At 46.5% G+C, this 288,358-nt stretch overlaps 5 protein-coding genes across 7 annotated transcripts in view; 2 read left to right on the forward strand and 3 right to left on the reverse strand.

Annotated features, from left to right (window-relative positions):
* Positions 1 to 27,399: 27,399 nt before the first annotated feature.
* Positions 27,400 to 184,452, reverse strand: SAMD4A (sterile alpha motif domain containing 4A). Of its 2 annotated transcripts, XM_063118195.1 has the most exons (12): positions 184,216 to 184,452; positions 97,397 to 97,915; positions 67,682 to 67,945; positions 59,975 to 60,084; positions 58,357 to 58,443; positions 51,840 to 52,134; positions 48,427 to 48,512; positions 44,945 to 45,063; positions 43,724 to 43,925; positions 34,818 to 34,944; positions 33,636 to 33,719; positions 27,400 to 28,634 (listed from the first exon to the last, which is right to left on the reverse strand). In XM_063118195.1, exons 1-12 carry the CDS (start codon positions 184,409 to 184,411, stop codon positions 28,606 to 28,608), a joined length of 2,118 nt encoding a protein of 705 aa, XP_062974265.1. In that variant the 5' UTR covers positions 184,412 to 184,452; the 3' UTR covers positions 27,400 to 28,605. The 2 variants fall into 2 exon arrangements, with proteins under 2 accessions (XP_062974265.1, XP_062974266.1); XM_063118196.1 differs by lacking the exon at positions 67,682 to 67,945.
* Positions 184,453 to 202,114: 17,662 nt separating this feature from the next.
* CGRRF1 (cell growth regulator with ring finger domain 1) lies at positions 202,115 to 213,295 on the reverse strand. Its single transcript, XM_063118216.1, has 6 exons — positions 213,126 to 213,295; positions 210,255 to 210,394; positions 209,998 to 210,175; positions 207,630 to 207,777; positions 206,421 to 206,528; positions 202,115 to 203,229 (listed from the first exon to the last, which is right to left on the reverse strand). Exons 1-6 carry the CDS (start codon positions 213,227 to 213,229, stop codon positions 202,918 to 202,920), a joined length of 990 nt encoding a protein of 329 aa, XP_062974286.1. The 5' UTR covers positions 213,230 to 213,295; the 3' UTR covers positions 202,115 to 202,917.
* Positions 213,296 to 217,097: 3,802 nt separating this feature from the next.
* Positions 217,098 to 252,689, forward strand: GMFB (glia maturation factor beta). The gene is made up of 7 exons (XM_063118229.1): positions 217,098 to 217,187; positions 227,639 to 227,735; positions 231,724 to 231,773; positions 236,527 to 236,576; positions 238,072 to 238,154; positions 240,864 to 240,937; positions 247,868 to 252,689. The coding sequence occupies exons 1-7, from the start codon at positions 217,185 to 217,187 to the stop codon at positions 247,937 to 247,939; spliced, it is 429 nt and encodes a 142-aa protein (XP_062974299.1). The 5' UTR covers positions 217,098 to 217,184; the 3' UTR covers positions 247,940 to 252,689.
* Positions 252,690 to 263,994: 11,305 nt separating this feature from the next.
* CNIH1 (cornichon family AMPA receptor auxiliary protein 1) lies at positions 263,995 to 276,766 on the forward strand. The gene is made up of 5 exons (XM_063118227.1): positions 263,995 to 264,183; positions 266,576 to 266,644; positions 271,467 to 271,579; positions 273,434 to 273,577; positions 275,818 to 276,766. Exons 1-5 carry the CDS (start codon positions 264,103 to 264,105, stop codon positions 275,843 to 275,845), a joined length of 435 nt encoding a protein of 144 aa, XP_062974297.1. The 5' UTR covers positions 263,995 to 264,102; the 3' UTR covers positions 275,846 to 276,766.
* A 7,091-nt stretch (positions 276,767 to 283,857) lies between these two features.
* The window catches only part of CDKN3 (cyclin dependent kinase inhibitor 3), a 14,706-nt gene continuing 10,205 nt past the window's right edge, over positions 283,858 to 288,358 (reverse strand). The window contains exons 5-8 of one of the 2 annotated variants that reach the window (XM_063147681.1): positions 288,209 to 288,358; positions 286,769 to 286,800; positions 284,691 to 284,794; positions 283,858 to 283,944 (exon numbers count right to left, since the gene is read on the reverse strand). The exon at positions 288,209 to 288,358 is cut by the window's right edge and continues 73 nt beyond it. In XM_063147681.1, coding sequence (XP_063003751.1) covers positions 283,858 to 283,944; positions 284,691 to 284,794; positions 286,769 to 286,800; positions 288,209 to 288,358 — 373 coding nt within the window. The remainder of the gene's footprint in view (positions 283,945 to 284,690; positions 284,795 to 286,768; positions 286,801 to 288,208) is intronic. The other variant, XM_063147683.1, reaches the window with a different exon arrangement.

Below are 288,358 nucleotides of genomic sequence, written 5' to 3' on the forward strand. Positions count from 1 at the left end.
AGCGAAATATGGATAAAAGGTAGTGTCAATATTAGGTTGCTCAAACAGCACTGCTTGGCCTAGCTGAGTTACCTAATACTCTTAGAATTACTCCCTTTCTTCTTCTTTGTTCAGCTTTGCTTAATCCCTAGACTAACTTAAGTGCTGACCTTTTAATTCCTGGAAGAGCCTGTATTTTGCAGCAGGTGAATCGAGGTTGGAAGCTGTTTTATCAGCAGAGGAAAAGCAAAACTTGTTATTTATTTTTTTCATATTTGTATCGTGCCCTTTCTCCATGGAGTTCAAAGCAGCAAAAGTGGAGCGCGTGATTTCCCATTTGGCTTTTTGCGCTTACCTTACTTATTCGGTGGCCGAGCGGTGTATGTGACTGTCCTGTTTTTCATTCTACAATTGTCTCTCCAGCAACCAGTGTGGTGTAGTGGCTAATGTGTTGGACTGGGAGTCGGGAGATCCGGGTTCTAGGCCCCACTCGGCCATGGAAACCCACTGGGTGACTTTGGGCCAGTCACAGACTCTCAGCCCAGCCTACCTCACAGGGTTGTTGTTGGGAGGATAAAATGGAGTGGAGGAGGATTATGTACACCGCCTTGAGTTCCTTGGAGGGAAAAAGGCGGGATATAAATGTAATAAATAAATAAATAAACCTGTAGACTCCTTGACTTCCTGCTCTTCAGTTAAAGCCCAGGAGGAAAACAGAATGAAGTAATTCCTCCCATAAGGCCTTTTCAGATCAGGAAGTGCAGGCAGCCTGGGCTGGCTGCAGAGCAACAAAGAGAGGCGTAATAGAAAGAGAGAATGCACCCTCAGCTGAGGTAAGCTCAAAAACGCTACGAAAGTACATTTAAAAATAAATTTTAAAACATGCTGAGAATGAGGCGGCACCACGGAAGCCTCTTTGAAGCGACAAGAAAATGTTCAGAATTACCAGATTTTCATCCCACACCTTTACTGGGACTTCTGCTTCTGGATTCCTTGTGGGATTAAGTTTGGCTCCATTTGTTGTTGTTTATTCGTTTCCGACTCTTCGTGACTTCATGGACCAGCCCACGCCAGAGCTCCATTACACGTGTTTAAATGTGCTTTTTTCCCCTCAGGGGTTCCTTTGTCTGCAAGATCTATATGTTTCATTATACAGCCACTAGATGGCGATGGGATATAGTGGGATTTTGGAAATACACTGGCAATTCAAAAATGTGATTTAAATTTATTACTGCATTTACCTTGATAAAGTTTATAAAGCACCGGAGAGACCCTGGAGGTTGGTGACATTGCATAAAGGACCTGAAAACTTCCGTGAGTGACAAATCATGAGCACACGATATAAGCCCTTAGGCACAGCATTAGCTCTACTTGCCCAGAGCTGGAGACAACAATACCTTCCTCACATGTGCTGCAGGGCTTTCAGAGAAGTAGTGGTATTATAAACATCTGCATTAGAGACAAAATGTATCCATTTAAAGACGGGAAGATGCTGAACCTTGAAGAATGATAAGGAGAGTGGACCTAAAATTTCTCACGGCATTTTTCTCAGAAAAGTTCTGAGACTTTTCTTACCTCGCCATTTTTTTATTTATTTTTTGCATGGTGGGCACTTTCCCTCGCCTCACAATGCCCTGAAACAATGCTAAGTGTGAGGCATTGTGGAGGATGCAAAATGGCAGCCAGGCTGCCAACGCATTTGCTGCTTTTACCATCGGCCATGGCAGCGCATGTAGGAACCCGGGGTCCTCCCATGAAGTTGATTGGTGAAGGATTCAGGACAGATAAAAGGAAGGACTTCTTCACACAGCGCATAGTTAAACTATGGAATTCGCTACCACAAGATGTGGTGATGGCCACCAATTTGGATGGCTTTAAAAGAGGGTTGGATAAGTTCCTGGAGGAGAAGGCTCTCAATGACTGCTAGTCCTGATGGCTATGTGGTACCTCCAGTATCAGAGGCAGTAAGCCTGTATACACTAGTTGCTGGGGAACATGGGTGGGGAGGGTGCTGTTGCACTCATGGCCTGCTTGTGGGTCCCTGGTCAACAGCTGGTTGGCCACTTTGGGAACAGAGTGCTGGATTAGGCTGACCCTTGGTCTGATGTAGCATGGCTCTTTTTATGATCTTATGTACACAGCTCTTGTTAATACTGAAAGAGATGTACTGCTTCTTTCATATCCTTTGGATAAGGAAGCTCCTTGGGATTTATTTTATTTATTTATTTATTGCATTTTTATACCGCCCAATAGCCAATCGTTTCCTAGGGAGGGAAAAGCTTCTGCACATGTACAGAGTATTCTATTATTGCTTTATGTATTTTGGAAACTGGGTTCTGGAGCCAAGAGTAGCCTGTGTGTGTGTGTGTGTGTGTGTGTGTGTGTGACGCTATCATTAGGCCAACTAGGCAGCCGCCTAGGGCGCAGACCTCAGAGGGGCCCAGTACTGACCTTTAAGGGCCACAGTTTTAAACAGATCAGCTGTTTTAAGAAAAAACATAAGTTCAAGTTTTGTGCTTTTTATTTTTTCTACAAAACATCTGCTCTTAAAAATCGAAGCTGGCATTTTTGTGTGCGTGCGTGCGTGCGTGCGTGCGTGCGTGGAAGTAGCTCGCCTTGCCTAGGGCGCAAAATAGTCTGGCACCAGCCCTGTGTGCGTGCAATTCTAGCAGCTTTGGACTCGGGGAGGATTTACTCTGATTGCAGAATTCAGCTTTACTTGGTGCAGAATTCGATGCAGTTCAGAACACAGTTCAACTCCCCTCCCTCGTGACACAGAATACAGCGCTGAAGGAGTTGGGGTGTGGCGGCTTCCTTTTCCTTCTTCTTGTTTCTCCTTATCTGATCCTAGCACTGCCCTGGTGTCCTGGGGTTAACTATTATCACAAAGAGTAATGGTGGACTTTGATCCTCTTTATGATGCTGCCGGTTTTCTGTCATGTGGGGAGAGATACTCGCTCCTGAAAGTATTGGAGGTGATCCCGTACAAGCGGAACACGGCTGAACCTGACGTTGGTTTTCCAATTCATGAAGACGGGCGGCAGGAACCTGCGTATCTTTGCCTCTTGGCTGCATCCACCCGTCTTGCTCTTTTGCAAAAGCTTTGATGTCTGAATATGAAGCAAGCTGCTATTTCGAAAGTTTTGGCCCCTAATTCAAATGTCAGAAAAACTTCTGCCCTTATAATCCAAACCCACCAAGTTCAAGGTACCTACCTATGGTACAGTTTCACATTCTAAAACAACTTTAAAACTCAAATCTCACTTTTAACATGACATGAAATTTCCCCATATTTTGACTTCTAATTAGACAATAGTAGAAACAGTATCTTTTTACACTTACGTGACCTTTAACAAATCCACCCCTTGCATAAACCTTTGCCATCCCCATGAACATGAGCACAAACTAACCTGTGTATAGCTATTCAATTTCTTAACTCTAAAACAGGCAATAATTCATAGAATCATAGAATAGCAGAGTTGGAAGCGCCACCTCCTGCTAGGAGGGATGGTGTCCATTTGTTAGGAACATAGGAAGCTGCTAGGCAGATCCATGTAGCCCAGTATTGTTGACACTGACTGGCAGCAACAGCTCTTCAGGGTTCAGGCAGGTTTTCCCCCAGTGATGGCCACCAATTTGGATATCTTTAAAAGGGAGTTGGATAAATTCCTGGAGGTGAAGGCTATCAATGGCTGCTAACCCTGATGGTTGTGTGCTATCTCCAGTGTACGGGGCAATAAGCCTGTGTGCACCAGTTGCTGGGGAACATGGGTGGGAGGGTGCTGTTGCACTGTGGCCTGCTTTGTTGGTCCCTGGCTGATGGCTGGTTGGCCACTGTGCGAATAGCGCTGGACTAGATGGACCCTTGGTCTGATCCAGCAGGGCTCTTCTGATGTTCTTAAAACAACAGTCCAGGAAAAGCTTTGACATATAAAGCTGCTCTTTAGTCACTATATTCACAGCCAACACAGGATGGCATGCTACTATGTTCCTGACAGTTTTATTCAGCAGTTTTATTCAAGGAGTAGAGGACACTGAAAGATGACTCAAGTAACAGGAGTAATGGAATTTTTATACCACCGTTGAGAAATGTGTTTGACCGGAAAACTCCACCCCACGGTGGAGTTTTTTTTTGGAAAACACTCCACGCAGTATTTAAAATTGTGTGCTATCTCCGGTATTCGGGGCAATAAGCCTGTGTGCACCAGTTGCTGGGGAACATGGGTGGGAGGGTGCTGTTGCACCGTGGCCTGCCTTGTTGGTCCCTGGCCGACGGCTGGTTGGCCGCTGTGTGAACAGAGTGCTGGCCTAGCTGGACCCTCGGTCTGATCCAGCACTTCTTATGTTCTTATGTCCATAGCTGCTGTTTTAATAGGCCACAATCCTGCACAGCACAGATTGGGGGGAAAAGTAAGGGGGAGAAATGCCCACGTTGCCCATGGTGTGGAGGATTTTTTAAAAAACTGCAGTGGAACAGGCATATTGAAGTCTTAAACACTAGCTAAGGAGCCACCTGGGTAAACATAGAATCATAGAATAGCAGAGTTGGAAGGTCCTCTTAAGGCCATCCAGTCCAACCCCCTGCTCAATGCAGGAATCCACCCTAAAGCATCCCTGACAGATGGTTGTCCAGCTGCCTCTTGAAGGCCTCCAGTGTGGGAGAGACCACAACCTCCCTAGGTAACTGATTCCATTGTCGTACTGCTCTAACAGTCAGGAAGTTTTTCCTGATGTCCAGCCAGAATCTGGCTTCCTGTGACTTAATAGAATCATAGAATTGCAGAGTTGGAAGGGGCCTTCAAGGCCATCGAGTCCAACCCCCTGCTCAATGCAGGAATCCACCCTAAAGCATCCCTGACAGATGGTTGTCCAGCTGCCTCTTGAAGGCCTCTAGTGTGGGAGAGGCCACAACCTCACCAGGCAACTGATTCCATTGTCGTACTGCTCTAACAGTCAGAAAGTTTTTCCTGATGTCCAACCGGAATCTGTCTTCCTTTAACTTGAGCCCGTTATTCCGTGTCCTGCACTCTGGGAGGATCGAGAAGAGATCCTGGCCCTCCTCTGTGTGACAACCTTTTAAGTATTTGAAGAGTGCTCTCATGTCTCCCCTCAATCTCCTCTTCTCCAGGCTAAACATGCCCAGTTCTTTCAGTTTCTCTTCATAGGGCTTTCTTTCCAGACCCCTGATCATTCCTTTATCTGAGGTACTTATACACACCATCTTGCCTTCCCCCCTCCTAGCAATGCGGAGTACATAATCATCCTCTCCATTTTATCCTCACAACAACCACCCTGTGAGGTAGGCTGGGCTGAGAGTCTGTGCCTGGCCCAAAGTCACCCAGTGGGTTTTCATGGCCGAGTGGGGACTAGAACCCAGATCTTCTGTCTCCCAGTCTAAAGTTTTAGCCACTACTTCACACTGTCTCTGAAGCAAGAAGTCGGACTATTCCATATACGCCAAATAATTGACTGGATAGGATAGAAGCAAGATAAAACCAAACCCACCCTAACCGTTTTTTCTATTTCAAATCTTATTCATAGACTTGAAATAAGTAGACAAATACAGAGAACCAGTTTTTATCTATCATTTAGATTGGGAATTCAATCCACTAAAATGTGTTAGATTAGTTGGCAGCAGCTAATTTTAAGTTTTGTGGGCTTAATTGGTGAGGCTGAGGGTTTTTGTGAACTGCCCAAGAGAGCTTTCATAGATCATAGATCATAGAATAGCAGAGTTGGAAGGGGCCTACAAGGCCATCGAGTCCAACCCCCTGCTCAATGCAGGAATCCACCCTAAAGCATCCCTGACAGATGCTTGTCCGGCTGCCTCTTGAATGACTTTAGTGTGGGAGAGCCCACAACCTCCCTAGGTAGCTGATTCCACTGTCGCACTGCTCTAACAGTCAGGAAGTTTTTCCTGATGTCCAGCCGGAATCTGGCTTCCTATTGGGTGGTAAATTGCCAATAGGCAATAGCTTTGCCTATTGGGTGGTAAAAAATGCAATAAATAAATGAATAAACAAGCACAGCCATGACTATGTATTTACTTAAAAGGTGATTTTAGTTCTGGTGTGTTCTAATAATAGAGAATGACAGCAGTACAGGTGACCTTTCCTTCGAACAGTAAGTGGACATTTGTTTATCACACTCTTGCTTCAATATCTAAAAATCCCCACCTCTACGGAAGTTTTGATAATAAGAGAAAGCATTTAAATGTCGTAGAAAACAAATTTATTTATTTTGTTTGTTGTATAGATTTAGATACCACTTTCCAGTGAACTACCAAAGCGGTTATCAGCACCAGCATCTTACCATAAAAATATATCTATATAAATAAAAATGAAAAAGACCGTTCGTTACTGTCGTTATATCTCCGAAAGTTCTTCACCGATTGCTTTGAAATTTTGACACAGCGTTGCGTTCGAATACGCGAGCGTTGTTATGTAACTATGTTCTCTATGGGGTCAAAGGTTTGTCTTAAAATCGAAGAAATAGGCCTCCTCAAAACCAGTCCTGCTGATCATTGTGACATCACCAACCAGTAGGCCAATCCACTGCCTCTGCCTCCTCTCCTATTTGCATGTTTTCTCCTATTTGCTCTTATAAGTCATTGTGATATCGCCAACCTGTAGGCCAATCCACTGCCTCTGCCTTCTCTCCTATTTGCATGTTCTCTCCTATTTGCTCTTATAAGTCATTGTGACATCGCCAACCAGTAGGCCAATCCACTGCCTCTGCCTTCTCTCCTATTTGAATGTTCTCTCCTATTTGCTCTTATAAGTCATTGTGATATCGCCAACCAGTAGGCCAATCCACTGCCTCTGCCTCCTCTCCTATTTGCATATTCTCTCACAATTGGCTGAGTGAATATAGATGTCACACCTGTGACAGTTACACGTTCTGAAGAAAGGTAACTGCCAGGAGTTTCCACTAACCTCCTCACCGTAAAAACATCCCTTTTTAAAAACCAAACAATCTGCTTTACTTCATCCAAATAATGCCTCGCAGAAGATCACACTTAGGTTGTCGTACTCGCAGAGCGGAAGCACTGCGACGAGAAATTGCAAATCAGACTGAGGAAGAACGGGCATCAGCAAACGAGAAAAAAAGAAAAAGAATGCCTCAAATACGTGCCAAGGAACCAGGCAAGCAACGTTCAGCCAGACTTGAGCATGCACGGTTGCGAGCACAGCAATCGTATTCTACAGCTTCAGATCTGCTTTGTTCTCAACAGAATGAATGCGACAGGCTGAGAGTGGCTGAAAGACGTCAACGAGAAACAGCACATCAGCGTCAAACACGACTCCGTGGTAAACAATCACACGATTACAATCGCCTTGCATTCCGGTACAACCCAGCTGATGATTATAGTTTGAGGTGGCATGTTCTCATCGGCACTATGACTGAAGTGTGTCCTTATTGCAAGGCTCTTAAATTTAATGGAGAAACAAAAGGAATGTGTTGCGCTGCTGGAAAAATTAAACTGCCTCAACTTGGAGAACCACCAGAGCCATTACAAACTTTGCTTGCCGGATGTACCGCAGAATCAAAGCATTTCCTATCTAACATCAGGAAATACAACTCATGCTTCCAAATGACGTCATTCAGCGCAGAAATCATCACAGCTCCATTTACGCCAACTTTCAAAGTCAAAGGACAAATTTATTATAAAGCCGGCTCCTTCCTTCCGTTTCAAGATAGTCAACATAAATCCCTACAAATGTATTTCATTGGTGATGGCAATGATGAATTGAATGCAGGCTGCGGAATTTATACCGGCATAAAAAGGTCCATCGTTTCAAAACTGCAACAGCTACTTCACGAAAAAAACAATTTAGTACATTTGTTCAAAACAGCAATTGACATGATGCCATCTGATACACATAAGATTGTTATTCATGCTGACAAAACGCCTGCTGGAGAACATGTGCGAAGATTCAATGCTCCAACTATAGACGAAGTGGCAATTGTTATAGTCGGAGATCAATCTTGACAGGACCTTTCAAAGGTGAAGATGTCCTCATTCCTCGCATTCCTATGATTCCAACAGATATGCCATTTCAATTTAAGAGATTGCAATTCCCAATTCGATTGGCGTTTGCAATCACCATCAACAAAGCTCAGGGCCAATCTTTAGAATTGTGCGGTTTAGATCTAGACACAGATTGCTTCTCACATGGACAATTATATGTTGCGTGTTCTACAGTCGGCAAACCAGACAATCTCTATATCTACACAGACAATGGAACAACTAAAAATATTGTATATCCACAAGCATTGTGAAATTAAACATATTAGAAACATCCGCTTTGTCTTTTCTTTCTTTTCAATTTAACCAGACTGAATCACAGCAACGTGTGGCAGGGTACAGCTAGTAAAACAATAAAAATGCAGGAATACAAGCACTGGTCAACAATAAAACTGTAAGAGGAGAAGGCCATTAACTCCGAAGAGAAGTAAACTGTGAGCTCTGGACCTGGAGATCATAGAATCATAGAATAGTAGAGTTGGAAGAGATCTACAAGGCCATCGAGTCCAACCCCCTGCACAATGCAGGAATCCACCCTAAAGCATCCCTGACAGATAGTTGTCCAGCTGCCTCTCGAAGGCCTCTAGGGTGGGAGAGCCCACCACCTCCCTAGGTAACTGGTTCCATTGTCGTACTGCTCTAACAGTCAGGAAGTTTTTCCTGATGTCCAGCTGTTCAGACCTTCTCTAGTCTAGCTCAAGAGTCACTGCTAAGAGTCAGGAAAGGACTAGGAATGACATTTACAGCTCAGACAACTCTAATAAAGTAGAGATAAGGGACTTATTGTTCTCCTTGAAACTGGAGAGAGAGAGAGAGATCCTCCCAAAATCAGAGCGAATTCTTAAAACACCATATTTCAGAGAAGGAGATAAAAGATGTAATCCTGAAACGTACATTTGGGAATTCCCTGGGAGAAGATGACTTCATGGGGAACTCTTAAAAACATGTTGTGAGAACCTGTTGCCACATTTTAAACTTCTGGTTTATCCTGGGTGGGGAGGAGGGCCAGGTGAGAGTCCTCCACACACCTGGCAAAGACCCGCCCACCCCACACGCCCTTAGTGGGAACGTACCGCTCAACCTCCCTAATTAATCAGGATGCAGAGATTTTCATGGCTGTGATGAATAAACATGTGCACTCATTTATCACACTGACTATATCCACACTGATCAGATGAGCTTTATGCCTCATGGGCACATGGGCACACCAAGGGTGGCCATATGGAAAGGATGACAGGGCTCCTGTATCTTTAACAGTTGCATAGAAAAGGAAATTTCAGCAGGTGTCATTGGTATATATAGAGAACCTGGTGAAATTCCCTCTTCAACACCACAGTTAAAGCTGCAGGAGCCCTGCCCTACTAGAGTGACCTACCAGAGTGACCAGATTTAGAAGAGTGCAGGGCACCTGCAGCTTTAACTGGTGTGATGAAGAGGGAATTTCACCAGGTTCTCCATATATATTAATGACTTGCTGAAATTCCCTTTTCAATACAACTGTTAAATACAGGAGTCCTGTCCTCCTTTTCACATGATCACCCTAGCACACCTAAATAGAGGGAGCTCATTCTAGTTCACCGTGAGGCTCAGTCTAATACACCAATATCCTTTTGCTGAATGATGCCTTTAAAGCTTTCAAACACTTGGATTGGCCTATATTGGCTGCCTTGAGGCCCAGTACTGCACAGAAGGTGGGATACTACTACTACTACTACTACTACTACTACTACTACTACTACTAAATTGCTGAGTGTGTGGGGGTGAGGAGAATGCTTCCTCCCTTAGAACCGGTCACTGAGGTCATCAGATGGTTCCACATAGCTCCTGGTGGTTCTTTGTGGATTGGAGTCCACCCGAAGAAGAGCCTTCAGTGTGGTGGCTCCCTTTCTGGGAAACTCTCTGCCACTGGAGGCTAAACAGGCACCAACTTTGCGTTGTTTTTGGCACCTGCTGAAGACATCTTTCTTTGAAGAAGGCTTCCTCGATTGACCAGTGTGACATCCACCGCTTCATGCACCCAGGCTTTCCCCTATTATCCCTTCACGCCTAAGATAACAAACCTAAGGAGTGGGACGTCACTGCCAAATCAGCTGCCCTCTGACTTAGCTTATTATTTATTTTATTTTATTTTATTTTATTTTATTACATTTTTATACCGCCCAATAGCTGAAGCTCTCTGGGCGGTTCACAAAAATGAAAACCGTAATAAAACAACCAACAGTTTAAATACACAAATACCTCTCTGGGGAGCTCATTCCACAGCTGGGGTGCCACAGCAGAGAAGGCCCTGCTCCTAGTAGCCACCTGCCTCACCTCCTTTGGCAGGGGCTCGCGGAGAAGGACCCCTGTAGATGATCTTAAGGTCTGGGCAGGTACATATGGGAGGAGGCGTTCCTTCAAATAACCTGGCCCCCAACCGTTTAGGGCTTTAAATGTCAATACCAGCACTTTGAATCAGGCCCGGAACCTGGACTGGCAGCCAATGAAGTTATAAAAGGACTGGCGTAATGTGATCTCGCCGGCCAGTCCCTGTTAGTAAACGGGCTGCCCTGTTTTGTACCAGCTGAAGCTTCCGGACCGTTTTCAAAGGCAGACCCACGTATAACGCATTGCAGTAATCCAAACGAAAGGTTATCAGAGCATTGATAACTGTAGCTAGGCTACCTCTGTCCAGATAAGGGTGTAGCGGCTTAACTTTTTACCCAGCCACAATTAACGCCAAGTGTGTTGAATTTACCACTGTTACTATTTTGGGGAAGCGAGTGCTGCCCATTATGCATTCATGTATGAGGCAGTGTAAATGAAGACTGATCAAGCACATGGAATTAGCATAACATAAGAGGAGCCACGCTGGATCAGACAAAGGGTTTATCTAGAACAGCATTCTATTCACATAGTGGCCACCCAGCTGTTGACCAGGAACCCACAAGCAGGACACGGGTGCAGTACCCTCCCACCCATGATCCCCAGCAACTGGTGCACATAGGCTTACTACCTCTGATACTGGAGGTAGCAGCTAGCCATCAGGGCTAGTAGCCAGGGATAACCTGCAGGAATTTATCCAAGGTTACAGCAGCTTTAGCTCAGTAATATAAAATAAAGTTTATTATTTGCAATATGTTGTTTTGGTGCTATAGATGTCATTATTATTCACATAGAACTTGTTAATTAGCCTTATGTTATGCTAATTCCTCCACTCAAAACTAACTGCCAAAATAGAAAAATAAACCCTCCTGTGACATCACTCCTTCCCTCCAGGTAGAACTAAACCAGCCAATCACACAAAGGCTCCATCCTGCCTACAGCCGGCACTTTCTTACCTGTACTAGGGTGACCCTATGAAAAGGAGGACTGGGCTCCTGTATCTTTAACAGTTGCATAGAAAAGGGAATTTCAGCAGGCGTCATTTGTATATATGGAGAACCTGGCGAAATTCCCTCTTCGTCACCACTGTTAAAGCTGCAGGAGCTATACTAGAGTGACCAGATTTAAAAGAGGGCAGGGCACCTGCAGCTTTAACTGCTGTGATGAAGAGAGAATTTCACCAGGTTCTCCATATATACAAATGACACCTGCTGAAATTCCATTTTCTATGCAACTGTTAAAGATACAGGAGCCTTGTCCGCCTTTCCATAGGGTCACCCTACCTGTATGACAATGGAACTAGTTACCTAGGGAGGTTGTGGGTTCTCCCACACTAGAGGCCTTCAAGAGGCAGCTGGACAACCACCTGTCAGGGATACTTTAGGGTGGATTCCTGCATTGAGCGGGGGGGGGGGGGTTGGACTTGATGGCCTTGTAGGCCCCTTCCAACTCTGCTATTCTATGCTTCTATGCTTCTATGTATGTACTTTTCTTGCAAAACCAAATGCATCAATATTGAGATAATGACACAGATTAACATAACAAGCAAGTGATTTTATCATAACCAGCCATGTAATTCTTTCCGTGGTTAGTTGCCCCTAATTCTTCTTTTCAAAGTGTGTGTGTGTGTGTGTGTGTGTGTGAGAGAGAGAGAGAGAGAGAGAGAGAGAGTGAGAGAGAGAGAGAGAGAGAGAGAGATTTACTCCATCATGAGTTTACCAGTGTGGTTTGCATTCAGAGAAATACAGTACACTTGCGGTGTGACCCTTGAAATGGAAAATGGGACCAAGAGGAGCCAAGAGACTCATGAATTTCTAGCTCTCAATCCAGTAACAAGTCATCACTTTGCCCAGCTATATTCTGAAGCGGGATCTTAGATAGTTGGTGCTACCAGTTGGACCTGGACCCAGCCTTTTCTGGAACGGTTGCCAAGGGAAACCCACACTGATAACCAGGAGGCTTTTCTTAATTAGGAGGAGCAGAAGGGTGTGGCTGGTAATGGAACTGAATGCGCAATTCAGGTAGGAGGAAGAAACCTCTTTTGCCTTTCCTCAGATCAATAACAGCATTATCAGTGGAGGCTGGTGGCTCTGATGTCACTGGGGCGGTGAATCAGCTCCGGGTTTCAATCAGAACCACTCAGGCTTCTAAAGGGGCTCTCCAGGGTGCTTCATACACACACAGACATCATGCATACGGTACACCAGTCGCAATCTTAATTAAAATCATGTTACCTTGGAGATGGCTGGTGCCACAACATCCCCATGCTCGTCCATGGCCTGTTCTCTCAGCGGTTGGTCTTCCTCTCTTATTAGTACGCAGATCACTGGGCCCAGAGTGGCAATGATCCTCAGGGGAGACGGGTGGCGCTGAGATCAGAGGGGCGGCAAATCCGCCCGCGTTTCACTCAGAACTCTCCCTATGACTGGCAGCAGCGGCTCCCCAGGGTTGTTTTCTTGTCCTACCTGGTGAGCAACCCAGGGACTTCCTCCATGCAAACTATGCAATTTACCCCTGAGCTAGGCTGACCTTATGAAAAAGGAGGACAGGGCTCCTGTATCTTTAACAGTTAGCATAGAAAAGGGAATTTCAGCAGGTGTCATTTGTATATATGGAGAACCTGGGGAAATTCTCTCTTCATCACAGCAGTTAAAACTGCAGGTGCCCTGCCCTCTTTTAAATCTGGTCACTCTAGTATAGCTCCTGCACCTTTAACTGTAGTGATGAAGAGGGAATTTTGCCAGGTTCTCCATATATACAAATGACGCCTGCTGAAATTCCCTTTTCTATGCAACTGTTAAAGATACAGGAGCCCTGTCCTGAGCTAAAGACCCTCTATCTAACCTTGGGACATGGGAAACTGCCTCGTACTGAGTCAGACCCCCAGGTCCATCTAGCCCAGTATTATCAACACTGATTATCAACACCTCCATCTAATTCTTTAGTATCTAAGATTCTGTTAGACCAATTTGAATCTCCTTGGTCAAAGGCCATGACTAGTAAAATCAAGTCAGTAGGCCTATTTCCCCAAATGCTATTATCAAGGGATTTAGCTAGTGCCAAATCAGTAGTGAAACAGAGGCTGCTTGATATAGATATGCAAGTCCTTCAGAGTGCTGCACGGGGCCCATGTTCTGCACTGTCCCTAGGACTACCAGCCTCCTTTTGTAAAGATGGGATGCCTTATCTACGCTGGTTGATTATTCCTAAATACAGGAGAGCATTTTCATTAGCCAGACTTAATGTCCTTCCCTCCAAACTTCTGGAGGGCAGATTTAATAAAATTCCAGTGCTCAACAGATGCTGCCCCTGCAACAATAGTGAAGTGGAAACTGTATCTCATGTTTTACTGTTTTGTAGATTTTATCTAGGGGCTAGAAACGATCTTCTGAACCCTATTTTACAATCTTATCCTGGTCACCCAACTGAATTCCTAACGTCTCTTTTACTTTGTAATATAGACAAACCAATCCATTTAGATCTTCTATGATCGACTGATTTTTTAATAGTTAATGGTATGTTCAGTTTGCCTGTATGTAAAATTTTATTTGCTGGAATGGTCTATTGACTGCAATAAACTGTTGTTGCTGTAACACTGACTGGCAGCAACCGCTCTCCAGGGTTGCAGGCAGGACTTTTTCCAGCCCTGCCTGGAGACGCCAGAGATCGAACCTGAGACCTTCTGCATGCGAAGCAGGGGCGCTACCCCTGAGCGAAGACACCTCCCCCTAACAAGATTTTAAAGATAAGATTAAACAAGGCTTGTTAGAAAAACTTGGTTAACCTTATTACAAAAAACATACTACTACTACTGCTAAAATAATACTATACTACTACAACAATACTATATCACTACTACTACTATACTAGTATAATACTACTATACTTCTACTGCTGCTGCTGCTACTACTACTACTACTACTACAAATAAATATTATTTAAAATACCTGTTGCATAGCTCGGGGTCTCCTTTACTTACCTGCATTTTCTGTCCCACTGAGTGGATGGGATGTATTTTCTTTTTTCAAGGAAACACCATGGCAATGTAAACACTATGCAAGCGTGTTTGTCTTTACTCCTCTTGCTAACTGCAATTCCGGTTGCTTTTTCTTCCAAACATCAGCCTAGCTGCTACCACCACAAGTGAGTCTGTAGCGCCACCTCCTGCTAGCAGGGATGGTGTCCATTTGTTAGGAACATAGGAAGCTGCTAGGCAGATCCATGTAGCCCAGTATTGTTGACACTGACTGGCAGCAACAGCTCTTCAGGGTTAGGCAGGTTTTTCCCCAGTGATGGCCACCAATTTGAATATCTTTAAAAGGGAGTCGGATAAATTCCTGGAGGCGAAGGCTATCAATGGCTGCTAACCCTGATGGTTGTGTGCTATCTCCAGTGTACAGGGCAATAAGCCTGTGTGCACCAGTTGCTGGGGAACATGGGTGGGAGGGTGCTGTTGCACCATGTCCTGCTTGTTCATCCCTGGCCAATGGCTGGTTGGCCACTGTGCGAATAGTGCTGGACTAGATGGACCCTTGGTCTGATCCAGCATCAGGGCACTTCTGATGTTCTTATAACAGCAGTCTGGGAAAAGCTTTGACATGTAAAACTGCTCTTTAGTCACTATATTCACAGCCAACACAGGATGGCATGCTACTATGTTCCTGACAGTTTTATTCAGCAGTTTTATTCAAGGAGTAGAAGACAAAGAAAGATGACTCAAGTAACAGGAGTAATGGAATTTTTATACCACCGTTGAGAAATGTGTTTGACCGGAAAACTCCACCCCACGGTGGAGTTTTTTTTGGCAAACACTCCACGCAGTATTTAAAATTGTGTGCTATCTCCAGTATTCGGGGCAATAAGCCTGTGTGCACCAGTTGCTGGGGAACATGGGTGGGAGGGTGCTGTTGCACCATGTCCTGCTTGTTCATCCCTGGCCAATGGCTGGTTGGCCACTGTGCGAATAGTGCTGGACTAGATGGACCCTTGGTCTGATCCAGCATCAGGGCACTTCTGATGTTCTTATAACAGCAGTCTGGGAAAAGCTTTGACATGTAAAACTGCTCTTTAGTCACTATATTCACAGCCAACACAGGATGGCATGCTACTATGTTCCTGACAGTTTTATTCAGCAGTTTTATTCAAGGAGGAGAGGACACTGAAAGATGACTCAAGTAACAGGAGTAATGGAATTTTTATACCACCGTTGAGAAATGTGTTTGACCGGAAAACTCCACCCCACGGTGGAGTTTTTTTTGGCAAACACTCCACGCAGTATTTAAAATTGTGTGCTATCTCCAGTATTTGGGGCAATAAGCCTGTGTGCACCAGTTGCTGGGGAACATGGGTGGGAGGGTGCTGTTGCACCATGTCATGCTTTGTTGGTCCCTGGCCGACGGCTGGTTGGCCCCTGTGTGAACAGAGTGCTGGACTAGATGGACCCTTGGTCTGATCCAGCACTTCTTATGTTCTTATGTCCATAGCTGCTGTTTTAATAGGCCACAATCCTGCACAGCACAGATTGGGAGGAAATGTAAGGGGGAGAAATGCCCACGTTGCCCATGCTGTGGAGGATTTTAAAAAAAACTGCAGTGGAACAGGCATATTGAAGTCTTAAACACTAGCTAAGGAGCCACCTGGGTAAACATAGAATCATAGAATAGCAGAGTTGGAAGGGACCTCTTAAGGCCATCCAGTCCAACCCCCTGCTCAATGCAGGAATCCACCCTAAAGCATCCCTGACAGAGGGTTGTCCAGCTGCCTCTTGGAGGCCTCTAGTGTGGGAGAGCCCACAACCTCCCTAGGGAACTGGTTCCATTGCTGTACTGCTCTAACAGTCAGGAAGTTTTTCCTGATGTCCAGCTGGAATCTGGCTTCCTTTAACTTGAGCCCGTTATTCTCATGTTCAGGATTGCTTCCTGGCTTCCTGTGACTTAATTGAATCATAGAATTGCAGAGTTGGAAGGGGCCTACAAGGCCATCCCCCTGCTCAATGCAGGAATCCACCCTAAAGCATCCCTGACAGATGGTTGTCCAGCTGCCTCTTGAAGTGTGGGAGAGCCCACAACCTCCCTAGGTAACTGGTTCCATTGTCGTACTTCTCTAACAGTCAGGAAGTTTTTCCTGATGTCCAGCTGGAATCTGGCTTCCTTTAACTTGAGCCCGTTATTCTCATGTTCAGGATTGCACTGTGCACATAAGCAGGAGAAGCGGACATCAAATATCCAATGAAATAAAAGAGTCACTCGAAGACAAGGAAATGTCGTCATCTCTTGGATTTACTGACTTGCACAGCTGGTGTTTGTGGGGCTCCAGTTGTGGTCAGTAACATGGAAACAGATTTTGGCAACACGCCCTTGGGCCTTCGTGCTCCAGCAGGAACTCATCAAATTTGCAACGCTTTGCTCCAAATTTCCGTCAAGGTAGTGAAACACACGTGCAGTGATATTTAGCACACCAGTCACTTTGAAATCCAAACAGCAGGCTGGTCCATGGAAAATGCTCCATTTTTGGAAGTCAGGGAGTATTTCTCCTGCATTTGGGGAGGCTGATTCCATAGCAACTCCGAGGTGAATGAACAACACCTAATATACCCAAAGGTTGCACCTCATTGGCATGGATGGCCCGAGAAAAGTTGGTGTAGTTACTTGCGTGAATGAGCAGGATTTCTGAGCAGACGACTGGAAGGGATTTGGTGGGGAAATTAGTGGCACAGCGAGATGATACTGGGGAGGGGGAAGGCATCGCTAGCGCTGGTCCGCTTTGCCCCTCTCCACAAATCTCTCCATTCTATCATTTCCCCACCCCCTGAAGGTACCATCCGATGAACTAGGGCAAGAACTGACAGAATCAGAGTGATGGAGAAAAGGCCGAGAATGCCAACTATTTTAATTTACCTGGCGCGATGCCCTGAGTTCTGTGTTGCAGAGAAACCAACCCATTACATTTCCAGCATCCTCAAGACACAGACTGGGATTCCTGTCAACCAGGGATAAATAGGAACTCTCTCCCCATTCTCACCTTTTACTTCCACCTTCCTGGGTTGTTGAAAAAGTAGCAATGACTCACCTCACCAGCTGCTCTTTGCCTGCATTTATGTCCACACACTTTCTTGAATGCTTGCTTAATACAGCTACTGAATCCCCCCCCAAATTGTAAGGAGACAGGGGAAAGCTGTTCCACAGTTCCTGCTCATTTCACTGGAGCTGAAGAACATCCAGAGCGATTATGCGCAGGGTGGAGAAAGCTTTCTCCCCAGCTTTAAGAGAAAATACCCTCTTACTTGGACTTCCAAAAGTCTTTTGATAAAGTCCTTCACCAAAGACTCCTGAGGAAACTTAGCAGTCATGGAATAAGAGGAGAGGTCCTCTTATGGGTCAGTAACTGGTTAAAGAACAGAAAGCAGAGAGTAGGAATAAACAGTAAATTCTCCCAGTGGAGGGACGTAAATAGTGGGATCCCACAGGGATTGGGACTGGGACCAATTCTTTTCAACTTTAGAAATGATCTGGAATTAGGAGCGGTGAAGTGGCCAAGTGTGTTGATGGAACCAAATTATTTAAGGTGCTTAAAACAAAATGGGATTGTGAGGAGCTCCAAAGGGATCTCGCCAAGCTGAGAGAGTGGGCATCCAAACGGCAGATGCAGTTCAATGTAAGCAAGTGTAAGGTGGCGCACGTTGGGGCAAAACACACACTCACTCAATTTCAAATATAACCTGATGGGATCTACAGCTCAATGAAAATGTCCACCCAGTGTGCAGCCGCTGTAAAGACGGCAAACTCCATGTTAGGCATTATTAAAAAAGGAATGGAGAGTAAAACCGCCAGTATCCTACTGCCTTTATACAAATCTATGGTGAGACCACACTTAGAATACTATTTGCAGTTTACTGCATCTAAAATAACATAAAGTTGTAGAGCTGGAAAAAGTGCAGAAAAGGGCAACTAAAATGATTAAGGGGCTGGAGCATCTCCCCTAGGAGGGAAGGTTACATACATCAGCTGGGATTGTTTAGCTCGGAAAAAAGGAGGCTAAGGGGAGACAAGAGAGAGGTGTACAAAATTATGCATGGTATAGAGAACGTGGATAGGGAGACATTTTTCTCCTTCTCCCATACTATTATTATTATTTGGGGTAATCCCATGAAGCCAATTGGTGGGAGATTCAGGACAGAACTGAATCATAGAATAGTAGTTGGAAGGTGCCTATAAGGCCATCGAGTCCAACCCCCTGCTCAATGCAGGAATCCACCCTAAAGCATCCCTGACAGATGGCTCTCCAGCTGCCTCTCAAAGGCCTCTAGTATGGGAGAGCCCACCACCTCCCTAGGTCATTGGTTCCATTGTCGTACTGCTCTAACAGCGAGGAAGTTTTCCCTGATGTCCAGCTGGAATCTGACTTCCTGTAACTTGAGCCCATAATTCCGTGTCCTGGACTCTGGGATGATAAAAGGAAGGACTTCTTCACACAGCGCATAGTTAAACTCTGGAATTCACTACCACAAGATGTGGTGATGGCCACCAATTTGGATGGCTTTAAAAAGGGGTTGGATAAATTCCTGGAGGCAATGGCTACTAGTTGCGATGGCTCCAGGATCAGACGGTAAGCCTATGTGCATCTGTTGCTGGGGAGCATGGGCGGGAATGTGTTGTGCACCCATGTCCTGCTGGTTGGCCACTGTATGAAACGAATGTTGGTCAAGATGGGACTCTTGGTCTGATCCAGCAGGGCTCTTCTTATGTTCTTGAGCCAAAACGAAGTACCCAAATAAAGAGTCAACACTCACCACTGTTACAAAATCTTGTATTAATCATTTCCCTTCACTTTCAATATAATATTGATATGAAACATAGGCATGGTTCCTAGTTACATGGGAGGAAAACGAATAATAAATATATATTGTAGCAAGTTGAAATCACGAGGTTGTTTCACCGGTAATAACAACAAATTGAAAACTGTACACTTGCGAAGAAATTACAGCAACCCCGAACGTTAGTGTCCTCCTCCTCCTGTATAATCCGGAAGCCGATACATGTAAACAAACATGCTATGTCCATATATGACAAATTTTCTTTTTAAAAAATATGCATTGCTTGGCAACATTGACTAGGCAAAAATATTTCTTTGTGCACTAATTTTATACTGGGGAAATACACTCCTCCCCCCCCCCCCCCAACCAAAAAGAAAAGAAAATAGATCAAGACTAAAATGCATGCATGTTCCAAGAGGGATTTCTCTTCTTCTTCTTTTGCCGATAGCTGGCATGCAACGGAAATGGAACTCCAAGCTTTCTTTCATTTGCTTACAGTAGGCATAAATACATAAGGGTTATATATTAATAAGGGAGGAAATATTCTGGGTTTTTTTGTTTTGTTTTTAAACATTTATTAACATTCCTGTTTTCTTGCAATTCCTCCCAGAGGAATACACATTCACCTTTTAAGTAAAGATTAAAGGAATACAAAAAATAAAACTCACTTTGCAAACTCTAATGACTTGTATAAAATCAACTTTAGTGTTATCATAGCTGTGTGCAAATAATACTTTCTACAAGATCTACTCTTTCTAGCTCTTCTTCAAAACAGGCACATCCAGACTTTTTTGGGGGGGGGGCAGGGGGGGTGAGCCGTGCCTAGGAGCCTCACTAGAAATCAGAGAAGCCACGAGCTGTTGCTGATTTGGAAATCTTTTTGCCTCTTCTCCTCCGTAAGGTCTAGCGAATACAGTGCGTGCTATGACACCACCTCGCCTTGCCGCTGAAGCCAACATCATGTGGCGTGTTTACTTAAAATGATATGAAGAAGGGCAAAGAGAAGTTTTGGGACGTCTGATTTAGCCCTGTGAATCCCACGGAGAGAGGACGGCGACAAGAGAAATCCTTAAGAGCTGACTGGCGCTTCGTGGCTGGAGGCGGAAAAAGTTCTCTCTCCCCAACTTGGTGACTTCCATATGCACAGGACAACAACTCCCATAATTCCACACACAATCCAAACTGCCCACAGATCTGTACATCACTCGTCGGAGTGTTGGGAGCTTGGCCAGAGCTGGCTGGGGTGGATCTCACGACCACAGAGGGAGAGGCCTAGGCTTGTATTTTGGCTTCAGGTGGGCCTAGCTGCCAGCTGTGCCGCCAGAGCAGTGAATGACACCTCAAAAGAAAGGCTCGCTTTCCTCCGCATCATTCCTTCTGGCCCCACCCAGGAAGAAAGGGGAGAGACAAGGCACTGCCATCGCCCAAGGTCGGGAGAGTCTTAAGGAGGTTGTGCGTGCGTCACTGCAATCAAAACAAACCGTTGGGATGACAGGTGGACATGGTGGGGGCCTTGGCCCTGTCAAGGGCTTGGAGCCCATGCACCTGCTTGCGAGGACTTGGGAGAAAAAGGCAAGAAAAACCCGGTTCGCTGGGTCCTGTTTGCCGGGCATGGAGCAATCCTCTCAACGAAGACCCCCGCTGGGAAATCCCTCCAATGTGAACGAGAGGATTTGCATGAAGCCCTTTGGCGCAGAGCTGAGCCACTTGAGTAGGGAAGTGCAGCTTCCACTGCACTTCCATGCAGTGGAAGCTGGCAGATTGCATGTCAATGGGGTGCTGAATCTGCTCCGGGGGTCAGGCAGAGCCCTAAAGGAGAGTTCTGACCCCCAGGGCAGATTCACTGACATCCGAGCCACCAGCCTCCGCCGGTTAAGTGTTGCTAAACAAGAATGGATTGAATTCAAAATGGGGGGGTCAATGGATGCCTCTCAAGGATGCAACAGCGCCCCTGGTGGCAGCTGCCCCACATCACCTCCTGGTTGGTTGGGTCACTTCCTGTATGTAATTGACTTCCATTCCAGCCAGAGGCCAAGTTGTGTAGACCTGTTGCCTACACAACTTGTTTCTCCAGAGTTCAACACAGCCAAGGGCACTTGGAAATACTGGATTGGTTCATGTTGCAGTGTAGACGGTATCACAGTGCAGGAAGCAAAGATAATTCCCTCTTCCCCTTAAACCTGTTGCTTCGTTGGCTTTTTTGTTTTTGCACCCTTGTTAACTACAGCCCCCAAATGAACTCTATAGTAGCATTAAAAAAAGACGTTTCCCCCCCTCCCTCCCACAATCCCAATCCCAATAACACAAATCTGTTTGCATTTTTCCATTCAAGAATTGTCATAAACCACTAAAAATAAAAGCACCAATATGAATTCCATACGTGATAATCGCATAGTAAAAGTTCTCTCTGGCAGAGCGGGCCGAGATAACCAGCTTACACACTCTTGTAATGAGAGCAAGAAAATAAAATAAAATAGAACTCCACACGTTTCTATGCAGTGAAATATTTTGCAATTTCTGACACTATCATACAATTGCTTATTATAAAACAGTTGCATTTGGCGATAAATGGGTAAATACAAAACGGAAGGCACTGCCACTTTTTAAAAAAATACTAAACATTTGACTTCCATGGCCTCTTGCATGCAACTTTTTTTCTTTTTTTATAAATAGATTTTTTTTCTCTTTAGATACTTCTGGTGTTTCTTCTTCTTCTTCTTAAATCGTTGGGTTGTTGTTGTTTTTACCTGCAGTCAATACAGGCCTTAAAAGGGAACTTGGAAGGGCTTCAAGAACATATCTGAAGCCGCTTTTGATTACACAAGAAACAGAAAACACCCCATACACAATTCAAGACAACTGCGTATCTACACACTGTCAATGGGGGAAAAAGCTCCCTTATTGGAAAGGGGGGGGAAAAAGAAAAGAAAATGAAGTATATGGTTGTTAATATCACGAATTTATCATGGTTACCAGCCATAGCGAGTTATAAGTCATATAGTTATCCAAAATAATATATCTTAATAATCAGATAACCTGGTTTTTTTATATATATTCAGCAAAGGAATAAATAAATGTTTCAGATTTGTAAATACTTTGAGGAACGCCCTCTTGTTCTTCATCCGCACCCCCTGCCTCTGCGAAATTCCTGTACAAGTGATGCTACCGAGTTTGTAGACGTCCAAAACACTCAAACCCTCGTTCTCTCGGTTTCTGTGTCCCCTCTATTCCCTGCTCTCACTGATGTACCACTTGCTTCCCCCACTGATATCTGTGATCACAACTGGCCAGGCTGGTCTCCGGAGCAATGAATATTGCGCTGCGATTCACCGGATGCCAAATCCATGCCTCGCAATGCAGCCTGTGCAAGGGGACTTGCCTGGCGGGTTGTGTCACTCTTCTCGAGTGCCTTAAAAACTGCTCCCCCGAAATCTTCCCCACCGCAACGGTATTCCTTCTTTACTACACTCAAAAAAACACGTTCCCTTTCACCACGACCACGCATTCCGGTAAACATGAAACCGAGAAATAAAAAAAAAAAATTGGCATTTTGGCACTTTTTGATAAAAAATATAAAATAATTTTAAGTCTTGAAAATACTGCATCTCAAACACATTTATATATATATCTCCTTTGTCTACTGCAGGGGTGGAGAACTGGGGTGTGTGTATGTGTGTCTGGGGCCTGCTTTTGACCAGCACCCCTGGGTTGCACTCCTATGCTGCCACGTTGCAAATTTCAGCATTAAAACTGCTATGGAGGGTGGAAAGACAAACTTAACTCTTTTTTCCCCCAAGCAATTTAAACATTTTAGCCTTCCGGAGCAGTTTGCTGTTGATTTCTCTTGCTGCTGGGAATTTCGCTGGTGTGGCAGCAAGGACTGTGTGTGTGTGTGTGTGTGTGTGTGTGTGTGATGCAACCCATAGTCTGCGTGTTGCCTGCCCTTGGTCTAGAGGATGCAGAAATGGCAGCCCTTTCTCTTCTCCCCCACTCCCTGCCCTATAACTCTACCTATTAAAAATCAGTCAGAACAAACGTTTGGCATGAAGTTGACATTGATTAGAAGCAGAGGATTTTTTATCCTCCCTGATCCAAACTGGGCCATGGGCACACTTCTGCAGGAAAACAAGAAAACACAGCAATTTGCACTACAGAGTGTACCGAGATGCAGGCTTTCTGCCCTACGCCTTGGGCATAGTCCACACTCCACGCTTAAAACCAATGGTATGATGGTTTGCTTGCGCCATGGCTTCCAACCTCCACGCCCTGGGAACTTGAGTTGTGTGATGGCACGGAGAATACGTGATGGGACCTTTGCAAGATTGGGGAAGGCGAGGGGAACCATGCCCAGGTAAAACTGGTCTCAAACCAATTATAAGTCTGTCGTGTAGGTTCCATCATGACAAATCCTCAGCACCTTCACAAAATTCTCAGCAGAGGTGGGGAAACTTTGGAGTGGGCAATTTCCATCCTCCTGACACCCTGTGGGGACTACCCCTCCTGCTACTGCCAATTTGTGCACCTTGTTTTATTTTTCTAATTTTGCCACCGCTGCACACTGCCGAAATTCGCTCACAAGGTGGAAGCTATGGGGGGTGGTTCGCTTGCATGTCACCCATCTCTGGTTCCCAGGGTTTTGAGGGGAGAAGCCATGATGGAGAAAATGGATTTAAACCAATGTGTAGCGTAGAGATCCCCAATGCATGGCCCTGTAGCACACAACCAAGAACCGAGGAGTCTATCAATGGCTACTAGCCCTGATGGTTGTGTGCTATCTCCAGTATTTGAGGCAGCAAGCCTGTGTGCACCAGTTGCTGAGGAACATGGGTGGGAGGGTGCTGTTGCACCACATCCCGCTTGTTCATCCCTGGCCGATGGCTGGTTGGCCACTGTGGGAACAGAGTGCTGGACTAGATGGACCCTTGGTCTGATCCAGCATCAGGGCTCCTCTTGTGTTCTTATGCCCTGGGGGGACATGCAGCCATTTTGTCTTCCATGGAAACCACCATGTCAGGAATGGAAAACAAAGTGGGCAGAAACGCACGGCTGCCGTCAGTCTGCGGAACTGGTGAGTATTCATGTCGCTGAACGGTCAGAGATGGTGAACAGACCCCAAAACAGGGGGGCTGTCTGGATGAGTCCTTATACTCAAGGATGACACAATATACTGGTAAGGTGTGATGCACCAAAATATGTCAAGCTTTTGGAGCGGTGTTCTTTTAAAGCTTTTTCTTCCTGTAGCTGGCAACGGCGCCTAATTACAAAGCCAATGGAGAAACATTGGCGTAAAGTCTGTGAGGCTGTAATCATACTTTTTCTCCAGTGACCACCTTTTGCGGGAGGGCAGGGGTCCCTTCCTCTATGCTGTGTTTTCTAGAGGATCCCAAATAACTATGGTTAATGAGTGTGCCTCAGACTAGTGGAGGGTGGTGGCTACGATGTCTGTAGGGCTGGGAATCCGCTCCAGGTGACAGTCAGAACTTGAAAGGCTTCATCATAGAATCATAGAATAGCAGAGTTGGAAGGGGCCTAAAGGCCATCGAGTCCAACCCCCTGCTCAATGCAGGAATCCACCCTAAAGCATCCCTGACAGATGGTTGTCCAGCTGCCTCTTGACGGCCTCTAGTGTGGGAGAGCCCAAAACCTCCCTAGGGAACTGATTCCATTGTCATACTGCTCTAACAGTCAGGAAGTTTTTCCTGATGGCCAGCTGGAATATGGCTTCCTTTAACTTGAGCCCGTTATTCCGTGTCCTGCACTCTGGGAGGATCGAGAAGAGATCCTGGCCCTCCTAAAGGTGGGACAACCTTTCAAGTATTGAAGAGTGCTATCATGTCTCCAGACTACTCACTTGAGGGAATGGTATTAAAGGCAAAACTGAAGTACTTTGGCCACATAATGAGAAGACAGGATACCCTGGAGAAGAGGCTGATGCTAGGGAAAGTGGAAGGCAAAAGAGAGGGGCCGACCAAGGGCAAGATGGAGGGATGATATTCTGGAGGTGACAGACTTGACCTTGGGGGAGCTAGGGGTGGTAACGGCCGACAGAAAGCTCTGGCGTGGGCTGGTCCATGAAGTCACAAAGAGTCGGAAACGACTGAATGAATAAACAACAATCATGTCTCCCCTCCATCTTCTCTTCTCCAGGCTAAACATGCCCAGTTCTTTCAGTCTCTCTTCATAGGGCTTTGTTTCCAGACCCCTGATCATCCTGGTTGCCCTCCTCTGAACACGTTCCAGCTTGTCTGCGTCCTTCTTGAATCGTGGAGCCCAGAACTGGACGCAATACTCTGGATGAGGCCTAACCAGGGCTGAATAGAGAGGAACCAGTGGAGAGCTCCTTTAGAGTTCTGACCGAAACCCGGAGCGGATTCACCACCCCATGGACATTGGAGCACACCAGCCTCCACGGCCCCCGACGCCGCGCCTCGCATTCAGACTGAACACGAGCCACTTCCGTTCGTTCCGTGCGCACGCCGTGGAGTCCTCTACGTGACCTCACATCTCTTCCAGGATTTATACAGAGCCCCGCGTTTTATGTTCTGGGGCCTTCTGGCCTTGCATATTAAACCTGGTCAGGCCCAGCCAGGGTCACGGCGGAAAAGAAGTAGCCAGGAGTGGCCGCGGTGTCTGGAAGCTATGCGCGGCCCCGGCTGTTCCTTCAAGGCCTTTTTCACGAGCCACCTGTGTGCTGGGCTCACAGAAGAGCCAGGTTTGCCGGCTTTCCCCCCCTCCTGGCCTCCTGTACGACCCCCCGTTTGCCAGGCCTGGAGAAAGGCAGCAGTGTCTGCCTTCCAGCATAAACAGGCCCCAGAACAAACACCCTATTTAGACACAGCGCTGCTGACTCACGCGGCTTTGTTTATCCTTCCCTCCCGCGTGGCTCTTCGGCACAGGAAGGGCACGTTCCACCCTCCCGGGGTCTGTGCATCCTCCGATTACATCACGGAGCAGGGAAGGCAATGGAATCTTTTCCTTGCCCTGTACTTTTATGGACCTGAACGGCCGTCTCTCCTGCGCCGTACCTGTTCACGTGGGAAGTAAGCCCCCGCTGTTTTCAAAGGATCTTCCAAGCGGGAGCACTTGGGATCACGCAGTCCCTCAACACGCTTACTTGGGAGTAAGGGGCTCTCCCCAATGTTGCTTCAGAGGTATGGGAGCACGGGCATTGCTGACAACGGGATCGTGACAGGAAGCCAGATTCCGGCTGGACATCAGGAATAACTTCCTGACTGTTAGAGCAGTACGACAATGGAACCAGTCCCCTAGGGAGGTTGTGGGCTCTCCCACACTAGAGGCCTTCAAGAGGCAGCTGGACAACAACCTGTCGGGGATGCTTTAGGGTGGATTCCTGCACTGAGCAGGGGGTTGGACTCGATGCCTTGTAGGCCCCTTCCAACACTACTATTCTATGATTCTAATGTCAGTACCCCAAGGTCATGTGGGAAGAACCAGTGTCAGGGCTACTATCTGCACCCGTTCCTGGGGCTTCCCTGCCGCTGCGGTAATATAGGATTCAGCCACCAGTACCCCTGATATTAGGAAGGCTCAAAGCATGTCCTTCAGGAAGAGCTCTGACATGCGGATCGGATGTATCCAATTCCTGCAGGCCACATGACACCTGTGCGCAACTCTTGATGGACCCCACAAGGAGATCAGGAAGATCCAGGGGTCCCCCCCCACTACACAAAGATCGAGGAGCATTGTAAGGTCTGCTCTGGCAATCTGAAGCCAAGGAGTTCCTGCCCCATGCTGTTGGACGGACACTTCTGGGACCCAATGAAATGGGTCCACTTGAACGGCGACCGGTGTTAGGCCCTTGGGGGAGGGCAACGGGACTCCTCTACCCACTTGTTATCACGGGGCTCCATCCAAACAGTAGCTTTCAATCTGATACGGGGAAATTCAGGCTTGTCTTTCTCAGTACTATGCGCAAAATGCATTGGGGGAAACCTGGTCCTAGCTGGCACTCTTGGGGTGTGGGTAGGTGGGTGTCGCACACTTGTTTTTCCACATGCCTGGTTTTGCATTACAGTATCAAACTGAGGGCGAGGAAGGTGTTCCCCTTTCCTAACATGTGGAAGCAGCGGTGCGAAGTTCCAAGGTTAGCTTCTTTTCATCCCCTTCCCAGCGCCCCCCACCCCACACGCCCTCGAAGGCACAGAATCCCCTCCGAAACTCCTCCTCTGCCTGCTCTGCAACATTCCCGCCCCCCACCTGCTTTTGGCACCCTGCTCTGGCCCAGCTTGGAAAGTCAAGAAAAACTCACCAGTGCGCCTGAGGCCCTCTAGAAGCAATAGCTCAGCAGCTCTCTTAAAAGGCCAAACCCGCTGCGATGACACAGAATAATAATAATAATAATAATAAAAAAAGTTACACACGCGCACACCCACGCAGATGCCATGCAAAAGATCCATTATGACGACGAGGAGAGGAAGGGAGAAGGCAGACCCCGGATCCTCGCAGGCGGCCGCGGACTCCTGCTCCGAGCGAGACCGAGAGGGTTGAGCCGTCCCCCTCTCGCACGGCCTGCACTGTCCGTTCTTTATGCTTGTGTTTCTCTTGTCTCGGCCGTCGCGTCTCCCGAGATATTTCTCCTGCACATGCGCGGACAATTTCATAAGCAGCTAGGACTAGGACCGTGGCAAGCATCCCGGGTGGTAGGAGGCTCCCAGGAAGCAGGTCTGGGGGTTGAGCTCTCTCTCTCTACCCCCATCAACATTTCACGGAGTAAGGCCGCAGGAAGAGAAGGAGGGCAGTTCGCTCAGCACATCGGAGGGGCTCTTTTCGACCCGGCTTCGTGTAAACAACGTGCAACATTCAAAACCGCCCTTCTGAATGCCACTGAAGGGGAGCGGGTTGGTTGGTCTTGTTTCCTTTCTGCCTGCCTGCCTGCCCCCAAATGTCGGCACCCGTCGGGGTTCATGTTGGCGAAATGCACCCCCATATTTACAGATGGCCAAGGTGCAACTCCCTTTTTGGTGAGCTCACTTCAGCTCCTTCGTCCCAAAGAAGGGTTGTCTCCGCCACCCAATTGGAGATGTCTTGCTTATTACCTTGCTCCTAAGATAGCCTGCCCTGAGATGCTCTCAGGCACCCCCGGGATGCCTGCCCTTAGATCAACCGCTCCAGTCTCTTTCGCTTCCCACCACAGGTTTTTCTCCATCCGTGCGCGCGCAACGCCCCAGTTCTACTTCTGACGAAGTAACAGTAGGATCATCGATCCTTTCACAAAATGAAAACAGAGATGGACAAGAGAGGGGAGACAGAGAGGGAAGGAAAGAAGAAAACAGCAATGAAAAGGTTGCAAAATATCTCCAGGGGTCCTTAGCAGGTCCAGGGACCCATCACCCAATCCGCCACTGGTCCAGCAGCCAACGTTTCTCACGGCCAGCGTTGTCACTGCAGACACCTCTGTCTTCTAGATCGTCGAGGTTCTGTCAACACCATCTGAAAAGGCAGATTCAGGGTTATTCAGCCGGGGCGTCCCAGGAACGGTCAGCTGCCTGTGATGTCAACGTTTTCCTACTCTGGAGGCATTTTAGTAGGAGGGAGGTGGTAGCAACCAAAAGGCTTGGTTCACACAGGCTGTTCAGCCATGATGTGGTTTGTTGAAATCTGGTTTGTTGTTGTGTCTAAATTTATCCCCACAAACAAATCATGGTTTGTTAACCAGCTACAAACCACAAATAAAATCAATGGTTGGTTGTTGGATGACAAAGTCTGCCTTGTTTAAATCATGGCTTGTTGTGGTGCCTGAACCCAGAACTGTGGCTTATCCCTGGCTTGTTGGTGCTGCTGTCTGCCCTGAAACAGAGGTGCTGAAGCAAGAGGAGCCTGAAAAAGAAACCTCTCTTACGGTTGGCAAAATGGGCAGGGGAGAAACAAACCAGAAGCAGGGAAAACCACGGTTTGTTTGCTGGTCTGCAAGACCATTCATGGCTAAAACAACAAACCATGGTTAACGTAAACCGTGGCTTCGTGTTATGTGCAAACGCAACCACTGAGTTCAACCCCTGTGGTAAGGCAGATTATCTGTCTATTTTTCCTTCCCCAGAGAAACCTGGCAACGTGGATCATGTCATAAAAACCGCAGGCTCACTCCACTGGGAAATTCTCCTGCACACGCTGTGCTACGCCAGGTTGTAGTGCCTCAACCAAGTTGAACAAGATCATAGAATCATAGAATCATAGAAAAGCTGAGCTGGAAGGGGCCTACAAGGCCATCGAGTCCAACCCCCTGCTCAGTGCAGGAATCCACCCTAAAGCATCCCTGACAGATGGTTGTCCAGGTGCCTCTTGAAGGCCTCTAGTGTGGGAGAGCCCACAACCTCCCTAGGTAGATGACATCACCCTAAATCAATCAACTAGATGCTTTTAAGCACTCTACCCCAACAAGCGCCCTCCAGATGTGTTGTACTGCAACTCCCATAATTCCTAGCCAACATGGCCTCTGGGCACCAGGTAGGAGAAGGCTGCCCTAGATGCCTGGCGCCATCTTGAAGACTTCTCTTACCCCAATAGGGAAGCGAGGCAGCATTGGCAGTATGGTGGAATAAGCAGGTTGGATGGACCAAGGAGGTTGAGGGATGGGAGCAAGAGAAATAGGACCAGGACGTTCCCGATCCCATTCCATCAAGCAGATGGGTAGGACTGGGTTATATGAACGAGCTGGATCTCCACACATGCTCTCTATCCCACTTTTAGGCACAGTACTCTTTCAATTCCAGCAGGTGGCGTTCTATGACCACAAGCAAACAGAGCACCCAAGTGGCACGTCGGGAGCGGCCTTACACAGAACCAGAACCAACTAGCTCAGTATTGTCAACACTGACAGGCAGTGACGGCTCTCCAGGGTTTCAGGTGCCACCACAAGAACCCATGGTTTAAACAAGACAGACTTGGGCCTGTTCAGACAACAAGCAAAGCCATGGTTAGGACCGCTAACCCTTCTGCAGCAAGTGGTTAGTGAGCATGCTTAAACCATGGTTATGTAGGAAAAACACCGCTCACACGACACGCTAAGCCATCGTGGTTAGCTCAAAACGCTTAGCCATCATGGCGTAGGGTGTTGTCCGAACAGGGCTTGTGCTAGTTAACAAACCATGGGTTCTATTCATGGTTTGTAGCTGGTTAACAAACCATGGTTTGTTTGCGGAGATGTACTCAGACGCAGCGACAAGCTCATCTCTTCGCATTCCCTAACGATGAAGGCAAAATCTCCCCTCCTTCCAAAGCCCGACAGCAGCATCTCATCCTGAGCACAGCTGCTCTGCACTGGTCTGAAGGCGTCCACCACGGCCTCACAACCTTTCTCTTCCCAACATCTTGGCAGGAAGGCGTCCAAAGAACACAGACGGGGAGGGAAGGGCCTGCTGCCATTTTAAACTCACCCTGCCATCACCTCCCCACCACCCTCCACAACCTGGACCTGCATAACGCTCTCTATTTAGCGCACGGCTGAGATTGGAGGAAACGCCTCCGGGGGCTGCTGGTATTGCTGCTCTTCTAAGTTACACAGGGCACAGATGTTGGAGAGACACAGCGTTTTTTGTCAAGGACAGAGGCAAGCCCGCCCCACCGCTAATTTTGACCCTCCTCAAACCGGCGATTACAGCTCTCTCTGTTAATGTGGGTAGGCAAAGGATTGTGGCCGCTGCCCGGCACTCAGGCCTCAATTCACCCATCTGGGGCACTTTCCAGACTTAAAGAAACAAGCAAACAGACCATCTTGCGCATGTCTGATTTTTTTTTGGGGGGGGGGGGAGAAAGAAGAAGCAAACTCAAACTCAACAACTCATTTTTCTCTCCCTCCAAGATGTTATTTATAGCACAAGTCGATTGGAAATCCGGGGTTGAACGTTACTGAATGAAAACAACTGGCGAGGAACACGATCCTGTCATGGAATGTCCCGGCAAGATGTATTTTAAGGCAGCTGCGGAAAAAAAGCAGGGTGGTTTCCCCTTCTCCTCCCTCAGCAATGCAGCTGACATTGTTTTTGAAGCCAGGGAAATCTCTGAGCTTTTTCACCCGTGAGGCGTGAAAATCAGTCTGAAATCAGTCTGAGAGGTGAACGTGAGAACTTCATCTGCCCCTGTTCTCGGCCTCCTCGGCTAAAATTATGTTTCGCCCTCTGGTTCGCTCACACCTCGAGTACCACACAATCCATTTTAAATCGCTTTAAATGGTTGTAGTGTTTCCTGGTTGCAAAGATGGTTCATTTTAATCAGTGGTTTTACTCCCTTCTTCTTTTCTTTTTTTTTGGTGTGTAAGCCACTCTGAGTGCTCACTGAGTAGGAGAACAGGTAACAACAACAACAACTATAACAACATGAAAAAGTCACAATGATTCTGTTAGTCACATCAGTCACTGGCATCACATTAAAAAAAAACGTTACAGAAAACCCTCAGAAACTGGGCCTACCAAAATACATCCACACCAACATCCGGAAAGCAGTCGTACTTAAAAACATGTTCAATAGTCAGGAAATTCCTGAATCAGTAAAAGACAGCATAACTTTGCAAAGGTTCCATTGTCGTACTGCTCTAACAGTCAGGAAGTTTTTCCTGATGTCCAGCTAGAATCTGGCTTCCTGTAACTTGAACCCTAGACAAACCGCCATGAGAGAGAAAAGAGATGATGATAATAATAATGATAATACTCTTGTTTCTGTCACACTCCAGGTCTCTCACTTGTGTACCAAATCAAGGGTATGATTTGCCTCTCCTGTTGCCCTCAGCAAGAAGCCCCTTGGATCGCTCCTTTAGAGGTCTGACTGAAACCCAGAGCAGATTCACCGGCCCACTGACATCGGAGCCAACAGCTCCCACTGACTGAAAGGTTGTCACACAGAGGAGGGCCAAGATCTCTTGTCGATCCTCCCAGAGTGCAGGACACGGACTAATGGGCTCAAGTTACAGGAAGCCAGATTCCGGCTGGACATCAGGAAAAACTTCTGGGCTGTTAGAGCAGTACGACAATGGAACCAGTTACCTAGGGAGGTTGTGGGCTCTCCCACACTAGAGGCAGCTGGACAACCCTCTGTCAGGGATGCTTTAGGGTGGATTCCTGCATTGAGCAGGGGGTTGGACTCGATGGCCTTATAGGCCCCTTCCAGCTCTGCTATTCTATGATTAAACCTATGAAAGATACATTATACATCTGAGAGATGTACGTGGTAGCACGGCTGGCCCAGTTCCTTCCATTTTGTGACTGTGCCTACGTTGCTGCCATTGGCTAACGCATATAAAGCATCGGCCAAAAGCCCGCCTGTCCCATTATGCAGAAGAAAAGGGCAGAAGGTTGAACTTTACCACTTGAGATGACAGGAGGGAAAAGGGTGTCATACTCTGGGAATATTTAAAAAGTTCTATGCATGTAGTAAATAAGCTTATTAGGGAGACGATATGTGCTAGTTTACTGCATGCAGGGAGGAGATGTAGCTCAATGGTAGAGACCCGGCTTTGCATGCAGAAGGTGCCAGGTTCGGTCCCCGCCATCTCCAGATAGATCCAGGAAAAGTCCTGCCTGAAATCCTGGAGAGCATCTGCTGCCGGTCAGTGTTGACAATATTGGGCTAGATGGACCTGGGGTCTGACTCAGTAAAAAGCAACTTCCTCTGTGTGTGTGTGTGTGTGTGTGTGTGTGTGTAGCTTTCAAATATTCAGTCCCCAGCTGCAGTCTGAAGTGGTACAGTCCTGCCTTATTTATTTATTTATTTATTTATTTATTTATTTATTTATTTATTTATTTATTTATTTATTTATTACGTTTCTATACCGCCCAATATAGCCGGAGCTCTCTGGGTGGTTCACAAAAATTAAAAACATTCAAAGTATAAAACAACAGTATAAAACCATAATATAAAATACAATATAAAAGCTCAAGCAGATAAAAACAGCACCAATGCAAAATTACAAATTTAAAACACCAAGTTAAAAATTATTTATAGACTGTTAAAATGCTGGGAGAATAAAAAGGTCTTCACCTGGCGTCTAAAAGCATCTAATGTAGGTGCCAAGCGAACCTCCTTAAGGAGCTCATTCCACAGCCGGGGTGCCACAGCAGAGAAGGCCCTGCTCCTGGTAGCCACCTGCCTCACTTCCTTTGGCAGGGGCTCGCGGAGAAGGACCCCTGAGGATGACCTTAGGGTCCGGGCAGGTACATACGGGAGGAGGCGTTCCTTCAGATAGCCTGGCCCCAAGCCGTTTAGGGCTTTACATGTTAATACCAGCACTTTGAATCGGGCCCGGACCTGGACTGGCAGCCAATGAAGCTGGAAAAGGACTGGCGTGATGTGGTCTCGTTGGCCAGTCCCTGTTAGTAACCATGCTGCCCTGTTTTGTACAGTTGAACTTTCCTTACTTCTATCACCTTATTTTTCCTAATGTGTAAATGGGATCTCAGAAACTCCACAGAGACTGGAAGGTGACATGAAAGAGGCGCTTACCTCCGAGGGCATGTTCAGTCATGCTGAGGCACAAGGACTCTAGCCTGTTGTTGATATCAGGTTCTGTCACTGGTACCTGGAACTCTGCAGAGATAATGAACAGGAGGTTTAAGGCAACGACGGGCCGTTTCCGATGCATCTGAAGGCATTTCTTGTAACTAGGAGGAACTTCAGGATGTGGGTTAGGGTTTAGGAAGCGCTAACGGCAGATCCGGCTGGCACAACAGAAACAGCGGGAGCACGGTGGCATTGCTGGGCACTGGCCTAGGTGGTCTGGAAATCAGCTGAGCCTTTTCCTGATTTGAGGAGAAATCCTTCAGCTCGTTCCTGATCCAACATGACATAAGCCAGGAGTGGGGAAAGATGGCCCAGGCTTATCATAGAATCATATAGAATCATAGAACAGCAGAGTTGGAAGGGGCCTGCAAGGCCATCTAGTCCAACCCCCTGCTCAATGCAGGAATCCACTCTACAGCATCCCTGACAGATGCTTGTCCAGCTGCCTCTTGAAGGCCTCTAGTGTGGGAGAGCCCACCACCTCCCTAGGTAACTGGTTCCATTGTTGTACTGCTCTAACAGTCAGGAAGTTTTTCCTGATCATAGAATCATAGAACAGCAGACTTGGAAGGGGCCTGCAAGGCCATCTAGTCCAACCTCCTGCTCAATGCAGGACTCCACCCTAAAGCATCCAGTAGTAGCTCCGGAGCTGGTCATTTTAAAAGCCTGCTTAAAAGAAGACTGATCAAAGTTTGCCTGGCGGGGACATTAACAGACTCACTGTCCGTATATCAATTAATTAATAAAATTTATATCCTGCCTTTCCCCCCCTCCTTAAGAAACCCAAGGCGGCGTACGTAATCCTCCTCCTCTCCATTTTATCCTCACAACAACAACCCTGTGAGGTGGGTTGAGCTGAGAGTCAGTGACTGGCCCAGAGCTTCATGGCTGAGAACCAGGGGACTAGAACCAGGGTCTCCCGAGTCTCAGTCCAACACTTGAACCGCTACAACACTTGAACCGCTGGCATGTTGGCTGCGTCCAACACACTAACCACTATACCACACTGCCGAGGGGGGACTAGAACCCGGATCTCCCAACTCCCACTAACCACTACACCACGCTGTCCACTTGGGGTTCGGGGACAGCGGGCGAAGGGGGGGGGGCGGAATGCTTTTGGCCTACCTGGCTGCTGAAACATGAGCATCGTCTGTGGGGAGGTGTGGACGGGCAGTGAGCGCGTCCGTTGCACCGAGGTGTGAGTTCGGCTGGGCATGCTGTTACTCCCTCCGGGGTTGGCAAACCACAGGCTCTACAGGCAGAAGGCAGAAGAGGCACCGCACAGGTAAAGCAAACCATGGAGGCAGACAGGGTGGGAAAGGTACTGGGCCTCCCCTGGCTCTGCCCAAGACACCGCTGAGCCTGCCACAGAACCAGGGGGGCGGAAGTAGTGGCACAGCGCAGGTGCTCAGCATGGCAGGCTGCGTGGCGCGTGCACCAAGGCTGTGGCGATGCTGAGGGCAGCAGGTCTGCCTCATTCAGGAGTCCTCAACACTTCTGACGTGCCTGCTTCAAACAGGCTAGTCCACAGCGGACATCATTCCACTAAATTGTGGTGCACGCTTTACAGATTGGCGAGCGAACAAAGGCGTGGACTCTGTCGAAAAGCGCCGCCCCCGGGGTGGCGCGAAGTCTAAACTGGCCTGGCGTTACCCATCTTTGCACCTTGGATATCTCCTTTAGAGTTCTGACTGAAACCCAGAGCGGATTCACCACCCCACTGACTTCGGAGCCACCAGCCTCCACTGGTCTGACCCTGAAGCTGGCTGTTATTTATTTATTGCATTTATAACCCACCTTATTTATTGATTGATTGCATTTATATACCGCCCCATAGGCAAAGCTCTCTGGGTGGTTTGGAGGAAAGGAAAGGAACCTCTTGTGCAAGCACTGAGTCATTACTGACTCTTGGAGGGACACCAGCTTTCGCTGACGTTTTCTTGGCAGGCCTTATCGCGGGGTGGTTTGCCGTTGCCTTCCCCGGCCATTATTACCTTTCCCCCAGTGGGGTGGTTTGCCGTTGCCTTCCCTGGCCGTTATTACCTTTTCCCCAGCTAGCTGGGTACTCATTTTACCGACCTTGGGAGGACGGAAGGTTTACAAAAGTTAAAAACAGTGAACGTTAAAAACAAATCTACAAAATTTAAAAGCATGAAAAGCATAAAAACAAGAATCTCCTTTTAAAACAACTATTCTGGGTTCAGTTAAAAACAAACTCAGCACATGATGTTAACTGCCTGGGAGGAGAGAAGAGTCTTGACCTGGCGCCGAAAAGATTACCATGTTGGCGCCCGGCAAGCCTCGTCGGGGAGATCATTTTTTTTTCCTCCAAGGAAACCAAGGTGGTGCACATAATCCTCACAACAACAACCCTGTGAGGTAGGCTGGCCCAAAAGTCAGTGACTGGCCCAAAGTCACCCAGTGAGCCTCCGTGGCCGAGTGGGGCCTAGAACCCAGATCTCCCAATTCCCAGTCCAACACGCTAGCCACTAGACCAGCCTTCCTCAACCTGGGGCGCTCCAGATGTGTTGGACTGCACCTCCCAGAATGCCCCAGCCAGGCTGGGGCATTCTGGGAGGTGCAGTCCAACACATCTGGAGCGCCCCAGGTTGAGGAAGGCTGCACTAGACCAAACTACCTGTTCTGAGGAAAGAGCTTTACACTCGTGTTTTCAGCTTAATGCAGCTAATCATTTAATCCGAACTGGAGACGGTAGTTAGTGTCATAGACTATGGTTAGGGAAACAACCCAGGGTGATTAACCACGGTTTGAAGTTGGCTTCTTTCCCTCCTGTTGAAGCAAGGAACACCCCGTAGGGGAGTAAAAAATAGCCACAGGCAAGGGCGGAACCAAGTCATCTTCTACAATAATATTATTAGTAAAAGTTTTGTTAAAGTGCCAGGTGCCTACGCGTTTCGAACGCGGTTGAGTTCTTCCTCAGGGCTTTATGACAACTGCACGAACGTCATAAAGCCCTGAGGAAGAACGCAACCGCGTTCGAAACACGTAGGCACCTGGCACTTTAACAAAACTTTTACTGATAATATTAGTAAAATACTATTAATTATTATTAATATTACTAATATTAATATTATTATTAATATTACTACTAATATTAGTAAAATATTATTGTAGAAGATTACTTGGTTCCACCCTTGCCTTTGGCTATTTTTTTCTTTCCCTCCTGCACAGTGAGCACAATCCATCTGGGTACGAACATAGCAAGTAAGTACAGTTAGCTGGAAACGAAAGCAAAACCTTTCAATCTCCTCCTTGTGGCTGCGCTGGAAAAAGGGGGGAGGCCCATTTATTTATTTATTATTGCCTTTATATCCCACGCTTTTTCCTCTTTAAGGAACTCAAGGCGGCATACATGATCCTCCTCTTCCTCTCCATTTTATCCTCACGACAACCACCCTGTGAGGTAGGCTGGGCTGAGAGGCTGTGACTGGCCCAAAGTCACCCAGTGGGTTTCCATGGCCGAGTGGGGGACTAGAACCCAGATCTCCCGACTCCCAGTCTGACACTTTAACCACTACACCACCCTGGCTGGTGCATGGAACACCCAGGGCCTTGCTAGACCTACCTGATAATCCAGCCAGGAGTCGGGGCGACGGCGCGCTACAGCTAGCGCGCGACGGCGCCCTTTTCCACACGTAAGACGTGACAGGGCAAGGGGAAGCCCCATCGCGTCCGCCATTTTTGTTTTCAATTAAAGGCCCATGTGCGCAGGAGCGCACCGCCGGATAAGGTAAGTGTTTTTAAAAATAAATATAGGGTCCCCGCTCCCCCTGCCCCTGATTTCCCCCCCACAATGCCTGATGCCCCCCCTGCCTGCTCGCTCGCCCGTCCTCCCACTCCCCAATGCCCTGTCCCCCGTCCTTCTTTCCCCCTCCCCGATGCCTGATGCCCTGTCCCCCGTCCTTCTTTCTCCCCTCCCCCTCCCCGATGCCTGATGCCCTGTCCCCCGTCCTTCTTTCTCCCATCCCCCCTCCCCGATGCCTGATGCTATGTCCCCCATCCTTCTTTCCCCCCATCCCCGATGCCCTGTCCCTGTCCTTCTTTCCCCCATCCACCATGCCTTGTCCCCCGTCCTTCTTTCCCCCCTCCCCGATGCCCTGTCCCCCGTCCTTCTTTCCTCCGTCCCCGATGCCTGATGCCCTGTCCCCCGTCCTTCTTTCCCCCCTCCCTGATGCCCATGCCTGTCCTTCTTCCCCCATCCCCAGTCCGCCATCCCCGTGCCCTGTCCCCCGTCCTTCTTCCCCCATCCCCGTCCGCCATGCCCGTGCCCGTCCTTCTTCCCCCCCCTCTCCTGCCGGGTCCGGCCTTTCCCCCGGCCCCTATCTCCCCACCCCCCGTGATTCCCGAGAAAAGCCATGGACCCTGCTAGACCTTCCGCAGCCCCGGCCTCTGCTTATGGCCCGGAAAAGCCGGGCCATAAGCGAATCTGCTTCTCCCAGCTTAAGGGAGGCGTTAGCCCGGCCTGACCCTGGGATCCCCTGTGCGTCATCTGGATGCACAGGAGGGAGACCGGGCCTCACACCGCACTAACGCCTCGTCTAGCAACGGCTCCAGTCGTGATTCGGTGTCACTCGCAAACTGGGCCGCTGTTCTGTGAACTGAACTTGGAAGTCCCATTCACATCATTGCTCCTCCTGCTCAAGGCTCCCTTGTTCACTCGCTAAGCGCTGCACTTGGTTCCTTGAACATCCGTGCCGGAGACACTGCTCCTTTCTCTCTTTTCCTCAGAAGCATCCCAACCCCCGCGCCCGTCCCCTTTGCAGGACCTCTTTGCAGCGCTGAAGAGAGTGAAAACAGGAAATGCCTGCAGACTGTTCTGGCCGGCTCCATCGGGTTTCTTTTTTCCCTTTTTAAATGGAATTTTTTAAAAAAAGAAGAAAAAAGAATCCATCTAAGTCAGAAAGGGAAACTGGATGGTGACGAAGCAACTGATGGGGACTAGTTAATGAACTCTCTCTCTCTGTCGGAGGAGAAATTATCAGTCTACAGTGGAGGCTGGTGGCTCTGGTGTCAGTGGGGTGGTGAAAGGGGGTATCCAAGGTGCTCAGCCCCACTGGCTTGGGCCTTGGTGGAGATGGGGAAGCATTCTATACATGCTCTGCCCACATAAAACCAGTGTTAAAAGAAATGCATGGGCTGCTGTTAGCTACCAAGCCTTATTATTATTATTATTATTATTATTATTATTATTATTATTATTATTTATTTGTTACCCGCCTCTTCCTCCAGATTGAGGCAGGGCACAACACAAATGCAACATCATAAAACTAATTAAAAATTTTAAAACCAATATATCACTAAAAGCAGCACATTATTAAAAGGAAAATTCAGCTGGGTAGGCCTGCCGGAAGAGATCAGTCTTTATGGCTTTCTTAAATTCTGGAAGACTGTTAAGTTGATGAATCTCTCCCGGTGAGCCATTCCACAAACTGGGAGAGGCAGAAGAAAAGGTCCTCTGGGTAATAGTTGTCAGCCTTGTTTTTGTTGGCTGGAGTAAATTCTTCCCAAAGGACCTGAGTGTGCGGGGCGGATTGTACGTGAGAAGGCGATCCCGCAGGTAGCCTGGACCCAAACCATGTGGGGCTTTAAAGGTGATAACCAACACTTTATACTTCGCCCAGAAACTAATTGGCAGCCAGTGAAGAGATTTTAAAACTGGTGTAATGTGGTCCCCCTAAGGTGTACCGGTGACCAGCCTGGCTGCCATGTTTTGAACTAGTTGAAGTTTCCGGACTAGGCACAAAGGTAGCCCTATGTAGAGCGCATTGCAGAAGTCGAGCCTCGAAGTTACCAGCGCGTGCACGACCGTACAAGGTTATGCTGTTATCCTACAAAGCCCTAAACAACTTGGGACCAGGATACCTAGCAGACCGCCTTCCCTTATATACACCCAGGCGACATTTACGATCTTCAGAGGAGGCCCTCCTCGTCATCCCAACACGAAAAGAATGTTGCCATGAAGAACCTCGACGGCGGGGCCTTCTCTGTAGCGGCCCCCACTCTCTGGAAAACCCTCCCTCGTGCGGTTCGGGAGGTGGAAAATGTAATAACTTTTAAAGGCCTCCGAAAGACATAGCTTTTTAAACGAGCCTTCCCTGGACTGTAATTTAGTTTGGTTTTATGTGATTTTAAAGTTTTAATCTGGATTTTATGGTTTTAGTTGTAAACTGCCCAGTATAAATATGTAATAAATAATAAATAAAATAATGCTCAGAGGCATTTCTGAAGACCGTAAGCCTGTGTATTGCTTTGCACCTTGGATGGCTCCTTTAGTGTTCCACTGAAACCAAGGGCTCATTTACACCAAGCAGGATATTCCATTATGAAAGTGGTGTATAAAAGGCAGGAGCCACACTGAAGTGCACTAACAACTGTTGGGGCCCATCGACACATCTACACCAAGCAGGATATAGTGGTATGAAAGTGGTATGAAAGAGATAACGCACTGGTTATCTCTCGGTTGGACTACTGCAACCTTCTTCTCTCTGGCCTTCCTTCGTCTCACATCAGTCCGCTGGTCTCTGTCCACTACTCTGCCGCTAAGATCATCTTCTTGGCCCGCCGCTCTGACCATGTCACTCCACTTCTGAAATCTCTTCATTGGCTTCCAACTCACTCCAGAATCCAATATAAACTTCTCCTGTTGACCTTCAAAGCTCTTCACGGTCTAGCTCCTGCCTATCTCTCCTCTCTCATCTCACACTATCGCCCCGCTCGTGCTCTCCGCTCCTCTGATGCCATACTTCTCGCCTGCCCAAGGACCTCCACTTCCCTTACTCGGCTTCGTCCTTTTTCTTCTGCTGCCCCTTACGCCTGAAACGCTCTTCCAGAACACTTGAGAACTACAAACTCAATCACTGCTTTTAAAACTCAGCTAAAAACTTTTCTTTTCCCTATAGCCTTCAAATATTGAGTTTGTTCTGACTCTATACTGTTAGCTTCACCCTACCCGGCCTGTTTACACTTCCCTGTGCCTGTTCGCACTCTCCTTCCCTCTTTATTGTTTACTACAACTTATTAGATTGTAAGCCTATGCGGCAGGGTCTTGCTATTTACTGTGTTATCTGTACAGCACCATGTACATTGATGGTGCTATATAAATAAATAATAATAATAATAATAAAGCGGTATATGGTATGCGTCAATGGGCCTCAACAGTTGTCAGCACACTTCAATACTGCTATAAAGCAGTTGTGTGGCTCCTGCCTTTTATATACTGCTTTCATAATGGAATATCCTGCTTGGTGTATATGAGCTCTAAGAGTGGATTCAGCGGCCCACTGATAACAGAGCCACGAGCCCTATCTATTCATCTATCATCTATCTATCTTCTATCATCTATTGACAGCCCAGATAGATGCGACAGCCAGGAGTGCCTACTATCAGCTTCGTCTGATACGTCAGCTGCGCTCCTTCTTAGAGTCAGAAGACCTAAAGACAGTAGTGCACACGCTGGTAACCTCAAGGCTTGACTTCTGCAATGCGCTCTACATAGGGCTACCATTGTGCCTAGTTCGGAAACTTCAACTAGTTCAAAATAGGGCAGCCAGGTTGGTCACTGGAACACCTAGGGGTGAGCATATTACCCCAACATTAAAATCACTCCACTGGCTGCCAATTAGTTTCCGGGCAAAGTACAAAGTGTTGGTCATTACCTTTAAAGCCCTAAATGGTTTGGGTCCAGGTTACCTGCAGGATCGCCTTCTCCCATACAGTCCGCCCCGCACACTCAGGTCCTCTGGGGTGAACTTACTTCAGTCAGCTAAAACTAGGCTGACATCAGTTTCCCAGAGGACCTTTTCTTCTGTTGCCCCCAGATTGTGGAATGGCCTGCCGGAGGAGATTCGTAAAATTAACTCTGTGTGATTTTAAGGCAGCTTTAAAGACTAGCCTTTTCTGGCAGGCCTTCCCAGATCAATGTAAAATCAAGAATTTTTAAGATGTATTGATTCCTGTTCTAATGTTGTTCCCCGCCTTGATCCAAAGGGAGAGGCGGGTAAGAAATATATTATTATTTATTTATTATCTATCTATCTACCTATCATCTATCTATCTATCTATCTATCTATCTATCTATCTATCTATCTGGCTTTGAGATCCATATGTGAATTGGGATTGTCTCCAGGATGTGAACGTCATGACCGGCAATGACGTGGTTTACATGACGCAACAACCCACCATGGGTTCAACTCATCATGAGCTGTGGTACCCGCAGGCCCCATTTTGCATATCCAACCCCCACTTGGGGGTTGTTTTGTCATGGGAACCTAGCTCCATAAATTATGCAAAGATTAAACAGCCCTTGCATAACCCACGCTCTCCAGGTTTACATAACACGACAACCCCCGGGTAGGAGTTGGATATGCAAAATGGCGGCCGTACTCACCAGAGCTTCACTGTGGCTTAAGTAACTCACAGTGGGCTGTCATATTGTATGAAGCTGCCGTGTGTGTGTGTGTGTGTGTATGTGTATGTGTGTGTGTTCACCCTCCCCTTTCCTAAGTTTCAAAAATATTATTATTATTTATAGCACCATCAATGTACATGGTGCTGTACAGAGTAAAACAATAAAATAGCAAGACCCTGCCGCATAGGCTTACATTCTAATAAAATCATAATAAAACAATAAGGAGGGGAAGAGAATGCACCAAACAGGCACTGGGTAGGGTAAAACTAACAGTATAAAAGTCAGAACAAAATCAAGTTTTAAAAGCTTTAGGAAAAAGAAAAGTTTTTAGCTGAGCTTTAAAAGCTGCGATTGAACTTGTAGTTCTCAAATGTTCTGGAAGAGCGTTCCAGGCGTAAGGGGCAGCCGAAGAAAATGGACGAAGCCGAGCAAGGGAAGTAGAGACCCTTGGGCAGGCGAGAAACATGGAATCAGAGGAGCGAAGAGCACGTGCGGGGCAATAGTGTGAGATGAGAGAGGAAAGATAGAAAGGAGCTAGGCTGTGAAAAAGCTTTGTAGGTCAACAGGAGAAGTTTATATTGGATTCTGAGGTGAACTGGAAGCCAATGAAGAGATTTCAGAAGTGGAGTAATAGTCCCTTTCGTTCCCACCCCCCACCCCCAATTATAAAATGATTTATAAGGATTAGTTTGGTTTATCCAGTTTTCAACAACAGCCAGTCAAGAGACTACAAGAAGGACACGACGTCAATACTTGTTCCCTGCTGCTGGTTCCCAGCAATTGGCATACTGAGATATACTGCTCTTAGACCTAGATGCTCCATTTAGCTGACATGGCTAATAGCTATCACTGGACCTCTCCACCTGCCATGGATTTCTCAAATCTTCTTTTAAAGCCATCTAAATTTGTGGCCGCCACCACCTCGCAGCAGCAGATTCCGGAAGTTAATTACACACAGTTGTATGTTCGGCAGACTTTTAGTTCATTCGGGTCAATTCCCAAGAGGCCCAGTGGCCACGCTGGAGGAATCTGTCCTGCGTCTTCGACCTCGGCTTGGGCTTTGCCAATGACACCGCTGCCTTGCATCTCTGCTGCACTAGTTCCTTGTGGGTCCTTCCTAATGAGCTCACATGGGTTTGAGTCAACTCTTCCTGCCTCAGTTTACAACGTGGAGAAGGCCACACAGGGTACTGCCATCATCCAGAGAACCAAGGTCCAGTGGGGTGCTGTACCCCCAGTCTTCTGGAAGAACATCATGGCAAGGGGAAGACCAACTTAGCCCCTACATTGGCCAGAGAAAGAACAATCGCAGAGTGCTTGTTTCACCTTTCCCTGCCAGAAAGCACACCTATAAGAACTTCGAAAACTAGTGTCAGAATTTTGCTTTGCTTTCCCTCCTCCCTCCCAATCGCTATTCCTTTTGTGCTGTGCCTTTTAGATTTTAAGACTAAGGACAGGGAAGCTCTCATTATTAATATCTGTAAGGTGCTCTGGGAGCTGTTTTCGGCCGAAGAGCGGGCAAAAATAATAATAATGCTGCAAATAAAAAAATAAACAGATCCGATCGCTTTAACGAACTGCCTGCAATCTGGCAGATACGCACCTGCCTCCCTTGTTTCAGGATGGTGGGGTTGGTGGCCGCGTTGCGCTGGGTGGCTCCCAGAAGGCCACTGGGGCCCAGCAGACCCAGCCGCGTGGTGGGGAGGTTCCGGGAGGGGATTTGGAACTGGCGCGGGTTCCGCCGGCCCATTCCTGCACCTACAGATCCAGCTGTTGGTAAGGAGTTCGACTGCCCAAACCCTCGGCTGGAGAAACAGAACAAAAACGAATCCTACATTGAGAACCGCTTTATACATTCAAATGTATGCCTCCCTTGGAATAATGCAAGTGGAGGCCGGCGACTCCGACGTCCGGGGATCCCCGCGGACATCGGAGTCACCGGCCTCCACTGGAACAATCCTACATTGTTATTAATTACCGGAGACTTGGAGCCCAAACACTGAGCTGCTTCGGTATCACTGCTTACGATTAAAGATAATGGAAATTACTCATAATTCAAAATACCAACATTAATTACACAAATGTTTATCACTTTGTACGTTGACCCTTCTATAACAAACAGGCCATTTTAAATATTTATTTATTTATTTATTACATTTCTATACCGCCCAATAGCCGAATGCAAATAATTTAAAAAACCTGGAAATCCAATTATTTTGGGATGCCTCATCCCCCACCCCCATCGCTGGTTCACATGGGGTGGAGGATTTGGGTATTATAATTATTTATTACATTTGTATACCGCCCCATAGCTGAGGTTCTCTGGGCGGTTTACATAGGATAAAAACACTTAAAAACAATATACAAAAATTTTAAATCACAAAAACATACAATTTTAAACCCCAAAAGCATACAAAAACAAACCCAGGCTAATTACGTATTGCTAAATGCCTGGGAGAAGAGAAAACTGGCGACGAAAAGATAACAATGTTGGCGCCAGGCAGGCCTCGCCAGGGAGATTGTTCCACAATTGGGGGGCCACCACCAAAAAGGCCCTCTCTCTGGTTGCAAAACTCCTAGGGGTGACTAGGCCGTGTTCCGCTTCCCCTTGTGGTGAGTCACTTGGGGTTGCAGACGGAAAGGGACCTTGGCCAATGATGTCCTTCCAGCTCCTGGGTGACTCCGCCCACCTGAGCAGCCCATTGGTTCCCCCTCACTTAGTGGGCCTATAAAAGCCTGGGCATCCCAAAGCCTGGTTCTTCCCAACCCCAGCGGGGTCTTCCCTTCCAGCCGCCAAATTGGAAAGTCAAATCCTCAAACCTACGCTCTTGTCTGCCGGTATCCCGAGAGATCTAGGATGGATTTCCGAGGGAAAGACCTGAAGAGCTTTTGCACCTGCTGTTTCCATGACAACAGCCTTTTCTTCTGTGTCTCTGTAAATGCCTGCCCCCCAAACCCCCGAAAAAACAACAACCAGGGGAAGGGATAGACAGAGAGCAAGAGAGAAACGTGAGAAACAAAATAAATAATTATTATAAAGCTAAAGTCACAAGCGATCACAATAACGAGCCACCGGGACTAGTCATAAAACATCATCATCATCATCATCAATAATAATAATAATAATAATAATAATAATAATAATAATAATAATTCTTACCCGCCTCTCCCTCTGGATCGAGGCAGGGAACAACACTGAATACAAAAATACCATAAAATGCATAAAACTGATTAAAAACATATAAAGCTGATACAATATTAAAATAACAATCAGACATCTTAATATTCGTCTGGGTAGCCCTTCTGGAAGTGATGGAAAGGAAAACAGCACGCTTTTAAAAGGCATCCGCCGCTCAGAATGCAAAAGCCTCTCCGTTTCTAGCAGGGCTGACCCAAGCAATTACCCTTTGCAGAAAGACAAATTGAGCCCCAGACATTCCCCTGCGTGTGGGTCATTCGGAGGCATCCCCACAAGCCAAGGTCTTGAACTGCAAGGATATTGCAGCCCTGGTGACAATCTCTTGAGCAGGGTGGTGAGGGGGACAACAGCCTCCTCGTTGCTGTTGACACCAATTAATGCTCCCTCCACAAGCAGCCCGGCTTCACAGAATGCTGTTTTCGTAGGGTGACCCTATGAAAAGGAGGACCGGGCTCCTGTATCTTTAACAGTTGCATAGAAAAGGGAATTTCAGCAGGTGTCATTTGTATATATGGAGAACCTGGTGAAATTCCCTCTTCATCACAACAGTTAAAGCTATAGGAGCCTTGCCCTCTTTTGCAGCTGGACGCTCAGGGCAGGGCTCCTGCAGCTTTACCCGTTGTGATGAAGAGGGAATTCCACCAGATGATGCAGGCATACAAATGACACCTGCTGAAATTCCTCTTTCTATACAACTGTTAAAGATACAGGAGCCCTGTCCTCCTTTCCAAATGGTCACCCGATCCAAGTGCTAACTGTGCATGGCCCAACTTGAATGCCTAGCTCTTCCTTCAGATTATTCTTTATTTTTAAACTAGACCTGGACACTATAGCCTTCCAAATAGAGGACAGCACTTTGGTAGCCCTTCAAACAGAGGACTCTCCTCTGTAAAAGAGGACAGATGGTAGGGTGACCATATAAAAAGGAGGACAGGGCTCCTGTATCTTTAACAGTTGCATTTTGTTGTTTATTCGTTCAGTCGCCTCCGACTCTTCGTGACTTCATGGACCAGCCCACGCCAGAGCTTTCTGTCGGCCGTCGCCACTCCCAGCTCCCCCAAGGTTGAGTACGTCACCTCCAGAATATCATCCATCCATCTTGCCCTTGGTCGGCCCCTCTTCCTTTTGCCTTCCAGCAGGGGTCATTTGTATGCATGTCGCACCTGGTGAAATTTCCTCTTCATCACCACAGTTAAAGCTGCAGGAGCTATACTGCAGCTATACTGTGACCAGAGGGCAGGGCACCTGCAGCTTTAACTGTGGTGATGAAGAGGGAATTTCACCAGGTTCCCCATATATACAAATGACACCTGCTGAAATCCCCTTTTCAATACAACTGTTAAAGATACAGGAGCCCTGTCCTCCTTTCCATAGGGTCGCCCTAGTTTTCGCCATGGAGCCGCTTGTGTTTCATGGGTGCAAAACTCTTAAGGGTCTAGATGGGCCAAAGGTCTGACTCAACAGAAGACTGCACCCGGGATACTTGAGCCAATGTTGTATTATTGACAGGTTGCTTAAATCTCACATATTGGGTCAATCTGCAATGGCTGCTCTTCAAGAACAGATTCTAAGGGCCTTTGATTGGAACAATTAAGCTCCTGTTAACACAATACAGCATGCAGGGTGAGTTTCCGTTTAGCACAGCTTTCCTCAACCTGGGGCGCTCCAGATGTGTTGGGCTACAACTCCCAGAATGCCCCAGCCAGCTGGCTGAGGCATTCTGGGAGATGCAGTCCAACACATCTGGAGCACCCCAGGTTGAGGAAGGCTGGTTTAGCAGAAATGCAAGAAATTCAGCTTTGCAGTCCTGGATCTGGTTTGACAGTTCTTTGGATCCAGGGAAACCATACTTTCCAAGAAGCTTTGCATGGACTACACACCCGCCATCGCCTCGTGAAGACGCAACGTGGATGTGCTCTTTGCGTTTAGCCCTCTGAAGGCATGAGAAGGAATGTGGTCTCTTGGGAGAACTTAACACCACTTGTGGGTTCCTCACAGGAATCCCGCTGGCCACCGTGGGAAACAGATGCTGAATCAGATAGGTTTTTGGTCTGATGCAGCACGGCTGTTCTTAAATTCTTAGATGTTCTGTCTCATCAGAAAGTAACACCTGAAGACTCTAAAACATTTATATCCTGCCCTATATCACAAAGATATAGTCCTGTGGCTAAGAGGTTGATTTACAAATCAGGATCTGGTCAAGAGGGCAGGGCTCCTGCATCTTTAACAGTTGTATTGAAAAGGAAATTTCAGCAGGTGTCATTTGTATATATGGGGAACCTGGTGAAATTTCCTCTTCATCACCACAGTTAAAGCTGCAGGTGCCCTAATCTCTTTTAAATCTGGTCACAGTATAGCTGCAGTATAGCTCCTGCAGCTTTAACTGTGGTGATGAAGAGGAAATTTCACCAGGTGCGACATGCATACAAATGACACCTGCGGAAATTCCCTTTTCTATGCAACTGTTAAAGATACAGGAGCCCTGTCCTCCTTTTTATATGGTCACCCTACAAAACAATTCCAAGATCCTTCTTGTTTGTAGTATTGCGCCCTTAACTCATTTTATCCTCACAAGAACCCTGTGAGGTAGGTAGGCTGAGAGTCAGTGAGTTACTTAAGATATTATATAGCTGGAAAAAGTGCAGAAAAGGGCAACTAAAATGATTAAGGGGCTGGAGCAAGTACAAAAGAGGGCAGGGCTCCTGCAGCTTTAACTGTTGTGATGAAGAGGGAATTTCACCAGGTGCTGCAGGCATACCAATGACAGCTGCCTTTTTTATAGCACTGTTAAAGATACAGGGGCCCTGTCCTCCTTTTCAGATGGTCACCCTAGCCAAATGATTTCAAACGAGCAGGGCTCATTAGCTGAGGTGTTTCCCCAACATTCTGAAACTTTGCAAAGTAATTAAAAGACATATCACAAGTGTTCACAGAGATAATCCCAGATAACCGAGCTCCTATCAGTATTTTCCTACCTAGGATTTCACACCCGGCCTGTGCCAAAATTTGTGCTAGAAACTGGCACGCTAACAAACTCCAAAAGTCCAGGTCTCTAAGCAGAGGGAAAAGAACCAAAGTTTCGCCACAACCCGCCAGGCGTCACTCACCTCATGAATTAGGCATTTGTCTATGAGCTGAAGATAGGAGCTTATGTTCTCCTCATCAGGTCTGGAGACGAGAAGCTGGGTGCACACTGCAAAATAACAATGCCGATAATTTTAAGAGCATGGGGAGGATCGCAAGAGAAAGAAACACTGGTTTCCCACCAGGGAAATTTGCACCTGCTTCAAATCATGTTTTTTTTTAAAAAATGGATTGAGTTGAGTTGAGTTGAGTTTGTTTATTTCGGTCATAGACCAGCACAGCAGAAAATATCATCACAATAATATTAAAAACCCCAACATACAATAAAATACATGCATAAAATACAAAAAACACGGCAGTCTCAGCCTAAGTCTAAGGTACAATAAAATTCTTCACCATCAATTTCCGTCGGCTTATGGCAGCCACACAAGAACTGGCCACTTTTAGAGTAACCTTTTTTAAAAATAAAATAAAAAATGGATTCAAAATAGCTCCATCACAGTGACCTGAAAAGAGCCACCACTGACGGAACGGCCATCCACAAAGAATGTGCATACACACACACACACGGAGGATTCCATTCGTGCCTTTCTGTGTTCACTTCCATATTTTGCTCTCCGTGACTGTGGCGTCAATCCGGAATTACTCCATTTAAGTCTATTTATAAAAGGAAGCAGCTGGGTCTGCTCCTTTGCTCTGCTCCAATAAGGGAAAGCGTCTCCAGGGACCTTGGGTGGACAGGTCAGATGCAGAGAAATAAAGCCTCGCGCTCGCCACAAGGGGGCAGATGCGGACATTCCATGGCGCGTTAGGCCAAGCCAGGCCATTGGTCAAGCCAGCCCAGTATGGTCTTGGTTGAGGAGAAGCGCTCTGGGGTCCTGGGCAGAACTTTAGTTTTTGTGAATCGCCCAGGGAGCTTTGGTTGTTGGGTGGTATAAAGATGCAATAAATAATAATAACAATAATAATAATTGGCCTTCCTTCTTCTCACATCAGTCCGTTGGTTTCTGTTCACCACTCTGCCGCTAAGATCATCTTCTTGGTTCGCCGCTCTGACCATGTTACTCCACTGCTGAAATCTCTTCATTGGCTTCCAATTCACCTCAAAATCCAATATAAACTTCTCCTGTTGACCTACAAAGCTTTTCACTGTCTAGTGCCTTCCTATCTCTCCTCTCTCATCTCACACTATCGCCCCGCTCGTGCTCTTCGCTCCTCTGATGCCATGTTTCTCGCCTGCCCAAGGGCCTCTACTTCCCTTGCTCGGCTTCGTCCATTTTCTTCCGCTGCCCCTTACGCCTGGAACGCTCTTCCAGAACATTTGAGAACTACAAGTTCAATCGCAGCTTTTAAAGCTCAGCTAAAAACTTTTCTTTTTCCTAAAGCTTTTAAAACTTGATTTTGTTCTGACTTTATACTGCTAGTTTTACCCTACCCTGTGCCTGTTTGGTGCATTCTCTTCCCCTCCTTATTGTTTTATTATGATTTTATTAGATTGTAAGCCTATGTGGCAGGGTCTTGCTATTTACTGTTTTACTCTGTACAGCAGCATGTACATTGATGGTGCTATATAAATAAATAAATAAATAAATAAATAAATAAAAATAATTCTTTCCAAGATGTATGACCTAAGGCCTTTTAGCTGTCGGAACCAGGGACTGAACCAGGAACGCATCTGCTTCACCCCTGAGCTATGACCCTTCCCCAAGAAAAAGTTCAACCTAGTATCACTAGGAAAGCCTTCCCCAACCGTTCAGAGGGGTAGGAATGCAACTCCCATCATGGCCATTGGGAATGATGGGAGTTGCAGTCCATCCCCTCACAATTGGGAGGCTCAAGGGCCTCTGAAGTAGACCCATTGAAATATGTGGGACTAATACTGGATTTAACCCATTGAACACAACCTTCCCTAATCTGGTTCCTTTCAGATGTTTCGGCCTACGATGTCCATCAGCCCCAACCAGCATGGCCAATGGTGAGAGATTATGAGAGTTGTAGTCCATAATATTTGAAGGCAGCTGGACAACCATCTGTCAGGGATGCTTTAGGGTGGATTCCTGCACTGAGCGGGGGGTTGGACTTGATGGCCTTATAGGTCCCTTCCAACTCTACTATTCTATGATTCTATGATTCTAAGGGACCCAGGCTGGGGAAAGGCTAAACTAATCTATCAAGCCCTGAAATTCTCTCTCTCTCTCTCTCTCTCTCTCTCTCTGTCTTTTCATCTTGTTTTGTATTACTGAATATCCATCCAGAGGAACAGTTCTGGAGAACTCAAAAGCTTTGTGATGCCTAATGAAAAGGCGTATTTGGACGATTGTTGCTTTTGGATATTTTCTAACAGACTAGTATGGTGAGCTACAATTTTTGTCTGACTGGCACTGGCTCTCCAGAGAAACCCTGCACCTCTCCTGCCCAAGAATCATTTCGCTGGCCATGCCAGGGACTGAAGCGGAGACTTTGTGCATGCAAAACACGTGCTCCACACCTCCTGCATTTTGACTGGCCAATGAAATGATCTGGCATTCAAACAACTCCAAACTGGATTCTAACCAGAGCCGAATTTGGAGTCAAGTTAGTTGGGCGCTGGGCCCAGCCTGGATTGATACCTTGCTACCTTTGCCGCTGCCACAGAGGAAGCAAAACGGATTTTGAGACTTTTTCCAAAGCATGGTGGACAGTGAGTACAAATCGTTCCGAGTCTGTGGCGGTCAGTTCCACAAGCTGATCTAAGGCGGGTCCCACAGTTCCAGTGGACCTCTTTTGGATAAGAATGGACAGACTGAGGCGGAGAATAAGGGCAGCAAGTCTGGGAGAAAGAGCAAAGTGCAGATCTAGAATGACACGCAGATAAAACTAAATGGAGGAAAGGTAGAAATGATACACACAATATAAATAAATAAAAGTGGGTCCAATGTTTCAGGTGGGGGAGTTAGAAGAGGGTGAAGACCATGGGCAACCTGATTCGGTTCGATTCCTACCACTCAGTTCTCTGAATGAATGCTAACAAGTGCTCTTAATAGTAATTTCAATAATTAAACTAGTAACAATAGGGAAGAAAGGAGAGGAACCTCTCCTGCAAGCACTGAGTCTTTATTGACTCTGGGAGGGACGCCAGCTTTCGCTGACGTTTTCTTGGCAGGCCTTATAGCGGGGTGGTTTGCCGTTGCCTTCCCCGGCCGTTATTACCTTTCCCCCAGCTAGCTGGGTACTCATTTTACCGACCTCGGGAGAATGGAAGGCTGAGTCGACCCGAGCCGGCTGCCTGAAACCAGCTTCTGCTGGGATCGAACTCAGGCCGTGGGGAGAGTTTCAGCTGCAGAAACTGCTGCTTTGCAGCTCTGCGCCACACGAGGCTCTTAACAATAGGGAGCAAAATGTTTTACAACATCCGATGGGACCCGGAGAGTTGACAAAAAAGGAAACTGCTGCTCACCTTTTCCCATCACCTTGGTGAACTGTCCTGGGATGTCCCCTTCAGGCAAAGGGGCTCCTCCGGATTCCCCCTCGCAACCCGGCAAATGGTGATGCTGCATCCCCCCGGATGCGGAGTCCTTGCAGTCTGACCTGTGGCTGTCCGAGCCAATCAGAGAAGCCGGGCGGTGGGGTTCGGAATCCCTGCCGCGCTCATCCACCGCCATGTTCCGAGAAGAGTACGCTTTGATTGGGGTGAGGATCATTTGGTGAAGCTCTTGCAGTAGGACACGGAGGTTGCCGCCTTCTAGGATGTCCTGGGGGGCAGCAAAATACCCGCTTGGCCATTAATATCAGCTCCCCTTATCCAAATCCCAAAGCCCTCCCTGCCTTTTTCGGCAGGATCGTTTTGGGGCCAACCACGACTCTCAAGAAAAGGATGTTGCATTGCTCAGTGTTTCAAGAATATCCAGCGCTTAATAGGCGCTGTGGGGTGTGTGTGGAAAGTTTGATAAAGGTTTGGGAGATCCAGGTTCAAATCCTTGCTCAGCCTCTCCAACAGAAATTTGATATGCAAGTAGATGAAAATCACGGACAAGCACTTCGCATGCCAAAATAGGATATAGAAATGATTAATAAACAACACCAGCTTTATCAGGAAGCTGGGAAATGGGGGTTTATTTATTTATTTATTTATTACACTTATATACCGCTCCCATAGCCAGGGCTCTCTGGGCGGTTGCAGTCAACATTTATCTCTCCTAAGGCATACTGGGGGAAGCGCTCCCTCAGCCAGTGCCTTAGTCATAGAATCACAGAATAGTTGAGTTGGAAGGGCCTACAAGGTCATCAAGTCCAACCCTCTGCTCAATGCAGGAATCCACCTGAAAGCATCCCTGACAGACGGTTGTCCAGCAGCTTCTTGAAGGCCTCTAGTGTAGGAGAGCCCACAACCTTCCTAGTAACTGGATCCATTGTCGTACTGCTCTAACAGTCAGGAAGTTTTTCCTGATGCCCAGCCGGAATCTGGCTTCCTGTAACATGAGCCCGTTATTCCATGTCCTGCACTCCTGGGAGGATCGAGAAGAGATCCTGGCCCTCCTCTGTGTGACAACCTTTCAAGTCTTTGAAGAGTGCTCTCATGTCTCCCCTCCATCTTCTCTTCTCCAGGCTAAACATGCCCAGGATGGCCTCACCTTCCTCGTGCATTTCGCCATTGGAGTGGATGTAGGTGGGAATCCCTCTTAGCACACTGCTCAGTTAGGAGAGGAGGTGGTGGGCAGCGGAATTTCTCCAATGGAGGCTGGTGGCTCTGTTGTCAGTGGGGCGAAGCACCTTGGAGAGCTCCTTTGGAGTTCTGACTGGTCTGACTGAAACTCGGAGCGGATTAACAGCCCCACTGACTTTGGAACCACCAGCCTCCACAGGTTATCTCCAATCACTGACTGGAGATAACAGTGGGGATTAAGGGATCCCTCTACCCTTCAGGGAGTGGAGCTTGGAAGAGGAGCCTTGCCTGAGGATGCATGGATGAGAGATTCCCCATCTCTGATTTAGACACTCCTGTGCCCTCTTTGTTTTTACAAAGTTCTTGGAGCCATGAAAATGACAAACTTATGAGAAGCAAGAGGAAATGGGAAGAGAAGAGAGAAGGAAGGGGGGAAATGCTATCTATTCAGTGATGAAAGGCAAACCTGGTGTTCAAGAGAATTACCTAATCTTATATTTTTACAACTCTACCTTTTAGCCCAACGGAGTGGCAGAGATTCCCAACAAGACACAACAGGGGAGACAAAAGGAAGCCCTTTGTCACACAGGGCCGTAATTAAATGACGGAATTCACTTCCACAAGGTGCACCGACGACCACCAATTAAATGGTTTTAAAAGGGGATTAGACAAATTCGTGGAGGAAGAGAAGATGACAAGTGGCCTTACAAGCAGTTTCTTCAGACAAGCTCTGCTAAGACAGACTTCAAGACATTCAAGACGCGGAGTGCAGGACAAGGAATAACGGGCTCAAGTTAAAGGAAGCCAGATTCCAGCTGGACATCAGGAAAAACTTCCTGACTGTTAGAGCAGTACGACAATGGAACCAGTTACCTAGGGAGGTGGTGGGCTCTCCCACACTAGAGGCCTTCAAGAGGCAGCTGGACAGCCATCTGTCAGGGATGCTTTAGGGTGGATTCCTGCATTGAGCAGGGGGTTGGACTAGATGGCCTTGTAGGCCCCTTCCAACTCTGCTATTCTATGATTCTATGATTCTTGCTGCCCAGGCAAACCCTGCTGACGGTGACATCCTACGCATGTTGACGTAGACGTAAGTCTCACATGTTCAAGAGAGCTTACTCACTACTAGGGCTGTGCACGCCCTCCCCGAACTGCTTTGGATCCCGATCCGGACCTTTCGGATCGGGCCTGAACCGGGTTCAGGTCGATCCGGACCTTCCCCAATCCGCTTTGGAACCGGATCCGGAGCGAGATCTGGAGGTCTGGATCGATATTCAGCCCCCATTTTGCCCCTCCTTCCTCACTTACTTGCCTCTGCTGCAGACGGTGGAGGCAGGTAAGTGGGGAAGGGGGGACAAAATGGGGACCGAATAACCCCCCCTCCCCTGGCTCCATTGTCTGCCGCCGCTGTGGTCTGGGTAGCGGTGGTGCCAGGTAAGGGGGGGAGGGGGCTTATTCAGTCCCCATTTTGTCCCCCGTTCCCCTGCTGCAGGCAGCAGCAGATGGGGGAGCCAGGTAAGCAACCCTCCCCACTTACCTGGCTCCGAAGCCTTGAAACGCTTCGGACCGTTCCGAACCGCTCCGGGCTGATTTGGACCTGCCCTGAACCGATCCAGAACCGGGCTTAGGAGGTCCAGATCGGCCTGCTCCGCTTCGGATCCGTGGATCCATAACGGAGCGGAGCACACCCCTACTCACTACTAGGTGTGTTTGGAATTGCAGCCTTAGACGACAAATGTCAGCGACCAATCATTCTCCAGTTTACGCTGTACGTAGTAACCTGTTGATTGATGGCTGCGTGGCCCATACTCAAGAGCGCCGCACGGCTACTTCGTTCCTTCAAAGCGGCAAGGGCGAAGCAGGGCGAAAGAGAGAGACCGTGCAAACAGCTTAGGAATCACACCCGAAGCCTGCAGGTTGTTTCTTGGCCTTTTAAGAGCTAATATTAACTCCGAGAGAGATCTATTACAGCTTCATTACCACCGGCAGTTTTCCTAAATACAGCCGCGTATTATAAATGGGCGGAAAAGAGGTGAGAGTTAACCAAACACATAGGCAACCTGCAGAGCTACTGAAGAGGCCTGAGCAGAGGCGGATGGGGAACTAGCGACGTACTTATCGTCTGCCTCAATATGATTTATGTAATAGTTAGTGTACAAAATGCTCTAGAAGCTTCCCTACCAACTGAAGGCCAAACTGAGGCCCACTGCAATCACCTCTCCTTGGGCTTGGAGAAAAGGAGGCCGAGGGGAGACAGGAGAGAGGTGTACAAAATCATGCACGGGGTGGAGAATATGGAGAGGGGAGACATTTTTCACCCGCTCTCAAAATACTAGAATGCGGGGACATCCCATGAAGCTGATGGGTGGGAGATCCAGGACGAATAAAAGGAAGGACTTCTTCACACAGCGCAAAGTTAGACGATGGAACTCACTACCACAGGATGTGGTGATGACCACCCATTTGGATGGCTTTCAAAGGGGGTTGGATAAATTCCTGGAGGCGCAGGCTATCCATGGCTACTAGCCCTGATGGCTGTGTGCTGTCTCCAGTATTCGAGGCAGTAAGAATGTGTGCACCAGTTGCTGGGGAACATGGGTGGGAGGGTGCTGTTGCACCATTTCCTGCTTGTTCATCCGTGGCTAACTGGCCACTCTGCGAACAGAGTGCTGGACTAGATGGACCCTCGGTCTGATCCAGCATCAGGGCACTTCTGATGTTCTTATGTTCTTCCAGAGTCTTTCTGATTGTATCTTCTTCTTTTATTTATTTTTATTTATATTTATTTATTACATTTATATACGGCCCCATAGCCGAAGCTCTCTTTTATTCCTGCTGACTCTTTCTTCCACTTTTCTTTGCCTACGGGCATTGTAGTATCAGACCTCTGCCTCTTCCTTCCCCAGACACCCTGTTTCATAGGAACATTGGACATGGCCCTATCCTGAGTCAGACCATCGTTCCATCTAGCTCAATATTCTCAATACCGGCTAGATCTCCAATGTTTCAGGCAGGAATTCTTCTGGCCCCTACTTGGGGATACCTGGGATTGAACCAGAGACCTTCAGTATGCAAAAAACGTGTTCTACCACTGAACTACGTCCTTTCCTGTGCCCATCCTTCCATATCCAACACGCTGCAGCGTGTGCAGAGGAGTGTTGGTTAATGGCAGTGTTGTTGGCTAATGGCAGCTCGTCTTCTTCTTTTCCCCTTTCAGTAGGGGTTCCGCAAGGCTCAGTGCTTGGTCCGTTGTTGTTTTCTTTATACATGTTGCCCTTGGGTAATCTTATTCAATCTCATGGCCTCCAATATCACCTGTATGCCGATGATACACAATTATATCTTTCATCTCCGGATCTTTCTCCTGCTGTTCACGATCGTATCTCGGCATGTCTTTCAGATATCTCAGCTTGGCTGCTTCATCGTCGTTTGAAACTTAATATGGCAAAGACTGAATTGCTTGTTTTTCCTCCTAAACCTTCTCCTCATCTCTCATTCTCTCTTACTGTCAATGATGTTACGCTTACTCCAGTCAAGGAAGCTCGTAGTCTTGGCTTTATATTTTATACCTCGCTCTCCTTTATTCCTCACATTGAGACAGTAGCTAAATCCTGTCGTTTTTTTCCTGTATAATATTGCCAAGATTCGATCATTTTTGTCTGTCTCTTCTGCCAAGACTCTTGTTCGTGCACTGGTTATTTCTCGGTTGGACTACTGCAACCTTCTTCTCACTGGCCTTCCTTCTTCTCACATCAGTCCGTTGGTTTCTGTTCACCACTCTGCTGCTAAGATCATCTTCTTGGCTCGCCGCTCTGACCATGTTACTCCACTTCTGAAATCTCTTCATTGGCTTCCAATTCACTTCAGAATCCAATATAAACTTCTCTTGTTGACCTACAAAGCTTTTCACTGTCTAGCTCCTTCCTATCTTTCCTCTCTCATCTCACACTATCGCCCCGCTCGTGCTCTTCGCTCCTCTGATGCCATGTTTCTCACCTGCCCAAGGGTCTCTACTTCCCTTGCTCGGCTTCGTCCATTTTCTTCTGCTGCCCCTTACGCCTGGAACGCTCTTCCAGAACATTTGAGAACTAAAAGTTCAATCGCAGCTTTTAAAGCTCAGCTAAAAACTTTTCTTTTTCCTAAAGCTTTTAAAACTTGATGTTGTGCAGACTTCTACTGTTACTTTCTACTGTTAGTTTTACCCTACCCTGTGCCTGCTTACCCTACCCTGTACCTGTTTGCATTCTCTTCCCCTCCTTATTGTTTTACTATGATTTTATTAGATTGTAAGCCTATGCGGCAGGGTCTTGCTATTTACTGTTTTACTCTGTACAGCACCATGTACACTGATGGTGCTATATAAATAAATACTACTACTACTAATAATAATAGTTTTACCCTACCCTGTGCCTGTTTGTTGCATTCTCTTCCCCTCCTTATTGTTCTATTATGATTTTATTAGAATGTAAGCCTATGCGGCAGGGTCTTGCTATTTACTGTTTTATTCTGTACAGCACCATGTACATTGATGGTGCTATATAAATAAATAAATAATAAAAATAATAAATAATAAGGAGGGCAACCAGGATGATCAGGGGTCTGGAAACAAAGCCCTATGAAGAGAGACTGAAAGAACTGGGCATGTTTAGCCTGGAGAAGAGAAGACTGAGGGGAGACATGATAGCGCTCCCCAAATACTTGCAAGGTTGTCACACAGAGGAGGGCCAGGATCTCTTGTTGATCATCCCAGAGTGCAGGACATGGAATAATGGGCTCAAGTGACAGGAAGCCAGATTCTGGCTGGATATCAGGAAAAACTTCCTGACTGTTAGAGCAGTACAACAATGGAAACAGTTACCTAGGGAGGTTGTGGGCTCTCCCACACTAGAGGCCTTCAAGAGGCAGCTGGACAACCATCTGTCAGGGATGCTTTAGGGTGGATTCCTGCATTGAGCAGGGGGTTGGACTTGATGGCCTTGTAGGCCCCTTCCAACTCTGCTATTCTATGATCTCCTCAGTTCCCAACTCTTCCTTTTTCTACTTTCCTTCTGGCCCATTTATCTTCATTTGTCCCCCTCTTTCCTGTTGAAATAGCACATGCTGTGACATGAGAGCAGATAAGCCAATGATAACACAGGTATGGGTGAAGGAAGCAAAAATATTAAGAATGCTCACAGCGAATGGTCTGCACAGAGGGCTCCAGAGGATATAGGAGGAATCCAAAAAGTTAAGGCGCTGAATTACTAATGCACTTAATCGAAGTAACAGCTCCAAATCCATCAGTTTTGGAAGAAAAGCTGAGTCAACTCACCCTTTCCAGGGACTTGAGAAGGTTCTGCCTCTCTTTTAGCTTTTGGATACTGATCACAATTTTGTGCCTTGCGCCTTTGGTAACGTTCTGTAACGGAAACGCAAAAACACAACGTTAGCGCACACGCACAAAAACGTCACCGTCGGAAGAGGGTGTGCAATACATCGTTCAGGATGGAGCTAAGCAATACATAGGAGGGCTCTAACAGGGATGCAACTTTCAATTAATTGATTAGATTAATCAGTTGAAAACACTGTGATCAATTTAAAAGCTTAAAACAACCAGTCTGCAATTTAAAAACGAAACCATCCCCTTGTTTTTATGGGGTTGGGTACAGAGTCTGGGCTCCCTCTTTATGGGGGAAACTTCTGAGCCAGTGAAGGAATCCTGCTGGTAGAATGGAGGTGGTCTTCATTGGTTTACCCCTCCCACTGCAGTCTTCTACTTTATTTATTTATTTTCTAGAACGCCCAATAGCTGAAGCTCTCTGGGCAAGTTCACAAAAATTAAAGCCACAAATACAGTATAAAACAATATAAAAGCTTAAAACTACAGTGGCCCCATTCAGAAGACACTTTAAACCATGGCTTTAACCACAGTGGTTAAGGCAGAAAGCCAGGCTGTGTTCAGAAGACACTTTAAACCACGGCTTTAACCATGGTGAATAAAGCAAAAAGCCTTATTCACCATGGTTAAAGCCGTGGTTTAAGTTGTCTTCTGAACACAGCCCGGCTTTCTGGCTTAACCACCGTGGTTAAAGCCATGGTTTAAGGTGTCTTCTGAACACAGCCCAGCTTTCTGGCTTAACCACCGTGGTTAAAGCCATGGTTTAAGGTGTCTTCTGAACACAGCCCAGCTTTCTGGCTTAACCACCATGGTTAAAGCCATGGTTTAAGGTGTCTTCTGAACACAGCCCAGTATAAAAGTACAACCAGAATACAAACTAGCAGAGATTTAAAATACGGATTTAAAACCGCAGAGCTAAAAAGACTAGATTGCTAAAATAAAAAGATCTTCACCTGGCGCTGAAAAGAGTGCAATGCAGGTGCCAAGCAAACCTCTCTAGGGAGCTCGTTCCACAGCCGGGGTGCCACAGCGGAGAAGGCCCTCCTTCTAGTAGCCACCTGCCTCACTTCCTTTGGCAGGGGCTCACGGAGAAGGGCCCCTGTAGATGATCTTAAGGTCCAGGCAGGTACATATGGGAGGAGGCGTTCCTTCAAATAACCTGGCCCCAAACTGTTTAGGGTTTTAAATGTCAATACCAGCACTTTGAATCGGGCCCGGACCGATATTATTATTATTATTATTATTATTATTATTATTATTATTATTATTATTATTATTGAGAACACTGGAAAATCAGGGTTCTTCACTGCGTGGAGCATCCACAGAGAGAGGAGGCCTCCTTTTCGTACAGCCGTCCTCCTAGAGCGTGATAAAGGAGAGAAGCCGGGCTGAGGACATTTTAACCCCTTTTGAACAACTGACCAGGGCTTGGGTCTGATCAGATTGGGTGACCCAAGCTTCTTCTGATGGAGGCTGGGGCGAGTGCGTGGGCCTCGTGCTTAGATGGCCATGCCCACCTGGCAGAAATTCATTACTGGGTAAGCGGACATACTTGGGCCTCAAGCTGACATTCGGTCAGGGCCATCATTTCGTCATACGTCATCTGGGAGAAAAGGGCGGCGTACTTGTGAAGGCGCAGACTTTTGAGCCAGGCAGGAACATCTGAAAGTTAAGAGAGACAAAATGTGACGATTAAATATTTGTTTACAAGTAGAGCTGAGCGGCCGAGCACACACATCACAGCAGCCACACCCAACCCGGACCCCTTCCCGATGGGTTGGACTGCAATTCCCATCATTCCCAGACATCATGGGTTTTGGAGGCAACCAGGTACGAAAAGGCTGCAATACAGTCTTTTAGGTCAGGATCATATTTATTTATTTATTTACATTTATATACCGCCCCACAGCCGAAGCTCTCTGGGCGGTTTACAACAATTGAAAATAGTAAATATTAAAAGTATACAAAAATTAAAAAATATATATAAAAACAGTATAAAAACAACAGTATCTATTTAAAAACAGCAATGATGTCATATGATGTCATTATGGGATCTGCCATCCAGTCCTTGGGTTGGATGCAGATTTAATCATACTTCGAGTAGACCCACTGAAATCGATGGGAGTTTATTTATTTATTTATTAAATTTATATACTGCCCCATAGCCAAAGCTCTCTGGGCGGTTTACAAAAGTTAATGCGGTCCAAATGCGGTAGCGATCCAGGCGCTTGCATTAAGAACACTATGGGTTCGATCCAGATTTAGTCATGCCTGGAGTAAACCCATTGAAATTATTAGGACTTGCGTTAATCACGACCCTGAAGAGGCTATGGGCCCATTCAGAAGACACCTTAAACCATGGCTTTCATCACGGTGGTTAAGCTAGAAAGCCGGGCCGTGTTCAGAAGACACCTTAAACCACAGCTTTAACCATGGTGAATAAGGCTTTTTGCTTTAGTCACCATGGTTAAAGCCGTGGTTTAAATCTCCCCAGAGGGCCTGCCAGGCCAGCTCGCTCTCTGCTTTTCAAAAAAGTAAGAAAGAAAGAGTAAATACTTCCTAAATTGAAGAATGTGTTGAGTGGTTGGCAAAAAGCTGAGGGCCCGGCGTTTTGTTACCATTGCTGGTTTTATGGATTTCTATCACTGGCTTTATGGGGGTGGTATGATAATCAGTCTGGTTTGTGTTCTTTCTTTCTTTCTTTTTAAAAAATCCCTCTGTTGCAAAGGATGTCAAAATCATAATTCACTAATAAATTAAACAAATAAGAAAACTACAACCTTGTACAGATTGGTACCTGCATTTGGCATGGGGACAGGAGTTACCAACCTCACTGTGAGATGCTTTGTATATCATACACTTGTATGGAGGGTTGCTCAACCCTGCTTGTGTCTGCATGTAGCTGAAGGCCTAGTATCCTCCTGCCAGTTGGGCTGAGAGCCTGTAGAACAGCCTTCCCTGACTCGGCACCCTCCAGACATGCTGGACTACAGCTCCCATCACCCCCAGCCAGCAGGGTCAATGGCTGGGGATGATAGGGGTTGTACTTCAACTGTGCCATTTCAGGCCCTGGCTTCAGATGATTCTCTGTGATGTAATCTGGGTTGCAAGGTGCTGTTATAACACGATCTTTAGCAGAGGGGGTCAGGTTAGGTCAGGTTCCTGATGGAAGCGAGATGGGATGAGATCAGCACCACGGAAAGCTCCAAGCAGTGCTTGGTCTGTCTGTATGTCACTCCAACAAAGAGCAGAACAAGACTGAGTCTTAATTAGGAAGTTGCCTGTCTTTAGGCTGGTTGGTTCCACCTCCACTCGGGCCACGGCTTTCTCTTAAAGGCCCCAGGCCTGTTTTAGCAGCCTCAAACTGCGATGATGTGGGAATGGCTGTGGAATGCAAATGACCTCATGGCCAAGGTCCTTGGGAGTCCAAAGACGGCAAAGGGAAGATCTTCCTGGGGAACTATGTCCTGGGGAGTTATAGGCCTTGTGATGCCTTTCCGTGACTGAACCCTCTTCCTGAGCTGTTTTAACTCTGGAATCTCCTTGGAAGAGAAGAGGTCACGATCCTCTGATGATTTGAATTTGGGGTCCTGGTCCATGACACTAACACATCTGGAGGGCACCAGGTTGGAGAAGGCTCTTCAAAGAGCTCTTCAAAGTAGAAGTGACCCCTGCCCTAAATGTCCCTTTTACTGAACATATGAAGTTGTCTTACATTGAGCCATCCCTTGGCTCCATCTAGCCTTCTCATTAGGGATCCTATTGGAGGGTCCGAGAGGCCCTGTCAGCAACAGGTGAAAGGTTGTGCCACATGAACTTTTGATCCTTTTCTGGTCTTACCATTTTATGAACCACATTAGCCTGGAAAGTAAGAATTATTGTGTCTGTGGGTGGATGCAATTGCCTCCCTGCTAATTATATACAATTGCCAGTTCTCCTTCAACCTCCCCTGATGCTGTTCCTGTCCCCAACCTGCCCTGCTTGCCCATCTGACTACAGCTTAGTGGATTTTTAAGCTCTTTTTAAAAAAGGTGTACATTTTTTAAAAAAATGTGTTTAGCTATTTCAGTGGTGGACAACTTGTGGTTCTCCAGATGTTTTGGCCTACAACGCCCCACAGCCCTAGTTAGCACAGCCAACTGTGAGGGATCATGGAAGCTGGAGACCAAAACTTTTGGATGGCCACAGATTGCCCATCTCTGAGCTATATCCTGGGTGTACAACTTGGTAGCGTGATGTCTCTGGAAAGCTCGCAAACTCATATGCAGGATAGGAGAGAAAAAGCCAACCTCCTCCTATGAGGTGCGATATGGCTGCGAGAAAGGCAAATGCTATTTTGGCCTGCAGTATAGCTTCCAAATCGTGTGAGGTACTGGTTCCTCTCTATTCGGCCCTGGTTAGGCCTCATCTAGAGTATTGCGTCCAGTTCTGGGCTCCACACTTTAAGAAGGATGCAGACAAGCTGGAGTGTGTTCAGAGGAGGGCAACCAGGATGATCAGGGGTCTGGAAACAAAGTCCTATGAGGAGAGACTGAAGCAGCTGGGCATGTTTAGCCTGGAGAAGATAAGATTGAGGGGACATGATAGCACTCTTCAAATCCTTAAAAGGTTGTCACACAGAGGAGGGCCAGGATTTCTTCTCAATCCTCCCAGAGTGCAGGACACGGAAGCCTGCACTCAAGTTACAGGAAGCCAGATTCCGGCTGGACATCAGGAAAAACTTCCTGAATGTTAGAGCAGTACGACAATGGAACCAGTTACCTAGGGAGGTTGTGGGCTCTCCCACACTAGAGGCCTTCAAGAAGCAGCTGGACAACCATCTGTCAAGCATGCGTTAGGGTGGATTCCTGCATGGACAGGGGGTTGGAGTTGATGGCCTTGTAGGCCCCTTCCAACTCTACTATTCTATGTTTCTATGATTCTATAAGGGTGAGCCCACAGAATATTTTTGACGTGCCCAGGGGTGGAGAGGAGGAAGTGGCTTAGGAAAATCAGAAGCTGGCAAGAATTACCGAGCGGTAGTACAGGCTTCATCAAGACACTCACTAACCCCTCAAGAATGATCAGGAGGCACATGGATGGCCCAGTTCTACAGACGAACCTCAGCAGATGTGGCTCTGGATGGTACGTGGATAAAGCCCTGCCTGGAATCCAGATGTAATTTGCTCTCAGCTCTTCAAAGGAAGAGCAGGGAAGAAGTGCGATGGATGGATAGATAGACAGAAGTGGTTAGAAGAAACCTGCACCGCAGTGAGCAACATTACATGGCCTCCTAAAAATGCCCATGTCATGCTCTAAAAAACACTGCTTTAGTCCTGGATAATTAGCTGAAGTATGGACCAGTAGAAAGTATCCTCCAGGGCACAACGCTGGCCATGCGCGCACGGAACTATAAGCATGATTTTGGGACATTCTGGCTGAGGGTATGAGGAATGGTTTATATAGCATGACATCAGAACTGGGGATTCCAGCTTGTTGCTCCAGGACTGCAAGCCAGGGTTTGTTCAAGGCTTGTAAAAGATGCAACAAGCCAGGATTCCCAGTTTGGATGACATGTTAAACCAGGATTCCTGGTTTGTTTAGTCGCTCACACTAGCTGGAGGAACTAAGTGGGAGCGAAGGGCTGTATGCAGCAGCACGCAGCTCGATAAGCCAGGATTCTGAAGAATCCTGGCTTATCATTTTGGGCAAACATAGCCACTGCCACCAGCCCACCATAAATGCCTGCAGCACTGAAACAATCCGTTCCATGAACAGTTAGGCCTAGTCTACGGCTACAGCAAAACAGAGTGGCAGAATGGATAGCACTAATAATTTCAGCATTAAATGCATTTGAGTGCATTAAATCCTGCAAAGGGGAAAAGAAACCACAGCACAACTAGTAAAGGGGGAATAGAACCACTCTACCTAGTGTGTTAGATTTCTATTTCTAGTTTCCGCTTCCCAAAAGCTTCTCAGTGGCTATAGGAACCATTCTGGACACATACACACTGGCATGGTGACTTGCGCAGTCCATGCGCAGTTACTCTGTGGCACCCATGACATTAATTATAACATGCAAATCAGCAGCTGCCCACTGATAGGTTTGCAACGTGGCCCTCTGTCTTGAACATCCATTTCTAAGGCCTCTCTCAAATCGCTGTGGGCCACGCTTGCATTCCTCAACGTAATCAAAAGAGAGAAGTGACATGTTGTTTCCTAAGGGTAACTTGAAGCCACGTTCAACAGCGACCACGATCAATGCGCAAATCAGAAAAGCCATCTCTCTCGCAAGCTGGAAGGAGCGAGTGCTCCACTGGGACTGTTAAGGAGAGACAGCAGATGGGAACGGGCGAGAGCCTGACGAACGTGTCACGGAAGTAGCACGGACGAAAAAGCACATGGGGGGGGGGGGAATAAGAGAGGCTGCCTGTTACTCCAGCCAAAGACAGATTCATGCACCGGAGAACGTTTGCATCCCATGCAACAGCCTTCACAACCTGGTGCCCTCCAGGATTGTTAAGAACATAAGAACATCAGAAGTGCCCTGATGCTGGATCAGACCAAAGGTCCATCTAGTCCAGCACTCTGTTCACACAGTGGCCAACCAGCCAATGGCCAGGGATGAACAAGCAGGACATGGTGCAACAGCACCCTCCTGCCCATGTTCCCCAACAACTGGTGCACACAGGCTTACTGCCTCGGATACCGGAGATAGCACACAACCATCAGGGCTAGTAGCCATGGAGAGCCTTTGCCTCCAGGAATTTATCCAACCCCCTTTGGACTATAACTCCCATAATCTCCCAGCCAGCATGGCCATCAGCCACGCGCTGCTTAAGGTATGTAAATAAATCAAAGGAAGGCCCTGCTGGACCAGACCAACTTCCTGTTTCTTGTCTATCCTACTTCCTGTTTCTTGTCTATCCTACTTCCTGTTTCTTGTCTATCCAACTTCCTGTTTCTCGCAGTGGCCAAACAGGTGCAGAAAAGGGCAACTAAAATGAATAAAGGGGCTGGAGCATCTCCTCTGTGAGGGACGTTTACTACAGCTGGGATTGTTCAGCTTGGAAAAAAGGAGGCTGAGAAGAGACCTGACAGAGGTGTACAAAACCATGCATGGTGTGGGGAGGGAGACGTTTACTAGAAACCCACGGGGTCATCCCTTGAAACTGATTGGTGGGAGATTCAGGATAGAGAAATGGAAGGACTTCTTCACACAGCGCATAGTTAAACTATGGAATTCGCTATCACAAGATGTGGTGATGGCCGCCAATTTGGATGGGGGATACTTGGCTCAGCAATACTACAAACGAGAAAGATCTTGGAATTGTTGGGGATCACAAGCTGAATAGGAGCCAACAGTGCGATATGGCTGCAAGAAAGGCAAATGCTATTTTGGGCTGCATTAATAGAAGTATAGCTTCCAAATCACGGGAGGTACTGGCTCCTCTCTATTCGGCCCTGGTTAGGCCGCATCTAGAGTATTGCGTCCAGTTCTGGGCTCCACACTTCAAGAAGGATGCAGACAAGCTGGAGCGTGTTCAGAGGAGGGCAAGCAGGATGATCAGGGGTCTGGAAACAAAGCCCTATGAAGAGAGACTGAAAGAACTGGGCATGTTTAGCCTGGAGAAGAGAAGATGGAGGGGAGACATGATAGCACTCTTCAAATCCTTAAAAGGTTGTCACACAGAGGAGGGCCAGGATCTCTTCTCGATTCTCCCAGAGTGCAGGACACGGAATAACGGGCTCAAGTTAAAGGAAGCCAGATTCCAGCTGGACATCAGGAAAAACTTCCTGACTGTTAGAGCAGTACGACAATAGAATCAATTACCTAGGGAGGTTGTGGATTCTCCCACACTAGAGGCCTTCAAGAGGCAGCTGGACAACCCTCTGTCAGGGATGCTTTAGGGTGGATTGCTGCATTGAGCAGGGGGTTAGACTCGATGGCCTTGTAGGCCCCTTCCAACTCTGCTATTCTATGATTCTATGATTCTATGAAAAGGGGGCTGGATAAATTCCTGGAGAAGGCTGTCAATGGCTACTAGCTTTGATGGCTATGTGGTACCTCCAGTATCCGAGGCAGTAAGCCTATGTACACCAGTTGCTGGGGAACATGGGTGGGAGGGGGCTGTTGCACTCATGTCCTGCTTGTGGGACCCTGGTCAACAGTTCGGATGGCCACTGTGTGAACAGAATGCTCGACTAGATGGACCCTGGGTCTGATCCAGCAGGGCTCTTCTGAGGTTGTTAGGTGCTTTCAGGACACGTACAAGCAAAAAGTGATCAGCCCCTCCCCTTCTGTCACTCATATCCTCACTTGCTGGTATTCACAGGAACACGGGGGACCTGGAACAAACTGTTGCTGTGTGGAGTTGCTTTAGTTCAGGGTTGCTGCCAGGCCCTATTCAGGATACTCCATTCCATACCCACCCACGCCACACACAATAAGTCAATCAGCATTCCACTGAGTTACTCTTCTCAACTCTTTTCCCACAGTTTCCAGGCTTCTTTAACCAGAATAGTTAACTGGCTGTCTTCTCCCATACGAACCTGTCTATCTACTTAAGTTCTCAAGAGTGGCCATAATCCTGGCAGAGGCACAGTTAGTGGGTACGAAGGAGAGCACTTTCCCCGTTGTAGCACCCAGGGCGTAGAACTCTCCAGTCCAGAATCCTAATTATTCCCACCTCCCCATTGGGTGTTCTGACGTGCCTTTGGCACGGATAAAGATGGAATTCCTCTTCTCCCTCTTTCTCCGCCAGCTTTACCCATCCCCAACCCCCAAAATAAACCCTTTTACGGGCTGCGTTTTGTACTATTTAAAATAGAATTTTTGTATTGTATGGTTCTTGTTTAAGCAACTTGATAGCTGCATTGGGGAATGGGGATTCCCCACTGACAGGTACAGAAAAGCAAGCTAATATCTATCTATCTATCTATCTATCTATCTATCTATCTATCTATCTATCTATCTATCTAATCTTAATACGTTAATAAAATAAACCACAAAGGCTAATGACTCTGGATAGACTGATCCTTCCTGAACCTGTCTAATCTCCTTTTGTCACGAAGAGGGTTTTACAATAAAATATAAACATAAGAAACAATCCGTGAGTCCTGTTTTTGAACAGACGGTTTTAAAATAATTTCAGGGGCTGTTGTGCGTGTGCGTGTGTGTGGTTAAGGGGCTGTGGGGTGTGTGTGTGTGTGTGTGCGGGTGTGTGTGTGGTTAAGCAAACAGGAGGATGAAGGGAAATCTCACATTCTTTCCACTCACCTTTCATACCACTCCCTTCTTCCTGGAATGTGTTACGAGCAGAAGTCTGATCTTCTAAGTGTTCGCTCCCACCACTTCCCGAAGAAGCTACACTGCTTTGAGGAGACAGGGGGGCATGATCCGAAGGGATGCCCAGGGGTCCTCTAGCGCGTAAGTCCTCATGAGACATCCATCCGTGACCTAGAGGTTGGCTGGGCACAGTCATGGGCGGGGTTAGGGACACGGACCGTTTCAAAGGGCTGTGGTGGGTCTGGCTTGAGAGAACTGAAACAAACAAAAATGGGGGAAAAAAATTAAAACAAGGTATTTCTCCCCCAATGCGTGGCACACAGAAGCATCGGCGGCTTCATTGAACCCAGAGAAACAGAGGTGTGGAGCCGGAAAGGTGGAGTAATGGGTGGATTGGAGATCTATGCTGCATGTACATGCCGTCTCTGGAACGAAACCCCCAATGGTCATAGAAATGGCTGATTCCACACAGCTGGACCCCCAATATTTGTTTTGCCTGAGGAGGATTTCTGTGAAGCTCAAAAGCTTGCTCTACTGTCAGATAGCTTCAGTACAGGGGGGCGGGAATGGGTGGCTGGCTCCTCATATGTGGTTGGGACTCCAATTCCCATAAGCTCCAGCCAGAAAGGCTATCGGCCTGGGATTACGTGAAATGTAATCCTACAACATCTGGAGGGCCGCAGGTTCCTCAGCCCATAATATCAGTGCGAGTGAGATTGGAAACGTGGCCCGAAAATGTGGGCCGTAGCTGAGCAAGTGGGTGACTGCCGGCCCCAAGTGGCCTTCTTTGTTGGCTCTGGAGCCTTTGGCCAGTTTCCTCCCTTTCCTAGTCTTTTGCGCCCCCTCACCTCAGCTCATCACCTCACGTACATCCTTACCTCAGTCCATTATAAGAACATAAGAAGAGCCCTGATGCTGGATCAGACCCAAGGTCCATCCAGCGCAGCACTCTGTTCACACAGTGGCCAAGCAGCTGTCCACCAGGAAACTACGAGCAGGACACGGTGCAACAACACTCTACCAACCATGTTCCCCGGCAACTGGTGTATTCAGGCTTAATGCCTGTGATACTGGAGGTAGCACATAGCCAGCAGGACTAGTAGCCATGGATAGCCTTCTCCTCCAGGAATTTATCCAACCCCCTTTTAAAGCCATCCAAATTGGTGGCCATCACTACATCTTGTGGTAGTGAGTTCCATCATCAGGTAGAATGGAAGAGTGCCCCAAACAGAAAGTGTAACTCAGAAGCAATGTGCTCTACATAGGGCTACCTTTGTTCCTACTCCGGAAACTTCAACTAGTTCAAAACATGGAAGCCAGGCTGGTCACCGGTACACCTAGGGGTGACCACATTACACCAGTCTTAAAATCTCTTCACTGGCTGCCAATTAGTTTTCAGGCAAAGTATAAAGTGTTGGTTATCACCTTTAAAGCCCTACATGGTTTGGGTCCAGGCTACCTGTGAGATAGCCTTCTCCCGTACAATCTGCCCTGCACTCTCAGGTCCTCTGGGAAGAATTTACTCCAGTCGACAAAAACAAGGCTGACAACTATTACCCAGAGGACCTTTTCTTCTGCCTCTCCCAGTTTGTGGAATGGCTCACCGGAAGAGATTCGTCAACTTAACAGTCTTCCGGAATTTAAGAAAGCCTTAAAGACTGCTCTCTTCCGGCAGGCCTACCCAGTTGAATTTTAAGATGCCTTTTATTAATGTGCTGCTTTTAATAATGTATTCGTTTTAAATGTTTTAATCAATTATATGTATTTTATGGTGTTTGCATTTGTGTTGTACCCCGCCTCGATCCAGAGGGAGAGGTGGGTAACAAATAAATAAAATTATTATTATTATTATTATTATTATTATTATTATTATTATTATTATTATTATTATTATAGCCACTGACAGCCTTCTCCTGCAGGAATTTGTCCAACCCCCTTTTAAAACCACCCCAAATGGTATCCACAACTATGACTTGTAAGAACATAAGAACATAAGATTTGTCATGCTGGATCAGACCAAGGGTCCATCTGGTCCAGCACTCTGTTCACACAGTGGCCAACCAGCCACCGGCCAGGGATGAACAAACAGGACATGGTGCAACAGCACCCTCCCACCCATGTTCCCCAGCACCTAGTGCACACAGGCTTACTGCCTCAAATACTGGAGATAGCACACAACCATCAGGGCTAGTAGCCATTGATAGCCTTTGCCTCCAGGAATTTATCCAACCCCCTTTTAAAGCCATCCAGATTGGAGGCCATTACTACATCTTGTGGTAGTGAGTTCCATAATTTAACTATGTGCTGTGTGAAGAAGTACTTCCTCTTATTTGTCCTGGATCTCCCACCAATCAGTTTCATGGGATGACCCCATTGGGTTCTAGTATTTTGAGAGAGGGAGAAAAATGTCTCCCTGTCCACATTCTCCACACCAGGCATCATTTTGTACACCTCTATCATGTCTCCCCTCAGCCTCCTCTTCTCCAAGCTAAACAATCCCAGTTGATGTAACTTTCTTACTTTCTTTCTTTCTTTCTTTCTTTCTTTCTTTCTTTCTTTCTATAGCACCATCAGTGTACATCAGTGTACGTTCCCTCCTAGGGGACATGCTTCAGCCCCTTAATCATTTCAGTTGCCCTTTTCTGCACTTTTTCCAGCTCTATAATATCCTTTTTCAGGGGTGGTGACCAGAACTGTACACAGTACTCTAAGTGTGGTCGCACCATAGATTTGTATAAGGGCAGTATGATACTGGCCGTATTATTCTCAATTCCTTTTCTTATAACTGAATTCCATAGTTTAACTATGTGCTGTGTGAAGAAGTCCCTTCTTTTTACCTGTCCTGAATCTCCCACCAATCAGCTTCATGGCATGGTCCCACTGGGTTCTAGTATTATGGGAGAGGAGGGGAAATGTCTCCCTATCCACATTCTCAGCACCAGGCATAATTTTATACACCTCTGTCATATCTTCCCTTACTCGCTGTTGTAACCTTCACTCAGACGGACATTGCTCCATTCTTGGCAACCTATATGTGTAGGGCCTACAAAATCCTCCAAAACTTGGAGGAGGCATTCTTTCCCCAAATCCCTGCAGTTTTGTTTCCAGTAGGGTGACCCTATGGAAAGGAGGACAGGGCTCCTGAATCTTTAACAGTTGCATAGAAAAGGGAATTTCAGCAGGTGTCATTTGTATATATATGGAGAACCTGGGGAAATTTCCTCTTCATCACCACAGTTAAAGTTGCAGGACCTATACTAGACTGAGCAGATTTAAAAGAGGGCAGGGCACCTGCAGTTTTAACTGCTGTGATGAAGAGGGAATTTCACCAGGTTCTCCATATATACAAATGACACCTGCTGAAATTCCCTTTTCTATGCTAACTGTTAAAGATACAGGAACCCTGTCCTCCTTTCCATAGGGTCACCCTAGTTTCCAGGTCTAGCTAAGGCCTTAATTTGCTTTAAAATGGTCAACTGTACGGATTTTGGATATGTTGATTGCAATATTACATACACTACCCAAGATTCTGTGGATGAAGGGCCGTTTATGCATTTTTAAAATAAATAAATAAATAAATAAATAAATAAACCCAACTACTGTCCTGAGCCAAATGGATAAATAAAGTTTGAGCATGTTAACATGATATCCTGGAGAAAGCCTCTCATGTTTCACTGTGGGTCACCTTGCTATGAACTGACTGCATTCATGCTCAGCCAAAACGGTCAGAGGAAGAGGGAAACACATCCTGAAACACACACATGAAAAAAAATGCAATTTCTCTGCTTGTAGAGTTTTGTGGGGAGGGTCATTCTGCATATTGGGGGGATTTTTTTCCGGGGGGGGGGGGGAGAGGAGAACAAAATAGATAGCCCAGGTACATTTTGTGTTGCTTCGAAACAATTGCTTCTCAAGTTTCCTTCCTAAGGTTTTATCACTTGAGCGGATGGAGCAACAGTTGGCCTTCTCTCCGTATAGCTGTTGGGGAACGGGCGGAGATCCCTACATCATTTCTCGATACCGGAAACCACCAGGACTACCTGTCTTGTGCAAAAATAACCGATGTCTTGTGTACAAACAGAACTGGGAGGTTCTCCTGGGAGAAGACATATAGTGGAGAACACCAGCCTCTTATGGAAATTCTGTCCTCAAAACCATTCTGCAAAAGTGTGTCTAACTGTGCGTGGAAGAGATTATTTTCTCTCTTCCTTCTTCCCTGCGGCCTTCTTTTCGGCATTTGTATGATGTTGCTCTGTCCCATACTATGCAATGATAAACTTTCATCAAAGGAAAAGTTTGCAACTCCTTTCATCGCAGACATAAAACTCTCGCAGCGTAAACAGATGGTTTGTGCCACCACGCTTGCTAAAATAAAAATATAGTGCAATAACAGAAGGAGCAATCAAGTGGTTACAAGAGCCACTGAATGTTGTTTTTTTTTAGAAGAAGCTGTTTGATACAGAGACAGCCTGGAATGGGCTGATGAACAAACATATGGGAAGCAGGCAGGGTCTGGAAACAGACTGATCCTTAAAGAAGGCAAACTCCATGTTAGGCATTATAAGAAAAGGAATTGAGATTAAAACAGCCAGTATCATACTGCCCTTATACAAATCTATGGTGTGACCACACTTAGAATACTGCGTACAGTTCTGGTCACCACCCCTAAAAAAAGGTTATTATAGAGCTGGAAAAAGTGCAGAAAAGGGCAACTAAAATTATTAAGGGGCTGAAACATCTCCCCTACGAGGGAAGGTTACATCAACTGGGATTGTTTAGCTTGGGGAAAAAGGAGACTAAGGCGAGACATGAAAGAGGTGTACAAAATTATGCATGATATGTAGAATGTGGACAGGGAGACATTTTTCTCTCTCTCTCAAAATACTAGAATCCAATGGCGTCATCCCACGAAGCTGATTGGTGAGAGATCCAGGACAAAAAAAAGGAAGGACTTCTTCACACAGCGCATAGTTAAGTTATGGAACTCACTACCACAGGATGTGGTGATGGTCACCAATCTGGATGGCTTTAAAAGGGGGTTGGATAAGTTCCTGGAGGTAAAGGCTATCCATGTCTACTAGCCCTGATGGTTGTGTGCTATCTCTAGTATTCGAGGCAATAAGCCTGTGTGCACCAGTTGCTGGGGAACATGGGTGGGAGGGTGCTGTTGCACCATGTCCTGGCTTGTTGGTCCCTGGCCAATGGCTGGTTGGCCCCTGTGCGAACAGAGCGCTGGACCAGATGGACCCTCGGTCTGATCCAGCAGGGCTCTTCTTATGTTCTTAACTTGGAAGTTAAGTCCCACTGGGTTCAATTTTTATTTATTTATTTATTTCTATTTATTTGGCACTTTTCTAATCCACCCAATAACAAATGCTCTCCGGGCAAATTACAACCAGTTAAAAAACTACAATGCCATTTTAAAACAGTTAAAAAATACAATACAGATATCTTATATCAAAAATACAGCAGCGTAAGGCTCATTACTCAAGATCTCCCAGACCGATGTTGCTCATTTTTTGTTTTCAGTTGAAGTTTGAGCAGTGTAGATAAGCAGAAAATTTTGAAAGTTCAAAGTTCGAGCTTTAATAGCCAAACAGTATGTTTCCACGCTCCGGCGCACCGGGAGAAAAACACAAAAGCGAGGTTGGAGGGAAGGCCTTGGTCTTTGCGGGTTGAGACCACGCTTGGAGTGGCCATATTGGTGGCAGGGATGGCGGTGGAGCCGGCGGTGAGTGGACAACCATCTGTGAGGGATGCTTTAGGGTGGATTCCTGCACTGAGCGGGGGGTTGGACTCGATGACCTTATAGGCCCCTTCCAACTCTACTATTCTATGATTCTATGAGTGCTCTGAGGCTGCAGAGGAGGAAAAGAAGCAGCCCTACGGAAGGCCGGATTTTTAAAATGTGGGGGAAGAAGGTTCTGGAGGACTGACATAGCTTGAGCCAAGGAACAGAACGTTCCTCAGGTTATTAGCACCCATGGTGACACCGGCTTCATACTACTTTAAAAGAATAAAATACAATTTAATAAACAGCAAAACAGCACCGTAATCCATAAAGCAGCCATAATAACCAAGCACTGGGTCTCCACGTGAAACTTCAATGAGATCTTACTCCCAGGCATTTTGTACAGACTGTAGCCTACCATTAATTCCACATCAGCCTGTTTCTTCTGGGAGAACAACGGGTCAAATCTCTTTTCGAATCTGACCTTCCTCGCCTGGTGCATCTCTGTGCTATTCTTTGTACATGTGTAGTCCACACATGGAAAGAGCAAGAGGGGATTGCTCATGAGTAGATCCGCTGGCAGGGAAGAGTTCCTTTAGATCCGTATGCCGTTACCTAAACTACATTTATTTATTTATTACATTTCTATACCGCCCAATAGCCATCCACAGCAGAGAAAAGTTGCAGTGTGTTACCTAAAACAACTCTTCCACAGCAGCAGAATTACTCACGAGGAGGAGGAGCAGAGTCCTTTGCTACTTTAACGGCGAACGCATTTAGGGTGCAATCCTATGCATGTATAGGCAGAAAAAACAGTCCTACAACTCAGGAATGGAAAACTGGGGAAGGGATTGGCTCACCAACTGGAACCCCCAACAGGCGTGTTCCACATTGCAATGTTTTTTTGCCGTCGAACTTGTAAACAGCTAAAGCCCCCTGGGCCCAGCTCCGCTGCCTGGCAATGCAGGGGTTAAGAGAATGGGTTGGGCTCCAGGTCAGGGTCGGAGGTGTCTGGGCTCACATTGGGTAGCAGCCTAGTGGGCATCACTTGGTGGTCCTGGCTTGGTGAAAAGGAGAGTCAAGGAGGATGGCTAGATAGGGTGACCATGTGAAAAGGAGGATAGGGCTCCTGTATCTTTAACAGTCGTCCAGAAAAAGGAATTACAGCAGGTGTCATTTTCAGTTAAAGCTGCAGGAGCCCTGCCCTCTTGACCAGATACAAAAGAGGGCAGGGTTCCTGCAGCGGTTGTGATGAAGAAGGAATTTCATCAAGTGCCTTTCTTGCAGCCATATCACACTGTTGCCTCATATTCAGCTTGCGATCTACAACAATTCCAAGATCCTTCTCGTTTGTAGTATTGCTGAGCCAAGTATCCCCCATCTTGTAATTGTGCATTTGGTTTCTATTTCCTAAATGTAGAACTTGGCATTTATCCCTATTAAATTTCATTCTGTTGTTTTCAGCCCAGCACTCCAGCCTATAAGGATCTCTGTGCTTTAATTGTATACCTATCAGACTTTTCTAACCACATCTTCTGGCAGAAAGCTGGTGTGTGTGTGTGTGTGTGTGTGTGTGTGTGTGTGTATGTGTGTGCACACACACGTGTGGGACACTCCCTGGAACTGTGTCAATCTCCCCTTAGCTGCCCATTCCCTTATTTCGCCTTTAAACCTTCTTGTTTTGACTGATATATAATTCCCACAGTATCAAATCAGCAAATTCCAGCCTCTCCAAATTATAGATGCCAACACTATGAAGTGTGTGTGTGTGTGTGTAGGAGGGGGGTGTCTATTACTCAGCCAAAATTATCATTCTGCAGCTGTGCACTCTAAAAATGGGTGAGCAAGTAATATCAAAAGGACAACATTGCTTTTGAACTGAATAATTAGGGAAGAAACACTGATTGCCCAGAGAGCCTGGCAGGCAAATATAAAAATTGATGTTTTTAAAGCCCAAGAGGTTTTCTGTGTGGACGGTTGCAATAACCCACAATCCAGTTCCAGTGGGGACACGACAGTAATTTACAAGTGCTGCAAAGATGAGTTAATTCACACAAGACTTTCCACCGGCTTGCAGGTTCTGATATTGCCACACACCTTTCAAATTATCTGCAGGGCTATTCTGCCATGTCACACGCACACAGCCTGCTGCCAAATGCCAAATCAGAATCATGAAGTATCTGAGGCCTGAGCAAACATCTAGGGGAAGAGACATAGCTACGGAGTTCAGGGCACCTGTATCTTTAACTTGTATTGAAACAGGAATTTCAGCAGGTGTCATTTGTAGGCGTGCAGCACCTGGTGGAATCCCCTCTTTGTCACAACAGTTCAAGCTGCAGGAGCCTTGCCCCCTTTTGTATCTGGTCACTCTAGTATAGCTTCTGCAGCTTTAACTGTTGTGATGAAGAGGGAATTTCACCAGGTTCTAGATGGACCAGGGTCTGACTCAGTAGAAGGCAGCCTCCTAAGTTGCGGGGTTCCTATTCTAGAATTCATCATGGTTTGGAAACCTTTAAGTAAAAGTCTTCAAATGTGTTTGGGGCTGAAGCTTCTATGGGCCCATTCAGAAGACACTTTAAGTAGGGTGACCATTTGGAAAGGAGGACAGGGCTCCTGTATCTTTAATAGTTGTATAGTAAAGGGAATTTCAGCAAGTGTCATTTGAATGCATGCAGAATCTGGCGAAATTCCCTCTTCATCACAACAGTTAAAGCTGCAGGAGCTATACTAGAGTGACCAGTTATAAAAGAGGGCAGGGCTCCTGCAGCTTTAACTGTTGTGATGATGAGGAAATTTCACTAGGTGCTGCATGCATACCAATGACACCTGCTGAAATTCCTTTTTCCATACAACTGTTAAAGATACAGAAGCCCTGTCCTCCTTTTTATATGGTCGCCCTACCTTAAACCATGGCTTTAACCATTGTGGTTAAGCCAGAATGCCGGGCTGTGTTCAGAAGACACCTTAAACCACGGCTTTAACCATGGTGGTTAAGCCAGAAAGCCAAGCTGTGTTCAGAAGACACCTTAAACCACGGCTTTAACCATGGTGGTTAAGCCAGAAAGCCAGGCTGTGTTCAGAAGACACCTTAAACCATGGCTTTAACCATTGTGGTTAAGCCAGAAAGCCGGGCTGTGTTCAGAAGACACCTTAAACCATGACTTTAACCACAGTGAATAAAGCTTTCTGTGTCATAGAAACAAAGAATCATAGAATAGCAGAGTTGGAAGGGACCTACAAGGCCATTGAGTCCAACCCCCTGCTCAGTGCAAGAATCCACCCTAAAGCATCCCTGACAGATGGTGTCTTCTGAACACAGCCCAACTTTTTGTTTTATTCACCCTGGTTAAAGCTGTGGTTTAAGGTGTATTCTGAAGACAGCCTGGCTTTCTGGCTTAACCACCGTGGTTAAAGCCGTGGTTTAAGGTGTCTTCTGAATGAGACCTTTGCCATGTCATTCATTCCCTCATAATCTATAGCTGTGTTGACATACCCATACTGACTATATCTGATTACCTCCCCGTACTTCACTTTCCTAACCATCGCACAATTCCCTAACCATCGCATAATTCCCTTAGGAGAGGGGAAAATACAATTCTCTACAAACAAAATCTAATTAAAAACATATACAATTCAAGCGAGTTTACGCAGAAAAAAAAATGGATTTCCCATGCATATTATCGATGGGCCCATTTTCAAAGGGATCATACAGTGGGTGGATTCCTGCATTGAGCAGGGGGTTGGACTCGATGGCCTTGTCGGCCCCTTCCAACTCTGCTATTCTATGATTCTATGATTCACGGGCTGACTGGTTCACTGTGGAAGGAGCCGTCATGGGAAACAGCCTACTTTAGTCGGTGCATGCCACCATGACCTTGAGTACAGGATTCTGGGCAAGGCTTTGGATCGTGTGACAAAAATTGTGGAGCTTCTGCAAAAACGCTCAGGCTTTGTCTGTTATCAATGACGGGATGTCCAACTGTGAAGCAACCTCCGAAAATTATTCTCTGTCTACATGTGGTGTGCAAATCACTGATGCAGGAGGCAGTGGAGGCAGGTGTCTCTCATGGCAGTGGGGCGATGCATCTGCTCCAGGTTTCAGTCAGAACTCTGAAGGAGCTATCCAAGAACCGGTTCTGACTGAAACCTGAAGCGGATTCACTGTCCTACTGACACTGGAGCCACCAGCCTACACTGGCATGAGCAGTCCAATCAGTGTTGCTGCTGCCATTATTATTATTATTATTATTATTATTATTATTATTATTATTATTTATATACCGCCCCATAGCCAAAGCTCTCTGGGTGGTTTACAAAAGTTAAAAACAGTGAACATTAAAAAGAAATATACAAAATTTAAAACCATAAAAGCATAAAATACAAACAAAAACAGACAATATCCATTTAAAAACAACTATTCTGGGGTCAGTTAAAAAACACAGCATATGCTGTTAAATGCCTGGGAGAAAAGTCTAGACCTGGCGCCGAATAGATAACAATGTTGGCGCCAGGCGAGCCTCCTCAGGGAGATCATTCCATAATTGAGGGGCCACCACTGAAAAGGCCCTCTCCCAGGTTGCCATTCTCCGAGCTTCCCTCAGGGTAGGCACCCGGAGGAGGAGCTTAGATGTTGAGCGCAGTGTACGGGTAGGTTCATGTTGGGAGAGGCGTTCCGTCAGGTGTTGTGGTCCCAAGCCGTGTAATTCTTTATAGGTTAAAACCAGCACCTTGAAGGTTAAGATGGAACCTACTGATGATATTTAAAGTGGTTTGGAAATGGTTTTACAGTCCTTGATGCATCCCCACAAACGTGGGGAAAGTAGTTCTGAGAAGGTAAGAATTTTGCATGCAAGGAATTTTAATTTATTTATTTATTACATTTGTATACCGCTCCATAGCTGAAGCTCTCTGGGGGGTTTACAGAGGATAAAGGAATTCCCTCCATTAGAACTACAGTTGGAAGATACGTCCACTAAACAAGGTACCCAAAAGGCTAGCGTAAAGGTTGCTCGTAAACCATGCACCGTGGTTTGTTATCCACCCAGAACAACCCGACAAACAAGCTTGTTTGAGAAAAACAAACCACACTGCATGGTTAACAAGCCAACCTGCGGAATACACGCTGCGTTCAGACAACACGATAACCCACCCCTGCAGAAAATGTACTCCGTTCAGACAACACAATAAACCACGGGAGGGGGTTAGTGTGCTTTGTGAAACCCAGCCATATATTGGTGGAAAGTCAAAAGATGGAAGAAGTGGTAGGAAAATGGCGGCGGTGGGTGGTGGTGTTACACGTGGAAGACAACATTGTCTGGGGCCCGTGTAAAATTCCGTGGATGAGGCTGGGCCATTGCACAATAAAATCTTTGTCAGGAAGCACCTTTAGACTCATCACAAGGGGAAGTGCTTATTAAAAATAAGCAATCCTGGAAATTTGTGAGAGCACCATGTTTTCCCTATAAAAAACAGATTGTGTAAACTTATCTTTGGATTGGGTTTGGCCAGTTTAAAAGATGCTTCTATGACTAATACCTCTATATCATAGAATCATAGAATAGCAGAGTTGGAAGGGGCCTACAAGGCCATCGAGTCCAACCCCCTGCTCAATGCAGGAATCCACCCTAAAGCATCCCTGACAGAGGGTTGTCCAGCTGCCTCTTGAAGGCCTCTAGTGTGGGAGAATCCACAACCTCCCTAGGTAATTGATTCTATTGTCGTACTGCTCTAACAGTCAGGAAGTTTTTCCTGATGTCCAGCTGGAATCTGGCTTCCTTTAACTTGAGCCCGTTATTCCGTGCCCTGCACTCTGGGAGAATCGAGAAGAGATCCTGGCCCTCCTCTGTGTGACAACCTTTTAAGGATTTGAAGAGTGCTCTCATGTCTCCCCTCCATCTTCTCTTCTCCAGGCTAAACATGCCCAGTTCTTTCAGTCTCTCTTCATAGGGCTTTGTTTCCAGACCTCTGATCAACCTGGTTTCCCTCCTCTGAACACGCTCCAGCTTGTCTGCGTCCTTCTTGAATTGTGGAGCCCAGAACTGGACCCAATACTCTAGATGAGGCCTAACCAGGGCTGAATAGAGAGGAACCAGTACCTCATGTGATCTGGAAGCTATACTTCTATTAATGCAGCCCAAAATAGCATTTGCCTTTCTTGCAGTCCTATCGCACTGTTGGCTCATATTCAGCTTGCGATCTACAACAATTCCAAGACCCTTCTCGTTTGTAGTATTGCTGAGCCAAGTATCCCCCATCTTGTAACTGTGCATTTGGTTTCTATTTCCTAAATGTAGAACTTGGCATTTATCCCTATTAAATTTCATTCTGTTGTTTTCAGCCCAGCACTCCAGCCTATCAAGATCACTTTGAAGTTTGTTTCTGTCTTCCAGGGTATTAGCTATCCCACCCAATTTTGTGTCATCTGCAAATTTGATAAGCGTTCCCTGCACCTCCTCATCCAAATCATTAATAAAAATGTTGTATGCCTGCGAGAGAGAAAAAACGAAAAGAGAAAAAACGAGAAGAGAAAAAACGGGCTGAAGTTAAAGGAAGCCAGATTCCAGCAGGACATCAGGAAAAACTTCCTGACTGTTAGAGCAGTACGACAATGGAATCAGTTGCCTGGTGAGGTTGTGGGCTCTCCCACACTAGAGGCCTTTAAGAGGCAGCTGGACAACCATGTGTCAGGGATGCTTTAGGGTGGATTCCTGCATTGAGCAGGGGGTTGGACTCGATGGCCTTGTAGGCCCCTTCCAACTCTGCTATTCTATGATTCTAAGTCACGTTCCACTGAGCAAATGCCAAGTGCTGGCAAGCAGCTAGACGTTTGCAAACAACCAACAAGGCAAGCAGAAAGCATCTGACAGAATCAGACGGAGAAGAAGAAGAAGAAAAAAAGCGACGGAAAACTCCGCAGTTTAGCGTCGTCGTGGCTGCCAACAGCTGAACTGCTCAGTTACTGCTCCGTGCTTTCCAAGAGTTTTGTTTTGGATGCCATACAGGAGCAGGAAAGGGCGGTTTCACAGCAATCTGCTTATCGCTCTCTGCGGGAGATAAGCGGATATCAAAAGCGAGAATGAAAACACCAAATGTGCAGGTCTCTCGAGTCACGCCGGGCCAACATACGTTGGGCTGTAACACTTCGTCCGCTTGTCGGTTAATTGATTAAAACGTTCTGATTGAGCCACCAATGAATCAGGCAGCAGGTTGCATTTTGGTTTGGAGGTGACAAATAATTAATACTTGTACTGCTGATTAAAAAAAAAAACCAAACCCGCAGATGACAAACGCTGAATTAGAAGATCTATGAGGTGGAAGGGGCCAGGCTGAGGTGACGCCTCCTTTGACCCAGGTGTGCATCAGATGGAAATAAAAGACGTGATAGGCTGCTTAGCACAATGGTTTGTTCTCATTTGCAAATGTATGCAGATTTAGGGTACAATACTATGCATGTTTAGACAGGCAAAAGTCCAACAACTCCCAGTATAGCTGGCTGGGGAATACTGAATGCATGGGATTGCACCCTTTGGGCATGTCTAGACCGTGCCTTACCCCGAGGATCACCCCGGGGTCAGCCCTGTGCATCCACTTGATGCACAAGAGATCCCGGGTCAGGGAGGGATGATTCCTCCATTTCCCAGGGATAACCGGGACGGATTTTAGCCTGATTTCTCCTGCAGTCTCATGATCGTTCCGAGACTGTGTGAGGTGTGGGCGGCCGTCCCGGTTTCATCCTGGCTCCTCGTGAGTAAATGCGAGGAGCCAGGAACTGGGCATGAAGTTCAAAGGGTTTGCCTTTGAAAACGGTCCGGAAGCTCCAGCTGGTACAAAACAGGGCAGCCCGTTTACTAACAGGGACTGGCCGGCGAGATCACATTACGCCAGTCCTTTTACAACTTCATTGGCTGCCAGTCCAGGTCTGGGCCCAATTCAAACTGCTGGTATTGACATTTAAAGCCCTAACGGTTTGGGGCCAGGTTATTTGAAGGAACGCCTCCTCCCATATGTACCTGCCCGGACCTTAAGATCATCTACAGGGGCCCTTCTCCGTGAGCCCCTGCCAAAGGAAGTGAGGCAGGTGGCTACTAGAAGGAGGGCCTTCTCTACTGTGGCACCCCGGCTGTGGAATGAGCTCCCCAGAGAGGTCCGCCTGGCTCCTACACTGTACTCTTTTCATCGCCAGCTGAAGACCTTTTTATTCTCAGTATTTTAACACTTAATTTTAACTTAAATTCAAATTTTACTGTTCTAACTCTGTATTTTAATCTTATATCAATTTTGCTGTGCGGTTTTATCCTGGTTGTGCTTTTTATACTGTATTTTGTATTTGTGCTTTTAACCTGTTGGTTGTTTTATTATGTTTTTAATTTTTGTGAACCGCCTAGAGAGCTTCGGCTATTGGGCGGTATAAAAACGTAATAAATAAAATAAATAAATAAATAAATAAATTCAGGCATTCACCCATCACTGGTGGGAGGGGGGAGTGCGATCAGGTTTTTTTAAAAAAACACACTCCTTACTTTCGCGTTGGAGCGCTCGTGCGCTCATCTTCTGTAAAAAAAATTTTTTAAATGGCAGCCTCAATATCCCTCGTTCCTCCCTGGATGTTGCGCGCACCGTCTGTCCAAAGGAGAGGATCTCGCGAGCAGAATACCACGAGATCCTCCCCCTCCCTCCCGGAACGCTGGGAGGTGTACACATGCCCTTAGAGAGCAATCCTATGGTCCCCTAGGCAGAGTGTGGGGGGCATAGTATACTTCGGATTCCTGGATCCGAGGTCAGAGACAGAGCTCTGACCTCGGACCCAAGAGTCTGAACTCCCATCTCATGCTTCCTCGCAGCCGGATTGGAGAGAACCGTGCTGGCTGCCTCTTGGAGGTGGCAAAGGCAACCTCGGAAAGGAGGTAAAGTGGGAAGTGCCGTTGGAAGGGGAAGCAATCCCTGGGATCTCCAGGCTCCTCCCCTCCCCCTCCCCAATTCCTATTTGACTAGCATATAGTCAGTTTGGACTGGGACTCAGAAGGCAGCTGGACAGCCATCTGTCAGGGATGCTTTAGGGTGGATTCCTGCATTGAGCAGGGGGTTGGACTCGATGGCCTTGTAGGCCCCTTCCAACTCTGCTATTCTATGATTCTATGAACTCTGCAGGAGGGAAGCCCAATGTTATTCTACTGAAAAGCATTCTGTTAGGTAAAACCACACCAGAACCTGAGGGGGAAAGCGCAAGAATCCAAAACAGATGATTTCAAATTAAGCAGCAGCAGAGAAAAGGTGGGGGGAATGCCGAAAGGAAACCACGCTATAAATAACCCCACCCAAGAGCGGCTGTCAAAAGGGCTTTTCGAACGAATGAGACGAGGCCACCGCCTCGGAGCCCTGCATTTTGCAAGTCAGTGAGGACCAGCGTGATCCAATGCTTCTAAGCCCCCGTTTGAGCGCACCCTCGCGTGGGAGCCGCTTTCCCCGAGGTGCAATCCCGCCCTTCTCAAGAGCATGTGGGAATAAACGGAGAAATCAGGTGGGCTGGGGCCATCGTGAGGGTCTATCTATCCAATGGTTCCCTGCCTTATTTATGGATTGATTTCATTTTTAATTTTTCAATTGTATTTGTATCCCATCTTTTCTCCTTTTGCAAGGAACCCAAGGCGGTGTGCGTAATCCTCCTCCTCTCCATGTTATCCTCACAACAACAACCCTGTGAGGTAGGCTGGGCTGAGAGTCTGCGACTGGCCCAAAGTCACCCAGGGAGGTTCCTTGGCCGTTTGGGGACCAGAATCTGGATCTCCAAGTCCCAGTCTGACACTCTAACCACTCTAACCATGTGAATCTGCCCACATACTTCGGACTGCGCAACAGCCACCCTACCACCCATGTTCCCCAGCAACTGGTGTATATAGGCTTATTGCCTCTAATACTGAGTCCCTGGTCGACAGCTGGTTGGCCCCTGTGTGAACAGAGTGCTGCTCTAGATGGACCCTCAGTCTGATCTAACATCAGCGCTCTTCTTATGTTCTTATGTGGTGATTTCATTTGCATGCACTCCTTTCCCAATGGTATGTGACTGTACTACAGGGAAGCTCTTAAGGACATAAGAGGAGCCCTAATGCTGGATCAGACCAAGGGTCCATCTAGTCCAGCACTCTGTTCACACAGCGGCCAACCAGCCATCAGCCAGGGATGAACAAGCAGGACATGGTGCAACAGCAGCCTCCCACCCATGTTCCCCAGCAACTGGTCCACACAGGCTTCCTGCTGGAGGTATCACATCACCATAAGGACGAGTAGCCACTGAGAGCCTTTTCCTCCAACCCTTTTTTAAAGCTATCCAAATTGGTGGCCATCTCGACATCTTGTGGTAGTGAATTCCATAATTTAACTCTGAGCTGTGTGAAGAAGTCCTTGCTTTGATCTGTCCTGAACCTCCCATCCATCAGCTTCATGGGATGAACCCAAGACCTGCAGTCCTGACTCTAGGCTTTGGAGGCCCATGGAAAAGATGCCCTCTGTGGGTCCTCTTCCCTTAGTAGAACTAGGGTGACCCTATGGAAAGGAGGACCGGGCTCCTGTATGTTTAACAGTTGCATAGAAAAGGGAATTTCAGCAGGTGTCATTTGTATATATGGAGAACCTGGTGAAATTCCCTCTTCAACACAACAGTTAAAGCTGCAGGAGCTATACTAGTGTGACCAGATTTAAAAGAGGGCAGGGCACCTGCAGCTTTAACTGCTGTGACGAAGAGGAAATTTCACCAGGTTCCCCATATATACCAATGACACCTGCTGAAATTCCCTTTTCAGTACAACTGTTAAAGATACAGGAGCCCCTGTCCTTTTCATAGGGTCACGCTAGTAGAACCATCTTCACCTTGCTTAAGTCACCGTTGGCCATTTGCTTGAGGGGGGCTCAAGCAAATGAGCAGATGGGGGGCTCCATCTGTATAACTGCTCAGAGAGAAAGAGAGAGAGAGAGAGAGAGAGAGACCAAGGCAGTTGGAGGATGCTGTTCCTTCTCCTTATTATTATTATTATTATTATTATTATTATTATTATTATTTATAGCACCATCAATGTACATGGTGCTGTACAGAGTAAAACAGTAAATAGCAAGGCCCTGCCACATAGGCTTACAATCTAATAAAATCATAGTAAAACAATGAGGGGAAGAGAATGCAAACAGGCACAGGGTAGGGTGAGCAGGCACAAGGTAGGGTAAAACTAACAGTATAAAGTCCGCACAACATCAAGTTTTAAAAGCTTTAGGAAAAAGAAAAGTTTTTAGTTGAGCTTTAAAAGCTGCGATTGAACTTGTAGTTCTCAAATGTTCTGGAAGAGCGTTCCAGGCGTAAGGGGCAGCCGAAGAAAATGGACGAAGCCGAGCAAGGGAAGTAGAGGCCCTTGGGCAGGCAAGAAACATGGCATCAGAGGAGCGAAGAGCACGAGTGGGGCAATAGTGTGAGATGAGAGAGGAGAGATAGGAAGGAGCTAGACCGTGAAAAGCTTTGAAGGTTAACAGGAGAAGTTTATATTGGATTCTGAAGTGAATTGGAAGCCAATGAAGAGATTTCAGAAGTGGAGTTACATGGTCAGAGCGGCGAGCCAAGAAGATGATCTTTGCGGCAGAGTGGTGAACAGAAACCAACGGACTGATGTGAGAAGAAGGAAGGCCAGAGAGAAGAAGGTTGCAGTAGTCCAACCGAGAAATAACCAGTGCATGAACAAGCGTCTTGGCAGAAGAGACAGACAAAAATGATCGAATCCTGGCAATATTATACAGGAAAAAACGACAAGATTTAGCTACTGCCTCAATATGAGGAATAAAGGAGAGCGAGGAGTCAAATATAAAGCCAAGGCTACGAGCTTCCTTGACCGGAGTAAGCGTAACATCATTGACAGTAAGAGAGAATGAGAGATGAGGAGAAGGTTTAGGAGGAAAAACAAGCAATTCAGTCTTTGCCATATTAAGTTTCAAACGACAATGAAGCAACCAAGCTGAGAAATCTGAAAGACATGCCGAGATACGATCGTGAACATCAGGAGAAAGTTCCGGAGATGACAGATATAGTTGTGTATCATCGGCGTACAGATGATATTGGAGGCCATGAAATTGAATAAGCTTGCCCAAGGGCAACATGTATAAGGAAAACAACAACGGGCCAAGCACCGAGCCTTGCGGAACCCCTACTGAAAGGGGAAAGGAGGAAGACGAGTTGCCATTAGCCAACACGCTGAAAGAGCGACCCGCTAGATAGGAGGCAAACCAGTTATAGACAGAGCCACAAAATCCAAGGTCATGAAGGGAATCTAAGAGAAGATCATGATCAACCGTGTCAAAGGCTGCAGTTAGATCAAGGAGAATAAGAACGGAGTAATGGCCTTTAGACTTGGCAGTAAGGAGATCATTGGTGATCTTAGTAAGGGCTGTTTCAGTGGAATGCAGAGGATGGAATCCAGATTGAAAAGGGTCCAGAGCAGAGTTACTAGAAAAAAAGTCAAGACAGCGAGAGTAGACCGCACGCTTGACTGTAGTCCTTGCTTGACTGTGTGTGTGACTGTATGAAAAAGAGTAGAACTGATAGTGTGAAACCTCCATTTCTCCCCTCTGTGATGCAGCCGTTCATCACAGGAAGAACCGAAGAATTCTGCCGCCTTTATTAAAACTGCATTTGTGAAAGGCTCCCTCTCTCTTTCTCATTCCACTGCTTCGTGCCGCAGAAAACACTGAAACGAGGTATTAACAGCTTTGAAGGGAGCTGTGTTTCTGCAGGCAGGAGGAAACAGGTTAGCCTTTGTGAAGGTGGAACGGTATGGTCAAAACATGCAATGCCTGCACTTTGGCTCTTAAGCTGGGACATTTCAGGGCTGTTCCCAATGAAAAACGGTTCTGTGTTTTGCGGTCCACAGAGGCGGGCACATTCTGTGGATCTGCGTGTGTGGAGCTAGCCCGAGAGAAGGTTCCCAAGCCACACAGATTGTGACTCAAAACTGCAGAGCAGGTAGATGAAGAGTATTTACACCAGGGGCGTTGATTCGCTTTAAGCCCGAGGGCTGAATTGAATTTGGGAAAAGCTCTCAGAGGCTGTATTCCGTACACTGCTATTTTATTTATTTATTTATTACATTTTTATACCGCCCAATAGCCGAAGCTCTCTGGGCGATTCACTGCTATTGCCCACTTTAGCTGAGGCATGGAGTGCAGCAGCAAGAGAGAGGCCCTTCTCGGTGGTGGCTCCCCAATTGTTGTGGAACAATCACCCTGACGAGGCCCACTTGGCACTGTTTTGGCTCCAGTTTAAAGCTACCTTCTTCTCTCAGGGAAGTGGGAGCATATAACGGGCCCGTTCAGAAGACACCTTAAATAGGGTGACCATATGAAAAGGAGGACAGGGCTCCTGTATCTTTAACCGTTGTATTGAAAAGGGAATTTCAGTAGGTGTCATTGGTATATATGGGGAACCTGCTGAAATTTCCTCTTCATCACAACAGTTAAAGCTGCAGGTGCCCTGCCCTCTTTTAAATATGGTCACTCTAGTATAGCTCCTGCACCTTTAACTGTTGTGATGAAGAGGGAATTCCACCAGGTTCTCCATATATACAAATGACACCTGCTGAAATTCCCTTTTCTATGCAACTGTTAAAGGTACAGGAGCCCGGTCCTCCAATTCATATGGTCACCCTAAAAAGTTGCAGGTGCCCTGCCCTCTTTTAAATCTGGTCACTCTAGTATAGCTCCTGCAGCTTTAACAGTTGTGATGAAGAAGAAATTTCACCAGGTGCAACATGCATACAAATGACCCCTGCTGAAATTCCCTTTTCTATGCAACTGTTAAAGATACAGGAGCCCTGTCCTCCATTTCATATGGTCACCCTACCTTAAACCATGGCTTTAACCAGGCTGGTTAAGCCAGAAAGCCAGGCTGTGTTCAGAAGACACCTTAAACCATGGCTTTAACCACGGCGAATACGGCTTTTTGCTTTATTCACCATGGTTATAGTCGTGTTTTAAGGTGTCTTCTGAATGGGGCCAATGAGTTTTAATCAGGTCTTAGATTGTCTTTGGCTGATGGTTTAAAAACTATTTTTAGATATACATTGTCTGTTGGGTGTGCTGCCTGTTTCTATGTCTTTATGTAAATGGTTTTCGTACTTTGTACTTTGTTTTCGTACTAATGCATTCTTATGGGGTTTTTTATTTTGGTATTTATTTATTTATTACATTTCTATACCGCCCAATAGCCGGAGCTCTCTGGGCAGTTCACAAAAATTAAAAACATTCAAAGTATAAAACAACAATATAAAACCATAATATAAAATACAACATAAAAGCTCAACCAGATAAAAACAGCAGCAATGCAAAATTACAAATTTAAAACACCGAGTTAAAATTTATTTATATACCGTTAAAATGCTGGGAGAATAAAAAGGTCTTCACCTGGCGTCTAAAGGCATCTAATGTAGGTGCCAAGCGAACGTCCTTAGGGAGCTCATTCCACAGCCGGGGTGCCACAACAGAGAAGGCCCTCCTCCTGGTAGCCACCTGCCTCACTTCCTTTGGCAGGGGCTCGCGGAGAAGGACCCCTGAGGATGACCTTAGGGTCCGGGCAGGTACATACGGGAGGAGGCGTTCCTTCAGATAGCCTGGCCCCAAGCCGTTTAGGGCTTTAAATGTTAATACCAGCACTTTGAATCGGGAATATTAATATAATAAATGAACAGCAGATTTCCAGGGCTTCAGCCATGGATCCTTATCAGGGAGGGAGCCTGGGACCTTGTGCCTGGAGCCGGTAGGTGCCCTTGGGGTGTAGCCCCTTCCCACAATATCAAACTGCCTTGTACCGAGTCGGACCCTTGGTCTTTCTAGCATCAGCTCCCCATGTTCCTCACAGAGAAAAGCCTTTCCCAGTTCTCTCCTTAGCTGGAGACAAGGCAGGGTGGTTCTTGGGGCATGTTTGGTGTGCAAAGCATGATCTAGATACAGGATCAACTAGATACAAGATGGGGGATACTTGGCTCAGCAATACTACAAATGAGAAGGATCTTGGAATTGTTGTAGATCGCAAGCTGAATAGGAGCCAACAGTGCGATATGGCTGCAAGAAAGGCAAATGCTATTTTGGGCTGCATTAATAGAAGTAGAGCTTCCAAATCACGTGAGGTACTGGTTCCTCTCTATTCGGCCCTGGTTAGGCCTCATCTAGAGTATTGCGTCCAGTTCTGGGCTCCACAATTCAAGAAGGACGCAGACAAGCTGGAGCGTGTTCAGAGGAGGGCAACCAGGATGATCAGGGTGTCTGGAAACAAAGCCCTATGAAGAGAGACTGAGGGCTCATCTACACCAAGCAGGATATTGCACTATGAAAGCAGTATATAAAAGGCAGGAGCCACACGACTGCTTTATAGTGGTATTGAAGTGCACTGACAACTGTTGGGGCCCACATACCATATACCGCATATACTGACACATACCATATACCGCTTTCATACCGCTATATCCTGCTTGGTGTGGCTCCTGCCTTTTATATACCGCTTTCATAGTGCAATATCCTGCCTGGTGTAGATGAACCCTGAAAGAACCGGGCATGTTGAAGGGAGACAGGATAGCACTCTTCAAATACTTGAGAGCGGAGGGCCAGGATCTCTTCTCAATCACCCCAGAGTGCAGGACATGGAATAACGGGCTCAAGTTACAGGAAGCTGTACCCCCAACCATCAGAAGTCACAGTAGAGCAAACATGCACACCCAAAGGGATTTGCTTTGGAAGGGAAGATCGGTAGACATATTGATCAGACCTGGTGGCCGGAGAAACAACCAATTTAGAGTGTTTGCTTTGCAAAGAACTGAATCTGGCCTTTTGTGTCTCATGCCCACGTAAATATCGTGTTAAAGATGCTTATGAGCTTAGTGGATCAAGTGCAGGTGTGTAGCCTCCATCTAGGGGTTATTAGCGACCGTCGGGGCATGCTGTGGTTGGAAGAATTTCCAACTGGAATTGATGTCTTGACCTCTGCAACCTTCCCACATGGGCATTGTTTTAAGGAGAGAGCTGGGAAAGGATTTTCTCTGTGAGGAACCTGGGGAGATGCCCTTATACAAATCTAGGGTGCGACCACACTTAGAATACTGTGTACAGTTCTGGTCAACGGACCTAAAAGGGGATATGATAGAGTTGGAAAATATGCAGAAAAGGGCAGCTAAAATGATTAAGGGGCTGGAGCATCTCCCCTATGAAGGAAGGGATTGTTTAGCTTGGAAAAAAGGAGACTATGGGGAGACATGATAGAGGTGTATAAAATGATGCCTGGTGTGGAGAATGTGGACAGGGAGACATTTTTCTCCCTCTCTCAAAATACTAGAACCCAATGGGGTCATCCCATGAAACTGATTGGTGGGAGATCCAGAACAAATAAAAGGAAGGACTTCTTCACACAGCGTATAAATTATGGAACTCACTACCACAAGATGTAGTGATGGCCCACCAATCTGAATGGCTTTAAAAGGGAGTTGGATAAGTTCCTGGAGGCAATCAATGGCTACTAGCCCTGATGGTTGTGTGCTACCTCCAGTATTCGAAGCGGTAAGCCTGTGTGCACCAGTTGCTGGGGAACATGGGTGGGAGGGTGCTGTTGCACCATGTCCTGCCTTGTGGGTCCCTGGCCGGTGGCTGGTTGGCCCCTGTGTGAACAGAGTGCTGGACTAGATGGACCCTAGGTCTGATCCAGCATCAGGGCACTTCTGATGTTCTTTTGCCGGTATTGCACTACATGGAACAGGGGCTTTTGACATTTTCTACTCTTGTAAGATTCATTGCGCGCTGACGTGTCTGGCAAGGAATTTGTATGTACCTACCATGGAAACTGAGCACACAGCAGAGAATGCTTAGGTTACATCCTACAACATCAGCCAGGAGAAGGCGACGTTATACTGTTAGTTTTACCCTACCCAGTGCCTGTTTACCCTACCCTGTGCCTGTTTGCATTCTCTTCCCCTCCTTATTGTTTTATTATGATTTTATTAGAATGTAAGCCTATGCGGCAGGGTCTTGCTATTTACTGTTTTACTCTGTACAGCACCATGTACATTGATGGTGCTATATAATTAAATAATAATAATAATACTGACAATGTTTTATGACATCCAACTGTTTAACAATAACATTTAAAACTGCAAGTTTTAAAAAATAATTTTCTGTTGTGGCTGGCTTTGTACTAATTGCTTACTTCTTAGCCTTCATGCTAAGTAAAGTAAGAGCATTAATTGGTTGCCTTTCACTGTTTTTAACAAAGTTTTAGCTGCTCTGAGACCATGTAGACACAAAAGCAAGATAGATATTTCCCATACAAATAAATATTCTATTATATTTGACCTCCTGACTTCAGTCTGTTCATTATAGTTAAACTTTGCTGTAAGTAATGGAAACACTTTGAGAGAGAGAGAGAGAGAGAGAGAGAGAGAGAGAGAGAGAGAGAGAGAGGATTATCCTAAAGCTTTTAGGAACATCCTTGTTGTAACTGAAGGCTGTCAAAATTACTACCTGCGAAACCACAGAATATAGATGTTGCTACTGATAGGCTCAATTAGGAATGTTATAAAAGATGTTTCTCAACTTTTGAACTTGCACTTTAATTTTGAAATGCCTTGGTGAGCACGGGATACATAGATTCCTTGCTCAAGAGTATAAACTAATAGTTGTTCTCCAGGTTGATAAGGAGTTTCCTGCAGGCTCATGTGTGCAATTTTAATCTGCAGCCTGAAAGCAGACTTGAGTACACCAAACCACGATAAATGCTTGTGCCAAAAATGTGGGAAAACAGGCATTGTCTTTCTTCGCAATGTGAATACATTAACTAAGTTTATCTGTATCCGCGCTCTTCTCCTGTCCATACCTGCCTCTTGCAAGAACGGCGCTCTATGGCCCATGTTAGACAGCCTGATGTGGCCGGGACAAAAAGAACATATTCCATTGCCTTTCTAGAATAACATTATTTATCTCCACGCTGCATCTGAGGGGGCTGAGGGTCTGCCTTCCTAAGTTTACAGCGTTGAAACTCTAAATGCGGCCTGCCTGTTTTCCTTTTATCTCTGCAATGGAACACACGAAAATCCAGAGAAGGCGTCCTGTCTATACAGGCCTTCCTGTGGCCACGGTGACACATGCCTTAGTTACATCCCGATTGGATTACTGTAACGCGCTCTACGTGGGGCTGCCTTTGAAGACTGTTCGGAAACTCCAGCTGGTTCAAAGAGCTGCAGCCAGAGTGTTGATAGGGGCTGGTTACAGGGAGCAGACAACTCCCCTGTTAAAACAGCTTCACTGGCTTCTGGTCTGTTTCCGGGCACAATTCAAAGTGCTGGTTATGACCTATAAAGCCCTATACGGTTCGGGTCCAGATTATCTGAAAGATCATATGTTCCCTTACAAGGCTGCCTGTGCTTTAAGATCTTCAGGGGAAGCCTTTCTCTCAGTCCCACCTCCATCACAGGCACGCCTGTGGGAACGCAGGAAAGGGCCTTCTCGGTGGCTGCTCCAGGACTCTGGAACTCTCTTCCCGGGGAAGATGGACTGGCTCCCTCCCTGACGTGCTTTAGGAGGCAGGCAAAGACGTTTTGTTCCGGCAGGCCTTTGGTGAATGATCTGGACCTCCGTTTGTGCCTAGAACTTTTAGAATTGTCATTTTAAATGTTTTAATATTGGAATATGTTTAATATTTATTTATTTATTTATTTATTGCACTTATATACCGCTCCCATAGCCAGGGCTCTCTGGGCGGTTTACAGAAATTCTAAAATTAAGATAAAAACGAGTATGCAAAATTTAAAATTCTAAAACACTGAACATGCACACATAAAGCATTAAAAACCGTTAAAAAAAAAACTAAATGTGTGGGTGATTAAGATGTGCCGCCATATGCCTGGGCAAAGAGGAAAGTCTTAACCTGGCGCCGGAAAGACAGCAGTGTTGGTGCCAGGCGAGCCTCGTCAGGGAGATCATTCCACAGTCTGGGGGCCACCACTGAAAAGGCCCTGTCCCTCGTTGCCACACTCTGAGCCTGTCTCGGAGTAGGCACCCGGAGGAGGACCTTAGATGTTGAACGTAGTGACAGGGTATATTCATGTTGGGAGAGGCGCTCCGTCAGGTACTGTGGTCCCAAGCCATGTAAGGCTTTATAGGTCAAAACCAGCACCTTGAATTGGGCTCGGAAACATACAGGCAGCCAGTGCAAACGGACCAGAGCAAGTGTATATTAAAAGTAATGTACTTTTAACTGTATATGTTTTAAATTTTGTAATGCCGCCCTGAGGCCCAGCATTGGGCAAAAGTCGGGATATAAATATAATAATAATAATAATAATAATAATAATAATAATAATAATAATAATAATAATACATCCTACGGGGGGCCCCACCGATGGGAGTCAGGCGTGTGGAAACCACCTCTAAAGAGCCAGCAGCTTGAGCATGTAGGTCTGCATCCTGTGCCTGAAATTCTGCTTGAGACATTTTCTAGCGAGGGGTTCTGTAAACCGCTCTGTGAAACGCGAGCTGCGTGTTGGCCTGCGTGAGCCAGGCTGCCGGAGAGAGCAGAACGCCCTCATTGTAACCAGTCAGGAAGCACCTCAGGCCGGGAGAAGGGCTGTTTGTGCAGGAACCGAGGGAAGAGAACATTGAGGCGAAAAAGAAAAAAAGTCTTAAACCGCTAGCTCCTTCGGTGGGAAAGGGTGCTTCACGCCAGGAGTGCAGCTGAATGGAACATTGTGCAGGACGGAGAGACGGACTCAGGCAGGGGAGACCAAAAAACAAGCGGGCGCTCCCTTGGTCCTGGCGTTGCTGCACTACTGCGAAAAATCACGTGGACCAAACCATTCAAAATCTCAGATATCTGTCAAGGGGCTGAGTACACTGTCCCAGAATTTTATTTACTTGTTCGCTCATTTGTTTTTAATCAGGGTTCCGTAAAGATCTGAACCCAGGTCCCCTGGTCCAACTCAAGCACTTTGATCAAGGCACACACAAATGCCCCAGGCTAGAAAAGACGGTTCACCTGTTTCATAGAATCATAGAATAGCAGAGTTGGAAGGGGCCTACAAGGCCATCGAGTCCAACCCCCTGCTCAATGCAGGAATCCCCCCAAAAGCATCCCTGACAGATGGTTGTCCAGCTGCCTCTTGAAGGCCTAGTGTGGGAGAGCCCACCACCTCCCTAGGTAACTGATTCCATTGTCGTACTGCTCTAACAGTCAGGAAGTTTTTCCTGATGTCCAGCCGGAATCTGGCTTCCTTTAACTTGAGCCCGTTATTCCGTGTCCTGCACTCTGGGAGGATGGAGAAGATCATAGAATCATAGAATCGTAGAGTTGGAAGGGACCTACAATGCCATCGAGTCCAACACCCTGCTCAATGGAGGAATCCACCCTACAGCATCCCTGACAGAGGGTTGTCCAGCTGCCTCTTGAAGGCCTCTAGTGTGGGAGAGCCCACAACCTCCCTAGGTAGCTGATTCCACCGTCGCACTGCTCTAACAGTCAGGAAGTTTTTCCTGATGTCCAGCCGGAATCTGGCTTCCTTTAACTTGAGCCCGTTCTTGTCTGGTTTTGAACCATTTAACTTGAACCATTCTTGTCTGGTTTTGTAGCAGGTGGCACAGAACCTCCATTTATTTATTTTTTTAAAAAAGGTAATGCCTGCCTCAGTCACTACTTACAGGCCATGAGGGGTGGGAAAACATGCCCCAGAATTAGGGTGGCCATATGAAAAGGAGGACAGGGCTCCTGTATCTTTAACAGTTGCATAGAAAAGGGAATTTCAGCAGGTGTCATTTGTATATATGGAGAACCTGGTGAAATTCCCTCTTCATCACAACACTTAAAGCTGCAGGAGCTATACTAGACTGACTAGATACAAAAGAGGGCAGGTCTCCTGCAGCTTTAAGTATTGTAATGAAGAGGGAATTTCACCAGGTGCTGCATGCATACAAATGACACCAGCTGAAATTCCCTCATCATCACAACTGTTAAAGATACAGAAGCCCTGTCCTCCTTTCCATAAGGTCACCCTAGGCCAGGGCAAGGAGGCGTGGCCATCTGGAGAAGCCTGGACATGCAGATTTTGCCTCTAGGCTGGAGTAGGGTGACCCGATGAAAAGGAGGACAGGGCTCCTGTATCTTTAACAGTTGTATTGAAAAGGGAATTTCAGCAGGTGTCATTGGTATATATGGGGAACCTGGTGAAATTACCTCTTCATCACAACAGTTAAAGCTGCCCTCTTTTAAATCTGGTCACTCTAGTATAGCTCCTGCAGCTTTAACTGTTGTGGTGAAGAGGGAATTTCACCAGGTTCTCCATATATACAAAGGACACCTGCTGAAATTCCCTTTTCTATGCAACTGTTAAAGATGCAGGAGCCCTGTCCTCCTTTTTATAGGGTCACCCTAGGCTGAAGGTTCCCCACGCCTGGTATATGGAGTTCAAAACACAACAGCAGCAAACACAGATTGCAAAGAAGCATGCGTCCAAGCCGTAGAAAAACAGTAAAAATTATGAATGCAGAACTAAAGTTCAACCTAGGCTGGTTTCTGGACTTAGGAGGGAGGGATTTGAAGGAGAAAGCCATAGCCAAGAGCGACTGTGATGTTCTCACATCTTTTAATTTTGGGTTTCCCACACGTTGACAAAGAGGTCAGGCAGTGTTTTGCCACAGCAAAGGCTTCCCTGTAGCCTCACACACAGCCACTGGCTCTGATGCTCTGTAGGCAGCTGTAACTGTCACGTCTGTCTGTCACCACACTTGCAAATGTGAACTTGAGTTCCTGCCCGCCTCCCCACTTATCTGCCTGAACGTCCCGTCCTGCAACAGCAAAAGATAACAGGATCCGTAACAAGAGCGCAGAGGTGAGTTTGTTTCAAGAGAGGAAGAGAGCCTTTTGCCGTTTCAGAGCTGCACGCATCCCTTTGCCACAGGAAATTAGTTATAGATGAGATAAACCGTGTGTCTTTCCAACGCGCCATGGAAGAAAACTGAACACAACCCCCAAAATCCCTTTTGCACCTTACTGTCAGGTATAGGTTTCAGCAAGTTGCAGATAGATTAAATTAGAACTAGTGCGGAATCTCTGGGGAAGCTTATCTCTTTTCTCGGGGGAAGCGTTCACCCCCACCTCCCTCGGCAAGTGGGGTGGGGGAAGAGGGGTGAACGAGCAGGAGTAGGAGAAATTCCTAGCGCAGGTGTGGGCGACCAGCGGTACTCCAGATGCTGCTGGACTGCAATACCCATCATGTAGGGTAACCATATGGAAAGGAGGACAGGGCTCCTGTATCATGTAGGGCTTTAAAGGTAATAGGAAAGGAAAGGAACCTCTCGTGCAAGCACTGAGTCATTACTGACTCTTGGAGGGACGCCAGCTTTCACGGACGTTTTCTTGGCAGGCCTTATAGCGGGGTGGTTTGCCGTTGCCTTCCCCGGCCATGATTACCTTTCCCCCAGCTAGCTGGGTACTCATTTTACCGACCTTGGGAGGATGGAAGGCTGAGTCGACCCGAGCCGGCTGCCTGAAACCAGCTTCCGCTGGGATCGAACTCAGGCCGTGGGGAGAGTTTCAGCTGCAGAAACTGCTGCTTTACCGCTCTGCGCCACAAGAGGCTCTTAAAGGTAATAACCAACACTATATACTTTGCCCGGAAACTAATTGGCAGCCATCTCTTAAAACTGGGCCCTTTTGACACAAAAGCTTATTTCCCCATAAGTTTATTCCACCAAAGCTTATTCCTTGAGTAGGGTGACCATATGGAAAGGAGGACAGGGCTCATGTATCTTTAACAGTTGCATAGAAAAGGGGATTTCACCAGCTGTCATTTGTTTGCATGCAGCACCTGGTGAAATTCCCTCTTCATCACAACAGTTAAAGCTACAGGAGCCCTGCCCTCTTGCTCAGATACAAAAGAAGGCAGGGTACCTGCAGCTTTAACTACTGTGATGAAGAGGAAATTTCACCAGGTTCTCCATATATACAAATGGCACCTGCTGAAATTTCCTTTGCAATACAACAGTTAAAGATGCAGGAGCCCTGTCCTCCTTTCCATATGGTCAGCCTACATCATGCCTCACCTCTGGCTATGCTGCCCAGGTCTGATGAGGGTTGCAGTCCAACAACATCTGGTCCTTGCAGTCCAACAACATCTGGTCCTTGCAGTCCAACAACAACTGCCCAACCCTGTCCTGGTAGATTGCGATCTTTGTCTTCTGGACCTAACATCTGGATTGTGAACCAGCCAGAGAGCTTCGGCTATTGGGCGGTATAGTAATGCAATAACTAAATAAATAATAAATAAATCCCTGCATTGAGCAGGGGATTGGACTCGATGGCCTTATAGATCCCTTCCAACTCTACTCTTCTATGATTCTATGACCTCTCAGTATCACACAGGTGATGACCAAAGTTAGGGTGACCATGTGAAAAGGAGGACAGGGCTCCTGTATCTTTAACAGTTGTATTGAAAAGGGAATTTCAGCAGGTGTCATTTGTATGCATGCAGCACCTGGTGAAATTTCCTTTTCATCACAACAGTTAAAGCTGCAGGTGCCCTGCCCTCTTTTAAATCTGGTCACTCTAGTATAGCTCCTGCAGCTTTAACTGTTGTGATGAAGAGGAAATTTCACCAGGTTCTCCGTACATACAAATGACACCTGCTGAAATTCCCTTTTCTATTTTTGTGAACCGCCCAGAGAGCTCCGGCTATTGGGCGGTATAGAAATGTAATAAATAAAATAAATAAATAAATGTCTATTCAACTGTTAAAGATACAGGAGCCCTGTCCTCCTTTTCATAGGGTCACCCTACCTAAGTCCACCACTATTTTCTTGCGTGTGTGTGTGTGTGTGTGTGTGTATGGGGGAATTTCCACCAGTGGCGCGATCCCTGTTTCTTTCCTTACTTCAACCCTGCCTCCCACTGGAAACTGCCAACCCCAACGATGTCTCGGACTTACTTGTGCCGGTGCTGGTCCCAATCGTGTTGATGGTTGCCGGGACGGAGGAGGAGGAATAGAGAGGCAGGTGGCCATTCTCACAACCCAGGTTTTTATCCTGCCAGCTGGAGGCATTCACGCAGATGCCCGAGTCCCGACAGCTCTGCCACCCGTTGAGCTTATCGTCCGAGTTCTGTCTTTGGTGATAGTAGTGCGACTGGCCGTAATCCACCGAGTCGGATCGTCCCCTGCTTTGGCTGCCGAAGGTCCCCGACGTGCGGTCCTCCAAGTGGTTCAGCCACATGGCCAGAGCGCTCCTGTCCTCCAGGGACGTGGCAGGATGGATCAGGGCGTAGGACAAGAGCTGCCGGCTCTCCTCTATGTGTTGGTTGTGTTCGATCGAGTGAGCCAGGATTTTGGGAAGCAGCCTCATGTACTCCACTTTCGCTTCGATATTCCCAGGCTTCAGCAAAGGCAGGTGAGTTAACAACAAAGAAATCACTTTGTCCTTCGATTCTTGCTGCCACTGGTTAATGATTCCTGTTGTGCCAGAGAGGGGGAAATGGGGAGGGAAGGAGAGTTGTGAAATCAGCAAACAATCCCGAGGAAGCAAATAAAAAGTTTCAAAGAACACTGTAAATTTCAGGCGGCTTTGCAACACTGAGCCCACAGAAGGAGAAATGCAGTCTAATTGTTTTGCCCCCTCCTGTGTGGGGAAAAAAGGTTACAAAACAAAAACAAGCAAAAAAACAGACAAATAGGAAAACTGGGAATACGCAGGCTTTTGAGTCACACAGAACCTCCAGGCGGAAAGCATGCAGAATTTCCACATCAACAGACAACGGGCCAATTTTAAACAACGATCCCTGGGCACTTTTCTCTTTTAAAGCCGCTTCTTTTCTCCTGGAAAAGTGTGTGTGTGTGTGTGTGTGTGTGTGTGTGTCTGTGTGTGATGATATAGGTTTTTAGCCTAAAACAGGAAGAGCTTTACAAAATAAAGCACTGCATAAAACAGTGAAAAGGCAGGAGAAAGTCAGTTGCAGAGGCAGGCCTGATCCTGCAAGGAGTACGAGCAAAGCAACCACGCCGGAATCGTCTCCACTCACTGTGACCCCAGACAGGCCTGCACTGTTGCTGTTCATAGATAGCAGATACCAGGAATGCCCTACTACCACCGGAGGATTCCTGGAAATGACCCCTCAAAAGGAAGTAGCCTACAAAATATTCCACTGGCCCGCCTGACCCACACATACCTATCGTGGTCAGTTGTGTAGGGTGACCCTATGAAAAGGAGGACAGGGCTCCTGTATCTTTAACAGTTGCATAGAAAAGGGAATTTCAGCAGGGGTCATTGGTATATATGGAGAAGGAAAGGAAAGGGACCTCTCGTGCAAGCACTGAGTCATTACTGACTCTTGGAGGGACGCCAGCTTTCGCTGACGTTTTCTTGGCAGGCCTTATAGCGGGGTGGTTTGCCGTTGCCTTCCCCGGCCGTTATTACCTTTCCCCCAGCTAACTGGGTACTCATTTTACTGACCTCGGGAGGATGGAAGGCTGAGTCGACCCAAGCTTCTGCTGGGATCGAACTCAGGCCGTGGGGAGAGTTTCGGCTGCAGAAACTGCTGCTTTACCGCTCTGCACCACACAAGGCTCATATATATGGAGAACCTGGAGAAATTCCCTCTCCATCACAACAGTTAAAGCTGCAGGTGCCCTGCCCTCCTTTAAATCTGGTCACTCAAGTATAGCTCCTGCAGCTTTAACTGTTGTGATGAAAAGGGAATTTCTCCAGGTTCCCCATATATACAAATGACACCTGCTGAAATTCCCTTTTCAATACAACTGTTAAAGATACAGGAGCCCTGTCCTCCTTTTCATATGGTCACCCTACAGTTGTGGACCAGAAGACGAAAACATCCACTTTGTGTAAAGCATGGGTCCGAGGGTCAAACTGTGCCCTGGGGGGGACGGGACAAATCCGCCCACTTCCCCTGGCTCTACTCCGCTTTCCTCTGACCACTGATCATTACATGGTTTCCTGGTGTGTATTTTCATTTCTTCCCCATCCACCTGCAGCCATACTAAAAGGCTGAAATGCCACCCCAAAGTACTGACAGTAAGAGCTTTGAGGTGCAATCCTAGGCTTGTTTAGACAGGAAAAAAACTCCTACGATTCCCAGCATTCTCCAGTCAGCATTGCTCGCTGGGGAATGATGGGAGTTGTAGGAGTTTTTTCCCCCTGTCTAAGGGCTCCGTCACACCTAATTTTCCCCGCCTGGTTTGCCTCCGTGATTTCCACCTCCGTTTCATTAGCGGGTCAAGCTAACGGTCCCTTTCACATGTATTTGTGGTATCGCCACTGTACTAGTGAAATCTCCTTTCGCTTGTTTGCAATCCCACTCCACCCCGCCCCTTCTCCTTCCCCTTCCAGTTCATTGGTTCTTGTCGTTCAACTGAGTCTGCAGCAGCCCATTCGTTCAACACAGCATATTGGAGGAGGAGAACAGCCCCGCCCATCTCTTTCAGCAGCAAGACCTCCCTTCAAAGCACACCCTCCCCAACAAAGGACGTAGCACGAGGATGGCAATACATGGGGAGTGGAAGGGCGCTTTAATCCCCCACGGAGGAAATAAACCGGACTTTCCCTGCTCTTGGAAAACATAGAAAATGGAAGGAAAGAGGCAAGGTGACTGCAAGACAGGCACAACGTCATAAGAGTACTGCACTGGAAAACGGCAAACCTAGGGTGATCCTATGAAAAGGAAGACAGGGATCCTGTATCTTCAACAGTTGTATAGAAAAGGGAATTTCAGTAGGTGTCATTTGTATGCATGCAGCACCTGGTGAAATTCCCTCTTCCTCACAACAGTTCAAGCTGCAGGAGCCCTGCCCTCTTTTGTATCAGGTCACTCTAGTATAGCTCCTGCAGCGTGAACTGTTGGGATGAAGAGGGAATTTCACCAGGTGCTGCAGGCGTACAAGTGACACCTGCTGAAATTCCCTTTTCAATACAAGTCAAAGATACAGGAGCCCGGTCCTCCTTTCCATAGGGTCACTCTAGGCATGGCTCAGTGGTAGAGGCACTGCTTTGCATGCAGAAGGTCGCAGGCATGACGTGAGTGTGATAAAACACTGGTGTGATGGAACCCTAAACACCGCAATCCTATCTTTAGGTGACTTAAAACAACTTTCCCCAACCTGTGTCTCCAGTTGTGTTTGATTGCAATTCCCAACTGGCTGGGGCACGATGGGACTTGCAGTCCAACACATCTGGAGGGGAAAAGCTGGTTTAAATGAATCCATTATGGTGGTGGCAGTAACCACAGTGGCACGGAAGACCCAACCCCACCTCTCAAACCCGCTTTTCCAGAATCATTTGGAATTCTAGCTGCAATCCTGAGTCTTTTCAGTCAGGGTCCAGGCATCTGATGCGTCTTGAATCTGAAATGACGGCTTTTCTACAATTACATTCATCCCTGCCTTGCGCTCACGTCGTGCGCATTCCACTTGAAGGCAAGCTGACAGGGAGCCAAATGCCTCTGAACGTGGGTTACAGCTGGGTCATAGATACAGCGGGCGCTCGCTGAAGGCGGTTGCTACAGGAGGAAGGAAGCTGAACGCCTGCGCAGGGGTGAAGAACGACAAGCATCCCATTTCACCAGCACACATGCGCCTGGATTGCTGAGACCCACACGGTCCTATGGATGTCACGGAACCGCCGGCCTTGTAACACACAAGCCCTAAACCCACACAAGTCTCTCAGGTTTCACACACACACACACACATATGCACACACACCCAAACACAATTAGCTGAGAATTCAGTTGGCTATTTCAGGTTGGTTTCTACTTAGGGTGACCCTATGAAAAGGAGGACAGGGCTCCTGTATCTTTAACAGTTGCATAGAAAAGGGAGTTTCAGCAGGTGTCATTTGTATATATGGGGAATCTGGGGAAATTTCCTCTTCATCACAGCAGTTAAAGCTGCAGGAGCCCTGCCCTCTTTTGTATCTGGTCACTCTAAGAGAGCAGGGTTCCTGCAGCTTGAACTGCGGTGTTGAAGAGGGAATTTCACCAGGTGCTGCATGCATACCAAGGACACCTGCTGAATTGTAAGCCTATGCGGCAGGGTCTTGCTATTTACTGTGTAATCTGTACAGCACCATGTACAGTGATGGTGCTATATAAAATAATAATAATAATAATAATAATAATAATAATAATAATAATAATAATAAAATCCCTTTTCTCTACAACTGTTAAAGATACAGGAGCCCTGTTCTCCTTTCCATATGGCCACCCTATTCTACTCAGACCACCAAACATTGGCTACCTTAGAACGCTCAATGAGCAGGGAACCTCTTTGTACAAAGAGCTGCAGGTGATTGTAGATGGAACCAGTTTGCAGCATTGCCGGACTGTACAGTGCACTGTGTGTGTGTGTGTGTGTGTGTGACCCCAACCACTAAAGAGAACTGCTTTAAAGCATTGGGGAGAGGAAGGACACCCTTTCTGCTTAGGGAGACCATACGAAAAGGAGGACAGGGCTCCTGTATCTTTAACAGTTGTACAGGAAAGGGAATTTCAGCAGGTGCTATTTGTATGCATGCAGCACCTGGTGAAATCCCCTCTTCACAAATTTAATCTGTAGGAGCTATACTAAAGTGACCAGATACAAAAAAAGGCAGGGCTCCTGCAGCTTTAACTGTGGTGATGAAGAGGGATTTTCCCCAGGTTCCCCATATATACAAATGACACCTGCTGAAATTCCCTTTTCTGTACAACTGTTAAAGATACAGGAGCCCTGTTCTCCTTTCCATAGGGTTACTCTATTTCTGCTACTACATGGGTAGCAACATAATCCGAAGACATGGATCACCGCTCAGTGCTAGAGCATAAGCTTTGCGTATGAAGTTCCCAGGCTAAATCCCCGGGACCACCCACGACAAGTGATGAGAAAGATCAGAAATATTGTTCAAGGCCGCTTCCCATGTGCTGAGATTCTCCAAGGCTTCCACAGTTTAGTTGATGGGTGCAGAGGAATCCTGGGGATTGCCCAGAAGAAACCAGGCAGGTGAGATTGGTTCCTCTCTATTCGGCCCTGGTTAGGCCTCATCTAGAGTATTGTGTCCAGTTCTGGGCTCCAGAATTCAAGAAGGACGCAGACAAGCTGGAGCGTGTTCAGAGGAGGGCAATGATCAGGGGTCTGAAAACAAAGCCCTATGAAGAGAGACTGAAAGAACTGGGCATGTTTAGCCTGGAGAAGAGAAGATTAAGGGGAGACATGAGAGTACTCTTCAAATGCTTAAAAGGTTGTCACACAGAGGAGGGCCAGGATCTCTTCTCGATCCTCCCAGAGTGCAGGACACGGAATAACGGGCTCAAGTTAAAGGAAGCCAGGTTCCAGCTGGACATCAGGAAAAACTTCCTGACTGTTAGAGCAGTACAACAATGGAACCAGTTACCTAGGGAGGTCGTGGCCTCTCCCACACTAGAGGCCTTCAAGAGGCAGCTGGACAACCATCTGTCAGGGATGCTTTAGGGTGGATTCCTGCATTGAGCAGGGGGTTGGACTCGATGGCCTTGTAGGCCCCTTCCAACTCTGCTATTCTATGATTCCAGGAGGCAAGACATCTCGCTGTTGTGAAGAGGATGCTTGCACACTGTCCTATAAGCCAACTGCTCTGATACATCCTTTGAATGTAGAATGAACGTGCAGAAAAATGACTGTTCCACACGGTATCGGCAGCACGGGGAACATGGATCTAAAGCCACCAAAATACCAGCGAGTTATTGTTATGGAGCCAGTTGAGAGTAAGTCTGCTGTTTTTAAACAACGGTAAAGGAACAACAATTGGATGTTTTGCAAGAAGGAAGAGGCTGTCCTCAATAGACTCATACAGTTTTGTCAGAATGGGTATGAGTAATGAATACAAATGTGTCAGCCGGGAGTTTCAACACAGGCATACACAGAAAATCCCGCAGTGATTTTTCTACAATTTATAAACAAGACAGCAATTTATAACAAGCAACAAGGACTATAATTAAAGGCCGTGAGGATTTTTTTTTTTAAAAGGAAGATAGATACACTACCCCAGGAATCTGAGAGCACGCAGCAGCGAACGGTGCATTATTCGGACGCAAGTGTTTATACATGTATTTATAAAACTTTTCTGTACTGCCTTTTGGTTCTAAACAAAAGAGCATAATGTCACGGTGGTACATTTAAGCGCTCCAGTTATTAGCAAATTGCCCTTAAATTGCTGTTTTATTACACCCTTGCTTTCAGTTTAACATACTGTTTTTCCTCCTAGGCAGGTCTAGAACGGTATCCAGAAGGAGGAAAAAACACGCATGGCTGAAAGATGACAATATTCCAACTGGATGCAGTTTTAAGGTATAAAACGAGAAATTCAATTGCCCCCCATAAAGGAGAAGCCAAGCCCAATCAAGTGAAGTTTGTGAGGGGTGCTCATCTTCAAGCCCAAGAAGAAAAGTCAACAAAAACAGAATCAGTCCAATGTTCCAATGTGAAATACATCAGCAGCACCTCTGCAGGCAAATTTAGCCTGGAGAAGAGAAGATGGAGGGGAGACATGACAGCACTCTTCAAGGACTTGAAAGGTTGTCACACAGAGAAGGGCAAGGATCTCTTCTCGATCCTCCCAGAGTGCAGGACACGGAATAACGGGCTCAAGTTAAAGGAAGCCAGATTCCAGCTGGACATCAGGAAAAACTTCCTGGCTGTTAGAGCAGTACGACAATGGAATCAGTTACCTAGGGAGGTTGTGGGCTCTCCCACACTAGAGGCCTTCAAGAGGCAGCTGGACAACCATCTGTCAGGGATGCTTTAGGGTGGATTCCTGCATTGAGCAGGGGGTTGGACTCGATGGCCTTGTAGGCCCCTTCCAACTCTGCTATTCTATGATTCTATGAATCTGAGACATACTAACCAAGGTAAACACTGATGTACGCTTCAAGGGTGTTGTTGTTGATCCAAGACCACCGTTGATGCCTTCCAAAACACATGCGCCCCTCCTGAGGCCAAGAAACCACCTCCCTAGGTAACTGATTCCATTGTCGTACTGCTCTGTCAGGAAGTTTTTCCTGATGTCCAGCCGGAATCTGGCTTCCTTTAACTTAAGCCCGTTATTCCGTGTCCTGCACTCTGGGAGGATCAAGAAGAGATCCTGGTCCTCCTCTGTGTGACAACCTTTCAAGTATTTGAAGAGTGCTATCCTGTCTCCCCTCCATCTTCTCTTCTCCAGGCTAAACATGCCCAGCTCTTTCAGTCTCTCTTCATGGGGCTTTGTTTCCAGAGCCCTGATCATCCTGGATGCCCTTCTCTGAACACACTCCAGCTTGTCTGCGTCCTTCTTGAATTGTGAAGCCCAGAACTGGACGCAATACTCTAGCTGAGGCCTAACCAGGGCCGAATAGACAGGAACCAGTACCTCACACGATTTGGAAGCTATACTTCTATTAATGCAGCCCAAAATAGCATTTGCCTTTCTTGTAGCCCTATCGCACTGTTGGCTCATATTCAGCTTGCGATCTACAACAATTCCAAGATCCTTCTCGTTTGTAGTATTGCTGAGCCAAGTATCCCCCATCTTGTAACTGTGCATTTGATTTCTATTTGGGCTGGGGTGCATGGCAAAGCTAACATTTTATGCTATATGGTAGAGATCCATTCAACAAACGTCACAACCGGACTTATAACAATATATGCCCACTTCTGCTTTGAGCATTTGGACATTATAACAACAAATGAAGACCACGCAGCAAACTTATTAATTAGTTTATTTGTTTATTTTCTTCCTTGTCTTGATTTCCCCTCTAAAATTGTATTAACCGACTTCTCTGTAACAGTTGCTTACGCCCCAATTGAAAGGAGACTGTTCTATTTTTGCCTGTTACATCTAAAATAAAACTTTTTAAAAATGGGGGGAAAACGTAGAAGAACAGAAGGCCAGGGTGGGGGAAGGAAGTCATAGAATTAGAGAATCTAGAATCTAGAGTTGGAAGGGGCCTACAAGGCCATCGAGTCCAACCCCCTGCTCAATGCAGGAATCCACCCTAAAGCATCCCTGACAGATGGTTGTCCAGCTGCTCTTGAAGGTCTCTAGTGTGGGAGAGCCCACAACCTCCCTAGGTAACTGGTTCCATTGTCGTACTGCTCTAACACTCAGGAAGTTTTTTCTGATGTCCAGCCGGAATTCCTGGAACTTGTGCCTGTTATTCCGTGTCCTGCACTCTGAGATGATCGAGAAGAGATCCTGGCCCTCCTCTGTGTGACAACCTTTTAAGTATTTGAAGAGTGCTATTATGTCTCCCCTCCATCTTCTCTTCTCCAGGCTAAACATGCCCAGTACTTTCAGTCTCTCTTCACAGGGCTTTGTTTCCAGACCCCTGATCATCCTGCTTGCCCTCCTCTGAACACGCTCCAGCTTGTCTGCGTCCTTCTTGAATTGTGGAGCCCAGAACTGGATGCAATACTCTAGATGAGGCCTAACCAGGGCCGAATAGAGAGGAACCAGTACCTCCCGTGAGAAAGAAGTCACGTTAGAAAGAAGCGAGATGCGAGGGGCCACGTGGGTTATCTCCAGGTTGCTTGCAACTGAACCTGCTAATCACTTATGAGATCCCGACATTACAAAAATAATGCAAATGCAGCTACACTGAACAGCAGTGCTGGCTCTATACTTAAACGCATCTGTCTGGGGAACTGGCCAAGGGCACAGGGTGGGGGTGGCGTTAGGGGGAAAGGAATGGCTACAGCAGCTCATTGGGTTGGCGTTCAAAGTAGGCACGCAAAGCTAATTGAGGGCTCTCGGCCAAATTTAAAAAAAACACACGAACCATTACTTTGCACACAAGCCGCCTCTGTGCGCGGTGCCATCGTGTGGCCTGTTTCTGCAGCTTGACCCGCCCCCTCGGTTTAAACTGGAAACAGACTCTCTGTGACCTGTAATAACACCGCTCCAAAATTAGATCACACAGTTTCGCTTGGCCACTCTTTCCGCCCCGCAAAGCGGAACACAAGTGTTGAGGGTTTTCTTTCCCCTGGTGTTTTGTGTGGGTATGGGTACGCACGCGCATGTGCGCGCACTCACAATTCTCTCTTTTCATGTTGCCATACCCAGCTTGTTATGCTGTGTGGGTTGCTCAAAAGCTGTGATTTACAAATTTTGCTGCTTTCAGGGGTCTCCTGCACACCCGCCCCGCCCCAGAACCTCGGTGCATTGCTGAGATTCCTGGGGCATTATTTATTTAATTAATTAATTTATTACACTTATACACCGCCCCCATAGCCAGGGCTCTCTGGGCGGTTTACAGAAATCCTAAAATTAAGATAAAAACGAGTATACAAAATTTAAAATTCTAAATCACAGAACATACACACATAAAGCATTAAAAACCGTTAAAAACAAACAAACATGTGGGTGATTAAGATGTGCCGCCATATGCCTGGGCAAAGAGGAAAGTTGGTGCCAGGCGAGCCTCGTCAGGGAGATCATTCCACAGTCTGGGGGCCACCACCGAAAAGGCCCTGTCCCTCGTTGCCACACTCCGAGCCTCTCTCGGAGTAGGCACCCGGAGGAGGACCTTAGATGTTGAACGTAGTGACCGGGTATATTCACGTTGGGAGAGGCGTTCAGTCAGGTATTGTGGTCCCAAGCCGTGTTCCTGGCATGGTTTTGTGATGTACACCTCTATCCTGCCTCACTTGACTTACCTTTTTTCTAAGCTTGGCTCTTTAATAAATATATTGGAATCGAGACTGGAGGCAAGTGAGGCATGACAAGAGGTGTACAAAATTATGCATGGAGAAAGTGGAGAGGGAGACATTTTTCTCCCTCTCTCATAATGTAGAACCCAATGGGGGTCATCCCATGAAGCTGATGGGTGGGAGATTCAGGACAGACCAAAGGAAGTCCTTCTTCACACAGTGCAAAGTTCAACTATGGAATTCACTTCCACAAGAAGTAGTGATGGCCACCAATCATAGAATCACGGAATAGTAGAGTTGGAAGGAGCCTATAAGGCCATTGAGTCCAACCCCCTGCTCAATGCAGGAATCCACCCTAAAGCATCCCTGACAGATGGTTGTCCAGCTGCCTCTTGAAGGCCTCTAGTGTGGGAGAGGCCACAACCTCCCTAGGTAGCTGGTTCCATTGTCGAACTGCTCTAACAGTCAGGAAGTTTTTCCTGATGTCCAACCGGAATCTGGCTTCCTATCACTTGAGCCTGTTATTCCGTGTCCTGCACTCTGGGAGGATCAAGAAGAGATCCTGGCCCTCCTCTGTGTGACAACCTTTTAAGTATTTGAAGAGTGTTTTCATGTCTCCCCTCCATCTTCTCTTCTCCAGGATAAACATGCCCAATTCTTTCAGTCTCTCTTCATAGGGCTTTGCTTCCAGACCCCTGATCATCCTGGTTGCTCTCCTCTGAACACGCTCCAGCTTGTCTGCATCCTTCTTGAATTGTGGAGCCCAGAACTGGATGGCTTTAAAAGGGGGTTGGACAAATTTCTGGAAGAGAAGGCTTTCCATGGCTGCTAGTTGTGATGGCTATATTCTGCTTCCAGTATCAGAGGCAGTATGCCTTTATGTACAGCAGTTGCTGGGGAACATGGATGGGAGGGTGGGTTTCCCTAGTGCAGCTGGCTGGTTTTGTAAACGGAATGCTGGACCAGATAGGACTTTGGTCCGGTCCAGTCCAGCAGGACTTTTCTGAAGCAGAAAGACTTATCAATGGAACCTTCTCAAACTGGGGAGAGGCAACGAGTGGGGTGCCGCAGGGCTCAGTCCTGGGCCCAGTGCTCTTCAACATTTTTATTAACGTTTTGGACGAGGAGGTGCAGGGAATGCTGATCAAATTTGCAGATGACACCAAATTGGGTGGGATAGCTAATACCCTGGAAGACAGAAACAAACTTCAAAGTGATCTTGATAGGCTGAAGTGCTGGGCTGAAAACAACAGAATGAAATTGAATAGGGATGAATGCCAAGTTCTACATTTAGGAAATAGAAACCAAAGGCACAGTTACAAGATGGGGGATACTTGGCTCAGCAATACTACAAACGAGAAGGAATTGTTGTAGATTGGAAGTTGAATATGAGCCAACAGTGCTATAGGGCTGCAAGAAAGGCCAATGCTATTTTGGGCTGCATTAATAGAAGTAGAGCTTCCAGATCGCGTGAGGTGCTGGTTCCTCTCTATTCGGCCCTGGTTAGGCCGCATCTAGAGTATTGCGTCCAGTTCTGGGCTCCACAATTCAAGGAGGACGCAGGCAAGCTGGAGCGTGTTCAGAAGAGGGCAACCAGGATGATCAGGGGTCTGGAAACAAAGCCCTATGAAGAGAGACTGAAAGAACTGGGCATGTTTAGCCTGGAGAAGAGAAGATGGAGGGGAGACATGAAAGCACTCTTCAAATACTTAAAAGGTTGTCCCACAGAGGAGGGCCAGGATCTCTTCTCGATCCTCCCAGAGTGCAGGACACGGAATAACGGGCTCAAGTTAAAGGAAGCCTGATTCCGGCTGGACATCAGGAAAAACTTCCTGACTGTTAGAGCAGTACGACAATGGAATCAGTTGCCTGGTGAGGTTGTGGCCTCTCCCACACTAGAGGCCTTCAAGAGGCAGCTGGACAACCCTCTGTCAGGGATGCTTTAGGGTGGATTCCTGCATTGAGCAGGGGATTGGACTCGATGGCCTTGTAGGCCCCTTCCAACTCTGCGATTCTATGATTCTACGATTCTATGACTTGAGAAATAGCCTGTTGCTTTTAAAAATAAAAATGAAACTCCAAACTAGCTCTGTAGAACTTACCTATCAGAATCCTCTGTGTAACTCAACAAATCAGCTTACATGTTGGAAAGGGGGAGTTTCTGGCTGATGTCGTCTCTTCTCTTTCCATGTTAAAGCAAGGGGAAATCTCAGAGACCCCCAAGTATTTCTACAAGGACAGGCGTTTCCCAGGGAGGGAAATTCAAACTGACCCAATCAATAGCCTGGCTCCCTGTGGACATTCGCCCTTTAGTCTAGGTGATTCTTAGAGGACTTCTTTTACATATGCTGAGTTATGGGAGAGTCTGAAATGTATAGAGATGTAAATTTGGGTGACTACTTCGTTCAAAGATATTTCTCATAGGATATGGGGGTGGGGGGGTTGGGAGAGGAAGGTTTGGTTCATTACAGGGAGGTGGGGAGGTGCAAACACTAAACTGGATTGAGAAACAGCCAAGAGCTTTGTGGCACCTTGAAGGCCAACACAGGGATTTTGGCATTAAATTTCCTGGTCAATGTCCACTTCATCACATACAGATGCAAATAAATGTGTTAGTCTTTAAGGCGGCACAAGTCTATTTGTCACTGATGCTGCAACAGAACGAATGTGGAAATTGTTAATCTGGATTTGCTTCTCCTTTTTTGGGAGCGGAAGGACCTTGTAGGGAAAGGGGGATGGAAAACACGCGGAGAGACAAATACCAAAGAAAAAGCATCAACAAAAAAACACACACACACACACACAGAGAGAACAAATGGAGCAGAAGGGAAACTATCAAACACGAATTCCAAGCTAGTGACATGAACGCTGGACAGGCAACGATGACTCACAGGCCAATAAAATGTGCCGGAATCGGCTGCCATATGACGCAAAGCCATGATGACTTCCACATTACCAAAAAAAAAAAAAGGGGGGGGGGAGGGCCGGGTGAAATCACCCCGGCCGTTCGAGCCAGATTGGGAAGAGGGCCTGCCAAATGGAACGCCATTGGCTGGGCTCTCTGTGGCCAACGGGGAATTTAAAAAGGAGAAAGAGGGAGAGAGAGAGAGCGCCAGCCAGACTCTTGAAAGCAAAGTTCACTGAAGCAAGAGTTTGAGCATCCCAAATTTCCCAGCTGCATTTCTCTCTCTCTCTCTCTCTCTCTCCCCTCCCCCGCCCCGAATCCCACATTTGAAAGAGACAAATGCAAGGACGGAGGGCTCAGCACACTCCTTTTCACACTGGAACCTCACTCAGGGTGGGATTCCTTCACTTCTCCCCAGGGCCGGTGCTACCATAGAGGCCACTCAGGCGGCTGCCTAGAGCGCCAAGCTAAGAGGGGCGCCAAGCACAGCGCCCCACTCACGCGCATTGGCTGTGAGCCAGCCCGGCCCAAGGATTCAGCTGGGCCTGGGCAGGCAAGATGGCGCCCCGTGCCCACCCAGCCAAAGCGAAGCCAGGGACGCTGGGGTGGAGGTGGGGCGGCTCCACGTTCCAACTTCCAGAACGCGCCCAGAAGAGAGAGAGAGAGAGAGAGAGAGAATGTATGGGTGAATGGGGTTCATGGGGTCTTTGAGTGAATGCATGTGTTCATGCGTGTGTTTGTTTGGCGTGAGTGATGCTGAGTGTCTCTGTGTGTGTGTGTGTGTGCGCACGTGTGTGAGTTGGGGGGGATGATTTGGAGGTGATATTCCTATTAAATAATGCATTTTAGACCCATAGACGTTCCTTTCCAATTTGTTTGCTATAATTGGCATGATGTATTTCTTGCACTTTAATTTTTTTTTAGCAGTTTCAAGTTTTGTGCTTCTTATTTTCTCCAGGAAACATATGTTCTTAGAAATCAAAGTTGGCATTTTGGGGTGTGTGTGTGAAAGTAGCTCACCTTGCCTAGGGCGCAAAATAGTCTGGCACCGGCCCTGCTTCTCCCTCTTTTGATGCCCAGCCGGGCAGGGATGACTATCTGTCAGGGATGCTTTAGGGTGGATTCCTGCATTGAGCAGGGGGTTGGACTCGATGGCCTTGTAGGCCCCTTCCAACTCTGCTATTCTATGATTCTATGACTAGGGGGCATACGGGCCTGCGTTCAGCTGAGGGCCAAACTGCCCCTTAGATCAGACATCCTCAGCACAGCGGCCTCCGGATGTGCTGGACTACAACTCCTATCATCCCCAGTCACAATGGCTAGGGATGATGGTAGTTGTAGTCCAGTGCATCCGGAGACCGCTGGGCTGGGGAAGGCAGCCTTAGATAAGAACAACAGAAAAGCCCGGATGCTGGATCAGACCATGGGGATATCGGGCGGTATAGAAATGCAATAAATAAAATAAAATAAAATAAATGGCTCCATCCATTCCTGCATTCTGTTCACACAGCGGCCAACCAGCTGTCGATCAGGGACTCACAAGCAGGACACGGGTGCAACGGCACCCTCCCGCCCATGTTCCCCAGCAACTGGTAAACAGAGGCATTCCGCCTCTGATAGTGGCTTATTAGCCACCGCTATCAAATCTCATTCTCCATGTCTGTCTGCTTCCCTTTTAAAGCCGTCCAAATTGGTGGCCGCCGCTACATCTCGTGAAAGTAAACTCCATAGCTTCGCTAGGGGCTGTGCGAAGGAGGCTTCCCTTTCATCTGCCCTGAATTTCCCATCCAACAGACCCATGGGATGAGCCCGCTGGGTCCTAGTTAGGGTGGTCACGAGCGACCGACTGGGTCCAGTGTCCAGCCCTCACGGACCCAGTTGGATGCACTCGGTGTGAGCGCGGACTCGCCCTTAAGCACTTGCGACCCCCTCCCGCCCCCGCCCAACCCTCGCTACCCTCCCCCTGATGCCTTAATAGAGGCCGCCATTAATGCAGTGGAGGGAGGGGAGTGGGCGAATTCCGGAGGCTCCAGAAACTGTGCATTTGTCCCTTCCACACTAATGGCGCCCACCGTTAGCATGTGTGTGGGGGGGGAGGAAGGGAAGCCAGGGTGGCAGCCTGGCTTGCAGGGGCGGGTGGCAGCAGCGGTGGTGCAAGGTCACCAATTTCACCCATTCCTCGTTCTAGCATACTTTTTTTTTTACTACTCATTAGAACATCAGAAGAGCCCTGCTGAATCAGACCGACGGTCCATCTAGTCCAGCACTCTGTTCACACAGTGGCCAACCAGCTGTCAACCAGGAACCCATAAGCAGGATATGGGTGCAATAGCACTTCCCCATCCTTGTTCCCCAGCAACTAGTGTATACAGGGTTACTGCCACTGATACTGGAGATAGAATCATAGAATCATAGAATAGCAGAGTTGGAAGGGGCCTACAAGGCCATCGAGTCTAACCCCCTGCTCAATGCAGGAATCCACCCTAAAGCATCCCTGACAGATGATTGTCCAGATGCCTCTTGAATGCCTCTAGTGTGGGAGAGCCCACAACCTCCCTAGGGAACTGGTTCCATTGTCATACTGCTCTAACAGTCAGGAAGTTTTTCCTGATGTCTAGCTGGAATCTGGCTTCCTGTAACTTGAGCCCGTTATTCCGTGTCCTGCACTCTGGGAGGATCGAGAAGAGATCCTGGCCCTCCTCTGTGTGACAACCTTTTAAGTATTTGAAGAGTGCTCTCATGTCTCCCCTCCATCTTCTCTTCTCCAGGCTAAACAGGCCCAGTTCTTTCAGTCTCTCTTCATAGGGCTTTGCTTCCAGACCCCTGATCATCCTGGTTGCCCTCCTCTGAACACGCTCCAGCTTGTCTGCGTCCTTCTTGAATTGTGGTACACAGCTATCAGGACTAGTAAATAGCCTTCTCCTCCAGGAATTTATCCAGTCCCCTTTTAAAGCCATCCCATGTGGTGGCCGTCATGTGGTAGTGAGTTCCATTATTTAACTATGCGCTGTGTGAAGAAGTCCTTCCTATTATTTGTCTTGGATCTCCCACCAATCAGTTTCATGGGATGACCCCATTGGGTTCTAGTATTTTGAGAGAGGGAGAAAAATGTCTCCCTATCCACATTCACGCAGCAGCCAACCAGGCATCGGCCAGGGATGAACAAGCAGGACATGGTGCCACTGCACCCTCCCACCATGTTCCCCAGCAACTGGTGCACACAGGCTTACTGCCTCAGATACTGGAGGTAGCACATAGCCAGCAGGACTAGTAGCCACGGATAGCCTTCTCCTCCAGGAATTTATCCAACCCCCTTTTAAAGCCATCCAAATTGGTGTCCATCACTATATCTTGTGGTAGTGAGTTCCATAATTTAACTATGCGCTGTGTGAAGAAGTACTTCCTTTTATTTGTCCTGGATCTCCCACCCATCAGCTTCATAGGATGACCCCATTGGGTTCTCGTATTTTGAGAGAGAGAGAAAAAAATGTCTCCCTATCCACATTCTCCGCACCATGCATAACTTCCCATGCATGTGTTTGTATTTAAGACCCAAATCGCCATCTCTTCTAGAGAAGAGCAGTTTCAGATTTAGCAAAAGTGGAGGAACGAAACCACTTGGCCGGTTCAAAACTTGGCAACGCACAAAATAAGACGCTGGCACGAACACGGGTTCAATTCCCCATCAGGAAAGTCAAGTTAAGGTTGAGTCAAAAAGTATGGGAGGGAACAGGTGAGCAATTTAACAGGTGAGCATTTCCAACATGAATTCCCATAACAAATGATGAGAGGGTCCAGAAACCTGAATTTTTGAGGGTCAGTATGTTTTATATTCCAGAGAGGTGGCTGTATTTAAAATATTTCCATCTTTTAAAATCTATTTTAAAGTGTTTTATTCTGTTTTTATTTTATTTTGTCTTGTACACCGCTCTGAAATTTTAAATGGGGAGCAGTATATAAATATTGTAAATAAATAAATAAATTTGGAATAAAGATGGCTAGAAAAATGAATATACAGTAAAGGCATACCTAAAAAGATACCTTATATAAGAATGGAACCAGTTGCTCCAGGGGACATTTAGAATTTCCCCAACTAGTGCTTTATAAGATTACATCCAGCCCTCTGGGAGCCAACCTTTATGTTCAGAAATATCATGCTGGGCAGTAATTCAAACAGAACATTATGGGTTGCATTTTGAACCGTCCTGCACATAGAAAAGCAGTAAAAACAAGCTTTATTACTCTTTGCCTTGATTTGCTTGCTTTTCACAGACAGGAAGTTAATTTATTTACATGCATATAACCCAGCTTTATTATTATTATTATTATTTATTTATATAGCACCATCAATGTACATGGTGCTGTACAGAGTAAAACAGTAAATAGCACACACGTGGCTCTTACAACGTGAGTTAGGTTGAGAGATGGTGACTAGCCCATGGGCATACAGTGAGTTTCATGGTGTGGAGTGTCCCACTACAGCACAATTTGCTTCAGTATTACTGGCCTGATGCACAACGGCTGGATTTCAAATCCTGATTACAGGTGGACGCAACACTGCACAACAATCCTGAAATGGAAATGGAAGGGAAGATAGAGCCATGATTAAGAAGATCAGAGATGCACCAGGTTGCTCTCTTAGGAGTTTGAAGTGGGAACTTAGGGCATGGCTACACCGGGTGATATCCCGGGCATCATAAGCTGAATATAAGCCAACAGTGCGATAGGGCTGCAAGAAAGGCAAATGCTATTTTGGGCTGCATTAATAGAGGTAGAGCTTCCAAATCACGTGAGGTACTGATTCCTCTCTCTTTGGCCCTGGTTGGGCCTCATCTGGAGTATTGCGTCCAGTTCTGGGCTCCACAATTCAAGAAGGACGCAGACAAGCTGGAGCGTGTTCAGAGGTCTGGAAACAAAGCCCTATGAAGAGAGACTGAAAGAACTGGGCATGTTTAGCCTGGAGAAGAGAAGATGGAGGGGAGACATGATAGCACTCTTCAAATACTTAAAAGGTTGTCACACAGAGGAGGGCCAGGATCTCTTCTCAATCCTCCCAGAGTGCTGGACACGGAATAACAGGCTCAAGTTAAAGGAAGCCAGATTCCAGCTGGACATCAGGAAAAACTTCCTGACTGTTAGAGCAGTATGACAATGGAACCAGTTACCTAGGGAGGTTGTGGGCTCTGCCACACTAGAGGCCTTCGAGAGGCAGCTGGACAATCATGTCAGGGATGCTTTAGGGTGGATTCCTGCATTGAGCAGGAGGTTGGACTCGATGGCCTTGTAGGCCCCTTTTAACTCTGCTATTCTATGATTCTATGATCCCAGGATTGTCCATGTGCGTCCACATGACGCACAGGGGATCCCGGGAGCAGGGAGGGATCATCCCTCCATTTCCCCGGGACATTGCTGTACCCTTTTTTCGCAGTTTTTCCCATGGTCCAGGGACAATCCCAAGGACCACAGGTGGTGTGGCCGCCCATCCCAGCTTCTTCCCTCTTCCCCACAAGTAGCGGGGGTCATCAAAGTGAAGGAGCTGGGCTGGCGGGAATCCAGGGCCATGGGGGTGGGTGGGTTCGGGGGCTATTTTTAAAACTTTATTGCTGAAGTGTTCCAGCTCCTGTCTTTTTTTTTTTAAAAAAAAAGGCGGACACAACGTCCTGCTTCCTCCCTGGACGTCACGTGCCGCGCGCGATCAGCATGTCACAAGACCCTCCCCGCTCCCTCCTGGATTGCTGGGAGGTGTAGATTGCCCTTAAAAGAGCCAGGTGAGCTAGCGGGTTTGTGTGCGTTCAAAACCCTCCTAAGGCACAGAAGGAAATAGCAGAATGCAACACCATCCGGCAGTAAGAAGCTTGTGGGATTAGCATAAAGTTCACCGGCCCTTCTGCCACCTGGCACTCTCCAGATGTGTTGGACTGCAAGGCCCATCATTCTTTGGGTCACCATTCCAAGAAGGGATGAGCAACAATTAGGGAGGGTTTAACGCCAGGGAAATCCCGCCACCTGTTTTGGGAGTGGCAAGTGAGGTGCCTGAATTAAGGGGGGGGGCACTATGCAGGTGAGAAACGTCATGCAGCTGATGCGATCAACGCTCGCTCGGGATTTCCTGTCGTCGAGGAGAGAAGCAGCAAAAATAGTTCACAGAGGCTACAACTTCGGCACTGGGAACAGCAATGATGGCTTCTGGCTGGGTGATTGCCAGAAATGGGCTCCCTGGTGCAGAATGGATTTCTACTCTGACCCTTACTGGCAAAGCAGAAAGTGCCGGAGGAAAATGCTGGGTCATTCCAATTTGCTTTTGTTGTTCTGTGTCATTCCTGTTCGCACGGACCTGACTTGCCGAAGGCGAGCAAGAACGAATGTCTCATCACAACAGAGCACTCTCAAAAGCCAGCCATGAATCATTAGCATGTGCCAGAACAAGGGGCGAATTAATTCCCTATTCTCTCCTGGCTGCCCCACCGCTATTTGTCGTACACAAAGTTTACAGATCCAAAGGCCACAGAAAGCTGAGTCAGAAATTACCAGGCATATGCCTGCCCTGGACAGGCAGAGCACTAGACCGGGATGCACAACACTCTCGGTACGTCTACCTTCTCACCACCATGGTCATCAGCTGTTCCTCCTCCTCCTCCTCCTCCTCCTCCTCCTCCTCATGGCTCCTCCTTGCTTGCTTGACAGGCAGAGAGCCAGGGAGCAAGTAGGCCGGGGCGTCTCCTTCTCTTCCTCCTTCTCACCACCTCCATCATGTGGGCCAGAGCTAAGGGCAGGTGAACAAGCAGGTTGCCATGGTGAAGAGGAACAGCAACTGCAGGAGCACTTGTCAGTGGGCCCTTGTCAGGATATGGGCCCTCAGCAGGTATCCAGTCATGCCTACTCTTGACACTGGCCTTGACTCCGACCCAAAGAAGGTAAGAGGAAGTTTGCCTCTCCAAAGAACATCAGAAGAGCCCTGCTGGATCTGTCCAAGGGTCCATCTAGTCCAGCACTCTGTTCCCACAGTGGCCACCCTAAAGCATCCCTGACAGATGGTTGTCCTGCTGCCTCTTGAAGGCCTCTAGTGTGGGAGAGCCCACAACCTCCCTAGGTAACTGATTCCATTGTCCATTGGCTCCAGCTTGTCTGCATCCTTCTTGAATTGTGGAGCCCAGATCTGGACGCAGTACTCTAGATGAGGCCTAACCAGGGCCGAATAGAGAGGAACCAGTACCTCACATGATTTGGAAGCTATACTTCTATTAATGCAGCCCAAAATAGCATTTGCCTTTCTTGCAGCCCTATCGCACTGTTGGCTCCTATTCAGCTTATGATCTACAACAATTCCAAGATCCTTCTCGTTTGTAGCATTGCTGAGCCAAGTATCCCCCATCTTGTAACTGTGCCTTTGGTTTCTATTTCCTAAATGTAGAACTTGGCATTCATCCCTATTCAATTTCATTCTGTTGTTTTCAGCCCAGCACTCCAGCCTATCAAGATCCCTTTGAAGTTTGTTTCTGTCTTCCAGGGTATTAGCTATCCCACCCAATTTTGTGTCATCTGCAAATTTGATAAGCATTCCCTGCACCTCCTTGTCCAAATCATTAATAAAAATGTTGAAGAGAACTGGGCCCAGGACTGAGCCCTGCGGTACCCCACTCATTGCCTCTCCCCAGTTTGAGAAGGTTCCATTGATAAGTTGAGTCCGATTCTGTAGCCAACTGTGAATTCACCTAATAGTTGTTCCATCTAGCCCACTTTTAGCTAGGTTGTTAATCAGAATATCATGGGGCACTTTGTCGAAAACTTTGCTGAAGTCAAGACATATGACGTCCACAGCATTCCCACAGTCCACAAGGGAGGTTACCCGATCAAAAAATGAGATCAAATTAGTCTGACAGGATTTGTTCCTGACAAATCCATGTTGGCTTCTAGTAATCACTGAGATTAACCCTGAGACGGTTAATTAACCATTAACCCTGAAACGGAATTCAACCAACCCTTCTATGCAAGGGACAGCACACCCAAGGGCATATGAAACTATCTTATGCCATCATTAGCCCAGTACTTTCTTCTGCAGGTTAGATGGGGGATACTGGGACTTGTAGTCCAAGACATCTAGAGGGCACCAGGCTGGAGAAGTCTGGTCTCGTATCTCCAGTAGCCTGTTTCCCAACATTTGCCAGGGAAAAGAGGAAAAAACTGACAGTGCAGTCTTTACTCCTGAATGATCACCCCTCACTACGTGGCCGAATCACCTGGCAAAACATCTAGAACTGTGCAGCAGACAGGCTAAAATGAGCACTAACTCCACGAACCTTCAGCATCAGGAGCTGAATATAAAAATAGCGGTGTGATACATGCAAATGTTTCTAAGCTCTGTAACACGTTATGGAATAAACAGGGACTCTCAGCGATTATCAGGCGACAGGTCTGATATATTTGCCTTTTAATTTCACCTTTACAAACCAAATCCTTTGCTTTAGAGAAGCACAAGTTCAAACGATGGTGCGTGGTGTGTGTTTTGCGGGCTGGCATTAGCTCTATATGTTGCACAGGGTATCCATCGTTCCTGTAAGGCAGGGGTGGGTAGATGTCAGTGTGGTGTAGTGGCTAAGGTGATGGACTGGAAAGCGAGAGATCCAGGTTCTAGTCGCCACCCGGTGACTTTGGGCCAGTCACAGACTCTCAGCCCAACCTACCTCGCAGGGTTGTTGTTGTGAGGATAAAATAGAGAGAAGGATTATGTACGCTGCCTTGGGTTCCTTGGAGGAAAAAAGGCAGGCTGTAAATGTAATAATAATAATAATGATAATGATAATGATAATGATGGTGATGTCAGGTTTCTGGGACCCACTTTGCTTTTTTACTAGAAACTCAAGGTCTGTCCGGAACAAAAGAGTAGTGGAGGGCAGACATAGGGCATGTCTAGACCTCCTGGAGTTCTGGGAGGGAGGGGGGGATCTCACGTTTTTCTTATCGCAAGATTCTCCCCCTCAGTCCACACACGGCAGTGCGACATCCCTGGCATTGTGCGCGTCACGGCGGCCATTTGGTTTTTTTTTACAGAAAAAGCTGGAGCGCATGAGCGCACCAGCGAAAATAAAAAGGTAAAAGAACACACACAACCCCCTTCCCCGATCTTGCTCCCCTCCCCACTCCCAACGGGCACAGAGCGCCTAAGGAGCTCCGTGCCTGGTTCCTGGCTCAAAAATCGGGATGGCCACCTATACCTCTCGTTGGTCTCAGGACGATCCTGAGACCACGGGAAAAGTTGGGATCAAAGCCGTCCCGGTTATCCCGGGGAAATGCAAGGAACTTCCCTCCCTGCCCCGGGATCCCCTGGGCGTCATGCCCATACACTGCATAGAATCAGGGTGCCTTTGATCACCTGGCTCAGACCAATAATTTCTTTTTCAGTGTCAGAATTGAGCTTGCAGTCCTTTTACACAGATAAGTATTCCTGCACCAGGGTTTCCTTATTTCAGCAGCTGAATTTGGATGGGAAATGCCATTTTATTGCTGTTTTTCTTAGGCAGAGTCAGAATCATAGAATCATAGAATAGCAGAGTTGGAAGGGGCCTTCAAGGCCATTGAGTCCAACCCCCTGCTCAATGCAGGAATCCACCCTAAAGCATCCCCGACAGATGCACATCACTAGTAGATTTCAAACTACCTTCTGCACAACCCTGCTCTAAGGAAACCAAAGCGATCCATTTTATCCTCCTAACAACCCTATGAGATAAGGCATGGAAGATTGGGGTTAAATGTGGATTCACCTGGTTTAATGGGTGAATGTTGGTGAATGTATATTGTGTCAGTCCAAGGATTCAAGCAGGATTATTCCTCATCCAGTGGAGGCTGGCGGCTCCGATGTCAGTGGGGCGGCGAATCTGCTCCAGGTTTCAGTTTGAACCAATCAGAACTCTAAAGGTGTGTGCCGACTCGCTCGGACTGTAAACCGGAGCAGATTCACCGCCCCACTGACATCGGAGCCACCAGCCTCCACTGTCCCCATCCTTTGGATTTTACCTAAAGTTTCATGGGACCCACACCCACCCACTAACATCAACACAGTGGTCTTAATTAGAAGGCAATACCGTCGGTGAAAGGTTATCTGCCGATGTAATAAATATAAGCAATATCAAAGCTCCAAAGTACTTTTGGAAATGTCTAGTTTCTGGGGGGGGGAATATGTTCCATCCTTTGCCTCATTCAATACAGATTATTAGCTGAATAAGTGTTGAAGTAAACCAGCAAGTCATATTTCACAGGGCGAAAAGGCCTTTTTTTCCTACCTCAGCCTCAGAGTCAGCTGTTCCCAAGAAAGATTCCTACCTGCCCGCCACCCGTATCTTATTTAGAAAGCAGTCAATAGCAATGTAGTTCAGAAACACTGATATGAAAAGGATGTAGCAAGAGTTTTATTTTATTTATTTATTTATTCTTGGGTGTCTAGGGACTCCTGTCTAAGGCAGCTGTTTTTGGAATGCGAGTTGTTCCCAGGTGATTAATGAATGATTTTCCATCAGCGAGCGTGCAGATATAATCTGTTTTATAGCTACACTTATCGACGTATTCTGCTGACTGTTTCTTTGCAACGTTTCAGGTCTCTGAAGAGAATGCAGCAGCCTTCAGATTTAAAACTATTACACAGCCACTCTGCTGCAGGTCCCCCCCCCCCTTAGAAGGTGGGGGAACGGGGGACAGCAACATATTTCTCTCCCATTGTTAATCTTATTCTATTAAGCTTTTCTTTTCTTTTTTTACTTTGTTGTTCATCCACGAAAACATACAGGAGGACAGGGAGGGGAAGCTGAGATTTCAAGATGCTGAGAATTCTGGGTCCGATACCACATTCTGCACTGCTGTGAAATCCCAGCACATACATAATCAGGTCTATAAATTATGTCTAGGCTTAGTAACCAAAGATGATTTCTACTAGCCAGCAACTACCTCTGAATATCCGGCAGCCAAAGAATTAAAGGAGAAGGGTTAATAATACAAATAGTATTCTTCCTCATAAGCATGAGTCTCTTGCAGGTCTTTTTCTGAAAATTAAGAGACTTTCGTTGCAAGTCTCAGCCTAGCCTGGCCTAGCATGTATCTGTTTTTAAAACAAGGGCTAGAAAAGCTAGGAGACATAGGGCTCATCTACACCAAGTAGGATATTCCACTTTGAAAGTGGTATATAAAAGTCAGGATCTACACTACTGCTTTATAGAGGTACGAAGTGCACTGCAGGATCTACACTACTGCTTTATAGTGGTAATGAAGTGCACTGACAACTGTTGGGGCCCATTGACACATCTACACCAAGCAGGATATAACACTATGAAAGTGGTATGAAAGCAGTAAGTGTCATGGGTCCCAACAGTTGTCAGTGCACTTCAATACTGGTATAAAGCAGTAGTGTGGCTCCTGCCTTTTATATACCACTTTCATACCACTTTCATAGTGGAATATCTGCTTGGTGTAGATGAGCCCATAGTCTTTCCCTCTCTCCCAAAGAAATCTACTCCAGATTTTTCTTCCTTCCCTGCAGCAGCTCCCCTTCATAACCCAGTTTATTTTGTTAGTTCTTTTTTTAAATCTTTTTCTTTTCTTTTCTTTTTGTGTGTGTGTGTAAAGGGAGAGAAAGAAGCCAGTTGCAAGCATAGGTGGGGAATGGAGAAAGGAGGCAGAGATAGAGAGGCAGAAGGAAGTAGGACTGAGGACAATTTCAAATCTCCCTTTTGATTTGAAATTGTCCTCTGCCTTCTCCCATCCAGTCGATCAAAATCTACCTGAAATGTTCATAAAATGGCAGGAGCTTATGGACTAGGCGGTATTTGGAAGGAACGTATTCTCAGGATGAGGGATGGAGGTCAGGGCTGCAAAGGCTCTTTAGGTGGATAGCGCTATCCTTTAGGAGGATAGGCTCCTTGCACAATTTTCAGTCTTTCTCTAATGCACACAGTCTTGTGTGTTTTAGTTTCCTTTTTTCTCTTCATGTGCAAACTGTTTCCCTGGAAAGCAAAAACCCTTAATCAGAACTCCAGTGTTCCCTGAAAGGAAAGAAACCAATTCAGAATTAGAGGACAGGCTCTCTCCCAAAAAATCTACCCAAGGTTTTTCTAGCAGCTTAATTTAGTGGCTGTAAAGTGGCCTCCCTCCCAGAGCATTCTTGCTTACCAAGATTAAAGACTTTTCTTGCCCCTGGCCCATTGCCAAATGGCTTTGTTGAAGATCATAACCAGGGCTGGAGCTATCACGAACGTCAGGATTTGGAATTCTGGGCAACTAAATATCCTAAGTTTTGGTGCAGGAATTCCTAGAAAATACATAAAACGAATGGACTCTGATAACAATCGCAAAGCATTTCCCAAAGAAATGGAAGGAAAACTAAAACTTCTCCAGTTTTAAAAGACTTGAGTAGCTTTATTTCATTTCAACAGAGCTTGATCTAGAAAAAACCCTGGTAGATGGTGCCCTTGGCTAGATGCTGAATATAAAAAATTTGGTGTAGAGAAAGGGATGTAGCTTGTATTATTGAGTGTGATACTGCAATAGCTTATTACAGCGAAAGGTGTCACGTATCCCTTTAAGAAGCACCTTCTGGATGCTGGTGCCGTTTTAATCATGCGTGAGCAAAATGGATCTATTAAAGAAGGCCACAACCCTCTTGAGTAGATGGGGAGAAAAAGTACAGACACATGCTAGATATACCAAACATATGACTGTGTTCCTAAAAATACATCTGTGGTCTCACCAAGAGGCAGAAATAAACCAGGGGCACACCAGCTCCTTTGTAACAGCGCTGCTCTGTTTTTATCCTTTCGTACTTAGCGAGTGCCTATGATTCTCAGAAGGGAAGCCTGCAACACCCACATCAGGGTAGGCAACCTGGTGCCCTCCAGATGTTTTAGACTACAACCCCCATAAGCCCCAGCTAACATGGCCAATGGTCAGGGCTTACAGAAGTGTAGTTGGGAGGGAAAGGACGCACCGCTGAACAGAAAATGAACGAGAGACTAGCTCTGGTGCTGCTGAAAACGGTTAAAATCTTTAATAGTTCTTATTCATATGTAAAATGAATAAAAGAAGCAATTATGCTCTTGCACACCTTCAATTCAATAGGATGTCTGAGGGGAGGGGGAACAGGTTAAACATGTAAATAAATAAATAAATAAATAAATAAATAATAATAATTTATTTCTTACCCACCTCTCTGATTGGATCGAGGCAGGGAACAACAGCAATCATAAAATACATAAAATACTAATTTTATGTTTCCTTTTTTTTTTTTCTTCCTCTATATAAAAGGTTCCCAACCAAGGATCAAGTTGGGATACTGTTGCTCACGGATTCTGTGATTCTCTGACTCTTTTTGGCCTCAGAGCAAACAGCCCAGTTCCTTTCTATTCACCCTTTTTTCCCCCACCGCGGCCACCATATGACACTGTACCTTGCCTAAGTATCCAATCCAGTTCATGTAACAAAATAACTTCTATTTAACAATAAGTAAGTTCATGCAGTTGATCCATCTTATTTATTTATTTATTTATTTATTTAATTTATTTATTACACTTATACACCGCCCCCATAGCCAGGGCTCTCTGGGCGGTTTACAGAAATTCTAAAATTGAGATAAAAACAAGTATGCAAAATTTAAAATTCTAAAACACAGAACATACACACATAAAGCATTAAAAACTGTTAAAAACTAAACATGTGGGTGATTAAGATGTGCTGCCACATGCCTGGGCAAAGAGGAAAGTCTTAACCTGGCGCCAGAAAGATAGCAGCGTTGGTGCCAAGCGAGCCTCGTCAGGGAGATCGTTCCACAGTCTGGGGGCCACCACCAAAAAGGCCCTGTCCCTCGTTGCCACACTCCGAGCCTCTCTCGGAGTAGGCACCCGGAGGAGGACCTTAGATGTTGAACGTAGTGACCGGGTATATTCATGTCGGGAGAGGCGTTCCATCAGGTATTGTGGTCCCAAGCCGTGTAAGGCTTTATAGGTCAAAACCAGCACCTTGAATTGGGCTAGGAAACATACAAGCAGCCAGTGCAAGCGGACCAGAGCAGGTGTTATATGGTCAAAACTTCTGGTTCCCGAAATCAATCTGGCCGCTGCATTTTGCACAAGCTGCAGCTTCCGAACGGTCTTATGGTTTCGTTTGTTGAAATACTTGTTTGTTACAATATAGTATCTTATGTTTCCTAGCCTACTCTACCCACCCTAACCTATGAAGAGAGACTGAAAGAACTGGGCATGTTTAGCCTGGAGAAGAGAAGACTGAGGGGAGACATGATAGCACTCTTCAAATAATTAAAAGGTTGTCACATAGAGGAGGGCCAGGAACTCTTCTCGATCCTCCCAGAGTGCAGGACACAGAATAACCAGCTCAAGTTAAAGGAAGCCAGATTCCAGTTGGACATCAGGAAAAACTTCCTGACTGTTAGAGCAGTATGACAATGGAACCTGTTACCTAGGGAGGTGGTGGGCTCTCCCACACTAGAGGCCTTCAAGAGGCAGCTGGACAACCATCTGTCAGGGCTGCTTTAGGGTGGATTCCTGCATTGAGCAGGGTGTTGGACCCGATGGCCTTGTAGGCCCCTTCCAACTCTGCTATTCTATGATTCTATCTCCTCCTAGTCCCTTTTCCTACTCTGATCTACACCCCTCAGCAGACAAACCCAGGCTCTCCTCTCATTCTGTTCACTCTACTCCTAACTGCTAACTTCTGTAAACCGCCCAGAGACCTTCGGCTATTGGGCGGTATAGAAATGCAATAAATAAAAATAAATAATAATAAAATTAAAAACATAGCATACCCTGTTAAAAACATCCTAAAAACATCCTAAAATTCTACTGATGAATTTACTACATGGCTGGAAGGCGGATATCTGGCTCATCCCGTAATTTGGGGTTGGTAATACGGTCACTTGAGCAACATCCGCCAAGACCAGTCCAGTGCAACCCCCTGGCCCCCAGCCAGTGACAAAATGATGCAGCAGAATCTCACAAACACTTTGTGGCGGGGAAATCAAAGGCCAGGGTTTGTGTCCAAAGCGGAGCAACGGACAGAGAAGCCATTTCAGGGCTTTTTCTGCCTAAAACCCATCAGGAGAGAGAAGAGGCAGCTCAATGCAATTGTGTTTGCTGCTCTTTCTGTCTTACAACGTCTGAAAAGAAGAGCATTCTGGCTGCGAGATTCTAAAAGGAGAAGAAAACCAGGTCAACAAGATAATGGGTCTGATTTAAAATTAAAACGGGAGAGAGAATCACAGCACTCCCAACGAGCTAAAAATGGCCCTGAAGCTCTCTTGCTGAGAAAGAATATAATTAAGGGTATTTTTTAAGAATCACGGTCCCTCTCTCCACCCCTGGCGTCCAAACCGTGGCCGCGCTTTCAGCCACTGATTCCCTTCCACCTCAGGGCATTGGAATGCGCTGGCGCACCGCAAGCGAGCTTGAAAAATGCGGCGTTTCCGTAACGTAGCGCTTGAGAGGATCCCAAACGACAGCGGTTAGCTGCATTCTTTCGCTCCGAGATCACCGATCCCCATTTAGAGAAGCACGGCAGTGGAAACCAGGGACGGAGGAGGAGGAGGGCGGGGGCCGAGATCTCCCATTTGAACGCCTGGAAACACACACAGCAAAACAAGAGCAGGTGTCAACCGAACAGGACCAGGCGGGCCACACGGGGGTTTTGCTCCTCCAAGAAAACGGTCCCTTTCCCGAGCAAATGCAAAACAGCAAACTTCAACAACAGCATCTGACCGCTGGTACTGAGCCAAATTTCTTCCTGGCCAGCAGCTGTTTCTACAGCCACGAGCCCACATACGTTATTCTCCCTCCACATATAGCTTCTTTGACCTCCCCAGCATCTCCTGAAGATGCTGGCGATTGATGAGGTACTGACGCGGTAGTGGATTTCTGATGCTGAGGTACTGGTTCCTCTCTATTCGGCCCTGGTTAGGCCTCATCTAGAGTATTGCGTCCAGTTCTGGGCTCCACAATTCAAGACAAGCTGGAGCGTGTTCAGAGGAGAGCAACCAGGATGATCAGGGGTCTGGAAATAAAGCCCTATGAAGAGAGACTGAAAGAACTGGGCCTGTTTAGCCTGGAGAAGAGAAGATTGAGGGGAGACATGAGAGCACTCTTCAAATAGTTGAGAGGTTGTCACACCGAGGAGGGCCAGGATCTCTTCTCGATCCTCCCAGAGTGCAGGACATGGAATAACTGGCTCAAGTGACAGGAAGCCAGATTCCAGCTGGACATCAGGAAAAACTTCCTGACTGTTAGAGCAGTACGACAATGGAATCAGTTACCTAGGGAGGTTGTGGGCTCTCCCACACTAGAGGCCTTCAAGAGGCAGCTGGACAACCATCTGTCAGGGATGCTTTAAGGTGGATTCCTGCATTGAGCAGGGGGTTGGACTCGATGGCCGTGTAGGCCCCTTCCAACTCTGCTATTCTATGATTCTATGATCCACCACCACCAAGGGAAGGAAAACCTCTAATACCATTTTGCATTTATTTATATCCTGCTTTTCTCCCTCACACGGCACTCGTGGGGTTCTCAAGCAGTCTCCCATGCAGGCACGGACCAGCCCCAGACTGGCATGGCTTTGGCAAGGCAGATGCGTCACACGCCTTCGGATCTTGGGACCTGCATGGTGTCTTTATGAAGAGCTTTAGAGAGGCCTTCCCCAAAATGGTGCCCTCGGAATGCGTTACTCGACAACCCTCATCATCCCCAGCTGTGCTGACTGGGCACAATGGGAGTTGTAGTCCAGCATATCTGGAGGGCAGCTTTAGAGTGCCCAAACTCTTCACGTGCCTTATCTTCAGAATCCTTACAACAACCCTGCAAGGTAGGTCAGTGTCATTAGCTACATCTGGCAAACTGGGTTCCTGTTTATGGCCACCCATCAAGGTGATGGCAGAAGAAACCAGACCAGAAAGACATCTTAGTTCATAGCTCCTTCCTCACTATGTTAATAGCTCTGCACTTATGCGCCTTCCATTCCATGCCTAAGAGATGGTCTCATTTCCTAAGTCTCAGCATGAATTGTCATATTGCCCCAAAACTCCTACATCCATCCGGGCACCACATCTGCATGACAAAAGCAAATTAAAAGCTATCCTCAAGGTGCTTCTGCAGAACGTTTAATTCAACTGTTTGAATTAAAAATTGTTTATGTGAACATAAGAAGAGCCGTGCAGGATTAGACCAAGAGCCCATCTACTGTTTGGCGCAGTGGCCAAACAGCTGCCCATGGGAAAACCACAAGCAGGACAGGAACGCACCTTCCCAGAATGAAATTTAATAGGGATAAATGCCAAGTTCTACATTTAGGAAATAGAAACCAAAGGCACAGTTACAAGATGGGGGATACTTGGCTCAGCAATACTACAAATGAGAAGAATCTTGGAATTGTTGTAGATCGCAAGCTGAATAGGAGCCAACAGTGTTATATGGATGCAAGAAAGGCAAATGCTATTTTGGGCTGCATTAATAGAAGTATAGCTTCCAAATCGTGTGAGGTATTGGTTCCTCTCTATTCGGCCCTGGTTAGGCCTCATCTAGAGTATTGCATCCAGTTCTGGGCTCCACAATTCAAGAAGGACGCAGACAAGCTGGAGCGTGTTCAGAGGAGGGCAACCAGGATGATCAGGGCTCTGGAAACAAAGCCCTATGAAGAGAGACTGAAAGAACTGGGCATGTTTAGCCTGGAGAAGAGAAGATGGAGGGGAGACATGATAGCACTCTTCAAATACTTAAAAGGTTGTCACACAGAGGAGGGCCAGGATCTCTTCTCGATCCTCCCAGAGTGCAGAACATGGAATAACGGGCTCAAGTTAAAGGAAGCCAGATTCCAGCTGGACATCAGGAAAAACCTCCTGACTGTTAGAGCAGTACGACAATGGAATCAGTTACCTAGGGAGGTTGTGGGCTCTCTCACACTAGAGGCCTTCAAGAGGCAGCTGGACAACCATCTGTCAGGGATGCTTTAGGGTGGATTCCTGCATTGAGCAGGGGGTTGGACTCAATGGTCTTGTAGGCCCCTTCCAACTCTGCTATCCTATGATTCTATGTGCCACATCCAATGCCCAGAGTCCATGTGCAACATGGTCACTAGCCCACATGTCTGCAATTAGCCTGGTGTGTTGCACACTGCTCAACATAGACTCATAGAATAGTAGCGTTGGAAGGGTCCTCTAAGGCCATCAAGTCCAACCCCCTGTTCAATGCAGGAATCCACCTTAAAGCATCCCTGACAGATGGCTGCCCATCGCTAATAGCGCATGCCTTGCACTTTTAGTAATGGCGAGATAGGATCTCGGGGGGTGGGGGTGGAGAGGTGAGGTGAGGGGTGGAATACTTGCTCTTTCCAAGAACACGTCCCACACTTGCTGTTTATGTGAAGGGGGGGCGCCAATGTCATAGCTATGAAACACTCCCAGCCCAATTCAAGTCTGGACATTTCTTCTGAAGTTACGGCCAGCCGTTGATGCCTTGGGACTACTGTAGGTTCCCACAGCGCAGACGGTACTGAGGCTAATGACACAATCTCACTCATGTTTTATCTTGACCTATTTTTGGTTTCATCTTTAAAAGACTGATGCCTGCTCAAGCTTGAATCTAGGACAGCCTAGATTCCCCCAAGTGCATGTCCCCCAGATGCGCTGACTGCAAGACCCATGCTGGTTGGGGACGATGGGTCAACGCATCTGGAGTGCACCAAGTTGGGAAAGGTTTTAAATATTTAAAAAGCTCAAGGCACAATCTAGCAGAAAATTCAACGGTGTAAATCCCAAGGAAAGGAAATGGGATCCACCGTGTTATTGTGCAAGTCCTATTCGTCTCAAAGCGACTTGCCCAGGAGAACGCCCTGGTGGATTGGGCTCTCAAGGGAAGCCCATCCAAATTTTAGTAAAACACTGACCAGCACAGAAGGGCAAGCCGTGCCTATCAGGGAGCTAAAAATATCCACTCAGCAATGCATATGCACACCACATGCTTGAATTCGCGCTAGCCAGTGTTTCCGTTGATACAAACTCAGGATTAAGTGCTTTCCAAAGACACCTGGAAGAAACTCAGAGAAGGACCAGCCCTGACAGCGGTCAACACGACTCCTGCACAAACCTGTACCTGATCCCGCAGGTAAAAGCAGCCCAGCAAAGGCTTGTTAGAGCTATGCTGCTTGCCTGGGGAGGCTAAAATGTATGTGTACGTGTGTGTGTGTGTGTGTGTGTGTGTGTGTGTGTGTTGCTAAGCAATTATCAGGCCACAATACAGGGCTACTAGGCTATGTTCAGCTTGGGGAATAAGTCAAGTGGAGCCCTGACTCAAATACCAGTGTTTCTGCTGATAAAATCTAAGTGCTTTTTAGCAGTGGAGGCTAGTGGCTCCAATGTCAGTGGGGAGGAGAATCCATTCCAGGTTTCAGCCAGAACTCTAAAGCTGTCCGAGGTGCTTCACATCCCATCACATTGCTTTACACCTTGGATAGTTCCTTCAGAGTTCTGACTAAAACCTGGAGCGGATTCACTGCCCCACCAACATCGGAGTCACCAGGGCTGGATGTCAAGTGACCCTACACCGGCTCTTCCCTGACTTTCTGACACCTTCCAGATATGCTAGACTGCAACTCCCATCACTCCCAATGTTGGAAGGTGTAGTCCAACACATGCAGATGCCATCAGGTTGGGGAAGGCCGTCCTACACCAGGGCAAAATACATCGATTTCAACCCACTGCTGGCTGGCATTACCATAAGCATTCCCACCTTACTCTGCCATGCGCAATGTAAGCTGTATTCTCGAAAAGGCTGCTATAGCGAATCATTCCTGTGACTGGAATATGGGAATAATAATGCTGATCTACCTTACAAGGCTGTTGTCAGATCTGGACTGGGAAGACCCAGGTTCAAATCCCTACTCCACCATAAAATTCATTCGGTAACCCTGATCCAGTCGCATGACCCCCCCCCTTCGTCTCCCAGTCTCTAAGCTTAACAACCAATCTAGCTCACAAAGTCACTGTGGGGATAAAGGGGGGCAGATAAAGTGTAATAAAATAAATAACTAATAAACTGTAATGTGAAGTATTTTAAACACTAAGGGCCTTGCTAGACCTACCTGAAAATCTGGTGGGGAGTCGGGGCGATGGCGCGCTGCAACTAGCGCACGCCGTCGCCCTTTTCTAGACGTCATCACGCGACAAGGCAAGGGAAATCCCCATCGTGTGCTCCGGGTTTTCTTCAGTTAAAGGGCCAGGTGCGCAGGAGCGCACCACCGGAAAAGGTAGGTGTTTTTTTTTTAAAAATAAAGGGTCCCCGCTCCCCCCCCACAATGCCTGATGCCCCCCCTACCCGCTTGCTCGGCCGTCCTCCCCCCCGCTCGCCAGGCCCTGTCCCTGATGCCTGTCCCCGCTCATCATGCCCTGTCCCCGTCCCCGATGCCTGTCCTTCTTCCCCCCCCCCTCTCCTGCCAGGTCCGGTCTTTCCCCCGGCCCCCATCTCCTCCCCCCCACCCGATGGGCACAGCGCTCCTATGGAGTGCTGTGCCCAGTCTGTGGCTTCTCCCAGCTACTCGCGAGTAAGCGAGCAGCCAGGAAAAGCCACGGAAGTTGCTAGACTTTCCGCAGCCCCGGCCTCAGGCTGGGGCTGCGGAAAAGCCGGGCCATAAGTGAATCTGCTTATCCCGGGTTAAGGGAGGTCTTAGCCCGGCCTGACCCTGGAATCCCCTGTGCGTCATCTAGATGCACAGGAGGGAGACCGGGCCTCACACCGCGCCAACGCCTCATCTAGCAACGGCCTAAGACCCTGTTCAGTCGACATGCCAGTTGTGCGGGCAAGAACCTTTCTGTGCACTTTCAGGGCCCAGCATTGAAGAAAAGCAGAGGGAAGCTGGTAGATCTCAGGGGACCCCGGCTCACGGACCCTGCGATGAGCCATGCAGGGTCTCCTTCTGCGCGGATCACACAACCAGGTGTATGATCCAGCGGGATCAACAGTGGGGAGTCCACAAGTGCCCGTAGGTCCCAGACCCATGCTGTTCAACATCTATATGAAGCCGTTGGGTGAGGTCATTAGGGGTTTTGGGGTTGGTGCCATCAGTATGCTGATGATACTCAGCTCTACTTCTCCTTGTCGTCGGAGTCAGCTGGGGCTATGAAGATGCTGGACCAGTGCCTGGAGGCTGTAATGGGCTGGATTAGGGCCAATAAACTGAAGCAGAATCCTGATAAGACGGAAGCTCTGTGGATTGGTGGTTCCCGAGTCCGGGAATCGGGTAAGCGGCCTGTTCTGGATGAGGTGGTGCTCCCTCTGAAGGAGCAGGTACGTAGCTTGGGAGTAGTCCTAGACCCATCATTGCCACTGGATGCCCAGGTGGACTCTGTGGCACGGAGTACTTGGGGTCAGCTTCGGCTGATCCGCCAGCTACGGCCTTTCCTGGACAGGGACAACCTAGCCACAGTAGTGCATGCACTGGTAACTTCCCGATTAGGCTACTGCAATGCACTCTACGTGGGGCTGCCCTTGAAGACAACGCGGAAGTTGCAGATAGTGCAAAATGCAGCAGCTAGACTGCTGGCAGGTACATCTCACAGAGACCATGTAACACCGGTCTTAAAGCAACTGCACTGGCTGCCTATATGCTTCCGGTCGGAATTCAAGGTGCTGGTAATGACGTTTAAAGCCCTAAACGGCTTGGGACCTCGATACTTGAGAAAGCGCCTCTCCTTATATATGCCTGCCCGAGACCTTAGATCTGTTGGAGGAGCCCTTCTCCACATCCCACCAGCGCAACGTATACGCTATGATGGGACAAGGGAGAGGGCCTTTTCTGTGGTGGCACCCCGACTGTGGAATGCCCTCCCCTTGGAGGCCCGAATGGCACCAACATTGATTGCATTTTGACGCCAAGTAAAAACATGGCTTTCTAATAAAGCCTTTGATGGTTAAACTCACTGGCACATTGTTTTAACTGCTTTTATTGCTTTTAAATTATACATTGTTTTAACATGGATCATGTTTTTAACTGTGCATATTTATTGTTTTATACTGTATGTTTTTATCTGTACACCACTCTGAGATCTTAATGATATAGGGCAGGATAAAAAATAAAAAAGTCCCTCCCTCCCTGGCAAAGCATGCTGGGAGTTGTAGGACTTTCCTGCATTGACGCAAGGGCTGTGCATGATGTCGTGGCTGCTCCGTAAAATTTATTTATTTATTTATTTTATTGCATTTCTATACCTCCCAATAGCCGAAGCTATTGGAATTCCGAGGTGGAGGAACTGCACAGCCCTATTGCTGATAAGTAAGGATGACTTTGCACAGCCAAAGTTCACAGGAGGGTCACTTTGCCTTATTTATAGTCTATATGGATTCTTCTCAGGGGCTTGAACAGGGGCGGAACCTCGTAAGCTATCCTGGCCCTCCTCTGTAGGACAACCTTTTAAGTATTTGAAGAGTGATATCATGTCTCCCCTCAATCTTCATAGAATCATAGAATAGCAGAGTTAGAAGGAGACTACAAGGCCATTGAGTCCAACCCCCTGCTCAATGCAGGAATCCACCCTAAAGCATCCCTGACAGATGGTTGTCCAGCTGCCTCTTGAAGGCTTCTAGTGTGGGAGAGCCCACAACCTCCCTAGGTAACCGGTTCCATTGTCGTACTGCTCTAACAGTCAGGACGTTTTTCCTGATGTCCAGCTGGAATCTGGCTTCCTGTAACTTGAGCCCGTTATTCTGTATCCTGCACCCTGGGAGGATCGAGAAGAGATCCTGGCCCTCCTCTGGGTGACAACCTTTTATGTATTTGAAGAGTGCTATCATGTCTCCCCTCAGCCCTGCCTACCCCACAGGGTTGTTGTTGTGAGGATAAAATGGAGAGGAGGAGGAAGATTATGGATGCCACTTTGGGTTCCTTGGAGGAAAAAAGGTGGGATATAAATGTAATAAATAAATATTTATTTATTTATTTATTTATTACATTTTTATACCGCCCAATAGCCGAAGCTCTCTGGGCGGTTCACAAAAATTAAAACCATAATAAAACAACCAACAGGTTAAAATAAAACAAATAAAATAAAACTGCAAATGCAACGTGGTGCCTCCTTCCCTTGGTGCCCTAAGCACATGCTTATTATTTATTTATTTGTTTATTACGTTTTCACACCGCCCAATAGCTTAAAGGTTAATCCAGGGCTGATTGTTGTAAACCGTGCAGAGAGCTTCAGCTATAGGGCAGTACAGAAATGAAATGAAATGAAATGAAATGAAATGAATGAATGAATGACTAAAAACTGTTTGTGATGTACGACAATGGAACCAGTTACCTAGGGAGGTTGTGGGCTCTCCCACACTAGAGGCCTTCAAGAGGCAGCTGGACAACCATCTGTCAGGGATGCTTTAGGGTGGATTCCTGCATTGAACAGGGGGTTGGACTCGATGGCCTTGTAGGCCCCTTCCAACTCTGCTATTCTGTGATTCTATGACCAATGACTGCTGCCATGTAAAGACAGCTGAATGAAGAGTCAAGCAAACTGACGGTATTTGCTACACCTTTTGGCCACGATAGACAGCCACGCTTTCCCGTTGGGCATCTTGCCTGCATCTGAAGTGTTTCAGAGGAATCTGAAGGGTTGCCTGATATGAAGATAATTGCAGATGACACTGTGCTTGTCAGAGAATGGACAAAAGACGCAGCGGCAGAAAAAGAGCGTAACAAGGAGATGCAGACCTTCTTACAGCGTTGCGGAAAGGGGCAATTCAGAACAGGCCACCAGCCACGGATGCCAGAGGGGTGCAGCGCTTCACAGGAATGATAAACCTCCGGGCTATTTCTGCCCTCATTTGGCAATCGAAGTAGAGCCCCTACTGCACCAGCTGACAGGACAGACTGCGGAGTGGGACCGGGCAGGGCCCCTACGGACATAACGAGCTCAAGTTAAAGGAAGCCAGATTCCAGCTGGACATCAGGAAAAACTTCCTGACTGTTAGAACAGTACAACAATGGAATCAGTTACCTAGGGAGGTTGTGGGCTCTCCCACACTAGAGGCCTTCAAGAGGCAGCTGGACAACCATCTGTCGGGGATGCTTTAGGGAGGATTCCTGCATTGAGCAGGGGGTTGGACTCGATGGCCTTGGAGGCCCCTTCCAACTCTGCTATTCTATGATAGCGCTTGAGAGATTACAGCTGTGAATCACAGAGGCTCCTTCTGCCCTCAGATGCTACCAGCTGACTCTATAGGGTGACACATCTGAAAATGGACTGGGTGCCAGTCTTGTATTTAACAACTCATCCGGCCGCCATTGGTGACCAGGAACCCTGTGCAGAAAAGTACACGGGATTCCTTCCTGGCAAGTGAGTGGACTGGTGAAGGAAGGTCCAACTTGCTGTGCCCTTCTTTCACCAGCTTGCTCAATTTCCATGCTAACCCCTGAAGGAAATGAAGCTCCGTCCCTCTGCAGGCAAAATGGAAATAATAATAACAACAACAACAACAACAACAACACGGTTTGGGACTGCAATACCTGATGGAACGCCTCTCCCGACATAAACCTACCCGTACACTGCGTTCAACATCTACGGTCCTCCTCCGAGTGCCTACTACGAGGGAAGCTCGGAGGATGGCAACAAGGGAGAGGGCCTTTTCAGTGGTGGCCCCCCAATTATGGAATGATCTCCCCAATCTTTTTGGTGCTAGGTCAAGGCCTTTCTCTTCTTCCAGGCATTTAATAGCATCCTCCCATATATACCTGCCCGGACCTTAAGATCATCCTCAGGGGTCCTTCTCCGCGAGCCCCTGCCAAAGGAAGTGAGGCAGGTGGCTACCAGGAGGAGGGCCTTCTCTGCTGTGGCACCCCGGCTGTGGAATGAGCTCCTTAAGGAGGTTCGCTTGGCACCTACATTAGATGCTTTTAGACGCCAGGTGAAGACCTTTTTATTCTCCCAGCATTTTAACAGTCTATAAATAAATTTTAACTTGGTGTTTTAAATTTGTAATTTTGCATTGCTGCTGTTTTTTATCTGGTTGAGCTTTTATATTGTATTTTATATTATGGTTTTATACTGTTTGTTTTATACTTTGAATGTTTTTAATTTTTGTGAACCGCCCAGAGAGCTACGGCTATTGCGCAGTATAGAAATGTAATAAATAAATAAATAAATAAATAATTTAACAATATATGCTAAGTTTTTTTTTAATGGACCCCAGAACTGTTGTTGTTTAAAATGGATTCTGTATACTGTTGTTTTTATATTTTTTGATGGTTCTAAATTTTGTATACTTTTTAATGTCCACTTTTTTTAAAACTTTTGTAAACCGCCCAGAGAGCTACGGCTATGGGGCGGTATATAAATTAATTAATTAATTAAATAAATAATTTATTTCTTACCTGCCTCTCCGATTGGATCGAGGCGGGGAACAAGAAGCATAAAATACACAAAATACTGATTAAAAACATAGCATATATTGTTAAAAACATCCTACTGGTTCCTCTCTATTCGGCCATGGTTAGGCCTCATCTAGAGTATTGCGTCCAGTTCTGGGCTCCACAATTCAAGAAGGACGCAGACAAGCTGGAGCGTGTTCAGAGGAGGGCAACCAGGATGATCAGGGCTCTGGAAACAAAGCCCTATGAAGAGAGACTGAAAGAACTGGGCATGTTTAGCCTGGAGAAGAGAAGATTGAGGGGAGACATGAGAGCACTCTTCAAATATTTGAAAGGTTGTCCCACAGAGGAGGGCCAGGATCTCTTCTCGATCTTCCCAGAGTGCAGGACACGGAATAACGGGCTCAAGTTCCAGGAAGCGAGATTTCAGCTGGACATCAGGAAAAATTTCCTCACTGTTAGAGCAGTGTGACAATGGAATCAGTTACCTAGGGAGGTTGTGGGCTCTCCCACCCTAGAGGCCTTCAAGAGGCAGCTGGACAACCATCTGTCCGGGATGCTTTAGGGTGGATTCCTGCACTGAGCAGGGGGTTGGACTCGATGGCCTTGTAGGCCCCTTCCAACTCTGCTATTCTATGATTCTATGATTCTATAAAAGCATATTAAAAGTATCCTAAAATTCTACTGGATAGGCCTGCCGGAAGAGATCGGTCTTGACAGCTTTCTTGAACACTAAAAGACCGTCAAGCTGACGCATCTCCTCCGGCAGGCTATTTCCACAGTCTGGGAGCAGCAGAAGAGAAGGCCCTTTGCAAGCGGCTGGCAAAGGCGGTTGCTTTGCCCATCCTTTGCCCGCGTGCTCAGCTTCTGTACTGGCTGCAAAAGAAAGGCTTCACAGTGGCCAGTACGGAAGCCAAGTGGCAAAGGAGGACAGAGCAGCCTTTCTTCTTTGCCAGCCTGCTCAGCTTCCGCACTGGCCAAGGAGGAAAGCGGCTTCACTTCCTTCATGGCCAGTGTAGAAGCCAAATGACCTGGAGAAGGACAAACAGAGGGCTCCTGTTTCTCTTGTTGCCACCCGGCTACACTTCTAGGCTGCAATTCGTTCGTTTTTATTCCCCTGCTTATTACTCACAAGGAGGCAAATGAAATTCTTTGCAGGTTAGTAACTTTTGGGGACTTCGCAACGAGCCTACAGGTTATGGCTCTTTTTCAAGGGCAACCAGCTGCATACAGAAGCAGAGCCTTCAAAGACACAGAGCGAGGATAGGCGCAAATAACAAGAAAGCTACTAGTGCTGGTGTTAGGAATAGAGAGTTTCCAGCAGTAAACTTACGGGCACCCATTATATAGCACCATCAATGTACAAGGTGCTGTACAGAGTAAAACAGTAAATAGCAAGACCCTGCCGCATAGGCTTACATTCTAATAAAACCATAATAAAACAATAAGGAGGGGAAGAGAATGCAAACAGGCACAGGGTAGGGTAAACAGGCACTGGGTAGGATAAAACTAACAGTATAAAGTCAGAACAAAATCAAGTTTTAAAAGCTTTAGGAAAAAGAAAAGTTTTTAGCTGAGCTTTAAAAGCTGCGATTGAACTTGTAGTTCGCAAATGTTCTGGAAGAGCGTTCCAGGCGTAAGGGGCAGCAGAAGAAAATGGACGAAGCCGAGCAAGGGAAGGAGAGACCCTTGGGCAGGTGAGAAACATGGCATCAGAGGAGCGAGGAGCGAAGAGCACGAGCGGGGCAATAGTGTGAGATGAGAGAGGAGAGATAGGAAGGAGCTAGACTTAATAGTACTTTCTGATCACAAAACTTATGAAGACATAAGAACATCCATGGTGGATCAAACCAAGGGTCCATCTAGTCCAGTATTCATAGAATCCTAGAATAGCAGAGTTGGAAGGGGCCTACAAGGCCATCGAGTCCAACCCCCTGCTCAATGCAGGAATCCACCCTAAAGCATCCCTGACAGATGGTTGTCCAGCTGCCTCTTGAAGGCCTCTAGGGTGGGAGAGCCCACCACCTCCCTAGGTAACTGGTTCCATTGTCGTACTGCTCTAACAGTCAGGAAGTTTTTCCTGATGTCCAGCTGGAATCTGGCTTCCTGTAACAGCTGCCCATGGAAAACCCACAAGCAGGACGTGAGTTCAACAGCATCCTCTCACCCATGTTCCCCAGCAACTGGTGTACATAGGCTTACTGCCTCCGATAACAGAGGTAGAACTTAGGTGTTTTGTTAACCTAAATGGTTGCAGCACATGTTGATAAGCCTACAGAACTACCAGATATAGATAAGATACTGACCTGGAGAAGTTCTAGTCATACCTATTTACATAGCATTGGAGAAGCTGGACATGGGATGAGGACATCAATCCAATCAACATGGTGTACTATCTCCCAATCAAAACAACAAAGCTACAGTCAATTAAAGTGGCTACAGAGCATGATGCACAGCTTCAAGACATCAAGTAGATCATTCCCAAGCGTCTACAGGAGCAGAAGTGTATTTTCAGTTTAAGGAAGAACTCCATGGGCAAGATGGACTTCTATATCATTTGTCATACAGGCCTCATTATACAAGAGAGTCAAAGAAAATATTAATGCCTCACGTATGGGAGTTGACAGCTACCCGAAACAGGCTTGAGAATGAATGTATTGACCTGCACACATTTGAGAGTCTATAAGGAAAGGTGTGAAACTTGCCACACTTATGAAAACCGTCAACAGAAAAAGGCCTTCTTGCCCCTGGAAGAAGATTAACAAAGAGCCTATCTATCTTTAAAGGAAAGCAGTCCCTCATAAAAGTGGATTACTATTCCAACTTCTGGTAAATTGTTACTCTGCACATGATAAGAGCCAGCAAAGTGATCCGGAAGCGAAAGGCACACTTTCCCAGGTACGGGACACTTGACACAGTTATCAGTGACCATGGATCCCAGTTCACGTACAAAGAATTTAGAGCATTTTCACAACATTAGGAATATTTGTAAACCGCCTAGAGAGCTTTGGCTATGGGGCGGTATACAAATGCAAATAATAATAATAAGAAGAAGACGACCAGCTTGCCTCCTCACCAGAATATGCACAGTACAGTGGAAAAGAAGAGTCAGGAGTTAATACAGCAAAGAAGCTGCTGTATAAAACAGTAATCTCAGCATTTAACTCCTATTTGTCTTTCTTGGCCCGTCAAAATACCCTATCAGAAAGGCACCACACAAATCTCGCACAAGCCCTGATGGGATATAGAAATAAAATTCCGCTATCAATGTGCAGAGTTCAACGAGTTCCCATACTAGTAGGAAAGTGCACTGAGGAGAGATCTATAGGAGTGAGGGTGTCCATGAGTAGACACAGAAGTCAACACATGGCCCCAGTCTACTGTTGTACTAGTCTTTACTTTACTTTTTTATTTTGTGGGGAGTGAGCAGGAAGGAGTGGGAGGAATTCTATAGAAAGAATCCACAAGTGAGACATAAGAACATCAGAAGAGCCCTGCTGGATCAGACCAAGGGTCCATCTAGTCCACCACTCCGTTCACACAGTGGTCCGCCAGCTGTTGATCAAGGACCCACAAGCAGGACACGGTGCAACAGCACCCTCCAACCCATGTTCCCCAGCAACAGGTTATTATTTATTATTATTATTATTATTTATTTATTTATATAGCGCAATCAATGTACATGGTGCTGTACAGGTGCACACAGGCTTACTGCCTCGGATACTGGAGGCAGCACACAACCATCAGGGCTAGTAACTTTCTCCTTCAGGCATTTATCCAACCTCTTTTTAAAGCCATCCACACTGGTGGTCATCCCTACGAGCCTCGTCAGACAACAAGCTAAGCCATGGTAAGGCCGCTAATCATTTTGAAGCAAATAGTTAGTGAGCATTTTAAACCGTGGTTATATAGCGCCATGGTTCATAAGTCACGCAAAGTCGGAGTCAAAATGCTTAAACACCATGGCTTAACATCTTCTCTGAACAGGGTCTCCATCTTGTGGCAGTGAATTCCATAGTGCGCTGTGTAAAGTACTTCCTTTTATCTGTTCTGAATCTTCTACCAGTGTTTATCTCATACCCATGCACCCAATTTACTGATAAAATTAGACATGTGCATACACGCATGCACACACACACACACACACACACCACTTTCCACAGTTCCATGTTTTGAATACACATAACTGTATTGGCTTACATAGGGTGACCCTATGAAAAGGAGGACAGGGCTCCTGTATCTTTAACGGTTGTATTGAAAAGGGAATTTCAGCAGGTGTCATTTGTATATATGGGGAACCTGGTGAAATTTCCTCTTCATCACAACAGTTAAAGCTTCAGGTACCCTGCCCTCTTTTAAATCTGGTCACCCTAGCATAGCTCCTGCACCTTTAACTGTTATGATGAAGAGGGAATTTCACCAGGTTCTCCATATATACAAAGGACACCTGCTGAAATTCCCTTTTCTATGCAAAACATGTTAAAGATACAGGAGCCCTGTCCTCTTTTTCATAGGGTCACCCTAGGCTTACACATCTAGTGAGTGTAAGCAAGTGCAAACAAGTGATCACAGGGACAACCAAGACTGATGAGCTGGGGTGGATTCCTCCAAAACGTGTATTTTCCTCAATGTCGGATATCAGGACAAATCTCAAAAACCCGCATGGAATACAGAGGAGGGAACTAAACCCATGCAAATCTTTCACAGCATAAATTCACCCCAAATGCTTGCATATTCAGGAATACAAAAGACCAGAGAAGTTAGAGTGATTATCCAATTCTGAAATGGATATGACGTCTCTCTCTCTCTCTCTTTTCTTCCTTCCCTGATGCCAATTTACAGCAGAAGCAAACCTATAATAAAAGATATTAATTGGGCCCAGGTTTGAGGAAAAGCTTAAAAGGAAAATCTCATTGCTCCACACCAAGACGTGCAAAAACAAAGAAGAAGAAAAAACCCTAACCGTTCTATTTTTAAACATTGAGCTGTAGCAGCCAGCTTAGAGGAACACGCAAGTAGGACACACCATAAATGTTTTGGAAGGAGCCCACAATGGAACCACAGAGCGGAGAATGAGAAAGGACTTCCTTCCTTTTATCATCCCTGCGTGCAGATGTTACCATTTTTGCTCTGGCGGCTGAAACCCAAACAGAGACATCTAAACCAACACCATCCAAACAACTCCTCCGAGAAACCCCACTGTAAGAGTTGCTGCCTTTTCTGGCAGTCCCAGACAGAAAGCCGAAGCATCTCAGAGGCATCACAAACGGAGCTCTTTCTGTAGCCCAGTGGTTCCAAAAGTTGGTGGTACCGCCCCATTGGGGTGGGTGGGATTGCATAGGGGGGCATTAAGAGGCAAGGGGGCGGTAGGGGGGCGCTCAAGGTGGTCTTTTCCAAGAAGCGCCTCTCCAGAAGGTCTTAAAACCCAGGGTAATTTTTATTTATTTATTTTGTTGTTTATTCGTTCAGTCGCTTCCGACTCTTCGTGACTTCATGGACCAGCCCACGCCAGAGCTTTCTGTCGGCCGTTGCCACCCCTAGCTCCCCCAAGGTCGAGTCTGTCACCTCCAGAATATCCTCCATCCATCTTGCCCTTGGTCGGCCCCTCTTCCTTTTGCCTTCCTCTTTCCCTAGCATCAGCCTCTTCTCCAGGGTGTCCTGTCTTTTCATTATGTGGCCAAAGTACTTCAGTTTTGCCTTTAATACCATTCCCTCAAGTGAGCAGTCTGGCTTGATTTCCTGGAGTATGGACTGGTTTGATCTTCTTGCGGTCCGAGGCACTCTCAGAATTTTCCTCCAACACCACAGTTCAAAAGCATCTCTCTTCCTTCGCTCAGCCTTCCTTATGGTCCAGCTCTCGCAGCCATAGGTTACTACGGGGAATACCATTGCTTTAACTATGCGGACCTTTGTTGTCAGTGTGGTGTCTCTGCTCTTATTTATTTATTTATTGCATTTTTATACCGCCCAATAGCCGAAGCTATCTCTGGGCGGTTCACAAAAATTAAAACCATGAAAAGCATAAAAACAACCAACAATTTAAAAACATGAATACAAAATACCATGTAAAAAGCACAACCAGGATTAAAACCACACAGCAAAAATGGATATAGGTTAAAATATCGAATTAAAATAGCAAAGTTTAAATGTAAGTTAAATTAAGTGTTAAAATGCTGAGAAAATAAAAAGGTCTTCAGCTGGCAAAGAAAGGAGTACACTGTAGGCGCCAAGCGAACCTCTCTGGGGAGCTCATTCAACAGCTGGGGTGTCACAGTAGAGAAAGCTTTTTATGGGAGAAGGTAGTTTGGTCTCAAGCCATATAGGGAAGAATCCACACATGTATTAATACCGTTTAAGAAGAGTCCTTTTAACGGTGAATTGAAATGTTTCAAAAGCACCAAAACGCTAATGAAGAGACATACCCTGCTTGGTGTGCCCTGCCACGTCGGCTGCAAAATAGAGGCATTCGCTCTCTTTTCCCTCCCTCCCTCAGCAAGCCTGCAGCAGGTGCTTCACATTTAAAGGAGCTGCACACAGCATGGCCCATTTTCATTCTAAGCTCCTCAGCTCAGCTCTTCCGCCCGGGCGCCCAGACCAGCAGGATCCAGATTAGCGCGGCCCCTTTAAATGGGAAGCACCTGCCCCAAACTTGCCAAGGGAGGGAGCAAAAAGAGAGCTAACACCTCTGTTTGCAGCCGGTGTGGCAGGGCATACCAAGCAGGGTATGTCTCTTTATTAGCGTTTTGGTGCTTTTGAAACATTTCAATTCACTGTTAAAAGGACTCTTCTTAAAAGGTATTAATACATGTGTGGATTGAGAAGGGTCTTGTTGGCAGCACGGCTCCGGACAACTCGGACTGACAGAGCGCCTCTCCCGGCATGACCCTACCCAAATATACTACACTCATCATCTAAGGCCCTCCTCAGAATGCCTCCTCCTAGCAGAGGTTTGCAAAAAATGGAGTTTTTTTTAAAAAAAATTAAGTTAGGATATAGCTGTGATTGACCTGCTTTTTAAGCACATGCATTCTCTTGCAGCAGCATTTTGGCCCCGCCTGGCACTCCTTGACACGGGGCTTGCTGCCGCCGTTAACCCCTCCCTCCCTGACCTCATTGGACTCCCAGGGGGCACTGGGCATGAGTTTGTGGAACCAAGGGGGCAGTTATCTGAAAAAGTTTGGGAACCACTGCTGTGGCCCCAAAAACGCAGCAGGTTTGAGAACCTGAAAGGGGGAATTCTCCGAGCCTATTGGGGCATGTACTCGTCAGCTGTGCTCCCTCTCTGATATCACAAACCTGGCTGTGCGGTGATAGAGTCTGGGGGCTTAGTTGCCTGGGATTCATCTCCAGGTCAGGATCAGAAACAGGAAATGCCTTTCTCAGTCAAATCACTACTTCAGCTTCCTGTTTTATTTCCAGCCAGGTGCTTCTGAAGCAGACCACCAACATGATTTTTCAAAATTTTATTTTATTTATTATATTTATATCCCACCTTTTTTCCTCCTTAAGGAACCCAAGGCGGTGTACATAATCCTCCTCCACTCATTTTTTACCACCATTTTTTTTTCTGCATTGGTTTTATATTCATTTCTCTGAGATGCTATCCTGGTGTTTTGTTACTCCATTGAGGATTCAGGACAGGACAGGATAAGAATTTAATTAAATGGACATCTTGAAGGCCTCTAGTACGGGAGAGCCCACTACCTCCCTAAGGTAGTTGGTTCCATTGTCGTACTGCTCTAACAAAACGTTGCAATTTAAGCAAGTTATTGAAAGGTGGTTAATATTTTCACTCCCTCCCCACTTAAAACCTAATAATGATAGATGGGGGTGTACTATGAAGGTTACAACCTGGGAGTGAAACAGGAAAATATCTGGAAAATATGAAGCAGAGGCAACAGAACATGTGAATTTTTTCCATTCTGTTTTAATGTACAGTGGCTGTATAGCGTTTCCAGTCCGTTAGGAAAAAGGGGGGGAAAGAATTAGCCCTAAGAACAACAAAAGTAGCAGCAAAAACCAAAGACTTGGCAAGTGGAACGAATTTCCATTATTTAAATAGTGGAGGATGATTTAATGTTGAAAGTGAAATGTGGAAAACAGTACGCTGAGTAAGATATAGCTGAATATAGTAGGAATGTTTATTTCAGGGTGAGTCTACATTACAACTCGATCATTGTTTAAATATTTTTTTAAAAGGCCAAGTAGGTGGTGTCCTTCCAAACAGAATTTGCTTTTCTAGGCTGGCTGGCTTCTAGGCACATCTGTCACTTGATGGCTGCAGCATCCGTCAACAGTTGGCCTGTGGCAAATGAGACGTCACGGACAACGCTACCTTTGGCCATAGCTGGACGGGGCACTATCCTGGGGATTGCCTCGGGATCATCCCTGTGTGTTCACATGACACACTGGGGATCCTTGGAGCAGGGAGGGATGATCCCTCCTTTTCCCCGGGATCTTGCCCTACACTTCTAGCCCACTTTTTCTGCGGTCTGGGGCTGATCACGAGATCGCAGAATGTGTCGCTGGGCATCAGGGTTTGTCCTGGCTCCTTGCGAGTAAACGCAAGGAGCCAGGAACCGCGCACCGGGCACAGAGCTCTGTGCCCATCGGGGTGATGGTGAGGGAAGCGTAGAAAGTATTTTTTAAAAAAAATCCCAACAACTTACCATTTAAAACGGCGGGTGCGATGTCGCACGCTGCGTGTGTAGACCAGGGCGATGATCTCGCGATCATAAAATCACGGGATCGTCGCTGTAAAAACCCCTGGTCTAGCTGAGGCCTCAGTATCTCCTGATGTCACCCCAAATCCCATGCTTTTCAATGGGGTCCCAACTCACACGTTTCTGCTGCCAAATTAATCCTTCATTGCGTGGACTTTCTCCAGTGGTAACTACCCAAACAACTGAGTTTTAGCTAATCCTCAAAAGAAAAGCTATACGGGTAACGCATGTTTGAATGCACTTAGGGCCAGCCTCAATTTCAGGCGCTACGAAGCAGTTCCCCCAACAACAACACCCCTAGTTTGGGTAAGCCGACGTCTTTCGGCCTAACCTCACAATTGGTTGCTATGAAGCATACTGGTGAGCTCCTTCATAGTCAGGAAAGGAGCTCAAATGTAAAGAAGTAAGTTGACCAACACAGGCCAAACCGTTCACTCCATTCCAGTGGGACCATTGGAGGCTGGGGAGGGGAAGGTTATGGCTTTTCACTGAGCTTTAAGGATGCTTTCACACACACACACACACACACACACACACACACACACACACACCAGGGCTGGAGTCAAGGCTAGGCATGGTTGGGCCCTGGATGAGAGCCAACATGGGGACAACTGAGAAGAACCCATCAAAGTAGCTCCTCCCCTTCACCGCTGCAGCCCCTTGTTCACCTGCTTCTCATTCTGACAACAGGAGAAGCAGAAGATGCCATGGCCTGCTTACTCATGGCCTCTTGGCCTGTCAATCAAAAAAGTATCGTACTGCCCTTATACAAATCTATGGTGCAACCACACTTAGAATACTGTGTACGGTTCTGGTCACCACACCTAAAATATATATATTTGTAGAGCTGGAAAAAGTGCAGAAAAGGGCAACTAAAATGATTAAGGGGCTGGAGCATCTTCCCTATGAGGGAAGGTTACATCAGGTGGGATTGCTTAGCTTGGAGAAAAGGAGGCTAAGGGGAGACATGATAGTGTACAAAATTATGCATGGTATGGAGAATGGGATAGGGAGACATTTTTCTCCCTCTCTCAAAATACTAGAACCCGGGGTCATCCCGTGAAGCTGAGTGGATGGAGATCCAGGACAAATAAAAGGAAGTACTTCTTCACACAGCGCATAGTTAAGTTATGGAACTCACTACCACAGGATGTAGGGATGGCCATCAATCTGGATGGCTTTAAAAGGGTAAGTTCCTGGAGGCAAAGGCTATCACTAGCCCTGATGGTTGTGGGCTATCTCCAGTATTTGAGGCAATAACCCTCTGTGCCCCAGTTGCTGGGGAACATGGGTGGGAGGGTGCTGTTGCACCATGTCCTGCTTGTTCATCCCTGGCTGACGGCTGGTTGGCCACTGTGCGAACAGAGTGCTGGACTAGAGGGGCCCTAGATCCAGCACAGAACTTCTTATGTTCTTATGTGGGAGACATGAGGAGGAAGAGGAGGATGAGGAGGAAGAGCAGCTGGTGACCATGGTGGTGAGAAGATGGACTCACTGAGGGAGGGGGGCCATGGAGGGTGTCTTTTGTTGAAACTGTCTCAGATCAACTTGGGTGACCCTATGGAAGGAGGACAGGGCTCTTGCATCTTTAACAGTTGTTTAGAAAAGGGAATTTCAGCAGGTGTTATTTGTACGTGTACAGCACCTGGTGAAATCTGCTCTTCATCACAACAGTTAAAGCTGCAGGAGCCCTGCCCTGAGTGACCAGATACAAAAGATGGCAGGGCTCCTGCAGCTTTAACTGAGGTGATGAAGAGGGGATTTCACCAGGTGCTGCACACACACAAATGACATCTAGTGGAATTCCCTTTTCTATACAACTATTAAAGATACAGGAGCCCTGTCTTCCTTTCCATAGGGTCACCCTAGATCAACAGCTTCCCCCTCCCACAAGGGTAGGCATTATCCTCACCCTAAAACAGTGGTTCCCAATTAGGGAAGTATTGCAGACCCCTTATTTTTCAAATGCCAAGCCATAGACCCCCTAACTTCTTGTGTTATTTGTGATATTACCACACAAAAATGGCAATGATTTATTTAGGAATATAAAGACCAATTTAACTTTACTAACGTCTAGTTTACAATTGAACAAATTATGACATGTCCAGCAGCTACTAAACCTAAATGTGATGGGAGAAATCATGCCTCTTTTTGTCCCGAACAATCCCTTCCACATCCGGTTCAATATTTCCTACTTTTAATCTCAAATCTGGATCAACATTGAGCCGATTTCTATGCTTGTTCTTCATATAACAAAATGTCCAAAATGTTTGTTCACAAAGATATGTGAAAGAAAAGGGAACTAGATGTTTCAAAGCTTTTTCACCTAGCTTCTTATAATCGGGAAAAACCTTCACCCAGAATTGGTCCAGTCTATATCCTTTGAAAAATGATTTCAATGAACCATCACAAGTCACATCAACAAGTGCATCTCGCTCTTCCGCAGATAGAGTTGTTAGTTGCACATCACCACATTCAAAAGGATTCCTTCTCTGTGAGTTTTCAGGATTAGGTGCAGGGAAGGAATCTTTGTAGCTAGTCGCTAAATCACGCAGGTACTCAGTGATGTTATATTTTACTTCTGGAAGGAATTCTTCATCAGTGGAGTCCAGAAATGAATGGTGAATATGTGAATGGTGCCACGGACCCCCTGGGTGGGTTCCGTGGACCCCCTGGGGTCCACGGACCTCCAATTGGGAACCACTGCCCTAAAATGAAGCTAGTGCTTAATAACATCATTTGCACCAAGCACAACATGGAGAAGGACAGTCTTGCTTCTGCCCCCAATTTTAAAAGGAGCTGAAAATGTTCCAGAGAAGTAGATGCTCCCTGGCACTGTGGACTTGCAACGTCTCTGCTTCAGGGGCAGGCTTAGGATTTTATTCCCTGGCCCTGCAGCTTCTAGGGAGGAAAGGACAAGCCCAGATTCCTTCTCTGTCTGGAAAGAGAAGCAAGCGAGCCCTAAGAGGCCCTTAATGTTTGCTGCTGTCTTTCCAACTCAAAACTAGGAGTTGAAACGTAAGACATGACTCAAAACGCTGCATGGGGCTTCTTTAAATTACAAAAATGCTGGATTTGTTTTACCACTGCTCAGACGCCGGCGCAAAGGCATACACCCGGCGATTATGCAGCTCAAGTGTTACTATTTAAAAATTCAAACAGGAAATCTAGGAGTTGCAAAGCACTGAACCTTCGCCTGGAGGTCATGATGACTTCAAAATAACTCTCAAATGTCAAACATTTTATGGACTCAGACTTTTCCTTCCCTTTTGCAATCTTGTAATAGACTGAACTAGGGTGACCCTTTGGAAAGGAGGGCAGAGCTCCTGCAGCTCTTTGTACAAAGAGGTTCCCCTCTCATTGAGAGTTCTAAGCCACCCAATATTTGGTGGTCTGAGTAGAATAGGGTGGCCGTATGGAAAGGAGGACAGGGCTCCTGTATCTTTAACAGTTGTTTAGAAAAGGGAATTTCAGCAGGTGTCATTTGCATGCCTGCAGCACCTGGGGAATTCCCTCTTCATCACAACAGTTAAAGCTGCAGGAACTCTGCCCTCTTGACCAGATACAAGAGAGGGCAGGGCTCCTGCAGCTTTTATTCTTGTGATGAAGAGGGAATTTCACCAGGTGCTGCATGCATCCAAATGACACCTACTGAAATTCCCTTTTCTATGCAACTGTTAAAGATACGGGAGCCCTGCCCTCCTTTTCATATGGTCAGTTGGGAAAGGAGAGGGGTGGTCTACAACCAAGGACAGATCAAGGTGGAGGGGCTTTCCCTAATAATGTTATTTGCTAGTTATTATTTATTTATTTATTGCATTTGTATACCGCCCCATAGCTGAAGCTCTCTGGGTAGTTTACAAAAGTTAAAAACAGTAAACATTAAAACAAATACACAAAGTTTAAAAACATAAAAAGCATAAAAACACAGTATCCTTATAAAAACAGCTATTCTGGGGTCTGTTAAAAACAAACTCAGCATATGTTGTTAAATGCTGTTATGCCTGGGATATTATGGCAGCCTTCCTGAACTTGGTGCTCTCCAGATGCCCTGGACTGCAACTCCCATCATTCTCAGCCAACAGGCATCAACCTTAATTGGTTTGCTTGGTAAATTAATCAACTAAAATTAACCAACTAAAACTTTAGTTCAGCCTTTCCCAACCTGGTGCCCCCCAAGTGTGTTGGCCTACAACCCTTATCACCCCCAGGCAGCACGGCCATGCTGGCTCAGGATGATGGGGATTGTAGTCCAACACATCCGGAGGTCACCGGACTGGGGAAGGCTGACTCAGCTGGCGAAAGCCAAGATGAACTGGAGAAGTCAATATTCAGTCAGTGGAGTTGTGAGTTTCCTTTCATCTTTGTCACTGAAGTCCCATGTGTCACTGGAGTGCAGGGTGACCATATGAAAAGGAGGACAGGGCTCCTGTATCTTTAACAGTTGCATAGAAAAGGGAATTTCAGCAGGCATCATTTGTATATATGGAGAACCTGGTGAAATTCCCTCTTCATCACAACAGTTAAAGGTGCAGGAGCAATACTAGAGTGACCAGATTTAAAAGAGGGCAGGGCCCTGCAGCTTTAACTGGTGTGATGAAGAGGAAATTTCACCAGGCTCCCCATATATACAAATGACACCTGCTGAAATTTCCTTTTCAATACAACTGTTAAAGATACAGGAGCTCTGTCCTCCTTATCATATGGTCACCCTACTGGAGTGCCCATTATCAATTTCGGTTGGTATGCCAACTACGGCCGTTCCTGGATTGGGATACCCTAGCCACGGTCATCCATGCACTGGTAACCTCATGATTAGACTACTTTAATGTGCTCTATGTGGGGCTACCCATGTGTGTGGTTCAGACACTGCAGCTAGTGCAGAATGCAGCAATATAAGTGTTTAATGGGACACCTAGCTCTGCTCATATAAAACCTGTGTTAAAAGAACTGCACTGTCTGCCTATTAGCGACTGAGCCACATACAAGGTTATGCAGTTATCCTACAAAGCCCTAAAACGACATGGGACCAGCATACCTAGCAGACCGCCTTCCCTTATATATACCCGGACGACAACTACGATCCTCAGAGGAGGTCCTACTGGTTATTCTGAGACTAACGGAATGTCGCCATAATGAAGAACTTCTATGCCGGGGCCTTCTATGCAGTGGCACCCACCCTCTGGAAAACCTTCCCTCGGGCGGTTCAGGAGGCGAAAAATGTAACATCCTTTAAACGCCTCCTGAAAATGTACCTTTTCACACAGGCTTTCCCTGGACTGTAATTTATCTGATTTAATATTGCATTCTTAAACTTTTAATGTTTACCTGAACCATTTTATGGTTTTAATTGTGCACTGCCCGGAGAGCCTCGGCTATTGGGAAGTATAAAAATGTAATAAACCAATAAATCAATAAATAAATCTATATATTTCTATACTGCCTCATAATCGAAGCTCTCTGGGAAGTTCACAAAAATTAAAAATAGCACACATCTGTTAGCAACTGAATAATAAACTTAAGGGCAGTTAAAAACTATACATTTTACACACGTGCGTGCAAAAATGTACTTTAAACTGTTTAAATATTAAAATAAACCATGTAGACTACCTCCTACATTTACACGGAAAAGGCTCTACAGAAGGAGATTAAGAGCCCAATGGGATTTGGAAATGTAGCGACATCCCCGAAGGTTTGGACGTCTTCAAACTCTGGTTAGAAACTAGTAGTTTTGGAAGAGATCCATTCTTGACAAGGGAGTATTGGGGGAATGCAACCCTGCCATTCCCACCCCAAATTTCATTTCTCCATACCCTCATCACAGTGGTGGCTGGTGGCTCCGATGTCAGTGGGGTGGTGAATCCACTCCACGTTTCATTCAAAGCCAGTTGGAACTCTAAAGGAGCTTCTCCAAGATGCTTCCATGCCGTCTTTCGCCTCTGGGATTGAGAATTGGTGGCCCAGACAGCACTATTAAAGATGGGCATTTAAGAGTTTACGAGCTGCGGTGTAAATCTGCTGGTGGGAACCCTACGGTTACAGGATAAACCTCCTTTTCTGACTATGAACAAGGCAGAGGAGGGTCAGGATCTCTTCTCGATCGTCTCAGAGTGCAGGACACAGAATCATGGGCTCAAGTGACATGAAGCCAGGTTCTGGCTGGACATCAGGAAAAACTTCCTGTTAGAGCAGTACGACAATGGAACCAATGACCTAGAGTGTTCGTGGGCTCTCCAACCCTAGAGGCCTTCAAGGGGCAGCTGGACAGCCATCTATCAGGGATGCTTTAAGGTAGATTCCTGCATTGAGTAAGGGGTTGGACTTGATGGCCTTATAGGCCCCTTCCAGCTCAACTATTCTATGATTCTATGAATTCCTAAGATCCAAAAGATGGACATTCCAATTCTGTTCCAGTGCAAGGATAACAGACAATGGGGTGAGCCGTCTTCTGAATTAAAAGCAGCTCAGAGCTACAAGCTTTGAAGCAGGTGCCAGCAAACTCCACGTTAAATGAATGCCAAGGGAGAGAGTGGTCGCATCTCAGCCCTTTCTGTTTCTTTTCACAGACTGGGCGGAAATGAGAGACAGACAGAGAGGGAGGGAGAGAGAGAGAGAGAGAGAGAGAGAGAAGGCACATAGGAAGCTGCCCTGTTTACTGAGTCAGACCCCTGGTCCATCTAGCCTAGTATTGTTGACACTGACTGGCAGCAGCGGCTCTCCCAGTTTCCAGGTAGGAGTTTTTCCAGCCCTACCTGGAGGTACTGCCGGGGATCGAATCTGAGACCTTTTGCTTGCAAAGCAGGGACTCTACCACCTTGAGCTACGGTCCTTCTCAAGAGAGAAAGAGAGAGGTTATTCCACAGAGGTTCCTCTCCTATTAATCGGCAAAGGTCACCAGCTTTTTTTTAGGATGCTTCAAGTCATGCCTTCCCCAGCTCCAAAAGACAAGAGTCATGTTCATCTTGTGGCAGGCTGGCAGCAGATCAAAATTCACCATTACCTGTCACCTGCGCACAAACATGGAACCTTTTTCATTACATGCCAGCAATATGGGGGAGGATGCTCAGATGTTACCTTTTTATGATTATTGCTTTTGAAGTGCTCTCCCAACGCTATCCAATGGCAGTAGAATAAGCCAGTACTGAGGGAGGGCTCCGTGGCAGGGCACATTTTGCATGCAGAAGAGTGCAGTTTAATCCTACAGTTAAAAGAATCACCGACATCAGGTGCTGGGATAGCACTCTCTTTGCCCGATATCCTGGAGTCCCGCTACAAGTAGAGATGTGAAGGCCTGGAAAAAACCCAAAAAAATTCGGAAAAAAACCAGTTTTTTCCGAAGCCTCTTTTGGGGGTTTTCCGAAAAATTGAAAAAATGAAAAAAAAATAAAAATGAAGAAACAACGGATTACAGGATGTTTTATTTTAGCATGATGAATAAAATGTTTAAGACAAGGTGTTCAGATATTTACTTCTCCAAATGATTTCTAAAAACTGTACAGTATCAGATTATTACAATGTCTGTGCACCAAGGACAAGAAGGGGTTTCAGGTAATCAATCAGAATCAGATTCAGAAATAGAAGACGCAGCGCCAGACACCAGCCAGACCGTACCAGTGGAGGAGGAAGCTCCCACAGGAGATTCCTCAGCTGGCAATCAGCCCACTCCAGAGCTTATCTCCTCAAGGCCAAATCCTACACCCTCAGAGGGAAACGAGGGAGCTTCCAGGGGTGAGCATTCTGAAACACTAACTGATGCTAGAATGCACCGGAAGCTCAAATGCACAGCGCGTAAAGAGGCCGTGAGAAAGTCGGAGAGATTGCGCCAGAACCTACCACCGCACCAGGCCCTTTGAAGTACGGGCATTTGAGAAGTAACTTCTCTCTCTCTCTTGTTAAAGAGTCATTTGTTGCTTAATAAAAGCTTTGTGGGTTACTTAGCAAGCCTCATCATTTTCCTCCCATTGAAAGTACAAGAGCTTGGGAGGGACATGACACTTACCTGCAACCACAAAACACTGCTGTGGTTTGTGAGACGGGAAACTGCTCTCTGCTGCCCAAGTTCGGCCTTAATGCGTTCCCATTAACCATTTTGTGGTTAAGGAGCATGGTTTGGTGTGTTGTCTAAACCAAGCCTTCCTGGGTTGCAGAGCCATGGTAGGCTGGTGGGGGTGGGTTACGGATTGGAAGGGTTGCAGTGGACAGCTCTCCCGATGCCTCCTGCCCATGCTTCCGCTGGAGGGCTTCCAACACAACTACTGCGACCTTTCTGAGAAGGGCAGGTCAATCTGTGCGAGGGAAGGAAACCCAGCCACGAGCCAGGCAGGCAGGCTCAGGGAGGAAGGGAGAGAAACCCTCCCTTGTTTGCCAGCAACTGGGTGGAACAAATCTCCCACTGGTGGCATGCACAAAAAGTAACGGCAAGTTTTTAAAAGCAGCTGGAAGTGTAGGGAGGAAAGAGAACTGCACATATGTGCAATAAAACTGATAGATATGGAATAGAGACCAGCCTTTCCAAACTTGGTGCCCTCTGGATGTGTTGGACTGGCTGGGGGATGCTGGGAGTTGTAGTCTAACACACATTAAGGGCTCCAGATTGGGGAAGGCTGCTATAAGATCATGATACTCCGGTTCTTCCTTTGAAAAGAGATGATGATGATGATGATGATGATGATGATGATGATAATAATAATAACAACCCGCCTCTTCCTCTGCATCGAGGAGGGGGACAACATGGATGGCAGGTACAGCCCAGGAATCATAGAATCATAGAATAGTAGAGTTGAAAGGGGCCTGTAAGGCCATCGAGTCCAACCCCCTGCTCAATGCAGGAATCCACCCTAAAGCATCCCTGACAGAGGGTTGTCCAGCTGCCTCTTGAAAGCCTCTAGAGTGGGAGAGCCCACAATCTCCCTAGGTAACTGATTCCATTGTCGTACTGCTCTAACAGTCAGGAAGTTTTTCCTGATGTCCAGCCGGAATCTGGCTTCCTGTCACTTGAGCCCGTTATTCCGTGTCCTGCACTCTGGGAGGATCGAGAAGAGATCCCGGCCCTCCTCTGTGTGACAACCTTTCAAGTATTTGAAGAGTGCTATCCTGTCTCCCCTCAATCTTCTCCTCTCCAGGCTAAACATGCCCAGCTGTTTCAGTCTCTCTTCATAGGGCTTGGTTTCCAGCACTACAGTGAAGCATCAAGTGGTTCCATTGAGCTTGTGTGACCCCTCTTGAAATGCAGGAGTGTTCTAGGGCAGCAGTGGGTTTAAGATGTCCTCCATGGGATACACATGGCTACTCTTTCTAACACTCACGGTATTTCTACCAGCACTCCACCCACACAGGTTTTCACTCTTGCACCCCTGTAGGTGAGGGTGGACAACAGACCCAGACAGCACAACCCACTTAACTCCATATGCCTACACCCGAAAGGAGTCACACGCAGTGTGTAAACAGGGCATTTGGCTGAATAGGAAAAAACCTCACAGGATAAACCAGATTGCGTGTATTCTTTGCGAATGGTATGTATAATGTGGTGCAGCGTTCTGTTTTTGGCCGTAATCCAACAGAGTGAGGGGGCACTTATTTATTCCTTCTTTTGATTTGTATCCCAACTTGCTACAAAGAAAATGGCTCTCAAGGCAGCTAAACCCACTTGAAGGTGCTTCTCACATTGGTGGATTGAAGTCCCCAGCCTCCACAGCAGCAATAAGATGTCTGAAATTGGACTCGTGACAGCCATGATGGAATGTTAGGACTTGGGGGCTACTGGGACCCTGAGCGGTCAAGGATCCTCTACCTACAATTAACACAAGCAGAACTGTGTAGATCACGGGTGGGCAGAAGGTGGTTCTCCAGATCATTGGGAATTCAACTGCCAAAAGCTCCAGCCAGCATGGCCATGGGCCAATGGGCAGGAATACTAGGAGTTGACGGCCAAATCAGCTGGAGATCTGCTTTGGAAAGAGGTGCATTAGATAGTTCCTGTAGAATTCTGACTAAAACCCAGAGCGGATTCACCGCCCCACTGACATCGTAGCCACTGGCCTCCACTGGAATAACCTCTGGGGCCCCGTCTATACGACAACGGGATGGCTCCTCATTAAATATAAACCCGAATTTTTGTTGATTCGAATCTAAGTAAAGAACGTCGCACTGCAGGAGCAACAGCGATTTATTTCCTGAATTTTTTTTATATAGTTCAGTTATAAACGCACACATGCGCATATACGATTATTAGATGCTATGGAGTAGAGACAATGGAAGCTATAAATTTTATATGTGGAGCGCTGCAGATTCATATAACAGACAAATCGGGAGCAAGGGTGGGGGGAAGGAACGAGGCAGCAGAGGAGGGTGCCCATTCCCCCCTCTCTTTTTTAATAAGCTCTCTCTGCAGAGCTCTGCAGAATCAGAGAATTCAAACTAAAAACGGCACGAAGGAACGAGGCAGCCGATAGGTGGGAAATCGGCCAATCACGTTGTCCTACCCTCAAAGCTCCGCCAACATGTCAAAATGTGATTTAACTCTCCCAAAGACAACGTGGTGCAAACTCAGACGTGATCCAAAAGTCGCGGTAAATCGCAACTACGAATATGCGCATTATCGCATTAAAAACCCGGTGCTACGGCGAATGGACGGCTGCGTCATGTGTCCTGAAACGCAAATATGCGCATTTAAGTCGGGGTAAACAAGCCGTATAGACAAGCCCTGGAACTGTTTCTGTACAACAGGGAAACAAACGGGAGACAGGGTGCAAAACCTCTACCAATAGCAAATGTCATCAAGTGAGGCCCATGTTGTTTGAGAAGGAAAGGACATGCAGCCCTGCAAATTTGGGCAGTATAGTGGATACTGAATTATCATGTCTTACAGTGTTTACAATTATGGCAATGAAAACCCCATTTCTGTTCAAATATTCTCGGCTGTTGGGAGAGAAAACATTTGGAGATTCAGATCTCAATTCGATTTAGGGCACCGGGAAACGTTTTGGAATTTTTTCAGATTCAAACTTTTCCGGAAGACCTGCGCCACTGCGAACCCTTTTCTGCCTTTCCTTTCCTTCCAAGTAGAGAAAGCTCCATATGGGACCTTCTCTTGTTCAGCGGTGCTGTGCCTTTGTGGGTTCCTCCTCCTGCCCTACCTACTGCCAAGAGAGGGAAACGAAGGAATGCACGCATTCTTCTGGAGAGGCCCCGGCTGGCTGCTGGAAAAGGAATTTTCTCCAACGTCTGGCCCTATTGTTCACGGACATAAATAGATCAGTGTGCGGTACATGCCAGATCCTTGCGGTGGAAACAGGGGAATGTTTCCTCAGGTTCCCCTCTGTCTGCAAAGGAAAAAGGGTGCCTGCTCAAACGTGACTAGATTGTCACAGCCTTCTTTGAGGAGGAAAAAGGCAAAGAAGATAAAGTGCTAGTCAGGGTGCTAGTTAGCCCTAGGCTCACTGAGATTATGGCTGGTGAAAGCCCCAGAATGGCTTGGAGTGTGTGTGTGCGGGGGGGAAACATCCTCTCCCCCTGCACATACATAGAGTTGAACATATACTCCAAAGCATGGTAACCATATGTACCTGCCTGGACCCTAAGGTGATCCTCAGGGGTCTTCTCCGTGAGACCCTGCCAAAGGAAGTGAGGCAGGTGGCTACCAGGAGGAGGGCCTTTTCTGCTGTGGCACCCTGGCTGTGGAATGAGCTCCCTAAGGAGGTTCACCTGGCACCTACACTATATTCTTTCAGACCTTTTTTATTCTCTCAGTATTTTAACAGCTCATAAATTTAATTTTTAACTTTGCTGTTTTAAATTTGTATTTTAAATTTGTATTTCTGCACTGTTGCTGATTTTACCCTGGTTGTGCTTTTATATTGCATTTTATATCATGTTTTTATACTGTTGTTTTATACTTTGAATGGTTTTTAATTTTTATGAACCGCCCAGGGAGCTTCGGCTATTGGGTGGTATAAAAATGCAATAAATAAATGAACCACGTATCCCCCCAAGTTCATTATTACTCTCCCAGCAGCCCATGTTTCTTTCATAGAATCATAGAATAGTAGAGTTGGAAGGGGCCTACAAGGCCATCGAGTCCAACCCCCTGACTTTATGGAAGGGCTGGCACAAGAGACTGCGTTGCCTGGTGCGATGCAGACCCCTGCCCCTTCCTCCTCAACTTGACTTTTTAAATATTTAATGGCACTTCTGGGCTTTCCCACACACTGAGGAATGGATCCTTCCTCAGAATGAGGCATTGTGGGAGAAGGTGGCCTCAGAGAATGCCTGCAGTGGCAGCAAATACTATTTAAAGCTTAACGTTTAACTTTTAATTTAAATGTAACTTAAGCTTTAAACGACATTTGTCACCATCAAGGCCAAGAGGCAAGTGCAATCTGGGTCCACCTTGCCCACAATGCCTCGCTCTGAGGAAGGACCCGTTCCTCAGAGTGTGGGACTGAGAGGTGAGAAGGCCCCAGAAAAACCAAGATTACTTGCACTGCTGCCACAAACGGACTGGCAAAAGTTACATATAAAGAAGAGACGCCGAAGAGGAGGAGGCAGGGGTCTGCGTCGCTTTAGGCAGTGCTGTCTCTTGCGCTAACCCTGACTCCCACTCTGAGGACCCCTTCCTCAGAGCGGGAGCCATATGGTCAGGCATGCTCTGGAGAGCTTTGGAGCATCACTGGGGTCTCTCACATAATGGCAAATGCTGCTTAAAATTAAACATCAAAAAAACTGGCAGGCGACAGTAGGGTGACCATATGAAAAGGAGGACAGGGCTCCTGTATCTTTAACAGTAATGTAGAAAAGGGAATTTCAGCAGGTGCCAATCGAAGGGGGTGAAATTCCCTCTTCATCACAACAGTTAAAGCTACACTAGCTATAGTAGAGTGGCCAGATACAAAGGAGGGCAGGGCTTCTGCAGCTTTAACTGTTCAGAAGATACCTTAAACCATGGCTTTAACCATGGTGAATAAGGCTTTTTGCCTTAGGGCTCATCTACACCAAGCTGGATATTCCACTATGAAAGCAGTATGAAAGTGGTATATAAAAGGCAGGAGCCACACGACTGCTTTATCACGGTATTGAAGTGCACTGCAGGATCTGCACTACTGCTTTCTAGTGGTACTGAAGTGCACTGACAACTGTTGGGGCCCAGGACACATCTACACCAAACAGGATATAACACTGTGAAAGCGGTAGATGGTATGTGTCAATGGGTCCCAACAGTTGTCAGTGCACGTCAATCCCGCTATAAAGCAGTCGTGTGGCTCCGGCCTTTTATATACCACTTTCATAGTGCAATATCCTGCTTGGTGTAGATTAGGCCACTGACGAAATAAAACCAGGCAAAACCAGATTCAACATCTAGGCCCCTATCAGTCAGACAATACAGAAGGTTTTGTACTGCCTGCCTAAATAAACATCAGGGATAGGGAGAGGTTAATTTCTTTAGGGAGGGAATTCCACAGCCAGGGTGCTGCCACAGAGAAGGCCCCGTCTTGAATTCTCACCAGTCAAACCTGCCTAGGTGAGAGGACAGAAAGCAGGGCCTTTGGCAACGATCGTAAGCTATGGGCAGTTTCCTAGGAGACTTCCCCCATCCCACATCTTTGCCTTAGTCCTGGGTCACTAGCACTTTGCATCAAACTTCTTTCAGCCCGAAGGCCGAATTCCATTTGGGAGGAGTTGTTGGGGGAGACATTCTAGTAGTGAACAGGGCTGAACAAAAAATGAATGGGGCCAAAAACACACCCACACACTGCCAAATACCAACGTATTGTAGCTTAAAGCTCTTCCTGTAAGTAAAAGAGCCTTCAGGGAGACGTCTCAACCTTTTAGAATGGGGGTAAAAATAGTACAGAAGCAGGGAGACCGCCAAACAGTTGGTGGACTGGGGAAGGGCGGTAGGGTCATCTAGGGAAACCCAGTGGGTCAGAATGGGACCCCAGGCCCACCAGATTCTGGCCTCCAGGTACTGGTTCCCTTCTATTCGGCACTAGCCTGGGTATTGCATCCAGTTCTGGGCGCCATACTTCAAGAAGGATGCAGACAAGCTGGAGTGGGTTCAGAGGAGGGAAACCAGGATGATCAGGGGTCTGGAAGCAAAGCCCTATGAAGAGAGACTGAAAGAACTGGGCATGTTGAGCCTGGAGAAGAGAAAATGGAGACGTGATAGCACTCTTCAAATATCTGAAAGGCTGTCACACAGAGGAGGGCCAGGATCTCTTCTGGATCATCCCAGAGTGCAGGACACGGAATAACGGGCTCAAGTGACAGGAAGCTAGATTCCGGCAGGACACCAGAAAAAACTTCTTGACTGTTAGAGCAGTATGACAATGGAACCAGTTACCTAGGGAGGTTGTGGGCTCTCCCACATCAGAGGCATTCAAGAGGCAGCTCGACAGCCATCTGTCAGGGATGCTTTAGGGTGGATTCCTGCACTGAGTGGGGGGTTGGACTCGATGGCCTTGTGGGCCCCTTCCAACTCTGCTATTCTATGATCCCTGACCTTCCCATTTCAAGGCAAAGTCCAGCTAAGGACGCCTATCAACAATGTTATACGAATCCCTGAGGGAAAAGACAACAACGTCCGCTGTGGTCAGCCTTAGCTTCCAGGGCCCCTATCAGTGCTATTTTGCTCACGTGTGTAGCTGAGATAAACTCTGCAGAGACACCCAGCAGAATTATTGCTGTGCTTACAAAAAGAAACTTGTTTTGGCTCCTCTCTCTCTGCTTCCTGAAGGCAGCCATTACGGCCTCTTAAGCAGCTCTTAACCGGTCCCTCCAGAGCAATAAGCATGTCCTTCACCTCATCTGAGGTGCGCTAGAGGTAACTGAACAGCACTTAAGTGACCTGAAGTGCAGTTTATAGTTACTAGAAATAACTCAAGGAGAGCTGAAAGCAATATTGTGGTGGATACCGAAGGCGGGACAAAGCTATAAACTACAGAGAAAAGAGCATTCTAGGGCAAAGAGCCACAATTCTACTGAGGGCGCTTAAAAGGGGACGGGAGCAGCTCTTGCTCAGGTATGATCCAGGGCCTTTTTGAGATACAAGTTTAGTCAAAGAACTGCTCTGAGAAGATAAAGACAAATGTTTTGAGTAGTACTACAGCTCGAAACACACACACACACACGTTTCCCATGAATGGCTCAAGTCCTAACATAGTCCTGCACCACATGCAGACCACCGAGAGCACCAGGGGCTTAAACAACATGATAGCACTCTTCAAATGTCCTGATGTCCAGCTGGAATCTGGCTTCCTTTAACAGGCTCAAGTTACAGGAAGCCAGATTCCAGCTGGACATCAGGAAAAACTTCCTGACTGTTAGAGCAGTACGACAATGGAATCAGTTGCCTAGGGAAGTTGTGGGCTCTCCCACACTAGAGGCCTTCAAGAAGCAGCTGGACAACCATCTGTCAGGAATGCTTTAGGGTGGATTCCTGCATTGAGCAGGGGGTTGGACTCGATGGCTTTGTAGGCCCCTTCCAATTCTGCTATTCTATGATTCTATGATATACTTGAAAGTATTTGTCACACAGAGGAGGGCCAGGATCTCTTCTCAATCCTCCCAGAGTGTGGGACATGGAATAACGGGCTCAATTGACAGGAAGCCAGATTCCGGCTGGACATCAGGAAAAACTTCCTGACTGTTAGAGCAGTACAACAATGGAACCAGTTACCTAGGGAGGTTGTGGGCTCTCCCACACTAGAGGCCTTCAAGAGGCAGCTGGACAACCATCTGTCAGGGATGCTTTAGGGTGGATTCCTGCATTGAGCAGGGGGTTGGGCTCGATGGCCTTGTAGGCCCCTACCCAGTGCCTGTTTACCCTACACTGTGCCTGTTTGCTTTCTCTTCCCCTCCTTATTGTTTTATTATGATTTTATTAGAATGTAAGCCTATGCGGCAGGGTCTTGCTATTTACTGTTTTACTCTGTACAGCACCATGTACATTGATGGTGCTATATAAATAAATAAATAAATAAATAAATAAATAATAATATTCTATGATTCTAAGAATTGCAGCCGCCATTAATGCAACAAGAGTAAATGTGCACTTTCCGGAGGGTCCAGAAAGTGCGTTTCCTCTGACCCTGCTCCAATGGGGGTCTTAAAGGCCCTCTTAACACAAGTGTAAACCAGTGAGCTTCATGGTCCATTGGGGATTAGAACTTGGATCTCCCAAGTCCCAGTCCAGCATTCTAATCACTACCCCACACTGCCTTTATTTAAAGATTTTCTCCTGATAGCTGGGGATCTTCAGGTGTTTTGTTTTTTTTAAAATGTGAAACCCATCTGAGTTTTGAGAAGGAGCTACCCCTTCAGCTGAGGGGGGGGGGAGCAAAGGAACAGTTGCTACCAGTTTGAACTGGAAGTTTGAGACACAGAGGCAGCTGGGGGTTGGCTGAGGGGTCCATGGGGTGCACTTGCCTTCTTTGGGAAATTTATACAGGATCAGCTGTTTTGCTATCTGCTTACAAGGGTGCATTTGCTGCCACTATGTTCTGCTTGCATATTTGTAAATAAAGCAGATGTGAGAAAATAAAAGTCTCCAGCGCTCTCTCAGCCAAAAGCGCTGTAGCTTTTGCGTCTGAAAATGTCCCACCGTGGTTAAAACTAGAGATGTGCTCCGCTTCTAATCGGACCGGCGAATTAGAAGCGGAGCGGGGGGCTTCGCCTGCCCTTAAGGATTGGGGGGCCGGCGGAGCGTGGCGAACAGGATCGAGGTGAAGGTGGATCCTTCGCCTCAATCCGGAGCTCCGCCGGAAAGGTAAGTGGGGTTTATGCGGCGACAGCGGCAGGGCCCGGTAACCACCCCCCTCCTCTCCCTTACCTGCGTCCATCCGCGGTCCGTCGGCTTCTTCAATTGAGCCCGCGGTTCAACCAGGAAGTCTGGGCCGCACTGTTCGCCACGCTCCGCCGGCCCCCCCAATCCTTAAGGGCAGGCGAAGCCCCCCGCTCCGCTTCTAATTCGCCGGTCCGATTAGAAGCGGAGCACATCTCTAGTTTTAACCACGGTGGGACATTTTCAGATGCAAAAGCTACAGCGCTTTTGGCTGAGAGAGCGCTGGAGACTTTTATTTTCTCACATCTGCTTTATTTACAAATATGCAAGCAGAACATAGTGGCAGCAAATGCACCCTTGTAAGCAGGGGCCTTACCTGCGTCCATCCGCGGTCCGTCGGCTTCTTCAATTGAGCCCGCGGTTCAACCAGGAAGTCTGGGCCGCACTTGCGGCCCAGACTTCCTGGTTGAACCGCGGGCTCAATTGAAGAAGCCGACGGACCGCGGACGGAGGCAGGTAAGGCCCCCCTCCCCCTTGGTCCCTTACCGGTCTCTGCCGCCGTCGCCGCACAGGCGGCGACGGTGGCAGGGCCTGGTAACCCCCTCCGCCCTCCTCTCCCGGCCTTACCTGGCGCCACTTCCCTCCACTGCGGAGCTCCGATTTGGAGCCGGAGCTCCGCGGCGAAGAGGAGCGGAGTATGGGGGGAGTGGCGCGGAGCGGGCCGATCCAAAATTTTCGGATCGGCCCGCGGGGCGGAGCGGGGGGTCCGTGCACACCCCTAGTAAAAACAGCAGCAGCGAAACAAAGGTTGCTTTTCATTTGCAAAGACTGCTGGAGTGTCTTTTGGTGGTGGTGGTGGTGGCTTAGGTCTTTAAGAAGTTGATAAATGTTCGTTTCAGCAACTGTGAGCCTATTGAGAAAAAGGGAAAGAACCATGCAGCTTAAACAGCAATTAATTTCTGCATGGCGAGACTTTGGATTCCTCAAGCACTGCAGCATTAGAAATCAAAATTAAAAGGCGACTTGTGGAATGATGTAGGAAGGTAATGCGGTCAATAGACGCGCAACCCTTGCAAATCGCTGCTAGTGCCTGCATGTCATCTGTTTCAAAATTTCCTATATTAGAAGTTCGCTCATGTCCAATTTACACATGCTTTCATCGCCTGCTGAGTTTAATGTCCTCTCCTGGGGGAAAAGCAGCAGCAGACAACAGCGCGCCCTCAGCAACGCATGCCCCCACAGAAAAGTCTCGTTTGCGCACCAAGGAAACTGCAGATGCGCTTTCAACTAGCACATCAATCGTCTTCATTCTCTGTGCCATAGACATATTTTAATTATTTCAGGCAACGTTGAAGAAACATTCAAAGTGCTGGTATTAACATGTAAAGCCCTAAACGGCTTGGGGCCAGGCTATCTGAAGGAACGCCTCCTCCCATATGTACCTGCCCGGACCCTAAGGTCATCCTCAGAGGTCCTTCTCCGCGAGCCCCTGCCAAAGGAAGTGAGGGAGGTGGCTACCAGGAGGAGCAGGGCCTTCTCTGTTGTGGCACCCCAGCTGTGGAATGAGTTCCCTAAGGAGGTTCGCTTGGCACCTACATTATATGCCTTTAGATGCCAGGTGAAGACCTTTTTATTCTCCCAGCATTTTAACAGTCTATAAATAAATTTTAACTTGGTGTTTTAAATTTGTAATTTTGCATTGCTGCTGTTTTTATTTGGTTGAGCTTTTATATTGCATTTCATATTATGGTTTTATACTGTTGTTTTATACTTTGAATGTTTTTAATTTTTGTGAACCGCCCAGAGAGCTCCGGCTATTGGGTGGTATAGAAATGTAATAAATAAATAAATGGTGCATTGGTAATTTACAACCTGATCCTAAGCCGGTCTACTTTGAAGTAGCCCCATGGAGCTCCCACTGAGCTCCACAGGGCCTGCTTTGTATTGGAAGAGTCGCCACATCAGTCGGTCAAAGCTAGGGTGACCATATGGAAACCATCTGTCAGGGATGCTTTAGGGTGGATTCCTGCATTGAACAGGGGGTTGGACTCAATGGCCTTATAGGTCCCTTCCAACTCTACTATTCTATGATTTTATGATTCTAGGAGGACCGGGCTCCTGTATCTTTAACAGTTGCATAGAAAAGGGAATTGCAGCAGATGTCATTTGTAGGCATGCAGCACCTGGTGAAATTCTCTCTTCATCACAGGAGTTAAAGCTGCAGGACCCCTTCCCTCTTGACCAGATACAAAAGAGGACAGGGTACCTGCAGCTTTAACTGTTGTGATGAAGAGGGAATTTCACCAGGTGCTGCATGCATTCCAAATGACACCTGCTGAAATTCCCTTTTCTCTACAACTGTTAAAGATACAGGAGCCCTGTCCTCCTTTTCATATGGTCACCCTACCCAGTGGGTTTCCATGTCCGAGGTGGGACTAGAACCTGGAACTCCCGACTCCCAGTCCTACACTAACTGCTACACCACACTGGCTCTTATTTGAAGGGCTGTCACTACCCACATGAACTTGTTTTTAATTTTACTGCAGGTTTAATCCTATTTTACTTTTGGAAATTTATACTGATATGTTTTAATTGGACATGTTTTAATCTTGTAAACCGCCTTGAGTCACAGTACTGGGAAAAAGGTGGGATATAAATATGATCATCATCATCATCTTGCGGGCAGGGTCTGTGTTGTTTTACGGAACGGGATACTCACACTTCAAATGAGCAAACTATACCTGTGCGGAAACGCTGTTAGCTGGTGCCATCGTCAAGGCCATGGCCCGCGTCAGCACCTGGTTAACCGTGACTAATCCCGGGGAAGGGAGAACAGGGCCAGTTTGTGTGAGGGGATCTCTGAAGCATTATGCTTAACCTTCACTGACTTGGCATTTCAATCAAGAACATTCTTTGATACACGTATTTACAAAAGAAAAACCGGTAGCTACAGGCAGTTCCCCACCCCACCCTGTTCCCTCTCTACATTTATTTTGGATGCAGCAGAGAAAAGGTTAATCCAGTTCCCAAACCAGGCCCTCGGAGAGCCGAACAATAGCCTCTCTGATAAAATTCCTTAATTCCACGGAGAAGGCCGGACACGTCAGCTGCTGCACACCATCCTTCTCGCGGCCACTCAGTATTCCTACCCCCACCCCCCACAACCTTCCCTCCGTGAGGAAACTGGGGATAACCCAGCGGAGAGGTCAGGAAAGAGAGTCCCTAGCCGATACACAAGGGCAAAGGCTAGGCCTTTTCGAAGGCCCGTCTCAGACGCTGCATTAATTCCACATTTGCTCGACGAGAAACAGCGGCCTGGCGCTCCACCACACGCCACCTGTTAGTGGCACACAGAGGGGACTTTGAGAAGCTCCAGCACAGAGCTGCTCTCTTTAAGCCCGTCCGTCTTGTATGGACAACAACTGGGTACTACGTTAGTTCAACTAGCCGAGTGATGAATCCTTCACAAGCCTGGTACGGTATGGGACGAAGAGACAATTCTCAACAAAAACAGATTTTTTTTTACAGGCAACGAGGGCACTAGGTTGCACCTGGTACCGGAGGTGCCTTTCGTGTTGTACCCCCACCTTGGCCATGGCTTAAAACTTCACAATTATTCGCCAGGAGCACTTTTAATTGAGACAAGAAGAGAAAGGGAAATGCAGGATCTTGTTGAATTCCCATTTCTCAGAGCGGCGAGAAATCCCAGGGATAATTGCTACCTAGGTTTGGCTTCCTTTAGAGGAGGAAAGCACCGGCTTCTTCGTTAAACTATGGAATTTGCTGCCAGAAGATGTAGTGATAGCCACCAACCTGGCCAACTTTTAAAGGGGGACTAGACGAATTCATGGAGGATAGAAGTATTGATGGCTATCAGTCATGATTATATACTAAGGATGTGCTCCGCTTCTCCTCGGACCGGAGAGGCAGGAGCGGATCGGGGGGCTTCGCCTCCCGTTAAGGCGGAGGCGAAGAGGATTGGGGGAGCCGTGGAGCATTGTGGAGCGGATCGAGGTGAAGGCGGATCCTTCGCCTCGATCTGGAGCTCCGCAAAAAAGGTAAGGGGGGTTTACTTGGCCCTGCCGCCGTCGCTGCCCGTGCGGCGACGGCGGCAGAGCCAGGTAAGGGGGGAGGGGGGTCTTATCTGTGTTCGTCCGCGGTCCCGCGGCTGCAACTGCGGCCTAGTCTTCCTGGTTGAGTCCTCGGGCTCAGTTGAAGCAGCCGCGGGACTGTGGACGGATGCAGGTAAGGGAGAGGAGGGCGGAGGGTTTACCTGGCCCTGCCACCGCCCCCGCGGCGACGGCGGCAGAGCCAGGTAAGAGAGCAAGGGAGAGGGGGGTCTTACCTGTGTCCATCCCGGCCCATCCCAGCTTCACTAGAGCCCACGCCTCAACCAGGAAGTGTAGGCCGCAATCGAGGCCTACAGTTCCTGGTTGAACCGCAGGCTCTAGTGAAGCTGGGATGGGCCGGGACGGACACAGGTAAGGGGAGGAGGCATTACCTGGCGCCATTCCCCGCCACTGCGGAGCTCCGATTCGGAGCCGGAGCTCTGCAGCGGAGCGGAGTGGCCCCTAGGCGGTTCAAGGCGGGGCGGAGCGGGTGGATCCGCAATTTGCGGATCGGGCGCGAAGAGGATCGGGGGGTCCGTACACACCCCTATTATATACTACCTTCAGTATCAGAGGCACAAGCCGGACGGTGCTATTGGAGTCTTGTCGGGCTTGTGGGTTTTCCATTGGGGCATCTCATTGGCCACAGTGTGAACAGAATGTTGGCCTAGGTTAGCTTTTGGTTTAATCTACTATGGCCCTTCTTACATTATGTTCTCATGGCAATCTTAAGAACATCAGAAGAGCCCTGCTGCATCAGACCAAGGGTCCACCCAGTCCAGTACCCCTTGGCCAACCAGCTGTTGACCAGGCACCCACAAGCAGCACATGGTGCAACAGCACCCTCACACCCATGTTCCCCAGCAACTGGTGTATATAGGATTACTGTCTGATACCGGTAGTAGCACATAGCCATCAGGACTAGTAGCCATGGATAGCCTTCTCCTCCAGGAATTTATCCAACCCCCTTTTAAAGCCATCCAGATAGGTGGCCATCGCTACATCTTGTGGTCGTGAATTCCATAGTTTAACTCTGTGCTGTGTGAAGGAGCCCTTCCTTTTATACGTCCTGAATCTCCCACCAATCAGCTTCATGGGGTGACCCCCTTTGGGGTTCTGGTATTATGAGAGAGGGAGAAAAAAGTTTCTCTATTTATTCTCCACACTATGCATAAATTTGTACAGTCTTTATTTATTATCTATCATTAATATGTATACACTACCTTATTTGCTAAAAAAAAACCCATCATGGCAGTGCAATTCATGCTTTATTTGTAAATATATAAGCCAATAATAAGTGGAGGCAAAAAGCAGGAATCCTTGTAAAGCAGCTGAACTGCTACTAATCCACATCATATTGCCCAAGACAGACTCTGCATCTCCCTAATAATAATTATTTATTTCTTACCCGCTTATCTGATTGGATCAGCATAAAATACTGATTAAAAACATGTATACACTGTTAAAAACATCCTAAAAGCATACTAAAAGTATCCTAAAATTCTACTGGATAGGCAGGCTCTCAACTAACTCAAAGCTCTCACTCCCTGGCTCAGTTCAGACAACATCACAGAATCATAGAATAGTAAAGTTGGAAGGGGCCTCTAAGGCCATCAAGTCCAAACCCCTGCTCAGTGCAGGAATCCACCTTAAAGCATCCCTGACAGATGTTTCTCCACGGTGGAGTTTTTACACCACCATTCAGAAATGTGTTGTCTGGCTGGAAAACTCCACCCCATGGTGGAGTTTTTTTCGGAAACGCTCCACGCTGCACAGAGGAGAGTTCATGCACAACTGTTTTGTTGAGTGGAGGGCTCCTTGGAGTTTACCATTGTGTTGAGTTGACTTTTCCCACTGGCTACAGAGTTCCCTGGCAAGAGTGGCGAAAGGAGTGAGTGCTGCTCTAGGAGAGCCACTGGGATTGTTTTTTTTGCAGCGATGGCTGATGGGATACCATCAGGAGGACTGGGGGACGAGAGAGGGCGGAGGAATTGTCAATTAAACATTACGACGGATTTTACTCAACTCCCACAGTAGCCCACAATCACACAACAGTGGGGTTAGAACAGCCTTCCTCAACCTGGGGTGCTCCAGATGTGTTGGACTACAACTCCCAGAATGCCCCAGCCAGCTGGCTGGGGCATTCTGGGAGATGCAGTCCAACACATCTGGAGCGCCCCAGGTTGAGGAAGGCTGGGTTAGAACATGTTGTGTGGGGAGTTCCCCCTAGGAACTCAACCACTGAGTGCAGTTTTCACACTGCGTTGACTAACGTGTTGTCTGAACTGAGCCTCTTTCTCCCATAGCTACAACTTGCTTTCTCTTCTCACATGCACACACAGCAATCTTCCTCCCACTCCAAGTTATGATGGATCTCATTCAAACACAAACAGGATTCAGACAACCAGCCCTGCCCCACGTGGGTTCAAAGAAGGGCTAGTGCTGCCTCCTGTACCTGGCACTCATGTTTCCCGCTACCAACTAACACAGCACACATGAAAAGGGGCCCGAGGTATGTACCAACGTACAGGACAAGGGGTGGATCCTGACTGGCAAAATGTGAACCGTTAACACAAATGAATCTTTTTCTTGACAATGTAAATTTCAGACATGGAAAGCTCTGGAGAACAGCTCTGGAAAGCTCCCTACCACCTACAATAAGGTCCAGATGCAGATTGGGCTTCCTGTGCTTACTTTTGAGTTAAAAAGTTGAAAGTATGCCTTGGACTGCAAGAAGATCCAACCAGTCCCTACTCCAGGAAATAAAGCCAGACTGCTCACTTGAGGGAATGGTATTAAAGGCAAAACTGAAGTACTTTGGCCACATAATGAGAAGACAGGACACCCTGGAGAAGAGGCTGATGCTAGGGAAAGTGGAAGGCAAAAGGAAGAGGGGCCGACCAAGGGCAAGATGGATGGATGATATTCTGGAGGTGACAGACTTGACCTTTGGGGAGCTAGGGGTGGTGACGGCCGACAGAAAGCTCTGGCGTGGGCTGGTCCATGAAGTCACGAAGAGTCAGAAGCGACTGAACGAATGAACAACAAATGTGTAGTGTGACCATTAAGCACAGAGCACAGGTTTTGGAGTGAGCACTGAATTCACTGCCTGCACCCCCTAATATCAGAGTCACCAGCCTCCATGGACTTAAACACAGGCCGGATCTACACTACTGCTTTAAAGCGCTTTATAACAGTTTTATAGAGCTTTAAAGCAGTTAAAGCGCTTTATAACTGTTATAAAGCGCTTTAAAGCAGTAGTGTAGATCCGGCCACAGTTTAGTGTTACATCTACAGCCCCTCCAACCATGGCAAGACACTAACCAGGCCTCCTAACCACGTTTTGCAAACTCACTTCCAACCTTGATTTCATACTTGAGTGAAGATGGGAACAACCCTGCTCAGCACCTCTGCCCGTGTAGGGAAGCCTCTTTACCTGTCAACCCCAGTTACCTAGGGAGGTTATGGGCTCTCCCACACTAGAGGCTTCAAGAGGCAGCTGGACAGCCATCTCTCAGGTGTGCTTTAAGGTGGATTCCTGCATTGAGCAGGGGGTTGGACTCGATGGCCTTATAGGCCCCTTCCAACTCTACTATTCTACGATTCTATGAACTGCTCCCAATTTGGCGTACTTCTACTTAAGACAATTATGGAAGAGATATTTTTTAAACACACACACACACACACACACACACAATCAGATCTGAAACATTTGGTCTTATAATCACAAGAGTTTATATAAGCATCCAGCAAATGCCTTCTCTCTTACAGCTGACAAGTCAGAGCTCTGGAATTTGGCATTGGTATATTCAGTGACCTAATCAATTATTATATAAAAAAGGAAGCAAATACAAAGTTCCCTCCTCCTGCCCTGGCACCCCCCCCCCCCAAAAGAGAGGCTTTTCTAGGCATCCTCACAAGAGGAGACCACAGCTTCCAGAAGCAAAAGAAATTATTGTGTTACAGTGGTGGAAAGCAGAGAAGAGTTACAGTTAATAATAATTATACTTAATAGGATTGTGATCTTTAATCAGCTTCTGTCAACCATGATTCCCCAAATGTTATTGGACTACAACCCCAATCATCCCTGACCATTGGCCATGTTTGTTGGGGATGATGGGACTTGTAAATACAACATCTGAGGAACCACGGTTGGGAAAGGCTAGACTGCATGAATGAATGTAAAATCCTTTCTAAATTGTCTGAAGAGGCCTCCCCTATTAAAAGACATAATTATGAAAACTTTAGATGCCTCTTAGAAGAGGCATTCTCCCTTCAACAGGCAGGATGGCACACCTCTTCTGTAGAAAAGCATGCCTCTTCTGGTGCCTGCTGAAATATATGTATGCATCATCTAAAAAGGACAAAAAAAGAAAAGAAAACATGCTATTTTTCTTCAACAAATGTACTCATATGGCAAATATAGTTGATTGAATCAATTGATTAAAGTTTTACAAAATATATATCTGGTGACAGTTCTAAAAGTCAGCCATTGTATAGCACTGGTCCTTAGTACCTGATTCACGGCTCTATTTCCACATCTCAGAAGGCTTTAGCTGTGAAAATATTATCATTAGCCTTTAACTTATATCACACCTTGCTGTATAATACACACGAGGACGGCTCACAAGAAATTCTTTCAAAACAAGTACACAACCGATATGAAAACAACAATCACTACAACCAACGCCAATTGGAATTAAGCACAGTATTAGCAGATTCAAAAGCCCTCTTTAGGAGTTCACTTCTGGATACGTAAAGAGGCCTCGATGAAGGTTGGCCTCTATGGGCTAGCTCTCCCCCCCCCCCCCTTCTATGATGCTGCATGTGCTGGCAATGCACTGAAACAGAAAAGTAATAAGCTAAATTTGAAGGGGCACCTTTATTAGGGGAGACATGATAGCACTCTTCAAATACTTGAAAGGTGGTCACACAGAAGAGGGCCAGGATCTCTTCACAATCATCCCAGAGTGCAGGACATGGAATAATGGGCTCAAGTGACAGGAAGCCAGATTCAGGCTGGACATCAGGAAAAGCTTCCTGACTGTTAGAGCAGTACGACAATGGAACCAATGACCTAGGGAGGTTGTTGGCTCTCCCACACTAGAGGCCTTCCAGAGGCAGCTGGACAACCATCTGACAGAGATGATTTAAGGTGGATTCCTGCCTTGAGCAAGGGGTTGGACTCGATGGCCTTAGAGGCCCCTTCCAAATCTACTATTCTCTGATCGCATCCAGGGTCCCCATAAGGTGCAGGTGCCCCTTCATACAAAGCCAACTGTATGAAGTGAGGGCGGGGGAGACCAGAGGTGTCAGGCTGGCTGGGGGATGCTGGGAGTGGCAGTCTGATACATCTGGAAAAAGACTGACATAAGTCACGGCGTAGACCTGCAGTTTCCCCAATGCTATCTTCTGGCCTTTCCCTCTACCAGAACTACCACAAATTGGTGTCTTCCAGCCCCATCAAGCTAGTCAGATGAGAAGGATATCATAGCCAATGGTACTCAAAGCCACCAAGAGCACAAGGAAAATCAATAGGGTCACGCTTTCCATCCATCCCTGAGAGAAGGCCACCCCGAGTAGTCTTCTTTCCTAAACCAGGCCAAAGGATAGACCGGGAAGTATCTATATAGCTAACTTCATCCGTAATAATAATAATGATGTATTTCTTACCCGCCTCTCCATTTTAATCTGGAGTTGGCCTACTACCATGCACAGAAACACCTTGCCCCCAAATAGAAGACCAGATGATAATTATTCAAATCAGCTGCGACTCCTAATTCTCCACCCTCAGAAAGGACCTTACTTCAGCTGCCTTGCAAGCTGCGTCACCCTCTCTTAACGAAGCAATTATAACCTACAAGACCCCCTTCCCTTAGCCCTGCTCTAGTTAATTTAATGAGCCAAGATGGACAACCGTCAAGCGCACAGGTGGTAGGTCCAAGGATTTTGTCCATGTCCTCAAAAAACAAAAAACAAAAAAACCCTGACTAGACACCAGGGTCAATTCTGAAATGTCTATGGTAGCCTTTGCCAACCTGGTGGCCCCTATTTGTGTTTGGACTTCAACTCCCATAATTCCCAGCCTATGGCCATGCGGGCTAGGAATTGTGGGAACTGGAGTCCAACACATCTGGAGAGCACCAGGGTGGGGAAGGTTGGACTTTGATGTCCAACTGGGAGAGCACCTTTGCTGAAAGCCACCTCGTGAGACGGTGGCCCAGGGGAGACGTGTCACAGGGACTTCCCTGCTTGCTTTCTTAGCTGCTACGCTCCCTCAGCTGAACAGAAACACACAGCTAGCAAAGTGCAAAGCACGGGGAGGCTGAAGCGCTGAGTAACGTGGCCTAAAAATAGAGCAAAATGTTCAGACTAATTATGATTTCAGTTACTCAGGCTGATTGCAAGGCGCGTAATGCAATTCTTGGCGGAAAAGGAATGTCAAATTCACCTTGGTGGACCACAAGGGAAAAAAACCCGTAGACTGAAAGACAGCAGTAATGGGGAGAGAAAGGCAAGGTAATCACCCATAGGGTGACCCTATGAAAAGAAGGACAGGGCTCCTGTATCTTTAACAGTTGCAAATAAAAGGGAATTTCAGCAGGGGTCCTTTGGATGCATGCAGCACCTGGTGAAATTCCCTCTTCATCACAACAGTTAAAGGTGCAGGAGCTATACTAGAGTGACCAGATTTAAAAGAGGGAAGGGCACCTGCAGCTTTAACTGTTGTGATGAAGTGGAAATTTCACCAGGTGCTGCATGCCTACAAATGACACCTGGTGAAATTCCCTCTTCATCACAACAGTTAAAGTTGCAGGTGCCCTTCCTTCTTTCAAATCTGGTCACTCTAGTATAGCTCCTGCAGATTTAACTGTGGTGATGAGGAGGGAATTTCACCAGGTTCTCCATATGTACAAATGACACCTGCTGAAATTCCCTTTTCAATACAACTATTAAAGATACAGGAGCCCTGTCCTCCTTTTCATAGGGTCACCCTATGAATCACCCACCCAGGATAACATGCAGAGGAGGAGGGTTATGTACGCCACCTTGGGTTCCTTGGAGGGAAAAAGGCAGGATATAAATGTAATAAATAAATAAATCCCACAGGACACCAGTGGTTAAACAACTCTAAGTCAGAAAGCAGTGGAGGCTGGTGGCTCCAATGTCAGTGGGGCAGTGAATCTGCTCCGGGTTTCAGTCAGGAGCTATCCAAGCAGAGTTCTGACTGGTTCTCACTGAAACCCACAACGGGTTCACCACCCCACTGGTCAGAAATTCTTCCAAATTTATTTATTTATTTATTACATTTTTATACCGTCCAATAGCTGAAGCTCTCTGGCCGGCTCACAAAAAATTTACTGCAGATCACCCGAAAATGTACCTTCTGCCCATCCCTGGCTTAAATAATTCCAAGCAATTTCTACAGGGATTCCCCCTCCCCCCCCCACAAGCAAGCATCCTTCTTCAAAATCCACCTTTTCCAGGAAAACGTTGACCTAACTTTTCCATCTTCATCCCCAGCTGAAATGAATGCCTAGTAAGTACATGGTCGGGCAATGAGCCATGTTCATTCCCTTGTCATCTCCTCGTCAGTTATATTTTTAACTTTTGTATATTTCTATTTATAGGTTTTAATCTTGTAAAGCCGCCTTGAGGCCCAGCATTGGGCAAAAGACAGGATACAAGTAAAATCATCATCATCGTCATCATCATCTCCACCTTTGTTGGGATCTAGTTTGCAAGCTCCTCAGGGCAGTGACCTCTTCCTGTTTTTGTTTGTTTATTCCACCACACTGATGGTGCTGAAGAAAGTAAAGTGCGTCGTAGAAGGACTGCTGACCAGCATATTTCTAGTACTGTTTGGCGCGAAAGCCTGAGGAGTGCTGAGCTGAAAACAACAGAATGAAATTTAACAGGGATAAATGCCAAGTTCTACATCTAGGAAAAAGAAACCAAAGGCACAGTTACAAGATGGGGGATACTTGGCTCAGCAATACTACAAACTAAAAGGATCTTGGAATTGTTGTAGACCACAAGCGGACTATGAGCCATCAGGGTGATGTGGCTGCAAAAAAAGCCAATGCTATTTTGGGCTGCATTAATAGAAGTATAGCTTCCAAATTGCATGAGGTTCTAGTTCCCCTCTATTTGGCACTGGTTAGGCCTTGAGTATTGTCCAGTTCTGGGCTCCACAATTCAAGAAGGACGCAGACAAGCTGGAGGGGTTTCAGAGCAGGGCAATGAGGATGATCAGGGGTCTGGAAACAAAGCCCTATGAGGAGAGACTGAAAGAACTGGGCCTGTTTAGCCTGGAGAAGAGAAGATGGAGGGGAGACATGATAGCACTCTTCAAATACTTCAAAGGTTGTCACACAGAGGAGGGCCAGGATCTCTTCTCGATCCTCCCAGAGTGCAGGACATGGACTAAGGGGCTCAAGTTAAAGGAAGCCAGATACCGGCTGGACATCAGGAAAAACTTCCTGACTGTTAGAGCAGTACGACAATGGAACCAGTGACCTAGGGAGGTCGTGGCCTCTCCCACACTAGAGGCCTTCAAGAGGCAGCTGGACAACCATCTGTCAGGGATGCTTTAAAGTGGATTCCTGCATTGAGCGGGGGGTTGGACTCAATGGCCTTATAGGCCCCTTCTAACTCTACGATTCTATGAGTTTGACAGATGCATTTCAAAATTTGGGGGTGGGGAGAGCTTGAAATCGACTTTCAACAAGCTAAGAATAAGGTAAAAAGTAACAGATGAGTGCAAAGCTGATGGGACAGGAGAGAAGAAAACCACTAGAAACTGCTTAGTATTTCTTTTACTAGGTTGAGAAATCTACAACGTCTCTCAAATGAGTGCTGGTAAGATTCCGTCCTGTCTTACGCTGTACCAGCTGCAAAGCTTGCCAGATGGCCTTGTACAACCCATTTCTTCCCAGCCTAGTCTGCCTCCCAGGGCTGTAGGGAATTGGGAAAGCCCCCTTGTAGGACTCCCTGAACTCCACAGCAGACGAGAAAGACACAAATGCAATAAATAAAAGAAGCCTTTACTTATCTCAGTAAGCCACTCCGAGGGGGGCTTTTGGCCTAAATGGCTCTACGCTGTAAATAAATGAACCTGTCCCTATGCCCTTAAAGAAGGGAGGTGGAAAAAGACTTGCAGGGAGCAGTCAATGCTGGACGAGGAACGCAAGAGGACAGCGCTAGGCAGGGGGCCGTGCACACCTTCCCCATAGGGCACGTGGGCTGTTTCCCACACACGCATTTGGCTCAAGTTTCCTAAGCTTGAGTGGAGTGCACTCAATGACCAGCAGCTAAATGTGAGGATCAAGTCCCATCGGCGACCGCTGCAATGGAGAAAGGTTCTGCAAGCATTAGCTCAGTGGTTCCAAACTGGTGGTCCACGGACCCCACCATTCACCATTCACTGTGGCACCATTCACATATTCACCATTCATTCTGGAGTCCACTGACGACGAATTCCTACCAGAAGTAAAATATAACATAGAATCATAGAAAAGCAGAGTTGGAAGGGGCCTACAAGGCCATTGAATCCAACCCCCTGCTCAATACAGGAATCCACCCTAAAGCATCCCTGACAGATGGTTGTCCAGCTGCCTCTTGAAGGCCTCTAGTGTAGGAGAGCCCACAACCTCCCTAGGTAACTGATTCCATTGTCGTACTGCTCTAACAGTCAGGAAGTTTTTCCTGATGTCCAGATGGAATCTGGCTTCCTTTAACTTGAGCCCGTTATTCCGTGTCCTGAGCCCGTTATTCCGTGTCCTGAGCACATCACTGAGTACCTGCATGATTTAGCGACTAGCTTCAAAGATTCCTTCCCTGCATCTAATCCTGAAAACTCATGGAGAAGGAATCCTTTTGAATGTGGTAATGTGCAACTAACAACTCTATCTGCGGAAGAGCAAGACGCGCTTGTTGACGTGACTTGTGATGGTTCATTGAAATCATTTTTCAAAGAAAATAGACTGGACCAATTCTGGGTGAAGGTTTTTCCTGATTATAAGAAGCTAGGTGAAAAAGCTTTAAAACATCTAGTTCCCTTTTCTTTCACATATCTTTCTGAACAAACATTTTGGACATTTTGTTATATGAAGAACAAGCATAGAAATCGGCTCGATGTTGATCCAGATTTGAGATTAAAAATAGGAAATATTGAACCGGATGTGGGAGGGACTGTTCGGGACAAAAAGAGGCATGATTTCTCCCATCACATTTAGGTTTAGTAGCTGCTGGACATGTCATAATTTGTTCAATTGTAAACTAGACGTTAGTAAAATTGAATTCATCTTTATATTCCTAAATAAATCATTGCCATTTTTGCGTGGTAATATCACAAATATCACAAATTTTATGGTCTGTTTTTTAGTATACCTAAAATCCTTTGCTTATTAGGGGCTACCCCTTATTTTCTCCAAAAAATTGCTTTGCACAGGTAACTACCATAGAGATAACATTTTTTTCAAAAGGAGGGGGTCCATGGCTTGGCATTTGAAAAACAAGGGGTCTGCAGTACTTAGCTAATTGGGAACCACTGCTTTATCTTGTTGGGCTAAGCAGCTAAAATGTGCTGTTGACCTGACCTCCACTTCCCCTGGGTCCTCTGATGCAAAAAAAGGCACGCTTCCCACTTCACAACAGGGTGTAAAAGCTGCTTCCTTGTATCCTCAAAGACCAGTGCAAAGCAACCCGTCCCCTGCCTCTTACCTGAGCTCAGGGACCCTGAGGAGGAAAGCGGCAAGTTTTTCACTTCATGCCGGTCTTTGGGGAGAGTCCAGAGTGTCTCCTACCTGGCCCAAAGTGGAAGATCCAGCCTCCCACCCTCAGTGATGCACAGAGACATGAGAAGAGGGGCATCTCACATCACGTGGGCAGCAGCAAGGACAGGATTCTGTGTCAGTGACAGCATTTGTTCATAAATTCAAACCACCCTTAATATTTTGGCCACTAAGCATGAAAGCAAGAAACACCCCCTGGCCTATGAAATATCAAGAACATCCAACATGAACAGGAGTTTAACAAGTGGCATATTATAATATCAATATTATTATTTCTTACATTTATATTCCACTTTTTTCCCTTCATAAGGAACCCAAAGCATACATAATCCTCCTCCTCTCCATTTTATCCTCACAACAACAACCCTGTGAGGTAGGTTGGGCTGAGAGTCTGTGATTGGTCCAAAGTCACCCAGGCCATAGCTAGACCTAAGGTTTATCCCTGGATTATCCAGGGGTCAGACCTGTTCATCTAGGTGACACACAGGGGATCCAGTGCTCAGGCAGGGGCGAACCCTGGATGATCCCAGGATAAACCTTAGGTCTAGCTGTGGCCCCAGTGGGTTTCCATGGCCAAGTGGGGATTAGAACCCGGATCTTCTGACTCCCAGTCCAACACTCTAGCTACTACACCACACTGCCTCTCAAAGGTCTATGCCGCAAGCAGCAACTCTGGAAGTAAATTTTCACAAATGGGCAGATGCAACAAGGTACGCCGCTGAATAGTAGCACAGCAGGGGAAGAGGGCAGAAAGAAAGAATCAACTCCCACAATATTGGATTGATTTAAAACAGATTAGTCTATAGCATCTATAAAGTGAATGCAATACCAACCTGTCTCAAATTACGAGAACCCAATGGAGTCGTCCCAGGAAGCTGATTGGTGGGAGATTCAGGTCAAATAAAAGGAAGGGCTCCTTCACACAGCACATAGTTAAACTATGGAATTCACCACCACAAGATGTAGTGATGGCCACCAATTTGGATGGCTTTCAAAGGGGGTTGGATTAACTCCTGGAGGCGAAGGCTATCCATGGCTGCTAGCCCTGCTGGTTATGTGCTGCCTCCAGTATCCGAGGCAGTAAGCCTATGTGCACCAGTTGCTGGGGAACATGGGCGGGAGGGTGCTGTTGCACCATGTCCTGCTTTGTTTGTCCTTGGTTGACAGCTGGTTGGCCACTGTGGGAACAGAGTGCTGGACTAGATGTACCCTTGGTCTGATCCAGCATCAGGGCTCTTCTGATGTTCTTATGTCCTGTGGCACCTTAAGCTACTAACAAATCTAATGTAGCAGAAGTTTTCGTGGGCTAGATCCCACATCAAATACATGCTTTATCTTCAGTCAGTAACTTATATAATAGTGTGTGTGTGTGTGTGTGTGTGTGTGTATTTCTAATAAAGTAGAGGTGTGTGCAGGTATACACACACACACATACACTAATAAAGCAATTGGCAAAACAAGGATAAGACAAAGGTTAACAGTCTGATAAAATCTAAAGAATATACATGTATTCCCGTACATTCACTACTTTAGTAGAAATAATGAATGTCCAGTAAACCACCCAGAGAACTTCAGATAATGGGCAGTATAGAAGTGTAATAAAATAAATAAATACATAAAGATTCTGAGGTTGGTGGCATTACTCCAATTCAGCTCAGAATCCAATATAAACTTCTCCTGTTGACCTACAAAGCTTTTCACAGTCTAGCTCCTTCCTATCTCTCCTCTCTCCTCTCACACTATCGCCCCGCTCATGCTCTTCGCTCCTCTGATGCCATGTTTCTCACCTGCCCAAGGGTCTCTACTTCCCTTGCTTGGCTTCGTCCATTTTCTTCTGCTGCCCCTTATGTCTGGAACGCGCTTCCAGAACATTTGTGAACTACAAGTTCAATCGCAGTTTTTAAAGCTCAGCTAAAAACTTTTCTTTTTTCTAAAGCTTTTAAAACTTGATTTTGATCTTACTTTTATACTGTTAGTTTTACTCTACCCTGTGCCTGTTTGGTGCATTCTCTTCCCCTTCTTATTGTTTTATTATGATTCTATTAGAATGTAAGCCTATGCGGCAGGGTTTTGCTATTTTATTGTTTTATTCTGTACAGCACCGTGTACACTGATGGCGCTATATAAATAAATAAATAAATAATAACTCAGGGATCCAGGATCTGCCGCATGGCATCGCTATTTAGTAGCATTGTCTATTAATGTACTATCTGTACAGACAGAAGCAAGGAGGGTGGATATCGTTACAGGAGGCCCAGCGATGCAAAAGATAGACATGACTCAGGCAGCGTCAGATGCAATCAAGATCCGGTGAAAAGGGTAAAAGAACCAAGCAGAGTGGGTGTGACCCACTCTCAGCTGGTAATAAACTGAGAAAGCAAAAATAAATAGCTCGGATCAAACACACAAAGGCGGGACAAATATTCCCTCTCTTAGCAAACCAGACTTTAACCATCCCCCCAAACTTGCCCAGGAATGCCAACGGTCTATTTTTATGCTTCACTCTACTACAATGCATGTTTACTTAGACGTAAGTCTCCCTCAGCTCTCTGGGACTTATTTCCAGGTAGGTGTGCAATTGGATTGCAGCCTTAGCCAGTAGTCTACCATACACTATGTACCAGCAATGCTCATAATGCATAACCAAAGACTGGGGAAAGTTCACGCGTGAGAAGGGAGTGTGCAATTCTATGCACCAAAACTCTCAGCTGCGGTTAAGAGATTGCCAGCTTTATGTATCAACCAGCCCAGAAAAATAGTGAACCTTGAAGGCTGTTTCACCCTCCTCCTCCTCTCCCTGCCCCCGATTCCTGCGCCTTTACTCCAAGTTATTTATTCTTAAACCGGGCTTACCTAACTGCACAAGATTAGATCATTTCCAAACGTTTTGTGCAACGTGGAGGCGCTCACGAAACACACTCGGCCACGCTGCTCTTCGTACAGACTATATAAGGAAATACCCAATTCTCACCCGAGTTTCCCCAGCGCAACCACTGCCTTGGAATGGAGCCCTGGGCTGCTTTTCCTAAAGACAGATTTCAGCGTAGGCTTCAAGGCCTCACAATATTCATCTGGAGGCGACCGTCAAATGGCCCCAGTGACAGCTGTCAAGAGATCTTGCAGGCTCAGTGTTCTAATAGGAACTGGAAGGACACCCAATTTTCTTTCCTCTGGGTAAACACTGGGGTCTATATGCAAGATCCTGTTGCAGGCAGGACTCAAGCATTCCGGCTCCTGCAAACCGGGGGGCCGACCCACACATTTCCGGAACTCATCAACGAGCCATGTGCAAGGCCCAGGAGTGTGTGTGTAAACATTTCTTCCACAACTATCATCATAATCATCATCATCATTTATATAGCACTATCTATGTACATGGTGCTGCACATAGTAAAAGAATAAAACAGCAACACCCTGCCGCATAGGCTTATGTTCTAACAAAACCATAACGAAACATTAAGAAAGGGAAAGGAATGCACCAAACAGGCGCAGAAGACAATAAAACGAACAGTATAAAAGTAAGATCGAAATCAAGTTCTAAAAGCTTTAGAAAAAAGAAAAGTTTTCAACTGAGCTTTAAAAACTGTAATTGTTTCAAACCGCTTTCTTCTCTTTTTAAAACAGAAAATGAAGGGGATGGGGAAGGGGGGAAAAGGGGGAGTTTTTATTCTGCAAATGACATCCAGCCAAAATATCTACAGGCGTACTACAACCTCCCATTCACAAGGAACAGCCGAGGGAAATTCTTCCAGAAAGCTCGCTGAGTATAAACACAGGCCCCATAACACATCTCGCTCGTACGCTTCGGTTGGCACACTGGTCAACTGACCGCCCATTCAAATGCTCCAAGATCTCTGTGTAGGAAACCGCTAAGCTTTTTAAAAAATGTTTCATGATGTGAGCAAGGGCGGCAGCAGCAGCAAGGGCACATCGGCTCCTGCTACTCTTGTAGCAATTTGGGGCAAACCTAGCAGAGGAAGTGCCTCACATTGGCTCCGTGCTCTAAGTAAGGAAGTCGGAGGAATCCGTCACGAAATCAAGTGAGTTTGGATCACTGTGAATCCGACCCGCAAATTCCACAGTGGACCGGCATTTCCAGAGTTGCAAGGATTCTGCAGACTTACAGACCAGTTTTTTAAATACTTTCTGGAATTTTACGCAAATTTGGTCATAGAAGAAATACATCACACACACACACACACACACACACACACACCATCAGCTGAAAATGCATTTTCCTGCCAGAGGCTAAAGCATGAAATGCACATTGGAGGGGGAGTTGCGCTTTTTCGCTAGTGCAAATTTACGCAAATTTGAGAAATGGGACAAAATGCAATCACGAAATGCAGAGGGAACAGACTTTAGAGAATCTGTACATCCCTAGTTCTGCCTGCAGGCCATTTTCAAATAATCATCGGCAGCAAAGAATACAACTCCCATCAGCCCCAGCCAGCATGGCCAATGGTCAGTGATGATGGGAGTTGCGTAGAAAATCGATTTCTTTGTCAAGAGTGGTGCCATAACGTAGGGGTGGGAAACCTTGGGCCCAGAGGCCCAAAGCAGGCCCTCCTGCGGTCCCAATCTAGCCCTCTGGTGTTCTGCAGAGGGCCACGCCCTCTTCCCTGACCCTCTTGTTTCTCAAGGATTTGGCTACATAGCCGTCATAATTCAGAACCCGAGTGCCCTACTACTATTTATAACGCTTAGCATTCAAAGTGCTTCACGCTGTTGCACTCCTCACAATACCCCTGTAAGATAGGATATTATTATTATCCCCATATTGCAGGAAAGTGCTGAGGCTTAGAGAGAGGCGAGCTACAGCCAACAGCAAAAAAATAAATAAAAATGTTTTGAACTTAGCCCTTCCCAATTTGCAACTCAGGCCAGATAAACACCAAGCAGGATATAGCACTATGAAAGTGGTATGAAAGCGGTATAAGGCATGCGTCAGTGGGCCCCAACAGTTGTCAGTGCACTTCAATACTGCTATAAAGCAGTCGTGTGGCTCCTTGAGAAACTGCAACACAGTGAACAGTCCTGTTTGCTTATTTATTACATTTATATCTCAACTTTCCTCCAAGGAGCCGAAGGCAGCATACGTATGATTAGGGGAGAATAGGGCTTCTGTATCTTTAAAAGTTGTAAAGAAAAGGGAATTTCATCAGGTTTCAATTGTATGCATGCAGCACCTGGAGAAATTCCCTCTTCATCGCAAAAGTTAAAGCTGCAGGAGCCCTGCCCTCTTTTATATCTGGTCACTCTAGTATAGCTCCTGCAGCTTTAACTGCTGTGATGAAGAGGGAATTTCTCCAGGTGCTGCATGCATACAAATGACCCCTGCTGAAATCCCCTTTTCAATACAACTGTTAAAGATACAGGAGCCCTGTCCTCCTTTCCTTAGCGTCGCCCTACATACGAGCCTCTTCTCCATGTTATCCTCACAACAACTGTATGAGGTAGGATTGGCTGAGAGGCAGTGACTGGCCCAAAGTGTCACCCAGTGAGTTCCATGGCCGAGTGGGGTCTAGAAGCCAAATGTCCCGAGTCACAGTCCAACACTCTAACCACTGCCTCCCACTGTCTGTGGGTTAGGGTTGATTTACATTGTTACCTAGGGAGGTGGTGGGCTCTCCCACACTAGAGGCCTTCAAGAGGCAGCTGGACAACCATCTGTCAGGGATGCTTTAGGGTGGATTCCTGCACTGAGTGGGGGGTTGGACTAGATGGCCTTAGAGGTCCCTTCTAACTCTGCTATTCTATGACTCTATGCACCCTTGGCCACCGTGTAGACTATGTGATAGATTCTAAGGTCCGTACATGTGTACAACCCACAGATGGCTGGAAACATGCTATCCTTCGGCTGTTTTTAAAAGAAAATGGATGGATGGTTTGCACAAGGGAGCAGATATTCTTAGACAGCGAGGATTGTTAGCCAAGGATTCCACTTGACATTGTACAGCAGTCTTCCTCAACCTGGTGCACTAGCAACTTCACTTGGGTGCCAAAGCAGAGATGCAGGCACTTTTGCATTTTTAATCATCAGCATCACAATTATTCCGTTAGTCAATCACCGGCATCACATCAAAAAACTATACAGAAAACCTTCAGAAACTGGGCCTACCAAAATACATCCACACCAACATCCAGAAAACAGTCATACTCAAAACATGCTCAATAGTCGGGAAATTCCTGAATCAGTAAAAGACAGCATGACTTGGCAAAGCCCGTTATGTCTGTTCAGAAAAAAAACTGCCATGAACTAGAAAAGACAGATAATAACACCATCTTTAAACCTTCGCCTCCACCTGGAGACTCTGCAGCATTTTGCATTCTGAGTACTCAGTGCCAATAAAACACCCTGTCTTGGAGTAATGACCTGGTTCACACATGACAAGCCGGAGTATGGTTTGTGTAGTAGCTGTCGTTGAACTGTGACCTGTTGTTGAATTGTGGGCTGTTGGGTTGTGTGATCCCAGCTGTGCTAACAAACCATGGCTTGTTGACCACAAACAACCCACGGTTCATAATGACTTTGCTTGGTGCTAAAAGGATAACAATGCTAGTGCCAGGCGAGCCTTCCTTGAAAGGGAATTCTACAGAGGGGGAGTCACCACCGAGTAGGCTCTGTCTCTCCGGCTGCCACCTGCCTTACTTCAGATGGATACTCCCAAGTGAGTGAGTACAGAACTGCAGCCTCAGTCTTTTAGCCACTGTGCTACATCAGCATTTCATTTGCAAGTCTGGATGTATCCATATCAGCCTTCCCCAACCTGGTGCCCTCCAGATGTGTAGGACTACAACTCCCCTGCTGGCTGGGAATTATGGAATTTGTAGCCCAACACATCTGGAAGACACCAATTTGGGAAAGACTGGTCTATATTATGTGGAGAGGCACAGATACCTAAATCTGTGTAGTTTTCACTGAGTAAGTATGCCCATTAATGCAGGTGTTCCTCTGCATTATTTCCTTCAGGGGTTGGGGGTGAACACATTGACCTGTCTAGGCAAAGCTACATGATGGGTGGGTTTATATGATTGTGCGGTGAAGCCCCTAGTTCAAATCTTACCTTGGCCACACACCCAATAATGTAACCTTCTGCAAGAAACCTTTCATGAACCTGTTGCCTTCCAGATGTATACCTAGCTGAAGGATTCTGGGAATTGTAATCCAACACATCTGGAGAGCACCACAAGACTAGGGAAGGATGACATACATACGTGAAGAAACACCTGGAATGTGCCACATGAACGTCAAGACTTACTAAATATTTCTCAGCCTCAGATTCATGCTCATCTTTACACGCTGACCCCATACAATAAAGAGACATGTAAAAAATCCTTATGCACCAGCACCAAACTTTCTGGCACCTGGGAGTTCCTTTGCTTTAACACCTAAATGGGACAGTCCAGATGTTGTCGGGCTTCCAACTCCCATCAACCCCAGCCAGCAATGGACAGGGATGATGGGAGTTGTAATCCAGCAACATCTGGATGGACACAGCTCCCCACAGCTTGTACACAATACATGCATGAGTATTTCTTCCTCGTTTCCATCATGCCTCTAGGTTACCACCTGACCAGGCCAGGAAGTTACTCCTTGCAAATTATCAACACCTGTATACCTTTTATTCCAGCCTTCCCTCCTGCAATCTGTTGCCCTCCAGATGTCTTGCACTACCACGCCCAAATTTCCGGACTACTGACTATATTGGCTGGGCTGATGGGAGTTGAAATCCAAAACATCTGGTGGGCACCAGGTTGAGGAAGTCTGCTTTATTCAGCATTTTCCGTCACACTGCAATGCCATGCGCAACACGGGACACTTTTGCTCAAAATATTCCCAATGAGAGTTTTTGTGAAAGAGAAGGACCTTCCCTGAACTGTGAGTTGTGTGTGTGTGTGTGTGTATCCAGCCCCTGCTCCCCAAAAAGGGGAAAGAATGATCTAACAGCCTGCACAAGTTAACATTCGGCTTCTTCTGCATGCTGCTCAAAGGCAAGGAGCCACACTGCCCAAAAGAAGCTGAGGAAATCCAGACTCTACGTGACCTGACTTACTTATTTGACAGGAAGTTGCCAGGGAGGGAGGAAAAAGAATTTTACAATCATTCATGCTACCACCGTTACACTGAAGCTTTCACTGCATGAGCTTGCGGCAAAGAAACAGACATATAAAACCCAGAGTTGCTTTCAGCTGTTGTCGTTATGGGTTTGGGGGAGAGGGAGGGGGAGGGGGAGGGGGAGGGGGAGGAGTGGGGGGGGGAAGCAAAGCAGTTTGATTTCAAGGTGCCCAAACCCGCCTCTGAGTTCACATCATCCTCTGTAGCCATCAGAGAACAATGTAGCATTCAAAATGGATTGGATGCACCAAAGGGGAGGGGTGGAGGAATGGAGAGAGAAGACAGAAGAAGAAACTTACCAGGACTGTTGGCTTCATTCTCCAGAACGTGCAGTTCTGTGCAGTCAGCCAGGGAGTGCTCAAGGCAGAGCTGAAGGAAGCGGGCTTGACTCCGGCTCACCCGTTTCAGCAAAGACAGAAGAGCAACAGTCTGTTCACACTCGTTCCAGCCTTTGAACCAACCTGCCAGCACTCCGACCTGGTCTCGAAACATCATGGTTGGCGCGTGTGAAAGTGCACGTGTGTGTGTGTGTGTGTGTGTGTAATATTGGGAAGAGAGAAAAAAGACGTGTAGATATATTTTCTGCAAAAAATATGGGGGAAACCTTCTAAAAGTCCTCTTTCTCTTCAACTACCCCGTCTGGTTTCTCAAGTCTACTTTTACGACCGTGTTGTTACTGCAGAAATGAGACAGATTTTGGGGGGGGCGCGGATCTTGAGGCTCCGGGGGGGGGGCTCTTCCTTCCACACACTTTCGCTCTTCAGGCCAAAACGCCTTCTTAATTCCTCCAAAAGATGATGATCCACAGCAGATAGAGAAAACAGATACGACGCGTGGTTTTGGCGTATAGGACTTATGGAGCTATTGATTTCACAGCAAGGCACAGCAATGTGTGAAGATGGTGCGAAGGGACGCGTGAGTGTGTGAGATCGCCGGTTTTCCTCTCTCCGTCTTCGCTCCTTTCCCCAGTCTGGTTATTTTAGCCAAGTGCTGTCTTTGGCTCTCTCCTTCCTCGGGCAGAGTTCTGGACCAGCCACAGACGCAGCGGCATTCCTCGCTGAGGCGGGGGAAAAAGAGAAGCATTCACAACTGTTGGGGGGAGGGAGAGAGAGAGAGAGAGAGAGAGAGAGAGAGAAAGAATTTTTTTTTGCCGTGATGGTAACGGTGACACACTTTGCGAGGCAACGCTATGATTCAGCATGACAGAAATCTCAGCTCACTTCCTAATATGACAGAGGGAAATTTGGGATCAGCGAGCACTGGGAGGGGGCAGCTGGGAGAAAGGGTGAGGGTGGGTGTTTTTTAAAAAAAGAACACCCCCTCCCTTTCCACCCCCAAGAAATAGCAGGTCAGGGAAAGGGGAGGAGGAGGAGGAGGAGGAGCAGGGACAGACAGTGAGACACTAAAAATGCAGGCCACACACAGACAAGAGAGAGAGAGAGAGGGAGTGATAGAGAGGTGTGGGCTTTGCATTGAGAGGTTAAGAAGAAACCTTCCCTCCTACACAGTGCAGAGGAGGAAACTCCCCTGTTGCTTATTGTATATTCTAAGCAGATTCTTTGAGGACAGGAATGTACCTGGAGAGAAAGAGAGAGAGAGGGGGGGGAGAGGAGAGACTGCAACTGATCATTCATGCACAGGAGGAGGATGGTGGGTGGGAAGAGAAGGGGGGGGGAACCTTAACACTGCGGCTACAGACAGCTAGTGCAAGCCAGCCCGAAGTCTGAGGCTTTCGTCCTCCTTCCCCTCCACAAGGAAGCCAAAGAGAACCGCTGCAGCTCCATCTAGAGAATCTAAGCATCTCCTCACCAACCAGCACCCGTTGGATTTAGGCCCCAAGGAGGCAAGTGCTGGCAGCACAAGTGGGAGACAAAAATAAACTCTCCCAGGCGCACCCCCCCCCCCGTTCCTTCCCCAAGATCACAGTTCAGCAGCAAAGGAGGAGGAGGAGGGGAGTCCAGGCTTTTTCAGGCTGCTAAAAATTAAAGGACAACACACACACACACACACACACACACACACACACACACACACACACACACACAGAGCCCCCTCCCCCTCCTTGAATCAGCTGTTCGCGCCCACAGGCTGCCTGCGCGCACAACTCACACATGTTCACAGCTCTTTCCAAGGTGGCTTCTATTTCCTCGCTTGAGTTTTCGCCAAACTAAACCCTCCTTTTCCCCAACGACTGCAAAGCCCCACAGCCCAGCCTTCCCCCAACTGGGCGCCCCGCAGATGTGTCGGGCTACACTAGCAAAGGCGGGTGGGGTGGGTGGGTTGTGGGAGTTGTAGTCCCCACACATCTGGAGGGCCCCAGGTGGCCGCGACAGCCGAAGCAGCGCTTTACAACCGAAGCTCGGGTAGGGTGGGTGGCCGGGGGTTCCGCAAAGCAGACCAGTTTGCGGGGGGGGGGGGGGAAGAGCAACTCGGATCGATTGCAAAAAAGAAGTAGCGGCGTCTGTGAAGGGGACGGGCGGGGTGGGGAGGGGAGGGTCCGCTCAAGCCGGCTTCCTCGGGGCCGGAATACAGCCGCTTCCAGGGTCTCAGAAAGAGTCGCCACCGCGGTTGGCGAAGCGGGTCAAGAGTGGACGGGGGGGGGGTTCCTGGGACGGGGGGGGTCCCGGGACAAGGGGGGGAGGGGGTCCCGGGACGGGGGGGGGAACCCGAGCGAAGTTGGAACCCCGGGACTCGCCCGGTCCCTCCGGGGCAAGGGGCGAGCTGCTGGAGAAACGCGGCGCCCCCGGGGACCCCTTTGATCCCCTCCCCTCCGCCTCCCGCTCGCCCCGCTGTCCTGCCGCGTCGGGGAAGCGCGGCTCTTGCCCCCGCCGCCGATTCCCGGGCAAGGGGCGTCGGGGAAGAGGAGGACGAGGAGGAGGAGAGGGGCTTCGCCGCCGCCGCCCTGGCCCGCGCGCCCACCTGGCTGCTGCGGAGCGTGGCGCCCTGGCTCCGGCCGCCCCTTCACTGGAGAGCCGCTGCTGGCGTTGGAGGCGGCGGTGGTGGCGTTGGAGGCGGCGGCGGCGCCTGGCGGTGCCCGGGCCGGGCCATGGCGAGCCCGCGCGCCCCGCGCAGGCGGTCCCGGCTGGCTGGCTGCGGTGCCGCGCGCCGTCGGGCTGGCGCGTCCGTCCCCGGCGGCGGCTGAGGCGCGAGTGAGCCGCGCGCCCCGCCGCGCCGCGCTCCCCGCCGCAGGCAGCAGCAGCAGCAGCAGCAGCAGCAGCCGGCTAGCCGCTCGCCCAGCCCATGACGTCAGGGCCTCGGCAGCGGCTCAGGCGCGGCGCAACGCCCCCTCCCCCGAGGAGCGCGCGGGGGGCGCCGCCGCCGCCGCGCATTCCTCCGCCGCCGCTGACTCAGCCCCAGGCCGGGCCGGGGCTCCGGCGGGGCGCGCGATGGGCTGCAGGGGCGGAGCTTCCCCGGGCTCGTCGCGCGCTCCAAGAAACAAAGTGGCGGCTTGTTGCGCTTCGGCGCTGCGAGTTGCAAAGGCGGCGGCGGCCGCCCGCCCCCTCCCCCCCTCCGCCTCTGAGCCCCCCCCGAAGGACGCCCCCAGGTGGGTCCCGCGCGGGGCATCGGGGCGCCCGGCCCTGTCTTTCTCCCCCCCTCCGCTCCTCCCCTCCGCCTCTGAGCCCCCCCGAAGGACGCCCAAAGGTGGGTCCCGCGCGGGGCATCGGGGCGCCCGGCCGCGTCTTTCTTCCCCCCTCCCCTCCCCCCCCGCAGCCTCTGAGCCCCCCCGGAAGGACGCCCCCAAGTGGGTACCGCGCAGGGCATCAGGGCGCCCGGCCGCGTCTCTATCCACCAACCCACCCCACGCTTGCGCCACGCCGGCGAAAAGTTGCGCGTGCCAAACAAGACGGCGCTTTTTGCCCTCTCTCCCCCCGCCCCAACCTGCCTTTGGACGAGCGAGGCATGCGTGTGTGGAGGGGTGTGTGCAAGAAACCTCCCCCCATCGCTGGAGTGCCCCCCCCCTCGACGCTGCTGCATTGCAGATCGAGGCGTTGCGCGCCCGAAGAAATCCGCGCGCGCCCCACACGCCCCGACGCGCATCGAAGGTGCACTCTCTCTCTCCTTCCCCCCCCCCCCGTCCCACCGTGGTCTTCGCCATGCAGTGGACACCTGCATCAGGTGTGCGGCGGAGGTGCTGTTGAGCCCTCCCTCTTCAACATAGAATAGCAGAGTTGGAAGGGCCTACAAGGCCATCGAGTCCAACCCACTGCTCAATGCAGGAATCCACCCTAAAGCATCCCTGACAGATGCTTGTCCAGCTGCCTCTTGAAGGCCTCTAGTGTGGGAGAGCCCACAACCTCCCTAGGGAACTGGTTCCATTGTCGTACTGCTCTAACAGTCAGGAAGTTTTTCCTGATGTCCAGCTGAACCATCTTGAAGGGTGGGAGGGAGAGAAGGTACTGAAGACTTGCTGTGTAATATCTAGTTGCTGTGTAATAATCTGGTTGAACTTTTATATTGTATTTTATAGTATATTATTATTATTATTATTATTATTATTATTATTATTTATATAGCACCATCAGTGTACATGGTGCTGTACAGAGTAAAACAGTAAATAGCAAGACCCTGCCGCATAGGCTTACAATCTAATAAAATCCTAGTAAAACAATAAGGAGGGGAAGAGAATGCAAACAGGTACAGGGTAGGGTAAGCAGGCACAGGGTAGGGTAAAACTAACAGTAGAAAGTAACAGTAGAAGTCTGCACAACATCAAGTTTTAAAAGCTTTAGGAAAAAGAAAAGTTTTTAGTTGAGCTTTAAAAGCTGCGATTGAACTTGTAGTTCTCAAATGTTCTGGAAGAGCGTTCCAGGCGTAAGGGGCAGCAGAAGAGAATGGACGGAGCCATACTGTTGTTTTATACTTTGAATGTCTTGAATTTTTGTGAACTGCCCAGAGAGCTCCGGTTATTGGGCGGTATAGAAATGTAATAAATAAATAAATAAATAAACCGACCAGTTTCCCCCAACCTGGTGCCCTCCAGGTGGCTGGGAATGATGGGGATTGCAGTCCAATACATCTGGACTACAGCAGGTCTGGGGAGGCTGCTTTGGATCACACCAGAAAGGCCTGTTGGAAGCAATTGGCTCCCGTTACAGAGAATGGGCTGGTTCAGACAACACGCTAAACCAGGCTGCTTCATCACAAAATTTTGTGGTGAAGCAGCCTGGTTCAGCGTGTTGTCTGAACCAGGCCAGTTCAGATCTCCAGGTTCAGTCTCTGCAAAGCGTCTCTTCTCTAACCCCTCCGCTCTCGCTAGCTGTGATCAGTGTCACATTCTAAAGCGAGGGAGAGAGATTCCCAGGCCAGTAAAGGAAAACTTTCCCCAGCCCTTAAGAACCCTAACATTTTTGTAGCCCAGAATATCCCTTACTCTGTCAGTCAGAGTGACAGGCCCCTTTCACACTAACCAAGATAGCAGAACTCATTGCACTACCAAACTTGGCTTTAAAGCTGAGCCCCTGGTAAACAGGAAAATAAAAACGCTCTGTTGATCTTGTGGCCTGGTCCTTCTTTCTCTGGCACATCCATTTAGCGCCACTTGTTCTTGCGCGTGTCCATGTTCCCCACCACCTTGTGCAGAAATAGATGTAAAGAAATAAATAAAGGCACCTGTGATATGTGGCATCGTTTGCTAATGTTCTCTGCGTAGGACAAACAAGCCACACCCTACACAAAACAGTGGGTTGGATTCGACATCAGGGATATCAATGTTCAGAAACCAGCGGTGGGACATTTAATAATAATAATAATAATAATAATAATAATAATAATTTATTTCTTACCCGCCTCTCCACTTGGATCGAGGCGGGGAACAGTGAATATAAAACACATAAAAACTTTTTAAAAACATAGTATACAGGATTAAAACATCTTAAAACCATTTTAAACGTTTCAGGACACACTGCCAGTGACTTCCAGGTGGCCATTCTTGAACTAAGGAACTTCAAAGACCGATATCGATGTGAAGTGCAATTCAGTGATGTAGTGGCTAAAATGTTGGACTGGGGGTTGGGAGATCCGGGTTCCAGGCCCCACCCAGGCCAATCGCAGAGTCTTAGCCCAACCTACCTCACAGGGTTGTTGTGAGGATAAAATGGAGAGGACGATTATGTACACTGCCTTGGGTTCATTGGAGGAAAAAAGGCAGGATATAAACTCAATAAATAAATAAATAAAGATTCAACTCTGTTTTCTGTGGTTCAAATAAGGAAAAGGGGTTGTTGTTCTAAAATCACACTGCATATGTTTTTCAGCTCACCATTGCAACGCTGTCTGTATTATCACCCAACAAGGTAAGTATCACTGTTTGTACTTTTTGCATAGCATGTGTACCTAGATCTGTCAATTTGAGGTTAACACTTTATGCATCTGATGAAGTGGACAGTGTCTACGAAAGCTTATGCCAGAATAAACTTGTCTGCTTTCAAAGGTCCCGTAAGAAGACTCTTTGCTGTTTTGGATCACACTTGCCCTCGGGTGCTATTCTCACACCAGGTACTCACCGGAGACGCTGATTTCTGATACACTAGTGCCCAGGATTATGGCCATCCTGAGACTTGTAGCACAATAAGACTGGTCTATGCAGTACGAGGGGTTGTGGGTATGTTGACGCCATGTGATCCCACACTGGTATTTGTCCTCTGGTTTACTGCTGGGCATGCACCAGAAGCAGTCGGGTGTTATATTACTTTTCGATGACCTAGTAGTAGTTTACTGCTGTTTGTCCTGGGTGCTTGGAAAAGTCAGTGCAGGCAAGGCGGTTCAGGAATAAAGTCAAGGATCTACAAATCGTGGCTGCGATTGGTAGCAAAGTGTTAGTTCCTACTACACAGTTGTGTAGTTCAGTCCTACCATGGGAGTGCAACCATGTTATATGAATTCATCAACAGATATTAGCTTGTTGATGGTTTAAGATGTTTTTAGCTGTGCGCATTACTTATTGGGTTATACTGTATGCCACCGTGAGAGCCCAATGATATAGGGCAGGATACAAATGTTTTAACAAGTAAATAAATAAATATTGCATATAAAGGATCTACCCAAGGCAGCCTAAAGATTATTTTAAATAAATCATAGAACAGTATAGTTGGAAGGGGCCTACAAGGCCATCGAGTCCAACCCCTGCTCAATGCAGGAATCCACCCTAAAGCATCCCTGATGGTTGTCCAGCTGCCTCTTGAAGGCCTCTAGGGTGGGAGAGCCCACAACCTCACCAGGCAACTGATTCCATTGTCATACTGCTCTAACAGTCAGGAAGTTTTTCCTGATGTCCAGCTGGAATCTGGCTTCCTGTAACTTGAGCCCGTTATTCCGTGTCCTGCACTCTAGGAGGATCGAGAAGAGATCCTGGCCCTCCTCTGTGTGACAACCTTTCAAGTATTTGAAGAAGCGTGCAAGCTCCCGCTGTTGCTCACCCTTGCTTTATAGGGTAGAATATGTATTTATTTAAATATTTACATTCCGAACTGCCCAGAGAACTTCGGCTATTGGGCAGTATAAAAATGCAATAAATTAAATAAAGAAATTAAAATTCCATTGTTTGTTATGAAATTACACGGAGGTGTACAAAATTCATTAAGGGCACAATCATATGTATTAAGGGAATGCTGGGAGTTGTAGGATATCCCCCACCCCAAACATGCATATGATTGCACTCTTAGGGTCTACAAACCGCTTCCAGTCATGCTATGCTAAGACAACTTTAAGAACATCAGAAGTGCCCTGTTGCTGGATCAGACCAAGGGTCCATCTAGTCCAGCACTCTGTTCAAACAGTGGCCAATCAGCCATCGGCCAGGGATGAACAAGCAGGACATGGTGCAACAGCACCCTCCCGCCCATGTTCCCCAGCAACTGGTACACACAGGCTTATTGCCCCGAATACTGGAGTTAGCACACAACCATCAGGGCTAGTAGCCATTGATAGCCTTCGCTCTTAATGCCGAGTGAGAAAATCCAAAATTTGGCGAGACTCAAATCTTATTCACAACGCTTGTTAGAGATTGCTAACACCTCCATAAGCCCAGCATGTTTTATTTGAAAGTTGAATTGAGTAAAGGTCTCTGCCCAGAAGAGGGTTAGATGGGAAAAATCTGCTGTATGACAGCTTGGAACACTCCTTAATGTCCAGCTGTTCCCAACTACGGACTTTGAGTCTAAAACTGCATTGTTGAAAAACTATACTGTATACTTATTTGGGAGTAAGTGGTGCTTTCTCCCGAGTAAACAGGCAGAGATCCAATTTGGAAAACACTTCAAACGTTGGTTTGATTGATCTGTACCCAGAAAAAAAATGGCACTCAAAGCAGATTGCAATCATAAAATGTGATTAAAACAAAAATAAAATGAATGCAGTAAAACACAGTTGAAAAGCAGAATAAAAACAGCATCCAACCCACCAAAGGCCTGCTCAGAATAAAAACAAAGGCTCTTGTTCAACTGGCTGAAATACAATGTTTAGCTTTAAATTAGAAATGCAAAGAAATCTTAGAAGGACCTTTTACCACTGCAACTGCTGATCTGAATTACGAAGCCCGTCAGGGATGCCTTGATGCTTTTCGGCAATCTGTTATTTGTATTTGTTTTTGATATTTAGTCTCTTGCAGTTCAAGAGAAGTACTCTGAGATGTTAACACCGGATGACCGAAAAAGGTCACACAGCAAAGAGAATCAAACTGTGTTCTCTTCTTGCTTGACTGGATTAGCATAAGATAGATAACAGAACAAGCATTCTCAGAACAGCCGTCCCTAATCTGCGCCCCCCCCCCCCAGGTGTTGAATTACAACCCCCATCATCCCCAGCCATCATGGAGGAGACCAGGCTGGAGAAGGCTGCTCCTGAAGATCTGCTCTTCAACCCTTTTGACTCCGAGCTAATGATTGCAAACAACAAAATGGAAAACTGTCCACTTTAAGGTCATTGATGGAGTCAAAACTGAATGTTGGTTATTGATAAGACTCAAAATCTCAACTCCAAGATATCAACGTGAAATTGCTGACTTCATCAGGAAATTCAACTCTAATTCCTGGGGTTCAGATAAGGACAAAGGTTTTTTGTTTCGTTTTTAATCACATATGTTAATCAGCTCAGTATTACAATGGTGTCTGTCCTTACCCAACAACTGTGTAAATAGCAACTGTTGAAGTAATAACTCTTATCTGTACTTTTTGCGTTTCAATTCGCCCTGACCATCAGGTTTTCATCTCTCGCCCTTCACCTGCATATACAAATCTGCCAATTTGAGGTTACTTCATGCACGTGATCATAGAATCATAGAATAGTAGAGTTGGAAGGGGCCTATAAGGCCATCGAGTCCAACCCCCTGCTCAGTGCAGGAATCCACCCTAAAGCATCCCTGACAGATGCTTGTCCAGCTGCCTCGAGTGTGGGAGAGCCCACAACCTCCCTAGGTAACTGGTTCCATTGTCGTACTGCTCTAACAGTCAGGAAGTTTTTCCTGATGTCCAGCCGGAATCTGGCTTCCTGTCACTTGAGCCCGTTATTCCGTGTCCTGCACTCTGAGATGATCGAGAAGAGATCCTCGCCCTCCTCTGTGTGACGACCTTTGAAGTATTTGAAGAGTGCTCTCATGTCTCCCCTCCATCTTCTCTTCTCCAGGCTAAACAGGCCCAGTTCTTTCAGTCTCTCTTCATAGGGCTTTGTTTCCAGACCCCTGATCATCCTGGTTGCCCTCCTCTGAACACGCTCCAGCTTGTCTGCGTCCTTATTATTATTATTATTATTTATTTATATAGCACCATCAATGTACATGGTGCTGTACAGAGTAAAACAGTAAATAGCAAGACCCTGCCGCATAGGCTTACAATCTAATAAAATCATAGTAAAACAATAAGGAGGGGAAGAGAATGCAAACAGGTACAGGGTAGGGTAAGCAGGCACAGGGTAGGGAAAAACTAACAGTAGAAAGTAACCGTAGAAGTCTGTCCTTCTTGAATCGTGATGAAAGCTTTTAACAAAAGCTTTTAGTAAACTGGTTTAGCTTCACAACCATACACAATGTGATACAATTGTAAAATTTGGTACTGTGGTATTTATTACCATGTAGATTAAAATTAGATATAGGTACATCTCGGGAAATCACCGTAACAGCCGCTATCTTGGAAAATGGCGCCCCAAAATTCCATTATCTCACAATAACTGTTATTTAAATCTCACAAAAAAGATGTCTCAATGCAAAATTAAAGAGCATTAAATTTGCTACAAAAAGCTCCTGATCAATCTTTTCTAGGAGCAATCCGTGTCAAGATATTATTTATTTATTACATTTTTATACTGCCCAATAGCCGAAGCTGTCTGGGCGGTTCACAAAATTTAGGTTTTATTCTTAGCCATTTGTCTGAGAAGTCAACTAGAAGTCAACTGTCTCACCCTCATTCCAATCTTGCTCTTTGTGATGCAAGCCTGAAACTTCCAGAGGTCTTATTTTACATATTTTGCCAGAATAAATGTGTAAGCCTTTTAAGGTGCCACAAAAGTCTTTGTGGTTTCAGCTGCAACTGCCTCACAAGGTTTCCTCTTTCTGGAAGTTGTTAATGGACTAAAGCAAAGGTTAAGAGGAAAATGCCATCTCCTGGACACTTCTGGGAATTACAGCTTTCCCCAGCCGAAGGCCGTCCAATTGCGTTGTACTACAATTCCCAGTATTCATGGCCGTGCAGACTGGGGATGATGGGAGTTGCAGCCCAACACATCTGGAGGACACAGGCTGAGAAAGGCTGCATCTGAGTATCTCTGTCCCAAATAGTCCAACATGGGGACTGATTTAATTCTGTGTGAAGTCAGTGACCGTTTATTTTCTTACGTTTTTAAACTCCGAATTCTTCTCTGCGGAGCTTGGCACGGCAACCGTGGCTCCCTCTGTTTCCTCCTCACAGCAACCCTGCGAGGTAGGTTAGGTTGAATGCGTGCAACTGGCCCAGGATTGCCCAGTGAGTTTTCTGGCCGAGCGGAGATTTGATGGCTATCAATGGCTACTAGCCCTGATGGTTGTGTGCTACCTCCAGTATTCCAGGCAGTAAGCCTGTGTGCCCCAGTTGCTGGGGAACATGGGTGGGAGGGTGCTGTTGCACCATGTCCTGCTTGTTCATCCCCGGCCGATGGCTGGTTGGCCACTCTGTGAACAGAGTGCTGGACTAGATGGACCTTGGTCTGATCGAGCATCAGGGCACTTCTGACATTCTTATGTCTTCCTGGTTCTAGTCTGGTTCTAGAACTCAAGGAAGAAAATGGCAATCTTTCCCGGGTCACGTTTGTTCTGCAGAAAGCGAGGCTACATTTTACCTCCCATCTCGCTGCCATCTCGTACATTTATAGAATTCACACATCACATCCCGGGGATACTTACAAACTTGTAAAGGTGACATAACTAGTTCAGCTGGGGCGTGCAGGGGGTTGGACTCAATGGCCTTGTAGGCCCCTTCCAACTCTGCTATTCTATGATTCCATGCCAACTACGGTATTGCAATAACACAGTGGCTGGGTTCACACAACATGACAAGCCAGAGTAGGGGTTGAATGTGGCCCACAAAGTGAACCCATGATTCGTTGCTGAGTTGCGAATTGTGGTTTGTTTGTGATTAACAAACCATGGTTTGTTAACATAGCTGGGATCACACAACGTAATGACCCACAATACAACAACAACCCACGGTTCAATGACGACACATAGATAAGCTGTACTCTGATTTGTTGTGTGGTGTCAGCCAGGCCATTATCATAAGACAGGGTGTTACACTGGGTTGGGTATCACCACCTTCCCCAACCTGGTGCCCTCCAAATGTGTTGGGACTACAATTCCCAGCGTCACCCAGCCAGCCTTGGAGACGGCTGGTGTATTGCTTTTCTCACTGTGCGTGCAAAATGCAGAGGGTGGATTTAATGTTTACAATGATCAGGGGTGATCAGGATGACCAGGATGATCAGGGCTCTGGAAACAAAGCCCTATGAAGAGAGACTGAAAGAACTGGGCATGTTTAGCCTGGAGAAGAGGAGATTGAGGGGAGACATGAGAGCACTCTTCAAATACTTAAAAGGTTGTCACACAGAGGAGGGCCAGGATCTCTTCTCGATCCTCCCAGAGTGCAGGACACGGAATAATGGACTCAAGTTAAAGGAAGCCAGATTCCAGCTGGACATCAGGAAAAACTTCCTGACTGTTAGAGCAGTGCGACAATGGAATCAGTTACCTAGGGAGGTGGTGGGCTCTCCCACACTAGAGGCCTTCAAGAGGCAGCTGGACAAGCATCTGTCAGGGACGCTTTAGGGTGGATTCCTGCATTGAGCAGGGGGTTGGACTCGATGGCCTTGTAGGCCCCTTCCAACTCTGCTATTCTATGATTCTATGGTCAAAATCTTGGGACAGTCATGAGACCTTTGATGGCTGGTACTCCATCATCCAAGAAGCCAAGCGAAAGACATAGCAGGGAGATTAATTTAGGCATAGTGAACGAGCTTCGTAAATTTTAAGATGCAGATCTAAATAATAATGTATTTGCTGATGGTGGAAACACATTTGGTCTATGTCCTCATGAGAGGACACTGAATTTAGCACACTCCCTTATACTGATGCAGGCCAGGGGTCCCTAACCTTTTTTATGCCAGGGGGCACATTGGGAATCTTGAGAGCGTCGTGGGTGCTTTCACAAAATGTCAGCCATGGGGAGGGGTGTTGCCCATTCACAAAATGGCTGGCACAGCCGGCCACAAAATGCTCATTTCCCAGGAGGCAAACTGGTGAGGCAAAAAGAAAATTGTTTAAGAACAAGGTCAGGCTTCCGACACACAGAACCACTCTTTTGAGCTGCTACGACATCCATATTACAGAAGTGGAACTGATGAAGCCAAGAAAGGGGTGAGATCCCTCCCCCCCCCCAAATGCCAAATCATGTTATTTCCCTCACGAAGCACCACAAAATACCCATTTCACCAAAGGCAAGTTGGTGATGCCCTCTTTCACACACGTGCAGAGACAAGACACCCAGCCACACCAAAAGCCAAAAACACACAACCTAAACACACACATGCAACACACACCCCACCTTAAAAAAAAAAAAAAGCAAAACACCCCTCCAGGATAAAAAGTACCCTGGGAAGGGGGAGTGCATTTGGTTCCCCCTCGTTACATTTGCTGGGCCGCCAAGGGTTCAGCTTGGTGCTCCCCCTTCAGCTCAGCACCCTGGCCAACCCTAAGGCCAGCCCTGCACCCTTAGAATCATAGAATAGCAGAGTCGGAAGGGACCCACAAGGCCATCGAGTCCAACCCCCTGCTCAATGCAGGAATTCACCCTAAAGCATCCCTGACAAATGGTTGTACAGCTGCCTCTTGAAGGCCTCTAGTGTGGGAGAGCCCACAACCTCCCTGGGTAACTGATTCCATTGTCGCACTGCTCTAACAGTCAGGAAGTTTTTCCTGATGTCCAGCCGGAATCTGACTTCCTGCAACTTGAGCCCATTATTCTGTATCCTGCACTCTGGGATGACCGAGAAAAGATCCTGGCCCTCCTCAGTGTGACAACCTCTCAACTATTTGAAGAGTGCTATCATGTCTCCCCTCCATCTTCTCTTCTCCAGGCTAAACATGCCCAGTTGTTTCAGTCTCTCTTCATAGGGCTTTGTTTCCAGACACCTGATCATCCTGGTTGCCCTCCTCTGAACACTCTCCAGCTTGTCTGCGTCCTTCTTGAATTGTGGAGTCCAGAACTGGACGCAATACTCTAGATGAGGCCTAACCAGGGCCGAATAGAGAGGAACCAGTACCTCACGCGATCTGGAAGCTCCACTTCTATTAATGCAGCCCAAAATAGCATTTGCCTTTGTTGCAGCCATATCGCACTGTTGGTTCATATTCAACTTGTGATCTACAACAATTCCAAGATCCTTCTCGTTTGTAGTATCGTTGAGCCAAGTATCCCCCATCTTGTAACTCTGCCTTTGGTTTCTTTTACCTAAGTGTAGAACTTGGCATTTATCCCTATTAAATTCCATTCTGTTGTTTTCAGCCCAGCGCTCCAGCCTATCAAGATCACTTTGAAGTTTGCTTCTGTCTTCCTTCTATCCACCTCTTCCCAAGATGCTCCCTGTCATCCCCAACTTACCACACCTGGGACCCAGAGGTGTTCCTGGGAATGAAAGTGGTGCTGGTGGTTGATCCTTTGCTTTGCAGCATGCCGGTCTCTCAGGTACTTTTTTTCAAATTAAAAGTCTCTTTTAAAAATCCCCTCCCTGCACCAAATCTGGAGGGGCAGGGCGTGTGGCATGTGCCAAGGAAAGTGCTTGCGGGCACGGTGGTGCCCATGAGCACTCTGTTGGAGACCTGGGTGAGTCTATTGGTCTATCTAGGACCAGCTCAAAAAGGCTCCCCTTTAGAGACTGATCTTCGACACTGAACAGTCGTGGTTAGAGCGATGGAGTGGGACCCGGGTTCACTCCCCATTCAGCAAAGAAGCTCCCTGGGTGACGACGGACCCGTTATTGACTGCCAGCCTAGTCTACCTCGCAGGGTTGTTGTGAGGATAAAATGGAGAGGAGGCTCATGCACGTTGCCTTGGGCTCCTTGGAGAAAAGGTGGGATACAAATAGATCAAATAAAATAAACAAACTATGGTCGTAGAGCAGCCTGAGTGCTTCCAGATTCTGGGTAGGATTACGCCACAACTTGGAATATCACTGAATGGAAGCGTCTCTCTCTCTCTCTCTCTCTCTCTCTCCTCTCTCTCTCTCACACACACACACATACACTATATATGAGGTGTCTCTTTCACATCAGCACTTGTGGATGGCATGCAAACGTGCGTTAGTTTTCAATATGACATGCGACTAATTAAGCAAACACGAAACACGCCTTGCCAAGAGTGCTGGAGCCATCTGTTAGGTGCTTCAGCACAGTCTCCCATATCATGTTTCAAAGAGCCCCGGATTTTCTTAACATCAATGCTGACAGCCTCAAGACGCCAGATGGTGGCGCAACGGACACACGAACACATCGTCTCGGGGTGATGGACTCCATGCACTACCAATGGGGTGAACAATGAGTCTTTGACGCATGGCTGGCGTGGGTATAATCACATATATAATTAGTAATTCACAAGCAAGCACCCCTTCAGTAGAGGTTATTTTTAACTAATAGTACATCATCACCAACCTTCTGTGGCTTAGTTCAAGGTGAGAATGCCAAGTTTTGAGGCTGGGGGAAAGTGGGAGAGAGGCAGGTTCTGGGTGAGGCAGAAGACGACCTGAGCCAAAGCTGCACTGGGGGTATTGAGGCGGTAGCAGCAGGCAGGGCCCGACCCAAGGGAGAATCGCACACAAAATACAGCCACTTCCTGACTACCCTCTAGCATGACCCCAGCATTAAATGAATACTGTTGTTGTTTTTATACTGTTTTTATGTTTTTTAAAAAATTTTGTATACTTTTAATGTCTACTATTTTTAATTGTTGTAAACCGCCCAGAGAGCTTCGGCTGGGGGGCGGTATATAAATGTAATAAAATAAATAAATAAAATAAAATAAATAAATAAATAAATGACCGAGACACAAGATGAAGGGCCAAATTATGCGGATCAGGCTGAGTTTAGTTATAGCAAGCATTGGACCGGCATTGCTTTATCTTGTTTCTTGGTCGTGCTAGAAGGTGACAAAGAGATGGAACCGAGAGTCAGCCTGTTGGTCCATCTAGCTCAGAATTGCTTAAACCCAGCTGGGTAGAAGGTAGATCAGGATCGACTGGTACTCCTTTGGGGGATTTAGAATCATAGAATAGTAGAGTTGGAAGGGGCCTCTAAGGCCATCGAGTCCACCCCCCTGCTCAATGCAGGAATCTACCTTAAAGCATCCCTGACAGATGGCTGTCCAGCTGCCTCTTGAATGACTCTAGTGCGGGAGAGCCCACAACCTCCCTAAGCCATTGGTGCCGTTGTCGTACTGCTCTAACAGTCAGGAAGTTTTTCCTGATGTCCAGCCGGAATCTGGCTTCCTGTCACTTGAGCCCGTTATTCCGTGTCCTACACTCTGGGAGGATCGAGAAGAGATCCTAGAGAAGGCAACATTTTCTTATATCCACTTCTGACAGATAAGCCAATGTGGTATTTACATTCAACGGGGTCCAGGGATGAGTATTCCAAGCAATTAAGATGAGAAAGCTCACTGGCTGGCTTTGAGCAAGCTGTTCTCTCGTTCAGCCTGGCCTACCACAAAGGGTTGTTGTCGGGCTAAAAATGATGCTTTCATTTTTTCAGACGGAGCGCTGGGAGCAAATAGAACATCGGTCCTGCTGCTGCACAACCATGCTCTTCCACTAGAGGACGTCCCCTTCTGTTTCCAACTGCACCCTCCTTTGTTGCCCCTCGTTTTCCAAAGTCTTGAGTAGGGGACCCCCTTTACAGACCAGGGTTTAGTGTTTGGGTTTTTAAAAGCAAACCACATGAAAATGTCTCCGCGCAACTGCAGATAAATAAAATTGAAAAGGACGGTGCAAGGCAAAGCCTCCCCACTCACAAAAGATACTATAGAGCTGGAAAAGGTGCAGAAAAGGGCAACTAAAATGATTAAGGGGCTGGAGCGTCTCCCCATGAGGGAAGGTTACATCAACTGGGATTGTTTAGCTTGGAAAAATGAGGCCAAGGAGGCACTTGACCGAGGTGTACAAAATCATGCATGGTGTGGAGAATGGATAGGGAGGCATTTTTCTCCCTCTCTCAAAATACCAGAACCCAGTGGGGTCACCCTATGAAGCTACAGTTGGCTACAGAATTGGACTCAAAGAGTACTTATCAATGGAACCTTCTCAAACTGGGGAGAGGCAACGAGTGGGGTGCCGCAGGGCTCAGTCCTGGGCCCAGTGCTCTTCAACATTTTTATTAATGATTTGGATGAGGAGGTGCAGGGAACGCTTATCAAATTTGCAGATGACACAAAATTGGGAGGGATAGCTAATACCCTGGAAGACAGAAAAAAACTTCAAAGTGATCTTGATAGGCTGGAGTGCTGGGCTGAAAACAACAGGATGAAATTGAATAGGGATAAATGCCAAGTTCTACATTTAGGAAATAGAAACCAAATGCACAGTTACAAGATGGGGGATACTTGGCTCAGCAATACTACAAATGAGAAGGATCTTGGAATTGTTGTAGATCGCAAGCTGAATATGAGCCAACGGTGTGATATGGCTGCAAGAAAGGCCAATGCTATTTTGGGCTGCAGTAATAGAAGAATAGCTTCCAAATCATGTGAGGTACTGGTTCCTCTCTATTCGGCCCTGGTTAGGCCTCATCTAGAGTATTGTGTCCAGTTCTGGGCTCCACATTTCAAGAAGGACGCAGACAAGCTGGAGCGTGTTCAGAGGAGGGCAACCAGGATGATCAGGGGTCTGGAAACAAAGCCCTATGAAGAGAGACTGAAACAACTGGGCATGTTTAGCCTGGAGAAGAGAAGATTGAGGGGAGACATGATAGCACTCCTCAAATACTTAAAAGGTTGTCACACAGAGGAGGGCCAGGATCTCTTCTCGATCCTCCCAGAGTGCAGCACACGGAATAACGGACTCAAGTTAAAAGATGCCAGATTCCAGCTGGACATCAGGAAAAACTTCCTGACTTTTAGAGCAGTATGACAATGGAACCAGTTACCTAGGGAGGTTGTGGTCTCTCCCACACTCAAGGCCTTCGAGAGGCAGCTGGACAACCATCTGTCAGGGATGCTTTAGGGTGGATTCCTGCATTGAGCAGGGGGTTGGACTCGATAACCTTGTAGGTCCCTTCCAACTCTGCTATTCTATGATTCTATGATTAGTGGAAGAGTCAGGACAGTGAAAAGGAAGGACTTCTTCACACAGCGCATAGTTAAATTATGGAACTCTGCCACAAGATGAAGTGATGGCCACCAACTGGGATGGCTTCAGAATCATAGAATAGTAGAGTTGGAAGGGGATTGGATAAATTCCCGGAGAAGAAAGCTATCTACTAGTCCTGAAAGCTGTGTACTATCTCCAGTATCAGTGGCAGTTAGCCTGTACACAATAGTTGTTGGGGAACATGGGTGGGAGGGTGCTGTTGCACCCGTATCCTGCTTGTGGGTCCCTGGTGGACAGCTGGTTGGCTACTGCGTGAACAGAGTGCTGGACAAGATGGATCCTTTGGCTGATCCAGAAGGCTCTTCGGTTCTTATGAATAAATAGGCAGAGTTGTGCTGTATCGGAGTCATGGCATTTACTATAGAATGACCTGAAATTGCTCGGGGGCAAACTAATTTTTCACATTCAAAAACAGGTTTTGCAGCTCAGTGTATATTGTCTTTTTGAGTTTAGAGTCAGTTTTTCGCTACTTCACATCCGGTACTGTACTTGCATTTACAAAAATGGGCATTTGCAGACTTGAGTGTTCCAAAGCCCCAAGTATTTAGAGAACCCTTGTCCAGGTACTCCGCTCTGGCCAGGCCCAAGATTAAGACACCCAAAATGCATGTCGTACGATTGCAGAGCTACCAATAAAACTTCACCTATTATATTTCCTTCCACCTTGTTACCCATGTGCTACAGAGCTTTCAAAAGTGCAAAGTGGCTAGCGGCCCGGAAGTCACACTAACCCCATTCTTCTGAAAATCACATCAATAAATAAATCATCCGTACGAGGGGATATTTTGTCTGGGATGCTCGCTCTACGTCGGTTTGTCGAAATCAGCCTCTTAGTAATGCCCGTTGGCGCGGCAAGGTGTTTTCCACACCCATTTCAAGGCAGTGCTTCTGTCTGTGTACCCGGCCCTTTTCTATCGCTCCAGAAGGCGGAGGGCAGGGCTCCTGCATCGAAAGCCTTTGTTACGTCCAAATGCAAGGCTAAGGGAAGGCCCTACGAATCGGACCACCAAATCACTGTTCAAGTGGAAGAGAAAAAGCAAGGCCTAGGATACCATTCCGGGAGCTGGAGCGCTTTATCAAATTTGCGGCCGCACGCTCCACGGGAAGTACACACCGGTCCTTTTTCGGTCCCCTCACTCTTCCGGGCCGCTCAGGGGAAAGGACTCTCCCACAAACTGCCGGCACATGGGGCACTGCTGGAAATATTTCACGCACTCGTCGCACAGGCAGGTGTGCCGGCACGGGAGCAGCACCCAGTTGACGGGGCGATTCTGGCAGACAATGCAGTCCCTGCTGCTCTCCTCCGGCACGTCCTCCTCCTCCTCCTCCTCCTCCTCCTCCTCAGCCAGCCCGACCTTCTCCAGGAGGGCGCGGTCTTCCGTCCCCTCCCCTGCGGGAGGACTGCTCACAGAAGAGGCGTTGCTGTTGGCAGACATGAAGAGTTGCTGGGGGCAGGAAGAAAGAAACCAACACTTAGGAACATTCAATGCTAACTTACACCACAGGGGTGGGCAACGCGTGGCCTGCATGCGGCCCCCACAGCCTACTGGTGCGGCCCACACAAGCCCCCTGTCAAAATTTCAGGGAAGTGCAACCCCGCCCCCCAAACCCAAAGCTGGCAGCTGGATTTGGGGGGGCAAACCGCCAATTTGTAGAATGCCCTCCTCAGAGAGCCTCACCTCGTGCCTACATTGTGGTCTTTGGGGCACCTGTTTTTATTTTCCCGGGCTTTTTAGCGCTTCTAATTTGTTTTGAAATGTGTCACTGTGTTTTTAGAACTTAATTTTAACTTAAATTTAAATTATACTGTTTTAACTCTGTATTTTAACACTTAATTTTAACTTAAATTTAAATTATACTGTTTTAACTCTGTATTTTAACCTTATATCAATTTTGCTGCGTGGTTTTATCCTGGTTGTGCTTTTTATATTGTATTTTGTATTTGTATTTTTAACTTGTTGGTTTTTTTATGATGGTTTTAATTTTTGTGAACCGCCCAGAGAGCTTTGGCTATTGGGCGGTATAAAAATGTAATAAATAAATAAATAAATAATAAATAAATAGAACTTTACCCTGCTCCTACATGTTTAGACAGGGGGAAAAATCCCCAGCATTCCTCAGCCGGACTATTCTGACTGGGGAATGCTGGGCGTTGAAGGTCTTTTTTGGTTTAAACGTGCATAGGATTGCACCTCAAAAGTTATATGCTTTGATCACACTGGAGTTGCAGAATTGTTTTTTTCCTGTTTTGATTTAATTTTATCTCTAAACTCAGCCTCTGTACCAGAGGACTGGAGGATTGCCAATGTAACTCCAATTTTTAAGAAGGGATCCAGGGGGGGATCTGGAAAATTACAGGCTGGTTAGTTTAACATCTGTTCTGGATAACTTGGTTGAAAGCAGTAATAAAGACAAAATTGGTAAGCATCTAGAAGGACAAGTCCTTCAGAAAAAGAATCAACACGGCTTCTGCAAAGCTTAAGTCCTGTATCACTATGAGAATGTCAATAAGCATGTAGACACGGGTGATTCAGTGAGCATTGTTTACTTGGACTTCCAAAAGGCTTTTGATAAAGTCCTTTACCAAAGACTGAGCAAACTTAGCAGTCATGCATAAGGGGAGAGGTCCTTTTATGGATCAGTTACTGGTTAAAGAACAGAAGGCAGAGAGTAAGAATAAATGGTCAGTTCTCCCAATCGAGGGAAGTAAATAGTGGGGTCCCACAGGGAGCGATATTGGGACAAATTCTTTTCAACCTGTTCATAAACGATCTGGAATTACGAGTGAGCAGTGAAGTGGCCAAGTTTGCTGATTATTTAAGGTGGTTAAAACAAAAAAAAGGGATTGTGAGGCGCTCCAAAGGGATCTCTCCAAGCTGAGAGAGTGGGCATCCAAATGGCAGATGCGGTTCAATGTAAGTAAGTGTAAGGTGATGCACGTTGGGGCAAAAAAACCCAACTTGAAGTATAAACTAATGGTATCTGAGCTGGCGGTGACCGAACAAGAAAGAGATCTTGGGGTTGTGGTGGACAGTTCGATGAATGTCCACCCAGTGTGCGGCCGCTATAAAGAAGGCAAACTCCATGTTAGGCATTATAAGAAAAGCAATTGAGAATAAAACAGCCAGTATCGTACTGCCCTTATACAAATCTATGGTGCGACCACACTTAGAATACTGTGTACAGTCCTGGTCACACCTAAAAAGGATATTATAGAGCTGGGAAAAGTGCAGAAAAGGGCAATTAAAACGATTAAGGGGCTGGAACATCTCCCCTATGAGGGAAGGTTGGATTGTTTAGCTTGGAAAACAGGCGGCTAAGGGGAGACAGGATAGAGGTGTACAAAATAATGCATGGTATGAAGAATGTGGAAAGGGAGACATTTTTCTCCTTCTCCCATAATACTAGAACCTGATGGGGTCCTCCCATGAAGCTGATTGTAAGGGGGGGGGGGGAGATTCAGGACAGATAAAAGGCAGGACTTCTTCACAAAGCGCAGGGTTAAACTATGGAACTCACTACCACAAGATGTGGCGATGGCCACGTTTGGATGGCTTTCAAAGGAGGTTGGAAGAGTGCAGGAGGGTGCTGATGTACTTGTGCCTTGTTTTGTGGGTCCCTGGTCAACACCTAGTTGGCCACTTTATGAACAGAGTACTGGACTAGGTGGCCCTTTGGTCTGATCCAGCAGGGCTCTTATTCTCTCATGTTCATTATCATTATTTTATACCCTGCCATTATTCCCCTTGCAAGGGACCCAAAGCAGCTTACATGGTCCTCCTCTTCCTCTCCATTTTATCCTCACATCAACCACCCTGTGAGGTAGGTTGGGCTGAGAGTCAGCGACTGGCCCAGTCACTCAGTGAGCTTCAGGGCTAAGTGGAGACTAGAACCCGGATCTCCAAGTCCCGGTCCATCACTCTAACCACTGCACCACACTTCCAGAAGTTGAGTTTCCAGTGTCTAGTAAACTAGTGAAAGAGTCACAGCTCAGCTACAGAAATAAACATTGCAGGGATAAGTTTCCATGTCCAAATCCGGACATAAGAGCCCGTGCTTTGAGATCTTCTGGAGAAGCCCTTCTTTCAGTCCCACCATCTTCACAGGTGCGCTTAGTGGGAACATGGGAGAGGGCCTTCTCGGTGGCTGCTCCGGTGCTCTGGAACTCTCTTCCTGGGGAAGCTAGGCTGGCTCCCTCCTTGATGGGCTTTCGGAAGCAGGCTAAGACTCGTTTGTTCCAGCAGTCCTTTGGAGAGTAAATTGGTCCTCCATCTATGTTAATGACTTGTAATTTTGTTTAAGTATTTTAAACGTTGTTTATCTTTTCTTCTTTTTTTACATTTATTTTCCTATAAAATGTATGTTTTAAACTTTGTAAGACCACCTTGAGGCCCAGTATTGATCAAAAGGCGGGATACTACTACTACTACTACTACTACTACTAATAATAATAATAATAATAATAAAGCTAAGTTAGCAGTCCTAAGAAATACCTATAGATGCCTCTGGAGAGTATTAGTCAGTACTGGGTAAGATGAACCCTGGGTCTGATCGAGAACAAGGCAGTTCCTTCTAACTGACAGATCCTTTGCCCATTCTGAGATATGAAATAAAGAGAATGTCTTGCAAAGCTTACCTTTAGATCATGAAATTGTCCTTGGGCCAAGAGGAGGTACTGATACAGAATCCTGCACGAAAGCCTGTAACTGTCATCAGGAATGTGAATGATGGATAACATGGAAACCTTTAAAAAGGGAAAGAAACTTTCTTTCAACACTATTTCCCTTATAGTTCAAGCTGTGGGACACTTAAAAACACCTATTCTGAAAGGTGAAATTAATTAGCACTCCTTAATCTTATTTGCCAACCATTTGATGCCAATATCCTTCATAGATCTTATTTAATCGTTGAGGATCAATGTACCCAAATGCATTCTCCCATACCGCCCCTTCATCAAACATACACATATTTCCAAGCACGTGTGTGTGTGTGTGTGTGTGTGTGAGTGTGTGTGTAACAGACACACACATACTGGGTTCGGACAACACAATAACCAATGGTGATTTAGTCAATGGTTGGTTATTTAACCCACTGTGGGTTATCGTGTTGTGTGGAGGGCGTTGTTTAACCAACGGTTGGTTGTTTAACCAACGGTTGGCCAAAATAACCATCGCAAATAACCAACGCTGTTTCTCTATTGTTGCATAACTTTTAGTGTGTGCAGGGTGCATAAAAAAACAATGATTTTTAATTTTAAAAAAAAACACGGATTTTTTTTATTTAAATCAGATTTTTTTTAATAAAATGCTTTTTGAGGAAAAAATCTATCTAAAGATAGTTTTCTATTTAAGATACATTATACTCCAAAGGTTATTCATCATGAAATAAGGATTCGTTTTTAATTATGTAGCATGAGGCTGGATATTCGTGCAATGTTTAAATTTTGGGGTAAATGAATTCCATTAATCCATTCACAATGTCGTGCCCTTCCAGAGGTTTCTGTAAGATTATCGGGCAATTTTTCTATCTAGAAGGTATTATCACAGCTGCTTGGTTTTACAGTTCTCGAAACTGTGAATTTGTGTCTGCAGAGATCACAGTCCCATTGTGCCTTTGCCACAAAAGCAGCCACGGACCACTACATGCAGCCCACCTCCCACATGCCCCCACTGCTGGTCTAGATCCTGCCATACCCCTCAGGTTGAGAAGTTCGGTCTGGCTCAGCAGGTATAACGTAGTGATTAGAGTGGACATCTCAATCAATTCTCTTCGATGGTCAGTTTTCGCGCATGCACACACTACACCATCTCCTGTCCCATTTTATTTTAAGATAGAGATTACCTACAATGTCATAGATTTCTCTGTTGTCTTCATCAGCTAAGGTCAGCAGTGCTACTAGCGGATAGCGAGATCTAGGCACCGGGCCAAAGTCAGTGATTTGTGCCTCTCCTGGTAACACACAATGCTTTTCCTCTTTGTCTGTCTTCTTTACGCTTTGTTTGTGTCAAGGAGCACGTACTCTGTAGCCACAAATGAAGACCGAGTGTCGTTTTCCTGCCAAGTGCGTTCTTGGATTTACGCACAAGGCTCAAGATTGAGGGGAGACATGAGAGCACTCTTCAAATTCTTGAAAAGTTGTCACACAGAGGAGGGCCGGGATCTCTTCTCGATCCTCCCAGAGTGCAGGACACGGAATAACGGGCTCAAGTTAAAGGAAGCCAGATTCCGGCTGGACATCAGGAAAAACTTCCTGACTGTTAGAGCAGTACGACAATGGAATCAGTTACCTAGGGAGGTTGTGGGCTCTCCCACACTAGAGGCCTTCAAGAGGCAGCTGGACAACCATCTGTCAGGGATGCTTTAGGGTGGATTCCTGCATTGAGCAGGGGGTTGGACTCGACGGCCTTGTAGGCCCCTTCCAACTCTGTTATGATTCTATGCTTCTTCAACAGCCAGTCTCGTTGGCCAATGCACCATCGCTCTTACTATCCAGCCAGGCTTCACCTGGAGCAGAAGAGCTGTGTCTGGTTCATCTGTCCATGACAGCAACTCACGAGCAGAGAATATCAGGTGCAAAATTCAGCCTCCAATAAACTGAACCCTTTTTTAAAAAAAAACTTTTGAAAATGCTACTAGTCCTTATGAGTGCAGACATGAACAGAATCCCCAGTAATCAGAGGGCATGGTTTCAGTGCTCTGCATAACTGCCCCTTCCCATGACTACCGTAAACGGAATGATGCAAAACAACCACCACCACCCAGGAATGAGTTATATAAAATTAACAAAGGCATGCAGATCTGCTTGATCTATATAATTTGGTCACAATTTGCCTTTTCTTAGTGGAAGACCGAAGTCACTTGGGAACAGAATGTAGTTTTGTTATGGCAAATAGCTGGTCAGTATTCAAGCACGGAAAAAAGGCACAAGGGCATCCGTTTCCTATTCTCGCTTAGCTGTGCAACAGATACAGAGCAGACTTTCCATGATAGGAAAGCAGTGCACAGAAAGAGCAGAGGGGTGACCACTGGCAATCATAGAATCATAGAATAGTAGAGTTGGAAGGGGCCTACAAGGCCGTCGAGTCCAACCCCCTGCTCAATGCAGGAATCCACCATAAAGCATCCCCGACAGATGGTTGTCCAGCTGCCTCTTGAAGGCCTCTAGTGTGGGAGAGCCCACGACCTCCCTAGGTAACTGATTCCATTGTCGTACTGCTCTAACAGTCAGGAAGCTTTTCCTGATGTCCAGCTGGAATCTGGCTTCCTTTAACTTGAGCCCGTTGTTCCGTGTCCTGTACTCTGGGAGGATCGAGAAGAGATCCTGGCCCTCCTCTGTGTGACAACCTTTTAAGGATTTGAAGAGTGCTATCATGTCTCCCCTCAATCTTCTCTTCTCCAGGCTAAACAGGCCCAGTTCTTTCAGTCTCTCTTCATAGGGCTTTGCTTCCAGACCCCTGATTATCCTGGTTGCCCTCCTCTGAACACGCTCAACAATGATCACAGGTGCCTGTGCATTCCCTAAAGCAGCTGTCCAGCTGCAACAGAGAAGTAAGTTAAGAAGAAATAGAGACATGATAGCACTCTTCAAATCCTTAAAAGGTTGTCCCACAGAGGAGGGCCAGGATCTCTTCTCGATCCTCCCAGAGTGCAGGACACGGAATAATGGGCTCAAGTTACAGGAAGCCAGATTCCAGCTGGACATCAGGAAAAACTTCCTGACTGTTAGAGCAGTATGACAATGGAACCAGTTACCTAGGGAGGTTGTGGGCTCTCCCACACTAGAGGCATTCAAGAGCAGACTGCTTTCAAAAGGTTCAATATCCAAAGTCAAGGGAGATCCTAAATAATAAATAAATAAATAAATAAATAAATCCTGTATTCACCTGATCCTTCAGTTTACACATTCATTTCTACGTGCAGTTAAAGGAAGAGTGTCAGACTGAGGCCCAGTCTTAATCTCACAGCACGAAAGGAAAACGTAACGTCTAAAGAGCGCAACAATCAGGTTTTCAAAGAATTTTAATTTCAGAAACCCAGAATGCGAACCAAGGAAAGTATTACGGGTACCGGACCTTGCATTTCCAAACTTTTCTTTGTAGCCACAGGGACTAGGAACTTGCTTAAATTGTTTCTGTTGTTTTTATAAGCGCAGATTTTCAAGATTTTTACACTTCCACAGAGCTGAAGATATGCAAATTTGACGGAAAGGATACAAATACTGTTGGCGGTAAAGATGCTCGTTATGCAACGCATCCTCAAAGGCCTGCGGAGTTTTTATCCGGAAGCAATAGGCGTGTTTCTGCAGAGCTTCGTGGAGCTTTTGCACGCTGCAACCCCAATAGCACGTAAGGAGACAGTCTTCCAGGCAATCAGGCACTAACGTTATGCCACCTTGGGGAAAAGAAAAGAACATGAGTGGGGAGCCGTGAAGAGGGCTTTGGCCCAAAACAGCAATAAGCAATCCACTGACTTGCAGCTGCTGCTGCTGCCGGGTTTTTGATATCCAAGCTGAACGGGTTCTTCACTTGCTGCATCTGTTTCTGGGACACTTTCATGTTTGATTCTGTTTCTTCCGAATTTCTCAGAATCACAGGAACATCCCACCCAAACCTAAGCAGTGTGAAATAAAAATAAGAACAGCAAATGTGAGCATTAACGGCATTCAGATTTGGGGAAGTTCTAGGCATAAATAACAAGCATCCTAAAAGAAGAAGCAAGACTCAAGAGCCGCCCCGTTGTCCCAATTTTATTTATTTATTTATTGAGAATATTTATATACCGCTCCCCATTGAAAAATTTCGGAGCGGTGTACAAGAAAAAATGAAAATAAAAACGGAATAAAACAGTTAAAACAAAATTAAAAAGAAGCAAAAACAGAGATTCAAGGCTGCATATTAAGGAAAGGCTTCTTGGAATAAAGATGTTTTCAGGAGGCGCCGAAAAGAGTACAAGGTTGGCGCCTGAATGACCTCCAGAGGCAGGGAGTTCCACAGGAGGGGGGCCACCACGCTGAAGGCTCTTCCCCTGGTGGACTCCAATCGGAGGATGGATCTATGTGGAACCACCAGGAGCAGGCCCTCAGATGACCCCAGTGACCGGGCAGGTTGGTAAGGGAGAAGGTGCTGTCTCAGGTATCCTGGTCCCAAGTTGTTTAGGGCTTCGTACACAAGTACAAGAACCTTAAACCTGGCCCGGTAGCGAATAGGCAGCCAGTGCAGCTCCCTCAGCAGAGGAGTTACATGCTGGAAAGGGGCCGCTCCAGACAACAGCCGAGCTGCAGCATTCTGCACTAGCTCCAGCTTCCGGAGCAGCTTCAAGGGCAGCCCCACATAGAGCGCGTTTACCACAATATGTGATTCTCCCTTCACCACGTCTGAGTTTCTCTCTAGTACAGAGCAGTTACCCTTGTTTCCTTGCTCCCATTAACAACGCAGCCCAGCCGTCTCTCGCTGGTAAGGCCTTTTCCCATTCTCCTATACTCCCCCCACAAAACTATCTCTTGCTCCCCAATCAAATACTTTAAGCCAGGAATAGGATCTACTTTGTTTTTTGATAGAATCGCTGAGCCTGGTGCAAACCGCCCAGAGAGCTTCGGCTATTGGGCGGTATAAAAATGTAATAAATAAATATAAATAAATATAAAAGACATTTATTATTATTATTGTCTCATTCTCGCTCATGGTGGTTTTTCTAGACGGACATGACAGGCATTGCCAAGTCATGCTGTCTTCTACAGATTCAGGAATATCCTGACCATTGAGCATGTTTTAATTATGACTGCTTTATTATTATTATTACAATCATTATTACTTAGATTTATGCATCACTTCTCACTGCAATAGAGCCTCGTGTGGTGCAGAGCGGTAAGGCAGCAGTTTCTGCAGCTGAAACTCTCCCCATGGCCTGAGTTCGATCCCAGCGGAAGCTGGTTTCAGGCAGCCAGCTCGGGTCGACTCAGCCTTCCATCCTCCCAAGGTCGGTAAAATGAGTACCCAGCTAGCTGGGGGAAAGGTAATAACGGCCGGGGAAGGCAACGGCAAACCACCCCGCTATAAGGCCTGCCAAGAAAACATCAGCGAAAGCTGGCGTCCCTCCAAGAGTCAGCAATGACTCAGTGCTTGCACGAGAGGTTCCTTTCCTTTCCTTCTCACTGCAACAAGCAGTCTAGAAGCAACTTATACACACAAATACAGAAATCCATAATTAATATAAGAGAAAAGCCCCAATTCAATATAAACCCTAATCAGCACAAGCATACAAACAAATATAAACAGCATAAAAGCGTAATCTAAAAACCAATACAATGCATAAAGCATACATCCACAATATACTTTGAACTACCGTATTTCTTCGATTGTAAGACGCCATTGATTGTAAGACGCACGCTAATTTCAGTACCACCAACAGGAAAAAGCTTTGATTCTAAGAATAATAATTGCACCGGCGATTCTAAGACGCACCCTGTTTTTAGAGATGTTTATATGGGGGGGAAGTGTGTCTTAGAATTGAAGAAATACGGTAAATATTTTTGAGTCCAAGGATTTGTCTGGAGTACCAGAAGTAAATGGAGATCACACAAAAATCCATCCCTGGTTGCCCCTTTTTTCTTTTCAGCAGTATAATTTGGATGAGGGGGCAGGAGGGAGCAGGGACAACTCTAGAGATTCTTGCTGATCTACTGCAAACCACTCGGAGAACTAACAGTAGATCCAAACCTACTCTCTGCTCTGAGCTACTGCATGCCCCTCCTTAATTCTACCCCAGCTATACACCCTTTCAGGGACTCATCGTGCCCCCCCGCCTCGCTGCACCCAACTATGACAACAATACTGTCCTCCTTCACAGGGATGTTGTAAGGATGGTTATGCGCAAAGCGCTTTTAACATGCGAGATGAGGGTCTATCTTGCCATATCTCCTACTCCACTCGCCCCTGCCCACCAATACAGGCTGAAGCCCCTTCCTCATGAGCTAGATCAGCTTTTCCCCAACTTGGTTCCCTGGACTGCAATTCCCATCACTCTCAGCGAGTTGTCCATCCTGGCTTTGAATGAATGGAGTTGCAGTCCGGCACACCTCTGGAGAGCCCCAGTTTGGGGAGGTCTGACGTAGACACCCTCCCCCTTCCCCAAGCATCGCCCCCCTAACTTGACCCTTTCGCGCCCCCCACATCTCCCTGCCCCCCACTTGCTCCCCCCATTCATTGCAAGGGATTCCTCAGCCCCCCCTTTCACCTCTCCGCTTTTCCAACGGCCCCTCAGGGCTCTGCAGCCCCAGCGACCCCCTGTCAAGCCCCACGGCCTATAACCCAGCCCCTCCGAACCTGCCCCCAGCCCCACTGACCAGCCCATGACTAGGCCGCTGGTGATTAAGAAGCAGACGAACACCACGGCGATGTAGAAGAGCGGCGAGTACTCGTACAGCGCCACCAGGAAGGCGGCCGCCATCGGGGAGGCGAGAAAGGGGGTCGCTCCTGCCCCCAGCCGCCTCAGCCCCCCATTCCCTTGTTGTCAACCAAGAGCGCATGCGCAACTCGCGCGCATGCTCGCAAGCAGGCAACGAAGCCGATGCCCTTTCTCTCCTTCCCGCTTGCCCTCCCGCTCCTCCTCCTCCAGCTTTCCCCTAAGCTGGTGCCTTGCGAGGCATTTGACTACAACTCCCAGAATTCCTGGCTGGCGGGAATTCTGGGAGTTGTGGTCCAAAACGACCCAAGGGCACCAGTTTAGGGGACCTTTTATCTTTAGTCTCATTCTTAATAATTGCATGAAAGGTTTGTAAACTATCTCTCTCCCTGCTCCATGTTTATCCATTAGATTTGCATTACAAGCTGTAATATCAAATATTGCTTGCTTAAATGCTTGAAATAATGCATTTAATGCATTTAAATAATGTACACTGATGGTGCTATATAAATAATAATAATAATAATAATAATAATAATAATAATAATAATAATAATAATAATAATAATAATGTTCACCTAATCAAAATGTGACAAATGATACAACATCAATTAAGATTTATATCATACACACCCCATACTTTAAGACTGCAACGGTAAAAGCCATCCCTCAAAATCAAGGGTAGGTAATCTGGGTGTCCTCCAGATGCTTTGGACTACAACTCCCATCACCCTGACCATCGGCCAGACTGGTTGGGGTTTACGGGAGCATTATTATTATTATTATTATTTATTGCATTTCTATACCGCCCAATAGCCGAAGCTCTCTGGGCGGTTTACAAAATTAAGACAATTCAAAACAAAACAACAGTATAAAACCATAATATAAAATACAATATAAAAGCACAGTAGTCTAAAACATCTGGAGGGTGCTGTTTGTCGTTTATTGTATTGCATTTAAAAAAATATTTGTATTGTATTTTATATTTTAAACAAAATAAACTAAATTATACAATTTCTTTAGAATGTTGTTTATTATGATCACATGTTTTATTTATTTATTTATTTATTTATTGCATTTTTATACCGTCCAATAGCCGAAGCTCTCTGGGTGGTTGACAAAAATTAAAATCATGAAGAGCATAAAAACAACTAACAAAAACATGAGGTTGGGAAACCAAAGACTTTGGGTGGGTTACAATATGGCAGCATAGATGGATGGACAGCAGTTTAGGTTGGCAGCAAGGTAGGCGTGAGACGCTTGTCATAGAATCATAGAATCATAGAATAGCAGAGTTGGAAGGGGCCTACAAGGCCACCGAGTCCAACCCCCTGCTCAATGCAGGAATCCACCCTAAAGCATCCCTGACAGAGGGTTGTCCAGCTGCCTCTTGAAGGCCTCTAGTGTGGGAGAGCCCACAACCTCCCTAGGTAACATCACCCTTCCTGTTTTGATTTGTATGTTGCCTCAGGGGTGGGGTTAGCCCAAAGGCAACTATTAAACAATTGTATAAATAAACATTATAAAAATATAAATTTGTTGTTGTTTATTCGTTCAGTCGTTTCCGACTCTTCGTGACTTCATGGACCAGCCCACGCCAGAGCTTTCTGTCGGCCGTCGCCACCCCTAGCTCCCCCAAGGTCAAGTCTGTCACCTCCAGAATATCCTCCATCCATCTTGTCCTTGGTCGGCCCCTCTTCCTTTTGCCTTCCACTTTCCCTAGCACCAGCCTCTTCTCCAGGGTATCCTGTCTTCTCATTATGTGGCCAAAGTACTTCAGTTTTGCCTTTAATCCCATTCCCTCAAGTGAGGGAATGGCTTTATTTCCTGGAGTTTGGACAGGTTTGATCTTCTTGTGGTCCAAGGCACTCTCAGAATTTTCCTCCAGCACCACAGTTCAAAAGCATCTATCTTCCTTAGCTCAGCTTTCCTTATGGTCCAGCTCTCGTAGCCATAGGTTACTACGGGGAATACCACTGCTTTAACTATGCGGACCTTTGTTGTCAGTGTGGTGTCTCTGCTCTTAACTATTTTATCAAGATATAAATAAAAAATAAAATAAACATGAAAATTATAATTAAAAGCCAATTTAGAAAAGAAAGAAAAATCTATGAATCAGGTTCCTCCTGCCCTTCCGCCCATACTGCTCAAGGGCCCCTGCCATGAGTTTCCAAGCTAAGATTATCATTCGTTGCAGACTTGCCTGGGAGAAAGCCCCACTGAATACAGTGGAGCTTACTCCTGAGTAAAACATGCATACTGTATACCAGAATCCATTTTAGTGTAATATCTTTATTTAGGGTGACCATATGAAAAGGAGGACAGGGCTCCTGTATCTTTAACAGTTGCTTTAAAAAGGGAATTTCAGCAGGTGTCATTTGTATATATGGGGAACCTGGAGAAATTCCCTCTTCGTCACAACAGTTAAAGCTGCAGGAGCTATACTAGAGTGACCAGATTTAAAAGAGAGCAGGGCACCTGCAGCTTTAACTGTGGTGATGAAGAGGAAATTTCACCAGGTTCTCCGTATATACAAAGGACACCTGCTGAAATTCCCTTTTCTATGCAACTGTTAAAGATACAGGAGCCCTGTCCTCCTTTTCATAGGGTCACCCTACCTTTATTAGGCCAAACAAAAGGGCAGCAAAAATGCACAAGCTTTCGAGATCTCCAGAACTCTTCATTAGGCAAGATGTTATAAAAGCTTGCTTGCATATTTTTTGTGATCTTTTTGACCTAAAAGTATTACACAAATACAGATTTTGGGTTTTTACTCATGGGCAACACTGCGACCTTTTATTATTTTTTTCTTATTTTCTGGTACATATAATACTAGGCAGCTAATGTTAACTATCTTATTTTTTCAGAAGACAACTGTATTCTGTTTGCCTCTGTTGATTGCCTGTGCATGAGTGATAGCTGCATATTGTCGAAGTTATTTGCGTGCTGCCCTATGCCAGTCAGACATAGTTAAACCTAGAGTAGACCCATTGAGTTCAAGGGCTCTATTCTAAATATGAGTAAGTCTGGACCCAGCCTATTATCATTATTGCTGCTGTTGTCATGTGCTTTTTTTACTGTATTTTGTATTTGTGCTTTTAAACTGTTGGTTGTTTTATTATGATTTTAATTTTTGTGAACCGCCCAGAGAGCTTTGGCTATTGGGCGGTATAAAAATGTAATAAATAAATAAATAAATAAAATAAAAACGAGCGGGTCTTCTAGCACCTTAAGAAATAACAAATTTCTTACAGTATAAGCTTCCACAAACAGTAGTCCACAAAGCAACGGACTAACTCGGCTACTCTTCTGGAATAAATAATAATTGTCACAATGTTTTATTTATTTATTTATTGCATTTCTATACCACCCAATAGCTGAAGCTCCCTTAATTATTATTATTATTATTATTATTATTATTATTATCATTTATTGCATTTTTATACTGCCCAATAGCTGAAGCTCTAATATTAGTTGTTTATTATTATTATTATTATTATTATTATTATTATTATTATTAATGGCCCTGCGCCCAATAAATTAGTTTTTTTTTCAATTTCTCAGGCAGGCATCTTTCCTTTGGGAACACACTGGGGCCATTTAAAAGCAAAGCTCTATGGTTGCCATGGCAATATTGCTTCCTGGTTGGCGCTGTGGAGGGGGGGGTAGGAGAGGAGGAAGCCCCGCCCGTAATTAGACTACCGAGCGAGGCCGGGCTAGCCGCAGGCGCCTCTTTTACGTCAGGCCGCTCTAGGCGTGGGCGGGTGGACGGATGGTGATACTTATCACTGTCACATGAGAAAACCTCCGCCTCCCGCTCGCCGTAGATAGGTGAAACGCACGGCCGGGCCGGGCGCCGCCACTGATTGGCTCTGGGGCTGCGCGGAGCATGCGCAATCAGTCTTTCTGAGGCCGGATTAGGACTGAACCCGGGAGGGCCCTCTTCGGTTCTTAAAGGGACAGCGCGGCGTTTGGGGGGAGAGGCTGCTGTGACTGCAAAATGGTGAGTGTGGCGGGGGGTCGCTGGGCGCGGGGTCCGACCTTTCTTCGCGGGAGGAGAAGGGGGGCAGGCGCCGATCCCCTCCCTTTCCCGCCCCACGGTGGCTTCTGTTCCCCTGTAGCCTCTCTTCTCCTCCCAAGGATGGAGGGTGGATCGGCGCCCTTACTTATTCGTGTAAATCTATGTGTGTATTTATATAAATCAGATAAATGAAGTCGGAATGACCACAAGCTTGTCCAGGGGAAGGACATATTTCATGGCATTAATGGTTCTGAACCTCCCAGAGAGGTTGGGCTATTGGCGTTATGAGAATGCAATCAATCAATCAATCAATGAAGCGGGGGAGGGGGGAGGAGAAAGATATATGGTGTCGTGTGGACCGGACAACCCCTTTGTAATTTTTTTTAAAAAAAGGATTTGCATGACTTTTATTGTTTTATATTAATGACTTCCTGCAGTATGAATGATCCATGGCTTATCAAAGGTCCATCTAATCAGCCAGGGACCAACAAAGCAGGACATGGTGCAACAGCACCCTCCCACCCATGTTCCCCAGCAACTGGTGCACACAGGCTTACTGCCTCGAATACTGGAGGTAGCACACAACCATCAGGGCTAGTAGCCATGGATAGCCTTCACTTCCAGGAATTTATCCAACCCCCTTTTAAAGCCATCCAGATTGGCGGCCATCACTACATCTTGTGGGAGTGAGTTCCATAGTTTAACTATGCGCTGTGTGAAGAAGTCCTTCCTCTTATTTGTCCTGGATCTCCCACCAATCAGCTTCATGGATCATCCCGGGTTCTAGTATTTTGAGAGAGGGAGAAAAATGTCTCCCTAGCCACATTCTCCATACCATGCATGATTTTGTACACTGTCTCCCCTTAGCCTCCTTTTTTCCAAGCTAAACAATCCCAGTTGATGTAACCTTCCCTCATAGGGGAGATGCTCCAACCCCTTAATCAATATCTTTCTTTTTCTTTCTTTTTTTTTGGTGTGGAGATCAGAACTGTACACAGTATTCTAAGTGTGGTTGCACCATAGATTTGTATAAGGGCAGTATGATACTGCACTTTTGGTAAAATATAGGTCCGTCCCCACGCCCCTAGTTACAAAAAAGCAAAGGTAGCTGAGATGGCCATAATGTACATTCCAAAAGGTTTCACATTTTTTGTGATCTTTTGCTTGGCCGAATAAAACTATTGCAGTATAGTAATGTGGATTTTAGCGTTTCTCCTGATTCTCTGGAATCTCTGGCTAGGCCAGAATTCTCCCACACACTTGTGAAGAAAAACATGGGGGTGGGGGTTACAAGGGGAAGGAGCTTGCTAAATGGAAAGATTTATTTATTAATTAATTACATTTCTATACTGCCCAATAGCCGGAGCTCTCTGGGCGATTCACAAAAATTCAGAACATTCAAAGTATAAAACAACAGTATAAAACCATAATATAAAATACAATATAAAAGCTCAACCAGATAAAAACAGAAGCAATGCAAAATTACAAATTTAAAACACCGAGTTAAAATTTATTTTTAGACTGTTAAAATGCTGGGAGAATAAAAAGGTCTAAAAGCATATAATATGCGTCTAAAAGCATATAATGAATTGCATAAGCAATTCATCCATCCGTTCTTCCTTGCTTGCAGCAGGACCATTCCTTGGAAATGAACCATCTCTGCTCTTTTTCTCAGCCTGGGTATATTCATTGGGTTGTACCCAATATTAGTCCTACTTGGAGTAGACTCATTGAAATGAATCGGGTTTGAGCTAGACTAACATGGGATACAATCCTTTGCTCCTGCCCTGATGTATCCACTCTCTAGAAACAGCTGAGGCGGGGGTGCATTAAGCAAAGATTGATGCAATGTGTGTTTGTTGTTCCATCTTGCTCACATTTTGCAATCCACAAACACAGCTATGCTCCATTGTATTCCGGTTTACTTGATCCGCAATAAGTACCATCCCATACTTCGGACCTACATTTGCAGTCAGTGTAGGGGAAATTTCCCTTGTCAGTCACGCCAAGCATGAATGGAGGGTGTGGAGAGATGAGTGACTCAAGCAGCCTTCCTCAACCTGAGGCCCTCCAAATGTGTTGGCTGGGCCCATAGGTATGCAAAAGGGGTGTGCCGGGTGTGCCTAGGCACACCCTAATGTCTCAAGCAATAATATCTCTCTGCTGGGAGCTACATTTCAAAGAGGCCAGGAGGAGGGGACCTGAAGGCTAATATCATCTCGTAAGACCTTCCTCTGACCAGACCACAAAGCCCCACCAATTCTGGGGCTTGAGGAGTGTCTCCTCCTCCCTCCCCCACTTGCTATGGCTTTCCAGTAGTGAGGGAATCTGGATGCAAAGTAGGGCATCAATTGAACCATGTTTAATAAATAAATGGAAAAAAACCAATCAGTCTTCAATAAGTGTTTGCCTTTAAAAAACAAATAGCTTAATAAAATTCCCTGGGTGCACACCCTTATGAAATATGCTGCACACACCTATGGCTGGGCCTGATGGGATCTGTAGTCCAGCACAACTGCAGGGCTCCGGTTGGGGGAGGTTGGGCTGAAGTTTCAAGGGTGATGAATTCATATTCAGTGGTCCCAACAGTACAATCCTAGGCCTTCCTACTTAGACGTAAGTCCCAGCGAAGGAAGTGTGCATAGGATTGCAGCCTGCGGCCTTGTCCTAGTGATGGTAGCAGCCGCTGACTGTAGCAGCCCTATCCTTTAGTACCTCAAAAGTATGACTAAAGTAGCCGCGGCAATCTGCAGTTGAGAATCTGATCACATTCATGCTTACCTGGAAGTATATCCCATTGTGTTCAACGGGGCTTTCGTTTTAAGTGTGTGCAGGCCTAGTCGGGATTGACAAAACGTGATTTTGTGCAGGTCGTGATGCCCTGTAGTCACCCCGGAAAATAATAACGAAGAACAGCAAATGGATGGAACTCCTTTTCTGTATCAAGCCCTCTGTCGGTTCTAATCCGTATTAAGTCAGGGTGAATTTGGAATCCTGGTGGTTCTTGTATTTGACTGTTCTGGTGTAAAGGGATGTGAGCATATGGTCTCTGTGGTTTGCATGTGGCCAATGTCCACTGATTGAAAAGGGCCAGGGTGTGTGTGTGGCCTTGAGTTCCTTCATTACTTCTATTTACTTCTAACTACTCATTAGGCTCAGTATTGAGGAAATTGACAGATCTTGGGTGTCAAAAGGCCTGTTGTGTGGTGTGTGAGTGTGACCGTGACCCTCTTCAACCAGCTTCACTTAGAAAGAGCAAGGCCTTACAATGGCCTCAAGCTGTTTGTTTGTGAGGGCTCGAAGTCCTAAGCCTGGCTGCGTACAGAGAAATGTAGGGCATGTCTGTATTGCAAAACCTAATCCGGTTTTAACTGTCAAGATTCCCCTTTCCTGCCCAGCCCCGGAATTACATGCTCAGCAACGTTGCACAGGAGTTGAGGCTTCCCTGCTTGATTTCCAGCTTTTCTGTATTCTTTTTGGTTCTAGCAATGTGTGTGTGTGGTACTTTGGATAAGCATAAGGAGGAAGAAGAAGAAGAAGAAGAAGAAGAAGAAGTCAGTTCGTGCTCCAAGGCGTTTACAATCTAAATATCACCAGAGGGAGAAGAGGAAAGAAGCAAAGGACAGCAATTTCTCCCTCTACTGTAACCCAGGGAAGGGGGAAGAAATTGTTGGCCTTGCTTCTTCCCTCTGTAATTTATTTATTTAACTTAATACATTTTTATACTGCCCATCAGCCGAAGCTCTCTGGGCAGCGCTTGACCATAAAATATAACAAGTACAACTTTGAAACATTAAAAAGTTAAAAAGGCAATATAAAACCAGCTACCTTAAAAACCAGGGAAAACTTGTGTTAAAAGGTATGTCTTCAGGAGGCATTTAAAAGATATGACATTTCCCACCTCCTGAACTGCATGAAGGAGGGCCCTCCAGAGGGTGGGTGCCACCACAGAGAAGGCCCGCCGCTGAGGTTCATAGAATAGTAGAGTTGGAAGGGGCCTATAAGGCCATCGAGTCCAAACCCCCTGCCCCCCGCTCAATGCAGGAATCCACCCTAAAGCATCCCTGACAGATGGCTGTCCAGCTGCCTCATGAATGCCTCTATTGTAAGAGAGCCCACAACCTCCCTAGGTAACTGGTTCCATTGTCATACTGCTCTAACAGTCAGGAAGTTTTTCCTGGTGTCCAGCTGGAATCTGGCTTCCTGTAACTTGATCCCGTTATTCCATGTCCTGCACTCTGGTAGGATTGAGAAGAGATCCTGACCCTCCTCTGTGTGACAACCTTTTCAGTATTTGAAGAGTGCTATCATGTCTCCCCTCCAACTTCTCTTCTCCAGACTAAACATGCCCAGTTCTTTTAGGCCACAGCTAGACCTAAGGTTTATCCTGGGATCATCCAGGGTTCGCCCCTGCCTGAACACTGGATCCCCTGTGTGTCACCTTGATGAACAGGTTTGACCCCTGGACAATCCAGGGATAAACCTTAGGTCTAGCTATGGCCTCAGTCTCTCTTCATAGGGCTTTGTTTCCAGACCCCTGATCATCCTGGTTGCCCTCCTCTGCACACGCTCCAGCTTGTCTGCGCCCTTCTTGAATTGTGGAGCCCAGAACTGGACGCAATACTCTAGATGAAGCCTAACCAGGGCCAAATAGAGAGGAACCAGCACCTCACGCGATCTGGAAGCTCTACTTCTATTAATGCAGCCCAAAATAGCATTTGCCTTTCTTGCAGCCATATCGTACTGTTGGCTCTTCATGGTGGCATTCTGTGGCCAGTAGGGAGAAGTGACCCTAAATTTCTGCACCAGCCTTCCCCCAACAGGGTTGCCAGTATGCTGTTCTGGTGTTTTCTGATGCTCCTGTTTTGAACAAATGTTTTTTTCTGGGTGGTAAATTTACACATTGTCAGAAATGCCTAGAAGGCAGCCTGTTCAGGAGGCAGCCTGTTCAGGAAACTGGGCTGTGGCTCCTCTGATGTAATTTATTAATTGCATGCATTCATAATTGCAACTGCTCGCATATATTTTCCTGCACTGATTGTATGAGCGTTTCTGTAAGTCTTGACTGAAGTTGGAATGATAACCAATACCTTTTCTAATGGCTGTTTGCCACTTCCTATTTATTTATTTATTTCATTTCTATACCGCCCAATAGCCGAAGCTCTCTGGGCGGTTCACAAAAATTAAAACCATGAAGAGCATAATAAATTTCCTATCTGCTCCTTGTGGGTTACATTGGTCCTTCTGATTTGTTGTGTAAAATGCAATAATATTTTGAATCCGTTCCTTTACTCAATGCTGGCCGTGGCTATCCTGAATAGATTCCACTCAGTGATTTGGGACGGATTTTTTTACGGTGTTTAGTTTTTCCATGAAAAATGTCACAAGTTCATTGCTTGCAATGAATGAATGCCAACTGCAAATGCAATATTAGGCAAGTTTGGCCATCTCAGGGTTGTAATTTATTTTTCTCAGCTGATTATCAGTAGCAAGTATGTGAGAGAATATGTTTTAACCTATAAAGCCTTACACGGCTTGGGACCACAATACCTGACAGAATGCCTTTCCTGACATGAACCTACCCTAACATTACGTTCAACATCTAAGGTCCTCCTTAGGGAAGCTCGGAGGGTGGCGACGAGAAGAGGGCCTTCTCTGTGGTGGCTCCCCAACTGTGGAACAATCTTCCTGACGAGGCCCGCCTGGTGCCAACATTGTCATCTTTTCGGCGCCAGGTCAAGACTTTTCTCCCAGGCATTTAGCAATATGTAATGACCCTGGGTCATTACTGAGTCATCGCTTTTAAAGTTGTTATACTGGTTTTAAATGTATTTTGCTTGTTTTTGTGGTTTTTTAATCTTTGTATATTGTTTTTAAGTGTTTTTATCTTATGTGAACCGCCCAGAGAGCTTCGGCTTTGGGGCAGTATACCAATACAATAAATAATAATAATTCATATGTGTCATCGGAACTAATAAATAGTGAGTGACAGTGAAACTGCAGTTTCCCCAATAACTGAGGGTGGAAGGGAATTGAACTCTGTTGAAATAGCTGTGTGATTGTCAGCATAGAGGAGTGATTGTCAGCATATCATACATGCACAGTTCTTTGGGTTGCTAAAATTTATCAGTGTATCAGCAGTTTTCAGTAGATTTGGGTTTTTTCTTAAATTTAAACAATGTAAATAAAATACATGTTATTGTCTTTGAATTTCTACATAGTATAAGCTTAAAATCACATTGCTATAATTCCCCCACCCAAATATTTCAGGTCAAATACTTGTGGTGTACTAGGGCAAAAAAATGGGGTAGTCACGTAAGCATTGTTTACTAAATATTATTATTATTATTATTATTATTATTATTATTATTTATTTATATAGCACCATCAATGTACATGGTGCTGTACAGAGTAAAACAGTAAATAGCAAGACCCTGCCGCATAGGCTTACAATCTAATAAAATCATAGTAAAACAATAAGGAGGGGAAGAGAATGCCAACAGGTACAGGGAAGGGTAAGCAGGCACAGGGTAGGGAAAAACTAACAGTAGAAAGTAACAGTAGAAGTCTGCACAACATCAAGTTTTAAAAGCTTTAGGAAAAAGAAAAGTTTTTAGTTGAGCTTTAAAAGCTGTGGTTGAACTTGTAGTTCTCAAATGTTCTGGAAGGTTCTAAAGGTACAAGTCTATGCATCTTTAGACAGAAACACCCACACACACACACACACAACTCCCAGCATACATCCAGCCATCCATGCTGGGAATTGTAGGACCTTTATCTATCTAAAGATGCATAGGATTGCACTCTAAATTATATCACTTTTTAGGGTACCAGAAAAATCCCTGTGTAAATTGCTGAATGCATAGAAACCCCACTTTAGTAATTCCACTGCAGCAAGAAAAAGCATCTGGAGGATACATTGACTGGGTTCAGATGACACGATAATCAACAGTGGGTTAAATAGTCAACGGTTGGTTATTGTGTCGTCTGTCGGGACTTTTTCACACCATGGTTGGTTATTCGGCTGAAATAACCAATGCTGTGCAGAGTTGATTATTTGAACAACCGTTGGTTATCGTGTCGTCTGTCGGGCACCGTTGACTTCCTGACTGTTAGAGCAGTACGACAATGGAACCAATGACCTAGGGAGGTGGTGGGCTCTCCCACGCTAGGGGCCTTCAAGAAGCGGCTGGACAACCATCTGTCAGGGATGCTTTGAGGTGGATTCCTGCATCGAGCAGGGGGTTGGACTCGATGGCCTTATAGGCCCCTTCCAACTCTACTATTCTATGATAGGATTCTATGACTACTTCATCACACACAATTGGTTATTTTCAGGAAATTCAGAGTCCTCTGGCAAGAGTGCCCAAAGCATCGGCTGCCGCTCTAGTCCAGCCAAAAAATTCACAATGGCTGATGGGATACCAGCTCTCGACAGATGAAAGTTTCCAACTCATGACCTGTAGCATTGTGGGTCAAGTCTTGGGGGCAAAGGGCTTAGAAGGAAGCCATGGAATGGGAGTGAAACTTTGGTTCGTAAACCTTGGCCTTTGAAGGCAGACAGTTTCCCTGCCTAGAGTCGGAGATGCTGACAAAGCCGTGCCCAAGTTTGGAACAATGGGCTACTATGCGAAGAAGTTGCAGTGTTTGTTACTCCTCACAGATAGCAGTTCCATGAGTCCGGAATGTTCCCGTAGGCCCCGATAAGGCCGAAGGTAACATCAGCTGTCTAAAATTATGGAAAAAAAGGCTGTTTTTGGAAGTTTCTGCCCACCCGTTAGGTCTTTCACCGATCCAGAACCAAATTTCAAGTTGACAACTAAAAAGAAGGGAAAAGGCCAACCAGAAGGCAAGAAGGTTTAGAGGAGAAATACTTTGATTTGTTTATTTCTGTTTGTCCCGTTTTACATCGCTCTCACTTTTGCTAACACTTTTTTGCAAATTTGGGGGCCTTTTGCACCATAGTTTGCATTTTTGTCTTCTTTTTGAGAGAGCAAGTGATATTTCTTACTTTGACCCTTCCATTGTTTCTAAGCTAGCTTTTTGAGGCTAGATGCTTCGCTCCTAAGCTTGATTCAGTTTCTTCTAACTATTTTATTTCACTCACTAGCTAGGCTCACACTTCACTATCCTTTTCCATTTTAAAACATTCTCTCTACTTCCTACCTGGATTAATTTTCCTACCTGTACTTTGCTGGGTTCTTCACCTTGGACTCTAGGACAGGTCTCTTTTAACCCTCCTCCAAGGGCCTTGCTAGACCTACCGCCGAATCCGGCGGTGAGGAGGGGCCAGGCCGCGCTAGAAGTAGCGCAGCCTGTAGGCCCCGTCTACACCTGAGGCACGATGGGGCCGAGGGAAGCCCCGTCGCGCCTGCCCTTTTTTTTCAGTTAAAGCGGCCGCGTGCGCAGGAGCGCACCAACGACCGGTAAGTATTTTTTTTAAAAAAAATAGGTTCCCCCTTCCCCCAATCCCCCCCACGACCTCCCCTAGCCTCCAATCCCCCCTGTCCCCACCTGCTGTGTCCTGCTGCCGCCAATGTCCCTAGATGCTCTGTCCCGCTGCTGCCTCCGCCAATGTCCCCAGTCGCTCTGTCCTGCCACCGCCGTCACTGTCCCCAGCTGGCGTTTCCTCTTGTCGCCATGTCTGGTGACAGCATGCATCACAGGCCGGACATGGCAACAACAGGAAACGCCAGCTGGGGAGAGTGACGGCGGCGGCAGCTGGACAGAGCGACTGGGGACATTGGAAGCGGTGGCAGCAGGACACAGCAGGTGGGGATGGGGGGGGTGGCGAGACATGGACGTGGGGACAGGGGGAATCTGAGGCCAGGGGAGGTCGTGGGGGGGAGAATCGGGGGAAAGGGCAGGAGCGCTGTGGCCCGTCCGCTGCTTTTCCCGGCTACTCGCTGGAACGGTCCACATGCCCAGCTACCCGGAACGGTCCACACACCTGCGGTCCCGGCCTCAGCCCAACCTGAGGCCGGGACTGCGGGAAGAACCGTGCTCCAAGCAGTTCCGGTTAGCGCGATGCCAGGGCGGCTTGAGCCCTGGCTGAAGCCGGGATCCCCTGTGCGTCATTTGGACGCACAAGGACGAGCACGGGCCTCGCACCGTGCTAACCCCTGGTCTAGCAAGGCCCCAAGTCTACAAAACCCCGATCTTCAAATCTGTTCTTGGGATAAGTACCTATATGTCCCTTTTAATCCTTCCCCCTTTCTTTCTCTAAAGTGTGGACGATACTGCTATAGAGTTGAACGCTTTAAACACTGCATTTAACTAGTCTGGACTGTTGGAAGTTTAAGTGGAGCTAAGTAACAATTCAACTGCTCTTGTTGGGCCTGCAACTCTGTTTTCTAATAAATCTTAGCAAAAGTTAAAGTGCAGTGTATTCTGAATAGTATCCACATGTATTACTTTGTAATCATTGCATGTTTCACATTCTACTTTTGCATTTGATAGTCTTTTGCTTTGACTCTTTTTTTTTTATAAACCATTCGTACCTTAAGACTTCGTGTGTAGCATGTTTTCATTTGTTTAACAAATTGAAAAGGTATTCACAGTTTTAAAATATATTTTCAAACACGTTGAACATTGAAATAGCCTTAAGTCAGTTCTGGCTACACTCTCTTGCTCATTGGGACAAAAGTCAGAACCTTATTATTTTTTTATTTACAAGTTTTATATACTGCTCCATATCTAAAATATATTCCAGGGCACTGAACATAAGAAATAAAAAAATAAAAAATAAGAGTAAAACAATATATTAAAATTGTTTATTTTAGATCAGTTCCCATGACACGTTTCCTCCTTATAAATATTTGTTTCTCTCCGACTGTAGTAATGGCTGGTATTTTGCATGTTCAGAGGAGGACAACCAGGATGATCAGGGTTCTGGAAACAAAGCCCTATGAAGAGAGACTGAAAGAACTGGGCATGTTTAGCCTGGAGAAGAGAAGATTGAGGGGAGACATGATAGCACTCCTCAAATACTTAAAAGGTTGTCACACAGAGGAGGGCCAGGATCTCTTCTCGATCCTCCCAGAGTGCAAGACACGGAATAACGGGCTGAAGTTAAAGGAAACCAGATTCCAGCTGGACATCAGGAAAAACTTCCTGACTGTTAGAGCAGTAGGACAATGGAATCAGTTGCCTGGGGAGGTTGTGGGCTCTCCTGCCCTAGAGGCCTTCAAGAGGCAGCTGGACAACCATCTGTCAGGGATGCTTTAGGGAGGATTCCTGCATTGAGCAGGGGGTTGGACTCGATGTCCTTGTAGGCCCTTTCCAACTCTGCTATTCTATGATTCTATGATTCTATGGGTCCTGACTCTTCCAGCAGATAGGAATCCGAGAGTTGTGTCTAACCGAAACAAAGACTGTCATGTTCATCCTCTCTTCGTTTTCTTCTTCTTTCTCTTCTCCCCCACTGCTTGTAGAGTGAATCCCTCGTGGTTTGTGATGTTGCAGAAGACCTTGTGGAGAAGCTGAGAAAATTCCGTTTCCGCAAAGAAACGAACAATGCTGCCATTATCAGTAAGATGAAAGATGGTGCCTTACAAAAATTCCAGGGTTTTTTGGCGGGGGGTGGAGGGTAGGAAGGGCACTCCACTGAAAAGGAAAGGAGCAATGATTCCTTCACTTCAGCCTGAGATTAACTAGCACTTTTGTTTCTGATATGGATAACAAAAGTTGAAAGAGCTCCTATATTTGGAGGCCAGCTTGCTGAAGAGAGCTCCTGGCCAGCCTGTGATCTGTGACCTGGAAAAGTACTGGCTGAAATCTCGTCTCTGCTGTGGGTTTATGGAGTGGCCCAAGCTGCTGAAACACAATCTCATCTATAGCATGGCTCGCCTTAAACCAGCCTTCCTCAACCTGGGGCCCTCTGGATATGTTAGACTACAACTCCCATTATCCCCAGCCAGCATGGCCAATGGCCATGTGTCGTCCAATATTTGGAAGGCACCAGATTGGGGGAAGTTGATACATTTATGTATTGTAAAGGGGGATGAGTGGAACTGTCTATTTCTGGTCTCTGTTCCGTCCTCATGCGTCTACCCTTATGCCTGTCCTGAACCGTTTCCACATCAACCTGCACATTAATAATACCGTATTTCTTCGATTCTAAGACACCATCGATTGTAAGATGCACACTAATTTCAGTACCACCAACAGAAAAAAAAGCTTTGATTCTAAGAAATAATAAACGCACCCGCGATTCTAAGACGCACCCCCGTTTTTAGAGATGTTTATATGGGGGGGAGAGTGCATCTTAGAATCGAAGAAATATGGTAAAACCACCAAAATTTCTTTTAAACACACATTTGTAAACATACTTCCTTTCAGTATACATATTTTTAAATGCGTCTTGATGTGGGTTTTTGAGCCAAGAAACATTCAGGAAACATGGAGGCCAGTGGGTAACGAGTCCCCATCCACACACTAGTTTGAAAGGTGTGGATCGGGTCTCTATCTGTATCAGATTATTTAAAGATTAAACACTTCAACCGCCCTAGTTACAAAGCATTATATAAAATGGCCAACTGTGTCTTGGTGGAATCCGCACCTTCGTTAATACTGTAGTTCAGTCTTCCTTAACGTGGCATTCTCTGGATGTGTTGGACTACAACACCCATCAACACATCGGGAGGGCGCCAAGTTTGAGGAAGGTTAGTGTAGTTGGTATCTTGAACCTTTTGACCCCATCGATCTAGAGCAGACCTCATGGGCTCCGAAAAGTTTTCTGTTCAGCCTCTTAAAGTTTTGAGGATTCCTTTTTTCGTTTGTTCAAAGTTTATAGCCCTCATGACTACAAAGATAAACTGGAATATATACTGGTATGTTTTTCTGTGCCCTTTCTCTTCCTCCCTCCCTTCCTGCAGTGGTTGATTAATCATCTCTGAGCAACAGAGTTTGTTCTGGCAATATTAGCCAATTTCATGGGTGGAGTGGGGGATTGCTAAGGGTAGGAGATTTATATTTTTATTTATTTCTATGCCGTTCAATGGGCATCCAAGCTAACTGTTTAAATAGCTGCTAAAAATACGATTAATAAAAGAAAATTAGACATAACATCCAGCAGCAAAAAAGATACCAGGCCCAGGAATCTTCCAGTTAGCTCTCTGCAATAGCATATCCAAAAAGTACAGCTTTTAGCTGATGCTAGACGGCAAAGAAAAGCAAATACCAGACATTGGGCTCTATCACCAGGAGGGCCCTGGTTCCCTGCTGAGGATCAAGTAAGTTGGGTGGGGGCTTTGGTAGGAGGAAAAACAGGTTGAGAGAGCACATACTCTGTGTAGAAGATCCCGGGATTTAATGCTGGGGGTCTCCAGCTAGTACCAGGGTTGGAATCTTTCCTTAAGTTCTGCCATGTGTTGTAGTGCCAGTTTAGAGAGACTTGGACTGAAGGTCTAAGGCAGTTTCCTAAAAATAAAGAAGCCACTTGGGCTTTCCTGCCCAATTTTTAGTCTTGGTTGCATAAGAACATCAGAAGAGCCCTGATACTGGACCAGACCAAGAGTCCACGCAGTCAAGCACTCTGTTCGCACAGTGGCCAACCAGCAGTCAACTAGGGACCCACAAGCAGGACATGGTGCAACAGCACCCTCCCACCCATGGTCCCCAGCAACTGGTGCACACAGGCTTACTGCCTTGAATACTGGAGCTAACACACAACCATCAGGGCTAGTAGCCATTGATAGCCTTTTCCTCCAGGAATTTATCCAACCCCCTTTTAGAGCCATCCAAATTGGCGGCCATCACTACATCTCGTGGCAGTGAGTTCCATAGCTTAACTCTGCGCTGTGTGAAGAAGTCCTTCCTTTTATCTGTCCTGAATCTCCCACCCATCAGCTTCATGTGATGACCCCACTGGGTTCTAGTATTATGGGAGAGGGAGAAAATCTCTTCTCGATCCTCCCAGAGTGCAGGACACGGAATAACGGGCTCCAGTTAAAGGAAGCCAGATTCCAGCTGGACATCAGGAAAAACTTCCTGACTGTTAGAGTAGTACGTCAATTGAACCAATGACCTAGGGAGGTGGTGGGCTCTCCCACACTAGAGGCCTTCAAGAGGCATCAGGACAACCATCTGTCAGGGATGCTTTAGGGTGGATTCCTGCCTTGAGCAGGGGGTTGGACTCGATGGCCTTGTAGGCCCCTTCCAACTCTGCTATTCTATGATTCTATGAAGTGTCTCCCTGTCTACATTCTCCACACTGTGCATCATTTTGTACGCCTCTCTCCTGTCTCCCCTCAGCCTCCTTTTTTCCAAGCTGAACAATACCAGGTGTTGTAACCTTCCCTCCTAGGGGAGATGCTGCAGCCCCTTGATCATTTCAGTTGCCCTTTCCCCCAGTGATGTCACCTAGACCAGCATTTTCAGACCCTGTGCCTGGTTCACTGGAAGGTTCTCTGGGGAATTCTCAGTGAGCGGATCAGTAACGACGGACGAGCTTGTCTGACTGACCCCTGGTCTGTCCTTGCTTTGCCACGTACAGCTGTGGTGGGGTGCTATTGGGTGAGTCCTAGGGTCCTCGGCCAGTTCACACCTGCTCATGGAATGGTCTGATGGGCTCTGCTGGTGGCCTGTGTAGATGGATCCTGTGGCAAACCTGCCAGGGTTTCTATACCAACAAATTCTCTTCAGAGGGTAGAAAGTATATAAACCCGTAAAGCCTGATCTTTCAATAATGAAGGCGGGGGAGAGCCGATGGCCAGATAAGGGGCTTAAGAAAGCGTGTTGTTCATAGCCAAGCAGCAGATTCAGACTGTCCCTGACAATCCGTTAGCACAGGGATACCCAGTCTCTTTAGGGAGGATTCCGGTGGTGGGTAGAGGCCAAGGCCAAGGCAGAAATACCAGCATCTTTTAGCTTAGAGCTCTTGCTGGCAGTAACTAAAGCATTGGGGAGGCATTTCAACCTGAGGAACCACGAAACGATTGGTGGTCAGGTGGTGGTGGGGAAGGGTCTGTCTCCCATCTGTCAGGGATGCTTTAGGGTGGATTCCTGCATTGAGCAGGGGGTTGGACTTGATGGCCTAATAGGCCCCTTCCAACTCTACTGTTCTATGATTCTTTGAATGGGGGCGGGCTGGATTTGGCCACATGGATTAGAGCCAGGCGTGTCTTCGCAGTGGAGGCAAGCGCCATCTCTTGCTGGATCATGACCCTGGCTGTGGCTCTTGGATCCCGCGGAAAGAGTGAGCAAGGCGGCCACTTTGAAAAGGCAGGGAGCAGAGTGACTGGACATCAGAAAAAACTTCCTCACTGTTAGAGCAGTATGACAATGGAACCAGTGACCTAGGGAGGTGGTGGGTTCTCCCACACTAGAGGCCTTCAAGAGGCAGCTGGACAACCATCTGTCAGGTATGCTTTCATGTGGATTCCTGCATTGAGCAGGGGTTGGACTTGATGGCCTTGTAGGCCCCTTCCAACTCTGCTATTCTATGACTGGTGAGGGTGCAGTTGACGTCTAAGGCCTGGAATTAACCTCTTACATTCCTTCTCCCTCTTTCTCATAGTGAAAATCGACAAGGACAAGCAGTTGGTGGTTCTGGATGAAGAACATGAGGTTTGTGAATGAACTTACCCCGCTGTGGGGTCTTTGTATTTCTCCCTGAAGTTATGGATTATTTGAAAGCTGCTACCTCTAGCTGAGGAGAGACTGTCAGGAATTGACTTAGCAGAGATTAAGCAGCAACACAGCAGCTACAGCGTATGATTCTCCTCCTTGGTTTCTGAGCGCCTTCCCTCAGGAAGAAATATACTCACGACACGTGAAGCTTTCTTCAGCAAAGATTTTACTGAGGCGTATACGCATAATGTTTTCTGTACAAAATACATCCAGCATACACAACATCACCAACCAGCATACACCAACACCACTATTACAATTGTACAACTTTATATACATTTTCATACATAACATTGCACACAGTTTCATCAGCCAATTATTCAATTAACAGATAAGTCAGGAGGCCTTGACATTTTACAGTCCAGTACTGTTGAGTAACACCTGTGGAAAAACGAGGATCCAGAGATTGTGCCAAAGTCCTTTTTTTCTTCTTCCAGGGCTTAACCCTCTGTGGGTAAATTTTCCAGCCCTGACAGAGACATGACAGCACTCTTCAAGGACTTGAAAGGTTGTCACACAGAGGAGAATCATAGAATCATAGAATAGCAGAGTTGGAAGGGGCCTACAAGGCCATCGAGTCCAACACCCTGCTCAATGCAGGAATCCACCCTAAAGCATCCCTGACAGATGGTTGCCCAGCTGCCTCTTGAATGCCTCTTGTGTTTGAGAGCCCACAACCTCCCTAGGTCACTGATTCCATTGTCGTACTGCTCTAACAGTGAGGAAGTTTTTCCTGATGTCCAGCTGGAATCTGGCTTCCTGTAACTTGAGCCCGTTATTCCGTGTCCTGCACTCTGGGAGGATTGAGAAGAGATCCTGGCCCTCCTCTGTGTGACAGAGGAGGGCCAGTTCGATCCCAGCGGAAGCTGGTTATCAGGCAGCTGGCTCAGGTCAGCTCAGCCTTCCATCCTTCTGAGGTTGTTAAAATGAGCACCCAGCTAGCTGGGGGAAAAGTAACCGCGACTGGGGAAGGCAATGGCGAACCACCCCGCTACAAAGTCTGCCAAGAAAATGTCAGCGAAAGCAGGCGTCCCTCTAGGAGTCAGCAATGACTCAAGTGCTTGCACGAGAGGTTCCTTTCCTTTCCTTCTTCACGCAGTGCAGAGTAAAACTACGGAGTAGTACAAGAGGAGTACAAAATTCTGAATGTGGATAGGGAGACCTTTTTCTCCTTCTCCCACAATACTAGAATCCAATGGGGTCCTCTCATGAAGATGACGGGTAAGAGATTCAGGACAGATAAAAGGAAGGACTTCTTCACACAGTATATGAGCCTTGTGTGGCACAGAGTGGTAAGCGGCAGTTACTGCAGCCGAAACTCTCCCCATGGCCTGAGTTCGATCCCAGCGGAAGCTGGTTCTCAGGCAGCCGGCTCAGGTAGACTCAGCCTTCCGTCCTTCCGAGGTCGGTAAAATGAGTACCCAGCTAGCTGGGGGAAAGGTAGCCACGACTGGGGAAGGCAAGGGCAAACCACCCCGCTACAAAGTCTGCCAAGAAAACGTCAGCAAAAGCAGGTGTCCCTCTAGGAGTCAGCAATGACTCAAGTGCTTTGCACGAGAGGTTCCTTTCCTTCCCTTCCTTCCTATGCATTTTTAGACAGAAAAAAGTCCTACAATTCCCAGCATGTCCAAGCCAGCCATGGGGATTGCACACTTAGCAATGTTCATTTGAGGCCTCTCTAGATTCTACAAGTGGATGTTGAGGTTCTTTCCTAAGTACGTGTTCACCCATCAGTTTGTTGAGTTTTAATACCTAGTTTAGTAGATTTTGCTGACTGGGGAATGTTGAGAGTTGCAGGACCTTTTTCTGTCTAAACATGGCATAAGGTTGCACCCTTAATGCATTTTGTACGCCTCCCTGTGATTTCATAATGAAGGGTGGTATGTAAATATTTTAATAATAATAATTAATAATTATTTATTTATTTATTTATTTATTACCCACCTCTCCCTCTGGATCAAGGCAGGGAACAACATCAAATATAAAAATACTACAAAATATATGTATATAAACTGACTAAAAACATATACGTAAAACTAATACCTTATTAAAATAACAGCCAGACATTTTAAAATTTGACTGGGTACGCTTGCCAGAAGAGATCAGTCTTTATAGCTTTTTTTAAATTCAGAAAGACTGTTAAGTTGGCGAATCTCCTCTGGCAGGCCATTCCAAAGTCCGGGAGCGGCAGAAGAGAAGGTCCTCTGGGTAACAGTTGTTAATCTAGTTGTGGCTGAGTGAAATAAATCCTTCCCAGAGGACCCGAGTGTGCGGGGCGGATTGTACGGGAGAAGGCGATCCCGCAGGTAGCCTGGACCCAAACCACGTAGGGCTTTAAAGGTAATAACCAACATTTTATACTTCGCCCGGAAACTAATTGGCAGCCAGTGAAGTGATTTTAAAATTGGTATCAATAAATATTCCACCCTGTAGAACAGGGGTGAGCAACGAACGGCCCACAGGCCGCATGTGGAATTTCGGGAGTTGCAGTCTCAGCACGTCTGGAGGGGCCCAGGTTGGGAAAGGCTCAATTGTTCAGCTGTGCCAGGGTGGCCCCGAGAGCGTTGCTTGGGAGTTAAATGAAACAGCTTTGCTTTTAAAAAGCTGTTGCACTCATGGTAGGTTATTCCGTCGAAGCACCTTCAGACCAAATCCTGTCTGATCAGACCAAAGGTCCAGCGTTCAGCTTCTCACTGTAAACAGACAGAACTCTCCTATTGTCCCTCCCTAACAACTGGCATTCAGAGGCCAAGTGCCCTCTGGATGTGGAATTATACCGGCCATTGATTGACCTACAGCGTTACATGCAGAGCTGAGATGCATAGAATTGAACTGTACGTAATGGAGTATCTGGTAAAGAGGCAAACGTTCTCGCAGTCCTGGCCTTGTCATTTCCCCTTCTTTACTTAATCATTAAAACTAGCTCCTGCTTCTCATTGCTGCAACGATAACATTAAACACAGTAGTAATAAAGCTTTATTGTTTCAACCAACGGTTACAACAAGCATAATAAAAACAATGCTAAAACAAATCATACATGCAAGGTCAGAAATTTTGCTCTATACATTTGGGCTGTCAGAGCGAAGTTGGCCAGTGCCAATAGGACAGTCTTGTTATTTCATGTGAACAAGAAGTATATTCTTCCTGAATCGGACCAGCTGGACTTATTCTCAAAAAAAACGATCTAAATATTTGGAACGAATTTGGGAATAGATAGGGCAGTAGAACAGATAATGAGGCAGATCAGCCACGACGGCAGGGGCAAAGTCTCGAGGCATAAGGAATTTTATTAAAACGCCTTTCTAGCACTGCTGTTTTCATCTTTAATTGTGCAAGGCCTGATCTAAGACGAGGGTTAGAAATTAGAGTCAGGTAAGTGTTCACATTCAAATTTAAGCTTAGTCTCTGCAAACCAAGGTGCTACCTTATTACTTGAGATTAAACAGAGTTCCATTTATCATAGAATCATAGAATAGCAGAGTTGGAAGGGGCCTACAAGGCCATCGAGTCCAACCCCCTGCTCAATGCAGGAATCCACCCTAAAGCATCCCTGACAGAGGGTTGTCCAGCTGCCTCTTGAAGGCCTCTAGTGTGGGAGAGCCCACAACCTCCCTAGGTCACTGATTCCATTGTCGTACTGCTCTAACAGTCAGGAAGTTTTTCCTGATGTCCAGCTGGAATCTGGCTTCCTTTAACTTGAGCCCATTATTCCGTGTCCTGCACTCTGGGAGGATCGAGAAGAGATCCTGGCCCTCCTCTGTGTGACAACCTTTGAAGTATTTGAAGAGTGCTATCATGTCTCCCCTCCATCTTCTCTTCTCCAGGTTAAACATGCCCAGTTCTTTCAGTCTCTCTTCATAGGGCTTTGTTTCCAGACCCCTGATCATCCTGGTTGCCCTCCTCTGAACACACTCCAGCGTGTTTTTGAATAGAAACACTATAGACCCTCTCCTTAAAGACCTCTTTGCTGTAAGCTAAATTCAAAGTAGTAAAGTATCGAGAAGAAAAACCATAATAATGAATTTGAGGAATCAACATTAAATGTATGAAATTCGTGGTGCCGTGTCAAAAGCGAGAGTGGGTGAAAAGCGACACAGGCATCCCGTGGTCTGTGGGTTTGACACCACTCCTTGCCTTTCCCGTGGCTACCTGATGTAGAACGAAGATGATTCAACCCCCATTTCTGGGATTTGTGTGAGATCAATGCTATTAATAGAATCCGAGTGTTGATTAGCTGCGTCAGTGGTCTTCAATGGGTGGGTCGCGACCCAAAGGTCACCAGATCAGTCCAGATGGGTCGCGGCAAAGCTGCTTCCGCCATGTTGGGCGCTTGTGAAAGCGGGGCCACGTGTTGTAGGTTGGCAGTCCGAAGCGGATCTCGGATCTGGACCAGTTGAAGACCAGTGATCTACCTGAAGGTACTCAAGGCAATCTTTAGCGCTTTACAGTACAATAAATCCCATATAAAACTGAAGATGGTCTCATTAACTAACAGCGTTATAGTGACCTCAGTCTAAACGAATCCAGCTCAGCGTAAGCACCAACGATCTCGAAAATGGGTCCAGTCTGTACTGCTGTGTCCTATCCATTGTTGTAGTGCGTGCCATTTTGTGATGCTTGTGTTGGTCTACAACTTGTGTAAAATGCCTTGTCTTGTTCCCCCCCCCTCCCTTTTTCCCTGATGTACCAGGGCATTTCTCCAGACGATCTAAAGGATGAGCTTCCGGAGAGACAACCACGATATCCTTTCTGGCGGTGGAGTTGTGTCGGTTTTAAACACCCCCTTCCCCGACATGGTGCCCTCCAGATATTTGGGACTACAGCACCCATCAGCCCCAGCCAGCATGGCCAATTGTGCTCTTAGTGGGTGGTTCTGCTGACCAGATGGAGGGTGTTCAACCTGTTCTGGATGGGGCTGCCCTCTCCCTGAAGGAGCAGGTCTGTTGCTTGGGGGTTCTCCTAGAACCATCTCTGTCACTTGAGGCCCAGGTGGCCTCAGTGGCACGGAGTGCCTTCTACTAGCTTTGGTTGGTGGACCAGCTATGCCCCTATCTGGACAGGGATAACCTGGCTTCAGTTGTCTACACCCTGGTAACCTCCAAGTTAGATTACTGCAATGCGCCTTTGAAGACAGTTTGGAAGCTGCAGTTTATGCAAAATGCAGCGGCCAGATTGATAACTGGAACCAGAAGGTTCGAACATAAAAGACTCACTCTGTCCCGCTTGCATTGGCTGCCTGTATGTTTCTAAGCCCGATTCAAGGTGCTGGTTTTAACCTATAAAGCCTTACACGGCTTGGGACCACAATACCTGATGGAACGCCTCTCCCGACATGAACTTACCCGTACACTGCGCCCAACATCTAAGATCCTCCTCCGAGTGCCTACCCCAAGGGAAGCTTGGAGAATGGCAACAAGGGAGAGGGCCTTTTCATTTGTGGCCCCTCAATTATGGAACGATCTCCCCAATGAGGCTTGCCTGGCACCAACATTGTCATCTTTTCGGCACCAGGTCAAGACATTTCTCTTCTCCCAGGCATTTAGCAATATGTAATTAGCCGGGGTTGGTTTTTGTATGTTTTTGTGGTTTTAAATTGTATGTTTTTGTGATTTAAATTTTTTGTATATTGTTTTTAAGTGTTTTTATCCTATGTAAACCGCCCAGAGACCTTCAATTATGGGGCGGTATACAAATGTAATAAATAATAATAATAATTAATAATAATAATAATAATAATGGTCAGCGATGATGGGAATTGTAGTTTAAACCATTCAGAGGGCACCATGTTGGGGAAGGCTAGTGTAGAAAATCAATTTCTTTGTCAATATTGGTACCCTTAAAGTAGGGGTGGGTAGGAAACCTCGGGCCTAACCCTAATCCAAACCAGTCCTGCGTGTGGTCCCAATCCGGCCCTCTGGCTTTGTCACTGGCAGTAAGAGCTTCAAGCTAAAATAGGCTAATCTTTGTGGCCATGCCCCCACTTTGCCTTTGGCCACGCCCACCACTGGAACATGGCCCCCCGAGAGCGTCTCTGAAGTGGAATCTGGCCCGCTGGCTCAAAGAGGTTCAGCACCCTTGATCTAAATGTTGCAGACCTCACGTCAACCTTTCACACTTTAGACTAGTCTAAAGACTCTGGCTTTCAAGCCCAGCCTACGCTGAGCACTTCATAAACACCAGGGCTCTTAAGGGACTCTCATCTCTATTCGTCTAGTCTCCTTAACCTTCCGAAAACATTCATTGTCTATAGCTACAAATACCATCACGACGATGGGCGCGTCTCTTACCCGCTCTGCTTCATCTTCTCCAGCCCAGTCGGTAAGTTGAGCTCTGGCTACCTGAGGTGAAAACGGTCGTCCGTGTCAATAAAACGTGGCTGGCTGTTTTCCAAGATGGGAACCGCTTAAGGCCATGCAGAAAGCAGGCCGCCCCGGCAGCCGCTCAGAGAAATGTGTTTGGCGCCTGAGCTGCCATTTTAAGGACCTCTGTGCTCCGTTTTTCATTTTTGGGGGGGGGAGCAAAGCAAAAACCTAACAGGCTCTGGAAAGAACGGCAGCAGTGAGAGACCAAGGGAAAGGGAGCAGCAGAAAGCAAATGGGTTTATTCCCCCTCCCTTAATTCCTGCCCCTTCTCATGTCTCTCTCGCCCACTGGGGCAAAGTCAGAACCTAGGGTGACCGTATGAAAAGGAGGACAGGGCTCCTGTATCTTTAACAGTTGCATAGAAAAGGGAATTTCAGCAGGTGTCCTTTGTATATATGGAGAACCTGGTGAAATTCCCTCTTCATCCCAACAGTTAAAACTGCAGGTGCCCTGCCCTCTTTTAAATCTGGTCACTCTAGTATAGCTCCTGCACTTTATTTAAATGTTGTGAGGAAGAGGGAATTTCACCAGGTTCATATATACAAATGACTCCTGCTGAAATTCCCTTTTCTATGCAACTGTTAAAGATACAGGAGCCCGGTCCTCCTTTTCATAAGGTCACCCTACAGAACCTCATTTTCAGAGCTGATCTAACCTTGCTCAGGTGGGAGCTCCACATTTGGGGTGCAGCCACAGAAAGCATTGTGTCCCACCAATCGAACCTCTTTTGTAAGTAAGTGGGACACGTAACAAGGCCTTGAATGAAGATTGTAAGCTATAAGCCACACAGTAAGGGACAGGCAAATTAGTATGGACGGAGGCAGCGTTCCAGGCATCTCGGCCCTTTTGTTTAAGTACTTTTCCTAACGCACATTTGTCAGTCTCTTGGTGTTTGGAACGATGTATTTTCTGCAAAAGGAGATGAACATCACAGTCAAGATTTAAAACTGTAATCTCTATAAGGAAAGAATTGGGTTGCTCCTGTGAACTTTTCTGTATTTGCAAACACAGTATGGATTGAAGAAGGCTTGTAGCCCAACAGACTGGCACAGTTTATTTATTTATTTATTTTATTTATTACATTTTTATACCGCCCAATAGCCGAAGCTATCAGACAACATATTTCTCAATGGTAGTTTTAGAACTCTACGGTGGAGTTTTTACACCACCGTTGAGAAATGTGTTGTCTGGTGGGAAAACTCCATGCAATGGTGGAGGTTTTTTTGGAAAACACTACGCTGAATATCCACGCTGTGCAGAGGAGAGTTCCTGCACAACCATTGTGTGGCGTGGAGGGTTCCGTGGAGTTTTCCGTTGCGTTGACTTTTCCCACTGGCTACAGAGTTCCCTGGCAAGAGCGGTGAAAGGAGTGAGTGCCACTCTAGGGGCGTTACTAGACGAGGCTCTAGCGCGCGTTACCTTCCGCAGTCACGTCGAGGCTTCCAGATGACGTTCACGAGGATCCGCCGTTATCCCGCGGTGAAGCCTCTTTCTCCCGACTTTAAAAAAGTGAGTTTTAGGGCGCCTTTTCCTGCTGTCCCGCGGTAATTCGGAGTACGTGTGGGAGGATGTGAGGTCACTGCGGTCCGCACTGGGCAGGAAAAGGCGTGCTAAGGGGGAGTGGTCAGCGGCTTCGGTCAAGCCGCCTCCGCCATTTGCGCGCAGTCCGCCAGCTGGGGCAGCGCGGCGGAGCGGCTTTTTTTTTTTATTTCCCCAGTGACAGTTTGCGCAGGAACGGAGGACCGGAAAAGTGGCTGGTGACTCCTTGCGGTGGGCAGCTACCGTGGCCGCATAATGGCGGTGCTGTACGCTGCCTGTTAGTGTGGGTACCAGGCTGGCAGAGGGCAGAGCTGTTTGTGGGCTGCTGCCATGGCTACGGCCAGATGTGGGTTGGCTCCTTGGGATGGGGCACAGGGCACAGAGGCGGTCATCGCCGCCGACACCTCAGAGGCATGATGGGAGATGTAGGCACAGAGTGGCCATGCAGACGATTGACCTCGGGTCATATGACACCCGCCACGACCCCCATCAGGAAGTGAGCGCATCAATGTTGACCCTCAACAGCACCAGCAGCACTTCGGCTGGCACTGGCACTGCCGCCGCCGCCGCCGCCAGGGCCGGCGGCGGCATCGCTGACGGCTGCGCAAGTTTGCGGTCTTTCGGACGTGCGCAAACCGTGCAGCGAGCGAAAAAAAAAGCCGCGGCAATCAGGCCGGTGTGGCTGCGCAACCGTGCTCGCGGCGGCAGCAGCACAACCGGCGCAAACTTCCGCCACAAATCGAAGGCAGGTGTGGAGCATGAGGCGTCACGGCTGAACGGGAAAAGCCGCTTTCACCGCTTCTCAACGACGGAACACCCGGTACGTCTAGCAACGCCCCAGGAGAGCTGCGGGGATTGCTTTTTTTACAGCAGTGGCTGATGGGATTCCATCGGGAGGAGAGAGGGTGGAGGAACTGTCAATCAAACGTCATGATCGGTTTTACTCAACTCCCACGGTAGCCCACAGTCACACAACGCGGAGTTAGAACATGTTGTGTGGGGAATTCCCCCTAAAAACTCAACCGTTGAGTGGAGTTTTCACACTGTGTTGACTAATATGTTATCTGAACTGAGCCGCTGTTTTACGTGTCCTGCTCTGCCTCTGCTTTCCTTCTCTTCTCCTTAGGGTGTAAGCCTGAGCAACAGATGATGTATGCCGGCAGCAAAAATAAGCTAGTACAGACAGCAGAACTCACAAAGGTAAAACTGGAACAAACTTGAATACTCTTGGTGTAAATGTGATCCTTTCCTTGTTGTTTCCACTCTTCAGTGAGTTAAACCACTGCTAAGATCATCGGGGGTAGAGTGTGTGTGAAATTTCGTTCTTATGAACATTCGGTCCAAGGGAAAACGCCACCTTGAAAGGATTCTGCCCTTAAAGGCTGCCTAAAAATAATTTAAAAGAATAAACTGAATTTTGCAGCCTCAGCCTTCCTCAACCGGGGTGTGGACTTAAATTAATGCCTCTTGAAGGCCTCTAGTGTGGGAGAGCCCACAACCTCCCTAGGGAACTGGTTCCATTGTCGTACTGCTCTAACAGTCAGGAAGTTTTTCCTGATGTCCAGCCGGAATCTGGCTTCCTTTAACTTGAGCCCGTTATTCCATGTCCTGCACTCTGGGAGGATCGAGAAGAGATCCTGGCCCTCTTCTGTGTGACAACCTTTGAAGTATTTGAAGAGTGCTATCCTGTCTCCCCTCCATCTTCTCTTCTCCAGGCTAAACATGCCCAGTTCTTTCAGTCTCTCTTCACAGGGCTTTGTTTCCAGACCTCTGATCATCCTGGTTTCCCTCCTCTGAACACGCTCCAGCTTGTCTGTGTCCTTCTTGAATTGTGGAGCCCAGAACTGGACGCAACACTCTAGATGAGGCCTAACCAGGGCCGAATAGAGAGGAACCAGTACCTCACGTGATTTGGAAGCTATACTTCTATTAATGCAGCCCGAAATAGCATTTGCTTTTTTTACAGCCACATCACCCTGTTGGCTCATATTCATCCTTTTAAACAAAAGCTTAACTTAAAGGTGCTGGGCACGGTCTGTTTCGAGGGTTATGCACCAGGCCCAAGACTGGCTTCTGCTTCAAGGTGACCCTCTGAAGTTCAGATACATTGGGGCGGGGAGTGGCGTGTGCATGGCGGCTATCAGTCTTGTTCGTCTTCACTAGCATGTATGGCTAACGGAGCAGTTCAAGCTGTCTAGGCTGCAGCCGATGCAAGAGTGATCGTGCGCCCGAGACGGTGCCTGGCTACTTCCTACACTCTTAGTTGTGCAGTCCCCGCTTTCAAGAAGACAGAGCAACTATCTTCTTGCAGATGACACAAAATTGGGTGGGATAGCTAATACCCTGGAAGACAGAAACAAACTTCAAAGTGATCTTGATAGGCTGGAGGGCTGGGCTGAAAACAACAGAATGAAATTTAAGAGGGATAAATGCCAAGTTCTACATCTGGGAAATAGAAACCAAAGGCACAGTTACAAGATGGGGGATACTTGGCTCAGCAATACTACAAACAAGAAGGACCTTGGAATTGTTGTAGATCACAAGCTGAATAGGAGCCAACAGTGCGATAGGGCTACAAGAAAGGCAAATGCTATTTTGGGCTGCATTGATAGAAGTATAGCTTCCAAATCACGCGAGGTACTGGTTCCTCTCTATTGGGCCCTGGTTAGGCCTCATTTAGAGTATTGCGTCCAGTTCTGGGTTCCAAGATTCAAGAAGGACGCAGACAAGCTAGAGCGTGTTCAGAGGAGGGCAACCAGGATGATCAGAGGTCTAGAAACAAAGCCCTATGAAGAGAGAGTGAAAGAACTGGGCATGTTGAGCCTGGAGAAGAGAAGATGGAGGGGAGACATGATAGCACTCTTCAAAGACTTAAAAGGTTGTCCCACAGAGGAGGGTCAGGAAAAACTTCCTGACTTTTAGAGCAGTATGACCATGGAACCAGTTACCTAGGGAGGTTGTGGGCTCTCCCACACTAGAGGCCTTCAAGAGGCAGCTGGACAACCATCTGTCGGTGATGCTTTAGGGTGGATTCCTGCACTGAGCAGGGGGTTGGACTCGATGGCCTTGTAGGCCCCTTCCGACTCTGCTATTCTATGATTCTATGATTTATTTAGATCAGCTTTGCCCAACTTAGCTCCCTCCAGAGGTGTTGGACTGCAATTCCCAGTTGGAATCAATGAGCGTGAAGTTCAACACGTCTGCTTGGGGAAGGCTGATTTAGTGTGTAATCTTACGCATGTTTAGACAGCAGAAAAGTCCTACAACTCCCAGCGTGCAGTTGCAGGACATTTTCCTATCTAAACATGCATAGGATTGCACCTTTAGACTACTGATTCAGTCTGCTATTATGCCTTAAGTTCTCTTGGCCAGTCCATCTCTCCTTCCTCCAGAAAGCACCCACCCACAACACACATTTCCAAATTGTCCCAGCTTGTTTTGAATGCAGTACCTGCCTCATATTGGATTTATGTGTCCTACGTGATTGATTTTGTTTCAAACCCCCCCCCCCCCCCCACACACACACATTCTTTGCATTTAAATCAATGTTTTGAGTCGATAGCTGCAAATGCTGGCTGGGCTGACATTGTTGTCTTTATCCAGAGAGGGCAGAGGGCATAAAATAACCCAGCAGTGGCTGGGGAACCCCCTGCTTTTCCCCATCATTCCATCATCCCCAATCCGGTGTAGTTCACACCAGCAACATCGCCTTTTCCTCCTATCTACAATCTGAAGGATCCCAGACCTCGGCACTCCCCAATCGAGTGCCTTCCGGATCTTTTGGACTTCAACTCTCATCAGCTCCAGCTAGTGTAGCTGGAATCATGGAAGTTGTAGTCCAAAACATCTGGAGGGCACCAGGTTGGGGAAGGCTGCAGGAGAAGCTTGGGCTGGCCCACGCCGTCCTCCTGCCACTTTTCCTCCTAGTTCAGCTTGGAGCCGTTCCTTCGTCTAGCCCTGCTGAGCTCAAACAAGCCCCTCGGTCCTGCCAGCTTCAAAACTGGCTGAATCCTCCCTTGTTTCTGGTGCTGCCTCAAGTAAGGAGACAAACATTTCATTTCATTTATTGCATTTTTATACCGCCCAATAGCCGAAGCTCTCTGGGCGGTTTGCAAAAATTAAAAACTACAACAATATTTAACAATGTACAAATCAACGATATCACAATAATATTCAAAATATACTAAATACACATGTACAGCAAAACAAACCAGGTAAGGGGAAAAAAGCCTTCAGCTTCAGCCTTGCTTTAATGTCTCCAGGTGGTGGGAGAGGGGAGCAGGTGGAATATTCCCACCCTAGAGGCATTCAAGGGGCAGCTGGACAGCCATCTGTCAGGGATGCTTTAGGGTGGATTCCTGCACTGAGCAGGGGGTTGGTCTCAATGGCCTTATAGGCCCCTTCCAACTCTGCTATTCTATGATTCTATGATCCTCCCAGAGTGCAGGACACGGAATAATGGGCTCAAGTTAAAGGAAGCCAGATTCCAGCTGGACATCAGGAAAAACTTCCTGACTATTAGAGCAGTACGACAATGGAACCAGTCACCTAGGGAGGTGATGGGCTCTCCCACACTAGAGGCCTTCAAGAGGCAGCTGGACAACCATCTGTCGGGGATGCTTTAGGGTGGATTCCTGCATTGAGCAGGGGGTTGGACTCGATGGCCTTGTAGGCTCCTTCCAACTCTGCTATTCTATGATTCTATGAAAAAAGGACGGACAAGCTGCAAAACCGCAAACACAATTCGCTCGATTAAGAAGCCTCAGCATTTGTTGGGTGTCCTGCTATCAGAACTAACAAATTTTCCGGGTTGTAAACCCTGAGGGTTCTTAATCAAGCGAACTGAATTTGCGGTTTTGCAGCTTGTCCGTCCTTTTTTCTTATTACAGCTCCCGAGGAAGGATTCTTCTGGATCCGAAACGTTGAGCGGTTTGCATCGTTACAAAAATAAAACGTTCACTGTTTATTTACACGCAGCACCACAGCTCGTCTGTCTTTCTTCCACCTGCAAACTACAGCGGCCATAAAGGGCCGTTTCCATAGTTTGTGGCCCTAGATCTATGAAAATGTCAGAGACCCCATTTTACCTTGAAATCAAGGCTCTTTTTTTAAAAAAAATTTTTTTATTGGTTTCACTTCTTAAAATACAACAACATAATACTAATTAAAACACATAAACCAATACATAAATTGCTTACAATTCCACATTTATAATTATCATTTTACATAATCACATAACATAACATATGTGCTCCCCTCCACCCTTCGGGATCTATTCCTTCTTCCAAAATCTCATTGTTTCTTCTGGTGGTGGTTTTCCACTCCCCTTAGAGAATACATGTTCTAGGAACTGTTTCCAAATTCCCTGAAATTCATTTACATTTGTTATACCTTTTCTTAGCTTTATATTACATGTCAATTTATCATTAATAGCTATATCCCAAATTTCCTTATACCACTCTTCAATATGATTATTATTATTATTATTATTATTATTATTATTATTATTATTATTTATTTATTTATATAGCACCATCAATGTACATGGTGCTGTACAGAGTAAAACAGTAAATAGCAAGACCCTGCCGCATAGGCTTACAATCTAATAAAATCATAGTAAAACAATAAGGAGGGGAAGAGAATGCAAACAGGCACAGGGTAGGGTAAGCAGGCACAGGGTAGGGTAAAACTAACAGTATAAAGTCGCCACAACATCAAGTTTTAAAAGCTTTAGGAAAAAGAAAAGTTTTTAGTTGAGCTTTAAAAGCTCAACTAAATCCGTCTCCCCCAGCAGTTCTGTTTCTATCAGTGGCCCTCGAAGCGGTTCTGGAAGGCCAAAGAGAGCGTGGAGACGGCCGTGATCCTTGGCGCTGTTATGCCTAAGAGGACGGGCTCGCTTCTCACGCCCCAACTGAGATTCAGGACATTGGCGGAAAGCAAAACGGCAGATTACGCTTGTCACACGTGACTGAAGCGCTCTGTGAACACAGAACGCCGCAAGTGTGGGATACCGGGGGGTGGTGGAGGGGAGAAAGATGGGCCGTGAAGCCAGCCAGAAACAAAGCGGAAACAGCCCCCAAGGGACTTTAAAGCCTCCCTAGGAACTGCATATAAATCCGTAAAATAAGACCTGCCCTACGAAAGCAGACGTTGCAAACGTCCCCCTTTGCCTCTCAGGTGCGGCTGCACTCTTTGCCGCATTCAAAATGCACAATTCAGGCCCCTCTTCTGCAAATGAGAAACTGGGCCCAACACTGCACACACTTATTTAAAGCTCGAAATTCCCCTCTCCTGATGTATTTGGCATTTTTTGTGTCTTTTCTGTTCAGGGGTTCATTATGGTGATCTTCAGTGCTCTCGCGCTCCTCCTTTCTCCCTCTCACGGCTCGTAGGAAGATTCCTTATTCCCTCCACTCTCCTTTCTTTCCTGTCTTCCTGTCTTTCTTTCTTTCTTTCTTTCTACACCATGAGGCTTCAGTCAGGGAGTTGCATTTCTGTACAGCACCTAGCACATCTTAGCTGCTTCTAAACTAATAAATGATGACCACAACAGCACACGCCAAGAGGTCCTAGCCTACAAGAGGTGTACGAGGATACTTGTCCTGAGAGCCAGTGCGTCGTGGTTAGAGTGTAGGACTGGGGCTCAGGAAATCTGGGTTCTAGTCCCCCACCCAGCCATGAAGCTCATGGGGCGACTTTGGGACAGTCCCTGAAACTCAGTCTCACCTACCTCACAGGGTTGTTGTGAGGATAAAATGGAGAGGAAGAAGACCATGAAAGCTGCTATAGGTTCCTTGAAAGAGGAAAAAGGTGAGATAGAATCATAGAAAAGCAGAGTTGGAAGGGGCCTACAAGGCCATCGAGTCCAACCCCCTGCTCAATGCAGGAATCCACCCCAAAGCATCCCCGACAGATGGCCGTCCAGAACCTTCCAGTTCCTAGATATAATTAACCTTGCTGCTGTCAACAAATTTGTTATCAATTCTTTAGTCTCTTTGTTACACTTTAAATTTCCATATAATGATAGTAATGCCACTGTAGGTGTCTCTTCAATCTCTATTCCAACAATTTTTTTCATCAAGGCTCTAATGGATGAAGACAAACCTCTTTGGGGAGGGCGTTCCTTTAGTGAGTGCCACCACTGAGAAGACCCTCTCTTTTGTAGGAAGCTACCTAGCTTGCTTTGGCGGGGGTACTCCTTCTCCCATAATACCAGAACCCGGGGTCTTCCCATGAAGCTGATTGGTGGGAGATTCAAGACAGATAAAAGGAAGTATCAGAGGCACGAAGCCTATGTCCACCAGTTGCTGGGGAATATGGTCAGGAGGGTGCTCTTGCACCTGTGACCTGTTTGTGGGTCCCTGGTTGACAGCTGGTTGGCTCTGTGTGAACAGAGTGCTGGACTAGACGGACCCTTGGTCTGATCCAGCAGGGCTTCTCTTAGTTCTTATGTTCTAAGAGTGCAAGGTAGGTGCCAGGCAAACCTCTCTAGGGAGTTCATTTTCTCTCTCTCCCATATTACTAGAACCCAGTGGGGTCACCTCATGAAGCTGATGGGTGGGAGGTTCTGGACAGATAAAAGGAAGGACTTCTTCACACAGCGCAGAGTTAACCTATGGAACTCACTACCACAAGATGTAGCGACGGCCACCAATTTGGACGCCTTTCAAAGGGGGGGTTGGATCAATTCTTCGAGGAGAAGGCTATCAAAGGCTACTAGTCATGATGGCTGTGCGCTACCTCCAGTATCAGACGCAGTAAGCCTAAATACACCAGTTGCTAGGGAACATGGGCAGGAGGGTGCTGTTGCACCCGTGTCCTGCTTGTGGGTCCCCGGTTGACAGCTGTGTGCACAGAGTGATGGACTAGATCAGCCTTCCTCAACCTGGGGCGCTCCAGATGTGTTGGACTGCATCTCCCAGAATGCCCCAGCCAGCTGGGGCATTCTGGGAGTTGTAGTCCAACACATCTGGAGCGCCCCAGGTTGAGGAAGGCTGGACTAGATGGACCCTTGGCCTGATCCAACATCAAGGCTTCTCTTAGGTTCCCAGGATGACCTTTGGGTTCGAGGAGATGTATATTTTTCGGCTTTGTTCTTAACGCCCTCTCTCCCTCTCCCCCGCTTTCAAGGTCTTTGAAATCAGGAATACAGAAGACCTCACTGAGGAATGGCTTCGGGAGAAACTTGGCTACTTCCATTGAAAGAAGTATATTAAGCATTCCGGCCTGGTGCGAACTGGAACCAGACGCAGCTGCTCCTTTTTAGACCTACAGAAAATGTACTGTACTTAACAGTTGTTTCCTGCAGTGTGTGTGTGTGTATGTATGTACGTACATATATATATATATAATTATATATGTATGTATTGTGCGTGCAAAGTTTATACCAGTGAGGGGGAAGCAGCGTCTCCTGCATAACCAAACTTTGCCCAGGTTTTTGCCCCCCCTTTCCTTTCTTTGTAACTGTTTAAAAGGGAACAATTATCTTCTGCAGGGACAATTTTATTTGTTTTTGCACTTGTGTGACTAATGTTTCTATATGGCTTGAACCAGAACTTGTAACTGTTTACAGTTGGGGTGGGGGGCACTGTCTCTGAAAGAACACCCCCTGCAGAAGCCCCCTTGAGGTGAATGGACCCTCAGTACCACCCCAGCATGTTCATAGTCTGGGAACTTATAGTAACCTTTTTTTTCCTGAGCTACAGATGCATCCTCTTCTGACAGAGACTGGACACGAACGTCTTGTATGTGAAAACAGCACTGCATTCAGTGACTTTAGCCTAGGCATAAAGGGTTCAGAACTGGTCCCAAATGCAGTCTTTCTGGAGTATTAATACCGGTACTCATTCTATGACCTCCTAACTTCTCCAGGTTTCGGGATTGACCACTTGCTTTTCTCTCACAATTCCAATGATGATCTCAGTTGATCTTGAATCAACATAATTCCGTTTCGGGTCAAAAGTGCGACCCACCTATTTTTATGCGTGTAGAAGATAGCATTTTTACTCGTCGAATGGAAAGTAGATTTTAAAACAAAGAAACTTCTAAGGGCTCAGTACCACTCTCTGGTGAACATCCATTCCAGAAGTCTTTATACGCTGGTTTATTAACTGCTCTCTAACTTCTCTTTTGTCTTTTTTTTATACAAGACTTCTCAGTTTGTGTGCCTTCTCTAAGGAAAAACGTCTATCGTTCAATTGATTGTAAGAGGATTTTACACTGCCATTTTTTTTTAGGAACACTAAACTTGATACAGGCTAACTTTGTTTAAAGGAAGAGGTCTAAGCCCAATTGCTCTCTTCTTTCCCTCATTAACTTCACCTGCAGTAGCGCAGACTATGGTTTATATTGCCATGAGTTATGGCAGGAAGCAAAGCCTCCTTCTCCTACATATTGTCTCCATTTCTTCTCTCCTTGGAGTTAATGTTTGCCAGTGTCCTACACACCTTTGTGTTACACTTTGTCTTACAGGCAGAGCTGTGTGTATGATGTGATTCCCAGGACTCCAGACACCCCCCACCCCAGGAATTCAGCTTGCAGAACTCAGCTTCCTGGCTATCTTGGCTTTCTCCTTCTCCTTTAAAGCTTGCCCTTTATGGCTGCAGAAATATGTGGGCAACGGCCGCTGAGATGTCAGAAGCCAGAGGAATTGCCAGCAGCCAGGGGAGGTGGGAGAGAGGCGAGGTGTTGGTGCTCCATGCGGGCCGTTGCCCCTGTGTTAGTGGGTCTTGAGGAAAGCGAACATCAAAACCCCATTGATCCATTCTCTCCATCAGAAGGGCAACTGCCAGTGAGTGTTAAGATGGCTTTTATTGATGAGGACTGTCCTAGTTACATTCACTGGCAGTCCCCGTAAAACTAGAGCACAGAAGGGATTTGCTCTCCACAAACCATAACAGAACAATCTCGTGACATTCAAGGGATGGCTCTTCTCCCTGGAAAAGCGTCGTCCTCATCCCGAGGACTAGCTGAAGGAGGCAAGAAGCCCAGCGCTGCCCCTCACCTTCTCAAACAATTCCCCTTGTCGCTTTGCTTCTATTACGCAACCCTGCTCATGTTTCCACCTGTCCCAACGCCCAGCAGTTGAGCCACGAGGTCGCTCCGTCTGCCCTGCCACGCTGGGGTTAAAGTCAGGATGTTGGAAGGCCTCTCTTTCCCCCCAAGGGACCACGTTGCCAGCAAGAGTCATCCTGAACCGACTGTGCATTAACTCTTCACCCCGTTCAGGCGTAGACCTTTTCCTTGCCTTTCCCAAATTCCTTTTTCGTTCCCCTCTCTTGTCTTTCTTTCTGTCTGTTGTGGCTCGTCTCTGCTGCCATCCTGGCTAGTGAACAAACTCCCCCGCCTCCTTGCTCTCCTGTCTTCCTTTTATCCTCCTCCTCCCCCTCTTCCTGCCACTGCTGCCCCACTGCAGGTGATGCCCACTTTGGCTGATGGGCTGTAGGCGCCCGACGGCTGGCAACACCCTCTGAACCGTCCCCATCCGCGGCCGCGCTGTCCTTGCCCTTTGTGCTGGCATGGCAGCCTCGGCACCTGCAGGGAATACGAGGGTTGCCAGGACTGACTCGTCCGGCGCGTGGCAAAGGGTGGCGAGCCCCGCTGCTTCCTCACGCCATTAGACATCAGAATAAATGACACGGGTCACAGCATCCTGCTCTTCTTGGTGCACAACTTGAATTCCCGGGTGCAAAACATGACACTCCCTTGAAGGTAGAGTACGCACAGCCCTGCTTCTAGAAGGAACTGGCAACTTAGGACTCGGATCTGTCCTGTCCAGGCCTTTCCCCCGACCCGTGGGCTGCCGCTGCTGTGGGACAGCCAGCCAAGGCCCGGGCCTGGCCTTTCCAAGATGGCCGACTTCTGCGTCCTACCGGAAGTGTGTGTTGACCCCCCGACCCCCCTCCTTCACCTCCCCAAGTTGATGAAGTTCTGCACTGGAATTGGGGTTATTCAGCAGGAAGGGCTTTGAATTATGTTGTCATGGCTTCATGCCCAGCTGGGGCAATTTCTAAAATGCGAGATCTCCGTCTGCCTCTAAAACTAAGATGGCTCTTATCTTAAGACAGCGGTTCTCAACCTGTGGGTCAGGACCCCTTTGGGGGTCGAACGACCCTTTCACAGGGGTCGCCCAAGACCATCGGAAAACACATATTTCCGATGGTCTTAGGAAACTGTATTGACTGAACTATGTCATGTACCATCTTTTGTATTATTAAAGCTATTGTTATGTATTATTTTCATTAGCAAACCATCCCATGACATGAATCGTGTAGAGAAGAACGAAAATAATTTTATGGTTGGGGGTCACCACAACATGAGGAACTGTATTTTGTGAACCGCCCAGAGAGCTTCGGCTATTGGGCGGTATAAAAATGTAATAAATAAATAAATAATAAATAAATATTAAAGGTCGCGGCATTAGGAAGGTTGAGAGCCACTGCCTTAAGAGGAAGACTGCAGGATGACATTTTAACCCGATGCGTCTTTAAAAGCCCGTTCGCACCACCCAGAGCCAGATAAAAATTCTTTGGCGGGCCAGGACTAGGTTACGGGTTGCCAGGTTAGCCATCTAGAACAGGGGAGGGGTGCAGTCTAGTGGAAGGGGTTTGGTAGCTGGGTTCAACCTCCCAGCTATCCCAACCTAGGACCCTCCAGATGTGTTGGATTGAAATTCTCATTATGGGTGTTGCAGAGATGTGCTGGACTGCAAATCCCATCACCCCCAGCTTGGCTCAGGATGATGGGGATTGCAGTCAAGCACATGTGGAGGGCTCCAGGTCAGAGAAGGCTGATCTGATTGAATAGATGGCTTACTTGGTGTATGAAGGAAAGTGCAGGGAAGGCAGGTACCCACTGCCTGCTCCTGGCATGGAGGAGGAGGAAGAGGCCTTTCTTTGGACCTACTTAAGCAGTCCATTCCTGCCCAGCCTGGCAAAGTGATTACCCAGCCGCCGATTTGGGTTTTGCCTTCCTTTGTGCTGCTTGATCCAGCAAGCTGTTGAGCTTATGCACCAGGTGGTACAGTTGGGCTTTTAGTGTTGAAAGGGGCAATTGAGGTTGATGATAAAAGGAAGCCTGATCCCACCCGCCCCCATTTTAAAAAAAATTAAAATGTTTAGGAGGAACCTTATTGAGCTTTTTATAAGTGGCATTGTTCTAAGCCAGCCTTCCTCAACCTGGGGCGCTCCAGATGTGTTGGACTGCATCTCCCAGAATGCCCCAGCCAGCAGAGCTGGCTGGGGCATTCTGGGAGTTGTAGTCCAACACATCTGGAGCGCCCCAGGTTGAGGAAGGCTGTTCTAAGCTGTTGTGTTGGCCGTTTTCCTTTTCTCTCTGTTTTTAAACTAATGACAATCTTCCAATTTTATTAATCAGAAAATCCATTCGGGCCTTGGACTTTTTATTTTTTGTGTAACTATAATGCTAAAGCAGCCACACACACCCCAAAAAAAATTGGGGTAGGGGAACAAGTCCATTAAGAAAACAATGCTTTTTATAACTAAATCAATCAATGAACCTTTTTAATGAGGGGGGTGGGTTCCTTTTTAATACAAGAGTAGTTTAGGATATCTTTTTGCTAAGAGATTAACCCGAGCTTGCAAAAAGTACACTTTCATAGTATCTCAGTTAATAACCTAGAAGGATTTATTGAAGGACCATTGAAGGGGGAAATGCTCTCAGCTCCTTGAAGGAAGAGCATGGTATAAATACAAAGAATAATAAAAAGCCATTTCTATAAAACATGTGGCAGGGAAGTTCTGTTCTACTGGGAGTTGGTTCTCAGACTGAAAAGTGGACTATAAATACTTCAAAATAAAATCTTGTATGCTTTGAGGGAGTAAGATGCTGAAATTCTTTGTCTTTCATGCCTTTAAAGAGAAGATTGAGGGGAGACATGATAGCACTCTTCAAATACTTGAAAGGTTGTCACACAGAGCAAGGCCAGGATTTCTTCTCGATCCTCCCAGAGTGCATGACACGGAATAACGGGCTCCAGTTACAGGAAGCCAGATTCCGGCTGGACATCAGGAAAAACTTCCTGACTTTTAGAGCAGTACGACAACGGAATCAGTTACCTAGGGAGTTTGTGGGCTCTCCCACACTAGAGGCCTTCAAGAGGCAGCTGGACAGCCATCTGTCAGGGATGCTTTAGGGTGGATTCCTGCACTGAGCAGGGGGGGTTGGACTCAATGGCCTTGTAGGCCCCTTCCAACTCTGCTATTCTATGATTCTATGAAGATTGAGGGGAGACATGATAGCACTCTTCAAATACTTAAAAGGTTGTCACACAGAGGAGGGCCAGGATCTCTTCTCGATCCTCCCAGAGTGCAGGGCATGGAATAACGGGCTCAAGTTACAGGAAGCCAGATTCCGGCTGGACATCAGGAAAAACTTCCTGACTTTTAGAGCAGTATGACCATGGAACCAGTTATCTAGGGAGGTGGTGGGCTCTCCCACACTAGAGGCCTTCAAGAGGCAGCTGGACAACCACCTGTCAGGGATGCTTTAGGGTGGATTCCTGCATTGAGCAGGGGGTTGGACTCGATGGCCTTGTAGGCCCCTTCCAACTCTGCTATTCTATGATTCTATGAAACCTATATTGGAGGAACAAATTGTATGAGTGTAACGCATCAAGAGCAACTCTGTGGAAGCCGTCCGTAAAACTATCTGTCTCTAGCAAGGGGTCGGCTGTGCTCTTGCGCGATGCTTTTGCTCCAAGAGGCTTGCTAGGGAGACGGTCCCAACAGACGTGTAGCTGGACGTCTCCCGCAAACCTGCTGCACCGGAATCCTGGAGCCGCGCAGCCTCTTCAAGCGGTTTCTCACGGCTGCCTTTTGGCTGCCTCACCAGGCCTTCTTAGATCTCGGGGTACCTTCTGACACACATTCCTGCAACAGGCACACATTGCATTTTGAAGCGCACTGCCTGTAAATTCATCCCTGTGTTTTGTATAGGCTTGTTTGCTTGAACCGTGGCTGTCACGTAATGTACTTCAGGCTTGTGGGATCTCCTTAGTTCTCTCTCTGTCTTTTTTGTTTCGTTTTTAGAACTACAGCCATGGAATGTAGCAACTGGAGCCTGGTACAAAAGACATACACCTAGAATTAAAGAATTCTTGTGTCCAGGGACTGGGTTTGAGTACCAAAACTAAATAGAAATTGCGGTTCCTCCACACACACAAAATCTGCTCTTGGTTACCCTGAGCGTTCTCCCTTTCAGCAGTAGAATTTAAGGCGGAGGGGAACAATTTTGTGGCTGCCCGTGTTTAACAACTGGGAGTCAGAAATCCTTGCTGATCTGCTGCACGCCACGCACAGATCTACCAGTAGATTGAGATTTGCCTTCTCTCTTTTTTCTTACTTTATGCCAGCTTTCTCCAAACTGGAGCCCTCCAGATGTGCTGGACTGCAAATCCCATCACCCCCAGCCTGGCTCAGGATGATGGGAATTGCAGTTGATCACATCTGGAGGGCTCCAGGTCAGAGAAGCCTGATCTGTTTGAATGGATGGCTTACTTGGTGTATGAAGGAAAGTCTTTTCTAGCGGAAGGAAGCCATTTCTCTTAACAGTGGTTCAGTGTCAATAATCAACTTCTCATTTCTTCCCTCTCTGTGTTCTTTGCCAGGCTTAAAAAAACATATTGACCTCAAAACATGACTATTTGTTCTTGCAATGTGTTCTACTCGATAGAAACGATCAATTTACCAGCCTGGGCATTACCTGAAATTTATGAATAATTTTAGAAAGGTTTTAGATGCACAAAGCTGTATATCGCAGTGGAGGCTGGTGGCTCCGACATCAGTGGGCTGTGAATCCTCTCTGGGTTTTACCCAGAACACTAAAGGAACTATTCAAAGTGGATCCCTTGGACAGCTCCTTTAGAGTTCTGACTAAAACATGGTGCAGATTCACTGCCCCACTGACATCAGAGCCACCAGCCTCCACTGGTATATCTTTGGGAAAAACCCTGAGGAGCGCGCACTGGTGTCCTTCTGAAATTGAGAGCCGGTCCTCTAATGAACCCGGGCAGGTTCCTAGAAAACCCAGGTCGTGTTCCGCCACCTCAAACTACTTGGCCCAAAGTCAGCTGTATAAATACAAAGTCTCTTCCAAGAAAGTAAGAATCTCAGATTTTATCCTTTTATTTTTATACCAGCCTTCCCGACCTGGTCCCTTCCAAATGGCTGGGAATGATGGGAGTTGAAGTCCAACCTGTCTGAAGGGCACCAGGTTGCCGGGGTGGGGAAGCTGTTTTACATTACTAGTAGACCCCAATGGAGGAGCAACACTGCAGTGTTGTGCATACTTAAAAATTCTCCAAATGGCAGAGCTGCTGAAAAAGGAGACTTGCCCATTTTTGTCTGGCTGCTAGGAGTGGGGAGGGAGTGGAATTCCAAAAATAACAAGTTTCTTCAGTGGGGAAAGGGTTAAGGATGCAACTTGGTCCGTCAGGCCTCTCCCATCACCTCATCTAGTTGTATCTTAAGAGCAGGGGTTGTGGAGTCTCCAGTAAGTAGAGCAGAGCTTGAGAACCCCCAACCTGGGGTCTAATTTGCCTTGTTTGGCTCCCCAGTCTAGCCCGTGCAGGCTCTTGGGGTTCCTCCAGTGGGCAGGATGTGGGCTCCACTTACTGGAGTCAAGTTTTGACTGGAGAAGAGAAGACGGAGGGGAGACATGATAGGATTCTTCAAGGACTTGAAAGGTTGTCCCACAGAGGAGGGCCAGGATCTCTTCTCGATCCTCCCAGAGTGCAGGACACGGAATAACGGGCTCAAGTTAAAGGAAGCCAGATTCCAGCTGGACATCAGGAAAAACTTCCTGACTGTTAGAGCAGTACGACAATGGAACCAGTTACCTAGGGAGGTTGTGCGCTCTCCCACACTAAAGGCATTTAAGAGGCAGCCACCTGTCAGGGATGCTTTAAGGCGGATTCCTGCCTTGAGCAGGGGGTTGGACTCGATGGCCTTAGAGGCCCCTTCCAACTCTACTATGATTCTATAAGTTCCATCTCTCCATGGCTACACATGTCCTAATTGGCCTTAAGCATAGGAAGCTGCTTTTATAGCACTGGACCATTTGTCCATGCCACGCACTATTGCCTGGACTGAACAGGCAGCAGCTCTATGGGGGGATTGAACCCAGAACCTTCTGCATGCAGTGCATTTGCTTCGCCCACTTAGCCACCGGCTGGCCAACCTCCCCCCCTCCACACCCAATCTGCGATGTGTTAAAGAGAACGTTGGCTGGCTTCACAAGATTGCCTTCTGGATTTTTGAGTCAATACATGAAATACTTCGAAGATTGGGAAACCTACGTCCGGGGTGGGTGACTTGTTTTGGACTGCAATTCCCATCACACCTCGCTATTGGCTGTAGAATCATAGAATAGCAGAGTTGGAAGGGGCCTACAAGGCCATCGAGTCCAACCCTCTGCTCAATGCAGGAATCCACCCTAAAGCATCCCTGACAGGCGGTTGTCCAGCTGCCTCTTGAAGGCCTCTAGTGTGGGAGAACCCACAACCTCACCAGGCAACTGATTCCATTGTCGTACTGCTCTAACAGTCAGGAAGTTTTTCCTGATGTCCAGCTGGAATCTGGCTTCCTTTAACTTGAGCCCGTTATTCCGTGTCCTGCACTCTGGGAGGATTGGGACGAGTACTGGTAGGACTGCTGGAAGTTGTGGGCCAAAACATAAAAATAGAAGCTGGAGGGTTGTATGATGACCACTCTTGCCCTAAGTCAAATATAAAAGATGGTGAAGAAATTGGACTCACTGTCCAGTACGTGTTTTCGCCACTCGTACACCAGCATACCTTATTGAGGCCTTTGCCAACCTGTTGCCCTCCTGCTGTGCTGGACTACAACTCCCAGAATCCCCCAGCCAGCTGTGGATTTGAAGCCCAGCGCAGCAGGCTGGCAAAAACTGCCCTACTGCAAGTGGAAAGAATCCTTCCTACCCAGTAGCAAGACATTATAGAAATTGGAGGCGCTTCCTTGCAAGGAAGACAACTGGGTCTTGTACATTTCTGTTGTTCGCTGAGCCGATGGATTAAGTGGAAAGACCCCGACAATTCGCCTTGACAGATATCGCAATGTCCGCACACCTGTTTGTTTGGGTTTTTTTTTTAAAATGCTCTCTGTTCAGTTGACTTTGCATGTTTTCCTTTTAAACCGACGGTTTTGGTTTTTTGGCTAAGCATGGTGCTTGTACTAGTATTGGTGATGACAAAAACGTTAATAAATAAAACCCAGCAAATCTTCCTTGACGGCATTTTTGTTTATAACACTATGGGGCTAGGCTTTCTGTGTCAACTGTGTGTGTGGGGGACAGAGGTTGAACATGCTAGGAGAACACGAACTGTAAGGATTCGGAATAAGAGGCCTTCCTGTCCAACATCCTGTGTTCGACAATAGTTGGACTGTGTGACTAAGAGGAAAAATGTAACGCTGTAGGGCACTGCCCCAATCTGGGTACACAACATTAGCTTAATGGCTGTCGTACCAAGGAGGGGAAAGTGAGGCCTTCCAGGCAGTGGATCATTGAGGAGCCCCTTCCCCCAACTTGCCGAAGATAGACTTGCAAATGCTATTTTGGGCTGCCTTAATAGAAGTATAGCCTCCAAATTGCGTGGGGTACTGGTTCCTCTCTATTCGGCCCTGGTTAGGCCACATCTAGAGTATTGCGTCCAGTTCTGGGCACCACACTTCAAGAAGGATGCAAACAGGGCCTGGCAAAGCTGGAAATAGGCCCGGGTCAGATAGAAAATGTAGGCCCCATTGCTCATTAAATATTTTTTAATCAGTTCTAAATACATATGAACTAGAACGATTTATTTTTTTAAAAATGGTAATAGCAAGCACTTTTATTCAAGATGTATATAAGACATCACTTCTTCACATTCAGAAATGCTTTACATGCTTTTCTTTGGGCAAATTCATCATCAACAACAGAAAAATCAAGCAACTTCGCCCTGGGGGACTCGGAGTAGGCTCCCTCAAAATCATAGGCCCATGTCAACTGCCCCCCCCCTGCCCAGCTCTGGGTGCAGATAAGCTGGAGGGGATTCAGAAGAGGGCAGCGAGGATGATCGGGGGTCTGAAAACAAAGCTGTATGAGGAGAGGCTGAAAGAACTGGGCATGTTTAGCCTGGAGAAGAGAAGATTGAGGGGAGACATGATAGCACTCTTCAAATACTTAAAAGGTTGTCACACAGAGGAGGGCCAGGTTCTCCTCTCAATCATCCCAGAGTGCAGGACACGGAATAACGGGCTCAAGTTACACAAAGCCAGATTCCGGCTGGACATCAGGAAAAACTTCCTGAACAACAGAGCAGTACGACAATGAAATCAATGACCATGGGCTCTCCCACCCTAGAGGCATTCAAGAGGCAGTTGGACAGCCATACGTTAGGGATGCTTTAAGGTGGATTCCTGCATTAAGAAGGGGGTTGGACTATGTATAATTGTGTGTGTGTGTGTGTGTGTGTGTGTGAGAGAGAGAGAGAGAGAGAGAGAGACTGTTAGTTGGATGTGTATGATTGATTGGTTGAATGGCGTATGTATGTAACTACCATCTAGTTGGACATTCAGCTTCACCTTAGTGTGAGTATGACCCACCCCCCAATTACGGCCTTAAAACGTGGTGGGATGCTGTATGTACTCTTCATCCTTAAACACAGTCAACACTACTGTGTTGACTGTAATAAATGGCAGGCTTCAAGGAGATTTATTATATCTGTTTATATTTTATTTATTTATTAAACACCCCCACTTGCCCTCTTTCCGTCGGAGGGGGAGGGGAGGGGAGGGGGAAGGGGGTCTCTGTCCCATCCAGCGCTGATGCCTTCTTCGCTTCAGGCCTCCTCTGGGACTCCTGCTCCTGCTCCTCAGGGCTCCTGCAAGGCAGAAACACACGTTAAGCAGGGGCTCCATGGGGTACTCCTCCTATGGGGCCTACCACTCCCATAGTCCGCCTGGGACTTACTAAAACAAAGGACAGTGCTTGCCCATAGGGAAACCATACTTGCCCATAGAGAAACCATACTTGCCCATAGAGAAACCATACTTGCCCATAGGGATCCATTGTCCATAGAGAAGCATAGGACAGAATTCTCCATAGAGAAACCATACTTGCCCATAGGGATCCATTGCAAAGCGCTTGCCCATAGGGATCCATAGGACAGAATTCTCCATAGAGAAACCATACTTGCCCATAGGGATCCATGGAGAATTCTGTCCTATGTTTCCCTGTGGACAAGCGCTTTGCAATGGATCCCTATGGGCATGTATGGTTTCTCTATGGAGAATTCTGTCCCATGTTTCCCTGTGCACAAGCGTTTTGCAATGGATCCCTATGGGCAAGTATGGTTTCTCTGTGGAGAATTCTGTTCTATGGTTTTGTATGGGAAAGCGGTTTGCATTGGATCCCTGTGGGCAAGTATGGTTTCTCTATGGAGAATTCTGTCCCATTGTTTTCTATGGGCAAGTGGTTTGCAATGGATCCCTATGGGCAAGTATGGTTTCTCTATGGACAATTCTGTCCTATGGATCCTTATGGACAAGCGCTTTGCATTGGATCCCTCTGGGCAAGTATGGTTTCTCTATGGAGAATTCTGTCCTATGTTTCCCTATGCACAAGCGCTTTGCAATGGATCCCTCTGGGCAAGTATGGTTTCTCTATGGGCAAGTATGGTCTCCCTATGGGCAAGTACTGACCTTTGTTTTAGTACGTCCTAGTCCACCTACTTTGCCCCTAGGAGCAGAGTGGCCCAAGCCCCGTCTGCCCCCTGACGGAATGTTTTGGCCATGAATTCCAAGGCATTCATGGCTTAGGTGTTAGTTGGCTTCGTTGTGGGGTTGGGTAGGCAAGAAGTTTCCCCCCACCCTGCTTAGCAAGTCTAGGGTGACCATATGAAAAGGAGGACATGGCTCCTGTATCTTTAACTGTAATGTAGAAAAGGGAATTTCAGCAGGTGTCAATTGAAGAGGGTGAAATTCTTTCTTCATCAACACAGTTAAAGCTGCAGAAGCCCTGCCCTCTTTTGTATCTGGCCACTCTACTATAGCTAGTGTAGCTTTAACTGTTGTGATGAAGAGGGAATTTCACCCACTTCAAGTGACACCTGCTGCAATTCCCTTTTCTATATTACTGTTAAAGATACAGGAGCCCTGTCCTCCTTTTCATATGGTCACCCTAAGCAAGTCAGACTAGAAAGTCCGACTTGCCTTCTGGCTGCAGCTTCCTCTGGACTCCCAGGCTGAAGTGAGCCCCAGGTGAGCTCCCAGCCCCATTCTGTACTTTGCCTGACTGACAGGTGGTCTGTGACATCACAAAGCCCCACTGGGGCAGCCCTCCCCATGTCACAAAGCCCCCCATCCCTTGAATGTGTGTGTGTGTGTGTGTGTGTGGGCTTTTGACTTCATTTTATTTATTTATTTATTGCATTTTTATACCGCCCAATAGCTGGAGCTATATGCGTGGGCAAAGAGGAAGGTCTTGACCTGGCGCCAGAAAGATAGAAGTGTTCATAGTACTGGTCTTGGAAAACTCCCCCCCCCCCCGTGTCTCACTGGCTGTAGGGCTAGGACTCTTATTATGAAGTCTAAATGGTGCTGTCCATCTTGAAAAAGGCAATGGGTCATAGAATCATAGAATAGTAGAGTTGGAAGGGGCCTGTAAGGCCATCAAGTCCAACACCTCGTTCAGTGCAGGAATCCACCCTAAACTGTATCTTTAACAGTTTTTGGGTAACAAATGGAGCTACAAGTACCTGAACTGTTAGGAACCTCTTTGGTTCTGCCAGTTTATGAAGAGCAGGCAATTTTTTAAAAACAACAACAGAAGAAACCACCAACATTATTATTATTATTATTATTATTATTATTATTTATTTATTTATTTATTTATTTATATGGCACCATCAATGTACATGGTGCTGTACAGAGTAAAACAGTAAATAGCAAGACCCTGCTGCATAGGCTTACATTCTACTAAAATCATAGTAAAGCAATAAGGAGGGGAAGGGAATGCAAACAGGCACTGGGTAGGGTAAACAGGCACTGGGTAGGGTAAAACAGTATAAAGTCCGAGTAACATCAAGTTTTAAAAGCTTTAGGAAAAAGAAAAGTTTTTAGCTGAGCTTTAAAAGTTGTGATTGAGCTTGTAGATCTCAAATGTTCTGGAAGAGCGTTCCAGACGTAAGGGGCAGCAGAAGAGAATGGACGAAGCCGAGCAAGGGAAGTAGAGACCCTTGGGCAGGCGAGAAACATGGCATCAGAGGAGCGAAGAGCACGAGTGGGGCAATAGTGTGAGATGAGAGAGGAGAGATAGGAAGGAGCTAGACAGTGAAAAGCTTTGAAGGTCAACAGGAGAAGTTTATATTGGATTCTGAAGTGGATTGGAAGCCAATGAAGACATTTCAGAAGTGGAGTGACATGGTCAGAGCGGCGAGCCAAGAAGATGATCTTAGCGGCAGAGTGGTGGACAGAGACCAACGGACTGATGTGAGAAGAAGGAAGGCCAGAGAGAAGAAGGTTGCAGTAGTCCAACCGAGAGATAACCAGTGCATGAACAAGCGTCTTGGCAGAAGAGCACCATGTACATTGATGGTGCTATATAAATAAATAAATAAATAAATAAATAATAATAATAATAATAATAATAATAATAATAATAATAATAATAAGAGACAGACACTTCTGTCTGTCAGACATTAGTAACAAAGAAAATTATTTATGTCTCCGCTAGTCCTCCAGGGTAAAGGCATAAAGCTCTCTTTTCCCATAAAAAGAAATGAGAAAAAGGAGGGGAGACCAAGATTCAACGAATATGCATGACATTTAATCAGACTCATTTTCTGACCTATAGCTATCACTATTAGTTTTAGGTGGGCATGTTGCGGTGGCCACACCCCCTTGAGGGCAGCCATATTGTCCTCCTTTTTGGTTTCCAAAATATGATTTGATGGCCTAGATTTTGATGGCCTTTTAGGTCACTTCCAATTCAACTATTCTATGATATCTGGAAGACACCAGGCTGAAAATGGCTTTCAATGTCCGTGCTCACCTCTGTAACATAGGAAGCATTAAAGGTAGGAAGCGCTTCTGCATATATGCAAGGTGCTACTTTCCTCTGCTGAGGAAGAAAATGAAACCACTGTGCAGAAGATGTTCCAGTGAAATCTAACAGCTTATGACAGGTGCACACCGGAGCTGTTATCCTAAAGCAGCCTTCCTCAACCTGGGGCGCTCCAGATGTGTTGGACTACATCTCCCAGAATGCCCCAGCCAGCTGGCTGGGGCATTCTGGGAGTTGTAGTCCAACACATCTGGAGCGCCCCAGGTTGAGGAAGGCTGTCCTAAAGTGTTTTTTTTTTTTTACCAGGGAATAAGGTCCGCTGCTGCTGAGTAAAGCTGTTTTGGATTGTGCAGATGTTCCAGTGAAATCTAACAGTTTATGACAAGTGCACAATGAGCAGAAATCCACTTCTTCATCCCCTCCCCCCAACACACACATACAAACACTATCGTCATGCAGGCGCCTGTTGCATGTGGATTTAACACGGAGCAGTTCCAACAAGGTGCCTCTGGGAAAGGGATGGAATTAAGTAAGGATCCTGTTTGTCCTTTCCACCTGGTGTGTAATATTCCCCCTGAAGAACAGGAACCTTCCATTTTAACCTGCTGTCACGTATTTATTTGGTCCACTGATAAGCACCCTAGAAAGAAAAGGAAGGCAAAGGCAAAATGGAATGGAAACATGTTTCTGAATACAGCACATAGACATATAATTTATTCAAAAGTTTTTATAAGTTTCATGTTTTAAGTTCTATTCCTTTTGTTAATATATGGGTTTATTATAATAATTATTATAATTATTATTATATCCGGTCACTACGTTCAACATCTAAGGTCCTCCTCCGGGTGCCTACTCCGAGAGAAGCTCGGAGTGTGGCAACGAGGGACAGGGCCTTTTCGGTGGTGGCCCCCAGACTATGGAGTGATCTCCCGGACGAGGCTCACCTGGCACCAACGCTGCTATCTTTTCGGCGTCAGGTTAAGACTTTCCTCTTTGCCCAGGCATATGGCGGCACATCTTAATCACCCACATGTTTAGTTTTTTTTAAACGTTTTTTAATGCTTTATGTGTGTATGTTCTGTGTTTTAGGATTTTAAATTTTGTATACTCATTTTTATCTCAATTTTAGAATTTCTGTAAACCGCCTAGAGAGCCCTGGCTATGGGAGCGGTATATAAGTGCAATAAATAAATAAATAAATAAAAATAAGTATTATGTTTTATTAATACAACATTGAACACACAGAAGCAGCAGCCCCAAAATCAGTAAAATCCAGCCCAGCCATGAACCCAGATATAAAACGTGTCTGGGTAAATCATCATCATCATCATCATCATCATCATCATCATCATCATCATCATCACTATAATACACCTCTTTGGTACTGGAAAGACATCAGAGCTCCCAAGGGAGTTTTCTCTGGGGCTTCATATGCAGTGCCACCACTGAGACCTACTTCCGGATCATCATTTCCCTAACTTCAGGTGAGGGGGAGGCGGCACCTAGATGTACTATGGAACTCACTGCCACAAGATGTAGTGATGGCTGCCGATTTGGGTGGCTTTAAAAAGGGGGTTGGCTAAATTCTGGGAGGCGAAGGCTATCCATGGCTACTAGCCCTGATGGTTCTGTGCTACCTCCGGTATTCAAGGCAGTAAGCCTGTGTGCACCAGTTGCTGGGGAACATGGGCGGGAGGGTGCTGTTGCACCATGTTCTGCTTTGTTGGTCCCTGGCCGACGGGCTGCTTGGCCACTGTATGAACAGAGTGCTGGACTAGTTGGACCCTTGGTCTGATCCAGCATCAGCGCTCTTCTTATGCTCTGAAGACCTCTTGCAGGGCGGGTGGTGTGTGTGTGTGTGTGTGTGGGCAGGCGGGGGTGAGGGGTGTGGGTGTGGGTGTTTTCAGCGCTCAGACGTGGTGCAGCGCTGGCCGGTGGGGACCGGGGTGGCGGGGGTGGTGGGGGCGGCGGTGCCCCACCTACGGCTGCGCTGGGCGTTATAAAGGCGAAGCCTCCACTTGGGAGGCGCAGAAGCGGCGAGGGCGGACTTGCGCCCCCTGCCGCCAGGGGGCGCTGCGGCGCGGCCCGCGGCTTTGATCTCGCCCTCATTTCCCCCGCTCCGTGTGCGCCTGCGCAGAGGCCGCTCGCCGCCGCCTCCCTGCCAGGCTCTTTCCCTCAGGGCCGGCCGCGGCCGCCCTGAATGATCCGTCCCAGAATCCCCCGCGCGCCGCCGCCGCCGCTCGGCCCGGGCCTCCTCAGTAGCCGCCGCCGCCGCCGCCGCCACCGCCATGGCGTTCACGTTCGCCGCCTTCTGCTACATGCTGGCGCTGCTCCTCACCGCCGCCCTCATCTTCTTCGCCATCTGGCATGTGAGTGGGAGGGGGGGCGGGGGGAACGCCGCCTCATGTGGCACGGTGGGGGGGGAGGGGGAGGGGGAGGGGGAGGGAGGGTATTGTGGGGGGGGTCTGTGGGAAGGGGGAGGGGTAAGTACAACAGGGCTTGGGGCTTGAAAAAGGGGGAGGGAGGGATCGTGAGGGGGGGGGTCTGTAGAAAGGGGGAGGGGGCTGCCCTGACCGTGGGTGGTGCTGGTGGAAGGATTTGGGTGGTGGGGAGGAGAGTGTGGAAAGGATACTAGTCTCTTGAGGGGGGAGGGGCGTCATGGGGGGCGTCTACATTGGCGGGTTTTTGGTGGGGGAGGGGGGTTCGTTATGAATCTGGGGGTCACGACCCGAAGGGATAGGAGTGAATCGGATAAGGGGACATTTGTGTGTATTTCCGGGGTGGGCTGAAGAGGCTTAGGACGTGTGGATGAGAAGAGGAGTGGGCTGGTTGGAGAGAGGGAGAGTAATCATGGCAATGATCATAAGAGGGGGAAGAGGAGAAGGCCAGTTTGGGGGGTGATGAGAAGAGCTGCCTGGTGTGGGTGGGGTGGGGTGGGGTGGGTGGGAAAGGTGAAGCATGAGAGTAGGGTGCCTCCCCCCCGAGAGAGTAGGGTGCCCCCTTCTCCCCCCCCCCGAGAGAGTAGGGTGCCCCCTTCTCCCCCCCCCGAGAGAGTAGGGCGCCCCCTTCTCCCCCCCCCGAGAGAGTAGGGTGCCCCCTTCTCCCCCCCCCGAGAGAGTAGGGTGCCCCCTTTCTCCCCCCCCGAGAGAGTAGGGTGCCCCTTCTCCCCCCGAGAGAGTAGGGTGCCCCCTTCTCCCCCCGAGAGAGTAGGGTGCCCCCTTCTCCCCCCCCGAGAGAGTAGGGTGCCCCCTTCTCCCCCCCCGAGAGAGTAGGGTGCCCCCTTCTCCCCCCCCGAGAGAGTAGGGTGCCCCCTTCTCCCCCCCCGAGAGAGTAGGGTGCCCCCTTCTCCCCCCCGAGAGAGTAGGGTGCCCCCTTCTCCCCCCCCGAGAGAGTAGGGTGCCCCCTTCTCCCCCCCCGAGAGAGTAGGGTGCCCCCTTCTCCCCCACCGAGAGAGTAGGGTGCCCCCTTCTCCCCCGAGAGAGTAGGGTGCCCCTTCTCCCCCCGAGAGAGTAGGGTGCCCCCTTCTCCCCCCGAGAGAGTAGGGTGCCATGGTGTGTGCATCTGATGCTGTGAGGCCCATTTGGAGGGTTCTGGGAGGAGGGAGGGTGTGAGAGAGATGGCTGGAAGTTCCATGGGGTTAGGAAGGGGCCTTGTGTGGAGATGTGGTGGGGAGGGAGAAGTGGTGTCTTTGGGCGTTTGGGGCATTAGGGGTAGTATGAGAGAAACATTTCTCATGGTGGGGGTAGATGGTGGGCGAGCAGATGGGAGGGAATAAGGGATGGGGGCAGGTGGAGCTGATGAGAAACGCGTGTAGGAGCAAATCCTGTGCGAAAGAAGGTGGGGGGGGTGTTTGCAGGAGGTCTTGTTCTTGGCTGGTCAGGAGTCAAAGGAGTCACCCTGCCTTTGTGCTGCCCCCTCATCCCCCAAAGCACAATGGTGGGACGGTGCCTCGCTCCTCTGATACTCCAACCCTGCATTAATACAACTTTGCCCAAGTATTTGAAAAAGTATGATTGGGGGGCGGGGGGTTTCTGCTACTCAGCAGAGGCAGGGTGGGGGGTCAGATAGCCTGTAGTCATCATTTATTTATCTCATGGTATTGCTGATTCACTAGCAAGTTGCTGTGACACGATACAGTGCCATCTCTTGTGCAAGTGTCCTGAACGTGTGCACATACAGGAGCAGGGCTTTAAGCATCACCTCATAAAACTATCAGAGGCACTTTCTCTTCAAACCTGACAACTTTCCCTCTCTTCCAGTTGCTACCAACTTCAAGTCCACATGACAGCAAAATCTGCTTCCGTTACAAATCCCTTCCGGCTGGGGTTACACTGTACAGAATTGGAAAGTCTTAACTAAGTAGCATCAGGATAAAATGTGTCCACGTGCCTGTATAGTGAAAGTATGTTAAGAAGTCGCTTCGCTGTTTGCAATAGATGCTATGGTCAACTTTTATTGGACTTTCATTTAATTGTGTTCAAGCATCTTGCCTGCCTTTAAATGAAAGGCCTGCTTGCAACGCTGCCTCTCTTCCTTTCTCCAAAATGATTAAAAACGAAAGTGTGATTTCCAGGAGAGGAAATCTGCTATTGTTGTGATCAGTACCAGTTGAGAGGCTAGTCAGTCTAGCCCAAGGGAGGGTTCCCTTTGAATTTTGATCTAGGATTTGGTCTGTTCAGGGTGTGGTGCCTTTGGACAAGGTTACCCACCCCAGTTGAAATGTTCTCATACTACTACTTAACCACTGCATTTTTATTCTAGATTATAGCTTTTGATGAGCTGAAGACTGACTACAAGAATCCCATAGACCAGTGTAATACGCTTAACCCTGTAAGTTTATATGAGAGAGAGATCTTATTTGCATTAATTCCTAGTCAGATTTTTTTTGTAGTTAATGTTGATTTAACATACATCAATAAAATGTTGTTTGATAATATCTTATAGATTTTAGATTTATTGGCAGAATTCTTTCTCTGTCCTCTTTTCCCCCTAAGTTTGAAAATTCTGACTTAATTATCTGCTGGTGATCTTGTCAGCTGTCGTACTAACATTCTTTCAATCTGCTTTTTACATTTTCCGCACAAAGACAGTTGAAAAGGTTAAAAAGATTAAAAGAGTCAAAATTGCATTAAAGGTGTGTACTGCTTTTTAGTTTAATGTGTTAATGCCACTTTCTTCTTTGCTATCCATTTTGTTAGGAACATCTGTATGATTTATGTTAACTACTTTTTGTTCAGTGTGCTTGTTCATCTGCCTGTCTTTTGTCTTTTAAGGAGTTGTGATAACTTCATGGACTTTGTGCATCACTTGCTTAATAAGAGACGGGGAAAACTGTTACATGCTTAAATTCTTCTATAATTACAACAAGGTTGCTAACAGGTCTTTGTGCCAAGAATTTAATACATTTGACTTTTGTTTTTAACTGGGGAAAAAAATGCCAGGTATCCCCTTAATCAGATTTTGCAAATCATAGAATAGCAGAGTTGGAAGGGACCTACAAGGCCATAGAGTCCAACCCCCGGCTCAATGTAGGAATCCATCCTAAAGCATCCCTGACAGATGGTTGTCCAGCTGCCTCTTGAATGCCTCTAGTTCAAATCCTTAAATCTGGTTAAGATGGGAGCGCTGATTAGTATTGGTGCACATTTAACTCTAAAGCATGCTAAAAGGCATTCATGTTGAAGAAATGGGCGGGCGGGCAGAGAAGGAGAGTATGTTTTCCTAAGGCTGGTTCCTTAATTTGCAATACATGGTTTATAGGGAGACAGCACCAAATTTTTGTGAGAGAGACATAGTCTACCTTTTTAAAAAAGTTTAATTTAAACTAGAGTTAAATAACCTCCAATCCATGGGCCTGTCTTTTGAGGTGGCTCTTCTTGTTAGCTTAAGAAATAGGTGCAGCTGCTCAAATAATGAGCAAAATATAGTAGATATTAATTGTATATATGCCAAAAAACATACATGTACCTGTTGAGGAGATTGGAGGGCCAAAACAAAGCGGTCCAACTTCTCATTTTTTACTCCTGCCTTCACTTGAAGTGTTTTCTTTTTATTTGTGGCCAAATCTTTAACAAAAGTTGCTTGAGAAAGTTGGGAGAAAGCTGCTGTTCCTTTCCTCCATGTCTTTTTAGCTTGGAATGGCTAGATTGCATCCAGCTAGTCCTTTGTATAGAACAGTCCTGGTATTCTGCTAACATTGAGCTAAAGGGCACCACTAGGGACTGGTGTTAGTGCTGAATGTGAACAAGTCATAAGAACATAAGAAGGGCCACGCTGGATCAGACCAAGGGTCCATCTAGCCCAGCACTCTGTTCACACAGGGGCCGACCAGCCATCGGCCAGGGATGAACAAGCAGGACATGGTGCAACAGCACCCTCCCACCCATGTTCCCCAGCAACTGGTGCACACAGGCTTACTGCCTCGAATACTGGAGATAGCATACAACCGTCAGGGCTAGTAGCCATGGAGAGCCTTTGCCTCCAGGAATTTATCCAACCCCCTTTTAAAGCCATCCAAATTGGTGGCAATCTAGAAACAAGTTATCTAGAAAAAATCATTGGCTGCGTTGGTGCAGCCACTAGAAGGTGCTTCCACAAAGTGGGCATGTGGGGAAGAGAGAATGCAGTGAACCTGGATAGTGGCTGTGCATGGAACAGTTTACCCTACTCGGTCATCTCTCATTTGCTGTGGAAGGGGGAGAAAATGTTCACAACATTTATGCATTCCCTTATCACAGAAGTCTATCCAAAAAGTTACTACCATGTGCATGACGGACATGACTGTCAGTGCCTCTCTGAGCTATATGTTTGTTAAAATGTTTTAAATATACAGGTGAGGGTCTTTGGCCTGCCACATGACTAAATTGTGATCTATAAATGCATCCTGGGGTGGGGTGGACATCAATGAATTTTAAGGACCTTTAAAGGCAGAAATAACCTGCAAGAATAAGAAATGTCCGGAAAGCTTATAAGAATTTTAGCATCAAACTATAGTAGGGATGAGCAACTTTGGGCTCTCTGGATGTTTTGGCCTACAGCTCCCATTAGCCCTATCCAGCAGAACCAGTGGTGAGGGATGATGGGAGTTGTAGGCCAACATATCTGGACAGTCACAAGTTCCCCACCCTGAACTATAATTTTAATGCCTTGTGACCGAGCTGTTAAAAGAACTGAAATAACTCACTCTAAGGTTTTGTATTGCTTATCAGAAGTGCGATTAGAATTTCCACCTGTGAAATTTGAATAGCTGTGCCTCCATTCATATTGGATGCATTGCTCAGACAAATTAAGGAGCATCAGATCAATAACCGCTTTTGTTAATGTATGGCTGGTGGTTGCCAGTTTTTGTTGGAAATAAAACCACTGTCCACACCAGCCCCACCTCATAAGCAGAGTCCACTCTATCTAAAGGTTTTCCCAGGGAAGTGTGATGAGTAAGAAGTGAGTATATTTGAAGTGCAAATTGCAGCTACACTTTTTCCAGGGTATAAAAACCCAGGGCACTAAAAACTTGATTCTAGATACAGAGTTTGAAATATTTCTCCAGCCCTGTTCACTCCCTTCTGCACTGTAGAATTTGTGCTGTTTATATTTACTTGATTTGTACTACAGTATGAGACCTAACTCTGCCTGAGTCTTTGCAGAAAGAACACTGCTTTTAAAAACATCAGCACTCTAGAACTTAAGGATTTAGATAAATGATAGAGCACAGCTTTATCTAAATAGTTTGGGGCATCTGAGAGCTTCGGCTATTGGGCGGTATAAAAATGTAATAAATAAATAAAATAAATAAATAAACACAGAGAAAGTGGAGTAGAATCAAATGGTGCAGTTCCTGAGCCTTAGTTTAAAAGTAGAAATTCTTAAGATTGTATGTTAAGTTTCTCATCTTCATAATTATGAAGGCACCTGAGAGAACCTGATGGTGGAATGTTCTAAAACCTTAGATTCCAGAAAGCAAACAAATTAGAATGGTTTTAAAATGTGCTTAATGGATTTTCTAGAATAAATAAATCATGACTTTGAAGGAGTGATTGGTTTATTTATATTTATTTATTTATTTATTACATTTTTATACCGCCCAATAGCCGAAGCTCTCTGGGCGGTTCACAAAAATTAAAACCACAGTAAAACACCCAACAGGTTAAAACACAATTACGAAATACAATATAAAAAGCGCAACCAGGATAAAACCACACAGCAAAGTTGATATAAGATTAAAATACAGAGTTAAAACAGTAAAATTTAAATTTAAGTTACAATTAAGTGTTAAAATACTGAGTGAATAAAAAGGTCTTCAGCTGGCGACGAAAGCAGTACAGTGTAGGCGCCAGGCGGACCTTTCTGGGGAGCTCGTTCCACAACCGGGGTGCCACAGCGGAGAAAGCCCTCCTCCTAGTAGGGCTTATGATTTTTTATGATTTTTAATCTAGTTTATGATTTTCAGAGAGTAGGTATCCATTCTAGATGTAGACTTGCTACCTCAGTATCTCTAGAATTGTTTTCTGAAAATTATTATTATTATTATTTATTGCATTTTTATACCACCCAATAGCCGAAGCTCCCTGGGCAGTTCACAAAAACTAAAACAATTCAAAGTGTAAAACAAACAGTATAAAAACATGATATAAAATACACATTAAAACAAATTAAAACTTAACCATAGGCCTGCCGGAATAGATCAGTCTTTATTGCTTTTTTAAATTCTAAAAGACTGTCAAGTTGACGAATCTCCTCCGGCAGGCCATTCCGCAGTCTGGGAGCAGCGGAAGAAAAGGTCCTCTGGGTAACAGTTGTTAATCTAGTTTTTGCTAGCTGAAGTGGATTCTTCCCAGGGGACCTGAGTGTCCGGGGTGGATTGTACGGGAGAAGGTGATCCCGCAGGTAGCCTGGACCCAAACCATTTCAAAAGGAAATGCCACAGAGCCTGTCTTCTTTTGGGCTGCATGTTTACTTGTAGGTATGTATTTCAGGCTTGCTCGCATGGGATTTTAACTCCTAAATGTTATAATGAGATAATGGGCAAGTTCGCAACATCTGGTTTTGCCTCTAGGCAGCTGAAATTCCACCTGTGAACACTCTCTAGGGAGCTCAGCAGGGATCTTCTAGAGGGTAGGTACAGACCAGCCATCCCCAACCTGGTGCCCTACAGCTCTTTTGGACTTCAACTCCAATCAGCCACAGCCAGCAAGACTAATCGTTAGGAATGCTGGGAGTTGTAGTCCAAAGTATCTGAAGGTCACAGGTTAGGGAAGGCTGCAATAGATCCATCTGCTACTATATTATGAAGACAGATGGAAACTGCCTAGAATATATCTAACCTGGGATTAAAGTTGGACGATGGAAGGCGCGTACAAGTCTTTAATTTAACTGATGATTCTCTCCAAAATATGCAAAATTGCCTTGTTTATTGTCATACTGTAAATGCTATAAATTTTAAGTGTTAGCACAGTATATGTAAAACCAGTATATGTAAAACATGCAAACCAATAATTGTGAAACAGTAGGCAGGAATTCTTACAGTGGCTTTATCTTGTCTAATGCTGGCTTTGCTTATTGTAGCTCAGTTTTCTTGTTTCCCCTAAGTAATGCATAACTTCACTTCACTAAACTTTGAAATGGAGTTGTCTGACTTGTGTGTCTTCCTTTGCAGCTTGTACTTCCGGAGTACCTCATCCATGCATTCTTCTGTGTTATGTTTCTGTGTGCAACAGAATGGCTTACGCTGGGTCTCAATATGCCGTTATTGGCTTACCACATTTGGAGGTAATGATGAGGATGGTTTAGTATCAGTTTACTCATGGAAAAAATTCTTACTGCATTGTTTCGGGTGGGCTTTCTCTTGGAAGCTAAGCCTACACTGAAGCTTTTTAACCACACACTACTTTCAAAGAACGAATAGCTAGGGTGAGTGTGTGTGTTGCACAGTAATTGGCTTCTGGGCATCTCAGCTTTGACTTAAAGGAACGTAAGCTTCTGTCTCTTATTGGCAGAGAAGAAGTCAGAAAATCAGGCAGACTTTGATCTAGGTACCATATTACAGTTCTCTGTCCTTTCCATGACTTCTGTTTGCAAAGTAGAGGAAGGTTCCTCTTTCTCATTCTCATTCCTTATGAGCTGAGTTAAAACCAACACTATATTGTAGTGTCTTGCATTGAGGCTATATTGTCCTTTATGTGGACATGACTGCCTATTCTGGATCAGACCAAGGCCTCATTCGGACATCATTTTAAGCCATGGTGGTGTAATAAGCTACTCATAGTAACTTATTTTTTAAATAGCCCACAATCCCCTGCCACATGAGTGGGCTAATAAGCTACTGTATGTCACCTGAGTCACCCACCACCACCCTGTTCTGCTGCAGTCCTGCCTGAGCAGTGGTGCTTTTTCACCCATTGACAGAACCCTGTGCACCAACTGTGAAAGGAGCAAAAAATCCCAGGTGCACCCAAAAGGGGATGATGCATATAATGCCTTGGGGGATTTGCAGGATTGAGACCAAATCTCATACCCTGTCTCCTTCAGGAAGGAGGCATCTGATGCATCATACAAACCCTGCGCGCGCACACGCACACACCCTTCCACATTGACACTGGCCTAGTTCAGACGACACTCTGGGCTTTGGGTTAGCTTAACCATGTTCAGCTGTGTTTAACGCTAACCACATGCGGAATGCTTGCAGACAACACTTTTAAACCTTTTGTGGTTAAGTTTTCCTTAGTGAGCCTAACCACAATGTGGTTAATGGGGCAGATGGTTAGGGAAAACGTTTGTCAGATGACACCGTAAACCATGGTTAAGCCACCATGACTTAAATAACTCATCGTGGCATGTTTGACCCATCTTGGGTTGCTGTGGCCTCTGAACCCAATGCAAGAGTCTGTCGAGTCCGCTGCTCTGTTTTGAATAGTATTCCTTTGAGTGCCCTTAGGGAGCTCCTAAGTAGAGCAAGATGAAGACAGGCATCTGTTGCTCGCCCCACCCCATCACTATTACATGCAGAAAGAGTTCTATTGCATTTAGCTGTCATGACTCATAGCTGTTTCTATCCCCCCTTTTCCCCCCTTTTTGGCCCAAAGCAGCTTGCATCATAAAACAAAACAAAACAAAATCATATCTAGGCTTTCGTTCAGAAACCAATAATAATTAAGAGAGGGATCATGTCATCACCTTCAACTGGTTGCTAACTTTCAAATGCCCGGCAGAAAGGAATGTGCCATACCCCTTTCAAATTCTTTCTCTTGTAAGCTTAATATATCATCAGTCTTGCAGTGGATCACAGAGGATGTTTTGTTTAGATTTGATAGGCGTGTGTTTTAGTAACTTGGCGCATTTCTTTTAAGCTGAGGATTTTTGGAACTCATGTATTTTGATAAGTCAGAAACCTTGAAAGGTGGTAGAGATGAATTGGGCAGAGATTTACCAGTTGCAGAAATGCACCTGCTTTGCTTTTTTCCCCCTTGCTTTTTTAAAAAAACTAAATGCAATTTTATTTATTAGTGTAATATATATACTGAGCAAATCGTGGCATATCGTCTGCATTCATAGGTGCAGTCCCTTATGTCTGAAAAGAAAATGTATTTTCCTGTAGCTTTTCAAAATGCAAATTCACTTTTCTAGGTATATGAGTAGGCCTGTGATGAGTGGACCAGGACTCTATGACCCGACAACTATCATGAATGCAGATATTTTAGCATATTGCCAGAAGGAAGGATGGTGCAAACTAGCATTTTACCTTCTATCCTTTTTTTACTACCTATATGGGTAAGTCACTACTTTCATTTTTATTTTATTATATACCACCTTTCCAGCAATTTAAGATTGACAGTTAAAGAAAGCAAAATAAAAGTATTGTAAAAACCTCACTATTAAGGCTCAACGATTTAAAAGAATTTGATGGAAGTCCAGGCATCTCATACCCATCTCTCAAAGGCTATGCAGAACTCATCTCTCATGTACCTACTTTTCAGATGGGGGTGGGTGGAGTTCCATAACTGGATGGTCAGGTCTGAGATGAACCCCATTGCCTTGCCCAGAAACTGCAAGAAAGAGTTCTCTTGATAAGTTTGGGAACTGCAACATGGCATCTCGATCATCCTAGAGAGCAGGACACGGAATAATGGGCTCAAGTGACAGGAAGCCAGATTCCGGCTGGACATTAGGAAAAACTTCCTGACTGTAATGGAACCAGTTACCTAGGGAGGTTGTGGGCTCTCCCACACTAGAGGCCTTCAAGTGGCAGCTGGACAACCCTCTGTCAGGGATGCTTTAGGGTGGATTCCTGCATTGAGCAGGGGGTTGGACTTGATGGCCTTATACGCCCCTTCCAACTCTACTATTCTACGATTCTATGATCACTAATGGAACCTAAAAGACAAAAGGGCTTGTAAGGAGAAAGCAGATCTCTCTTTCATTTAGATCAGGGATGGGAATGTGTGCAACAGATGTTGTTGCACTGCAACTCCAATAGCTAATGGTAAGGGATTATGGGGGTTGCAGTCCAACAAGACATTCTCCATCCCTTTTCTGTGAAGGGAGACCTTAATTTGGACAAAGTTTCTTTCTAACAAAAAAAAAAAAAATTGTTTGTGCGACACACCTGAGATAATTTCTTGCTGTAAGCAAAGTAAAATCGTGCACAATAACAGTTGGAAATATTTATTTATTTAGTAAAACATTTGTATCCCGCCCTATATCATTGGGATCTCAGGGTGGCGTACTGGCAAAATCAATTCAACCAGTGTAAAACAATAAATAATGTACACCGCTAAAAACATATTAAATTATTAACAAACTAAAAGCAGTAGAACATTTTAAAGCAATAAAACTGTGTAGCTTTTAGGCAAGTTTAGCCCTCAAAGGCTTTGATTAAAAAAAAAAACACGTTTTAACTTTGTGCCAAAATGAGGCCAGTGTTGGTACCAGTCGGACCTTCAAGGGGAGGGCATTCCATAACCAGGCTGTCACCACGGAGAAAGTCCTCTACCATGTCCCATCGCTTTGCTTGGGACGAGGATACCTGAGAGAGCGCCTTCTCCCTTACCAACCTGCCCGGTCACTGAGGTCATCCGAGGGCCCGTTCCTGGTGGTTCTACATAGATCCATCCTCCGATTGGAATCCACCAGGGGAAGAGCCTTCAGCGTGGTGGCCCCCCTCCTGTGGAATTCCCTGCCTCTGGAGGTCAGGCAGGCTCTGACCTTGTACTCCTTTCGGCGCCTCCTGAAAACATCTTTATTCCAAGAAGCCTTTCTTTAACATGCAGCCTTGGATTTCTGATTTTTGCTTCTTTTTAAATTTCGTTTTAACTGTTTTATTCTGTTTTTATTTTCATAAAACACCGCTCTGAAATTTTTCAATGGGGAGCGGTATATAAATATTCTAAATGATAAATAATAAATAATTTGCTATTATAACTTGAGATTTGATATTAATGCTATGCTAGCCAGTGGTAAAATATGTGGGGTAGGCAGCTGAGGAAACTGAGATGCTAACCACTGTGGAGCTATTGCTGGGATATACATGCTCTTTAGTGAAAAAGGCACATGTTGTGTTTTTTTTCTTTGTTGCTGGCACTACACTTCCACTGCAGGTACACCATATATGCTATGTTGGCAGCTAACAGCAGTGAATCCTTTCAGCTAAAAGAATGGACATGACCAAAGAGTGGAAACACCTGGTACTCTTCCAGTGTGTCTTCAAGGGATAGGGTGCAGTCTGGGCCATATACTGAGTCCAAAATGACAAAAATATATATGCCACAGTTCATTGGTAGAGGTTTAAAAATGGTTCATTGGTTGCAGCTATTACCATGCTGTCAAGTGGGGTGGGCTTCCCTTGGTATGGCAATAATGGGAAAGTATCTGGGCCTGGCCTAGCTCCATAGCCTCAGTGATTAATTTATGTGCATCTGTAACGCAACAAACCAAAAACTCAACAGAAATCTTACAGCTGAATATAATAGATATAGATGTATATGTTTTACTGTTTATCTTTCTTTCAACAGTATGATTTATGTTTTGGTGAGTTCTTAAGGATGACGTCCAACGGACTTGGTTCCAATAAAGTGCATGCAGAAAAGCCACAAAACAAAGGATTATTTTCTAAGAAGAATCTGGTATCAAGATTTAACTGTGGAATCTGATGTTCACAATTTCAACAGGGGGGAGGAAATGACTTCTTCTTCTCACTTCCCACCGCCACCCTAAATGTGTCTATACTTTAATACTCATGAAAAGACTTTTTCAAAAAAATAATAATAATTATTGGGATGTTTAAAATGACAAGAATTACATATAAATTAATGTAAAGCAATCGCTTCTGGCTTTGGACAGTTTTGACCCTGCACTCCATAAGGAACAGCCATACCCTCAATTATAATTGTATTAATTGCTGTCCTTAGTATAATAGAGGATTTTTTTTTGGTTTTGTTTACTGGACTTTATAGTGGCTCATTGAGTTATGGACTTCCATCTAAATGTCAGTTGTAGGTACCAAGTGTTTCTGAAGGACTGAACGCTTTTCTGTATGTTATCTCTTAGGTAACCTCTGTGTGTCTTATAGATGAATACATGAGTACAACTGCAGGAAGAATCGTAGTTCTATTTTTTACTATTTGGATATTCTCTACCTGTAATATGCATGGCTCAGACTTTTCATATTTACACCAAGCGGTGAAGTGAATACCCCTTGCTTTAATTTTCCAAACTAAGTGGATATAGTAGGGGAAGTGGAGTTATTGGTGAAGCAGCACATTTTAAAACCACTGGTTTTTTTAAAATAAGAAAACATCTTGTGCAAGAGTCACAAACTAACCATACAACCTGGATCAAACAAGGTAATGAAAATAGTTTTGAGAGTTTTCAAATGCATACGCTCTGACACAAGACGTACAACGAGGTTGGACAAATTTCCCTGCTGTTCCTTAGTGCAATACAATAAAAAATTCAAAGACAGATATTAGTTTACCTTCTTCTACTGCTGAGGCTCAAAGTGCTGTGGAACTCTTGGTTTTACCCAAATGCTACTAGGCCATACTGTTCCAATAATACATTGTTTTAAAGATTTGTGCTAAACAGCCTGTAGAGCAGTGGTTCTCAACCTGGGGCACTCCAGATGTGTTGGACTGCATCTCCCAGAATGCCCCAGCCAGCAGAGCTGGCTGGGGCATTCTGGGAGTTGTAGTCCAACACATCTGGAGCGCCCCAGGTTGAGAAAGGCTGCTGTAGAGTCATATTGGGCAGAAGCTATATTACAGTCCCCCAGTGGACTGCTTAGTGCCTCCTGGTTGCTGGGATTCTTACAAAGGTGAACTTTGATCTGATCCTTGTGGGCAGTTCTTCCATTCTTAAGCAAGGGCTTGGCCTCTGGAACAGGTTCATTTTGCTTTCACATTGCAAAGAGAGTCTTGCTTTGCTCTCTTGTAATTTTAAAGCACTTTTAATCATGGAGATTCTTGCAGGGGTAAGGAGAAAGAGATCCCCTAGATTGAAGTTGGTTCTCCCCTGCTGTAAAGCAGCCTTTCCCAACCTGGGGCTCTCAGATGTCCCCTTCAGTCCAAGCCAGCATGGGCAGTGGTCAGGGATGCTAGGAGTTGTAGTCCAAAACATCTGGAGGGCACCAGGTTAGGGAGCGCTGTGTAGAGCAAATGGTTATTTGTTGTGAAAGTAAGCTCTTCCGCTGTAGCCACTGCATTGGTTAATGCTCTTTGGAACAAAGGAAAACTAGAACACAGAGGAGCTACTTTTATTATTATTTATTTATTTATTTATATAGCACCATCAATGTACATAGTGCTGTACAGAGTAAAACAGTAAATAGCAAGACCCTGCTGCATAGGCTTACATTCTAATAAAATCATAATAAAACAATAAGGAGGGGAAGAGAATGCAAACAGGCACAGGGTAGGGTAAACAGGCACTGGGTAGGGTAAAACTAACAGTATAAAGTCAGAACAAAATCAGGTTTTAAAAGCTTTAGGAAAAAGAAAAGTTTTTAGCTGAGCTTTAAAAGCTGAGGTTGAACTACTTCTCAAATGTTCTGGAAGAGCGATCCAGGCATAAGGGGCAGCAGAAGAAAATGGACGAAGCCGAGCAAGGGAAGTAGAGACCCTTGGGCAGGCGAGAAACATGGCATCAGAGGAGCGAAGAGCACAAGCGGGGCGATAGTGTGAGATGAGAGAGGAGAGATAGGAAGGAGCTAGACAGTGAAAAGCTTTGTAGGTCAACAGGAGAAGTTTATATTGGATTCTGAAGTGAATTGGAAGCCAATGAAGAGATTTCAGAAGTGGAGTGACATGGTCAGAGCGGTGAGCCAAGAAGATGATCTTAGCAGCAGAGTGGTGAACAGAAACCAACGGACTGATGTGAGAAGAAGGAAGGCCAGTGAGAAGAAGGTTGCAGTAGTCCAACCGAGAAATAACCAGTGCACGAACAAGAGTCTTGGCAGAAGAGACAGACAAAAATGATCGAATCTTGGCAATATTATACAGGAAAAAAACGACAGGATTTAGCTACTGTCTCAATGTGAGGAATAAAGGAGAGCGAGGTATAAAATATAAAGCCAAGACTACGAGCTTCCTTGACTGGAGTAAGCGTAACATCATTGACAGTAAGAGAGAATGAGAGATGAGGAGAAGGTTTAGGAGGAAAAACAAGCAATTCAGTCTTTACCATATTAAGTTTCAAACGACGATGAAGCAACCAAGCTGAGATATCTGAAAGACATGCCGAGATACGATCGTGAACATCAGGAGAAAGATCTGGAGATGAAAGATATAATTGTGTATCATCGGCATACAGATGGTATTGGAGGCCATGAGATTGAATAAGATTACCCAAGGGCAACATGTATAAAGAAAACAACAACAGACCAAGCACCGAGTTGCGGAACCCCTACTGAAAGGGGAAAAGAAGAAGACGAGCTGCCATTAGCCAACACGCTGAAAGAGCGACCCACTAGATAGGAGGCAAACCAGTTATAGACAGAGCCACAAAATCCAAGGTCATGAAGAGAATCTAAAAGAAGATCATGATCAACCGTGTCAAAGGCTGCAGTTAGATCAAGGAGAATAAGAACGGAATTAATGGCCTTTAGACTTGGCAGTAAGAAGATCATTGGTAATCTTCGTAAGGGCTGTTTCAGTGGAATGCAAAGGACGGAATCCAGATTGAAAAGGATCCAGAGCAGAGTTACTAGAAAGAAAATCAAGACAACGAGAGTAGACCACACGCTCCAGGATCTTTGAAACAAAAGGCAGCAAAGAGACTGGTCGGTAGTTAGACAGAGATAGCCTATCAAGAGTAGGTTTCTTGAGAATAGGAGAGACTGTAGCATGTTTAAAAGCAGAAGGAAATGAACCAGAGGACAGAGAAAAATTAATAATATGAAGCAAGGAAGGGAGGATAGCAGGGATAAGATTAATAAAGACACAAGAAGGAATCGGATCACGAGAACAAGTGGAAGGCTTCGAAGAGCGCAGTATTGTAGACAGTTCATTAGCTGAGACCGAAGGAAACGCAGAGAAATTTGCTGGAGGAACGGACAGATAAGGAACAGGAACTGGAAGAGGAGCAGAGCTGGCCAGATCAGAGCGAATAGTTTGGATTTTAGCATTGAAAAAAGAGGCAAAGTTATTAGCAGACATAGAGGCGGGGAGAGATGGTGGATTAGGCTTCAGAAGAGAATTGAAGGACGCAAAGAGCCACTGAGGATGCCTAGCATTTGACTGGATCAACGTTGAGTAATACTGCTGTTTGGCCAGTGAAATGGCAGAAGAGAAAGAGGAGAGTACAAATTTGTAATGGACAAAGTCCGCCCAGTCCCTGGTCCTACGCCAAAGGCGTTCAGCTGCCTGGGAACAAGAGCGAAGGTAGCGGAGGAAAGAGGTGAGCCACGGTTGGGGTTGAGAAGGGCGAACTACCCGAGTTGTAGATGGAGCAAGATTATCAAGAGTTGAAGGAGGAATTAAAGAAGGAGACATCTGAGTCCAAGGAGACAGCTGAAAATACAGAAGGAAGAGAGGAGGCTAGAGACTGAGAAAAAGCCTCATAATTGATAGATTGCAAGTCACGACAAGAGCGAGAAGCGGGACGTGAAGGAGGAGGATTATGAGTAATATTGAAAGAAACTAGGTGATCTGACAACGGAAAGTGAGCAGTAGAAAAGTCCAAAACAGAGCAATTCCGAGTGAGAGCAAGATCCAGACAGTGTCCAAGGGAACACAAGCAGCTTTTAACCACAAGCAGCTGGCTTTGTATCTATCACAGGTCAAGTGAAGGCAATCATGAATATTTCTGAAATAACGAAACCCTCCTTTGACCTAGGTCTATGGAAATAGGCGAAATAGGAGTGGAAATAAAGAAATCTTGTCTCTTCTATGTCTTCTCTTGTACTCCCAAGTGTTTAATTAATCAGAGACATGTTCTCATTATTGCACAGCTGTGAAGCTGATGTCTTAAGCATGGGTTGAGTGCCAGGATGCTATGAGGACACAAACCTGAGTCCATATTCTGTTGTGGCAGCTGTGCAGTTTTTTTCTAGGCATTTTCCCCATAGCCATCTTCTGAAGCAGCCATTTACTATAGGCGAGTATGATATGTCAAATTACGTCCACATAATGCTGCCATCTCTAGCTGTAGAAATTGCTGCTGAATCATTGCTTTAATGGTGTGTGATATCCATGGTGGTACAGTCGCACAGGAAATCCAAATTCCAAATCACGTGAGGTACTGGTTCCTCTCTATTCGGCCCTGGTTAGGCCTCATCTAGAGTATTGCGTCCAGTTCTGGGCTCCACAATTCAAGAAGGACGCAGACAAGCTGGAGCATGTTCAGAGGAGGGCAACCAGGATGATCAGGGCTCTGGAAGCAAAGCCCTAGGAAGAGAGACTGAAAGAACTGGGCATGTTTAGCCTGGAGAAGAGAAGATTGAGGGGAGACATAATGGCACTCTTCAAATACTTAAAAGGTTGTCACACAGAGGGGGGCCAGGATCTCTTCTCGATCCTCCCAGAGTGCAGGACACGGAATAACGGGCTCAAGTTAAAGGAAGCCAGATTCCAGCTGGACATCAGGAAAAACTTCCTGACTGTTAGAGCAGTACGACAATGGAATCAGTTACCTAGGGAGGTTGTGGCCTCTCCCACACTAGAGGCCTTCAAGAGGCAGCTGGACAACCGCCTGTCAGGGATGCTTTAGGGTGGATTCCTGCATTGAGCAGGGGGTTGGACTCTATGGCCTTGTAGGCCCCTTCCAACTCTGCTATTCTATGATAGGTCTCTGCTCCTGTTCCTTCCTACCTCTTGTAATGCAACTAAATTTTTGCATGTTCTTTAAACACCTACAGGCTGGCTGCAGTATTAGCCTACATATTTGGACTCGTGTAGGCTTTTAAGAAGAAATGAGTCTTTACAAAGACTCAGGGTGTGAGTTTGGCTTTGCAGCTTGTGTTACATAGTAACAGCAAGTCAAAACTGGAGGAGCCCACTTATGCAACAGCCTCCTTTTTAAAAAGCAGTTCAACATGTTCAGCATCACTGTACTAAAATGCAAACTTAAAAAATAGTTGCAGAACTCTGTGGAAGGGGGAAAAAAGTGTGTGTAGAACTTACTTTCAAAAGCTTTCTGAGAAGAAATGAACAGTTGCTTTTAGGGCAGGTGTGCTGCTGTCAGACTGTCTCCCTCTCTTAAAGGGTGATGTCCATTTTCACTCAAAGGGGACCTTATTTCCTACATATATTGAATCTGCCCTTTAGCTGTCTAGTCTCAGAAGATGAAGTAGTGGAGAGAATATATATTCTCCTCATGCTTCAGGGATAAATGTTGGGAAATACATAAAGATTATACAAGATCTGGAATTCTGCCAGAAAAAGGGTTTCTAAGCTTCCCTTGCTCCATTATTAAATGGAGAACAGCAATGGATTTAAATTGTATAGTAGGAAATATCCAAGAAGGAATGGCTAAGGAAATACGTTAACCAAGGAAATGGTGGGATCTTCTGGTGGATTAACATAATGAATGACCAGTAGTTTGGGTATCAGATGTCCAGCTCTGATATTAAAAGTAGATGATGCCAGCAAGTCATACTTTCAGGTAGAGTGAATCTCATGGGCTTGATATTCTAGGAGTATGGCCTTTTCCATCTAGAAATTATCATGCTATCCATGTGAGAACTGCATATGTATACATGTGCTAAGGTGCCATTCTGCCACAGCAAATTCTCCATGTGTGCATAACAAGTGCTTTTTCTAGAGGGGTTTTGTGGCATGAGACATCTCTTGAGGCTCAAACTAAGATTAAATGTTTAAAGTCTTTGTTAGGCTACATAGAAGGAAAAACGAGCAACCCTCCCTCTCTCAATCTAACATCAAAAAGGGACGGTTGCCTAAGCTATGTTGCCTTTGCTGTTTCAGAACGGGAATGTTAAAATGGAACAAGAAGTACTTCTGGTTTGACAGGTAGCAAGTTTGCATATACCATTTTTAGAAAGCTTCCATAGCAGTAAAAACCTTTCCAGTTAGGCGATAACTGCATAAATGCCAGGTTATGTAATGCCTAAAGTATGGAGGAGGGTAGGCAATTCAATACAACTATTTCCTGGTTGCAGTTATTAGGCACCTCAGAGATTTCCAGAGACGTATACAGGCTGCAAGGCCTTCCCTTATAGCAGCTCCTTGTACCCAGCAAAAGCCACTCTTGAAAGCTGCAGGACTCTGCAGTGATATTCAATGTGGTATGTGGGGCTACAGCCAGAAACAATCATAGAATTGGAAGGAGCCTACAAGGCCATTGAGTCCAACCTCCTGCAGGAATCCACCTTAAAGTATCCCAGGCAGATGGCTGTGCAGCTGCCTCTTGAAGGCCTCTAGGGTGGGAGAGCCCACTACCTCCCTAGGTCAGTGGTTCCATTGTCATACTTCTCTAACAGTCAGGAAGTTTTTCCTGCTGTCCAGCCGGAATCTGTCACTTGAGCCCATTGTTCCGTGTCCTGCACTCTGGGAGGATCGAGAAGAGATCTTGGCCCTCCTCTGTCTGACAATCTTTTAAGTCTTTGAAGAGTGCTCTCATGTCTCCCCTCAATCTTCTCTTCTCCAGGCTAAACATGCCCAGTTCTTTCAGTCTCTCTTCATAGGGCTTTGTTTCCAGACCCCTGATCATCCTCGTTGCCTCCTCTGAACACACTCAGAGGAGATTGGTTGCCTCCCTGTATATTTATAGAAGCTCTATGCATGTACTCACAAGGTCCTGAAAAATATATTTAAATGCATCATATGAAAATACTATATATTTACTGCTGCTACTGTAGTTATTTGATCAATATCCAGCAGTGACCACATCATTCTTATACAACAATTAACTATTTCTTTCTGAGCTTCAGATAGCAAGTCTGCTGTGGCATTCTTTCTCTTACATGTTTTTCATAATGCCCCCAAGGATCACACCTGTTCTAGCCTTGAAGTCAAAATTCAAGAAAATCAGTGATCCAAGCATTTTTCTGTGATACACCTATGCCAGCGAGAAAGTGCAAAAGATCCTTCCTTGATGTGGGTACACTCCTATGATGCTTTTTCGGTTTGCACTCTCCCAGCTCTCTGTTGCTAGCGTGTCCTAGGACATCCCTCAAAAAGTCAGTGTAGACCAACCCAAAAGTTAAAATGATCTGATTCTATCTTCTTTTAGAGCTTTCTATGAAGTTTGGCATAAAATGTAAAGCTATGCGTACAAAATGCAAGCACACATCTCCCATCAAAGAACAAACCAGACACAGGAAGGAAAGAGTTAAAAGTAATGAACAGAAGGATTAAATGGAATAATTTATTATGAATTCTGTCACATGTCAGATTTTGTGTTTTATGAATCCAGTCTACAGATGTGCTTTTGCTCATATAGACACCTCACAGGTTGTATTTTTTTTTTTTTGTAGCAAAGGGTTTGGTAAGGCGATATTGACAGGTAACTGACTAATGAGTTATAATGAAACATGGATATCCATTCTGTTTCTGCTGTGTGCACAAACAAGTACATAGAACTTCACCGTCATTGGTTGTTTATCGGGATATTGTTCTTGTTGTTGTACCTTCTTTTGCCAGATGGCTAGCCAAGGCCTCTTGAAAATCATGGAGGTAGTTGTACTGCTGCAAGGAAAAGCAGATGATTTAGAGTGAAGAGATGGTAGTATTTGGATGGCCATGCCTATTTTCCAACCACAGGTGTTGAAGTAAGCAGAGTAAAGCAGTGGTGGGTAGCTAAGTTATGAAAATGGAGTTCCACAGGCTTCAATGAATTGCTGTACTCATGTCTTTCTACCTTACTATGCTGTGGCTGTTAACTGGACATTCTACTTCCCATTTGTTGGAGTGTACTTTCCATTCTTTCCTTCCCAGATGAGCTGGCACAGAAAGGTCAGCCCACGTCCCCCCTGCCCAAATATCCCCACCTCCCTTATCAGGTTCAGGATTTTTGGCAATCTTCAAGGAAGGGCAAGTTCTCCACATCAAAGAAGGGAATGGGGGGGTGCCAAATTTCCCCCTCCACTCTGCTTTTTGTAAAACACTCTCAACTCAGTTACAGAGTTCAGAATAAAGCACAGAGCCTGAGGGAGGGTTAAGGACAAAAAAGGGCAGGAATGCAAAGGTCTACCTAACAAAAGGATAAAAGGCCTGCTAATATCAATAAAGGGATGAGAACAACAATGGAGGATTCTGGTGTGGCCTTGTGGTCGAGAGCAGAAACAGTGAACTTTGCAGACTGTCACCAGCAACGCGATTCTTAGAAAGCCAGGAGAGACTTTTAGTACCAAGCAAATGATTGCTGTTAATTAGTTATTCACTCTTAATTCCTGCCCGCCTCCTCGGCAGGCCCATCACAGCCCTGCCCATACCTTTATGGTTTGTATCGCGCCTGAACCTCTCAAGTCTCGCAGGCTGTCTATGACCTGCTGTGGAGCTACTGGGTCAGATATCTGAAGCAGGAGACAAGCTGCTACTGTAACAAACAAGATATTTTCAATTAATAAGAAATTAAGCAATTTTTAGTGTGGAGGTAGAACCCTTTTGAAAGCTAAAGCAATGACCCGGAACTGAAGAAGCAACACAACCACCACCATTTTTTATTTATGTGGTTACCAAGGAACATGGATATCGACCTCCAGCCACACATTTTTGGAACACTACTTTAATTTAACTGGTGGAAGAAGCCTTTTTTTCCTACTTTAATTTTGTTTTGTCCTTGCTATCCATATTTTTAGTGGTACTCTCATGCGGGGGTGGGGGAGGGAGAGAGAGAAGGAACGGTTGTTTATTTGTACTGTTTCACCTAAAATAATAAAATACAATTAAAAACACACACAACCAAATCAAACCAATCAAACTGAACAAGCGAAAAAATGAATAAACTTGATTTAGTCCAGGGGGTGGGGGGGGGGGGGAAGGAAGCTAAAGCAATGCATACCAAGAGATTAAGTTTAATATACACACCTGTGAGTAATGCGAATTGAACTCAGTAGCGCTTGCTTCTGAATAAATTGGCTTCAATGTCTGGAACAGCACTAAATGTGCTCAGACTACATTTCCCCACTTATCTTTACAATGTTGTTTGGTATTTATTGCACTTAGTACTGTGGCTAAAGCTAAGAGAGAAAGGCTTGCTTGACTCCCAGAGTGTTCAGGGTTCAACAGAGGAATATCAGACGATACTCTTGCACTTTGTGGCCTTTGGCCCCACTGCATGCATATAGGTCTGCCAAGTGAGGATAACACTTCATGCCTCTGCTGAACTGGGCTGTAGTTCATGAAAACTTCTGCCACAATACATCTGGTGCCCCAAGACTTTTTGTTGGGTTAGTTGGGCTGGGCTTTAGGCCAAAGGCTTACATGTCCTAGCTCATACTATTATTATTATTTATTTATTTATATAGCACCATCAATGTACATGGTGCTGTACAGAGTAAAACAGTAAATAGCAAAACCCTGCCGCATAGGCTTACATTCTAATAAAATCATAATAAAACAATAAGGAGGGGAAGAGAATGCACCAAACAGGCACAGGGTAGGGTAAAACTAGCAGTATAAAGTCAGAACAAAATCAAGTTTTAAAAGCTTGAAGAAAAAGAAAAGTTTTTAGTTGAGCTTTAAAAGCTGCGATTGAACTTGTAGTTCTCAAATGTTCTGGAAGAGCGTTCCAGGCGTAAGGGGCAGCGGAAGAAAATGGACGAAGCCGAGCAAGGGAAGTAGAGACCTTTGGGCAGGCGAGAAACATGGCATCAGAGGAGCGAAGAGCACGAGTGGGGGAATAGTGTGAGATGAGAGAGGAAAGATAGGAAGGAGCTAGACCGTGAAAAGCTTTGTAGGTCAACAGGAGAAGTTTGTATTGGATTCTGAAGTGAATTGGAAGCCAATGAAGAGATTTCAGCAGTGGAGTGACATGGTCAGAGCGGCGAGCCAAGAAGATGATCTTAGCAGCAGAGTGGTGAACAGAAACCAACAGACTGATGTGAGAAGAAGGAAGGCCAGTGAGAAGAAGGCTGTTAAATGCAACAGTTACTGTGCAAGTCCTACTTCCCTTTTTAAGGGCTGCTTGTACTCACCTTGGCTCCTCATGACCACTTCAGTTTAAAAGAAAAAGTTACAGAAAGCAATGCACATACCAGCTTTGCTTCCAGAACCAAATATTTTTCAGCCCCTTGGGTGTTTTGCTGAAGGGGAATCTAGTGCTATTAAAAAACCAGTAAGAGATTGATCTTTGGTGTGTGACAAGGGAGTAACAGGCACACACAATTCTTCCAACCCAGTGAAAAACACCCTCAGTCTTTTGCTTCTAGGATGAGGCTGGAAGACTTTCTGCATCATACACACAAGACACAGGTTCATGGTCAGACTAATTTATGCACAAGCCTATTTCTAGAGATATTAAACTAATCAATGCTCAGCTTGTATTATTTTTCAAAAGAAGACTACTTACTGAGGCAGGATCGTCCAAGTCCTCCATAACAGCTGGAAGGGGAGAAAAAAGAATTGGATGATTAAAAATAATAATAACAAGGTTATTGGTAACTATTAAATTGTGAACCGCCCAGAGAGCTCCGGCTATTGGGCGGTATAGAAATGTAATAAATAAATAAATAAATAAATAAATAAATAAATAAATTTAGTTCTATGCTGTCCTAGATAGAGGATTCCACTGTATGTTTAGGGCTCCATATGAATCGCTCTACAATCCCTGTCCTAACCTAGGACTATTGTGGATACTATCTGTCAGGTATGCTTTAGGGTGGATTCCTGCGTTGAGTGGGGTGGGTGGATTTGGACTTGATGGCCTTATGGGTCCCTTCCAACTCTACGATTTTATGATTCTGTGGATTGGTGCTCTTTAGTTTTCTCACAAGGAGTCGATATTATTGCATATTCTAGAATAGTAGCTTCTCTTGTGTTAAGAAGACATCTGATATAGTTCCATTTTTGAAGCTAAGCAAATCTGAGCCAGCCCAGTATCTGCATGTGCATCTGTTGGGCTTCTCTTGAATGCTGTTCTTAAACTTTTTAGAGGAAGGGCAGGATACAAATACAATAATCTACAACAAAAACTATGTAATGCCCAAAGTCTTCCTTATCGTGACTTCACAACCCGACTGCCCTTCTCCCATTTTCTCCTAAAGCATCTAATTGTGGAATCTTCTTAATACAGGAAGTTCTCTGGAGGGCATGTTTACATTTGTTTCCTTTCGCCCACCTATACTGGGACAATGTAGCAGCTAGGAAGAGGCAAATTTTGGAACGGTGGGAGTTAGCAGAGACGTTAGGGTAGTGGTTCTCAACCTTTTTTGCTCCATTCCCCCCTTTCAGCATTGTTCAGAATATAATCCTCCCCTTCCCAAGATAGTCTATCTCAAAAGGTACATTCCAAATAATATGCATATAATACTGAAAACCTTTTTTTTTTTTTCTATATTAGTCCCATTTACAGGGGCAACACAAAGCATGGCCCCTTTTACATTCTCAGCTCCCATGCTTTGCGTTGCCCCTTTAAATGGGAAGCTTGAAACTTCTAGGATTGCGAGGGAAGGAGGGAAAAGAGAGCAAAGGCCTGGCTTTTGCAGACGACAGGACACTTTTCTGGGACGTTTTTAATAACGTGTAGGAAGACATAATCTACAGGACATCATACTTTGCTGAATAGTGGTCCCAATTCCCCCCCCCCCGGAACGCTGGAATTCCCCCCTTGTTGAGAACCCATGTGTTAGGGATTCCAACATGCTTCTATGCATAACTTTATTTATTTATTACATTTATATACCGCCCCATAGCTGAAGCTCTCTGGGCGGTTTACAAAAGTTAAAAACCAATGAAACTTTTAACCACCTCTACTGTATGGAGGATAAAATATTAGTACACTGGAACCCACTGTATTATGGTTTTCCGGTTACATTCGAGGCAGCTCTTCAGTTCACTTAGAATTACACAGCATCTGGCAATGTCCGGAGTATCTCCATCAGGAATAGGGTGATGATGCACATTGATCCCGTGATTCTCATATGCCTCTAGAAGATGTGGC

The sequence above is a fragment of the Elgaria multicarinata genome, chromosome 2 (assembly GCF_023053635.1).
Source record: "Elgaria multicarinata webbii isolate HBS135686 ecotype San Diego chromosome 2, rElgMul1.1.pri, whole genome shotgun sequence".
Classification (NCBI taxonomy): domain Eukaryota; kingdom Metazoa; phylum Chordata; class Lepidosauria; order Squamata; family Anguidae; genus Elgaria; species Elgaria multicarinata.

Excerpts from the sequence above, each read along its gene's own strand:
- GMFB (XM_063118229.1), top strand. Across the intron at positions 227,736-231,723 it reads GAACAATGCTGCCATTATCA|TGAAAATCGACAAGGACAAG; the intron begins GTAAGATGAAAG and ends TCTTTCTCATAG. Across the intron at positions 238,155-240,863 it reads CATCTTCTCCAGCCCAGTCG|GGTGTAAGCCTGAGCAACAG; the intron begins GTAAGTTGAGCT and ends TCTTCTCCTTAG.
- CNIH1 (XM_063118227.1), top strand. The coding sequence starts at position 264,103 with ATGGCGTTCACGTTCGCCGCCTTCTGCTACATGCTGGCGCTGCTCCTC. Across the intron at positions 271,580-273,433 it reads TTGGCTTACCACATTTGGAG|GTATATGAGTAGGCCTGTGA; the intron begins GTAATGATGAGG and ends TCACTTTTCTAG. Across the intron at positions 273,578-275,817 it reads TTTTTTTACTACCTATATGG|TATGATTTATGTTTTGGTGA; the intron begins GTAAGTCACTAC and ends TTCTTTCAACAG.
- CGRRF1 (XM_063118216.1), bottom strand. The coding sequence starts at position 213,229 with ATGGCGGCCGCCTTCCTGGTGGCGCTGTACGAGTACTCGCCGCTCTTC. Across the intron at positions 210,176-210,254 it reads GGCAGCAGCAGCAGCTGCAA|GTGGCATAACGTTAGTGCCT; the intron begins GTCAGTGGATTG and ends CTTTTCCCCAAG. Across the intron at positions 203,230-206,420 it reads GACAATTTCATGATCTAAAG|CAACTCTTCATGTCTGCCAA; the intron begins GTAAGCTTTGCA and ends TCCTGCCCCCAG.
- SAMD4A (XM_063118195.1), bottom strand. The coding sequence starts at position 184,411 with ATGATGTTTCGAGACCAGGTCGGAGTGCTGGCAGGTTGGTTCAAAGGC. Across the intron at positions 43,926-44,944 it reads GGATACCGGCAGACAAGAGC|CCGAGGGTTTGGGCAGTCGA; the intron begins GTAGGTTTGAGG and ends CTGTTTCTCCAG. Across the intron at positions 28,635-33,635 it reads GACTGAACATGCCCTCGGAG|ATGGTGTTGACAGAACCTCG; the intron begins GTAAGCGCCTCT and ends CTGCCTTTTCAG.